At 41.7% G+C, this 288,358-nt stretch overlaps 6 protein-coding genes across 14 annotated transcripts in view; 3 read left to right on the plus strand and 3 right to left on the minus strand.

Moving 5' to 3' along the window:
* Positions 1–25,040: 25,040 nt before the first annotated feature.
* On the minus strand, positions 25,041–175,696 carry LOC139408330 (neuregulin 1). 4 transcript variants are annotated; one of them, XM_071152082.1, is made up of 11 exons: positions 175,108–175,696; positions 84,513–84,690; positions 82,902–83,023; positions 44,911–45,049; positions 39,098–39,156; positions 35,616–35,639; positions 32,764–32,866; positions 32,394–32,514; positions 30,653–30,783; positions 29,435–29,635; positions 25,041–27,987 (listed from the first exon to the last, which is right to left on the minus strand). In XM_071152082.1, the coding sequence occupies exons 1-11, from the start codon at positions 175,694–175,696 to the stop codon at positions 27,321–27,323; spliced, it is 2,334 nt and encodes a 777-aa protein (XP_071008183.1). In that variant the 3' UTR covers positions 25,041–27,320. The 4 variants fall into 4 exon arrangements, with proteins under 4 accessions (XP_071008183.1, XP_071008186.1, XP_071008185.1 ...); XM_071152085.1 differs by lacking the exon at positions 175,108–175,696 and adding an exon at positions 93,068–93,269; XM_071152084.1 differs by lacking the exon at positions 35,616–35,639 and having other exon boundaries at positions 175,108–175,507.
* Positions 175,697–193,340: 17,644 nt separating this feature from the next.
* Positions 193,341–231,616, minus strand: LOC139408332 (WRN RecQ like helicase). Of its 2 annotated transcripts, none has more exons than XM_071152086.1 (36): positions 231,233–231,616; positions 230,842–230,918; positions 230,009–230,130; positions 229,432–229,577; positions 229,112–229,260; positions 228,659–228,808; positions 228,481–228,523; positions 227,154–227,256; positions 226,635–227,016; positions 224,599–224,667; positions 223,953–224,070; positions 223,208–223,283; positions 223,052–223,119; positions 221,830–221,938; positions 221,281–221,349; positions 220,441–220,523; positions 220,058–220,164; positions 219,027–219,214; positions 218,492–218,666; positions 218,060–218,241; positions 217,763–217,864; positions 217,515–217,607; positions 216,843–216,987; positions 216,521–216,691; positions 214,575–214,669; positions 209,978–210,038; positions 205,971–206,044; positions 205,572–205,659; positions 204,968–205,080; positions 203,887–204,001; positions 203,557–203,685; positions 202,961–203,123; positions 201,590–201,753; positions 198,328–198,570; positions 198,010–198,162; positions 193,341–193,623 (listed from the first exon to the last, which is right to left on the minus strand). In XM_071152086.1, the coding sequence occupies exons 1-36, from the start codon at positions 231,237–231,239 to the stop codon at positions 193,510–193,512; spliced, it is 4,446 nt and encodes a 1,481-aa protein (XP_071008187.1). In that variant the 5' UTR covers positions 231,240–231,616; the 3' UTR covers positions 193,341–193,509. The 2 variants fall into 2 exon arrangements, with proteins under 2 accessions (XP_071008187.1, XP_071008188.1); XM_071152087.1 differs by having other exon boundaries at positions 231,498–231,591.
* Positions 231,617–243,736: 12,120 nt separating this feature from the next.
* On the plus strand, positions 243,737–244,957 carry LOC139408333 (purine-rich element binding protein G). The gene has a single exon (XM_071152088.1). The coding sequence runs from the start codon at positions 243,857–243,859 to the stop codon at positions 244,877–244,879; it is 1,023 nt and encodes a 340-aa protein (XP_071008189.1). The 5' UTR covers positions 243,737–243,856; the 3' UTR covers positions 244,880–244,957.
* A 13,481-nt stretch (positions 244,958–258,438) lies between these two features.
* Positions 258,439–274,149, plus strand: LOC139408334 (protein TASOR). Of its 2 annotated transcripts, XM_071152090.1 has the most exons (9): positions 258,439–258,749; positions 259,015–259,327; positions 259,591–259,756; positions 260,916–261,153; positions 261,244–261,387; positions 265,736–265,886; positions 266,035–271,784; positions 271,948–271,997; positions 272,204–273,529. In XM_071152090.1, the coding sequence occupies exons 2-9, from the start codon at positions 259,042–259,044 to the stop codon at positions 272,892–272,894; spliced, it is 7,476 nt and encodes a 2,491-aa protein (XP_071008191.1). In that variant the 5' UTR covers positions 258,439–258,749; positions 259,015–259,041; the 3' UTR covers positions 272,895–273,529. The 2 variants fall into 2 exon arrangements, with proteins under 2 accessions (XP_071008191.1, XP_071008192.1); XM_071152091.1 differs by lacking the exons at positions 271,948–271,997; positions 272,204–273,529 and adding an exon at positions 274,086–274,149 and having other exon boundaries at positions 258,623–258,749; positions 266,035–266,187.
* A 648-nt stretch (positions 274,150–274,797) lies between these two features.
* On the plus strand, positions 274,798–284,568 carry LOC139408335 (protein phosphatase 2, catalytic subunit, beta isozyme). 3 transcript variants are annotated; one of them, XM_071152094.1, is made up of 8 exons: positions 274,815–274,985; positions 275,155–275,276; positions 277,349–277,558; positions 278,362–278,535; positions 281,136–281,225; positions 281,848–282,009; positions 283,562–283,680; positions 283,961–284,568. In XM_071152094.1, the coding sequence occupies exons 2-8, from the start codon at positions 275,175–275,177 to the stop codon at positions 284,031–284,033; spliced, it is 930 nt and encodes a 309-aa protein (XP_071008195.1). In that variant the 5' UTR covers positions 274,815–274,985; positions 275,155–275,174; the 3' UTR covers positions 284,034–284,568. The 3 variants fall into 3 exon arrangements, with proteins under 3 accessions (XP_071008193.1, XP_071008195.1, XP_071008194.1); XM_071152093.1 differs by having other exon boundaries at positions 274,819–275,031; XM_071152092.1 differs by having other exon boundaries at positions 274,798–275,276.
* Positions 284,569–284,957: 389 nt separating this feature from the next.
* Positions 284,958–288,358, minus strand: part of LOC139408336 (UBX domain protein 8) — a 3,692-nt gene continuing 291 nt past the window's right edge. The window contains exons 2-8 of one of the 2 annotated variants that reach the window (XM_071152095.1): positions 288,009–288,137; positions 287,245–287,318; positions 287,032–287,154; positions 286,373–286,507; positions 285,699–285,740; positions 285,487–285,561; positions 284,958–285,345 (exon numbers count right to left, since the gene is read on the minus strand). In XM_071152095.1, coding sequence (XP_071008196.1) covers positions 285,175–285,345; positions 285,487–285,561; positions 285,699–285,740; positions 286,373–286,507; positions 287,032–287,154; positions 287,245–287,318; positions 288,009–288,137 — 749 coding nt within the window. In that variant the 3' untranslated portion in view covers positions 284,958–285,174. The remainder of the gene's footprint in view (positions 285,346–285,486; positions 285,562–285,698; positions 285,741–286,372; positions 286,508–287,031; positions 287,155–287,244; positions 287,319–288,008; positions 288,138–288,358) is intronic. The other variant, XM_071152096.1, reaches the window with a different exon arrangement.

The raw sequence follows: 288,358 nt of genomic DNA on the forward strand, positions 1-288,358 counted from the left end.
GAGTAGTACTCAGTAATTTGTTGTATTAGATTTGCCACAAACATAACACTTTGTATCCAGGACAAAAAGATAATTGCTTTGACAAATGTTTTGCAGTGTTACTATAGTGCCTTGTTGCATGTTTTGGAATATACAGTGCCTTGCGAAAGTATTCGGCCCCCTTGAACTTTGCGACCTTTTGCCACATTTCAGGCTTCAAACATAAAGATATAAAACTGTATTTTTTTGTGAAGAATCAACAACAAGTGGGACACAATCATGAAGTGGAACGACATTTATTGGATATTTCAAACTTTTTTAACAAATCAAAAACTGAAAAATTGGGCGTGCAAAATTATTCAGCCCCCTTAAGTTAATACTTTGTAGAGCCACCTTTTGCTGCGATTACAGCTGTAAGTCGCTTGGGGTATGTCTCTATCAGTTTTGCACATCGAGAGACTGAAATTTTTTCCCATTCCTCCTTGCAAAACAGCTCGAGCTCAGTGAGGTTGGATGGAGAGCATTTGTGAACAGCAGTTTTCAGTTCTTTCCACAGATTCTTGATTGGATTCAGGTCTGGACTTTGACTTGGCAATTCTAACACCTGGATATGTTTATTTTTGAACCATTCCATTGTAGATTTTGCTTTATGTTTTGGATCATTGTCTTGTTGGAAGACAAATCTCCGTCCCAGTCTCAGGTCTTTTGCAGACTCCATCAGGTTTTCTTCCAGAATGGTCCTGTATTTGGCTCCATCCATCTTCCCATCAATTTTAACCATCTTCCCTGTCCCTGCTGAAGAAAAGCAGGCCCAAACCATGATGCTGCCACCACCATGTTTGACAGTGGGGATGGTGTGTTCAGCTGTGTTGCTTTTACGCCAAACATAACGTTTTGCATTGTTGCCAAAAAGTTCAATTTTGGTTTCATCTGACCAGAGCACCTTCTTCCACATGTTTGGTGTGTCTCCCAGGTGGCTTGTGGCAAACTTTAAACGACACTTTTTATGGATATCTTTAAGAAATGGCTTTCTTCTTGCCACTCTTCCATAAAGGCCAGATTTGTGCAATATACGACTGATTGTTGTCCTATGGACAGAGTCTCCCACCTCAGCTGTAGATCTCTGCAGTTCATCCAGAGTGATCATGGGCCTCTTGGCTGCATCTCTGATCAGTCTTCTCCTTGTATGAGCTGAAAGTTTAGAGGGACGGCCAGGTCTTGGTAGATTTGCAGTGGTCTGATACTCCTTCCATTTCAATATTATCGCTTGCACAGTGCTCCTTGGGATGTTTAAAGCTTGGGAAATCTTTTTGTATCCAAATCCGGCTTTAAACTTCTTCACAACAGTATCTCGGACCTGCCTGGTGTGTTCCTTGTTCTTCATGATGCTCTCTGCGCTTTTAACGGACCTCTGAGACTATCACAGTGCAGGTGCATTTATACGGAGACTTGATTACACACAGGTGGATTGTATTTATCATCATTAGTCATTTAGGTCAACATTGGATCATTCAGAGATCCTCACTGAACTTCTGGAGAGAGTTTGCTGCACTGAAAGTAAAGGGGCTGAATAATTTTGCACGCCCAATTTTTCAGTTTTTGATTTGTTAAAAAAGTTTTAAATATCCAATAAATGTCGTTCCACTTCATGATTGTGTCTCACTTGTTGTTGATTCTTCACAAAAAAATACAGTTTTATATCTTTATGTTTGAAGCCTGAAATGTGGCAAAAGGTCGCAAAGTTCAAGGGGGCCGAATACTTTCGCAAGGCACTGTATGTATAATGTACAAGCTACTCAATACTGCCCCCCAGACATAAGAAGTTAGTACAGGCAGATAATAGCTCCAACTTCAGTCTCCCGAGTGGCACAGTCTAAGGCACTGCATTGCAGTGTGCTACTAGAGATTCTGAGATTCTGGGTTAGAATCCAGGCTCTGTCGCAGTCGAGCCGTGACCGGGAGACCCATGGGGCGGTGCACAATTGATCCAGCGTCGTCCGGGTTAGGGGAGGGTTTGGCCGGCATGGATGTCCTTGTCCATCGCGCACTAGGGACACTGTTGCCAGGTGTACAGTGTTTCCTCCGACACATTGGTGTGGCTGGCTTCCGGGTTAAGTGGGCATTGTGTCAAGAAGCAATGCGGCTTGGTTGGGTTGTGTTTCACAGCGATGAGACAAGACTGTAACTCCCAATTGCATACCATGAAATTGGGTAGAAAAAGGGGGTTTATATATCACATTTAACATTGTCTGTAAGCTTGAGTTAATTTGCACACAAAGAATCATACAATGATGGAAAGACCTGTGTGTTGTCATTGTTAATTCAGACAGAGAACAGCTCCAACTTCTTAATCATAGCCTCAATTTTGTCCCGGACATTGAATATAGTTGAGGTCCCTGTAATCCTAGATTCAGATCATTCAGGTGAGAAAAAACATCACCCAGATAGGCCAGTCGTATGAGAAACTCGTCATCATGTAAGTGGTCAGACAGTTGAAAATTATGGCCAGTAAAGAAAACTTTAAGCTCGTCTCTCAATTTTTTAAAAGCGTGTCAATACTTTGCCCCTTGATGACCAGCGCACTTCTGTATGTTGTAAAAGCGTTACATGGCCGCTGCCCATATCATTGCATAATGCAGGAAATACACGAGCGTTCAGGGGCCTTGCTTTAACGAAGTTAACCATTTTCACTGTGGTGTCCAAAACGTATTTCAAGCTGTCAGGCATTCCCTTGGCAGCAAGAGCCTCTTGGTGGATACTGCAGTCTACCCAAGTGGTGTCGGGAGCAACTGCTTGCACGCTCATTACCACTCCACTATGTCTCCCTGTCATGGCTTTTGTGCCATCAGTACAGATACAAACACATCTTGACCACCAAAGTCCATTTGATGTCACAATGCTGTCCAGAACATTAAAAATATCCTCTCCTGTTGTCCTGGTTTCCAGTGGTTTGCAGAAGAGGAGGTCTTCCTTAATTGACCCCCCATAAATGTAACGGACATACAGTTGAAGTCGGAAGTTTACGTACACTTAGGTTGGAGTCATTAAAACTAGTTTTTCAACCACTCCAAAAAATTATTGTTAACATACTATAGTTTTGGCAAGTCGGTTAGGACGTCTACTTTGTGCCCAATGACACAAGTCATTTTTCCAACAATTGTTTACAGACAGACTATTTCACTTATAATTCAATGTACCACAATTCCAGTGGGTCAGAATTTTACATACACTAAGTTGACTGTGCCTTTAAACAGCTTAGAAAATTCCAGAAAATGATGGCATGGCTTTAGAAGCTTCTGATAGGCTAATTGACATTGTATGAGTCAATTGGAGGTGTACCTGTGAATTTCAAGGCCTGCCTTTCAACTCAGTGCCTCTTTGCTTGACATCATGGGAAAATCCAAAGAAATCAGCCAAGACCTTAGATTTTTTTTTGTAGACCTCCATTAGTCTGGTTCATCCTTGGGAGCAATTTCCAAACACCTGAAGGTACCACGTTCATCTGTACAAACAATAGTACGCAAGTATAAACACCATGGGACCACGCAGCCTTCATACCTCTCAGGAAGGAGACGCATTGTGTCTCCTAGAGATGAACGTACTTTGGTGCGAAAAGTGCAGTTCAATCCCAGAACTACAGCAAAGGACCCTGTGAAGATGCTGGAGGAAACCGGTACAAAAGTATCTATATCCACAGTAAAACGAGTCCTATATCGACATAACCTGAAAGGCCGCTCAGCAAGGAAGAATCCATTGCTCCGAAACTGCCATAAAAAAGCCAGACTACAGTTTGCAACTGCACATGGGGACAAATATCGTACTTTTTGGTCTGGTCTGATGAAACAAAAATGGAACTGTTTGGCCATAATGACCATCGTTATGTTTGGAGGAAAAAAGGGGAGGCTTGCAAGCCAAAGACATGTATGTGTAGGGTACAGAGATGAGGTAGTCATTCAAAAGTAATGTTCAACACAATTATTGCACACAGAGGGAGTCCATGCAACTAATTCTGTGACTTGTTTTGCAAGTTTTTACTCCTGAACTTATGTAGGCTTGCCATAGCAAAGGGGTTGAATACATATTGACTCGAGACATTTCAGCTATTTATTTTTAATTCATTTGTTATGTCTAAAAACGTAATTCCACATTGACATTTGTGGGGTATTGTGTGGAGGCCAGTGTCAAAAAAAATCTAAATTTCATCCATTTTAAATTCAGGCTGTAACACAACAAAATGTGGAGAAGTCTTTCTGAAGGCGCTGTAGGCTACATATCAATACACACACAAAACTATTTAAGGGCAAATGGGGGAGAGGCATTGTGCCGTGAGGTGTTGCTTTATCAGATTTTTAAAAACCAGGTTTGCTGTTCAATTGAGCAATCTGAGATGTTAGTTCCATGCAATCATGGCTCTATATAATACTGTACGTTTTCTTTAATGGGGCATGTCTGGTGGGGTGAGTGTGTGTCAGAGCTATGTGTAAGTTGACTGGAATTTTCAACACATTAATGTTTCTTGTAAAAAGAAGTGATGCAGTCAGTATCTTTACTTTTAGCAAAGAGAGACTGGCATGCATAGTATTGATATTAGACCTCTGATTACAGTGAAGCGCAAGATGTGCCACTCTGTTCTGGGCCAGATGCAGCATAACTAGGTCCTCCTTTGCAGCACCTGGCCATATGACTGGACAATAATCAAGATAAGATACAACTAGAGCCTGCAGGACTTGCTTTGTGTGGAGTGTGGTGTCAAAGAAGCAGAGCATCTCTTTGTAACGGAAATACCTATTCCTGGCTTTACAACCATTGAATCAATATGTTTTGACCATGACTAAGGTAACACCAAGTCATTTAGTCTCCCCAACTTTCTCAACAGCCACATTATTCATTATCAGATTCAGGTGAGGTATAGAACTCAGGGAATGATTTGTACCAAATGCAACGCTCTTAGTTTTAGGGAATGATTTGTACCAAATGCAATGCAATGCTCTTAGTTTTAGGGAATGATTTGTACCAAATGCAATGCTCTTAGTTTTAGGGAATGGAGCATCTAAGCACATCCCTGACACTCAGCCAGAGATGGGCTTTTCACAGGACTATGTTGAAGAAGAGATTTAGGAATATTGGGGAAGATTCATTCTTTCCACAGTGCATAAGCTTGTTCCTCTCCCACAGAAAATCATGAAAAAAAAGAGCTCTTGTATCCTAATCTAGGATGATAAAAAGGGTCATGTGTATCATATTTCACAATTAAAGCTGTTAATCTTTGGTTAATGGTTTAGCCGTTAAAATGGAGCACTCCCATGTTTTGTTTCATCTTCCAATATCAACAACAATGTGCTTTAACTAACAGCATTGTGAATTAAAATGGCATAGTATTGTGACAGTGTTCCAAAAAGTGTTACACGGCAGAGAGAAAGGTTTTGTTGGCCAGAACTAGTTGTTCTCTGTGTACACATTTATAGTCATACCTTAGCTGTGTATCTGATAGAAAATGTATCTGGAATTCCCCAAGGGGTGCGCATTCTCCTCCTTTCTTGTTTTGTTTGGGCTTCACACACTTGAACTCAGAAACTCTGTGCACTCAAGTGATTTAGATAAACTGGAATCTAGGCAGAGCAGTCAAGTGATTTAGATAAACTGGAATCTAGGCAGAGCAGTCAAGTGATTTAGATAAACTGGAATCTAGGCAGAGCAGTCAAGTGATTTAGATAAACTGGAATCTAGGCAGAGCAGTCAAGTGATTTAGATGAACTGGAATCTAGGCAGAGCAGTCAAGTGATTTAGATAAACTGGAATCTAGGCAGAGCAGTCAAGTGATTTAGATAAACTGGAATCTAGGCAGAGCAGTCAAGTGATTTAGATGAACTGGAATCTAGGCAGAGCAGTCAAGTGATTTAGATGAACTGGAATCTAGGCAGAGCAGTCAAGTGATTTAGATGAACTGGAATCTAGGCAGAGCAGTCAAGTGATTTAGATAAACTGGAATCTAGGCAGAGCAGTCAAGTGATTTAGATAAACTGGAATCTAGGCAGAGCAGTCAAGTGATTTAGATAAACTGGAATCTAGGCAGAGCAGTCAAGTGATTTAGATAAACTGGAATCTAGGCAGAGCAGTCAAGTGATTTAGATAAACTGGAATCTAGGCAGAGCAGTCAAGTGATTTAGGTAAACTGGAATCTAGGCAGAGCAGTCAAGTGATTTAGATGAACTGGAATCTAGGCAGAGCAGTCAAGGGCTCTGAGGAAATACTACTGCACCCTTCCTTGTCAGGCTTTTAAAACATCCCAGATAAATGCATTCTTTATGGCTTCCACCTCTTCCTTGTGACTTCCTATCAGATGATAAAAGTGTCAATTCACATAGTATGTTAAATTACCTTAAATAATAATAATAATCTTGAACTGACTGCTTATGTCAATGCTTAGATTTCAGACTGTTCTCCCCACTGGGTTTACCATTACCTGAACCTTTTATCAATTTCACAGTCATATTTTATACTTGATCCATTGGGACGATAAGGTTCTATCTGCGCAAAGCATCGTTCTGAGATATTGAGCATCAACATTTTTACATCCCAGGTCTCAGAATTGTTTTGTAGTGAATTCTTCTTTCATAATCATTTAAGGTCTTCACATTTAACGGTACCTAAAGTGCAGATTAACTAAATCCTGAGATTTAGTTAATGGGTTCAACCATGCGATTCTACCTGACACTTCTGAAGTAGACATTCAAATAGATTTATGCAGATAGAACATTCTAGTTTTTCCCTTAAAACATTTAACTTCACAGACATATGAATAACCATATAAAGATCAACTATATGTGACTAACTCATTTTTGACAAAAAATGTCGGCTAGACCCTTACAGTCCCAAGGTCAAGACATGCCATCTTGATGATGTCATGTTTCTGGTTGTTTTCTTGGTTGAATATTTTGTATAACCAGATCACCAACGGGTCACTGTTACCACCAGAGTAAAGATATATTTTTCATTAAAATATCAAGATGTCATGGAAAAGAATTCATATGCTGGTTATCTGTGAACGTTTCTGGTCTGTTTGTCAACGTCACTGGTTGCTAAAGAGATGTTAACAACATTTTTCAATTACCTTATACAACTAGTATACAATCTGACCATGACGTCATAAAAACATAATCAAATATAAATCCAATCAAATGTATTTTATAGCCCTTCTTACATCAACTGATATCTCAAAGTGCTGTACAAAAACCCTGCCTAAAACCCCAAACAGCAAGCAATGCAGGTGTAGAAGCACGGTGGCTAGGAAAAACTCCCTGGAAAGGCCAATAATGATGTCATTGTAACCACATTTTCCCCACTGGGATAGGTATTCTGTCAGTTGATGTGAAGTAGGGTTGAATGGCGGTTACCTCCCAAAACCACAGGTAACACCCAAGTAATTTGGTCTCCCCAACTTGATCAACAGCCACATTATTCATTATCAGATTCAGGTGAAGTATAGAAACCAGGAAATTATAATGAATTACATCAACAGCATGACATGAAATAGAATTGTTATATGGAAATGCAATGTCTAAATCTGGCTTCTCTACGGTCTTCTCTCTGCTCTCTGCATGATCAATCATCAATGCTCATGGTGGAGATAGACAGCCCATACCTGTATAGAGTGCAGTTCCTGTCCACTACATGACCAAAAGTGTGTGGACACCTGCTTGTTGAAAAAATCATTCCAAAATCATGGGCATTAATATGGAGTTGGTCCCCCCTTTGCTGCTATAACAGCTTCCACTCTTCTGGGAAGGCTTTCCACTAGATGTTGGAACATTGCTGCAGGGACTTGCTTCCAGTCAGCCACAAGAGCATTAGTGAAGTTTGGCTCTGATGTTGGGCGATTAGGCATGGCTTGCAGTCGGCATTCCAAAACATCCCAAAAGTGTTCAATGGGGTTGAGGTCAGAGTCCTGTGCAGGCCAGTCAAATTCTTCCACACCGATCTCGAACAAGCTATTTCTGTATGGACCTCGCTTTGTGCACGGGGGCATTGTCATGCTGTAACAGGAGGAATCGTCTAGAAAGTAATTGTATGCTATAGCATTAAGATTACCCTTCACTGGAACTGAAGGGCCTAGCCTGAATCATGAAAAACAGCCCCAGACCGTTATTCCTCCTCCACCAACCTTTACAGTTGGCACTATGCATTCGAGCAAGTAGCATTCTCCCGGCATCCGCCAAACCCAGATTCGCCTGTCGTGAAGCTTGATTCATCACTCCAGAGAATGTGTTTCCACTGCTCCAACATCCAATGGTGGAAAGCTTTACACCACTCCAGTTGACGCTTGGCATTGCGCTTGGTAATCTTAGGCTTGTGTGCGGCTGCTCGGTCATTGAAACCCATTTCATGAAGCTCCCGACGAATAGTTATTGTGCTGACGTTGCTTCCAGAGTGTTGCAGCCGAGGACAGATTTTTTTTTTTAATGTGCTTCAGCACTCAGCGATCCTGTTCTGTTAGCTCGTGTGGCCTACCACTTCGCAGCTGAGCCGTTGTTGCTCCTAGATGTTTCCACTTCATAATAATAGCACTTACCTTTGGAATGTTTACAGTTGACTGGGGCAACTCTAAAAGGGCAAAATTGGACGAACTGACTTGTTGGAAAGGTGGCATCCTATGACGGTACCACGCTGAAAGTCACTGAGCTCTTTAGTAAGGCTAATCTACTGCCACTGTTGGTGTATGGAGATTGCATGGCTGTGTGCTCGATTTTATACACCTGTCAGCAACGGGTGTGGTTGAAATAGCTCAATCCACTCATTTGAAGGGGTGTCCACATACTATTGTATATTTAGTGTATCATTGCAACTTTTTTATTGTGATAGGTAGGCTTACATTTACTGCAGCATAGCCTACAGTAATAAAATGACAGAATGCGCGTCTAATTTACACATCTCCATCTGGCTTTTGGGGTCACCATATTTTTTTTTAAATTACAGCTGCAGAGTTTTAAAACAGCCTTTCACTCAAATATCGTTGCTTTAAATCAGAGCATGCGCGAGCAGTCTCTCGCTTTCCATCAATTCCATTCAAAGATATCAAGATATCCTAGCCTACATAGCCATGGAAAATAGGGGTGCTGAGGGTGCTGCAGCACTCCCTGAAAAATCTGAATAATACAGTACCTTCAGAAAGCATTCAGGCCCCTTGACTTTTCCCACATTTTGTTACGCTACAGCCTTATTCTAAAATGTATGAAATTATTTTTTCCCCTCATCGATCTACACACAATGCCCCGTAATGATCAAGCAAAAACAGGTTTTTAGAAAACGGAAATATAACATTTACATAAGTATTCAGACCCTTTACTCAGTACTTTGTTGAAGCACCTTCGGCAGCAATTACAGCATAGGGTCTTCTTGGGTATGACGCTACAAGCTTGGCACACCTGTATTTGGGGAGTTTCTCCCATTCTTCTCCTCTCAAGCTCTGTCCGGTTGGATGGGGAGTGTTGCTGCACAGCTATTTTCAGGTCTCTCCAGAAATGTTAGATCTGGATCAAGTCCAGGCTCTGGCTGGGCCACTCAAGGACATTCAGAACTCCTGCGTTGGCTTGGCTGTGTGCTTAGGATCGCTGTCCTGTTGGAAGGTGAACCTTCAACCCTGTCTGAGGTCCTGAGCGCTCTGGAGCAGGTTTTCATCAAGGATCTCTCTGTACTTTGCTCAGTTCATCTTTGCCTTGATACTGACTAGTCTCCCAGTTACTGCCGTTGAAAAACATCCTCACAGCATGATGCTGCCACCACCATGCTTCACCGTAGGGATGGTGCCAGGTTTCTGACGCTTGGCATTCAGGCCTTGCTTTCATCAGACCAGAGAATCTTGTCTCTCATGGTCTGAGAGTATTTAAGTGCTTTTTGACAAACTCCAGGTGGGCTGTCATGTGCCTTTACTGAGGAGTTGCTTCCGTCTGGCCAGTCTACCATAAAGACCTAATTGGTGGAGTGCCGCAGAGATGGTTGTCCTTCTGGAAGGTTCTCCCATCTCCACTGAGGAACTCTATAGAGTGCTGTCAGAGTGACCATCGGGTTCTTGGTTATCTCTCTGACCAAGGCCCTTCTCCCCCGATTGCTCAGTTTGGCTGGGCGGCCAGCTCTAGGAAGAGTCTTGGTGGTTCCAAACTTCTTCCATTTAAGAACGATAGAGGCCACTGTGTTCTTGGGGACCGTCAATGCTGCAGACATTTTTTGGTACCCTTCCCTAGATCTGTGCATCGACACAATCCTGTCTTGGAGCTCTACGGACAATTCCTTCGACCTCATGGCTTGGTTTTTGGTCTGACATGAACTGTCAACTGTGGGACCCTATATAGACAGGTTTGTGCATTTCCAAATCATGTCCAATCAATTGAATGTACCACTTTTTCATAATGGGGTATTCTTTGTAAATTGATGAGAAATAAATACTTTAATCCATTTTAGAATAAGGCTGAAACGTAACAGAATGTAGAAAAAGTCAAGGGGTCTGAATACTTTCCAAATGCACCGTATATATTTCTTCCACAAAAGTAGTGCACTGGGCCTTTACTAGTATTAGTGAACCGATATAGATGTCTGTAGCTGGTTTTTGGTCCCTTTCTCATGATATAAACAGCAATGGTGAGATTAATTAAACCACTATTCATGGCTTTATTATGTGTGCCTGCATCGGCCACAGGCTACAAAAATACCGGCATGCATGCATCCAATAGTCTATTTAGTCAGGGGGGGGGGTTCTATATCAGGCCCTATTATTTAAATTATACAATTGTATAACATTGAGGTCCATGAAAAGTACAATTAGGTACTTGAAAATGTCCTTGAATTTGACTTTCCAATGTCTATGAACCCTGCTTAAAGGATGTAGAGTCCTTGGCCTATGTTGTTGTAAAGGTTAGGGGCAATTTGCATATATTCACTTTTATTCAAATGTGGAACTGCATGAAAATAATTTAAATGTTGATCCCAATGTCCCATATTGGCCCCATTATTTATAGAAAGACCCATATGCACATCATAAATAATGTATGCGATGTACATGTTCAAATATGCAAGATGTAAAAGTAATAGTTCTGTTAAATGCCTCCTTCGGCTCCTCTGTGCGAAGTTGACAGCTGGGAAACTGTTGAAGTAGAAGGTAAATGCCCCATTTGTCTAATGCCCAAGGTCCGAGATCACGTTTGATACTGCCTTTCCTTCATCTTCCTCCTGTCACTTACTACATCCTTTTACTTTCATTGAATCCTCTGAATTGTGTGTCACTTCACCTCATTGATGGAGCTGTTTGTTTGTGAACATTGTGTATCACTAGAAGTGGTTAATTACATTGTGGATATTAGTCATACATGTTAATAGTAGTTACTGTATATAGAGTATAATATATATCAGGGTTCCCCAGCTGTCGGTTATTTTATTTGGCCCCCCAAGTTTTTTAGTTTTTTATTGTTGGACATAAAAAATGATAAAAACACCAGCAAATCAGCTCCAAGTGGATTTAATTTTGGAAATCTGTTCCAAATTATTCTGGGATTTTTATGAATAATGACTAAATGATGTATACATTTAACGTAGAACTATAACTAACAGAATTCGATCCTGTCTGATGAAGAATGTTTGTACATAGGCAAAGAGGAAGTGTTAACAGACAACTTGTGACTACAGTGAAACTAACAACAGGAAAGATGTCTCGCTCCCACTCAGGGTGGGGAGAAACCATTGGACTTACAGTGGATTGTGTGTTATAATGTGGTAGCATATGATAAGCAATATGTATGTGTTGGAATGGAATTGAAAAGCAGCTCTGTCATTGTCAGAGAGGAGGAGGGACATTTAGGGCGCTATGATGCTATGTGTGATTATATAAACTAATGTACATGGTTTATGAGCAGAGCTCTCGAGAATAAACGTCACGGACTATTGTGAACTGTTTCATTTCAACCAGAACCTTACAACCTCTGGGTCACAGACCGAGAATTCTAATTGAAGTTCAGCTTATGAACCTTGAGAACATAATTCTCCTAACATATTCTCACACATAATAGATACAGTTGATGTCGGAAGTTTACATATGCCTTAGCCAAATACATTTAAACTTAGTTTTTCACAATTCCTGACATTTAACCATAGTAAATTCACTGTCTTAGGTCAGTTAGGATCAGCACTTTATTTTAAGAATGTGAAATGTCAGAATAATAGTAGAGAATTATTTATTTCATATTTGATTTATTTCATCACATTTCCAGTGGGTCAGTAGTTTACATACACTCATAGTATTTGGTAGCATTGTCTTTAAATTGTTAAACTTGGTTCAAATGTTTCAGGTAGCCTTCCACAAGCTTCCCACAATAGGTTGGGTGAATTTTGGCCCATTCCTCCTGACAGAGCTGCTGTAACTGAGTCAGGTTTGTAGGCCTACTTTCACACACACACTTTTTCTGTTCTGTCCACATATTTTCTATGGGATTGAGGTCAGGGCTTTGTGATGGCCACTCCAATACCTTGACTTTGTTGTCCTTAAGCCATTTTGTCACAACTTTGGAAGTATGCTTGGGGTCATTGTCCATTTGAAAGACCCATTTGCGACCAAGCTTTAACTTTGTGACTGATGTCTTGAGATGTTGCTTCAATATATCCACATCATTTTCCTACCTCATGATGCCATCTATTTTGTGAAGTGCACCAGTGCCTCCTGCAGCAAAGCACCCCCACAACATGAAGCTGCCACCCCCATGCTTCACGGTTGGGATGGTGTTGTTCGGCTTGCAAGTCTCCCCTTTTTTCCTCCAAACATAACGATGGTCATTATGGCCAAACAGTTCCATTTTTGTTTCATCAGACCAGATGACATTTCTCCAAAAAGTACGATCTTTGTCCCCATGTGCAGTTGCAAACCGTAGTCTGCCTTTTTATGGCGGTATTGGAGCAGTGGCTTCTTCCTTGCTGAGCGGCCTTTCAGGTTATGTCGATATAGGACTCGTTTTACTGTGGATATAGATACTTTTGTACCTGTTTCCTCCAGCATCTTCACAAGGTCCTCTGCTGTTGTTCTGGGATTGATTTGCACTTTTTGCACCAAAGTACGTTCATTTCTAGGAGACAGAACGTGTCTCCTCCCTGAGCGGTATGACGGCTACGTGGTTCCATGGTGTTTTTACTTGCGTACTATTGTTTGTACAGATGAACGTGGCACCTTCAGGTGTTTGGAAATTGCTCCCAAGGATGAACCAGACTTGTGGAGTTCTACAATTTTCTGAGGTCTTGGCTGATTTCTTTTGATTTTCTCATGATATAAAGCAAAGAGGCACTGAGTTGAAAGGCAGGCCTTGAAATACATCCACAGGTACACCTCCAATTGACTCATATGATGTCAATTAGCCTATCAGAAGCTTATAAAGCCATGACATCATTTTCTGGAATTTTCCAAGCTGTTTATGGGCACTGTCAACTTAGTGTATGTAAACTTCTGACCCACTGGAATTGTGATACAGTGAATTATAAGTGAAATAGTCTGTCTGTAAACAATTGTTGGAAAAACAACTTGTGTCATGCACAAAGTAGATGTCCTAACTAACTTGCCAAAACTATAGTTTGTTAACAAGACATTTTTGGAGTGGTTGAAAAACTAGTTTTAAAGACTCCAACCTAAGTGTATGTAAACTGTGTATACTCACCAGACAGTTTATTAGGTACACTACCCTATTCACGAATATGGACCGCTCCTACAGACGTGTTCGTGGCTTGCTTTATAAAGCAGGCAGACAGGCATCGAGGCCTTCAGTTACTGTTTGATTGAACGTTAGAATGGGCAAAACAGGTGATCTAAGTGACTTTGAGTGTGGTATGATCACCGGTGCCAGGCACGCCGAATCCAGTATCTCCTGGGCTTTTCACACACACAACAGTGTCTAGCGAGAATGGTGCGACAAACAAAAAACATCCAGTCAACGGCAGTCCTGTGGGCGAAAACAGCTTGTTGATGAGAGAGTTTGAATGAGAATGGCAAGAATCATACAAGCTAACAGGCGGGCCACAAACAGACAAATAACGGTGCAGTACAACAGTGGTGAGCAGAACGGCATCTCAGCATGCACAACTCATCAATCCTTGTCACAAACTGGCTATTGCAGCAGACTCCCAATCACGGCCGGTTGTGATACAACCTGGAATCAAACCAGGGACTGTAGTGACGCCTCTAGTACTGAGATGCAGTGCCTTAGACTGCTGCGCCACTTGGGAGCCCTATTTAGTAGGGGTGGTATACAGAAGATAGACCTATTTGGTAAAATATTATGGCAAGAACAGCTCAAATAAGCAAAGAGTAATGACAGTCCATCATTACTTTAAGACATGAAGGTCAGTCAATCCGGAAAATGTCAAGAACTTTGAAAGTTTCTTCAAGTGCAATCGCAAAAACCATCAAGCTCTATGATGAAACTGGCTCTCATGAGGAAAGGAAGACCCAGAGTTACCTCTGCAGAAGAGGATAAGTTCATTGGAGTTAACTGCACCTCAGATTGCAGCTTAAAAAAACAGACATCTCAACATCAACTGTTCAGAGGAGACTGCATGAATCAAGGCCTTCATGGTCGAATTGCTGCAAAGAAACCACTACTAAAGGACACAGATAAGAAGAAGAGACTTGCTTGGACCAAGAAACATGAGCAATGGACATTATACCAGTGGAAATCTGTCCTTTGGTCTGAGTCCAACTTTGAGATTTTCTGTTTCCGTAGGTGAACGGATGATCTCCACATGTGTGGTTCCAATCGTGAAGCATGGAGGAGGAGGTGTGATGGTGTGGAGATGCTTTGCTGGTGAAACTGGTGAAAAGCAGCCAACAAGTGCTCAGCTTATGTGAGAGCTCCTTCAAGACTGTTTTTGAAAAGCATTCCTCATGAAGCTGGTTGAGAGAATGCGGAGAGCATGCAAAGCTGTCATCGAGGTAAAGGGTGGCTACTTTGTAGAATCTCAACTATAAAATATATTTTGATTTGTTTAACACTTTTTTTGAGTACTACATGATTCCATATGTGTTATTTCATAGTTTTGATGTCTTCACTATTATTCTACAATGTAGAAAATAGTATACATAAAGAAAACCCCTTGAATGAGTAGGTGTATCCAAACATTTGACTGGTACTGTATATGTAAAAAATAAATACAAAAATAACAAATGTTTCCTGATCTTTCTTATATCTCTCAGCTATAGGACAGACACTTCAGAACAAACTTCCTTTAGATTTTTTGGGAGGGACTATCTGTTGTTCCATGTAGTGAATCTGTTATTCAATGTGTTTGTATGGGTTAATAGCAGTCCGCACCAACATTTTTTGCATCGCATTGTTTTTTATATGCACTACCGTTCAAAAGTTTGGGGTCACTGAGAAATGTCCTTGTTTTTTAAAGAAAATAAAAAAAAATTGTTTAAAATATGAAAATAACATCAAATTGATCAGAAATACAGTGTAGACATTGTTAATGTTGTAAATGACTGTTGTAGCTGGAAACAGCTATTTTTTTTATGGAATATCTACATACTGTAGGCGTACACAGGTCCATTATCAACAACCATCACTCCTGCGTTCCAATAGCATGTTGTGTTAGCTAATCCAAGTTTATCATTTTAAAATGCTTATTGATAATTAGAAAACCCTTTTGCAGACACCTCACAAGTCCTCATCTGTCAGTTTCATTAAATACTACCCGCAAAACACCAGTCTCAATGTCAACAGTGAAGAGGCAACTCCGGGATGCTGGCAGAGTCCCCTGTCCAGTGTCTGTGTTCTCTTGCCCATCTTTTATTTTTTTTGGCCCATCTGAGATATGGCTTTTTCTTTCCAACTCTCCCTGGAAGGCCAGCATCCTGGAGTCACCTCTTCGCTGTTGATGTTGAGACTGGTGTTTTGCGGGTACTATTTAATGAAGCTGCCAGTTGAGGACTTGTCTGTTTGTCAAACTAGATACTCTAATGTACTTTTCCTCTTACTCAGTTGTGCACCGAGGCCTCCCACTCCTCTTTCTCTTCTGGTTAGAGCCTGTTTGCGCTGTTCTGTGAAGGGAGTAGTACACAGCGTTGTATGAGATCTTCAGTTTCTTGGCAATTTCTAGCATGGAATAGTCTTCATTTCTCAGAACAAGAATAGACTGATGAGTTTCAGAAGAAAGTGCTTTGTTTTTGGCCATTTTGAGCCTGTAATCGGACCCAGATACTCAACTAGTCTTAAGAAGGCCAGTTTTATTGCTTCTTTTATCAAACACAACAGTTTTCAGCTGTGCTAATGTAACGAATGTGAAACGCTAGCTTGGTTCGCGCTAAATAGCGTTTCAATCGGTGACGTCACTTGCTCGGAGACCTTTGTGGAGTGATGGGTAACGATGCTTCGTGGGTGGCTGTTGTTGATGTGTGCAGAGGGTCCCTGGTTCGCGCCCGGGTATGGGCGAGGGGATGGTCTAAAACTATACTGTTACACTAACATAATTGCAAAATGGTTTTCTAATGATCAATTAGCCTTTTAAAAATTTTAAACCAGGATTAGCTAACACAATGTGCCATTGGAACACAGGAGTGATGGTTGCTGATAATAGGCCTCTGTGCGCCTTTGTAGATATTCTATAAAAAATCTGCCGTTTTGAGCTACAATAGCCATTTACAACATTAACAATGTCTATGCTGTATTTCGGATTAATGTGATGTTATTTTTAATGGACAAAAAAGGTGCTATTCTTTCACAAACAAGGACATTTCTAAGTGACCCCAAACTTTTGAACGGAAGTGTATATTTTTTTATACTTTTTTTTACTATTTTTAAACAAATAGCTATATGATCCTTGGTATGACCTTCTTAAAATAATGTCCTGTTGCTGCATGATTCTTTTCCTGCTGTAGCAAATTGGTAAATGCTGCAGATGTCAGCTCAAGCATCTCAGCCAAGAGGGGCTAAGTTCCTCAAGTATTCAGAAGGCTGTTGATTGACTTCACTGGCTTTAACCTCATTATCTGTCAAGTGGGGATTCACCCTAGTCCCTAAAGTGCAATCCTCTCCATGAGGAAAGGAAGACCCAGAGTTACCTCTGCAGAAGAGGATAAGTTCATTGGAGTTAACTGCACCTCAGATTGCAGCTTAAAAAAACAGACATCTCAACATCAACTGTTCAGAGGAGACTGCATGAATCAAGGCCTTCATGGTCGAATTGCTGCAAAGAAACCACTACTAAAGGACACAGATAAGAAGAAGAGACTTGCTTGGACCAAGAAACATGAGCAATGGACATTATACCAGTGGAAATCTGTCCTTTGGTCTGAGTCCAACTTTGAGATTTTCTGTTTCCGTAGGTGAACGGATGATCTCCACATGTGTGGTTCCAATCGTGAAGCATGGAGGAGGAGGTGTGATGGTGTGGAGATGCTTTGCTGGTGAAACTGGTGAAAAGCAGCCAACAAGTGCTCAGCTTATGTGAGAGCTCCTTCAAGACTGTTTTTGAAAAGCATTCCTCATGAAGCTGGTTGAGAGAATGCGGAGAGCATGCAAAGCTGTCATCGAGGTAAAGGGTGGCTACTTTGTAGAATCTCAACTATAAAATATATTTTGATTTGTTTAACACTTTTTTTGAGTACTACATGATTCCATATGTGTTATTTCATAGTTTTGATGTCTTCACTATTATTCTACAATGTAGAAAATAGTATACATAAAGAAAACCCCTTGAATGAGTAGGTGTATCCAAACATTTGAATGGTACTGTATATGTAAAAAATAAATACAAAAATAACAAATGTTTCCTGATCTTTCTTATATCTCTCAGATATAGGACAGACACTTCAGAACAAACTTCCTTTAGATTTTTTGGGAGGGACTATCTGTTGTTCCATGTAGTGAATCTGTTATTCAATGTGTTTGTATGGGTTAATAGCAGTCCGCACCAACATTTTTTGCATCGCATTGTTTTTTATATGCACTACCGTTCAAAAGTTTGGGGTCACTGAGAAATGTCCTTGTTTTTTAAAGAAAATTAAAAAAAATTGTTTAAAATATGAAAATAACATCAAATTTATCAGAAATACAGTGTAGACATTGTTAATGTTGTAAATGACTGTTGTAGCTGGAAACAGCTATTTTTTTTATGGAATATCTACATACTGTAGGCGTACACAGGTCCATTATCAACAACCATCACTCCTGCGTTCCAATAGCATGTTGTGTTAGCTAATCCAAGTTTATCATTTTAAAATGCTTATTGATAATTAGAAAACCCTTTTGCAGACACCTCACAAGTCCTCATCTGTCAGTTTCATTAAATACTACCCGCAAAACACCAGTCTCAATGTCAACAGTGAAGAGGCAACTCCGGGATGCTGGCAGAGTCCCCTGTCCAGTGTCTGTGTTCTCTTGCCCATCTTTTATTTTTTTTGGCCCATCTGAGATATGGCTTTTTCTTTCCAACTCTCCCTGGAAGGCCAGCATCCTGGAGTCACCTCTTCGCTGTTGATGTTGAGACTGGTGTTTTGCGGGTACTATTTAATGAAGCTGCCAGTTGAGGACTTGTCTGTTTGTCAAACTAGATACTCTAATGTACTTTTCCTCTTACTCAGTTGTGCACCGAGGCCTCCCACTCCTCTTTCTCTTCTGGTTAGAGCCTGTTTGCGCTGTTCTGTGAAGGGAGTAGTACACAGCGTTGTATGAGATCTTCAGTTTCTTGGCAATTTCTAGCATGGAATAGCCTTCATTTCTCAGAACAAGAATAGACTGATGAGTTTCAGAAGAAAGTGCTTTGTTTTTGGCCATTTTGAGCCTGTAATCGGACCCAGATACTCAACTAGTCTTAAGAAGGCCAGTTTTATTGCTTCTTTTATCAAACACAACAGTTTTCAGCTGTGCTAATGTAACGAATGTGAAACGCTAGCTTGGTTCGCGCTAAATAGCGTTTCAATCGGTGACGTCACTTGCTCGGAGACCTTTGTGGAGCGATGGGTAACGATGCTTCGTGGGTGGCTGTTGTTGATGTGTGCAGAGGGTCCCTGGTTCGCGCCCGGGTATGGGCGAGGGGATGGTCTAAAACTATACTGTTACACTAACATAATTGCAAAAGGGTTTTCTAATGATCAATTAGCCTTTTAAAAATTTTAAACCAGGATTAGCTAACACAATGTGCCATTGGAACACAGGAGTGATGGTTGCTGATAATAGGCCTCTGTGCGCCTTTGTAGATATTCCATAAAAAATCTGCCGTTTTGAGCTACAATAGCCATTTACAACATTAACAATGTCTATGCTGTATTTCGGATTAATGTGATGTTATTTTTAATGGACAAAAAAGGTGCTATTCTTTCACAAACAAGGACATTTCTAAGTGACCCCAAACTTTTGAACGGAAGTGTATATTTTTTTATACTTTTTTTATACTATTTTTAAACAAATAGCTATATGATCCTTGGTATGACCTTCTTAAAATAATTTCCTGTTGCTGCATGATTCTTTTCCTGCTGTAGCAAATTGGTAAATGCTGCAGATGTCTGCTCAAGCATCTCAGCCAAGAGGGGCTAAGTTCCTCATGTATTCAGAAGGCTGTTGATTGACTTCACTGGCTTTAACCTCATTATCTGTCAAGTGGGGATTCACCCTAGTCCCTAAAGTGCAATCCTCTCCAGTTAGTCAGCTACACCAGAGATAATGATAAAATGTGTAAGCAAGGTATAGATGCGGTAAAGAGGTCAATTGAACTGGACAGGGAAAGGGACGTGGAGGAAAGACCCCGAATCTCCCCCCATCAAAATGATCCTACATTTAGGCTATTGTTTATATGTGTATTAGACACTATGTTGAGGTAAAAATCGGATAATAATGTTTGTATGGATGTCAACCCCAACACAACGTCATCAGTACCAATCAGCTGCATTTCATTTAAAAACAACTTTGACTACCACTGATTTTTGTACGTTAGCTTTGTTAACCAGTTTACACAATAATGAGATTATTGTGGATGGTCAGATTAATAAAATAATTTGATTAAAACGTTTACATGCTTTGCAAGAAGAACGATTTCGCTAATAATCCTGTTTACATGGATAGATTTGAAATCATGCAAATAAACGTTCTACCACAGCAACCATTCATATTTGATTCTGAGTATGGACATAGAAGTAGTTTTCACAAACTTTATAAGATGCATACATTCAGTTGTTTCCGAACTCACTTCACTCGTGCTAAAGCAATAGTGTGCAACTGAAGCCTGCAATTTGGGACGTTCCTGCATGTGGGCATTCCTGCAACTGCAGGAACGCCCCACCTCAAGCATCCCATTGGTTCCTGTTGAGCTAGCAATCCTGCTAATAAGCGATACTGTGTGCTAGCACACGGTATCACCACCTCCTCCCGCCTGCTGTGTACCGGAGAAAACCGTGCCCGACAGGTGGGGGCAAAATACACTGTCTCCCGATGATGCCACCTGCCGACCGCTAGCTATTTTGGTACACAGCAGGAGGAGGCGGGGGTGATACTGTGCTAGCTAGCTTGCTAGTTAGCTAGCACATGGTGTCGTGCCCGCCTCCTGCCTGCTGTGTACCGGAGTCCTCCTTAGGACAAACTGGCTAAGCTAACACACAGAGTGTCCTTTGCTCCTGCCTGCCGAACACCTGTCCTCGCCTGCCGTTAGCAGAACAGTACCTGACAGGCGGGGGCTAAGGACACTCTAGCGGTGTGTACTAGCTCGCCACTTCTTCTGTGGGGTTTACCGGCAGTTGGCATGCAATGTTAATAAGTCCAAAAATTGATGTAGAAACTGCTGACTGCCCTTTTAAGGTGTGTACATAATAATTGGACAGAATGCTCAGAAAACCATCTTTTTTAAATCGCCGAATGCTTACTTTGGCCAATTTAAGTAAAGTGTTTAAATGACTATTACATAATCTGCCTACTGCCATAATCAGTTTCATATTAAATTATTACTGTGCATTCAATTGACCTAATCTATTTGCTGATTATGTCAAGAGGAATGTATGACAGGAATGTGGACAGTGCATGTATCCAGGGAACATGCCCGGGCATGTCGATGAAACTGACAAAACGCTGAGGACACAGGAACAATATCATGGAGTTGTGAACTATAGGGCATTATGGTCAATTGCAGGAAGAGAAACACTGTGTTTTAGAACCAACTGCATGTCCTCAGTTAATCCTATTAAATATTCAGACCCCAAAAACATAAAAGATAATAACACCAGCCTCATAACAATTTTAAAAGTTATATTTTTGAATTCAAAACAGACAGAAGGCAGATCATTGTCCATTCTCGTTGTAGCTTGTCACTGAGAGTTAAACAATGGGGGCAAATGTATCTCTGAGGAGTCTCTGTTAGTCAGCAGTAGGAACATATCCCATGAATCACACTGTCAGCCCAATGAGCCCCTAGTAAACTACCATTTTAGAATCCTTCATCATTTATGTTTGTAGGGGTACCAGAACAAAAACACTATTGATATCAGTATCAACCACCAGGGCCAAGTAAAACATTACTTTCTCTCTCCGCCCAGAATCTCCAGTTCTGTGCAACCAACGCCAACTTTTCTTTTAATTTCCCAATAGTCTATTTTCTGTATTTTATTTGGGATTATAGGACAGCATTTGACAAGCAATACATGTATTATTAATCCTTATTGCGTACTAATTTTGTATCTCCATTGAACATATGGAGATGGGGCGGCAGGGTAGCCTAGTGGTTAGAGCATTGCAAGTTCAAAACCCCGAGCTGACAAGGTACAAATCTGTCGTTCTGCCCCTGAACAGGCAGTTAACCCACCGTTCCTAGTCCATCATTGAAAATAAGAATTTGTTCTTAATTAACTGACTTGCCTGGTTAAATAAAGGTAACAACAACAAAAAAAACACATATGTGCCGTGTTGCACAGAAACGATCAATAGCAGGGATTTAGGGTCCAATTCAATAAGATCCGCTTTAGCCGACATCCGCATAGCTAATGTATTGATGGTGTTGGAACTGTGTTAGAGCTGTTAAATCCACAAGCGGTTCCTGGCATTATACCTAAAGCGGACAATACCATTGGCTGCAGTCGTATTAAAATAAATCCAATGCAGTCTTGCTTACAAGTTGGAACACTGGAATGTAAGATAACATATACATCTCGATTAAGCTGATAGAAATCCTTATTTAATGATTTTTCAATTAGACTGTAATTATTTCTATATACTCTACACTTTCTCATTCTGAACTTCTAACATGAGTATGGCGGGTGTGACAATGAGAGTAGCTGCTCACCAATTTGACGGCTCCAAGCAGTGTCTGCAAGCAGTTCCACCTCCTACACCGCCAAAACATCCGCTATGCAGGTGTCTGCTATCGCTGGTTAATGCTTTATCTGTTTGAATCTAGGTCTTAGTTTTTACTCCAGACACTACATACTATGCCACACCATTGAAGTTGGCAAAGAACAGTTTAATGATAAGCCCCTGATATACCTGGCAGTGACATGTATCGTGTGTCCTGATCTTGTCTACATTCTAATCTCTCAACAAGATAGTAACAAGATAGTAAAATGTCTCTTATTCGTCCACTGTGAAATATTGTCACCAGATTTCCTGGTCCCTCCATGGATAGAAATAATTTCAGATTCTTACAAAATAATATGTATCTATTTATTTTGACACATATTGATCCCCTAAATCAAGGGCGTCACCTGTCAATGATTTTAGAGGACACACAGTGTACGAATAAGAGACCCATTTAATACCATGTGTAGGTGCAACAGCTATAATGTGGGCATCAAAATGTGGATAAGTTCAAGAGAAAGTACCCATGTTATATTAACACCCGGTATGAACAAGGCTTTTAAGAACTGACTGTGATTCGAACTTCATGACCACCTCCGGAGGTTGTCAGGTGAGTTGATTGGATGGAAGCTCAGTGGGCAAGGCTTAGAGTGACAGGTCAGTGGGTGGAGTTCACAGGTGAGAGTCAAATTGTAAGAGGCCTTGCAGGAGGCAGGTTGGAGGTGGATGGAGGGTGTTACGTGTGGGTTGTGACCTGCAAGGTTTCCAGTTCAAATCCCATTTGCGACATTTGTTTTCCAGCCTTACTCAAAATTCTTACCTAAATTACGTTTCTAATCTACCAATTTTTTCAGTTTCTAACTTTCGGGCTGAACAGCTTTAAACATGTGGGAAAATGTAACTGGTGCCCGTGGAGGACCAGGAAACCTGCCTACCCTGCCTTTCTAAGGTCTTCGAAAGCCAAGTTAACAAAACAGATCGCCGACCATTTTGAATCCCCCCGTACCTTCTCCGCGATGCAATCTGGTTTCCGAGCTGGTCATGGGTGCACCTTAGCCACGCTCAAGGTCCTAAACGATATCATAACCTCCATCGATAAGAGACAATACTGTGCAGCTGTATTCATAGGCCTGGCCAAGGCTTTCCACTCTGTCAATCACCACATTCTTATTGGCAGACTCAACAGCCTTGGTTTCTCAAATGACTGCCTCGCCTGGTCACTAACTACTTCTCAGACAGAGTGTGTCAAATCGGAGGGCCTGTTGTCAGGACCTCTGGCAGTCTCTATGGGGGTGCCACAGGGTACAATTCTCAAGCCGACTCTTTTCTCTGTATACATCAATGATGTCGCTCTTGCTGCTGTTGATTCTCTGATCCATCTCTACGCAGACGATACCATTCTGTATACTTCTAGCCCTTCTTTGGACACTGTTAACTAACCTCCAGACGAGCTTCAATGCCATGCAACTCTCCTTCTGTGGCCTCCAACTGCTCTTAAATGCAAGTAAAACTAAATGCATGCTCTTCAACCGATCGCTACCAGCACCTGCCCGCATGTCCAGCATCACTACTCTGGACGGTTCTGACTTAGGTATTTGTAGATTCCTATTTCGCAACAAAGCCTCCTTCACTCATGCTGCCAATATCCTACCAATCCTTGACTTCAGCGATGTCATTTACAAAATAGCCTCCAACACCCTACTCAGCAAATTGGGTGCAGTCTATCACAGTGCCATCCGTTTTGTCACCAAAGCCCCATATACTACCCACCACCACTGTATGCTCTCGTTGGCTGGCCCTCGCTTCATATTCTTCGCCAAAACCAACGGGCTCCAGGCCATCTATAAGTCTTTGCTAGGTAAAGCTCCGCCTTATCTCAGCTCACTGGTCACCCTAGAAGCACCCCCCCGTAGCACACTCTCCAGCAGGTATATCTCACTGGTCACCCCCAAAGCCAATTCCTCCTTTGGCCGCCTTTTCTTCCAGTTCTCTGCTGCCAATGACAGGAACGAATTGCAAAAATCACTGAAGCTGGAGACTCATATCTCCCTCACTAACTTTAAGCACCAGCTGTCAGAGCAGCTCACAGATCACTGCACCTGTACATAGCCCATCTGTAAATAGCCCATCCAACTACCTCATCCCCATACTGTTATTTCTATTTTTGCTCCTTTGCACTGCAGTATCTCTACTTTCACATTCATCTTCTATCACTCCAGTGTTTAATTGCTAAATTGCAATTATTTTACCACTATGGCCTATTTATTGCCTTACCTCCCTTATCTTACCTCATTTGCACGCACTGTATATATATATATTTTTTTCCTATTGTGTTATTGACTATGTTTGTTTATTCCATGTGTAACTCTGTGTTGTTGCTTGTGTCGCACTGCTTTGCTTTATCTTGGCCAGGTCACAGTTGTAAACAGGAACTTGTTCTCAACTGGCCTCCCTTTGCATTAAGATGTGCTTTTCATGATCTGATCAAGACAACCCAATCATTATTTGTTCAATTGAAATGCATTCCTGCGTTTGATCTTGTCATGCATGTTCCACAACAGTAACTTTCACACCTGAGCTTAGCTGCTTTCATTCTCTCCTTGTGCTGATAATGGCTTGACATGACAGAATATCAGTTTTGGCCTTTATTTTAACAACCAAGTTAGTGTTCTGCTCTTACATACGTGTACAACTGCAGTCATGTTTATGAAACAATTGGTATGGAGACAATCACTACAAAAAAAAGTTTAGCATAATATGTATGGTTATGGAAAATGTTTAGGACAGAGACAAATGCTTTGAGGTGGTGGCCCTCAAACAAACACAAAACATTGGTTTAATATTTTAATTAAAAATAAAAAAAAAAGTACTCAAGGTTTTCATGGTGTATTTACATAAAATCGAAAGACACCTTGGTTTGGAAGCAATGCATCATGGGGTATGTAAAGCCGAGATTGACAGGAGATTTACTTCTGGTTTCTAGCCACACAACTAATCAGTGTACACTCAAAGTACTTGTGCCTTTTTAGATTTTAATATTTGTATATGTTGAATAACAGAGCGGTTATCAATGCTAAGAGGCAAAGAGAGATTTGACCCCATAATGAAGTCAAAATATATAAAAGGCAAACACATGCTTATAAAATATAAAAGTTCCGATCTTTTCAAATATATAAAACACTGATTAAAATATAGAATGTGTAATTAAAAGATAACATAAGGCCCACAAAATAAATAAACAATAAATAAATAAATAATATAAATACAAACAAAAAGTTGATACATTTCAGATTGGGACATCATTAGAAACGGTATAATTTAGGGCCATAAAAAGCCTTTATACCAGTGTCATGCCAATGCTGGCAACAATCAGATTGGCATTAGAGTAGATTGTTTTGATGAAATTACCTTTCGGAAACACTGAATCTTAACGGTTTGGTTATGAAGCCCGAAAAGTAGTAAGGAAAACGTGTCTAGTTACCTATTCATTCTAGTGATAAATTATTGGTGACAGTCTTCGACAGGGTACGACTTCTCATGGAACCATATTTCATGTGGTTCATGTCTAGCATGACTCCTAAACGTATCCTTGGGATATAACTTACTATATAATAAAATAGGCGATAATGTCGATAATATTACACAGATAACTTTACGTACTAACACAAAGTCAGACAGTTGAAAACAAATATGCACTATATGAACACTTTGGATAATGTAACATTTTACATGAATGTTTGGAAGGACAAAAAAACATCTGAAGTTGACTAATGTACTAAAACACAGTTGAAACAAATGAAAAGGCTCTCGCTATCTACCTTATTTCAAAATGGTGCTTCAGCTTTGATCCCCACAATGCATTACTTAGGAACCCACGGGTGTGTTGTTGAAAGACTGAACACGTGAGCCATATATTCAATCATTCATTCAGTACATATCTCCACAAATCATTCATTCGGTACATATCTCCACAATCATTCATTTGGTACATATCTCCACAATTTGGACTTGCAAATCATGATATTGAGAGCAAGAATCTTAGAGTATTGCTTAACCAGAGATGACTAAATACATAAGTTACTTCTCATCTGACCATCTGGCTTTAGAAGAAAATGTGTTCCATTATATAGAACGCAATATATAGAGAGGATAGATATAGAGAGCATTCATTCAATAATGGGATGTATCACATGTCCCGAGACTACATCTAACAGTTACCCAATTATCTGAAAATAATATCCAAATCAACTTTGACTTCATTCATGCTTCTAGTATCAACGTATTGATACAAGTTAATCAGATTACACATTCAACATTCTACCTAGCTGATTGCCTTGGTAACCAATATATTATGATAGCTAATGGTCCAAGAAAAGCATAAAAATTAAAAAAATTCAATTCAAATGTTATTTTACCATTTAAAATCAACCAAAAGGTGAGTGGGAAAATCTTGAAAACCTGTATAATAATATTTGGGTGTTGTGTTAGCTAGATAAACACTAAATACTTTGTTGTATGCACCTCTGTTAGTAGGTTAGGACTGCATTACTGTAAATGAGGTGAAAACTACATGCCCATGAACACATAAGCAACGCCACTGTATGGAGCTTAGGGTTAGGAGCCAGTTCATACAGGTCATTATAGTAAATGCATACTATAGTGCTGGTGGATATTTTTGTTTTCAGAGTGGAGTAGAAATGTCAACAGGGAGATGAAAGTCGTGAATATATGGGCCAGAGGCATGCAGTTCCCATAAGCACACCAAACTGAAATGAAAGGCACCATTGATATTTTTCTCCATTGAAATACTGCGAACCATTGCTACATACTAGTTTATTCCACTTTCTTCCATGACATGAACACGTACACATTTTTTTTATTTATAAAAGACTTTATTCACTACTTCGCTAAAATACGTTTTTTATTTATTTATATATATCTTTTTTTATCATTTTCCCCGCAAATACTTTAAGTTATAGAAAATAAAGGTTTAATAGTGACATTTCTTTGAATCCGACTGAAGTATTTTTCTAAGCTATCTTTTTCATTTTATACAGCAATTGGATCTTGGTTGGAGATGACGCTGGACAACCTGGCTTGCAGGTTGTCCTGTGGGGAGAGTCGGAGTGCTAGGTTAGTCCTGCTGCCATCTGCGAGAGGTTCCACACTTATAGCCATGGGGTTCTGTAAGCTCAGGAAGGGTGTGTCCTCTCCCACACGCTCCTCCTCCATCTCGCTCTCCGTACTGCTACCTAGGTCGATGGACTCCATGTTGTGGCCTGCTGCATGGCCATTGGGCTTTGTTCTATTGGCACGGCGGCCGTTGCTGTTCTTGGCAAGTTTCTTAGGAAGGCTCTGCGGGGGAATGGGCATTACCGTGGCGGCGGAGCCGACCACCTCGTACTCCTGCGTGGTCTCATAGTCGTCGTCCTCAACGATCCTCAGCGGGCTGGGCGGGGGGCTGTGGGCCTCTTGGCCGTGGTTGTAGTGGGCAGACTTCCTCTTAGACTGACTGATGTGGTGGTCGGGGTGCGGCTGGGTGGTGAACAGCAGGGGGCGCTCCTCCTCGCCAGAGGGGCTGACGGCCACAGAGGGGACCGAGGTGGCCAGGCTGGACAAGGGGGCCGACATCTCAGAGGGAGGGGAACCCGGGGTCACGGGAGAGAGCAGCTCCACAGGAGACAGGCGGGTTGGGGTGGTCATCGCTGACACATACCTGACAGGCAGAACCAAGAGAGAATCCTCAATCAATTAGGAACAGAAAACACAAGTGTATTCACTAATACACCACAACCAGAATCAGTAATAAGAACCCATTTTGTTAAAGTGGCTTTAGCTCCACTACATTCATGGTACAGTCTGAGCTATAGCTCATCACATGTATGGCTTTAGCTAAGTGAAATAAATCCATAACAATGGATTTTGTGTCCTACAGGTATGTACAGTCAAATTGTCAAGGGCACATCCGATGAGCGTAGGCTCCTTTAGAGCGAAACTCACCGGTCTCAAATAGTCTTTCATTTCTCACCGGATATCTACATGGTCTGGTTCAGGATACACATACATTCATAATCCATTTCAGAAATCAGCTGTAGGACTGTATAGGCTTTTCTCCTGGTATGTGTGTGGAGGACAGAGACACTGAACTGAAGAGCACTGGACAGTCATTAGGGTTGTCTCCGTCTGCCCTGGCCAGTCATTAGGATTAGTATTAGGGTTGTCTCCGTCTGCCCTGGCCAGTCATTAGGGTTAGTATTAGGGTTGTCTCCGTCTGCCCTGGCCAGTCATTAGGGTTAGAATTATGGTTAGAATTAGGGTTGTCTCCGTCTGCCCTGGCCAGTCATTAGGGTTGTCTCCGTCTGCCCTGGCCAGTCATTAGGGTTAGTATTAGAATTGTCTCCGTCTGCCCTGGCCAGTCATTAGGGTTAGCATTAGGGTTGTCTCTGTCTGCCCTGGCCAGTCATTAGGGTTAGTATTAAGGTTGTCTCCGTCTGCCCTGGCCAGTCATTAGGGTTAGTATTAGAGTTGTCTCCGTCTGCCCTGGCCAGTCATTAGGGTTAGTATTAGGGTTGTCTCCGTCTGCCCTGGACAGTCATTAGGGTTGTCTGCCCTGGCATGTCAGAGTGATGTGCACAGACGGGTTCGCTCAGACTCAGTCGACCTGTGACCTCAGAGACAGGTGTGCTACCTGCTGTGCTGTCTGTAGCTCGACTGACAACACAGGTACACCTGCGCTCATCAGCAACACATTGATTTACTAATGGGGACTTATGAAGTCGTCATTGTCCATTAGCTTTGATCTAGGAGGGCCTGTGAAGTCTAAATATAGGACAGCTCATAAGGAGACCTCTGCTAATAACACTAATTCAGAAGACCAAGATAACATGGCAATACCACAAATCTTGGATTCAATCTTGGTTTACTGTATATTCATAAATAAATGCCATAATTTATAAAATGCATGTTATTCTCTAAAAATGATCACCAAGTATAATCCTTAAAATATAGCTGATTATTTAGTGGATATCTCTGTACAACTCAGATAACTAGAAGTAGGGGACACCATCATTAATTACAAACCCTCCATTAGGTGTATGGGCTGAAGGGCGGTTGTAGTGCATAGCGTAGCGTAGCAACATGAGCTCCAGATGTCTTTCTCCTACCTCTCACTGTACGGAGAGTCCCTGTAGGAGTCTGGCGTGTCTCCAGAGTTCTTTAGGTAGGCACTCAGGTCTCTGGCGCCACCTGTGGCGTTCAGACGACCCCGGTGGCTGGGTGTGGCGTGCCGGCTGTTCTCTCCCGATGACTTCACCAAGACAGAGCGGCTGTCGGAGAGGGCACTCTCGCTGTGGCCGTTACTCCAGCTGAAGAGAGAGAGAGCGAGACAGAGGAGAATGAAGAGGGGAGACAGAAGAGAATGAATTGCTTCTCTTAAATGAGGTCAAAACAATGGCCGCTTCCGACAATGACATAAGCTGTAAACACTGTAAATCATGTCTATTGCAGACCTGGGTTCAAATACTATTTGAAATAATTTAAAATACTTCAACTGGGCTTGTTTGAGCTTGCCTGGCTTAATGGACCAATGCTTACCCCACCCATCTGGCACTTCAGGCAGGTTAGAGCAAAAGCACAAAGTATTTGAATTATTTAAAATAGTATGTGAACCCAGGTCTGCTCTATTATAATGTATAGTTAGAGACACTGGCCTATAAAACCCACAAGACACTTTGACCTGCACATTGCTCTACAAGTTCTCTGGAAACCTCATCAATTCTTCCTGAGCCTTGGTTGTCCCATACTAGCTAATGACGCACCACCATACATTGTCCCCTGCGGTTTTGCTTGTGCAATCTGAGATCACAGAACTGCAGTCCCTGGATTCATAAAGTGTCTCAGAGTTCTGATCTAGGATCAGTTATTTATTTTAAAATCATCATGATTAAGGGGTAGGAGCCGTGGGACCTGATCCTAGATCAGCACTCCTACTCTGAAATGCTTTGTGAATACAGGCCATGGTCTTTGTTGAATCCAGTGAATATCACTGAGTGAGCGAGGTGATTTGCAGGCAATCGTGCAACAGGATGGGTAATCATCGTATCAACCGCCGACTGATACCAACGTGAATGAATTGCTTTTCAAACCCCCCCACCCAACAAACAGAGGGAAAGAGGAAGTGGCTAGAGGGGAAACGAGACGGACTCCAACTAAGATAGCTCACAGGGCCCAGCGGTAATATGACACAGTGAAGGAGATAAATAGGACTTTATCTAAGAAACATTATTACAGTATCTTCTTAGAGCCAGTGCTATAGCTCATCACTTTTACAGATGGAAGGAGAGGAGGCAAGAAATCTGTCTTGTAGGTTCGTATAGGGTTACCTTTGACTGGAGGTGTGGGTGACCGTTGTGGACTGATGTGCTGATGATGTGTACAGGCTCGTTGAGAAGGATGTTTCCGTTTCCTTCTCGATTACATGCTGCGCAGGCAATGCATTTTTAGACACAAATTGCTATAAGGGAAAACAAAATCAAGCGTCAATAATATGAAAATCACATCATGCATGCTTATAAAGAAATGTGCAGATACTGTAGCTAACATGCCAACAAATGTACAGTGCATTTGGAAAGTATTCAGACCCCTTGACTTTCAACGTTTTGTTGTTAAAGCCTTTTTCTAAAATGTATTAAATAAATTGTTTTCCTCATCAATCTACACACAACACCCCATAATGACAAATCAAAAACAGGTTTTTCCAAATCTTTGCACATTTATCTTTTTTCTTCTTCCATTGATCATCCTTGAGCGGTCTCTACAACTTGATTGGAGTCCACCTGTGGTTTGGAAACGCACAGACCTGTCTATATAAGGTCCCAAGCCATGAGGTCGAAGGAATTGGCAGTAGAGCTCTGAGACAGGATTGTGTCGAGGCACAGATCTGGGGAAGCATACCAAAGAAAGTCTGCAGCATTGAAGGTCCTCAAGAACACAGTGGCCTCCATGATTCTTAAATGGAAGAGGTTTGGAACCACCAAGACTCTTCCTAGAGCTGGCCCGCCCGGCCAAAAACGGAGCAATCGGGGGAGAAGGCCCTTGGTCAGGGAGGTGACCAAGAACGCGATGGTCACTCTGACCTAGCTCCATAGTTCCTCTGTGGAGATGGGAGAATCTTCCAGAAGGACAACTATATCTAGCACTCCACCAATCAGGCCTTCATGGTAGAGTGGCCAGATGGAAGCCACTCCTCAGTAAAAGGCACATGACAGCCTGCTTGGAGTTTTCCAAAAGGCACCTAAAGGACTCTGATCATGAGAAACAAGATTATCTGGTCTGATGAAAGCAAAATGTTACTATTTGGCCTGAATGCCAAGTGTCACATCTGGAGGAAACCTGGCACCATCCCTACGGTGAAGCATGGTGGTGGCAGCATCATGCTGTGGTGATGTTTTTCAGCGGCAGGGACTGGGAGACTAGTCAGGATCGAGGGAAAGCAAAGTACAGAGAGACTCATGATGAAAACCTGCTCCAGAGCACTCAGGACCTCAGACTGGGGCGAAAGTTCACCCTCCAACAGGACAACAACCCTAAACACACAGCCAAGACAACGCAGGAGTTCTGAATGTTCTTGAGTCGTCCAGCCAGAGCCCGGACTTGAACCGATATAACATCTCTGGAGAGACCTGAAAATAGCTGGGTAGTGACGCTCCCCATCCAACCTGACAGAGCTTGACAGGATCTGCAGAAAAGAATGGGAGAAACTCCCCAAATACAGGTGTGCCAAGCTTGTAGCGTCATACCCAAGAAGACTCAAGGCTGTAATAGCTGCCAAAGGTGCTTCAAGAAAGTACTGAGTAAAGGTTCTGAACACTTATGTTAACGTGATATTTCCGTTTTTTTTTTATTTTACACATTTGCACAAAAGAAAATGCTTTGTCATTATGGAATATTGTGTGTAGATTGGTGAGGAAAAACAAACAATTTAATCAATTTTAGAATAAAATGTGGAAAAAGTTAAGGGGTCTGAATACTTTCAGAATGAACTGTATGTATTGGAAACTAAGCGTGAGAGTTACTCTAGCGTAGTTCTCATTGTTAGAAGTAATTGCTATGTGAGTGACTTACATTGACAAGCTGGACGTTTTCAAGGGGAGGGTTAGAAATCTGAGGGCCATTAGCCATAATGGTGTTTCTCTCATTTCGTAGGCTCTGCCTCAGACGATCATGAAGCTTTTTCCTCTGCTTTCTGTGCACGGAAAGACAAAACTGCATCGTGAGACGGACCAATCATACAGCCAATAACAAAAACAGACGGATGACAGATTTTGTCTAAGGTTGACAGAGGTTGTGATTGACAAAAAAAATATTAAAATGCTCAAATCTCTAGGCTATTATCTCATGGGAAGCTTCAAAATACGTAATAAGGACAAGGATACGTAATAGTGAATACTGAGTTTATATACAGAGTTTAGCGTAAAAATGTTACGTGAATTACTTTGTTTTGCAGTAGGCAACCACACACATGATTCCAACCACTAGGAGTGCAATGCAGATTCCTGTTATTGTTAATACACGTTTCTGATACAGCTCCTCTGCTTCTGAAAAAGAGGACAATGCATTCTTAAAACTCCACAACATGCAGACCTATAGTGTCACATACAAACCAAACCCAATGGAGACGAACAAACTTGTTTTAGGTTATATATTAAAGGTTATACATTCACAGAAACAAACAAACCCGGGGCGCGTTCAGCAGTACGCAACGTTTTGGAACGTTCAAATAGAAATACGTTTTGTAGAACCAACTACAATGCCTCTCTGACATGTACAATAAAAAAAGTCAAGTTGGCTCTACTCGTGGCATTTCTATCTGCAACGTCCACCAACGTTTGGGTTCTGAACATGCCCCCAGATTTAACATTGTATTAGTGGGCGTTGGTTGAAAACCGAGACGGTGGAAATGTAATGCATTGATCGGAGGAGGCAGTTCTGCTGAGTCGGAGTCCAGTCGGAATGCCAGGAAGTGTTAGTTCAAGGTCGGGCTCAGTAATCATGACCAGGCAAACCACAGAATATGCATTCTCTGCAATGTATTCTAACCAGCCCACGTGTTACTAATACAACAGATGCATATATATAAAAGATAGTCATTCATCAAACAGTTAAAATCACCACGATGTAAAATGTTAATATTCTAATATTGCAAACAGTGCAGCATTGTTTGTTCACAGGACCCAACGCTTGGAATGATGGAATATTTGCATTTCAATCTTTTCACAGGTAGGAGGTTACAGGTTGACTAGATTAGGGGATCAAATGAAATTTACACTAAACGAAAATATAAACGCAATATGTAAATTGCTGGTCCCATGTTTCATGAGCGGAAATAAAAGATTCCAAAAATGTTCCAAATGCATTAAAAGTTTATTTCTCAAAAAATGTTGTGCACACATTTGCTTACATCCCTGTTAGTGAGCATTTCTCCTTTGTCAAGATAATCCATCCACCTGACAGGTGTGGAATATCAAGAAGCTGATTTAACAGCAGAATGGCCTCTCGAGTGTGGCGCAGCGGTTTAAGGCACTGCAACATAGTGGTTGAGGTGTCACTACAGATCCAGGTTCGATCCCAGACAGTAACCGGGAGTCCCATAGGTAGGTGCACAATTGTCCCAACGCCGCCCGGGTTTGGCCAGGGGGGCTTTACTTGGCTCATTGTGCTCTAGCGACTCCTTGTGGCGGACCGGGAGCCTGCAGGCTGACTTCAGTTGTGCTCACATTGGTGAGGCTGGCTTCCAGGTTAAGCGGCGGTTGTTAAGATGCACAGTTTGGTGGAGGACACATGACTCGACTTTTCCCTTTGGTGGAAAAGTGGCATTTTTGTGTGACAAAACTGCACATTTTAGTGGCTGTGTAATTGAAATTGGGAGAAAAAGGGGGTAAAATACAACAACAACAATTATCATTACACAACCACTAAAATGTGCAGTTTTGTCACACAACACAATGCCACACTTGGCATGCTGACTGCAGGAATGTCCACCAAAGCTGTTGCCAGAGAATTTAATGTTAATTTCTCAGTCGTTTTAGAAAGTTTGGCAGTACGTCCAACTGGCCTCACAATCACAGACAGCGTGTATGGTGTCGTGTGGGTGAGCAGTTTGCTGGTGTCAACGTTGTGAACAGAGTGCTCCATGGTGGCGCTGGGGTTATGGTATGGGCAGGCATAAGCTACGGACAACTAACACAATTGTATTTTATCGATGGCAATTTGATTGCACAAAAATACCGTAACGAGATCCTGAGGACCATTTTTTTTGTATCTGATCAACAGATGCATATCTGTATTCCCAGTCATGTGAACGCCATAGATTAGGGCCTAATGCATTTATTTAAATGGATGATTTCTAACATATGAACTGTAACTCAGTAAAATAGATGAAATTGTTGCACGTTGCGGTTATATTTTTGTTCAGTGTATAATTATACGAAGTGTTCCGTTATCGCACCTAGTTCATACTATACTCCTAATTAAAAGATATGGTTGGTTTGCTGAGGTATTAGGTGTCCTGTGAACAAATTATGCTACAAACAATCAGTCTTTTAAATGAAAAACAATCATTTTTCAATTGTTCAGAGTTAACATCAACATCATTTAAAAAAGACACAGCAAAAACTGCCATCACTGATGAGACAAGGGTAGGAACCATGAGATGACAGGAGAACAAAAGGGGACAGAGTTGGGGTGACGGACACATACATACATCCACATGGTACAGTAGGAAATAGGAAGACCGGAAGGAACGAGATGAAATGAAAGGGGTAGCAAGGGAGGATGCCGTCAGTGTATTTGGCATGACATGCTAAACACTGGGTGGAAGAGAGGAGGGTTCAGGGTAACGGCAAAAGCAAGAGTTGAAGGGAATCTGATCATACAGTATAACCACACTGCAGCCTCTCTGGCCACCTAGCTTATATAAATGTGTGTCTTACACAGTCACAAGAGATAGTGTACTGTAGTTCAGATGCTTGTATGAGTCGAATGTGAGTTTATGGTGGTCATTGTAGGACTTAATGTGTGTGGTGGTCATTTTAGGACCTACTTAGGTTAATTCGACTATATGCTATCACATTGAGGTTTCCCAAAGAGTATAATTGAAGGTCTCATTAGCATATTTGAGCTACATATTGCAATGTATATGTGTGTTTATCATTCTATAACAAATATGGTATGTTATGCCTGTATGATCCCTTCATTGGCACAAGGAAACTGGCTGGAGTTGGGGAGGGGCAGGCTCAAGCTTCTAATCCTACATTTGCAAACTAAAGAGGAAGGAACGATCCATACCCATAAATTCAATCCCAAGATGTTCTGCCAATGCAGAAAGGTGACAAAAAGAAAAAAAGAGAAGAGGTATTTTTCAGACGAGGTGTTATTCAGAACTATATTGCTCATCAAATGGCTAAATCAGTGTTTCTACAGAGAACTGAATGGGGAGATCAAAGTGGTGCGTAATACCCAACTCTTTCATCACGTAGAATCATTCTAGAATCATCTTCGAGGAAACCTACAGTATGATCATTATTGATGTAAATGGCCATGTTATGTAGAAAGAAGGTGCCCAGACACTTTTTGTTTGGGGGGGGCGATTTCCACTTGGTAATTTTTCACTTCAACTTTGTTAAATGTTTTTAAAATCGCTGCCCTGACACTCAAGAACGAGCCTGAGGAAGTCAATGGCTGGTGGGGTAAATTTGTCAAAACCAAGTGAAAATTGCCCCGAAAAAAAGTGTCTGGACACTTCTATAACATACCATTTACATAATTATATATTTTTTTTTTACAAAGTAAACTTTTCCTTTAAGGACAAAAGGCTTAAGTGTACTGTACTTCTAAAGTATCTTATGTGATTATCCATTCTATTAGACACTTACAAGTGTTAAGAAGATTTTACCACAACTACGAAAAGGGATCAAAAACCTAAACCCATTGAATACCGAGTTCATCAAAAATGCATTCAAATGTATCCATCTGCTAATCGCTAAGGTGAGAGGTACTTTCTCAGTCCAGTGGCATGCGCATGCAAACATCACTTTGCTTGCATTATCAAATGGTAATGTCACTACACGTCAATTCGGCAGGTTAAGGGGCACTAGTTAGGGCACTTGTCGCTCACCGGTAAACACTACCTCATGCTGTGCGAGGACCATGCACTGTTTCCATTCCCTACAAAGTTAATATTAGTCATACCAAATTCTCAATTGTCATTACTCGGATCAACAGCCATGCCTGTTAAATATGTTTCTAGGAATAAACAAATAAGAAAAAAAAGAATATTTTAAACGTAATAATACATAACATATCCTAGTGACCAACATCAAATACAACACTTTGCTATAGAAAAAGAGCAGAGCTTTCAACGGTTTAACTGGACAATGGCTCAACAGGAGTAAAAGCCATGGTTAAAATGTTTGTGCCTTTAGATAGCTTCATTCACTGACTTGAACATCCTTGATGTAAAGGATCTATTATTTAATTGTTAGGGTTTACAAACTTACTGTGTTTCTTTCTTTGACAATAGGTTACAATTATCTTAACATGCTGTTATTTAGTTAATAGCTGTGCTATCGAAGGAGGTACAATTTCATTATAAAACTTAGTATAGGAAGAGAATGCATATTTATTCTTGAGTAATTCTTGTGTTGTTTATCTTTTAAAAAACAATGCAAAACATAAACAACGTGATGACTGGTCTGTATGTGAGCAGCGCCCTTTGTCATGTTGGCTCTATTGATTGCGTTTGACTTGTGAACCCTCAGCTTAGAAGCTCCAAGGCACCTTTCATATGACTGGCCCAGTAACACTGCTCTGAAAAATGTATTGAAATTGTGCCAATACTTTACCTTATCCTGGGTTATAAATGGGATTAGATTTAGTTGCATTATGCTCATGTGACAAAACATTGTCATATTAGGCAAAATATTGTCATAATAATCAGGCAGTAGGTTGCAAGCGTGTTCTGTGGTAACCTACGCATGTTCTGTGGTAACCTACGCGTGTTCTGTGGTAACCTACGCGTGTTCTGTGGTAACCTACGCGTGTTCTGTGGTAACCTACGCGTGTTCTGTGGTAACCTACGCGTGTTCTGTGGTAACCTACGCGTGTTCTGTGGTAACCTACGCGTGTTCTGTGGTAACCTACGCGTGTTCTGTGGTAACCTACGCGTGTTCTTTACTTAAACATAGTGCTTGTTATTGTTGTCGCGCACTATGTTTTCAATTCAATGACTCATCTCGTTGTTTACCAATATCAAAGTCCTGCTTTCACTATAGTATGGCCGCTGACCGAGTTGCATAGGGTCTGTAACTTTCACTATATGGTGATAGGTAACCGTCAGCCCTCAAGAGAGTAGAGTACTATCAATACCAACAACACCCTCAACTACTCTCGCTGAGTCAAATACGAGGCAAAAGACTATTCCCTAAAGACTGCTCTAAACAGACTAAGTGGGCGCTACAAATGCCTCCATTTTGAGTAGCATGCCAACGTCCCACAGCAGACCTTGTCAGGAGACGAAGTGTAAATAAAGGTCTCAGCTCGTATGAACTGCTGACGAGTCAGTCTTCACATCTGTCCTCTCCAACCTCTGCTGCGTTCACACAGCGAACGTAAAAATTAATAAAAAACGGACTGTTTTGGCAACAGCCATACGGAGACATTAAAGTATTAATGTTAAATATGATATTAAAGCCCCCGCCCACCCATGTGGAGAATACTTCTTGATCGTCAAGGATAGAGCTTCCTTTCTCGTGTTATACAACACCCCCAGCATCCCTCCTCCTCCTCTGCAGCAGTAAGGGTCTCTTGTTGCATAGCTGGCAGCGTGCCACCACTGTAGCTCCAGACAGGGCGTTTGTCCCTGGCTAGATAAAACCTACCGACTGGGAGGAGGAGGAGTGGGCTCCGACGATGAAACGAACAGATAGCAACAGCAGCATTCCTTTAATTAGCGCCTCCAATACACTAGCTGACATCTCAGGGAGAGCCAAAATATAACTCTGTTCCTCCATGCCAGAGTTACATTTACATCTCAATGGGAAGATTTCTTTCCTTCTGCCTTGGAGATGAAAGCATGGTTGTTGGTTGTTTTGCCAGGTAACCAACCTCTGGTAATTGAGGCTACTGGGCTGTAAGGTGAGTGGGTTAGTCAGAGTGATAAAGTGCACTGGTACCCAGTGCCTGGGCAGCTGCCATTCATCTCCCTCTTGGCCTCTCCATGACATCAAAGAGGTCTCTTTAACAGGGTCTGTTCAGTTCTTTACAGTGCCTCCATAATCCACAATGACCCCCACACACCTACCATAAGTGTTATTGCTCTTCAGGGAAGAAAACATATTGCCTTGTTAAAGATCAACTCAAACTTGATATCTTATTTAGATTGGTCCCAGTCATAGGCAATGAGTATCAACTACAGAGCTTTTTAAATATAGCAAACTACACTACTGTCCCCTGCCTCATATTTGAAGGTCCCAGTTTGGAAAGCTGAATATACAGTTTGAGTTTCACTTTCCTTCTTCTATAATTTTGAGTGACATAAACGAACACAACATCAGTTAACTACAACGCTTAAAACGGTTTCAAATGACATCCAAGTCAACAAAACAAGGCAAAAACCTCTTCTCATGCAGGTATGGGATACATACAACATAATAAAAAACACAAAAACCTAAAAGTCTAAGGAACCTGAGAGGAAAACGAAGCAACAGGAAGTAGCGCTGATTGAGCATGCTCCAATCAAAAGCACAGACAGGAAGAGGAAATAGACGTACTGTAGAAACTGGCCATTACGTAGTTTTGGCAGCGATCACCAGTAAATTCATTTGGACACCTGAGAGGGAAACAAAAGAGTGACAGACAGAAGAGAGAAGAGAAGATGAGTTTACACCAGATCTACGAAAGACCCACGCGCATCGCTGGTGTTGTCAGGACGACCCATATGTCTCGCAAACATCGCCATCAGTCATGTTTGCGAAAAACATACGTACTTGAGAGAAAAGTCCCAATCAATGTCTTATTCAACAGGCCTCGAATTTCAGCAAATGTTTAGCTTGTGCATTCTGATTCCAGGGAGATTGAATGAATTAGAATTAGCCGTGGACACAATGCCCGAATATTTGTCCCATTATCAACCTCTTTCGATAAATTTAGAAAGGCATCAGCACAGAAGCGGATGAGAATTTGAGTCGGGATCAAAGTGTGTGTGTGTGTGTCTATTATTAATCTGTAGGCCTCTCCACTCCACACACACCTGTCCTAAACGAATGGTTGGGACGGATGGATTGGCCGTCTGGCTCTTGGAGGGACAGTGATTGGAACTTTGGAACAGGGATGAAACACCAGAGATGACACGTGTGGCTGGGTTCACTTGAATGCACATACGTTTTGGGTTTCTGACTCTCACAGGCACAGTGGCTTGACATCGATTCCCAGTGTATCCCGTTAAGCACCTGGGGGGGCAGAGAGGGAGTGAGACGCACAACACAGCACTGACACAGTACACAGATGAAACACACGCAAAAACAAATGCACGGAAACACAAATGCATGGAATCCAGGTGATGTCAACAGTTCCAATCCAGCACTTCCAATGACTTACCTGTTCATAGTCTACTTTTGCTAATACATTTAACATGTTGTTCATTTAGCAGACACTCTTATCCAGAGCCACTTACAGGAACAATTCAGGTTAAGTACCTTGCTCAAGGGCACAGACAGATTTTTCACCTATTCGGCTCGGGGATTGGAACCAGCGAACTGTCGGTTACTGGCCCAAAGCTCTTAACTGCTAGGCTACCTGTCACCCCCCCGATATAGAGTACATTTGTGTAAAACACAGTAGCTATAGTGCTTCAGATGTACCCTTTGTTATTACCTCAATAGTGTTAGGTTGGATGACTAAGACACCAGTAAACCACTTCAGACAGAGGCATCAATAAGACATGGGTGGCACCCCCCTGTGCCTGATGTAACGTCTACCAAGTGGCGGCACATGAACAAATTAAGCCTTTCAATACAATCTAAATCACTAGTGACTTTGCTAATAAAAAAATTACAACATCTTGTCCAATGACGAGTTTTTAGAAGAAAGGAAATTGCCTTTTTCTAAACTTCTTCATTTGTAAGTTCAGTTTGTGTACTGAAGTATGCATTAAAGGGTTGTTTTGGGGGGCGAACACTGGTCGATTCTGAACGAAGACTTTTCAGCTGGCCATCTGGTGACTGATGACAGAACAGAAGGCTGAGTAAAGCCCTGCTAAAGAAGAGATTGTGGCGTGAGATAGATAGACTCCAACAAGCCAGTCCAGCTGTGCGTCGGCTCTTACATGGTCTCAGCAGCTGGCTGAGCAAGCCCTTTCTCTCAGAAACACAGAAAGAAAAAGGGGCATAGAGAGGAGAGAGGGATGAGAAATAGAAGGGAACTGATAGTTGTAGCTGGTATGTATGCACATAAGAGTTCAGTGACTGTTTTTAGGTACAGTACTGTAAAATCTCTGAATATTGTGTGGCATGTATCCCAAATGCACTTGAATGGGAGTCCTGAAAAGATAAAAGATAAATCAGTCTCCCCAGTGGAAATCTACACCGAACAAAAATATAAACGCAACATGTAAAGTGTTGGTCCCATGTTTCATGAGCTGAAATAAAATATCCCAGAAATTTTCCAACATGCACAAAACGCTTATTTCTCTCAAATTTTGTGCACAAATGTGTTTACATCCCCGTTGGTGAGCATTTCTCAAGATAATCCATCCACCTGACAGGTGTGGCATATCAAGAAGCTGATTAAACTACATGATCATTATACAGGTGAACCTTGTGCTGGGAACAATATCAAGCCAATGTGCAGTTTGTCACACAACACAATTTCACAGATGTCTCCAGTTGAGGGAGTGTGCCATTGGCATGCTGACTGCAAGAATGTCTACCAGAGCTGTTGCCAGAGAATTAAATGTTCATTTCTCTACCATAAACTGCCTCAAATGTCATTTTAGAGAATTGGGCAGTACGTCCAACTGGCCTCACAACCATAGACCACGTGTAACCACACCTTCCCAGGACCTCAACATCCGGTTTCTTCACCTGCGTGCAGCCACCAGGACAGCTGATGAAACTGAGTATTTATGTCTGTAATAAAGCCCTTTTGTGGGGAAAAACTAATTCTGATTGGCTGGGCCTGGCTCCCCAGTGGGTGGGCCTATGCCCTCCCAGGCCCACCCAGGCTGTGCCCCTGCCCAGTCAGGTGAAAACCATATAATGGCCTAATGAATTTATTTCAATTGACTGATTTTCTTATATGAACTGTAACTCAGTAAAATCATTGAAATGGTTGCATGTTGCCTTAATTTTTTTGTTCAGTGTAGTTCAATCATTTTAAAAGGGAGATTTTGACAAGGCCAGCCCATGACAACAGCATCATGAGGACGTTATTAGAATTGAATGGCCATGGTCACATTCATATTGGCTATATCTATTTAATTTGCTATAAATAATGGAGGAGCGGATTAGGATATAGATCGCTCTGCTTCCATGATGTTCTGACCCTCCCACGCTGTGTGCCTGCTAGAGAATCCCTGCTCCGATCCCTGCTTCAGGCTTCAGCGAAATCAGGCTCCCCAGTGACCCTGTCAGACAGGTTTTTTCCTGTCTATGGATCTAAGGATCCATAACGTCCGAATTGGGGAGGAAGACAGGTTTTTTTCTCCCTTCCCTCCAGTGACAGCGATCTGCATGGCTTACTTAAAAGATACAAAAGCCGTTGGAGACAGAAGCATATTTGTGCTTAGTCACTGAAGTATTTAAGAGGAAACTCAATCTGGCGGTGGATGGTAAGAGTGTTATGTATTGGATGGCCCAAAGCCAAAGTGTATCCTTGGCAATGTCAAGCCTTGTGTCAGGCACTTAGAGCTGCAGTAATATTTCGCTCCTCCATGCATTTGCTGCTGTAAGGGAAGTGGTAAAACCATGAGGTGTAATGAGTAGGGCCACAGTTGAAAGACACTATGCAGCATCACCATCTCAGCATGTCTTTTGAAAACTACTGAATGTTCTAACCACAAATGTAAAAGACGTAAAAGATAAATTGTGAGATGCTGTTGATAAAAATGATCATAGTGACTGGATAATTATGCAGAGTGGGCCTCTGAATGCTTGTTATGGGGCCACCCACTTTGCTAGAAGTGACATCAGACCAGAGTACTTTTATTTATTGAACCTTTATTTAACTAGGCAAGTCAGTTAAGAACAAATTCTTATTTACAAGGATGGCCTACCCCAGGCAAACCCGGACGACGCTGGGCCAAATGTGTGCCGCCCTATGGGACTACCAATCACATCCGGATGTGGTGCAGCCTGTAATGCAGCCTACACTACTTCAATGCCTTCCTGTTCAATTTGTCCGGATAATACATTTTTTTAAACCTCAGATTTCATATGAATGTCGATTGAGAATGTGGACAGGACTGCAGAGAGGTGGTTCTTAGATGTATGCCGTTGCCTCGCATACCGAGTGCATGTCACAAGGCCAGTTTATGCTGCTCGGGATGATTCAAGGGCCTAAGATCTGTTGGGGCCACCAAGCTCTCAGACTGACAGTCTGAGGCTGAAGGCACATGGGGGGGATAGTCTTCTAGCACTGAGAAAGCTCCCTCGGTCTCTTGTAGGCTCTATCGCTCAGATCAGGGCTGAAATACACCCTTGAAAACAAGAGTGCTATCCTGGAGAATAAATCAATGTTAGGACACGGTTGAAGCTGACAGAAGCACAATGTCAGCACAGGTAATGTTCAGTAAGGCACTCGACGGAAAACGTTTCAAAACGTCTCGCAACAGAAAACTGAAATGATTGGACAAGTACAAGTAGTCTTATTGGACAAGTACAAGTAGTCCCTCACGGTTTCAGTCAGTTTTGCTTGATGCCTGATGAACATGACCAAGGTCTACGCGCACTGGTTCCAATGAGGACAAGAAAATGGAGCAGAAGATGGAAAGATCTCATAAATAAATACAACATAGATTGTGGGTTCTGAACTGGAGCGTGGCAGTCGGGCGATGACAGGAGCCCACATTAATAATGTAGACATTCAGAGGAGGCTGTGGATAAGTCCCGGGGCCTCCACCTGTTCTGCTCTCCCAGCAAAAAATTACGAGAATAACATACAGTACAAATAAAAAAAAATGAGACAAAACAATTACGCTGGGCTGATTTTGTAGTTTTCATTAGGCAGATATTCAACCTAGTTTAGCGCAGAAACGTGGTCATTAAATACAATGACCATAATACATTGCAACTGTTCTTTCCACCTACGGACAGAGGCGCATATACACACAGACCATACTGTGGAAGACTGCATGAGAAAGGAATCAGCAACAACGACCAGACGGATAGATACAGTTGGTGAGGTAGCTAGCTACCTGATAGATAGCGAGAGGGATAGATGCAGTAGATGAGGTAGTAAGCAAGGTAATAAGCAGTCTTAAAAGTATCTCATCTACTTTGAAGAACTAGTAAACATTTATTTTTTAAATCAGCCAGCTAGCTAGCTACTACTAGCCTAGCTAAATAGGATGACTTGTTCAATGGGGAGCACAAAGAACGCTAGATGGTTGGCTGGCTGGCTGAGCAGAGATGACATGATGATTTTAAGGAATTAAAAAGAAAAGTCGTCAAATAAAACCTAGTAATATAGACCATTTTAAATATTTTATTTAAGTAAAGTAAGTCATGTGAATACATAATGGACCATCACTACCATCGTGGGGCTCTTATTAATGGTTTCAACCCACTGTCAGCGTCAGTAAAAGGCAGGCAATAGCTAAGGGAAGCTCTAAAATAATTTGAATGTTATTATTTCATAATGCATTTAATATGGAAAAAATTCAATCGAAACCGAAAACCGTTATTTGTTTTGTTAGATTATAAAAAAAATCTAAAACGTATAAAGCACTAAAAGCTCACACACCTCCCCCCAAAATTCAGCCGACACCTCGGCTTTACTGTAAAAAAGACCTGGCAACTTTCCTCCGATTTCCCGATGAAGACGAGGCAGTGTTTGATGTTGCCAGGCTCCGTTTTCCCCACAGAGCAGGTGATAGAGCTCTAAAATGAAACTTAGCGCTGCAGGGGCCTAAATGGCACCAAACTTCTGGTATCATATCGGGCATTAATGCGTCTTGACAACAACAGGATTCTCACTTCAAAAATGATATTAAATGTTATGACAGCATCTACTGTACTCTACTTTTTGCCATATAACAGTATAGTAGCGTTCTGAAGTCAGCACTTGGCAAACTTCTAGAATGATCCAACATGTGGGAGCACAGTTAAATATGAAGAAATAGCAGCAATAAGCCATCAGGAATTGTATCAAACATCATGTCAAACATTGTCAGCATAGTATCTAGTGTGTGGTGTGGATGCTGTGTTTGACGCATTATGAGGAAGCACAGTCTGTCTGTTTAAATAGGAGGGAAAAACAGCTATACGCCATCAGGAATTCTATCAGCTAAAACTAAGTCGAACACAGACGGCATAGTATCCAGTGTGTAGTGTAGGTGCGAACGGTATCGTGTTTCATCATGCTCTACCTGCAGAGGAACTTGGTGCTGCCGGGGGTGACCTCCAGGGTGAAGCACTCCCCTCCGTTCACGCAGTAGTTCTTCTCGCTGTCGCTGCAGGCCGTCACATGACTGGAGGTCTTCACCGCAGGGGTGGTGCTGGTGACAGCTGCAGGAAAATACCAGGGGGTGATTAGCGGGAGAGAAATGGATTTAGGCATCCTAGTGGACCCCTGGGGGGGGGTGATCAGTTGAACACTAGCTCTTAGCACAAAGCTACCATGTACCATGATTTATACCTGTGCCATTCGTTACAGCAGAATAGAAAATGACTGGGAAGATGATAAGAGACATAGTAAATCAAACATTGGAAGCACACGCAGACAGGATGTGCTCATTGACTACAGCCATCCTTGACAGTGAATATATCTGCAAAAAGCTCTAGCACACAACACCTTTATAACAAAGTTGTACATATGAACGCAAATCTTTACAACAAAAAACACCTATTTCGGTATAGTAATCACTTCAACAACTCAAATATTAATGTTCTATTCCTGAGCCCAATAGCGGGAGACATGTCCCAAAGCAATGATGTAAGACATGAAAACCCACTAGCATAAACTTCCTATAAAGTTGAAAAATGCAACAATAAAACAGCAGACACTAAAAGCAGCGATATAACAAACATGAATAAGACCTCTGAATAAATGTTATCAAGAGAAAAAGCCTACCTCAAGATTGCATTACTTTCTATCTAATTACTTTAACCCGAATTACATTCACCTGTAATTTCCACAACTTCTACAAGCATTTCAGAATGCTAATCTTATCTTCAATAAACAAGCATTGGAGTTCGAGTCCCTGAGCTCACCTGTGATGTTTCTGAAAAGTCTCGAAATGTGGCGACTCATTTCCACTCTTCTGCCCATCGGAGCAGCTCTGACCAGTGCTGTCCCAGTAGATCAATAGGTTGGAGTTCTAAACTGTCTGCTGGAGGTCTCTAATGCCTCTCCCCACTACCGCTCCTCACCAGGCTGCACTGCTTTAAAGCCCATAAGCATTTTAAAGATGTCACAGAGCTCAATGACTGAGGGGGTGGAATGAGTTCTCGCCTCTCGCAAAACAAATATGCAAAGCGTAATCCAGACACCTGCCAGAGCGAGATTGTGTTTGTGACAAACAGGTATTCTTCCTGCCATGGACACATACTCTCGTCAGCCTGACGGTGAGCAGGGTAGAAAAAATATGGTTTAAAAAAAAAACTCAAACCTCGTCTCAGAGCCTCTCCAGCACCACAAGGGCAGAAGGAATGTGTCTTCACATACTAATCATCTGCTTAACGACCACTTTTTCATACTGGTTAATTCCAGCCAGACGAGGTGAGCATTGCTGCACATATTTCCTCCTTTTAAAAACCCTCCCCGCCCTGATGTCTTTTACTCACGCGTTCCCCATCCAATGGTAAGCAGATCGTGACCCGAATGTGAACCATTTAGGGCCCATTGGCTATTCCGGCGTAGTGCTGTTGCCTGTGTCTCCTTCCTGACAGACAATCGAGTTAACTCGTACATTATTATTGAGATGACGTCATGATTTCATAGGTCACAGACCCCATCAGGTAACATATTATACCGAGAGACATTACAGTTAAATCTCTAGGGGCCACACTGCTGTCTCCCAGTAAACAAATACCACTGGTTGAATAATTGACAATGCAACATATTTCTTATCTTCCCCAGATCAAATGACTTGCTATGCCACCATGAAGTCTACTGCATGCGGCAATAGGAGCAGAACATCAATCAAGAGTCTGAAACCTCCTGTTCATTGTAAAAGAAAGGAATGCATGCTCCCCTCTGCATACAGATATATTAGCTACAGTCTATGACAAATCTCCTCACAGAGATGATGCAATTACATTAGGGCTGAAATAAGCCACAAAAAAAAATCAAAAAAATAGGACACTTAACAATCAAGTAGGCAAGTCTACTAAAACAATAACAAGTGAATAAATGTTGATACAATTTGCCTTATTACCCTTCATTAATGCCAACCATTCCAACAATATGACCCTCAGAAAACGTTAACTTTTTTTAACCCACTAACTTTCAGGGGCCAAACCGTGGGGCAGTTTCTATTTGAAGGTTTGAAACATTTTCAGCACTGCAACTACAAGACAGACAACTTGGCCTACCTACGATTCCTCAGTTAGATATGAGTAATTTCCCAGTCTGAGGGGAAAAATCTGATTCCCCATTACTGACCCTTTCAGCTTTTATTTGGGACCTTTCAAAATGTCACCCAGCTATCGATACAAACCCCATTACTGCCAGTGATTTAATCAGCAAAAAAAGTCTGCATTGTTATCTAAAATGTATCAGAACATATTGAATACAACGGTAAATATTCAGTACAAATCAGTCACCAGGAACCACACTCCTTACTTGCAGAGGCTTAATCCAGTGTCAAAACAGGGAGAAACAGGGTATGAAATATTGTTCATATTGCAGCAGAGGCTTAATGAGAGAAGAGGGCGGTAAGAGGCTATTTTTAACAAGGGGTATTTAGTTACAATGCTGGAGAGCTGAAGCTGCATGTTTTTCCCCCATCGTGTCTGATGGAAGCAGGCAGTGGAGGAGATCGATTCAGTTCCATTTCATTTTTATTTATTTTTGCTGGTGAATAAGAAACCCAAAACCGGGAAGCAGAGAGACATAACGGTATAGAGCCAACGGCAAGCTAGTGGTGGATTTTTGCCGACCAAGCAGTCCACTGCGGCGGACATTGTCTGAGAGGGCAGTTTCCCCTAAGTGTGATCAAGGACAGACCATAATGCATTGCGCCAGTGGACCTCTGTCTCATCACCTCAGGGACGACACCAGAGGTTAGAACTCGGTCACCTCAGACACAGAGAACATAATGCCACACTACTCTTGCCTACTACACTGTGACAGCACACTATGTAAGACTGTGCTCTGATCATTTGAAAACACTGAACATGAGCTATAACATCACGCAACACTTAAAATAAGCTGTAACATACAGTATGTAACAGATCATAATTCTACACATACACAAACTGGGCCCAAAATTAAGATTAATCGTGTAGGCTGTTTTGTCATGTTGATGAGAGCATCCCAACAGCCTCATGGATCATAGTTTGACAAGAGAGCTGGGCGATATGGACAAAAATCCATATCCCGATAAATTGAATAAATTATCACGATACGTTTACAACATTAATGTGCACCACAGTTATTTTTTATATGACCCTTAAAACTACTACTACTGGTTTGATGGTTGTAGCTACCAAATTGTCCCGTTAACAAATCACCCATATTAGCAAACTTACTTCATTTCAAAACGTCACATAACTCTACTGAAGGCTATTTATCGTAGTGAACGATATCTGCAAATGTCCACGATAAGTGATCGGTATGGTCGGTGTCAATAATTTAGGGTTGATCGTCCTAGCTCTAGTTTTGAGTAAATAGAAGTACAGAGCAGAGTACAACTGGAAATAGATGTTTAACTACAATGGTGCAGGAACATGTAGTATATAGTTGAAATCAAGGCTGGGTTTTAGACATTTTTTTAAAAGTTTTCAATTAAAATCGTCAAAAATAAACAAAAATTGGCTTCTTAACAAAGAGCAATTTCTCAAGTAAGAATTTAGCTAGGACTGTCTGGGAGTGGTCTGAGTGGGGAAACTGAAAACGAGCTGTTATTGGCAGAGGGGTTTGGAACTCTTTCTTATTGATCTATTAACTAATTCACCGCACAGTGATGTCACCGTGAAGATCAAAACTCCCTCACACCAAAACAGGCTGACATTTCAGGTGGTCTTTTCAACCAGCTCTTACATTAAACGGCATTATCATAATTTTCACATGACTATCACAACCTCCATGTGGAAATATATTTAAAACACAGAGAATCACGTTTTTGACTGCACTGGGCCTTTAAGAAACCTTAAAACGTTAAGACCAATACTTTATGAAAATAACTTATTCTCTCATGGAAATGGATTTTCAAAAAATGGATTTTCAACTAGAAGGCTGAAAGAGCAAAATGTTAAAGCAACAATCTTGTTTCCACATTAATGGCGTTACTAAATTGGTTGAAATCAATATTCTATAAATGTTTCTGCTGTCAAGGATGCTTCCTTTTGCATAGATTGATCATTATGTCTGCCCCGAGTATGGCTGCAAAATTATTACCATCAACTGATAGCTATGCTGCCATTTAATACAACAACCACCCCCATTACCATCAACTGATCTCCATACTGCTATTTAATACAACAACCACCCCCATTACCATCAACTGATATCTATGCTGCCATTTAATACAACAACCACCCCCATTACCATCAACTGATATCTATGCTGCTATTTAATACAACAACCACCCCCATTACCGTCAACTGAATCTCTATGCTGCCATTTAATACAACAACCACCACTACCATCAACTCAATCTCTATGCGTCTATTTCTTATCAAAAGAATGTTGGATTATCAAGAGACTCTTAATGATCTGAACGATGAAGCCATATCTTCTCTGCAAATGTTAGGACAGATTTATTAAAACATAGTGCTAGACTCCCTCCCAATGCCAGACAGACGTTTCAACAAATGGTGAGCAGAGGGGTTTCTTGCAGCTTTTGGCTAACCACTGGGATCATTAATCAAACAAAGTAAGGGGTGCTGACAAAGGCTGAGTCCCAAAAGGCACCCCTATTCCCTACATAGTTCAATACTTTGACCAGGGATCTGTATAGGGAATAGGGTGAAATTTGGGACGCAGGTAATAAAACGTGACATATTTAACAAAGTGTGACTGGCCATGATGGAACGGACAGAGCTACGGCATCAAACTTTTAATGAGGATGTTTTCACAACCGTTGGTTTAGTGTCCTGTCAAAAAAAAAAAGAATAATCTGGAAAGACACGGCCTGACTCGTCGACGCTTACAACAACGTTGGCGTGACAATCATCACTAGGGTTTGTTTTAAGGGAATGCTTTGGGAGGGAACACACACAACCCTGTCACTGTTTGATTAGGGTTTGTTTTAAGGGAATGCTTTGGGAGGGAACACACACACACAACCCTGTCACTGTTTGTGCAGCAAGACCACCCTCTCCTCTGATGGACCAGTCCCCTGTGTGTGTTTGGCAGTGTGTGCATCTGGTGAGGACAGATGACCAGCAGGCTAGGTGTGCCTCTCTGTGTGTGTGTTGTCAGATGATTAATATCACCACAGCTAGGCCCATGTCTACAGGGGAGGGAAACCGACGTTGGCTGACGTGGGACTACACAACGATGACGGATGGTACTATAACAAATTAAACATCATGGTGATGTGGTCCCGTGCGGTTAAACTGGTAGAGCATGGCACTTTCAAAATGTCAGGATCGCAGGTTTGATTCCTGCTGGGGCCACACACACAAAAATGTAAGCACCCCCTACTGTGCCTTTGGATACAATAATGTCCTAAATGGCATATAAAATGGGGGGGGGGGGGAATTCACATCCTTAAGGAAATGTTTCCTGTCAGAGATTGAGCCTTGAGGCAAATAACTTCCAGTTCAATAAATTGCTTCTAAGCGTGGAGTTTAAAACGCTGGGCTGGCTTGCATTGTTAATGCAGCCTGTAGCTGTAAATCGCAGTCACTTGAAATTCCAGTCAGAAAAAACACACCCAGAAGCAGGATTCTGATTAAACTAAAAATACTGTTTTCTGAGTTAATTTACACCCATTCTTTCAATTTCACACCATAACTAATGATGGTGAAAGGAAAAGGGATTGGATAGCCATTTCAATGGCTGTTGACAGACTGCTACAGACCCCCCAATGTCTGTTTAGCTTATACAATATTTATATAGTATTTGTCCTGTTACCCACTTGTACAAGTGTAACAGAATAAATTTAGACCGTCCCCTCACCCATACCCGGGCACGAACCAGGGACCCTCTGCACACATTAACAACAGTCACCCACGAAGCATCGTTACCCATCGTTCCACAAAAGCCGAGGCCCTTGCAGAGCAAGGGGAACCACTACTTCAAGGTCTCAGAGCAAGTGACGTCACCGATTGAAACGCTATTTAGCGCGCACCATCGCTAACTAGCTAGCCGTTTCACATCCGTTACACAAGTATGGAATTGAAATTTGTTTTTTGCATATCCCCGCCCCTGGAGCAATTGGTGTTAAGTGCCTTGGTCAAGGGCACAGCAACAGATTTTTCACCTTGTCAGCTCCGGGAACAAACCACTGACCTTTTAAATTACTGGACCAACGCTCTAACCTCAAGGCTACGTGCTGTTCTTTGGTGGCAGATATAATTAATTACACAAGTACATGTGAAGACATAACAATAAGTACATGTACACTGTGTAAGTAATGAACATTCATCATAATCCTTAGCAATGCCCAACTAAACATTCTAGAAACAAACCATGTTACCTATATATTTTAAAATGGCTCCTTAAAGTGAAATTATCAGGCTCAAGGAGAGTATTATGCTATAAACATTTCATCTCGAGCCAATCGCTAGCTACAACATACAGAAAACTTGTGACATGCTTGTAGATAGAGTATCCTATCCACAAACCACATCCCTTGGGTATCTGAGCACCAAATGACCTGCTTATCTGCTCTGTTAGAGAGGAAGCCCATTGTCTCAGACCACGTCCTGTGTGTGTGTGAGACTACTCCTGGCTATTAGGGTCTCCGTGCTTGGGGCTACTCATAGGTTAGCAGTGCTATCATCTGATTTAATTAGCAGTGTCACCTGATTGGCTAATTACTCTCATGCGGTCTTCTGTTTATTTCCTGTCAGGGTTTTGTGTACAATGATGAGGAGCCTCATCATATATTACAGCTGTTGACAAGGAATTGGTTTGCGTCCTCCCACACCTGAGAGACTTTGTACAGGAAACTACGAATGTATGTTCTGATGAGAACAAACGCCGACAGCCACTCCATAGACATCACTTGGAATGCAACAGACTTTCCACAGAGTCCTATTTTTTGTCAATGCTCTAGCTCCTCCGACAACAACCTCATCTCAGGTCTATGAACCCTGCACGTGCTGCGGATGGATGCCTTGGCAACAGCGCAGCAGTCCTCCCAGCCAGTGTGTGGAGGCCTCCGGGGCTGCTCTTCTACCGGCAAGCTGTTGAGTCATTAGGGAGACCGGCCAACCTGATTGCTCTCTTTATTCTGGCCCCGGGGCCTCCACACAGCGCTGCTTCCTGTTTAAACATACTGAGGCCTCCCTGACTTGACAGATTTGAACAAAAGGATGGCTCTGAAAAACCAACGGGAGTCTACAGAGTCAGCTGGGGACGAGCTCAGAGGAAGGCATTGGGAAGAGGAGCAGTTTGATGGTTACTCAGCTTGGGGGTTTTGTATGCCCTGTATCGTCTAGACTCAGCAACGGATATAAATGGAAGAAAGGCTGTGAAGGATGACAAATCGACATAACTGAAAATCTACATTTTACAACTAGATTTCAGGTTTTTCAGAAATCCCAGGTGAACAATTCCCAGAATAATTAAGGAATAAGTAGGAAGGGCACCATCCAACTGGGAAAATGTTGTAGATGGGAGTGACCGAACCTAAAACTGTCAAGGATTAAGTGGATAGCTTTGCTCTACTGTGTATCCTTAAATCCCCCCCATGACTATGCTCTTTGTAAAACCATGCATTTGGGCACTTCCAAAGCCCTGAGAGAGCGAGAGACACTTTGAATATAGTTGTATGATAATTAGGGACTACAGTAGCTGAGCCAAGAGGGATAGTATTGCAAGGGTATTGATTTGCCTTAAAATATTCCTGTCAATGATTAAGTGGCCACCTTTGCAGTAGTAATTAATTAACCCTGGCTCCAAAGTAAAAACTGCCCATTACAGGAAGATATTTAATGGTCTTTAAATGCTAATCCATATTGTCATTGAGCAAACTTGTCTCAAGGCTGAAGGGAAATCTTAAAATATGGCTGGCCACTTACATCCTTCATATATATCAATTCAATTTAAGGGCTTTATTGGCATGGGAAACATATGTTTAAATTGCCAAAGCAAGTGAAATAGATAAACAATACAATTTTTTTAAATATTACACATCCAAAAATTCCAAAAGAATGAAGACATTTCAAATGTCAATATGTATATATACAGTGTTGTAATCTCTGCTTGTAGGCAGAAAATTAGGATTCAGTTAGTTTCAGTCTAACATCCTGGGTTCAAAGGACATGCTAACCTTGATCTTGGGCTTGATGTGGGACATTTTGAATGCATCACCATGAATCATGCATGGGCTAGAGAGGTTGTCCAGGTCCACCATTGTTGCATGATGATGATGATGTCAGGACTCCAGCCTCTCCCGCTCCAAAACTTGCATTAACATGCCCATCACCAAAAATGTTAAGAACATTGAGAACACATGTTGTGGATATGGGAACCAATCCCATCACTCTTTGCCATCTCTGGATTAGGTTGAAATCCCGCTTGATCTACAGGCCTGACTAAACTGGATGAGTTGACTGTCAGACTGACACCCACTGTCTGTCCCTGTCCTCCATCCTCCTCTGGTCCACAGTCTGACTGACACCCACTGTCCGTCCCTATGCTCCATCCTCCTCTGACCCACGGTCAGACTGACACCCACTGTCCGTCCCTGTCCTCCATCCCCTGAGGCCTGAGATGGATTAGACTAGGGTCATGTGGCAACAGGGGTCATTATGGCAACACTGAAACCGGAGTAAGAGGATTTCACGGAAATGAATGGTATATGGTCACAGACCTAGCTTATCATCATGATGATGATGATGCTTTACTCTTATTGAACTAATTAGGTTGATTGAGAGCACACTCATTTACAGCAAATTGGGAAGAGTTGCATTGGGGACGTTAGGTGCTGAATGAGCTGATCTGAAGCCAAGAATTGCTGCACTAATAAAGTTGTCAAATTTTATTTTTTTAAATAAAGTTTGTTTCATGGAGCTTTGATGAACTTTTCCAGCACTTACTTTCAGATGAAAAACAACAGGGTAATGGAGGCTGAACCACGAGGGGATTGTGTTAATGGAGTGACAGGGGACTTCATTTAAGAGGCTGTGTTTGATGAAAGCGATTCAGACAATCAGAATGTACTTCTTTGTGCGTGGGCCCCTGAACATATCTAGATTTAAAATCAAGTGAGTGATGCACACGGGGGAAGAAAACATGAGTAATAATATATCTCTGTACCTATTGATTGAGGACTGCTGGGCGTGCAGCAATAAAACTAGGAACGGCATCTGTTCATGAATCTTCCACTTAAAAGATGCACTACACAGAAATCGCTCCGCCATTTCCAGGTTACTAAAATGCTAATATTTTGCCTAATTTCAGTTTGTGTGACAAAACAAGCAAGTATAGTGTAGAGAATCATTGTACCATCTAAAGCGCTGTGAAATATTTTATAACCAAAAACATAACCAAAAACATTGTATTTTTCAGCTGTTTGATGCTAGTGTACAAAACCGAAAGTAAAAGACTCGAAAATGAAACGTAAGAACGGGAGGCATAGAAATAGCGCATAAAGAATATATCTACCGCTTCTTAAGACTTGCTTTCGATGAGAACGACAGATCTATAACACACATTTCTATGTCAATTTTGGTCGGGTCACCCAGAAAGTTAAATATTGCAGCTTCAAAATCTAAAAACACCAAGACCTGAGGGTACATATTCCTTCTTATCACAAAACTGAAAAGAAACATGAATCATAATTCTCCTTGAAAAATTCAAAGCCATATCCATACTTTAATTTCTTGTGGTCAAGTCAACGGTTACTCGTTGGCTTTGTACATCTTCCTTGTACATTCATAACAGCAACAGAATGAAGCATATGGATACAATGTTAAAAGAGAACCTGACTAATTTATTGAAACATAGTGAAGTCCACTATGGAGCATGATGGAGTGCTTTTATCAACAAGTGCCCTTGTTACATCCTTGTGTTTTTTTTATTTTACCAGGTAAGTTGACTGAGAACACATTCTCATTTACAGCAACGACCTGGGGAATAGTTACAGGGGAGAGGAGGGGGGAATCATGTAGAATTAATACCATACAGGCCTGGGAGAATTCAGATTGCCTCAGTTTCTAATGACACATTATCATTTACATTAGGCAGTGTACCAAAAATAACAAGATTACCATTTCAAGGGCATGCAATTGCAGCATAAATGCACAAAATGCCCTCTCCCGCTTTAATGTATAAATACATAGTGTAAGAAATGACTAGGGACACACAAATAATTGTGCTGCCCATGTTCTGTGTCAACCCCCACAAGAAAGCCAAGCCAGGAGATGTTTATAGCTGTGTGGCTGAGTCGAATGTCCTCATGTCAATGGGCTACTGTGGACATCCACAGAAAGGCAATAAAACGGACCCATGACCATGGACAAATGCTAATGACAAACCGCTAATCGTGGCTCAACATCAGATGGAGCTTTATGACAGACAATAAACCTGAGTGACCGTTATCGTTACCACACCAGGGCTATGCCAACATTAATCCCAACTCCACATATCTACCACGCATAAGGAGAATGATCAGAACAGTTTTGCCACTGACAAGTGAGAGAGGTCATTTCTCTCAAGGTCAAAGCTTCACGGCGGTCACGTTTCAGGAAGGACAACAAAGCAAAGACAAGCGAGTGTAATCCCTGATGGTCAAATGTCAATTCTGAAGTACTTTAACCTCCATGAGATTCCGTAGAAGATCACTGTGGCGACGTATAGAACTATAAAAAGGTTTGAAACATACCAAGGGTTAAAACAAGACATCATTCACCAAAAGCTCATCAAGCTTTACAGACACCGCCTTTGTCCATGACGTCAAACCTGTGTCATCCCTGACTTCACACTGCTGGTGGTTGGTTACCTGGGCATTGTTTATTCACGTTGGCCTCACTGAGGCTGTTCATCTATTTCAAAAACACCTATTGTACAACCTCACACATACTGTATAGACTTGGGCGATATACCGTATATACTGGACGGTGTGATTTTCAATACTGTTTAGGGGGGGGGGGGTGCTACGCCACTGCTTATTGTTATAGCGTTAAGTATAACTATATAAGAAGTCTAATTAAATCCAGTTCAGCACTCCAGCTATGCTAACTTGCTAGCTAAGTTGCTTGATGTCAAGATCAAGCTTCTTGGTTACAGCAGAGACATGGATTGTGTGCCATTCAGAGAGTGAATGGGCAAGACAAAAGTGCCTTTGAACGGGGTAAGGTAGTAGGCGTCAGGCTCGGTTTGTGTAAAGAACTACAACGCTGCTGGATTTAAAAAAAAATGCTCAACAGTTTCCCGTGTTTATCAACAATGGTCCACCACCCAAAGGACATCCAGCCAACCTGACAACTGTGGGAAGCAATAGAGTCAACATGGGTCAGCATCCCTGTGGAATGCTTTCAACACCTTGCAGAGTCCATGGCTCAACGAATTGAGGCTGTTCCGAGGGAAAAAGAGAGGGGTGCAACTCAATATTAGGAAGGTGTTCCAAATGTTTTGTACACTCAGTGTATGTCTAAACCAATAAGAATCTATTTTCCATTAGCATCCCGGTTTAGCCCTCTTGAATCAATGTTGTCTGCCAAACATGGAAATAACATTTTTATTTTTATTGATTAGCCTAATAATAGATTGCGTGTGCATCATGTCTGCATCCAACAATGCAATGAATCAAAATTAAAAAGCTGTGACTTGCTCTCATCCGTCTCTAAACATAGAATCCATAGAGTCTTCACTTCAATTGACAGAAACCGATTAAACCTTGAGGCAAATCAGATTTGTCAGGCAGAAATTATAAAAGTAATTGGCATGAAATTATACGAGTCCGGCTTGCATTATACGAGTACGCCTGCATCATTCAACTGAGTGACACTTAATTTGATTCTTAAAACTCTGGTCCGTACACCACATCGTGTCTTCAAGGATTACCTTGAGGCATTTTTGCGTTCACAGGCAACTTCTGACTCATTAATATGCTATATACTGAATCCACACTTCAAAATAAGAAGGTTAAGGAGTTACCAGATAAAAAGAAAATGCCCGACTGTAAAGGAAAGAGAAAAACGAGCCCGTGCTCCAGAGGAGTCTTCAGACAATCAACAATGGCACCGGAGAGACTTAATATCCCCGTCTTCTCCACAGGTGTTGTGGGCACTCAGGCAACTCGTATGGGGAATTAGCGCAAAGCTCATCAACAAGGTGGGAAGGAGCCCAACAGAGCACAGTAGGAGTGGGAAGACTAGGGATCACACACGGCACAGTACTAAACCTTGGACAGTTTGTCCTCTGTCTGCACGGCTATCCTGCCCCCACAAATAAGGACACACCAACCATTATGGTGAGCAGGGGGCTATTACACAGAAAGGGCCTGTCATAAAACTCCACTCACCGGTGCGTCAGAATTCGGCGTTGTAACATCACGTCGTCTCAACAGGTTCTGCCAAGCATAGCTAATGATAGTTTCCATTTTACGCCTTGAACCCGTGTGTGAGTCTTTCAGACAAACAGACTGAGTGATTCATCCACTCAGCTTTTCTGACAAGGGTATAGATGAGAGAGAGACTGATGGAGTTTAGCTCTATAATAAACTACCCTAGTGGTTTTACCGTCTCACTATAATCACCGATAATGTTACTCATGGTATTTATTGGCATTTTAATGTCTTATTTTTTATGGTGGGCTCTGCAACGGATGCAAACTCGTCGATATTTTGGCATCTTTTTGTCAGACTGCATTTCATACAGGCCCCAGTGAGACACATTGTTACAGTAGCATAGTCTAAATCGTTAGCTGGGCGTTTTATGATTGCCAAAACACTTCAGTAGTATGTGGAGAAACAGCACTGCAGTCATGTGAAAACTGCATCAATGTACGGGGATGTGCAAGGAGACTATGGTGGGAAAGGACATGTTCACTTTGGCATAAGAGGCAATAATGAAAATGACATGATACATTGGGCTGTTGGCCAGAGTCCAATACGACAAAATGGCTTGAGAATGAAACTGGGCTAAACAACGTGTGGCCATCGGTCTTCGTGACAGGGCCACACCCAGTGGAGCCACTACGGTCAGATCCCAGAGGACAGTCTGGTACGAGAAGGGATCCAAACCAGATTGCTTACGGTTGCATTCCACACCTGAGCCATTTGTCTCTTACTGGCAACACTGAAGGTGGAAATACAAGTACTATAGTCTGAAACCAAGTTTATGACAAAGGTACAGTGATGGAGGTTTTACATGGTCTTTTTGCTGACATATCACAGTAGCTGATAGATCCTATTTCTTATGGTCAAGGATTTGGTGACAATCAGAAGTCCTTCAGAAGCTATGTTATCGAGTACATTTGAAGACCATTGACTCTAGATGCCCATCCAAGCCCTTGTCTTACCATTGGTTCATGTAGTGCTAAATAGGTGAGATAAATCACAAGGTCTGGGTACGGACCTGAAATGTATTCCCATTTAATTAGCTTGAACAGAGGGGGGAAAATGGCCTTGGGGAAAGCCCACAATCTAATATTTACAGTTGCATGACAGCTGAACCCCAAAAAATATTCAGTCGGGAGAACTTTTCACAGATTTGTCCCAAATACAATACGTCTTCCTGCCAGACACAGTTGGTTTCTATGTAGACAGTTGGTTTTAAACCCTCTACTAGCTGACCTATGTATTAATAATTTAGGGTAGACACCGCATGAGATTTTCACAACACCTCTGAGCAACATCCAGAGAGCCTTTTCTATCCGTCAGCTAAAAAGGCACTCAGGATTGAGGATGGGGATTTCTGGTATTACCTCAGGTTCAGCGTAGAGGCCAACCAGATGGGACATCATTAGGTAATGGACCTTGTTTGATAAACAGCACAACGGATGCACTTTCATCAGCAATTAAGTATTAAATCATGGAAAGGAACCAACGTTGTAAGTTCTAGAACCTTAAAAAAAAGAATTTACACTTTTTTGGAAGTAGAATTGCCTTCATTCAGAAGTGGGAGGAGCTTATTTGATTTGCAGCGACGTCATCCAAACCGGAGGGTTCCTAAATGGACAGACACAGGAGAGGTGAGGCATTACAATGAGGAGGACTTGGAAGAGAGACTGTTTTAGTACTTGCTGAGTCACTTAATGGGGACGAAGGAACGCACAGAGAGAGCCATTACAGTCATCCATTTTGAATGGAAAATGGCGGCAGTACCTTCATTGATGGCAAAACTGCCCAGCTGTCACGTCATTTTAGCCTAATTAAATTAGATGCTGTCGCCTCAGATGGCCTTTCGCCATAATAATAATTAATTCATTAACCCCTTAACCCCATTCAAATGCTCCCTCTCGCTACCTGGTTGTATACTGGACCATCAAACACAATGCTCAACACCCTCGTAAAAAGACAGACGGCCATATGTGTACGTTTGACTGTTTATAAAAGATCAAATAAAATAAAGAATACAATACAAAAGAGAGGGCTATTAAATGGATAAAAGCAAACTGATTAAGACATTGTTGGTTTACATTGACTCAATCTGCTTGTTGGCTATTATACCAAATTTCAGTCAGTCAAAGGAATCACTGCATTTTCTCGGCATGCCAATTTGAATTGGTCGAAACCACACTGCTGTCTGCAAGGTGGCAGGATAATTTATTCACACTTAAGACATGGTAGAATATGTCACACCTTCAGCTTGTGATGTCATAGAGGCTTCCGGCCGAAGGGACAGAGGGATTATGTCAGTGGCAACATGCATCTCTTTCTAATGCATTTCCATGGCATCCCACAAGACAATATACATCCTGGCCATGACATCTAATTAGCTCTGCAGATGGGGCTTGGTGGCGGTGAGAATGACTGCTGCAAGACCACACATACAAAGCAGGCCTTTATAGGCCAGGGAAAGAGAGAGCTGCTGGCCCCTGAGGAGAGGGGGATGAGCTATTGTCAGGCCACTGCAAGATCTTTCAAAAGATGATCTACACCCAAACCTTGTCCCTGCATGCCATACGAGCCAGTGGTCTTCCTCTGTGAAATAATATCAGCCTTTTGCATGTCATTTAAAATCAGTCACCACAGTGCAGAGCCACTGATTAGCATGTTAACAAACATCTCCATCTCCCATTGTTGAGGAATAAATTAAGAGACTCTCGTGGAGATCCACCAATAGACTGCAAGAGGATTTCCGCTAAATGTGTCAGAGTAATATTCTTGATAGTGTCCTACTTAATTATAAATCTCTGAGGAGTGGAAAAATGAGACAACTTTACATATTTTATATATATAATTTAATGAAAACAGAATAAATAAATGGTATATTTCTGGCATAAGGTATTACAGTAATTTGAGAACCCCTGCAGATAGTCAGCCTCAGAGTCAACTATAAAATATGATACGTTTCCTTTAGCTGATCATTACAATTACGTTAATTATACACAATGCATTGTTTATTTATTTATTTATTTAACTAGGAAAGTCAGTTAAGAACAAATTCTTATTTATAATGACGGCCTACCGGGGGGCCATGGGTTACCTGCTTTGTTCAGGGGCAGAATGACAGATTTTTACCTTGTCGGCTCAGGGATTCGATCCAGCAACCTTTCGGTTACTGGCACAACGCTCTAACCACTAGGCTACCTGCTGGTTACTGGCACAACGCTCTAACCACTAGGCTACCTGCTGGTTACTGGCACAACGCTCTAACCACTAGGCTACCTGCTGGTTACTGACACAACGCTCTAACCACTAGGCTACCTGCTGGTTACTGGCACAACGCTCTAACCACTAGGCTACCTGCTGGTTACTGGCACAACGCTCTAACCACTAGGGTACCTGCTGGTTACGGCAGAAATATAAGACGTTATTTATTCTGTGTTTTCAGTAACTTTTATGAATACAACAAGTTCTCATTTTCCTACTCCTCCTCAGCGCTTTATAATTTAAGTAGGACACTCATCCAGAATATTACAGTATAACGTGTCAGAGACACAATAGGAACTGTGTTGTTTCCATTCTAAGATGATGGGAAGAGCCCATTGATATCTCATATGGAGACGTTCTGGATTGCCAACAGAATGAAATCCGTTCACGGTTTATTCAGTATGAGCTGACAACTCACTAATTGCTATGTTGAGATATAATGATAATGGTGTGAAAGCGGCTGGTAACTTAGCGGTTAAGGGCGATAAACAAGTAACTGAAAGGTTGCCGGTTTGAATCTCCGAACCGACTAGGTGAGACGTCTGTCAATGTGAGCTTGAGCAAGGTGCTTAACCCCAATTGCTCTGGCTAAGAGTGTCTGCTAAATGACAAATGTAAGAGGTAGATCTGGAAAGCTGTTGTTTTTGCAAGCTGCCAGTACCACTGGTAATCTCTATTACTAGAGAACAAAGATGTGCTGGATGGTCATGTGAGGTGTAGCTTCACAGTACCACTGGTAATCTCTAATACTAGAGAACAAAGATGTCCTGGATGGTCATTTGAGGTGTAGCTTCACAGTACCACTGGTAATCTCTAATACTAGAGAACAAAGATGTGCTGGATGGTCCTGTGAGGTGTAGCTTCACAGTACCACTGGTAATCTCTAATACTAGAGAACAAAGATGTGCTGGATGGTCCTGTGAGGTGTAGCTTCACAGTACCACTGGTAATCTCTAATACTAGAGAACAAAGATGTGCTGGATGGTCCTGTGAGGTGTAGCTTCACAGTACCACTGGTAATCTCTAATACTAGAGAACAAAGATGTGCTGGATGGTCATGTGAGGTGTAGCTTCACAGTACCACTGGTAATCTCTAATACTAGAGAACAAAGATGTGCTGGATGGTCCTGTGAGATGTAGCTTCACAGTACCACTGGTAATCTCTAATACTAGAGAACAAAGATGTGCTGGATGGTCCTGTGAGGTGTAGCTTCACAGTACCACTGGTAATCTCTAATACTAGAGAACAAAGATGTCCTGGATGGTCCTGTGAGGTGTAGCTTCACAGTACCACTGGTAATCTCTAATACTAGAGAACAAAGATGTGCTGGATGGTCCTGTGAGGTGTAGCTTCACAGTACCACTGGTAATCTCTATTACTAGAGAACAAAGATGTGCTGGATGGTCCTGTGAGGTGTAGCTTCACAGTACCACTGGTAATCTCTAATACTAGAGAACAAAGATGTGCTGGATGGTCCTGTGAGGTGTAGCTTCACAGTACCACTGGTAATCTCTAATACTAGAGAACAAAGATGTGCTGGATGGTCCTGTGAGGTGTAGCTTCACAGTACCACTGGTAATCTATAATACTAGAGAACAAAGATGTGCTGGATGGTCCTGTGAGGTGTAGCTTCACAGTACCACTGGTAATCTCTAATACTAGAGAACAAAGATGTGCTGGATGGTCCTGTGAGGTGTAGCTTCACAGTACCACTGGTTTATCATTGTACTAAAACTTCTACTAAGTTTTGCTATTGACATCCAATTTTAAGTCAAGGAGAACATCAAATCAAATCACTGCCTAGGTTAGGGAAGACTAATATTACCAATTTCAGCCAAACATCATATCTCAAGGTCATTGTAGAGAACACAAAGACTGAAGATCAATGTCGGGGAGGCAGCACCCAACACGGTTTCTGTTTGAAATCGAGAAAAACTGCAAAAAAAACTCCACCCAGGTTAAAGTTCCCATGTAGTCAAAAGAATTGTAACTTTGAACTTCTGCAAAGCAGAATATAAAAAGGCTGAATTGTGGCTATTCAGCAGATCAGTAAAGTAATGAAGCTTGTTGATATGGAGCTGAGCTTAGGCCAATTTATAAACTAGCTCAGTGGAAACTATCTAATACCCTGGTGCCATTGAATTATGAAAAGTAATCCCATCTCACAGTGGTCATATGAAATGCAACTACTTTTTATTACACCCACTTCTTCCTCTCCACACTCACTCTTCCAGTTCTTCCACTTCATGTCATTAACATTCAGTATATTACGTAATGTAATCATGCCTATTTGCGCTATACGGCCAATATACAAATGGCTAGGGGCTGTTCTTACGCACTACGCAATGTGAAGTGCCTGGATACAGCCCTTAGCCGTGGTATATTGGCAATATACCACAAATCCCCGAGGTGCCTTATTGCTATTATAAACTGGTTACAAATGTAATTAGAGCAGTAAAAATAAATGTTGTCATACCCATGGTATACGGTCTGACATACCACGGCTTTCAGCCAATCAGCATCCAGGTCTCAAACCACCTGGTTTCTAATTAACATTAAATCTCAGTGGGATACATGGAGAACAGTATGTATGGAACAGTGAACACTACGGGTGCCTGTTAAGCTCAGCTCATTCGGGTCACGGAGGGCGACATCGTGGTATATCAGCTCTTCTCTATGAGCCACAATGATTCATGTGGAAATGGGAACAGAAAATACATACTGCAAAAGTCTATTTGGCTCGCTCAAAACAAGATGGCTTCCTATACCTACTGCCTACTCAGTTCTGGCCTCTATGGGGAATAACTCATTAGCTTGGCTTGAGATTCATGTTCTGCTGTGCTACTGTAAATACACTGTTTCCTGATGAGACTGTGTTGAGAAGATAGCCGAAGGGGCAATTTACCCATGAAAGGCTTTCTAAAACAGAACAGGAAGGACCACTGGGTGTGTATGGGTGTTATCTGTCAAAGTGAGGCCGAGACCCTTCTGTTCTGTGAATGCACTCCAAAGCCGAGTTTTGCTGAGTAAGTCATATTTAATAGAAATAACTAAATTATACAGAACTCGAGTGAAGAAGTTACTTTAACTTAAGGCTAAACCAAATTAGCAAGAGAATTGTGACAATGGGATGAAGACAAAACGAGTAGTTCCTAACATTTCAGTTCAGCCCAAACCCAAATGGAATGTCAAATGGATTGCTATTAGGAAACATCCAATGAGGAAAGAAAGTGCATTTAAACATTAGATAAAAAAAGGATGCACCGATTGTATTGTAAAGGTACAGTCAACCAGCGGAGCATGCCATGTGTTTCAAACATCGAGTCATTTTTTTAATGCTTTCTTTTCAGTGAAAGTTTTTGCAGAACAATTACAGGTGTGTTGTAGGTGGTCTCATACACACATGCAGTCATTTAGGAATGTCTGGCAGACAACTTTGATACACCTCCACATAGACTGACATGGCGTCCGTATTGGCATATTCGTTAGCTTCCTTCCCGTTTTCTAATTTGCTCAATGTGTCGAAGGCAAATTCGAATCACTATCACTTCTCCCATGCTTCCTGGTAGGACAGCTGACCTGCTTTCTTGGTATTGATTAGGTCTGAGATTACCAAAGCAGGCGATCACATTTCCAATTTAAAGCCCGAACAATTGATCATGCAGCTTAAAAAGGGGAGAACGTCTTGCCTCAGAGCAGCCCTTGATTCTACTAATGCGCGCATATGAAGCAGACACTCTACATTGGTCTTTCAATTTCTAAAATGTGCCTTCGCTGTCGTGGAACAAGCCAATTTCTATTCATTTAATTGAACCTTTAACTTGGCAAGTCAGTTAAAAACAAATTCTTATTTACAATGCTAATGAGTTATCTATTGTCATCAAGGCATTAAACCCCCCCCCCCCCGACCACCACAAGAAAACCGTAGTTTGAGTTACGTGCATATTTCTCAAGTTAGGATTTGGCCAGCTGTGTGTGGTATGGTAACCATCACTAGTTCTAGATCTCAAGGCACATCAGTGAACAATCGTCAAGTGTGAATTAATTACTCTGGAGACTAATTTGCATGAGGAAATGCACCTAGGGAAGGAAGCCACAAAGAACCACAATATCTCCCCCAACTCACTCAGACCCACACCACCCCGTAGACTCAGACCCACAGCCACACCACCGAAGGTCAAATATAAATACCATCAACCTGACTGAAATGAGGACAGCCTCAATTAAAATCTCACGGGGAACAGGGAATAAAGCTGCATGAGGACAAAAGTACCGGTAGAGTCTGGCAGCTTTCCAGCAGTTATAACTCGGCGGCTTGCAAAGTCATGGTAGAGAGACGCTTAGCAGTCGGATAGCATTACTGGGATTGTCTTTCTCTGTGGCTCAGAGATAGAGGGGGAATCAATTAGTCTCCAGCAGGCTCTGACCTTGAAATGGAGCTCCGGTCTGGCAGGAGGAAGTCCCACTGCACCGCAGCATTTAGTTTTAGGAAGTCGTGCATCATCAGCTATTGATTTTTCATATTTTCTGGAAATTACTGGAAATCATGAGGAAGCTAGCATTGGGGGCCCTTTGGCTGCTCACTTCCTGGTCAACATGGGCTAATTTCAAATATGCAGTTGAGAACATATGCATTCTGTTTGGTGAGATGCTAAGGGAAATAAGAACCAGCATGGTATCACGACGGTTTACTGCATCGGATGTGGTGTATGGGACAGCTATGGTAAGGGACAGCTATGGTAAGGGACAGCTATGGTAAGGGACAGCTATGGTAAGGGACATGTTTATGCAGTAGCAACTAATGTTTTATCTTATTAGTAGCACTAACTGCCTGGGGTGGTTTTGAAACAGAGTTTCTGTTTCTTACACACACACGCTGGTAATTCTTCAGAAGCTTTAGTCACGGCTACTAGCGCTACACTTCACAGCATGTCTGCTTTCAGACAGAGGGCTAAGCAACATGTACTATTATTCTCAGCATAGAGTTGTACAATAGGAAAAGCATCACGTTTTAAAATGCTTTAAAAACATGTCGTGGTAATGACCTTTTTGGGTTGTGTATTGCCGTAGGGTACACTGGACTATTTCACTGAATAGTATCACATGGATGTTTCCTTTCTGCCTGCTGGTACTCAATATGTTAACGTGCACCATCACATTATGCGTCTCCCTTAATAAAAGACACGTGCTTACTGTAGTTAATAGTTTTGCGTTTGTCTTAACCCAACACCAAAGTTCAGAATCCTTTCTAGATTAAACGTCAAAAGGCTAATGTAACTGTCAAGTTCTTCTGCTCTTACATGTGTCAGGTGACACAGTTCGATACAACACAGACCAAACGTAATGTATTTACTCAAGACAAGAGTCAACTGTGAGCAAACTAAAATACATAGGAATTACAAAGTGTGGCGTACTTACAGAACTTCGGGACAATAATGTCATTAGATTCCACAGTAGTTTGGGAGTAGGTTGGTTTTCCCTTGCTCATTGGTTTTAGGGTGGTAGAGGGCCCAGGCTGTGTGGGCGGGCCCGTGCGGTACCTCAATGCAGAGGTAGGGGTGTACTGGGTCACTCCGGTGGGTTTTCCCTCTACTATGACCTCAGGCTGTCCTGTGGTGGTGGTTGTCGGCGTGGGGACGGGGGAGGGGTGGGGAAATGACAATGGCAGATCCCTTGTGGGGTCAGCATAGATGGGGTCTTGTCCTCTGCGATCTGGGCCCAGGTGGGTGGGCGGCTCGTACTCAAAGATTTTGTCCACAAAGACCCACTTGAGGCCGGCGGTGCAGAGAGCCAGACTGAGCAGGCAGGCCAGGATAGGGAGGATGCAGATTTTCTCTGAGCGCAGGCAACCACGCACCTGTTCCATCTCTAAGCACACACAGCAGGTCCCTGCCAAGCCCAAGAATCCCAGGGGCCTTGCTGGTTCTCCATCGACACCCTCCTCCCCACCCTCACCACCTGCTGCAGACTCCGCCTCCTCTGGGGCTTGTCCTGGATCGGCGCAGGAGAGGGTGGGGGATGATGATGATGATGATTTGGGAAGGACGACCAGCCCGGCGGAAGAGTCCACCGCCTCCACTCCTTCAGTCATCCTCCCTCGTGCTCTCTCTCTCTCTCTCTCCCCCCCTCTCTCTCACACCGAAGGATCTCTGGACGCCTGTACTCAACTCAAAGAGCACGGCAGCTGGCTGGTATCGTAAAGTGTGTTGTCCATTATCAGATCACAGTGGTGGGGGTTGGTGGGAGATGGAGGATGCTTTTCACGGCAGTGTGGGGTAACCTTGTTAGCGTCTGGGAAGTAAACTGACAAGACTTCCGTACCGGGGGGAAAGAGATTGTCTTTGCAGGTTTGCTATCACAGCATTCTCACGGGAAACGTGTACACACGAAAACAAGTCCAGAAATAGAAACATCAAATTCTGAGCTACAACAAAAGTAGTTTCTTCCCTTAGATCTCTTGCGTGGTTCAGTTCCCTGGGCAGGACGAGTAGTGCGCTCACTCACCTGGACTTGAAGAGTGGAGCCGGCTGCTGTGTGAACGCTATTGGCAGGATGCGGCTACAGATGGGACAGAGCAGACCGGCACTGCAGTGGCAGGAGCAACATGCCGTCTGTCTGTCTGTCGGTCTGTTTGTCTGCTCAAGCAGCAGCCTAGTGGGGCTGAATCATCAGGGAGCAGCAGGTGCCCTTCCTCTCAGCAGCGCCGGAGAAACAGATAATTAGTGGAGAGAGAAACACACTCGTACATCGCGGAAGGAGAGACAATTCAGGACACTCCCCTTTTCCTCGTCACCACGACACTCGCTCTCTCTCTCTCTAACCCTCTACAAGGGCTCTCCTACTCTGAGGTATTGTCCACGCACTCTTCTCAGGCTGCTACCAGTCTGAACACAAAGCACACAGCTAAGCAAGTTTGTACTTGATCCAATTAGGGGGAATGGCAACGAATCACAGTCAAACAGAAGGCTCTGGCCTCTCTCGCTCTCCCTCCCTCCAGCGCTCTCTCCCTGGACCATTGATTATGTTAATACGAAAGGGTGTTTTTTTTGTCAAGGGGTGGTAGCCAGTGAAACAGACATTTGATCCATCCCAAGGGAACGGAGCTATTGTTTTATGGCTCCTCTCAGAATCTTCCTTCATTGGAGTGAATGAAAGGGGGAAAAAATGACTGAAGTAATATTTCAATCATTGTCAAACTTTTGGTTTATTTTTCAATAAATCACATTTACTGCTACGACACTTTGTAGCCTGACTCAGGGGATAAAGGACAACGTTAAGACGTTGAGGCACCATCGAGGAACTGACACCTAGTAGCGCTGACTCGAGATAAAGGACAATGTTAAGACAACGTTGCGGCACCAGAGGAACTGACTCCTTGTCGCGCTGACTCGAGATAAAGGACAACATTGAGGCACCATCGAGGAACTGACTCCTTGTAGTGCTGACTCAGGGGATAAAGGACAATGTTAAGACAACGTTGCGGCACCAGAGGAACTGACTCCTTGTTGCGCTGACTCGGGGGATAAAGGACAACGTTAAGACAATGTTGAGGCACCATCGAGGAATTGACTCCTTGAGGTGTATCATGAGTGCGAGAAAATCTACATTTTATTCAAACATACATACAGTGGGGCAAAAAAGTATTTAGTCAGCCACCAATTGTGCAAGTTCTCCCACTTAAAAAGATGAGGCCTGTAATTTTCATCATAGGTACACTTCAACTATGACAGACAAAATGAGAAGAAAAAAATCCAGAAAATCACATTGTAGGATTTTATATGAATTTATTTTCAAATTATGGTGGAAAATAAGTATTTGGTCACCTACACCTACCTTGTGGACAGGTGTCTTTTATACTGATAACAAGTTCAAACAGGTGCCATTAATACAGGTAACGAGTGGAGGACAGAGGAGCCAGAAATCTTGCTTGTTTGTAGGTGACCAAATACTTATTTTCCACCATAATTTGCAAATAAATTCATTAAAAATCCTACAATGTGATTTTCTGGATTTTTTTTCTCATTTTGTCTGTCATAGTTGAAGTGTACCTATGATGAAAATTACAGGCCTCTCATCTTTTTAAGTGGGAGAACTTGCACAATTGGTGGCTGACTAAATACTTTTTTGCCCCACTGTAGTCACACCAATCATAATCCACATGAGTGTGTAATGAACAGACTATTATTACATGTTGCCAAAAGCTTTACCAGTGGGCTTTAATTAAAAGTCTTAAGTATATATAATAATTAAAATCAGAGTTAAAGCCAGAAGAAAGACACATTCCATTAAAATAACCCAGTAGGGAGTCGTGGGTCCATCACCATCTAGTTACACTCATTATGAATACAGTTTTGTCATAGCTGAACGTGGTTCATTGTTCAGACTAGAGGCCAATTTCACAGCCTGGAATGCTGTGATCTTTTATCTAAATTCAATATAAAACATCCTAATGTTTCCAGCTTCGGAGCGTGTCTGTGTGGGGAAAAAGGGCTAGACGTCTGACCTTTTCACAATCCAGTCAAAACAAAAAAGGGATTGGGATGTAACCCCACTAAATCTGGAGTCCTAAACCCAAAGTCATTAGCGCTAAAAGATCCCCTTCCCACAGGGACTACTTACGGTACCTTCAGATGGATAAAACTCAGATGTGATACCTATCTACGAAGTCAGACCACTCATTACCATAAGACTCATCTTTAGTAGACTACTTTACTTCATACATGTATTACCACACCAAGTTAAACAGAGATCTCTTCATATGCTTTACTTTGAGTTACACACACACACCTCACTTTAAATTAAACAGTTTGGGACAGGCTGAATAGTAAATCGCAAGAACAATATCTTGCTAATCCATGGGACAGAGAAGCAGTTCAACAGATCAGTGTCTTACCATAGTGTCTTACCATTCGGGAGCACAGCTCAGAAAGGCACAATATATTCTACATTTACTACACCTATGGCTAGTTTGTCACACGGCCCAGGCGTATTGGCTTTGGCCCTCGAATCACGTCTGCCACAATGCAAGAGGAGCTGGGATTACTGTTCACAAAATCCACACTTTGCATGTCTGGCTTTAAGCACAATCTTCCAACGGTCCTGAGCAGCGACAGCTAGATGTGGAGAAATCCCCCAGTGAGCTGTTAAGCCCCCCCCCGGTGCTAATAGGCTGGGAGGACAATCCAAAGACTAACAGTCTGAGAGAGAGAGCAAACGAAAGAGGGGGAAGTTTAACCAGAAGAGGACCACGGTCAGGTCAATGACACACTTCCTATTGACACACAAATGACCCTCTTCAATCTTCAAAAGGAATTAATACCAGTAATAGCATCTACAGGACAGTATAGTGGCTTCCTGTCAAAAGGATATTCTCATCATGTGATTCTATACAGTACATGTATGCTATTTAAAAAGAGATGCTTGATAATAAATAAATAAATGCCATTCAGCAGATGCTTTTATCCAAAATGACAGTCATGCGAGCATACATTTTACGTATGGGTGGTCCCGGGAATCTAACCCACTATCCTGGCGTTGTAAGCACTATGTTCTATCAACTGAGCTATAGTGGACCACACATTTGATCATTAGAGGTATCTTTTTTTTTCAGAAATAGTCGGCGTGGAGACAGAACAGAGAAATAGTCGGCGTGGAGACAGAACAGAGAAATAGTCGGCGTGGAGACAGAACAGAGAAATAGTCGGCGTGGAGACAGAACAGAGAAATAGTCGGCGTGGAGACAGAACAGAGAAATAGTCGGCGTGGAGAGAGAACAGATAAATAGTCGGCGTGGAGAGAGAACAGAGAAATAGTCGGCGTGGAGACAGAACAGAGAAATAGTCGGCGTGGAGACAGAACAGAGAAATAGTCGGCGTGGAGAGAGAACAGAGAAATAGTCGGCGTGGAGACAGAACAGAGAAATAGTCGGCGTGGAGACAGAACAGAGAAATAGTCGGCGTGGAGACAGCTCTGCAAACCAACTGATGTCTATGGAATCAGATCACAGGTGCCGTTATGAAATAAACTCAATTTGGAGGGGATAGTTTATCATCTAATACCACATATTGTCAAACGTGTCAAACTGTGTTCAAGATGATACTACAGACCATACGACAGAGGGAAGGGGGGGGGGGGGGGTGGAGTAGGCAACTGAACATGCATTTCTAATGAACGGGATGAAACAGAGGACAGATTTCAAATGTGACATAAAGCAAGTATAATTTCAAGGGTAGCAGTAAACTGCATTTTGAGGACACAGTAAAACTTCAGGAATATCTAAAGAGACATATTCTGGGAAAATGACATTTCACACACTGAATCAGTTAGTTCTGTTTCATTATAACAGACAGACAGCAGTTGCAGTAAGGTCAAACTAATTCATTGCATGGAGTCAGATTATAGAAAACCTAGTCAAGGTCAAAGGTTAAGCCAAAAGGTGTTTCCAACTATTCTTGGATTGCCAGATATCATCCTAAAGTAGACCACAACCATGTCCATGTGTTCTTTAGGTCAGTGTATCCAAAATAGTTGAAGACAATGAACGTTTAATCCATTGTTTGCTAGAAGGTAGTCCACTTTAAAATGTGGTTTCTGAACTTGATCAAAAGACCAAAGGGTATATTTGTAACATTCTGTGGAATCTTTCCTCCTCCAACTCCATACGTAATGGTCATTGGTGTATCTAACTCTTGAAAGCAAAATGCTCATCCAAGAAGTAATCGTGTCTGTTACAACCGTTAAGAGATGTTTATTCTTCGAATAAGTGCAGAAAATCAGTAATGTGCCTCTAATCTAAAATGAAAACGGACACCCTCGCCTGTGGTAATTATTCTGCCGGCTAAATGGGAATAAATAAATGTTTCCTTTTACATGCAGTCGTTTGCAGGAAGTTCAATCCATTATTTATGTCAGAAAAGAGGAGACAGAGGGACCTGACCTAGTAAAATCCCAGCGTGCACTTCAAAGCCAGCCAGAGTAACTGCCTATTGGCAGGCAGAAGGATACCAGTGCATTAGGAGATGAGAATGTGCTTTTTCTTGCCAAAAACAGCCAAGCACAACTTTATTAACAAATACAGGTAGAGGTCTAAGAGGAGGCAGGCTAGAATTCAATAATGCTTCCATCTCTGCTGACGCTCCAACAATGAGGGGCTTTTAAATAGAGGGCCATTTTCATCCTGTCAGAGCGCCGCATCACTGGCAGGGACTAGACCACACAGAGATTACGCTGTAGCTAAACTCTCAATGTCAAGTCATTCAGGGTGGAATATATGAGAGGGCTTCGAAATGTAGAAAATGGCCACTGGATAGTACCAGCCCTGGCTCCTATGTGATATAAAAAAGCAGCGCTTGAGTCATTTACAGGGGATGGAATAAAGGAGAAGCTGGTTGTGCATTAGTGCCCTGGCTCGCTCTCCTCCCCCTGTCCGCCAGCCTGGTGCCCGCGGTAGAGGCTCATTCGTCTCCCGGTTAAAATACCTCTGTGTACACACACACACTCCGCCCCATCCAAATTGTGCCTATAATGGAACTATGAGCAGGAAGTCAGTCATTCAATGGAGGGGGAGCTCCATTATCATTAGTGCTGCATGCACAGTCCCATTGTTTACTGTGGTCTTTAAGGACTGGGAGAGAAGGAGGCGGAGGCGAAAGAGAGGTTCAGCACTGCTCTTTGGGACAGCTCCTCTGTGACACTGTCTCAATGTGGCAGGCTACAGCAGACTAGTGATAATCTATTGATCTCTGCCTGAGGGAGGAGAGGAAAGAGGTTCAGCACTGCTCTTTGGGACAGCTCCTCTGTGACACTGTCTCAATGTGGCAGGCTACAGCAGACTAGTGATAATCTATTGATCTCTGCCTGAGGGAGGAGAGGAGAGGAAAGGGGCAGGGGGGGCAATGGCACTGTTTTTCTTGGGCTGGCTGATTGGGCTGTGAAGATGACGCTGCAGAATGTAATTTGTATGCTGTAGAAATGTTATTGAATGCTAATTCAATACCTAGATAATGACAAGTTTTACTGCTGGCCAGGGGTTCTCTAGGGAAGGAGTGAAATTAGTACCATTGGTCATTGAATATGCTTCTTTTAGAAACTGAACAGTACATGAATAGAGGATAGATCTATGTGCGAGTGTGTGTGTGTGTGTGTGTGTGTGTGCAAGTGTTCCCATGTGGTGTGTGCGAGTGTTCCCATGTGGTGTGTGCAGCCCACGGTTGTAAAATTGGAGGCCCATAAAGTAACAAGATTCTGCAACTTCCTCTGTAAGTACATGGAGAGCAACAACTGAAGCAAACAAAGAGATTTGAACTTGAAAGCCACAGTTTTAGTTTTTTTTCTCTGTCACTTACACGCTTTCTTGACTTATTCTGTAAGAAAATAGCTACATTTGCAGTTTTTGCCCTTTTCGATCGTCAAACATCAGAATGTAAATTAACTACAGTGGTGATAGAACACACATAACACCAAAAGACAACCCTGAGAGCCAACTCATCAAATAATAATAAAAAAAGAGCATTCTTTATAAAATAAAATGCAAATGACCAGAAAAAAGAGCTGGGAAACAAGTAGAGGGGACACAATGCCGGGTGTTGCATGAATAAGTGACTACAGAGAATTTGGGAGTGAGTTGCCGTTTCGTTGGAAAGTTAAAAGCAATATTGATACTTGTGCCTCCATGTCGTATATCATGATTTATGGACCTCATCTAGTTTGTCAGAAAGTTGCATAAGGGCTTGTGTATCTTGCCGTTATCTAAGCTGGGGTGCAATTTCTCATTAGCGTCTCATTGTCTGATCAAAGACGGTTACTGTCAGTGGAAAGATAAGGAGATGGTGGTCTCCATGGCCTGCTTTCATGTGGAGGGGAAAACACAGTAACACACACTGGCCTTGTGAAATACATCAAATACCAACCATTCCTTTTAAGAGCTTCCCCAATTCTCTACGGACACTAATTGGCTTTAGTGAATGAGAGACGAGCCAAATGTCCTCCTTCAGACTGATTGAAATGAACTTGTTTGCTTTCAGTATAATATATCGACGGGGGGGGGGGGGGGCAATCAGCAGCTCGTCCAAAATGAAAGGAAAACTTTGAGCAAACGCCGAGAGGAAATGCACATTTCTCTGAAAACGTTTGCCATTCTCACACATTTCTTCTTCTCCCTGCGACATGATATAAGGGGAGAAGAGACGTGTGCAGGTAAGAAGTGGACTGGGAGAGTTTCAGCAGCAGTATGCCTCTAACAGGATCCTAATTCATTATGCAGTGTAGGGAGGTACGGTAAAGTACTTATTCTCCAGTTCAGAGCCCTTTTCCCAAATTGAACAGAGTGGTTGGCATTTGGCATGACAGACTGCAGCATGCTGTTCTCCACTAGTATATTACAGTACTGGTCCAGGCAGCATCCTGTTCTCCACTAGTATATTACAGTACTGGTCCAGGCAGCATCCTGTTCTCTACTAGTATATTACAGTACTGGTCCAGGCAGCATCCTGTTCTCCACTAGTATATTACAGTACTGGTCCAGGCAGCATCCTGTTCTCCACTAGTATATTACAGTACTGGTCCAGGCAGCACCCTGTTCTCCACTAGTATATTACAGTACTGGTCCAGGCAGCACCCTGTTCTCCACTAGTATATTACAGTACTGGTACAGGCAGCACCCTGTTCTCCACTAGTATATTACAGTACTGGTACAGGCAGCACACTGTTCTCCACTAGTATATTACAGTACTGGTCCAGGCAGCATCCTGTTCTCCACTAGTATATTACAGTACTGGTCCAGGCAGCATCCTGTTCTCCACTAGTATATTACAGTACTGGTCCAGGCAGCATCCTGTTCTCCACTAGTATATTACAGTACTGGTCCAGGCAGCATCCTGTTCTCCACTAGTATATTACAGTACTGGTCCAGGCAGCATCCTGTTCTCCACTAGTATATTACAGTACTGGTCCAGGCAGCACCCTGTTCTCCACTAGTATATTACAGTACTGGTCCAGGCAGCACCCTGTTCTCCACTAGTATATTACAGTACTGGTCCAGGCAGCACACTGTTCTCCACTAGTATATTACAGTACTGGTCCAGGCAGCACACTGTTCTCCACTAGTATATTACAGTACTGGTCCAGGCAGCATCCTGTTCTCCACTAGTATATTACAGTACTGGTCCAGGCAGCACACTGTTCTCCACTAGTATATTACAGTACTGGTCCAGGCAGCATCCTGTTCTCCACTAGTATATTACAGTACTGGTCCAGGCAGCATCCTGTTCTCCACTAGTATATTACAGTACTGGTCCAGGCAGCATCCTGTTCTCCACTAGTATATTACAGTACTGGTCCAGGCAGCATCCTGTTCTCCACTAGTATATTACAGTACTGGTCCAGGCAGCATCCTGTTCTCCACTAGTATATTACAGTACTGGTCCAGGCAGCATCCTGTTCTCCACTAGTATATTACAGTACTGGTCCAGGCAGCACACTGTTCTCCACTAGTATATTACAGTACTGGTCCAGGCAGCATCCTGTTCTCCACTAGTATATTACAGTACTGGTCCAGGCAGCATCCTGTTCTCCACTAGTATATTACAGTACTGGTCCAGGCAGCATCCTGTTCTCTACTAGTATATTACAGTACTGGGCCAGGCAGCATCCTGTTCTCCACTAGTATATTACAGTACTGGTCCAGGCAGCATCCTGTTCTCCACTAGTATATTACAGTACTGGTCCAGGCAGCACACTGTTCTCCACTAGTATATTACAGTACTGGTCCAGGCAGCACACTGTTCTCCACTAGTATATTACAGTACTGGTCCAGGCAGCATCCTGTTCTCCACTAGTATATTACAGTACTGGTCCAGGCAGCAGACTGTGTGATTACACCAGGGTTGGGTAAAGCAGTGCTGGTACCGTTAATCCCTTTGGCTTTGAAATGTTGTCACATATTCTGAAAATTCAGTTGTGTTCAGTCATCTTGGGTCTGTCTAAGGGGGTCAAAAGCCAAAGAGAGGAAGTCCCATAGGGCGGCGCACAATTGGCCCAGCATCATCCGGGTTTGGCCGGGGTAGACCGTCATTGTAAATGAGAATTTGTTCTTAACTGACTTGCATAGTTAAATAAAGGTTCAATAAGAATAAACATTTTTTTTTTTTTAAGTGTCTACTCATTCAGTGAGAAATGCAAAGAAAGTAACATCCACCCGCTTTGACTAAGCAATTGTGTATGAATGGGAAAAAAGTGCCTGTTGTCACATTAAGAGTGAGAAAGAGAAATGAGGAGAGAGGACAGAGGAAAAAGAGGACAGAGGAAAAAGAGAAAGATAAGCCAGAAGACATAATAAACTGCTAGATATAAGTCATCATGGTAACACATTAACAGAGGATGAGATGTGGGGAGGAGTGCCCGAGGGGATTGCAAAGCTTCAAAGCCATCCTACAGGCACAGATGGAGAAAATAGATAAAAACAAGAAAGCTAAACACATTCTAGTCAGCACCTTTGTTCCATCTAGATCTATGTGCTATTAAAAGGAGATGTCTCCCTCTTCACCTTCCCTGCTACACAACAGAGACACACCATTCCTCAGGAGAGAGAGAGACACACACCATTCCCCGAGACACACACACACACACCATTCCCAAAGAGAGAGAGAGACAGAGACACACACCATTCCAAGACACACACACACACACACACACCATTCCGACACACACACACCATTCCCCGAGACCCACACACACACACCATTCCCCGAGACTCACACACACCATTCCCCGAGACCCACACACACCATTCCCCGAGACCCACACACACCATTCCCCGAGACCCACACGCACCATTCCCCGAGTCACACACACACACCATTCCCAGAGTCACACACACACCATTCCCAGAGTCACACACACACCATTCCCAGAGTCACACACACACCATTCCCAGAGTTTGAGACACACACACACACACACCATTCCCGAGAGAGAGAGAGAGACACACACACGCCATTCCGAGTGTGTGTGTCTCTCGGGGAATGGTGTGTGTGTGTGTGTGTGTGTCTCTCGGGGAATGGTGTGTGTGTCTCTCGGGGAATGGTGTGTGTGTCTCTCGGGGAATGGTGTGTGTGTCTCTCGGGGAATGGTGTGTGTGTCTCTCGGGGAATTGTGTGTGTGTGTCTCTACTCATTTAGGCCTATTCAAACCATATACCAAATGGAAGCCTATTCTACTCAGAAAAAATTATCATAGTATTAGCAGACGTTTGTTTTCCTGTTAAAGTGTAATCGAAAGGATTACAAATTAAATTGAAGAGAATAACCTCATATCTCCTGTGAAATGTAACACATCGAAAACTATTTACAATGATCCTAGCAAGGCGGAATTGCAGGAAACAAATCCTGTCATTGGTGTAGTTCCCCTGACCACAACCGGCCAGTCACTCCAATGGGATGAGCGCTACATCCACCAGACAGTCATAGATGTCTAGACGTTTTAATTAATGCACTGTATTTGAAACAAGAGCCATGTAGACACTGGGCTTATGAAAACAACATGACATGTGTTTGGTATTTTTGTTAATGGCGTCATGACCAAATACTATTGACATGACATTGTCTGTTTTCTTGGCAGAAAGGCCTTATCCTGGGATGACGGACGTGGGTTTATTTGACATACTATCCCTCCACACAGCCCAACATCTGCTTATTGCCCGGCCATGTGCTCCAGACCGGTCTTACAGCATGTAACGCCACTAACCTGAACACAGATGTTCATGTTCCTGTTAAAAAACAAAAACAATCCCTTGCCATATTGAGACGCTGTACGAGTAAATGGTTGCTTGGATGAGTGACAAGGCTTTAGAAACGTTCTATCCAGCACAATGAGAATATAGCAGGCCCGGATAACACATTGTGTGACATGACACACAAATATTGTTTCACGTTAGAAATGTCAAGTGAAATGCATGAGCTGGCGTACACCCAAAACAGATAGTAGGAGGTGTGAAGAGTAAACTGTAGGCTATACAAATAAGAGTCACACTCTATACACAAGCTCCCCAGTCATTTATTGGGTTTTTCGGCATCCCATTGCCTTCTTCGAACATAAGAAAATGTCTCCATAAGTATTTCAGATTGTTTTATTTTCAAATTAGGCATGAATACACATGGCCGGGCAAAAACGAATGGAAAAAGAGGACCAAAGACGCCCCCATTCTCATCAAAGGGGCTGTAGTGGAGCAGGTTGAGAGCTTCAAGTTCCTTGGTGTCCACATTATCAAAAAACTATCATGGTCCAAGCACACCAAGACAGTCATGAAGAGAGCACGACAAAACCTATTCCACAATCAGACTGAAAAGATTTGGCATGGGTCCTCATCCTCAAAAGGTTCTACAGCTGCACCATCGAGAGCATCCTGACTGGTTGCATCACTGCCTGGTATGGCAACTGCTTGGCTTCCGACCGCAAGACACTACAGAGGGTAGTGTGTACGGCCCAGTACATCACTGGGGCAAAGCTGCCTGCCACCCGGGACCTCTTTACAAGGCGGTGTCAGAGGAAGGCCCTAAAAACTGTCAAAGACTCCAGCCACCCTGTTCATAGACTGTTCTCTCTGCTACCGCACGGCAAGCGGTACTGGAGTGCCAAGTCTAGTTCCAAGAGGCTTCTAAACAGCTTCTACCCCCAAGCCATAAGACTCCTGAACATCTAATCCAATGCCCCCCCCCCCCCTTTACACCGCTGCTACTCTCTGTTGTCATCATCTATGCAGTCACTTTAATAACTCTACCTACATGTACATATTACCTCAAATACCTCGACTAACCGGTGCCTCCACACATTGACTCTGTCCCGCTACCCCCCTGTATATAGTCTCGCTATTGTTATTTTACTGCTACTCTTTAATTACTTGTTACTTTTATTTCTTATCAATATTTTTTATTTTAAATTGCATTGTTGGTAAGTAAGCATTTCACTGTAAGGTCTACTACACCTGTTGTATTCGGTGCATGTGACTAATTCAATTTGATTTGAATTATGTATCTGCCGATACAGGGGAACACTTCATGAGGATCGGTTGAAGCTGTCAGCAGAATCTGTTTATAGAACATACATCCAGAGAAGAAGAAGAATAGCATCTGATGACAAGGTTCAAATGTCAGATTTATACCTGGGCCCTAAATATGCAAATGGCCAAGGCTAATGATCTCTGTAAAAGTTCAATTCTGCCAGCCGAATAATTTTCCGCCAACTGCAATGTCAGCTCACTCACCACTTTATAACACTGAGCCCATTTCCCCCCTACCCTCGTTCCAACCATCTGTCCAGATTAAAAAGCAGTGTTCATTTAAATCAATATTCATACATTTCGTGGATGTTCAAAACAGCCTTTTTAAGGGCAGTATATTTTTTAAGGGCAATTGTGTTTTGAACCCATTCCAAATGTTGATGAGTCAGATGGCACAGTATGGGACCATCACTCCTACCTGAAGTGTGGAAAAAGTCTGAAAAAGAGAGAATATCTCAACAAAATGTCAAAACCTAATGTTATGAAGATTTTTGGTGAACAGGACAAATTTTATTAAAATATTCAAACTATTTGAGGAGGAGACCAACATGCTTTTCACATTCTGTGTGACCTTCCAATGCTACGCCGTCTCTGATCAAGCCTCATCAATTTCCTGCTACAATTGGCTAATGAGGGTCATTATGTCCCTGGAAACACTAAGAAATGACTTCCTTTAAAAAAGGTAAACAAATGAAAAGCCCCTGCTAACGCAGAGGAGGGTGACCATGGATGAGCTAGTGATGGCCTGAGCTTTCAAGTTGTAAGAAAAGGGCTAGTTAAAATGGTGAAACTTGAGGGGAAACTACGCAGACATAAGCACCCAAATCAATGGCGTGTCGAACCCAAGGCCTGTCTTATCACTATGAACTAATAGAGGAGAATATATGCCAATGTTTATTAATTGAAGGGAGATGACACAAAGGACAAAATGGCAGCTCTGGCTGAGATCCAATCCAGGGACTCTAGTCGACTGTCTTTTTAATCTTGTTTAAGACATCACCTGACATTTGTTCTTGCTGTTATTGTGTACCCTTGTAATAAAGGAAACAGTCTGGGATTACCACGGGCACACACACACACGGGGTGCATCTGTCTGTGCATGTCAAGGTTATCCACAGTCGATTGTTACCCTTGGGAATCTGGCCACTCTACACCCTCTCAGTAGGCAATTCCATTACCACACTGCACAGTATGGAGATCATCACTCATAGTGCCAAAAATGCCCTCGCAAAACAGTAGGACTCCTTGAAACCAGAGAGAACTGGCTCCAAAATTAGTGTTCAGGTAACAATACAGTCAAGGTGAGTTAATAATAGTTCATGCAAAACAAAATGTAATGAATAAACACACTGTACAAAGAGACATTCCCGATGCAACATGAAGTCCTTAACTTTACCTTGCTTATTTACATACTGTATACAGTTCCTGCCTGCACATTGTAGTAGCCACACAGAGCGCACTGTACAAAGAGACATTCCCGATGCAACATGAAGTCCTTAACTTTACCTTGCTTATTTACATACTGTATACAGTTCCTGCCTGCACATTGTAGTAGCCACACAGAGCACACTGTCATGATAAATTAGTTGCTAACCATGTAACTATGACAATCAAAATGTATCTCATGATAGGTTTAAGGTAAGAGCCTGACATTTAGCTAGGTAGAGAAGCCAGAGACCAAGTCACACAACCTTGGATGATTTCAGAGTGAGTTATTTCTATTACAGTGGAGGTCAAGCACACATTTTGCCCAGAGAATAGAATAACACTGCAAATACACGTTACTAATATCAAACTGCTCGACCGCAAACGTTAGCCCCCAAAACCTAATTAGCATCAAAATGAGCTAGCTGAAAGCAACCAGCTAATCACTGTAAATAGATGCAGAATGGGCGGACGGAGTAGCAGGGACTGGTTTAGTAGGAAAGGGCCTTCAGTGCCGCAACAAAACATGTACTGCGAGAATTTTTAGTACATCCATTCATTTTTCATAGGAAGTCTGTAAAGGAGTTTAAGTCCGCATTCCATTAGATCAGGGTTCCTCAGGCCACCACTACCAACCCCTGCCGAATACCTAGTGGGCAAAAGTGGTTGAAAATGTCATTACAACCACTTTTTCCCACTGGGTAGGTGGGTACAAACGTCTTCAACAGACTTGAAGGTGATTAGGTTAAAATCCTTCACATTACACTGCAAAACTGAGTAATACCCAGAAAAAACTGAAGTATACTAATTATTTCTCTGTTGTACCCTAGCCTGAGGGACTTTATGTGAGAAAGACTGGACAGACCGTTATTTCAAGAGGCCAGACCGTTATTTCAAGAGGCCAGACCGTTATTTCAAGAGGCCAGACCGTTATTTCAAGAGGCCAGACCGTTATTTCAAGAGGCCAGACCGTTATTTCAAGAGGCCAGACCGTTATTTCAAGAGGCCAGACCGTTATTTCAAGAGGCCAGACCGTTATTTCAAGAGGCCAGACCGTTATTTCAAGAAGACAGACCGTTATTTCAAGAGGACAGACCGTTATTTCAAGTTGCCATCTAATCTAGACTCTAATAAATAGGAAGCAGCAAATGGAGGAGACATTACATTACTAGAAATCACCCCAGGAATTCATCTGCATGCAGAGTTAACCCAATTCACCAGAGTACAGCTAAAGCAGAAACTGTGGCACAGACAAGAACTTGGTTATGTACAACAAGGAGGCCAACAGACAGGAAGCATGTCAAAGCTGATAACCCAGTATGTTCTCATAGATATCAGATGTGCTCATGTGTTGCTAACCTTAGCCATGCAATCAGATCTGTCTGTGTGTATCAGTAGGCCCAATGTGATTAGAGAATGAGACTTGACAAGATACTGCAGACCAGGGTAATATCATATCATCTGCAAATGCCAGCAACAGAATACAAAAGACACACAATGAGTGACTGATTCATTCTCCCAGCTGTCCACATTGAACAGGGCTAACTAGCTGTGATTAGCATAGATGGCTTCCAGGGGCTGCCACCGCTGGTCTCTGCTGGGCTAACTAGCTGTGATTAACATAGATGGCTTCCAGGGGCTGCTAACTCCGCAGTCAAGAGGTGGCTGACATGGCTCTTTTCTCTCCATTGGCAGCCGTTCAGAGAGGTACTACTGGCTAATTGAAAGAAGTGATTAAGCGGCTGCTTTAAACTGGCCCGCATACTGATCACTCTTGCAATGTCGCAAAATGGTGTGTGAGTGGAGAGGATCAGACTTGGAGGCATCAAGCATTTACCCGTCTGCGATATTAACGGCCCCGGGATTTTTTCCTCTATCAGTCAGAAGTTGATTAACGTCAGTGTTTTTTGGCAAGACTGGCAAACCGGCGGGGCGAGAAAAGGCACATAGGAGTAGTTGCTCTAGCGCAGGACAGACTGTACGCGCTTTGGGCATGTTACACCATCACCGTTTATACCTGTATTTCCACATCTTGTGACGACTTAAAAATGTTATAACATGCTGCAATATGTATACCACAACTTGTAGAACGTGTTTTACAATCAAACTCTTAAAATGTGCAGACTTACCTGTGGTGTTGAATCTGTGAACAGCTTACAATAAAGGCCCTTTTAGCTTGGATTGGTAAGGGTTGTGTCATGGAAAATGGGCTGTTGTACCACTAAGCTGAAACGGCAGGTTAGAAATGTCAGCTGCCCCCTATTGACTAAAATGCCAGTGAGGAGCATGTACAAGGTGAAGAGCCCGCTCTCCCTCAGAGAAACCCAGTGTCAGGTCAGAACCCTCTGATGTGTGGCTCTGATGTGTGAGGGGTCCCGAGCCCACCCGCCTAGAGGGTCCCTAGCACACCCACACCTAAAGGGCCCCTAGCACCCCCCCACCTAAAGGGCCCCTAGCACCCCCCCACCTAAAGGGCCCCTAGCTTCCCCACCTGAAGGACCCCTAGCCCCCCCCCCCCCCCACCTAGAGGGCCCCTAGCTTCCCCACCTAAAGGACCCCTAGCCCCCCACCACCTAGAGGACCCCTAGCCCCCCACCTAGAGGACCCTATCCTCCACATCATCGCCAGTCTGACCCTGAGGAGGGACACCTCAATGTTACTAATTCAGTCACAAATCCCCATGAACACAACACGCACATTCTCGCATACTACCTCTGCAATTAGCTGTCATGAAGCAATCAAGTCAACTTAAGGTTAAACATTGTTTATGAATGGTCTTACCGCGGAGGAGCGTCACGTTGCCAACGGTGCTGGTTTTTCCCAGGTTGTTGATGGCTTCACATGTGTAGGAGCCAGCGTGTGCATCAGTAGTTTTCTTGAAGTGGAGCTCAGAGACTTTCCCTCTGTAGGAGACAGACACATTTGGGATGAAACATGTTTCAATGAGCATGACCAGAGTATTCCATCTACTGTATATACAGTACATAGAGGCCTGAGCACGACACTTAAAACAGATGATTTGAAACCATTTCTGGGTTCAATGTGTTGATACTGGGGAACTATGGAGTTATTCTCCATTTAGTATGAACTAAATCTTGTTAATTCCAAATGAAAAATGACACTATTTAGGATTCAATGGACTTGACCAGGGTCTGTATTCTTAAAAGCATCTCAGAGTAGAAGTGATTATGTGATTATGATTATGAGGACAGATGGGACCTGATCCTAGATCAGCACTCCTACTCTGAGAGGCTTTATGAATATGGGCCCTTTTGTGATGGAATTATATGAACTTCATCTTCTAAACAAGCATATGACAACAGTGGTAGGCCTGATCACCGACAACGACAAGACAGCCTATAGGGAGGAGGTCAGAGACCTGGCCGTGTGGTGCCAGGACAACACCCTCTCCCTCAATCAAGACAGAGGAGATGCTTGTGGACTACAGGAAAAAGAGGACCGAGCACACACCCCATTCTCATCAACGGGGCTGCAATGGGGTGTCCACATCACCAACAAACTAACATGGTCCAAGCACACCAAGACAGTCATGAAGATGGCACGATAAAACATATTCCTCCTCAGGAGACTGAAAAGATTTGGCATGGGTCCTCAGATCCTCAAAAGGTTCTACAGCTGCACCATCGAGAGTTTCCTGACTGGTTGCATCACTGCCTGGTATGGCAACTGCTCGGCCTCCGGCCGCAAGGCACTACAGAGGGTAGTGCGAACAGCCCAGTACATCATTGGGACCAAGCTGCATGGCCTCCAGGACCTCTATACCAGGCGGTGTAAGAGGAAGGCCTTAAAAATTCATTACACCGCTGCTACTCTCTTATCATCTATGCATCGATCACTTTAATAACTCTACCTACATGTAGATATTACCTCAACTAACCGGTGCACCCACACATTGACTCTGTATTGGTACCCCCCCTGTATATAGTCTCGCTATTGTTATTTTAATACTGCTCTTTAATTACTTGTTACTTTTATTTATTATTCTTATTTGTATTTTTTTTAACTGCATTGTCGGTTAGGGGATGATAAGTAAGAATTTCACTGTAAGGTGCATTGTATTTGGCGCATGTGACTAATACAATTTGATATGGCAGAGAGGTGATGGGGCAGGTGTCGAGCCCCCGTCAGATACCACCAGAGGCATGCTGGAGACTAGAGGTGGCTGTGGGTGTAAATAACGCCACCTCAGCGAGAACCAAAAGCTACCAAGTCATGAATCATTCCTCGCTGCAACTGTCAGCCAGATTCTGCATATGTCACAAATAAACAACTTCTAATCATATACATGTACAATTTTGAAGGACAGGGTATAAGTATTATAAACTTATTAAGAACTCAAAACTTATAACGGATTTACGAGGAGGTACTTACTCTTTCTTTCTTTTTAACTTGGTGCCTTTGAGTTTGTTCTTGATGTTGGCTAAATCGACCCCCTCCTTGTACCACTTGAATTTGGGGGATGGGTTCCCCGCTCCGAGCTCGCACTTCAAGAATGTCTTCATCCCCTCCACGACCTCCACACTCTTCATCTCCTTCAGCTTGGGCTCAGCTGCAACACAGAACCAGGTCAACAGTCACACAACAGCAGTTAGTACAGCAGGTCGAAACAGGTTCACTTCCTGTCTGAGTGAGGCAGAATGGGTAGCACCGTTCTCCTTCAAAAAGTTTTTTTTTTTTATAAACATGACAAAAAACAGGTTCACTTCACTAACGACACCATTGTATCAGTGGAAAAATGTAAGAAAGATTTTCAAAGTAGCAAAAATGTACACATTGATGGGCAGCCTTCCATTGGATTTCACTTGTTATTGTCATTGGAGGGGTGTAGTAACCTCCCTGGGTAGATGGGGGGGGACCTATAAAAACCCATTTAAGCTCAAGAGCACCCCCAGAGGCAAACATTCTGTACAACCACTTTAATCCTCAAACAAAAATTTGATTGCTGTACAAATGGTTATTACTGAAAATTAGGCCTAGTCAATGTGCAGTACGAGGCATCACTTGTTAGTAGGATATTTAGAAATCAATGTTTGGGCCTGTCAAGGAAGGAAGGCATTAGTCGATTGTCACAATCCCAAGGTATTCAACAGCAGGAGCAGAAGACCACCACTCCATCATGAGGAAGGGAACTAATCTGGAATAACCTGCCAACCCACTGTTCTGTTCGCCGCCATTCACCAACAGTATTCATTAATTAAAAAGCAGCAGAAAAATCCCAACAATGCTTACTCAAAGAAAACGATATGAAATGGGACACCAGAACTTGTATCTGAGTAATGGTTTGTCAGTGCAGCTGTCGAAAAAAGGAATTACTAAGGAATTAGGCTAATGCAAGGACAGATGACTCGCCACCCAATGACTGGCAGTTAGTGCCTCGACTGACTCAGAAAACTTCCACTCATCTAGGAATTCATAATTCCTTTTTATTATTATTTTATGCAGCATTGTTGAGATTGAACTTGCAAATAAGCATAGCATTGCACTGTGCTAGAGCTCTGCTAAATGACCCTAGCCTATACATTGGGTTAGGGCCAGGTAGGGCCTGTTGTTTCAGCAATAACTACAGTTGAAGTCGGAAGTTTAGTAACACTTAAGTCATTAAAACTAATTTTTCAACCACTCCACAAATTTCTTGTTAACAAACTATAGTTTGGCAAGTCGGTTAGGACATCTACTTCGTGCATGACACAAGTAATTTTTCCAACAATTGTCTACAGACAGTTTATTTCACAGTATCACAATTCCAGTGGGTCAGAAGTTGACATACGCTATGTTGACTGTGCCTTTCAACAGCTTGGAAAATTCCAGAAAAGTCATGGCTTTATAAGCTTCTGATAGGCTAATTGACATAATTTGAGTCAGTTGGAGGTGTACCTGTGGATGTATTTCAAGGCCTACCTTCAAACTTAGTGCCTCTTTGCTTGACCTCAATGGGAAACTCCCCCCCCCCCAAAAAAAATCTGCCAAGACCTCAGAAAAAAGACCTCCACAAATCTGGTTCATCCTTGGGAGCAATTTCCAAATGCCTGAATGTACCACATTCATCTGTACAAACAATAAAACGCAAGTATAAACACCATGGGACCACGCAGCCGTCATACCGCTCAGGAAGGAGTCGCGTTCTGTCTCCTAGAGATGAACGTACTTTGGTGCGAAAAGTGCAAATCAATCCCAGAACAACAGCAAAGGACACTGTGAAGATGCTGGAGGAAACAGGTACAAAAGTATCTATATCCAGAGTAAAACGAGTCCTATATCGACATAACCTGAAAGGCCGCTCAGCAAGGAATAAGCCACTGCTCCAAAACCACCATAAAAAGGTATTGGAGTGGCCATCACAAAGCCCTGACCTCAATCCTATAGAAAATTTGTGGGCAGAACTGAAAAAGTGTGCGCGAGCAAGGAGGCCTACAAGCCTGACTCAGTTACACCAGCCCTGTCAGGAGGAATGGGCCAAAATTCACCCAACTTATTGTTGGAAGCTTGTGGAAGGCTACCCAAAACATTTGACCCAAGTTAATCAATTTAAAGGCAATGCTACCAAATACTAATTGAGTGTATGTAAGCTTCTGACCCACTGGGAATGCGATAAAAGACATTTCACATTCTTAAAATAAAGTGGTGATCCTAACGGACCTAAGACAGGGGAATTTTTAAATTTTATTTTTTAAAACTGAGTTTAAATGTATTTGGCTAAGGTGTATGTAAACTTCCGACTTCAACTGTAGGTCAGGGTATCACTAAATTGAACACTAACATTTTGAAGCTGAGCCATTTGCTCATGCTCTGCTGTGCAGTACAGTTATATCTGACTAAGATCATAACATGGTGTAAGAAGTGAGTCAAAGTCATCAACCTAGCCAGAAGTTAACATCTTACAAAAATATGTGCATTAATGTAAATTCATTATTAGAGAGCTAAAAAGTCTCAATCCAAATGCTTGACTGAATATTATCTCCATGGTTACAAACTCCAGGTGTTCTTTGAAGGAACAGATAATTGACACAGGTACGTTACGAGAGCTCTCTGGAGACGCTGGACCCAGACACGCTGCAATCTCTCTGGGCTGGGTTAAACTTAAACCCCATTCATTTCTGGGCAGGTCTGTCATTATTACACAACTGTTGCTCAACCTCAACAGAGCTCACAGCACCTGAACCGGGCAAAGCTTAAAAGGGAATCACACAAGGGTTTCCCACCTAAATCAGTGGGGCACAAAAGGGCATGTGTGTGTTCATTCATGCCCTTCTGTTTGCAAAGGGAAACTCCCTTAGTCAGAGCAGCTATACTTTCACTTCCCTAATGATCATTTTCTGAGAGCAGGAGCCCAACCCAAACCGGAACTTTTCCTTTAAAAGAAAATATTTAATCTGATAAGAAATTAGACAGAATTCATTGAGTATTGGAGGAAAAGTAATTCAGCCTTCGTGCAAAACAAGAAACATGAGCCCTTTTGTGTCAAGGTGTTGACACTAACTTTTTCAACATTCCCAATTGTTGAAAAGCTTAGATAAAAGCTCTGTTCTCACAGATAACCGAAAAATGTTTTTTTTTTTTTTAAATGACAGTGGACTTAATATTCTCATGATGTTACGCCTGTGAAAATAGGCAGACATCTAAGGAGACACTGACGAGGAAGAGGCTGACAAAAATACCTGGAATACAGCACATTACTGAAAGAAAATATGACCTCAGACAAAACAATACCATACACGTAGTTGCATGTTTGAGTGCTTCTCGTTTCAGCCTAATCCTCTTAGTGGTGCTTCCTGTGACCAATAGAGGCAGTGCTCTGAGTCATGACTGGACTAGGGAGAAGGGCCCGTAGGCTAACACTTTAGGCTACATTTCTATAACTGTTAGTGCACTGTTACATTCATTTCAGGAGAGTTGATTAATAAGCAACAGTCATAAAACTAATCAAATGAACCATAAGAGCTCCCGAGTGGCGCAGCGGTCTAAGGCACTGCATCTCAGTGCAAGAGGCGCATCACAACCGGCCGTGATCAGGCGGTGCACAATTGGCCCAGCGTCGTCCAGGTTAGAGGAGCGTTTGGCCGGGGTAGGCCGTCATTGTAAAAAAAATAATTTGTTCTTAACTGACTTGCCTAGTTAAATTATACCTTTTATTTATACCTGGTGCGAACATGCACCCTTTGTCCTGATCTTGTCCACACTGTGCAAACATGTTTAGACAGGTGTAGACAATTTAAAAGAAAGTGACACATTGTGATCCGATCGTGAGGTAGTTAGAACTAAACAGAACAAGACAATAGTGTGTAAGGTGTGATATCCCTTGTAAACAGTTTCTATCCAACCAGTGAGGCCAGCAGGCTGGTCTTCTTTCATCGGTATATACTCTGTCATTTATTAACTTTGTATTGTCAATTTGATGTCTACTGTATTTAATGACATTGCAACTAAATTTCCCCACAATAAAGTCAGTAAAGTAAAGCCAGGCACACATGGTGTCTGGATATGAATCAAGTATAAACAGACCTGCACGGTCAAATAATTTAAATGATCATTATACCAGCTTCAAATCATTGACAATTAGCATCATTGACTTATGGCATCATTAATTGTTACCACAAAAATAAATAAATAATATTTTAAAAGAATCTGTCAAAAAATTTGCATATAGGGAGGCATCGAGAGCATCCTGATTGGTTGCATCACTGACTGGTACGGCAATTGCTCGGCCTCCGACTGCTAGGGACTACAGAGGTTAGTGCGTACGGCCCAGTACATCACTGGGGCTAAGCTGCCTGCCATCCAGGACCTCTACACCAGGCGGTGTCAGAGGAAGGCCCTAAAAATTGTCAAAGACCCCAGCCACCCCAGTCATAGACTGTTCTCTCTACTAAGGCATGGCAAGCTGTACCGGAGTGCCAAGTCTAGGACAAAAAGGCTTCTCAACAGTTTTTACCCCCAAGCCATAAGACTCCTGAACAGGTAGTCAAATGGCTACCTGGACTATTTGCATTGTGTGCCCCCCCAACCAACACCTCTTTTACACTGCTGCTACTCTCTGTTTATCATATATGCATAGTCACTTTAACTATACATTATTGTACATACTACCTCAATTGGCCCGACCAACCAGTGCTCCCGCACATTGGCTAACCGGGCTATCTGCATTGTGTCCCACCACCCGCCAACCCCTCCTTACGCTACTACTCCTCTTTGTTCATCATATATGCATAGTCACTTTAACCATATCTACATGTTCATACTACCTCAATCAGCCTGACTAACCGGTGTCTGTATGTAGCCTCGTTACTTTTATAGCCTCGCTACTGTTATTTTTCCACTGTCTTTTAACTGTTGTTTTATTTCTTCACTTACATATTGTTCACCTAATACCATTTTGCACTATTGGTTAGAGCCTGTAAGTCAGCATTTCACTGTAAGGTTGTTGTATTCGCCACAGTAACCTGTTGTATTCGGGGCACGTGACAAATAAACTTTGATTTGACCAGCTAAACCGGTCACAATGCAGACAGTGGACAAATAAGAGATTTTACATGTTGAATACTAAAAGGCATGAGAGGCCTGATTTAAACAGAACATTTGTAAGTAAACTGTCCAAATGTTTTAAAAAATTAATATAAAAAAAACAAAATACACAAGGTGGGAGTTTTTGAGTCTGTAAAATGTATTATGCGAGAAATGTTATGTGGTCCTCCCACTACGACTCGTTGTCTGGAAAGCGAGCAGGTTTATTGGGCTACAGATTAAATAAATTGTGAACTTCACAGGGTGGTGAATGGGAAAGGGGATATCTAGTCAGTTGTCCAACTGAAATGTGTCTTCCTCATTTAACCCAACCCCTCTGAATCAGAGAGGTGCGGGGGGCTGCCTTAAATCAACGTCCACATCATTGGCGCCCGGGGAGCAGTTGTTGTTGGGGGTTAACTGCCTTGCTCAAGGGCAGAATGACAGGTTTTCCTACATTGGCGGCTCACGGATTCAAAACAGCGACCTTTTGGTTGCTGGCCCAACGCTCTTAACCACCAGGCATCCTGCATCTCCAAGGTGATCAGCATGATGCCCCTTTCTAATAAATATCGACTTCTTATTCTGGTGACATGATCATGATACTTGGCTGCCATTTTGTCCATAATAATGTCATCATGTAGGCTATACCCACACTATCTGCCAGCTGTTGGCTAGAGCCCGACATGTGCCCAAGACCAGAGTGGGAACACTGGCAACATAACGCACTATTCTGTTGTGAGAAAACCATCAATAGAGTTGAAAATGCAATGGAAACCCATGTATATATATTGACTTATTGATATATATAAATATATATATATTTCAGTAGATTGGAATTTAATGCAAAATGTATTTTTATGTGCGCTACGTCATCATGCACAGGTATCAATTTGATGGAAACATCTCTGGTGGGGAATATTGTTGTTATGCAGATTTTTGAATATTCGCATGAAAGTCTGTTGCCAATTACATGGAAACCTAGCTAGAATGAAAGATTTTTTGTGGGAGGAAGATGCGATCATCTGTCCTGTAAAATAAATGTCACGAAAACATCTACGTTCATATTTTTGTCAATGACACATTACAGCACTAAAATATCAGACACGAGCACCAGAGTTCATTAAACAGCCATTTTCCATTCATATTTTGTCTGAAAATTAACCTTGTGGCTATAAAAGTGCATAGAGGGAGCACAACTGCAAGGGGGATAACTTAATTTATGCCCATCTCTTTGTTTGCTCAGGGTTGGGACACCGCTAACTCCGGGCCAGCCTTTTCAGCTGTTTCCCCATGTCATGGAGGAGCTCCCTTTGGGGGAACTCCTCCGCGTTTTTCAAACCGCAAATTTACACGGATCAGTCAACATTCCAAGCCATGGTACCCCAGTAAGGGAGGAATTCCATGATCTAATACTGTGTCCCAGACAAGAGTTGAGCGGTCCAGACATCGCCAGGCTTCTTGTCCAGCAGACCCAAGACTATTGCGACTGGCCTGGTTACGTCAGAGTTTTCCCCCTCGTTTGGTTTAGTTCTCTATCATTTCATTAAAAGATATGGCAGATGTTATGGTCTTCAAAGTAATTCTGGTAGAGAGGAAAGAGACCATACAGTAAGATTTTCCCAAACCCCACTGTCATTGTCAATCATTTCAAAGTATTTTTCTGTGCAAATTTATAAATAAAAAAATCAGAAAATGCTGCATATTTACACCATTTTCAAACAGAAAAGTTTTGCTAGGGATGTGTTTGATATACAGCTGCCAGTAATTATGATGCATCGCTGTTCAGTACAGGAATCAGGTGGCCATTGGACTGCTGAAGGCATCCCTGTATTTTATTGCAGTGCTGAACACATTAGCCAGAATTCTCTCTATGCTGTATTTGGGCAGGATTTTTTTTTTTTTAAAAGGTGTATTGAATTGAAATGGAACAATGCATTGTCAAAGGCCTCAAGCAAACAATGCTTTGCACTATGCCTCTCTATACCCGTACGTTCAGACTACTGTGCATGTTGATCACAGGACAATACTTTACTATACAGTTTGAACATGATTGATGCACAACATTTCTCATGAAGCTGGTTGAGAGAATGCCAAGACTGTGCAATGCTGTCATCAAGGCAAAGGGTGACTACTTTGAAGAATCTCAAATATAAAATATATTTTGATTTGTTTAACACTTTTTTGGTTACTACATGATTCCATGTGTGTTATTTCATAGTTTTGAAGTCTTCACTATTATTCTACAATGTAGAAAATAGTACAAATAAAGAAAAACCCCTTGAATGAGTAGGAGTGTCCAAACTTTTGACTGGTGCTGTATGTCACAGTGGAATCTGCTTTGACAATGTGCAATATTCACTCTCATATGGCAACAAAAAAAACACAGTTAGGTCATCTATCAATATGGACACAGATTTTAGTCTGGCGTTTCAAATCCAATGCACTCCATTCAGCATCATGTCGACAAAAGATCTATGAATCTGTACAAATAAAACTATCAATAGAAGCGGATAAAAGCAGCATAGGTCTGTCTATAACTGAGCTTTGCAAAAAACTGACCCAACACCTGTCAAATAGGACGTTCCCCCAAGACCCCCAAATTACTCCACATTTGCCAACAAATGGACACCGCCTCAAGCAGGAAACAAAACAATATGGATCAAAGCTGCGTAAGATTGTGTCAAAGCCAAGATATTTCCACTCCTTTTGTTAGCCATGAAAGTTCACCGTATTTAAACAATGATCTGACCTAGATATTGCAATTCTGAGAAATTGAACTCCCACGGCTGACAGTTAAAGAAAGCCATGGATAGAAACCACTTCTTTGCATCAATGATATGCATTTTGACTTGGAACTACAGTTTATCAGGTATGTAAGGAATTTAAAATAGGTTGCACCTGTCAAATCACAGGTCTGTGATATAAACGAGTCTTGATGGGCGGCTACTAAACTATTAAAGTTTTCAATACCTACATTGCAATGCCCCCCAAAAAATCTTTAACTTGATTAAAATCAATGCAATTAAATAATTAACAGAAGTTTAGCTAAAGTTTCACTAAATTGTGTGTCACGTGAGCCAAGAAGACAAAACTGGTTATGAAAGGAACAACAATTGTATCCAACTAAACTTACTCTAGTTACATTTAGTCAAGGCAAATCATTTATATATTCGAATAATGTACAAATGTGTTTCCATTGGACGTAATAGAATAGTTCAAATGTGAGTCATGAACTGAAAGTTCGTAGGCTCGTGGCCTTGAGTTACCGTCAGTCACTCAAACACCTGTAACGCTCACCTCGACTACCGACTTCAGAAACACCGGCTTGGAATAGATAACGTTACATAATAGCCATAACTTCCCGTTGGCCTACATTTGCTAATAAATTATTTCGTATTAAGAAATCAAAAGTAATGACAACTTACCTGGTGGAGAGTTGTCCGTTGGTTTCTCCTTTTTATCTTTCTTATTACCTGTACCCTTTTTATTTCCACCTCTCTCCCTTTCTTTCCCTTGTTTCTGGTCAGACATGTCTTATTCTGTGTAGTAAATCAATTCCGTGAATAAAACTAACGCCGAAGTATTTTCCAAAGTGTCGTCTGCCTGCAGCTCTCCTGTGAGTGTTACTCCAGTCAACTCTGGAATGGTTCGTATGCAAGAAAGTTTACATCTACATCTTGGTAACTTGGATGGGAGGAGCGTACACAGCCTACACGCTAAGTAACGCCTTATGATTTACAATGCGCGAGTACAATATAATTTCGGGAAGGAATTCATCTATTTTCCACTCCTACAATTGGTTACATAGTCTGAAGTACACCTGCCATGTGCCAGATGTAATGCATAACTTGTCATGTTGTTTCCTTTTCAAACGTTTGCTTTGTAAGTAGGTCTACCTCTGACAATTAAAACATGTTGGTCATCTGTATATGTTAGCAGAAGGCTATAATATTCAAAATGTATGATTGTGTAATATTGTTCAATTTTCTGACCAATAGTCTAACCTAAGAGCAAACTACAACTTTCCATTTCATTGGATATATGACAACCACTGACACTAGCATTATGGCTTATCACACCTCACACAGTGTAGTGTACATTATACAGACCACACTAGACACTAAACCTTCTAATCACATGATAGATAGTTCGCTGAACCACCTGCCCTACATTTCATCTCCCTTTGACCCACTACAGCCCTAGCAGCTGATAGACGTGAAGTAACCACTTCAAGTTAACAGACCAGACATTGAACTCTGATTGTCTACTCTACACAACTCAAAACCACTTTAGCCTACTGAGCTGAAGCTAACAAATCATTAGGTCCCAGATAAAGTTAGGCTAGTCATTATACCAGCGTACTGTTGTTCTATATATTGTTAAAAGTGTTTATATCCCAGCATCAGTAAGTAGAAAGGCCAGACAGTTAGACAATATCATGCCGGTTGCCATAACTCCAGTTTCCTGATCTTTTACCACAGGTTAAGGAATATATATAGTTGGATATCATTATGTGGGTTTTGGGTGGTCTACAGTGTTACCACTTTGGTCACATATGCTCCTAAATATTTTTCTGTGCTACCTGGAATTTTAATTTGGAAGCACCAGTGCCCCTAGAAGGAAAGGAAAGGGAGAGATTCTTCAGGAGATGAGTTTCAAAATTTACTAGGATTCATATAGGCCCAATGTAGCTACATCTACATTTTAAAAATCAGTTTTCTTGTGCTTTTTAACCCTATATTTTGTCATTGCTGGCAATTCTCATCATTAAACCCCCAAATGTTAGGCATTGTGCTCCTAAGTTTCTTTATGTTCTCCTACTTTTTTCAGCTTAGGAGCACATGTGCTCCATGTAAAAATCTTTATGTATTTTCCCACATTTGCGTCACATTTCCTATCGGGTCATAGGATGACGGTGGCTTTGACACCACATACTACCAATTCAGAAATGTTCCTCCAGTGTCCTCCTGCTTGGGGTTGCTGGAGCGTACTCAACCACATGTCTGTACAGAGAAAAACCCTACAGATCACACTTACATTATGATTGTGGTACTATCCTTAATACACTGCCATAGCTTGTATCAGTCCATATTCAATATGAATTGCTATCTTGAGATGGAACAGGATGAATATTGGCCAAATACAGTGCCTTCAGAAAGTATTCATACCCCTTGACTTATTCCACATTTTGTTATCTTACAGTCTGAATTCAAAATGTTTTTATGTCTCACCCATCTACACACAATACCCTATAATGACAAAGTGAAAACATGTTTTTAGAAATGTTTGCACATTTGATTGAAAATGAAATGCAGAAATATATTATTTATATAAGTATTAACACCCCTGGGTCATATACATGTTAGAATCACCTTTGGTAGCGATTACAGCTGTGAGTCTTTCTGGGTAAGCCTCTAAGAGCTTTCCACACCTGGACTGTACAATATTTGCACATTATTTTTATTTTTTATTATTCAAGCTCTGTCAAGTTGGTTGCTGATTATTTCTAGACAGCCATTTTCAAGTCTTGCCATAGATTTTCAAGCCGATTTAAGTCAAAACTGTAATTAGGCCACTCAGAAACATTCAATGTCATCTTGGTAACCAACTCCACTGTATCTTTGGCCTTGTGTTTTGGGTTATTGTCCTGCTGAAAGGTGAATTTTTTCTCCCAGTACCTGTTGGAAAGCAGACAGAATCGGGTTTTCCTCTAGGATTTTGCCTGTCCTTAGCTTTATTCCGTGTCTTTTTATCTTAAAAATCGCTTTAGTCCTTGCCGATGACAAGCATACCCGTAACATGATGCAGCCACCACCATGCTTCAAAATATGGAGAGTGGTACTCAGTGATGTGTTGTGTTGGATTTGCCCAAAATATAACACTTTGCATTCATGACACAAAGTTCATTGTTCATTTTCATTTTACTTTAGTGCCTTATTGCAAACAGGATGCATGTTTTGGAATATCTTTCACTCTGTCATTTAGGTTAGTATTCTGGAGTAACTACAATGTTGTTGATCCATCCTCAGTTTTCTCCTATCACAGCCATTAAACTCTGTAATTGTTTTAGTCACCATTGGCCATTGGCGGTTTCCTTCCTCTCCGGAAACTGAGTTAGGAAGGACACCTGTATCTTTGTAGTGACTGGGTGTATTGATAAATCATCTAAAGTGTAATTCATAACTTTACTATGCTCAAATGGATATTCAATGTCTGCTTTTTTATTTTTTACCATCTACCAATTGGTGGCCTTCTTTGCGAGGCATGGGAAAACCACCCTGGTCTTTGTGGTTGAATCTGTGTTTGAAATTCACTGCTCAACCTTACAGATAATTGTATGTGTGGGGTACACAGATGAGGTAGTCATTCAAAAATCATGTTAAACACTATTAATGCACACAGAGTCCATGAAACTTATTGTGTGACTTTTTTTTACTCCTGAACCTATTTAAGATTGCCATAACAAAGGTGTTGAATACTTATTGACACAAGACATTTCAGCTTTTAATTTTTAATTTTTTAAATATATTTTAATTTTTAATTAATTGGTAACAAATTAATTCCACTTTGACATTATGGGGTATTATGTGTAGGCTGTAACACAACAAAGTCAAGGGGTGTGAATACTTCCACTGTAGCAGAGTGTCATTCAAAATGGGATTATTTAAGTACGTTCTAAAATGTTAAAATGAACTGTGTTGTGCAAGTTGTTGAGTCATAATCCTACTGTATTTTGGCAGGAAGCATTGCAAGTACGGCAAGACAAGGCCTGTTGGAACAATAGTATAAAGATTTATAACTCGTACTTCTTTAGAAAATGTCCTTTATACAAAAATAACGTTTGGGAGCAGTAGTTCCTTACTTCTACTTGACCTGACATAAAGTCTCCAGACCAACCTTCTGTCATAACTGCTCATGAATATCCAAACAAGCTAGCACTGAAATCCAAACAACTGTAACACTGAATTACCACTTCAAGCATCTAGAATCTCAGTTACATCCTATTTGGAGGGAACACAATCACGGGCAACTGGTCATTCTATAGCCTCCCCTTACATGCTTTTGGTGCCGACAAGCAGGAGCATGTTGCTGAAAATGCTGCACAGGTCTTCTTTGATCTCTGCTCAGTTTCGCTCAGTGTGGGTGTTGGATGAATGGGTCTGTTTCAATAATAAATGTAGCACTCCCAGGTATGGCTTGGTCGTGTCAATATGGGATGGGAGATTATGCAGGAGAAGGTGAAGGGGATGATTCCTTTTTGAATCTAAACGTACCTCTTCAGTGAGTCAGAGGCAAGAAGGGAAAGAGGTACCTGGGTCGTGTTCAGCAGTGAGAAAACTGAAAGGAGGATGAGCTACCTGAGCATGTTCAATAAGAACACAGATTTGCATTTTTTGTTGCAAACTGTTTTGATACAGTGTGCCCTACTGAACATTACCCAGAGTCTAAGGAGTCACTTGGTTGTATGGGACTAGTGGACCACAGTGGAGGCCTTGTGGACAGCCGTGAGAGAACGAATTGCAAGCACCTCAGAGAGGAAGCGAGAGAGAGAGAGAGGGAGTAGAGGTGGTGAAGGGGAGAGGTGTAAGGGAGATGTGATGTGAATTACCTGCTGTAATTCAATTGATAACAAAAACACAAATCCAGGAGAGATTGTGTTGAACGTGACGTTTGAGATGGAAAACATTGGGTATGGGTAAATCAACGTATCAGCATTATTAGTAATAGTGTACTGTTGAGATCATCGACTTGGAAGATAAATTAAACCATTAATTTTATCAGCAGTTCTAAAAATGTTTTAATAAGCCTGTGGTCTTAATCCCTGTCATTGTTAGCATGGTTTTACTATAGCTGTAACATTGACATCTAATGAATTTTACCATGTCCATAAAAAAATGACATCTGAAAAAAGCAAGTATTTGTCAGGTATATTATGCTGATGTGGTCCTACGTTTGAACAATTAGACAGCTGTTTGTAGCTGACATTCAACTGTATACGTGTATGAAATAACGTAAATGCTAGTTGACGTACACTATATATACAAAAGTACGTGGACACCAGTGGAGGCTGCTGCGGGGAGGACGGCTCATAATAATGGCTGGAACGGAGTGAATGGAATGGTATCAAAAACATGGTTCCATTTACTCCATTCCAGCCATTATTATGAGCTGTCCTCCCCTCAGCAGCCTCCACTGGTGGACACCCCTTCAAATGAGTGGATTCGGCTATTTCAGCCACACCCGTTGCTGGCAGTTGTATAAAATTGAGCACAGAGCCATGCAATCTCCATAGACAAACATTGGCAGTAGAATAGCCTTACTGAAGAGCTCAGTGCCACCTTCATAGGATGCCACCTTTCCAACAAGTCAGTTCGGCAAATTTCTGCCCTGCTAAGAGCTGCTGTTCTTGTGAGTGCTGAAGCGTGTAGCGCGTAAAAAATTGTCTGTCCTCGGTTGCAACACTCTATTGTAAATACTAGTTAAAGCAGGGGGCGAAAGGTTGCTCAAAATCTGGCAAACTGAGCAGACAAAATACAGTGTGGTGTAGTTAACATAATTTAATTATTGCCTTTGAATAAACAGTCGCTTATGAACTCATAGTGAGCTTATTATCTATGCATGTCAAACGTTAAATCAAATCAAAGTTTATTTGTCACGTGCGCCGAATACAACAGGTGTAGACCTTACAGTGAAATGCTTACTTACAGGCTCTAACCAATAGTACAAAAAAATGTATTAGGTGAACAATAGGTAAGTAAAGAAATAAAAACAACAGTAAAAAGACAGTGAGAAATAACAGTAGCGAGGCTAAATACAGTAGCGAGGCTAAATACAGTAGCGAGGCTATAAAAGTAGCGAGGCCAAATACAGACACCGGTTAGTCAGGCTGATTGAGGTAGTATGTACATGTAGATATGGTTAAAGTGACTATGCATATATGATGAACAGAGAGTAGCAGTAGCATAAAAGAGGGGTTGGCGGGTGGTGGGTGGTGGGACACAATGCAGATAGCCCGGTTAGCCAATGTGCGGGAGCACTGGTTGGTCGGGGCAATTGAGGTAGAATGTACATGAATGAATGGTTAGAGTGACTGTGCATATATGATAAACAGAGAACAGCAGCAGCGTAAAAGAGGGGTTGGTTGGGGGGGGCACATAATGCAAATAGTCCGGGTAGCCATTTGATTACCTGTTCAGGAGTCTTATGGCTTGGGGGTAAAAACTGTTGAGAAGCCTTTTTGTCCTAAATGGTTCAATCATCATTCTTTTTATGTGGCATCAAATTCTGGAGGGAGTCCAGGCCTTGAGTCGTGAAGGACTGAGTGAGCTGTTCTTTTCTGTCATCTCCAAAACACGTTGATTGAACGAGCTGCGTACATGGTGGATCTTCCTCACCTACGACGGCTGTTTTGTCCAAACAGTTTATAGTGCTGAGGTCAAGGCACTTTAGTGGACCCCAAATTTCCAAAGTGCCTTTTCTCAGAAATGTTGCCTTTCCGTGTGTGTCGTCAGAGTAAACATGACGCCTACATGCAGAAAGCCAATCAAAACAAACGCTACAAATAAGTGTGCCTCAGATTTGATTGATGATTCATTCATTGAGCACAGCATGTGAGGGGTTGTGTCTTACTTCAGGACAGTGAATTAATGCCAACATGTTCCTAGACAGGAATGGCGATTCTGAAGCTATTCTTGAAAAGTCTTCTAAATTCAACCTACAGTAACTCTGTATAATGAAAAGCTCTGTTGCCATAACCACAGTAAATCTCTTGATTAGCTATTCTTACCTGAAAGGGTTAATCATACTGCATTTTTGTCTGCTCCTTTTTTCTTAGTTGCTAGGAGTGGCTTCTCTCTACTCACTTCTTGTAGCTTGTTTGAACATGAGCAGACAGGTTTCCATCAAAGTATTTCTCTTGATTTCTATCCTGGTTTCTTATGGATGCAGTCGGTGTCACTCCTCTGGGAAGTCATACACAGTCTTATACCACCACACCACATATCTCTACATATCTCCACGTGTTCAGTTCACGTGTCTCATTTGAATGTCCACACACTGCACACGCATCTTTGGTGTGTGGACATTCAGAGTTCAGAAGAGGTTAATAATGACATAAATAAATAGCCTGACTGGGGTTGCTTGGGCTTTGTTGATATGAGACTGTATACGGTCTATGCTCTTTATAGTGACGATAATGAGGGATGATCATTGTAATGGATTGCATTATCGCGGTTGAATCAGAAACCCATGTGGAGTGGACATACATTAGATAAACACATTTGGAAGATGCACTTTAGGTTGCAACTTGTTTTGGTTGCGACCATAGAAAGACCAACACGTTTTCAGTGTAACTTGGACTTGGATTCGGTAATTCGTCAGTGCTCTTTCGAACAACACGTGGGAGTTGAAAATCAATAGACTGACTTCACAGGTGTTGTAGTCTAAGTTTTTTACCGCCATAAAAGGCTCTGCCGGCCAAAAAGAACAGCACAAAGACTACTATTAAAGTATCTCATTGTAAATATTATGAGTGTGTGACGAGGCTAACATTAAACACGCCACTAATGCTTCAGTGTGTTATAACGTTTAGTTAAATGAAAAAGAGCGCACAGCTGAATCATCAAAGACTCCTACTCTTTTTTTGCCGGGATGATCCAGATGTCTCGCGATGATGTGTGTACTTCTTGTCATGAAGTGTTTTCTCGATGCCTGTTCCAGAGGGAAGTTTGTTAGGGTTTATTTAGTAAACACGGTATATCTCGAACAACAAAATATTCCACCACATAAAAGCCCTCGCTGCATATATCCAGCCTAGCATTTTTAATGCACAGTCGCAATGCATATATGTACATACGTGCATGTCCCTAGGCGTCCCGGCCGTAAATATGCCTCACGATTGCACAAATAACCCAAAGACATTCAAATATAGGTTTTCTGGGGTCCACTTGCAGCTCAGTAGACACAGTAGACACATAATGCAGTTTCAATACTGCATTATAAACATTCTCTGTCTCTCTAAAATCTCTTACATACAACAGAGCGTACTCACTGTAGTATATGATTCATATCTCATTCATAGCATAATTACATCTAAGTTACAATCTTGCTTGCTGGAGGATGACCAAATAGTGATGACCAATTTCATTTTTTTCTAAATTGACGTCAATTTGTTGACGTCAGTTTGTTTTTGCTTGGTTGGAGAGCATCTGTGTCAAGGGTTCCCATATTTCACAGATAATGAAGTAAACAGGGAAACAACAGTCGTGGCAGAGTCAGCGACTTCCATAGCTATTGAAGTGAATCATCTTGTTTATTAGTATTTTTATTACGTCTTCTCAGCTAATGTTAGGAATGTTACTTCATCGTTGCAGCATATCAAACACATTTCAATTCTCCGGCTGTTTAGTTCTCGAGCCACATACTGAAACTAGCCAGCATGTTTTGGATGCTCTCTGCAAGGATCCAAACCATGTTCACTATAAGTGTTTCTCATCCGTTTTATACCAGGGGAAAGCTATTGTCTCAGTATAGTTCTAGAGCACAGTTCTGTGGAAAACACTGGAAAACCGTGACAATATCACTGAATGGACTATCCTGGCTAAATAAAGATATATCCTGGCTAAATAAAGATATGGTGTTTGGAATATATTCTGCATATCATTTCTCTGAGTGGGTGTGAGAGTCTTAAAAAGAGAAGGATTGTCTCTGTGGGAACAGAATGCCCTCATACCTTAATTATTCAAATGCAACTCTTCATCTACTGTACAATATGTGATCTTGTCCCTAAAAAACGTAAAAGCACCGCTAGTTCATACTCTTCATCACCTTCAGTACTGTAATCTGTGCTAGCCTAGACAGCAGTACTGTAATATGTGCTAGCCTAGACAGCAGTACTGTAATATGTGCTAGCCTAGACAGCAGTACTGTAATATGTGCTAGCCTAGACAGCAGTACTGTAATATGTGCTAGCCTAGACAGGAGTACTGTACTCTGTGCTAGCCTAGACAGCAGTACTGTAATCTGTGCTAGCCTAGACAGCAGTACTGTAATCTGTGCTAGCCTAGACAGCAGTACTGTAATCGATGCTAGCCTAGATAGCAGTACTGTAATCTTTGCAGCGCTAGACGGCAGTACTGTAATCGGTTATAGCCGGCAGTTGTAAAAACATCTAGAACATGCACAACCTGATCAACAAATTCTAACAAATTTGTGGGATAATATTGTTTGAATTTACATGTTTTCTTTTCATCTGCTAATAAGGCTCATCATCCATAGCCTGGTCCCAAATCTGTTTGTGCTGTCTTGTCAAGTCCTAGGGTCATTGTCACGGCTAAAAACAAAACAGCACAAACAGATCTTGGTCCAGGGTACATCATTCCACAGTACTGGCTGTTTTCTGATTTAACACTTAGCAAGCATGCTGTTTTGTCAGGGTGTCATCTACCTGCAGAGCTTACAATCCCCTCTGACCACCATCTATTATGCTGTGGATCCGGTTCATTAAAACCTGTTAACTCTGACTGGGCCATCCTGAAGGAGAGATATACTGTATATATCTAGAGGTCGACCGATTATGATTTTTCAACGCTGATACCGATACCGATTATTGGAGGACCAATAAAGCCGATACCGATTAATCGGACGATTTTTATTTATTTATTTGTAATAATGACAATTACAACAATACTGAATGAACACTTATTTTAACTTAATATAATACATCAATAAAAATCAATTTAGCCTCAAATAAATAATGAAACATGTTCAATTTGGTTTAAATAATGCAAAAACAAAGTGCTGGAGAAGTAAAAGTGCAATTTGTGCCATGTAAAAAAGCTAACGTTTGAGTTCCTTGCTCAGAACATGAGAACATGTGAAAGTTGGTGGTTCCTTTTAACATGAGACTTTAATATTCCAAGGTAAGAGGTTTTAGGTTGTAGTTAATATAGTATTTATAGGACTATTTCTCTCTATACCATTTGTATTTCATATACTTAATACATAATTACACACAGAAATACAAGCCTTTGGTCATTAATATGGTCGAATCCGGAAACTATCATTTCGAAAACAAAACGTTTATTATTTCAGTGAAATACGGAACCGTTCGGTATTTTGTCTAACGGATGGCACCCCTAAGTCTAAATATTCTTGTTACATTGCACAACCTTCAATGTTATGTCATAATTACGTAAAATTCTGGCAAATTAGTTCGCAATGAGCCAGGCTGCCCAAACTGTTGCATAGACACTGACTCTGCGTGCAATGAACGCAAGAGAAATGACACAATTTCACAATTTTTTATTGATTTTAAGAAAGGCATTGGTGTTTATGGTTAGGTACAGTCATCCAACGATTGTGCTTTTTTCGCAAATGTGCTTTTGTTAAATCATCCCCCAGCGTTGCATCGATTATATGCAACGCAAGACACACTAGATAAACAAGTAATATCATCAATCATGTGTAGTTATAACTAGTGATTATGATTGATTGATTGTTTTTTACAAGATAAGTTTAATGCTAGCTAGCAACTTACCTTGGCTTCTACTGCATTCGCGTAACAGGCAGGCTCCTCGTGGAGTGCAATGAGAGGCAGGTGGTTAGAGCGTTGGACTAGTTAACTGTAAGGTTGCAAGATTGGATCCCCCAAGCTGACAAGGTGAAAATCTGTCGTTCTGCCCCTGAACAAGGAAGTTAACCCACCGTTCCTAGGCCGTCATTGAAAATAAGAATGTGTTCTTAACTGACTTGCCTAGTTAAATAAAGGTATAAACATATTTTTTTTTAAATCGGCAAAATCGGAGCCCAAAAATACCGATTTACGATTGTTATAAAAACTTGAAATCGGCCCTAATTAATCGGCCATTCCGATTAATCGGTCAACCTCTAATATCTACACACCATCAGTTCACTTTAAAATTACAGTTATAATGTTCACATATATTATAAAACTCTATTCTAAAAATGTTTTGGGATAGTTTTTTTTTACACAACCAATGGGAAAACAAGACAACTGAAACACAAAGTTATAAGATAGAAATAGTTCAAGTGGATTAAACCAAAGTTCAATATATTAATCACTCTTAAGCTCTCTACTTTAAATAATGAATGTGGAATTTCAATAAGGAGGCCCTGATGGGCTTCACCAACAGGACAAGTCTCTGCTTTAGTGCAGAGACTTGTCAGAATGCATCCTGATGTATCCTGATTCAATTTGACAACTGCATATCCTGCATATACTGCAGTCCTTCACTTCCTCTGAGAGTGCAATAGAAGTGGCCACAGATACCCTCTCTACGGATCTGAAATATGTTAATTAGGCTTGGATGGTTTTCAGACTGTCATACCTTCCTATCGACATTGTGCCATCCCAGGATATTTGGTAATACCGGCACTGAGCACAATGGGAGCTATTTTCAAACCCCACTGAGCCTCTCTCAAACCAAATCAAATCAAAGTTTATTTGTCACGTTCGCCGAATACAACAGGTGTAGTAGACCTTACAATGAAATGCTTACTTACAGGCCCTAACCAACAGTGCAATTTTTAAGTAAAAAAATTGGTATTAGGTGAACAATAGATAAGTAAAGAAATAAAAACAACAGTAAAAAGACAGTTAAAATGTAAATGCAAATAGTCCAGGTAGCCATTTGATTACCTGTTCAGGAGTCTTATGGCTTGGGGGTAAAAGCTGTTGAGAAGCCTTTCTGGTCCTAGACGTGGCGCTCCGGTACCGCTTGCTGTGCAGTAGCAGAGAGAACAATCTATGACTGGGGTGGTTGGGGTCTTTGACAATTTTTAGGGCCATCCTCTGACACCGCCTGGTGTAGATGTCCTGGATGGCAGGCAGTTTGGCCCCGGTGATGTACTGGGCCGTACGCACTACCCTCTATAGTGCCTTGCGGTAGGAGGCCGAGCAGTTGCCGTACCAGGCGGTAATGCAACGCTCTTGATGTTGCAGCTGCAGAACCTTTTGAGGATCTGAGGACCCATGCCAAATCTTTTTAGTTTCCTGAAGGGGAATAGGTTTTGTTGTGCCCTCTTCACGACTGTCTTGGTGTGTTTGGACCATTCTAGTTTGTTGATGTGGACGTCAAGGAACTTGAAGCTCTCAACCTGCTCCACTGCAGCCCCATCGATGAGAATGGGGGCGTGCTCGGTCCTCCTTTTCCTGTAGTCCACAATCATCTCCTTTGTCTTGATTACGTTGAAGGATAGGTTGTTATTCTGGCACCACCTGGCCAGGTCTCTGACCTCCTCCCTATAGGCTGTCTCGTCATTGTCGGTGATCAGGCCTACCACTGTTGTGTCGTCTGAAAACTTAATGATGGTGTTGGAGTCGTGCCTGGCCACGCAGTCATGGGTGAACAGGGAGTACAGGAGGGGACTGAGCACAAACCCCTGAGGGGCTCCTGTGTTGAGGATCAGCATGGCGGATGTGTTGCTACTTACCCTCACCACCTGGGGCCGGCCCGTCAGGAAGTCCAGGATCCAGTTGCAGAGGGAGGTGTTTAGTCCCAGGGTCCTTAGCGATCAGCTTTTAGGGCACTATGGTGTTGAACGCTGAGCTGTAGTCAATGAATAGCAATCTCACATAGGTGTTCCTTTTGTCCAGGTGGGAAAGGGCCATGTGGAGTGCAATAGAGATTGCACCATCTGTGGATCTGTTTTGGCGGTATGCAAATTGGAGTGGGTCTAAGGTTTCCTGGATAATGGTGTTAATGTGAGCCATTACCAGCCTTTAAAAGCACTTCATGGCTACGGATGTGAGTGCTACTTTTTGAGATGAAAGTTAGCAATGCTAACAAATATATGTAAAATCCCATAGCGAATGCTAGCTAAATGCTAATGAGCGCTTGTAAACATTATATACAGTCTCTGACATAAACTATTTGCAGGACATTCCAGCCCATAAAGGGATTTTTACAAAGTCCACGTTTCAGTTAAAAATAAAAACTATATAGTGTCCAGTTTAATTTCCATTCTCCTCAGAATAATCATTTTATCCCATCATGATAGAGACAGTCAATGGCAACACTCTCTCACAAGTTCTTACCAAGGTCCCATTTTCTAAACATTAAGGAAATAAATTTGGCAGCTCTCAAGACAAAGTCCTCAAGATAAAAAAAAAAAATCCACCCTACAATACATTGTGTGGGTACATTTGTAAGCATTCCAGCTGTTTTGACAAAGCCTCTTAGCTGAATCTATGCAGTGCCATCATCCTTCAGTCCTCAGGCAGTAAGATGCAATGGGTACACGTGAGCGGACATGTTACTACAGCTGCCCTTTGCTGCTTTGTTCATTTGATTAGCTTAACTATAAACTTGGAGTTGCTTGTCCCATTCCTTAGTTTTTATGTGGTATTTGTGTTTCATTTTGTTATGTTGCATAACACACGGAGGGGTATTTGTATTTTTGTATTTAATAAGGATCCCCATTAGCAGTTATATACAATTACAAATATTATATTTCATAACACTTTTCACAACACATTAAATGTGTGCCCTCAGGCCACTACTCTACTATCACATATCTACAATGAGTACATGTGTGTAGAGTACATGTGCGTGTGTTATCATGTGTATGCAGGTGTCTGTGCCTGTGTGTGTGTCTCTTCACAGTCCCCGTTGTTCCATAAGCTGTATTTTTATCTGTTTTTTAAATCCAATTCTAATGCTTGTGTCAGTTAGTTGATGTTGAATGGAGTTCCACGTAGTCATGGCTCTATGTAGTACTGTGGAATAGAGTTCCACGTAGTCATGGCTCTATGTAGTACTGTGGAATAGAGTTCCACGTAGTCATGGCTCTATGTAGTACTGTGGAATAGAGTTCCACGTAGTCATGGCTCTATGTAGTACTGTGGAATAGAGTTCCACGTAGTCATGGCTCTATGTAGTACTGTGGAATAGAGTTCCACGTAGTCATGGCTCTATGTAGTACTGTGGAATAGAGTTCCACGTAGTCATGGCTCTATGTAGTACTGTGGAATAGATTTCCACGTAGTCATGGCTCTATGTAGTACTGTGCGCCTCCCATAGTCTGTTCTGAACTTGGGGATTGTGAAGAGAACACTGGTGACATGTATTGTTGGGTATGAATGTGTGTCTAAGCTATGTGCTAGTTGTTTAAACAGACAGCTCAATGCATTCAGCATGTCAATACAAACAAGTAGTGATGAAGTCCATCTTTACTCTACTTTGAGCCATGAGAGATTTACATGCATATTATTAATGTTAGCACTCTGAGTGCATTGATCGTGTTGTTATCAAATCAAATTGTATTTGTCACATACACATATTTAGCAGATGTTACTGTGGGTGTAGCAAAATGCTTGTGTTCCTAGCCCTAACAGTGCAGTAATATCTAACAATACACAACAATACACACAGATCTAAAAGTAAAACAATGGAATTAAGAAATATATAAATATTAGGGCAAGCAATGTCGGAGTGGCATAGACTAAAATACAGACGAATCGAATACAGTATATACACTTATGAGTTGAAGAAGACAGGCTAGCACTTTATTATGGACAGACATCTCCCCATCTTAGCTACTGTTGCATCAACATGATGAGTGACAATCTGTCCTCTGAATCAAGTCTTACTGAAATACCCCCCCCCCCCCTAATTTCTTACTGAAATTAGTCTTACTGAAAATAGTCTTACTGAAATAAGTCTTACTGAAATGAGTCTTACTTACTGAAATGAGTATTATTGAAATAAGTCTTACTGAAATTAGTCTTACCGAAATTAGTCTTATTGAAATGAGTCTTACTGAAATAGGTCTTACTGAAATTAGTATTATTGAAATAAGTCTTACTGAAATTAGTCTTACTTAAAATAGTCTTACTGAAATTAGTATTATTGAAATAGTCTTACTGAAATTACAGTACACTACAGTCCACTACAGTCACTGAGGTCAGTATGAAATGCTCTGTTTTTGTTTTTGAGGTAGAGGGGGCCATCTAAAATATTTATTCACTTTTCTTGCTCCACTAGTTTATGGTTCACTGCATCTGAACTGAGCTTGACAACCAACTGCAGCATCACCTACTGGTATAATGATACTCCAGGATAGTATTTGATTTATAGAGTATTCTGGTCCAAATAATAAGATAGAGTTGTGTAAATGTAAAGACTATACCAAACAAATAGCTAGTAAAATGTCATGAATCGTGACAATGATGATTTGTGTCTTAGCTGGTAAATCAAGCCTCAATTACACAATTGCATACTCAATTAACTACACTGGCCACAATTTACACAGGCAGCAGCACCCCCCCCCCCCCCCCCCCCCCACATAAAATGGCATTTCAAATACTCTGGCAAGAACCTACTGTCTATTTACATTTAGACTGTAGTAATTTAGCAGATGCTCTTATCCAGAGCGACAGACAATAAGTGAGTTCAAACAAGGAGTATTAAACAACCACATAGGAGCGTCGTAAGTAAACAGCAGTGAGTCAAATGTCAGTAGTGACATTTCTTTTTTGAAATAGTGCTGTAGTGGACTAACAGGTTTCCCTTTTTACCTATGTAACTAAACAACAGTAACGTATTAACATGTAGTTACATAGTAACTGCTCTGGAATGTTTCTTCAGTGTGTGTGTAAGCGGACAACCACAAATAAAGGTATTTCAGATGGAGCTGATAACGGTACAAGTGATCCCAAACCCCCTCCCCACCTGTATCACACACAGCCCCCTGAGGAACGAGAGACTTCTCATGAAACACTACATCTTCTAACATAAATATTACAGCTGATTGAACAGATTGCAGTCCACCACCTGTATATTCTCAGAGTGGGCTGGCGAACTGTGTGTCACTGAGCCGAGTGGAGGCGGACTAGTGACTTACAACAGGATACGTCCTCCAAATAAACCCACTCACCCTGTAGGCCATTTGTTGCTAAACATTACTGACTCAGTGGATTAAGGGGAAACATGACGGGTTGACCAATATGTTCATTCAATATCTAGAGCTTTCTGTTTTCTGTATTTGTTGCCGTTGACTAGTCAATAGGTTTTGTTTGAATAAATAAACATACCGGTAGATAACACTGATATTTTAAGGGGCCTTCTGAGTGGCACTGCGTCACTACAGGCCTGGGTTCAATCCCAGGATGTGTTGCAGCTGGCCACAACTGGGAGACCACTGAGGCCCAGCACCATCCAGGTTAGGGGAGCTTTTTAAATTGATTTTATCTTTATTTAACTAGGCAAGTCAGTTAAGAACAAATTATTTTCAATAACAGCCTAGGAACAGTGGGCTAACTACCTTGTTCAGGGGCAGAACGACAGATTTAGACTTTGTCAGCTCAGGGATTCGATCTTGCAACCTTTTGGCTACTAGTCCAACGCTCTAACCACTAGGCTGCCATGCCGCCCCTAGTGTTTGGCCGGCCGGGTTGTCCTTGTCCCATCTCGCTCTAGCAACTCCTGTGGCGGGTTCGTGTTTCGGAGGTCATACGGCTCTCGACCTTGGCCTCTCCTGAGTCCATATGGGAGTTGCAGCGATGGGACAAGACTGTAACTATCAATTGGATATCACGAAATTGGGGAGAAAAAGGGGTAAAATAAAGAACAGATACTTTTTAAATCTGACATTTCATTACAAACATGAACAAATGGGTCTCAGAACATGTTCTTACAGACTATAGCGATACTACTAGCAATTGCGACAAAGGGCAGATACAGATACTTTTTTTTCCAAACAATATTATCACTGTTTCCTTAGGGAATTTTTACAGGGGTGTGGTATTGTACATCATACAACTATTTGTGGATTTGCCTGAAAACATGACTCCATTATCCGTGGTGACAGGTTTAAAGAAGGCCATTAGATAGGCGGCCCCAGTTTGTGGGTGAGACGAAAGATTAGAGATATTCAGAGGCTACAGTATATCTCTTTCCAAAGTTTTCTTTGGATTTAAAATAGTTCTTCACAATATAATCTTCGCTTAAATGTCACACTCTCATCCATAAATGTCACACACTTCAATGACTAGTTTTCATAGTTTAGTGACATCATACAACTTTTATTTACTTTCTTGAAATGGAAGCGGTATTGTTCATCGGTTAATGTAGTTTGAGAAATCCAAACATGAGGTCTAACTCCTGCGATCAACATATTTAACCCTGTCCACAGTCTGTACCAGATCTGGAAGTAAACTGTAAAGCAACAAAAGGCATCCTGCCGTCTTGGACTGTGGACTGGCAGAATTTGTGAACGTTCCAAATATTTCAAGTTTGAATCATTTATAAGCCTAGATTTTAGATAGGGCCTTAAAAAATGAGGCCATTGGTAGAATATGCAATATCCACAGACAGTATATTACAATATTTTAATATCTTCCAACTATAAATCTCTCAGAGGATGGTAAAACATTTTGGATGTGTATTTTGGGTCAAGGTGTTCAGAGACCATGCTGGGTCAGAGATGAGGAGGAGAGAAGGATAGAGAGAGGAGGAGAAGAGTAGAGAAGGAGGAGAAGCGGAGAGGAGGAGAAGAGGAGAGAAGGATAAATCACTCCCTGTCCAATCCATTTGCCAAAATAGTTCACCGCACCACCATTAATTATTGAGTAATCAAATGCAGCCATCAGATCAGTTCACTTAAACCACTGACCCTCGCCTTCTCTGTAACACAGCTGGAGCGTTAAGTAATTTAGGATGCCTCCAAAATGGCACCCATATCCCCTACATTATAAAGTGCACTACTTTTGATCAGGGCTCTGGTCAAAAGTAGTGCACTATATAGAGAATAGGGTGCCATTTTGGAGTCTCTCTCTCATCAGACTGCCTCCAGATGGAGTCATCAGCACACAGCACCCTCTACTGTGAGACAGACACCACCAGGGGATGAAGCTATTTCTATGGGAATGAATCTGTTTGTAATAGTAACCGAACTACACCATGTTATCAGTCAAGCACCATTTAAAAAAGTTACCCATATGTGTTCAAATCTGTTCCTATTGTACCAGCTAGCTCTTACTTGAATAATAGTGCATGGTAATGAAGTTATACACTGTATACAAAACATTAAGAACACCTGCTCTTTCCATGATGGGCAAATGGCGTTCGGCCTGTGGACCCAATCCCTGGGAGATTTATTTTCAAAATATGAGGTTTAACATGTTTTATGCTGTCTTCATAAGGTTATATCCCTAGTCACTAACGCTCCAATGGGGACCAATATTACCTATCCCTAAACTCTTAGAAATAAGGGTTCCCTGGGTTACAAAAATATTAAAATACACATAGTATACCTTCAGAGTTACACATACCTCACCTGTTACAGTATGTGCAGATAAAGAGTATAATGGTAAATGTTTGTACCCCAAAAACACATCACACTAACTCTCAAAAAACAGGGAACAAACACACAATGTGAAGGTAGATTTCTGTTTCCCAGGGTACAAACATATTTAGTATACCCTCAATATCCTTAATACCTACCATAAGGTACAATTAGGATTTTTTTGCCACTGAAAAGGAACTAATGGCTTTGCCACTGGGGTGGTACCCTAAAAAAGGCACATTTGTACCATAATTATTATCATCATCATATTTCCCAGCATGCTCTACTCCAGTTTGATTTTTGTTAAAACATTTTAGTTTTTTCCATGTACATTGATTGATTAATCTTATGCTACACAAAGTTATCTATAGATTAAATATATTTCTAAACTAATCCAATCAGTTAGTTTGATTTTTTTTACACCCATTACTGAAATGTTTGTTCCATCTTAAATGGTTAAGGTACTCTCATCACAATGTTCCAAATCATGACAGTTATTATAAATGCAGGTTGCAGGTGAATAAAAATGACATCTGTTGGATATCCTAACTCTGGCTGAATTCTAATTGGAATTACAAATCACTTTGTAAACCAGCATAATGTGACTTGCAAAAGTCTGGTTACTTTCTCAGATTTCCCAGGTTTTCAAAAATCTGAGTTGAAATATCCCTGGATCAAGGTGGGAATAAGTAGGAAGACATTCAACCAGGATTTTTGAAGTTAAGGGAATTGTTGGGAAACTACTGAATATTTGCAAGCCTACTTGCAGACCTGATGTGGCCTCTAAACCATGAGTTTCAGGCCACTGTATTAGGGTAAAACTAGGCTTCAAAATTAGGTTGTATGAGATATGTAATAAATTGTCATAAAGAGCTTCATTTGAATGATAATATACACCTAGGAACTCAATTGACGAAGGCCCCAGGACAACAATCATCTGTCACTAATAAATAGTTGTTAACTCTACAATTCACTCGAAAAGGCAAGGCACACTAGGAAATGATTTTGGAGGCATGGCTTAGTGGAAGCATGGCTTTGAGATAGTTTTTTTTGACCACCCATGAGTGGAAGTGGTCTATGGTAAAGGTACATTTTTGCCACTTACACAAAACAGATGGCTTTTGATGGTACCAAATAAAGGCAAAAATCATGCTTTTGTACCTTTGGAGAACTGGTCTAAGGTGTGAACTGTGGGATATAGAGTTGAAGTCGGAAATGTACATATACCTTAGCCAAATACATTTGAACTTAGTTTTTCACAATTCCTGAAATGTAATCTTAGTAAAAATTCCCTGTCTTAGGTCAGTTAGGATCACCACTTTACGAAATGTCAGAAAAATAGTAGAGGGAATGATTTATTTCAGCTATTTCTTTCTTCACATTCCCAGTGGGTCAGAAGTTTACATACACTCAATTGGTATTTGGTAGCATTGCCTTCCACAAGCTTCCCACAATAAATTTGCGACCAAGCTTTAACATCATGATGTCTTGAGATGTTTCTTCAATATATCCACGTCATTTTCCTACCTCATGATGACATCTATTTTGTGAAGTGCAACAGTCCCTCCTGCAGCAAAGCACCCCCACAACATGATGCTGCTACCCCCATGCTTCACGGTTGGGATGATGTTCTTCGGCTTGCAAGCCTCCCCCTTTTACCTCCAAACATAACGATGGTCATTATGGCCAAACAGTTCTATTTTTGTTTCATCAGACCAGAGGACATTTCTCCAAAAAGTACAATCTTTGTCTCCATGTGCAGTTGCAAACCGTAGTCTGGCTTTTTTATGGCGGTTTTGAAGCAGTGGCTTCTTCCTTGCTGAGCGGCCTTTCAGGTTATGTCGATATAGGACTCGTTTTACTGTGAAAATAGATACTTTTGTACCTGTTTCCTCCAGCATCTTCACAAGGTCCTTTGCTGTTGCTCTGGGATCGATTTGCACTTTTTCCACCAAAGTACGTTCATCTCGAGGAGACAGAACGCGTCTCCTTCCTGAGCGGTATGACGGCTGCGTGGTCCCATGGTGTTTATACTTGCGTACTATTGTTTGTACAGATGAACATGGTACCTTCAGGCGTTTGGAAATTTCTCCCAAGGATAAACCAGACTTGTGTAGGTATACAATATTTTTTCTGAGGTCTTGGCTGATTTATTTTGCTTTTCCCATGATGCCAAGCAAATAGGCACTGAGTTCGAAGGTAGGCCTTGAAATACATTCACAGGTACACCTCCAATTGACTCAAATGATGTCAGTTAGCCTATCAGAAGCTTCTAAAGCCATGACATCATTTTCTGGAATTTTCAAAGCTGTTTAAAGGCACAGTCATCTTAGTGTATGTAAACTTCTGACCCACTGGAATTATAGATAGAGTGAATTATAAGTGAAATAATCTGTCTGTAAACAATTGTTGGAAATGAAGCCCCCAAACCTGAAGGATCTGGAGAAGGTCTGTATGATGGAGTGGGCCAAAATCCCTGCTGCAGTGTGTGAAAACCTGGTCAAGAACTACAGGAAACGTATGATCTCTGTAATTGCAAACAAAGGTTTCTGTACCAAATATTAAGTTCTGCTTTTCTGATGTATCAAATACTTATGTCATGCAATAAAATGCAAATGAATTACTTAAAAATCATACAATGTGATTTTCTGGATTTTTGTTTTAGATTCCGTCTCTCACAGTTGAAGTGAAAATTACAGACCTCTACATGCTTTGTAAGTAGGAAAACCTGCAAAATCAGCAGTGTATCAAATACTTGTTCTCCCCACTGTATGTACCTATAACTAAAAGTATAAAGGAGGACCTTACAGCACGGTTGTTTTTTGTAGTTTCATTTTCATTGTTAGACATAAATGACTGTAAAAACACCAGGAAATCAGCTCCAAGTTATTTACAATGTTTTAATCTGTTCCCAAGCAAAATAGAGAGACATGTGATCGTATACAAACATAAGCAAGGTTTGAAATTATTATGTTTTAGTCAAATATTATATATGTTTGGGCTTCTTGTGGTCATTTTGCAGTCTACAAATGATTTGTAATTATGTTCCGGCACCCCGACCATTCGCCCAAGAACAAATTCGCATGCGGCTGAATCTAGTTGATGATGCCTGACTTACAGGGTGCCACCTCATTGACAAGCGGTTGTACCCTTTTAGGAACAAATCTAAACCTTTATTTCTGAGAGTGGAGCCACTAATGTCCTAGTGTGGACAAAAATTATGAAGAGCTCCTGGTCACTGGTCTCAACGATCAAATGCTTCATCCAATACAGTCAGTTCGTCACGGTTTTATTTAGTCAATCTACTTCCAAGAAAAGACTAATGGGTTCAATTCTCGGGCCGACTCTCTTCTCTGTATACATCAATGATGTCGCTCTTGCTGCTGGTGATTCTCTGATCCACCTCTACGCAGATGATACCATTCTGTATACCTCTGGCCCTTCTTTGGACACTGTGTTAACTAACCTCCAGACGAGCTTCAATGCCATACAACTCTCCTTCCGTGGCCTCCAACTGCTCTTAAATGCAAGTGAAACTAAATGCATGCTCTTCAACCGATCACTGCCCGCACCTGCCTGCCTGTCCAGCATCACTACTCTGGACGGTTCTGACTTAGAATATGTTGGCAACTACAAATACCTAGGTGTCTGGTTAGACTGTAAACTCTCCTTCCAGACTCACATTAAGCATCTGCAATCCAAAATTAAATGTATAATCGGCTTCCTATTTCGCAACAAAGTATCTTTCACTCATGCTGCCAAACATACCCTCGTAAAACTGACCATCCTACCGATCCTCGATTTCAGCGATGTCATTTACAAAATAGCCTCCAACACTCTACTCAACAAACTGGATGCAGTCTGTCACAGTGCCATTCGCTCTCATTGGCTGGCCCTCGCTTCATACTCACTCAAACCCACTGGCTCCAGGTAATCTACAAGTCTCTGCTAGGTAAAGCCCCGCCTTATCTCAGCTCACTGGTCACCATAGCAGGACCCACCCGTAGCATACGCTCCAACAGGTATACTTCACTGGTCACCCCCAAAGCCAATTCCTGCTTTGGCCGCCTTTCCTTCCAGTTCTCTGCTGCCGATGACTGGAACGAACTGCAAAAATCACTAAAGCTGGAGACTCATATCTCCCTCACTAACTTTAAGCACCAGCTGTCAGAGCAGCTCACAGATCACTGCACCTGTACATAGCCTATCTGTAAATAGCCCATCCAACTACCTCATCCGCATACTGTATTTATTGATTTATTTATCTTGCTCCTTTGCACCCCAGTATCTCAACTTGCACATTCATGTTCTGCACATCCTACCATTCCAGTGTTTAATTGCTATATTGTAATTACTTTGCCACCATGGACTTACCTCTCTTATCCTACCTCATTTGCACATGCTGCATATATATTTTTCTACTGTATTATTGACTGCATGTTTGTTTATTCCATGTGTAACTCTGTGTTGTTGTATGTGGTGAACTGCTTTGCTTTATCTTGGCCAGGTCACAGTTGTAAATGAGAACTTGTTCTCAACTAGCCTACCTGGTTAATTAAATAAAGGTGAAAAAAATGGCCACTTACACGAAACAAATGGTGGTTAGTCAATCTACTTCCAAGAAAAGGCTAATTGCTGAATGGTCACACCCACTGGGGGAAAACACTACACTGCTATGCAATATTGCATCAAATATTACGACGCAAACACATTGACATAATCAAGTGTTTTAGTGGGGTGAGGAGTACTTTCCCTCCCATAGAAGTACTTCATGTGCTTTAAGTCACAGTGTCATTTTGCCTAGTTTTAGTTTTCCTCAAGACTGAAGGCTACTCCGGAGAGGTAAGCTCCTCCAGTCCAGTGGTTCACCCATAGACTATTAGTCAGTGGTGTGCGAGTCAGCAACGTATACAAACAGCTGCAGGAGCTTTGATTTAATGAGCACTGTGTGTACAAAACCCCCACAACTGCTTCTTCGCCGAGGACTGGAGTGTTGCCTCTCTCCTACGCAGCGCAACCTTTCGACAGCTGCTCTACACAGGACGGGAAACTTTTGTTGATAAAAGCCCTTTTTTTTCCACTTCAGGGGTAGACATGCCAATTTAACCCCTTTCAGACTGAATTCAGAGCCGGGGAGAAGTCATCCATTAGAGGGTTTTCTGTAGCTTATCATGGCAGCAGGGCTGCACCCACCGCCCCCAACTCTTAGCTACATCTACCACACACACTGACTAAAGGGGCCAGCCGGGGCCAGCCGGGGCCAGCCCATTGAAGTGATGGAACATTTCCAGAGAACACAGGAACATCTGAGGGTCTCCAGAAGCAATAGGTTTAAACAAGTCACTCAACTGCTGTAAATAGGGTACATGTGCGGATAAAGACAGCCAGATAAAGCAAGCTGTTCGTTAAATACAGAGGTTGCTGTTTTCTTTGCACTTTTAGCAACAACAACAAAAAATTCAATAGAAAGTATACCCTTTGACTTACAGACTGAATTCAAAATGGATTAAATTGATTTTACACTCTCACTCATCTACACACAATACTCCATAACGACAAAGTGAAAACATTTTTTAGACATTTTTGCTAATTATTAAAAAATGAAATACAGAAATATCTCATTTAAATAAGTATTCAAAACCTTGAAACAATACTTTGTAGAAGCACCTTTGGCAGCGGTTACAGCTGTGAGTCTCTCTGGGTAAATCTCTAAGAACATTCCACACCTGGATTGTGCAACATTTGCCTATTATTATTTGTAAGTTGGTTGTTGATCACTGCTAGATAACCATTTTCAGGTCTTGCCATACATTTTTAAGTATATTTAATTTAAAACTGTAACTCGGCCACTCAGGAACATTCACTGTCGTCTTGGTAAGCAACTCCATTTTTTTTTGGGGCCTTGTGTTTTAGGTTGTTGTCCTGCTGAAAGGTGAATTCATCTCCCAGTGTCTGGTGGAAAGCAGGTTTTCCTCAAGGATTTTGCCTGTGCTTAGCTTCTGTTTTTTTTTATCCTGAAAAACTCCCCAGTCCTTAACGAATAGAAGCATACCCATAACATGATGCAGCCACTACTATGCTTGAAAATATGGAGAGTGTTGTATTGGATTTGCCCCAAACATAACACTTTGTATTCAGGACAAAAAGTGAATTGCTTTACCACATGTTTTGCAGTATTACTTTAGTACCTTGTTGCAAACAGGATGCATGTTTTGGAATATTTGTATTCTGTACAGGTTTCCTTCTTTTCACTCTGTCAATTAGGTTATTTTTAAATTTATTTTACCTTTATTTAACTAGGCAAGTCAGTTAAGAACAAATTCTTATTTTCAATGACAGCCTAGGAACAGCAGGTTAACTGCTAGTTCAGGGGCAGAACAACAGATTTGTACCTTGTCAGCTCAGGGATTGGAACTTGCAACCTCTCGACTGGTAGTCAAATGCTCTAACCACTATGCTACAGTATTGCCCCAGTATTGTGTATTGTGTATTATAGTATTAAAGTATTGTGGAGTAACTACAATGTTGTTAATCCATCCATATTTTTCTCCTGTCACAGCCATTAAACTATATAACTGTTTTATGGTCACTACTGGCCTCATGGTGAAATCCCTGAGAGGTTTCCTTCCTCTCCAGCCACTGAGTTAGGAAGGATGCCTGTATCTTTGTAGTGACTGGGTGTATTGATAAACCATCCAAAGTGTAATTCATAACTTTACTATGCTCAAATGGATATTCAATGTCTGCTTTTTAATTTTTACCCATCTACCAATAGGTGACCTGCCTGGTCGACTGAGGGACCGGACCTTACAGATAATTGTCTATATGGGGTACAGCAATGAGGTAGTCATAAAAGAATCATGTTAAACACTATTATTGTAACTTATTATGTGACTTGTTAAGCAAATGTTTTATCCTGAACTTATTTATAATTGCCATATAACAAAGGGGTTGAATACCTTTTGACTCAAGACATTTCAGCTTTTAATTCTTATTATTTTACCCATTTTCTCCACAGTTGGTAGTTACAGTCTTGTCCTATCGCTGCAACTCCCGTACGGACTCGGGAGAGGCGAAGGTCGAGAGGCCTAGCTTTTCTCAACAACATTTAGAAAACGTCAAGTGGTGTGAAAACATTCTGAAGGCAATATTTCTACAGTGGTGCTGTGTTGGAAGGCAACTTAGCCCAAACTCTAAATCCTTGACACTATATACAGTGCCTTGCGAAAGTATTCGGCCCCTTTGAACTTTGCGACCTTTTGCCACATTTCAGGCTTCAAACATAAAGATATAAAACTGTATTTTTTTGTGAAGAATCAACAACAAGTGGGACACAATCATGAAGTGGAACGACATTTATTGGATATTTCAAACCTTTTTAACAAATCAAAAACTGAAAAATTGGGCGTGCAAAATTATTCAGCCCCCTTAAGTTAATACTTTGTAGCGCCACCTTTTGCTGCGATTACAGCTGTAAGTCGCTTGGGGTATGTCTCTATCAGTTTTGCACATCGAGAGACTGAATTTTTTTCCCATTCCTCCTTGCAAAACAGCTCGAGCTCAGTGAGGTTGGATGGAGAGCATTTGTGAACAGCAGTTTTCAGTTCTTTCCACAGATTCTCGATTGGATTCAGGTCTGGACTTTGACTTGGCCATTCTAACACCTGGATATGTTTATTATTGAACCATTCCATTGTAGATTTTGCTTTATGTTTTGGATCATTGTCTTGTTGGAAGACAAATCTCCGTCCCAGTCTCAGGTCTTTTGCAGACTCCATCAGGTTTTCTTCCAGAATGGTCCTGTATTTGGCTCCATCCATCTTCCCATCAATTTTAACCATCTTCCCTGTCCCTGCTGAAGAAAAGCAGGCCCAAACCATGATGCTGCCACCACCATGTTTGACAGTGGGGATGGTGTGTTCAGTGTGATGAGCTGTGTTGCTTTTACGCCAAACATAACGTTTTGCATTGTTGCCAAAAAGTTCAATTTTGGTTTCATCTGACCAGAGCACCTTCTTCCACATGTTTGGTGTGTTTCCCAGGTGGCTTGTGGCAAACTTTAAACAACACTTTTTATGGATATCTTTAAGAAATGGCTTTCTTCTTGCCACTTCCATAAAGGCCAGATTTGTGCAATATACGACTGATTGTTGTCCTATGGACAGAGTCTCCCACCTCAGCTGTAGATCTCTGCAGTTCATCCAGAGTGATCATGGGCCTCTTGGCTGCATCTCTGATCAGTCTTCTCCTTGTATGAGCTGAAAGTTTAGAGGGACGGCCAGGTCTTGGTAGATTTGCAGTGGTCTGATACTCCTTCCATTTCAATATTATCGTTTGCACAGTGCTCCTTGGGATGTTTAAAGCTTGGGAAATCTTTTTCTATCCAAATCCGGCTTTAAACTTCTTCACAACAGTATCTCGGACCTGCCTGGTGTGTTCCTTGTTCTTTATGATGCTCTCTGCGCTTTTGACGGACCTCTGAGACTATCACCGTGCAGGTGCATTTATACGGAGACTTGATTACACACAGGTGGATTGTATTTATCATCATTAGTCATTTAGGTCAACATTGGATCATTCAGAGATCCTCACTGAACTTCTGGAGAGAGTTTGCTGTACTGAAAGTAAAGGGGCTGAATAATTTTGCACGCCCAATTTTTAAGTTTTTGATTTGTTAAAAAAGTTTGAAATATCCAATAAATGTCGTTCCACTTCATGATTGTGTCCCACTTGTTGTTGATTCTTCACAAAAAAATACAGTTTTATATATTTATGTTTGAAGCCTGAAATGTGGCAAAAGGTCGCAAAGTTCAAGGGGGCCGAATACTTTCGCAAGGCACTGTATCTATCATTGGTGACACCAGCTAACATTATACAATAATGTAATGTTATGTTTCAATGGGAGAACTCAATGTTAAACAACTTGGAAGGAAATGGGGGAGCAGCTTTATGACAATGTTCTGGTGCTCAGCAGATGAGCCCAGTATGTGGGAATCACTAATGTTATCAGGTAGGTTGGCTTACCTGGCTGTGGGCAAAATGGAGGCAAGATGATTACCTAGGCTACATCATTGGTATTATCCTATGAGACTCAGTGTGGAAAGCCAATGTCCTTTCTTTACAAATCAAAGAAAGTTGTGTACATAGGATGACAGTGAAATTCAAATTATTACTAAGGGAAAGCTTAATGTTTTACCAAGAGATTTTACATGTTAGTGGTTTAGAAAACACTCTTATCCAGAGCAACTTACAGTTATGAGTGCATACATCATGATTACGTAAAAATATTTACCATCTTGCTTTTATGTTAGGTGTCCATTTTGGTTACATTGACTCTACTGTAGCCCCGTAAACATAAGGCAGACTCTAAACATTAAGTGACAAATTGTGTAGGAAAAATAAAAGTTTAAAAAACGAAACATAAAAATCATATTCAAATGACATTTAATATTCATATACAAAACTAAATCATATTCAAACGACATTTAATATTCATGTACAAACTAATTCATATTCAAACAACATTTAATATTCATATACAAACTAAATCATATTGAAATAAAATTCAATATTCATATTCAAACTAAAATGCAAATTCATACTCAAACTAAATCATATTGAAACAAAATTGAATATTCACATTCAACCTCAATCATATTGAAACAAACTCTCATATTCATATTCAAATTAAATTGCATATTCATATTGAAACAAAATTATATTCAAACAAAATGTAATATTAATTTTCAAACAAAATCCTATTCAAGCCACTTAAGACCATATAAAGAAACAAAACTGTCCCAAAAATAAGTCATGAGTGGTTTAAAAATGGGTCCACACTGAGTTCCACCAACTCCTCTTGCTTTACCACCAGGAAGTGGCTTATCTAGGTGTGCATGCCTGTTGGAAACAGAACAGGCAGAATATGGATATAATGACATCACTCTGTTTGCTCTGGGCAGAGCTGGCTTGTTGTATATGTCCTGTTCTTGTCAACCGTTGGGACCGTCCCAAATGTCCTTATTCCCTATTTAGTGCACTTTTTTTGACCAGAGCCCTATAGGTAGTGCACTGTAAAGTGAATAGGGTGCCATTTGGGATGTAGGTTTGGTGATTGTGACTATATTGTTCCATGGAGAGTCTATGGTGGGTATTGAACCACCCTGGTTGTGGGTAAAAATAACCTTTAGGAATCTAAATGTAGAATGGACCAGAATAAACATGAATATATACTAGATCATTGGGCTGGGCCCTAGATCATGTCTGCAAGAAAATGACCTTCATGACTTCAGGGTGAACTAATGGCAAATCAGTGATTTACAAGTAACATTTTTTGTATATATTATTTTTTAAATTGCGCACCCACACACTCTGCTCTATTGTACTGTACTCTACTGTACTGTGCTCTATTGTACTGTATTCTACTGTACGGTACTCTATTGTACTGTGCTGTACTGTACTCTACTGTACTCTACTGTACTGTACTCTATTGTGCTGTACTCTACTGTACCGTGTTCTATTGTGCTGTACTGTACTCTATTGTGTACTGTACTCTGCTGTACCGTGTTCCATTGTACTGTACTCTATTGTACTGTACTGTACTATACTGTACTGTACTCTATTGTACTGTACTGTACCGTGTTCTATTGTACTGTACTCTATTGTACTGTAGAGCACTGTACTCTACTGTACTGTACAGTGCTCTAGTGTACTGTACTCTATTGTACTGTACTGTGGTCTAATGTACTCTACTCTATTGTACTGTACTGTGCTCTATTGTACTGTACTGTACTCTATTGTACTGTACTGTACTCTACTTTAATGTACTGTTCTATTGTGCTGTACTCTATTGTACTGTACTGTACTGTAATGTGTTCTATTGTACTGTGCTGTACTCTATTGTACTGTACTCTATTGTACTCTATTATATTGTACTGTACTGTCCTGTACTATGCTGTCCAAACTTGTGAAACACACATCTATGATTGGTTCAGATTTTGACTGACCAAACTTCAACTTATTTTCAATGTCCATTGACGTCCAGTATCGGTCGGTGATCAGTGGGTGAGAGGGCTGGTTACAGTAAATGGAAAGAGAGGCACATGGGTAGGTGTCATTAAGAGCTGGGAGAAGTGACATTAAGTGGAGAGAGAGAGAGAAGAGAGACAGGGAGAGAGAGAGGAGACACAGGGAGAGAGAGAGAAGAGACACAGGGAGAGAGAGAGAAGAGACACAGGGAGAGAGAGAAGAGACAGGGAGAGAGGGAGAAGAGACAGTGATAGAGAGCGAGAAGAGACACAGGGAGAGAGAGAAGAGACAGGGAGAGAGGGAGAAGAGACAGTGATAGAGAGAGAGAAGAGAGACAGGGAGAGAGAGAGAAGAGACAGTGATAGAGAGAGAGAATAGAGACAGCGAGAGAGAGAAGAGACACAGTGATAGAGAGAGAGAATAGAGACAGGGAGAGAGAGAGAAGAGAACGGGAGAGAGAGAGAAGAGACACAGTGATAGAGAGAAAGAAGAGAGACAGTGAGAAAGAGAGAAGAGACACAGGGAAAGAAAACCCTTATTCAAGGTTTCAAAGACCTCTCTGATGAGGATAGGCTACCCGTCCTGTTGGAGGAGGACACAGAGAGCTGTGGGTTGGCTGCGCACTACATTGCTGCCTGCCATAAGATGAGGGACAGTGTCTGACAGACCAATCAACCTGCACATGTCCTCTACTGTATGCTTATTGTTATTGTTCAATGTATGGTTATTTTGACCCTTGCTTATTGTTGAAACTTTTGTCCCGTTGACAATTTTGATTCTTAATATCTTAATATTGTAAATATCCAAAATAAGCTTTGGCAATATGTACATTGGCAATATGTACATTATTACGTCATGCCAATAAAGCAAATTGAATTGAATTGAAAGAGAGATAAAGGCCTGAGGCCAAACCACACGACCAACAACATTGGACACTTTATGGAACACAAAGCCTTCACTATATCATCCTGGAATATCCCAGGCCTGAGGTCATCTGCCTTTGGCCTAAAGAGCAGGAACCCGGACTTCACCAAAGAAATCGGTAATACAGACATTGTCATCCTGCAAGAAACCTGGTATAGAGGAGACGGACCCACTGGTTGCCCTCTAGGTTACAGAGAGCTGGTAGTCCCATCCACCAAACTACCAGGTGTGAAACAGGGAAGGGACTCAGGGGGTATGCTAATTTGGTATAGAGCAGACCTAACTCACTCCATTAAATTAATCAAAACAGGAACATTTTACATTTGGCTAAAAATTCAAAAGGAAATTATCTTAACAGAGAAAAATGTCCTCCTGTGTGCTACCTATATCCCCCCACTAGAATCCCCATACTTTAATGAAGACAGCTTCTCCATCCTGGAGGGGGAAATCAATCATTTCCAGGCCCAGGGACATGTACTAGTCTGTGGCGACCTAAATGCCAGAACCGGACAAGAACCTGACACCCTCAGCACACAGGGGGACAAACACCTGCCTGCAGGTGACAGCATTCCCTCCCCCATATGCCCCCCTAGGCACAACTATGACAACATAACCAACAAAAACGGGTCACAACTCCTGCAGCTCTGTCACACGCTGGGTATGTACATAGTCAATGGTAGGCTTCGAGGGGACTCCTATGGTAGGCACACCTATAGCTCATCTCTTGGCAGTAGTACTGTAGACTACTTTATCACTGACCTCAACCCAGAGTCTCTCAGAGCGTTCACAGTCAGCCCACTGACACCCCTATCAGACCACAGCAAAATCACAGTCTACTTGAACAGAGCAATACTCAATCATGAGGCATCAAAGCCTGAGTAACACTAAGAAATGCTATAGATGGAAGGAATGCAGTTTGGAAACCTACCAAAAAACAATTAGGCAACAACAAATTCAATCCCTTTTAGACAATTTCCTGGGTAAAACATTCCACTGTAATAGTGAAGGTGTAAACTTGGCAGTAGAAAATCTTAACAGTATATTTGACCTCTTAGCTTCCCTATCAAATCTAAAAATCTCAAATAGAAAACCGAAGAAAACGAACAACAATGACAAATTATTTGATGAAGAATGCAAAAATCTAAGAAAGAAAATGAGAAACCTGTCCAACCAAAAACATAGAGACCCGGAAAACCTGAGTCTACGCCTTCACTATGGTGAATCACTAAAACAATACAGAAATACACTACGGAAAAAGAAGGAACAGCACGTCAGAAATCAGCTCAATGTAAATGAAGAATCCATAGACTCTAACCACTTCTGGGAAAATTGGAAAACACTAAACAAACAACAACACGAAGAATTATCTATCCAAAAATGGAGATGTATGGGTAAACCACTTCTCCAATCTTTTTGGCTCTATAACAAAGAATAAAGAGCAAAAACATATACAGGATCAAATACAAATCTTAGAATCAACTATTAAAGACTACCAGAACCCACTGGATTCTCCAATTACCTTGCATCAGCTACAGGACAAAATAAAAACCCTCCAACCCAAAAAGGCATGTGGTGTTGATGGTATCCTTAATGAAATGATCAAATATACAAACAACAAATTCCAATTGGCTATACTAAAACTCTTTAACATCATCCTTATCTCTGGCATCTTCCCCAATATTTGGAACCAAGGACTGATCACCCCAATCCACAAAAGTGGAGACAAATTTGACCCCAATAACTACAGTGGGATATGCGTCAACAGCAACCATGGGAAAATCCTCTGCATTATCATTAACAGCAGACTCGTACATTTCCTCAATGAAAACAATGTACTGAGCAAATGTCAAATTGGCTTTTTACCAAATTGCCGTACAACAGACCATGTATTCACCCTGCACACCCTAATTGACAACCAAACAAATCAAAACAAAGGCAAAGTCTTCTCATGCTTTGTTGATTTCAAAAAAGCCTTCGACTCAATTTGGCATGAGGGTCTGCTATACAAATCGATGGAAAGTGGTGTTGGGGGTAAAACATTCGACATTATAAAATCCATGTACACAAACAACAAGTGTTAAATTGGCAAAAAAGACACATTTCTTCCCACAGGGCCGTGGGGTGAGACAGGGATGCAGCTTAAGCCCCACGCTCTTCAACATATATATCAACGAATTGGTGCGGGCACTAAACAGTCTGCAGCACCCGGCCTCACCCTACTAGAATCTGAAGTCAAATGTCTACTGTTTGCTGATGATCTGGTGTTTCTGTCACCAACCAAGGAGGGCCTACAGCATCACCTAGATCTTCTGCACAGATTCTGTCAGACCTGGGCCCTGACAGTAAATCTCAGTAAGACCAAAATAATGGTGTTCCAAAAAAGGTCCAGTCGCCAGGACCACAAATACAAATTCCATCTAGACACCATTGCCCTAGAGCACACAAAAAACTATACATTCCTTGGCCTAAACATCAGCGCCACAGGTAACTTCCACAAAGCTGTGAACGATCTGAGAGACAAGGCAAGAAGGGCATTCTATGCGATCAAAAGAAACATAAAATTCAACATACCAATTAGGATCTGGCTAAAAATACTTGAATCAGTCATAGAGCCCATTGCCCTTTATGGTTGTGAGGTCTGGGGTCCGCTCACCAACCAAGATTTCACAAAATGGGACAAACACCAAATTGAGACTCTACATGCAGAATTCTGCAAAAATATCCTCTGTGTACAACGTAGAACACCAAATAATGCATGCAGAGCAGAATTAAGCCGAACCCACTAATTATCAAAATCCAGAAAAGAGACGTTAATTTTAAAAAAAAATTATTGACCACAAAATAAACATTTTGCTATGGCCATCAGACTCCGGACTTGAACCCCAATGAAAACAACCACCTAAAAGGAAGCGATTCCCAAACCTTCCATAACAAAGCCATCACCTACAGAGAGATGAACCTGGAGAAGAGTCCCCTAAGCAAGCTGGTCCAGGGGCTCTGTTCACAAACACAAACACAACCCACAGAGCCCAGGACAGCAGCACAATTATACCCAACCAAATCATGAGAAAACAAAAAGATAATTTTTTGACATATTGGAAAGAATTAACAAAAAAAACAGAGCAAACTAGAATGCTATTTGGCCCTAAACAGAGAGTACACAGTGGCAGAATACCTGACCACTGTGACTGACCCAAACTTAAGAAAAGCTTTGACTATGTACAGACTCAGTGAGCATAGCCTTGCTATTGAGAAAGGCCGCCGTAGGCAGACATGGCTCTCAAGAGAAGACAGGCTATGTGCACACTGCCCACAAAATAAGGTGGAAACTGAGCTGCACTTCCTAACCTCCTGTCAAATGTATGACCATATTAGTGGCACATATTTCCCTCAGATTACACAGATCAACAAAGAATTCGAAAACAAACCAAATTTGGATAAACTCCCATATCTACTGGGTGAAATTCCACAGTGTGCAATCACAGCAGCAAGATTTGTGACCTGTTGCCACAAGAAAAGGGCAACCAGTGAAGAACAAACACCATTGTAAATACAACCCATATTTTTGCTTATTTATTTTCCCTTGTGTACTTTAACCATTTGTACATTGTTACAACACTGTATATATATATATATATATATATTATATATATATATATATATATATATATATATATATATAATATGACATTTGTAATGTCTTTATTGTTTTGAAACTGTATGTGCAATGTTTACTGTTCATTTTTATTGTTTATTTCACTTTTGTATATTATCTACCTCACTTGCTTTGGCAATGTTAACACATGTTTCCCATGCCAATAAAGCCCCTTGAATTGAATTGAATTGAGAGAGGACAGACAGGGAGAGAGCGAGAGAGAGAGAGAGAGAGAGAGAGAGAGAGAGAGAGAGAGAGAGAGAGAGAGAGGATACACAGCGAGAGAGAAGAGACACAGGGAGAGAGAGAGAGAGAGAGAGAGAGAGAGAGAGAGAGGATACATTGAGAGAGAGAAGAGACACAGGGAGAGAGAGAGAGAAGAAACACAGGGAGAGAAGGAGAGGAGACACAGGGAGAGAGAGAGAGGAGACACAAAGAGAGAGAGAGAGAGAGAGAGAGAGAGACACCGGGAGAGAGAGAGAAGCAACACAGGGAGAGAGAGAGAGGAGACACAAAGAGAGAGAGAGAGAGAAGAGACACCGGGAGAGAGAGAGAAGAGACACAGGGGGAGAGAGAGAGGAGACACAAAGAGAGAGAGAGAGAGAGAGAGAGAGAGAGAAGAGACACCGGGACAGAGAGAGAAGAGACACAGGGAGAGAGAGAGAAGAGACACAGGGAGAGAGAGAGAAGAGACAGGGAGAGAGAGAGAAGAGACACAGGGAGAGAGAGAGAGAGAGAAGAGATACCGGGAGAAAGAATAAAGAGACACCGGGAGAGAGAGAGAGAGAGAGAAGAGACACCGGGAGAGAGAGAGAGGTAGGGGATGTCCAGACAGTTTTAACACTCTCACTTTGACCACCAGACGACAGAAAGAGAAAGAAATCCGTTATGAGCTGGTCACTACATAACGGAAGAGAGGACAGTAGCAGGAGACCCACGTGTGCTTTGTGACTATTATGAATTCCCATTGTAGCCAATTCAGTAGCAGTCATTCTGTTATGGAGTTTTTGGTCATTCTGTTACCTATATGGTAACAGAATGACAAGAAATATTATATTTCAGTTATGCTAAACTAAATGTAAATGTTGATAGTAGTTGACAGGGTTCTTATTGTGTTTTGTGGTGTTTCTAATATCCTTTAAGACTTGTTCTACCCCTTTTCCATCTGTTTGACTAGAAATCAAAGCCTTTGCTTATTCCTCATTTTTAGGATGGAAAATGGTGGAACATTTTATATTCGCCCTAATTTCTCTTAGCTTTCATTTGACACCACATTTGATGTGCTCCTATGACCTTGACATGTTAGTGCTCACAGAGCTTTCTACATGGAAATGCCTGTACACTGCACTTACAGGATCGCTCACTGATGTTCATCTATTCATAATACAGATGAAACATAGTATACAGCTGGCAAGTCCAACACTAGAAATATTCTAATATGAATTAGCCTAGTAAAGTCATTATGCTATATCAGCCATTTTACACATTGTCTAGACCACCTCCACACAAACTCACTGACTTAACTAAAATGGGTTATAACCAGAAAGTGGAATTATACATTTGTTCATAATATGACCCAAAACCTTGGGCATTTCTTGATTACTTCAATTCTGGCACGTGCACACTGCGTGTCATGACACATTTGGGCCGTCCTCTGACCGCTTGCAGTGGGTGTTCAGAGTTGTTATTTCATGCCCATCGGAAGTTTCCAGAACAAAAGCCAATGGACAAATATGGGCATGTTTGGTGAAAGATGAGGACATTGGTTGAATCATATGGGACTTGTCTTGCATTCTTGTTATCCGTATCTCTGCTGAAAATCCACAATCCACAAGCTTTCTACATGACATCTCTTTGTGCACTAAATAGAAGTGCAGACTTTTCCCACTCAGGTGAAAGAAAAACAGTAACTTGTTTGACGGTATCAGTTACTGATAGGGATCTCTCAAGGATACTCCAAGCAGGCACTCTGCCCACAACTAACATATAGGTCATGTGTTATGATGTTCTCTTAACTACTACTACCGGGACATCGCACTGGGTACAGACGTCAATGCAACGTCTATTCCACGTTGGTTCAAAGTCATTTCATTAAAATGACGTGGAAACAACACTGATTCAACCAGTGTGTACCCAGTGGGATGCTTCAGTGTCCTACACTAACAAGCTAATCCTGATTGTAGATTCTCTCTTTGTCTGCCTCTGGAGTTTCTCTCTTTGTCTGCCTCTGAAGAATCTATCTTTGTCTGCCTTTGGAGAATCTATCTTTGTCTGCCTTTGGAGAATCTATCTTTGTCTGCCTTTGGAGAATCTATCTTTGTCTGCCTCTGGAGTTTCTCTCTTTGTCTGCCTCTGGAGAATCTATCTTTGTCTTCCTTTGGAGAATCTATCTTTGTCTGCCTTTGGAGAATCTCTCTTTGTCTGTCATTGGAGATTCTCTCTTTGTCTGTCATTGGAGATTCTCTCTTTGTCTGTCATTGGAGATTCTCTCTTTGTCTGTCATTGGAGATTCTCTCTTTGTCTGTCTCTGGAAAATCTCTCTTTGTCTGTCATTGGAGATTCTCTCTTTGTCTGCCTCTGGAGATTCTCTCTGTCTGCCTCTGGAGATTCTCTCTTTCTGCCTCTGGAGATTCTCTCTTTGTCTGCCTCTGGAGAATCTCTCTTTCTGCCTCTGGATATTCTCTCTTTCTGTCTCTGGAGAATCTCTCTTTGTCTGCCTCTGGAGATTCTCTTTGTCTGTCTCTGGAGATTCTCTCTTTCTGCCTCTGGAGATTCTCTCTTTCTGCCTCTGGAGATTCTCTCTTTCTGCCTATGGAGATTCTCTCTTTGTCTGCCTCTGGAGAATCTCTCTTTCTGCCTCTGGAGATTCTCTCTTTCTGTCTCTGGAGATTCTCTCTTTGTCTGTCTCTGGAGATCCTCTCTTTCTGCCTCCGGAGATTCTCTCTTTTTCTCACTATGGATATTCTCTCTCTCTTTCTTGTTCTCTCTCTTGTTCTCGCTCTCTCTATTGTTCCCTCTCTTGTTCTTTCTATCTCTCTCTCTCTACTGGTCTCTCGCTCTCTAATGGTCTTTCTCTCTCATGGTCTCACTCTCTCTCCTGGTCTCTTTCTCCCTCTCTCTCTCCTCTCTCGCTCTCTCCGCTCTCTCTCTCTCCCTCCATGCCTCTTTGAGTCTGTAGCCTGCCATGCGGGTGACAGGGAGCTCGCAGCGAGACACAGATGGCCACCCCCTCCTCTTCTCCACTGCTGATTACCACATATACAGCCTGGACGTCCCGTAGGTCTATACGTCCAGTAGATTACCCCCACCACATATACAGCCTGGATGTCCAATAGGTCTGTATGACCAGTAGATTACTCCCACCACATATACAGCCTGGATGTCCAGTAGATTACCCCCACCACATATACAGCCTGGATGTCCAATAGGTCTGTATGGCCAGTAGATTACCCCCACCACATATACAGCCTGGATGTCCAGTAGATTACCCCCACCACATATACAGCCTGGACATCCAGTAGGTCTGTATGGCCAGTAGATTACCCCCACCACATATACAGCCTGGATGTCCAGTAGATTACCCCCACCACATATACAGCCTGGATGTCCAGTAGATTACCCCCACCACATATACAGCCTGGATGTCCAATAGGTCTGTATGGCCAGTAGATTACCCCCACCACATATACAGCCTGGATGTCCAGTAGATTACCCCCACCACATATACAGCCTGGACATCCAGTAGGTCTGTATGGCCAGTAGATTACCCCCACCACATATACAGCCTGGATGTCCAGTAGATTACCCCCACCACATATACAGCCTGGATGTCCAGTAGATTACCCCCACCACATATACAGCCTGGACATCCAGTAGATTACCCCCACCACATATACAGCCTGGATGTCCAGTAGGTCTGTATGGCCAGTAGATTACCCCCACCACATATACAGCCTGGATGTCCAGTAGGGCTGTACGGCCAGTAAACAGCTGGCTCTTCCACCTCTGCAGTGCAGCCTCTCTATCACACTGACCTCCAGCTCACACATAGCCTGCGTCCCAAGTGACACCCTGTTCTCTGAATAGTGCATTACCATTGATGAGAGCCCCATGGGCCTTGGTTAACAGTAGTGCACTCTATAGGTAATAGGGTGCAGTCTGGGACGCGTCCACATTGTTCCATCTCCTCCGCAATAGATAGGGGTATCAGTCATATTTTGGTTGTTCGAGGACACAGAGGGCCTATGTTACACCCACGACCCCGGGCTGTCATCTGTCCAGCTTCAGCAGAGAGGAGGCTATAAGGGTTGACTGGGTTTATTTGGAAAAGAAGATGGAAGACAATGTATTTGTGTTTGATATCTATAGTAACTGTTGTGGTACCCAGAAGGATTATATATAGCAAAAATACACTAGCCTCTATATACACAGAGGAAACCCTGGTTTTGTTCACTTACCTTGGTTGTCGCTCATAGATGGGCAACACTGCCATCTAGAGTGCAACTACAGTTTACACAAGAGCTGAGAGCCTGTCCCATCAAAGTGCCATGACCCGATCTTACAGACAGTGCAGAGCAGTGGAAAAGCACACCAACAATACATCATGATCTCTGAAACCCCCTCATCACTGTACTGTCATCAGTATGTAAGCAGCAGTAGTAATGGTTGTCTGGGGCAGACAGTGCAGCACATCCCCTTGAGAGAGGGAGTGTGTGTGTATGTTTGGTTTTGGTTTTACTATCCCATGTGCGGATCAGAAGTCCTCACAAAGATAGTTAAACAAGGAACATCATTCGCACAAGTGGGTATATTTTGCCGGTCCCCACACAGGAAAGGCTATTTTAGGCTTAGGGGTTAGGTTTAGGGTCAGGGTTAGAATTAGGGTTAGCGGTTAGGTTTAGGGGTTAGGGTTAGGTTTGGGGTTAGGTTAAGGGTTAGGGAAAATAGGATTTTGAAAGAGGGAATCAATTGTTTGGTCCCCACAAGGATAGTAAAACAAACGTGTGTATGTGTGTGACGATGTTTGTGTAGATAGACCAAAGTATAAGTATAGCTGAGTATCTGATAACCATCGACATACAGGGCTTAATCAGACAGGACAGGGCCTTATCAGATAGGACAGGGCCTTATCAGACAGGACAGGGCCTTATCAGACAGGACAGGGACTTATCAGACAGGACAGGGACTTATCAGACAGGACAGGGACTTATCAGACAGGACAGGGACTTATCAGACAGGACAGGGACTTATCAGATAGGACAGGGCCTTATCAGACAGGACAGGGACTTATCAGATAGGACAGGGCCTTATCAGACAGGACAGGGCCTTATCAGAAAGGACATGGCCTTATCAGACAGGAACTTATCAGACCAGTAAAGAAAAGAGGATGACACCAGCCCACCAGCCCCTCTCCCATGCAGTGAGTGAGTGAGTGAGTGAGTGAGTGAGTGAGTGAGTGAGTGAGTGAGTGTGTGTGTGTGTGTGTGTGTGTCAGCCATGAGTGGACTTAAAGTGGGGAATGCCCTGGCAAGGAAAAGCCCCTGTGGACAATAGCCGCCTCTGTACGGAGGAAATGGAGAGGGCTTCACCAGCTGCCACTATCAATTTAACTCTGGCAGCCTCGATCCCCTCTCCGCTCAGGTCTCTCTTTCCTCTTCCTTCTCTCTCTATCTCCCTCCAGTTTTGGTAGAAGGCCCCAAAAAAACCTTTTATGTGCCCTAGGGCTTATTCTACTGTACAATACCAAGATAGAGAATCTGACTACAGTCTCTAGAGCGGTCAGATGCAAGCAGTGTCATTTAACATCAATTCATGACGCTATTGGACAACGTTTTTGCATTTGTGACCTTACAAAAACTACTTTAGCAGTGCTGCACTGTGGCTGACCCTGGCTTCCAGCTCCTGTGTGTGTGTGTGTGTGTGAGTGTGAGTGTGAGTGTGAGTGTGAGTGTGAGTGTGAGTGTGAGTGTGAGTGTGAGTGTGTGTGTGTGTGTGTGTGTGTGTGTGTGTGTGTGTGTGTGTGTGTGTGTGTGTGTGTGTGTGTGTGTGTGTGTGTGTGTGTGTGTTTATTGGGGGGTTGAGTTAAAAGCAAAATACAGTTTCATTATCTGAAAAGAAAATGGACAATAAACTATTCTTCTTCTTTGAAAAGGTTTTTCAAATGTTCTTGTGACCCACCAAACACACAACATCTTTCACCACAATCCAGGCTTTAGCCATGACCCAAGATGACCCAACAGCTAGTCCAAAGACCAAGAGAACCCACCAGGTAGTCCACAGCCCAAGAGGACCCAACAGGTAGTCCACAGCCCAAGAGGACCCAACAGCTAGTCCAAAGCCCAAGAGAACCCACCAGGTAGTCCACAGCCCAAGAGGACCCAACAGGTAGTCCACAGCCCAAGAGGACCCAACAGGTAGTCCAAAGCCCAAGAGAACCCACCAGGTAGTCCACAGCCCAAGAGGACCCAACAGGTAGTCCACAGCCCAAGAGGACCCAACAGGTAGTCCACAGCCCAAGAGAACCCACCAGGTAGTCCACAGCCCAAGAGGACCCAACAGGTAGTCCACAGCCCAAGAGGACCCAACAGGTAGTCCACAGCCCAAGATGACCCAACAGGTAGTCCACAGCCCAAGAGGACCCAACAGGTAGTCCACAGCCCAAGAGGACCCAACAGGTAGTCCACAGCCCAAGAGGACCCAACAGGTAGTCCACAGCCCAAGAGGACCCAACAGGTAGTCCTGAAACCCAAAAGGACCCAACAGGTAGTCCTGAAACCCAAAAGGACCGAACAGGTAGTCCTGAGACCCAAAAGGACCCAACAGGTAGTCCTGAGACTCCATTTGGGAGGTTCTGACACCTCTATATTATTTATGGGTCCAAGGAAGACCAAGGCCAGCTGTTGTTCCATTACAATGATTTTCGCAGTTCAAACTTTTCCAGTATCTGTATGAACACCTGACTATTTCAACATTTCATCCAGAAGGAAGTTAGTCAGAGCAGAGGGAAGTTAGTCAGTCTGTCCCACCCAGAGCAGAGGGAAGTTAGTCAGTCTGTCCCACCCAGAGCAGAGGGAAGTTAGTCAGTCTGTCCCACCCAGAGCAGAGGGAAGTTAGTCTGTCTGTCCCACCCAGAGCAGAGGGAAGTTAGTCAGTCTGTCCCACCCAGAGCAGAGGGAAGTTAGTCAGTCTGTCCCACCCAGAGCAGAAGGAAGTTAGTCAGTCTGTCCCCCAGAGCAGAGGGAAGTTAGTCAGTATGTCCCACCCAGAGCAGAGGGAAGTTAGTCTGTCTGTCCCACCCAGAGCAGAGGGAAGTTAGTCAGTCTGTCCCACCCAGAGCAGAGGGAAGCTAGTCAGTATGTCCCACCCAGAGCAGAGGGAAGTTAGTCAGCCCGTCCCACCCAGAGCAGAGGGAAGCTAGTCAGTCTGTCCCACCCAGAGCAGAGGGAAGTTAGTCAGTCTGTCCTACCCAGAGCAGAGGGAAGTTAGTCAGTCTGTCCCACCAAGAACAGAGGGAAGTTAGTCAGCCCATCCCACCCAGAGCAGAGGGAAGTTAGTCAGTCTGTCCCACCCAGAGGGAAGTTAGTCAGCTTGTCCCATCCAGAAGAAAGTTAGTCAGTCTGTCCCACCCAGAGCAGAGGGAAGTTAGTCAGCCCATCCCACCCAGAGCAGAGGGAAGTTAGTCAGTCTGTCCCACCCAGAGGGAGGATAGTCGGTCTGTCCCACCCAGAGCAGAGGGAAGCTAGTCAGTCTGTCCCACCCAGAGGGAAGTTAGTCAGTGCGTCCCACCCAGAGGGAAGTTAGACAGTCTGTCCCAACCAGAGGGAGGATAGTCGGTCTGTCCCACCCAGAGCAGAGGGAAGTTAGTCAGTCTGTCCCACCCAGAGCAGAGGGAAGCTAGTCAGTCTGTCCCACCCAGAGGTCAAGTTAGTCAGTCCGTCCCACCCAGAGGGAAGTTAGACAGTCTATCCCACCCAGAGGGAAGTTAGTCAGTCCGTCCCACCAAGAGTGAAGTTAGACAGTCTGTCCCACCCAGAGGGAGGATAGTCAGTCTGTCCCACCCAGAGCAGAGGGAAGTTATTTAGTCTGTCCCACCCAGAGCAGAGGGAAGTTAGTCAGCCCGCCCTCATAAGATTGAGCCTGTCCATATGCTGCATCACTGATGCTCACATGTGTGTGCATGCAGTTAGGGGTTAGTGCCAACAATGGCTCCAGTTCTAACCACAGAGCGCTGAACACACACACACACACTGTACCACACACTGTACACACACACCCCTCTGTCTCCTGGGACATTTGATCCAGTGATAGAATATGAGACACACCTTCCATTCAGAAAAGAGGATGTGTAGCATTACTGTATGATTGATTGGGCCAGTTAGGTCCTTCACGCTGGAGGTTCGGATTTCACTGTGTACTGTCCATTTGACTTGTTCAAACTTTGAGTAATGCTAACTTATACCCAGTGTTGGATTTAACATTGTGCTCTATGGGCCAGGTTTTTCTCCCAGACAGGGATCAAGCCAAATCCTCCACTAAAAAGCACACTCCAGGAATAGTCCTAATCTGTGTCACAGAAACAGGGTTTATATTTTCCCCCAATAATCCCTGCATATTGCCTACATTGTTATTGTTTCAGCAGTTAATCTCTATCAGCTAAATTGTTATTGTTTCAGCAATTAATCTCTGTCAGCTACACTGTTATTGTTTCAGCAGTTCATCTCTGTCAGCTACACTGTTATTGTTTCAGCAGTTCATCTCTGTCAGCTACATTGTTATTGTTTCAGCAGTTCATCTCTCTCTGTCGGCTACATTGTTATTGTTTCAGCAGTTCATGTCTGTCAGCTACATTGTTATTGTTTCAGCAGTTCATCTCTCTCTGTCAGCTACATTGTTATTGTTTCAGCAGTTCATCTCTCTCTGTCAGCTACACTGTTATTGTTTCAGCAGTTATACTCTGTCAGCTACATTGTTATTGTTTCAGCAGTTATACTCTGTCAGCTACATTGTTATTGTTTCAGCAGTTCATCTCTGTCAGCTACATTGTTATTGTTTCAGCAGTTATACTCTGTCAGCTACACTGTTATTGTTTCAGCAGTTCATCTCTCTCTGTCAGCTACATTGTTATTGTTTCAGCAGTTCATGTCTGTCAGCTACATTGTTATTGTTTCAGCAGTTCATCTCTCTCTGTCAGCTACATTGTTTTGTTTCAGCAGTTCATCTCTCTCTGTCAGCTACACTGTAATTGTTTCAGCAGTTCATCTCTGTCAGCTACATTGTTATTGTTTCAGCAGTTCATCGCTCTCTGTCAGCTAAACTGTTATTGTTTCAGCAGCTCATCTCTGTCAGCTACATTGTTATTGTTTCAGCAGCTCATGTCTGTCAGCTACATTGTTATTGTTTCAGCAGCTCATGTCTGTCAGCTACATTGTTATTGTTTCAGCAGCTCATCTCTGTCAGCTACATTGTTAATTTTTTAGCAGTTCATCTCTGTCAGCTACATTGTTATTGTTTCAGCAGTCCATGTCTGTCAGCTACATTGTTATTGTTTCAGCAGTTCATCTCTGTCAGCTGCATTGTTATTGTTTCAGCAGTTCATGTCTGTCAGCTACATTGTTATTGTTTCAGCAGTTCATGTCTGTCAGCTACATTGTTATTGTTTCAGCAGTTCATCTCTGTCAGCTGCATTGTTATTGTTTCAGCAGTTCATGTCTGTCAGCTACATTGTTATTGTTTCAGCAGTTCATCTCTCTCTGTCAGCTACATTGTTATTGTTTCAGCAGTTCATCTCTGTCAGCTACATTGTTATTGTTTCAGCAGTTTTGATCTGTCTGCTACATTGTTATTGTTTCAGCAGTTCATGTCTGTCAGCTACATTGTTATTGTTTCAGCAGTTCATGTCTGTCAGCTACATTGTTATTGTTTCAGCAGTTCATCTCTGTCAGCTACATTGTTATTGTTTCAGCAGTTCATCTCTCTCTGTCAGCTACACTGTTATTGTTTCAGCAGTTAAGCTCTGTCAGCTACATTGTTATTGTTTCAGCAGTTCACCTCTCTCTGTCAGCTACACTGTTATTGTTTCAGCAGTTAATCTCTGTCAGCTACATTGTTATTGTTTCAGCAGTTCATGTCTGTCAGCTACATTGTTATTGTTTCAGCAGTTCATGTCTGTCAGCTACATTGTTATTGTTTCAGCAGTTCATCTCTCTCTGTCAGCTACACTGTTATTGTTTCAGCAGTTCATGTCTGTCAGCTACACTGTTATTGTTTCAGCAGTTAATCTCTGTCAGCTACATTGTTATTGTTTCAGCAGTTCATGTCTGTCAGCTACACTGTTATTGTTTCAGCAGTTAATCTCTGTCAGCTACATTGTTATTGTTTCAGCAGTTCATGTCTGTCAGCTACACTGTTATTGTTTCAGCAGTTAATCTCTGTCAGCTACATTATTTTTGTTTCAGCAGTTCATCTGTCTCTGTCAGCTACATTGTTATTGTTTCAGCAGTTCATGTCTGTCAGCTATACTGTTATTGTTTCAGCAGTTCATGTCTGTCAGCTACACTGTTATTGTTTCAGCAGTTAAGCTCTGTCAGCTACATTGTTATTGTTTCAGCAGTTCATCTGTCTCTGTCAGCTACATTGTTATTGTTTCAGCAGTTCACCTCTCTCTGTCAGCTACACTGTTATTGTTTCAGCAGTTAAACTCTGTCAGCTACATTGTTATTGTTTCAGCAGTTCATGTCTGTCAGCTACACTGTTATTGTTTCAGCAGTTCATGTCTGTCAGCTACACTGTTATTGTTTCAGCAGTTCATGTCTGTCAGCTACACTGTTATTGTTTCAGCAGTTAATCTCTGTCAGCTACATTGTTATTGTTTCAGCAGTTAATCTCTGTCAGCTACATTGTTATTGTTTCAGCAGTTCATGTCTGTCAAATACACTGTTATTGTTTCAGCAGTTAATCTCTGTCAGCTACATTGTTATTGTTTCAGCAGTTAATCTGTCTCTGTCAGCTACATTGTTATTGTTTCAGCAGTTCATGTCTGTCAGCTACACTGTTATTGTTTCAGCAGTTCATGTCTGTCAGCTACACTGTTATTGTTTCAGCAGTTAATCTCTGTCAGCTACATTGTTATTGTTTCAGCAGTTCATGTCTGTCAGCTACACTGTTATTGTTTCAGAAGTTAATCTCTGTCAGCTACATTGTTATTGTTTCAGCAGTTCACCTCTCTCTGTCAGCTACACTGTTATTGTTTCAGCAGTTAATCTCTGTCAGCTACATTGTTATTGTTTCAGCAGTTCATATCTGTCAGCTACACTGTTATTGTTTCAGCAGTTCATGTCTGTCAGCTACACTGTTATTGTTTCAGCAGTTCATGTCTGTCTGCTACACTGTTATTGTTTCAGCAGTTAATCTCTGTCAGCTACATTGTTATTGTTTCAGCAGTTCATGTCTGTCAGCTACACTGTTATTGTTTCAGCAGTTAATCTCTGTCAGCTACACTGTTATTGTTTCAGCAGTTAAACTCTGTCAGCTACATTATTTTTGTTTCAGCGGTTCATCTGTCTCTGTCAGCTACATTGTTATTGTTTCAGCAGTTCACCTCTCTCTGTCAGCTACACTGTTATTGTTTCAGCAGTTAATCTCTGTCAGCTACATTGTTATTGTTTCAGCAGTTCGCGTCTGTCAGCTACACTGTTATTGTTTCAGCAGTTCATGTCTGTCAGCTACACTGTTATTGTTTCAGCAGTTCATGTCTGTCAGCTACACTGTTATTGTTTCAGCAGTTAATCTCTGTCAGCTACACTGTTATTGTTTCAGCAGTTAAACTCTGTCAGCTACATTATTTTTGTTTCAGCAGTTCATCTGTCTCTGTCAGCTACATTGTTATTGTTTCAGCAGTTCATGTCTGTCAGCTATACTGTTATTGTTTCAGCAGTTCATGTCTGTCAGCTACACTGTTATTGTTTCAGCAGTTAATCTCTGTCAGCTAAATTGTTATTGTTTCAGCAGTTCATCTGTCTCTGTCAGCTACATTGTTATTGTTTCAGCAGTTCACCTCTCTCTGTCAGCTACACTGTTATTGTTTCAGCAGTTAAACTCTGTCAGCTACATTGTTATTGTTTCAGCAGTTCATGTCTGTCAGCTACACTGTTATTGTTTCAGCAATTCATGTCTGTCAGCTACACTGTTATTGTTTCAGCAGTTCATGTCTGTCAGCTACACTGTTATTGTTTCAGCAGTTATCTCTGTCAGCTACATTGTTATTGTTTCAGCAGTTCATGTCTGTCAGCTACACTGTTATTGTTTCAGCAGTTAATCTCTGTCAGCTACATTGTTATTGTTTCAGCAGTTCATGTCTGTCAGCTACACTGTTATTGTTTCAGCAGTTAATCTGTCTCTGTCAGCTTCATTGTTATTGTTTCAGCAGTTAATCTGTCTCTGTCAGCTACATTGTTATTGTTTCAGCAGTTCATGTCTGTCAGCTACACTGTTATTGTTTCAGCAGTTCATGTCTGTCAGCTACACTGTTATTGTTTCAGCATTTAATCTCTGTCAGCTACATTGTTATTGTTTCAGCAGTTCATGTCTGTCAGCTACACTGTTATTGTTTCAGCAGTTAATCTCTGTCAGCTACATTGTTATTGTTTCAGCAGTTCACCTCTCTCTGTCAGCTACACTGTTATTGTTTCAGCAGTTAATCTCTGTCAGCTACATTGTTATTGTTTCAGCAGTTCATGTCTGTCAGCTACACTGTTATTGTTTCAGCAGTTCATGTCTGTCAGCTACACTGTTATTGTTTCAGCAGTTCATGTCTGTCAGCTACACTGTTATTGTTTCAGCAGTTAATCTCTGTCAGCTACATTGTTATTGTTTCAGCAGTTCATGTCTGTCAGCTACACTGTTATTGTTTCAGCAGTTAATCTCTGTCAGCTACATTGTTATTGTTATTGTTCCTGTCTGTCAGCTACACTGTTATTGTTTCAGCAGTTCATGTCTGTCAGCTACACTGTTATTGTTTCAGCAGTTCATGTCTGTCAGCTACACTGTTATTGTTTCAGCAGTTAATCTCTGTCAGCTACATTGTTATTGTTTCAGCAGTTCATGTCTGTCAGCTACACTGCTATTGTTTCAGCAGTTCATGTCTGTCAGCTACACTGTTATTGTTTCAGCAGTTCATGTCTGTCAGCTACACTGTTATTGTTTCAGCAGTTCATGTCTGTCAGCTACACTGTTATTGTTTCAGCAGTTCATGTCTGTCAGCTACACTGTTATTGTTTCAGCAGTTAAGCTCTGTCAGCTACATTGTTATTGTTTCAGCAGTTCATCTGTCTCTGTCAGCTACATTGTTATTGTTTCAGCAGTTCACCTCTCTCTGTCAGCTACACTGTTATTGTTTCAGCAGTTAATCTCTGTCAGCTACATTGTTATTGTTTCAGCAGTTCGCGTCTGTCAGCTACACTGTTATTGTTTCAGCAGTTCATGTCTGTCAGCTACACTGTTATTGTTTCAGCAGTTCATGTCTGTCAGCTACACTGTTATTGTTTCAGCAGTTAATCTCTGTCAGCTACATTGTTATTGTTTCAGCAGTTCATGTCTGTCAGCTACACTGTTATTGTTTCAGCAGTTCATCTGTCTCTGTCAGCTACATTGTTATTGTTTCAGCAGTTCATCTGTCTCTGTCAGCTACATTGTTATTGTTTCAGCAGTTCATGTCTGTCAGCTACACTGTTATTGTTTCAGCAGTTCATGTCTGTCAGCTACACTGTTATTGTTTCAGCATTTAATCTCTGTCAGCTACATTGTTATTGTTTCAGCAGTTTATGTCTGTCAGCTACACTGTTATTGTTTCAGCAGTTAATCTCTGTCAGCTACACTGTTATTGTTTCAGCAGTTAATCTCTGTCAGCTACATTGTTATTGTTTCAGCAGTTCATGTCTGTCAGCTGTTATTGTTTCAGCAGTTATTGTTTCAGCAGTTCATGTCTGTCAGCTACACTGTTATTGTTTCAGCAGTTAATCTCTGTCAGCTACATTGTTATTGTTTCAGCAGTTCATGTCTGTCAGCTACACTGTTATTGTTTCAGCAGTTAATCTCTGTCAGTTACATTGTTATTGTTTCAGCAGTTCATCTGTCTCTGTCAGCTACATTGTTATTGTTTCAGCAGTTCACCTCTCTCTGTCAGCTACACTGTTATTAATCTCTGTCAGCTACATTGTTATTGTTTCAGCAGTTCGCGTCTGTCAGCTACACTGTTATTGTTTCAGCAGTTCATGTCTGTCAGCTACACTGTTATTGTTTCAGCAGTCTGTCAGCTACACTGTTATTGTTTCAGCAGTTAATCTCTGTCAGCTACATTGTTATTGTTTCAGCAGTTCATGTCTGTCAGCTACACTGTTATTGTTTCAGCAGTTAATCTCTGTCAGTTACATTGTTATTGTTTCAGCAGTTCATCTGTCTCTGTCAGCTACATTGTTATTGTTTCAGCAGTTCATGTCTGTCAGCTACACTGTTATTGTTTCAGCAGTTCATGTCTGTCAGCTTGTTATTGTTTCAGCATTTAATCTCTGTCAGCTACATTGTTATTGTTTCAGCAGTTTATGTCTGTCAGTTATTGTTTCAGCAGTTAATCTCTGTCAGCTTTGTTATTGTTTCATTCATGTCTGTCAGCTGTCTCTGTCAGCTACATTGTTATTGTTTCAGCAGTTCACATCTCTCTGTCAGCTACATTCTTATTGTTTCAGCAGTTAATCTCTGTCAGCTACATTGTTATTGTTTCAGCAGTTCATGTCTGTCAGCTACAAGAGGAAAGACATATAAAAGTGCACAGTCTACCTCGGCCAAAAGACCATGCAGAATGCTGAGATACATGTTATTCAAAGTGCTCTGTGACAAAATAGTGATAATTTGTCTTGAACAATCGTTAAACTTTAATGGGAAAGATATCTTTCCACACACCTTGGTGTTGATTTATTCAACAGACAGGCTAGCAGAATCAATACAACACATTTAATGAGGAAAACATACCAGACATGAGACCTAACTTCCTTATAATACATAGAAGCATAGGCCTTCTGACTGTGGGGCATGACTTATCCCTCTAAAGGAACAAATGCTTAACACTGACAAAGTCGTACACAGACAGAAATATAAATTATCAAAACATTTGTCAACATTCTCTGTTTACAACTACAACCAGGTCACACCAATAGCCTGTCTGCCAGTGAAGGACATTTCATCAACCAGGTCACACCAATAGTCTGTCTGTCAGTGAAGGACATTTCATCAACCTGGTCACACCAATAGCCTGTCTGCCAGTGAAGGACATTTCATCAACCTGGTCACACCAATAGCCTGTCTGTCAGTGAAGGACATTTCATCAACCTGGTCACACCAATAGCCTGTCTGTCAGTGAAGGACATTTCATCAACCTGGTCACACCAATAGCCTGTCTGCCAGTGAAGGACATTTCATCAACCTGGTCACACCAATAGCCTGTCTGTCAGTGAAGGACATTTCATCAACCAGGTCACACCAATAGCCTGTCTGCCAGTGAAGGACATTTCATCACTTTAACAGGTTCACTTGAGGTAAGTGTGCTTCTAATGGAGACCTAAAATCGATAGGGGTAACAAATAATGATGTGATTTGATGTGCAGTGTTTGTGACTGGGAGCAGCTCTAGAGGGTTGCTAGGCAGGGTAGGTTTCTCCTGACACTGTGGGATCACTCTATGAAGAGAGGTTATTGATACAGGACTTTACTCCCTCTCCTGTAAACAGCATGGCTGTCTATACCAGGGGAGTATTCCCGCCCCCTCTCATTGAAGCCAAGGACGTTCAAGGCTGAACACGGTACTGCAGGCATTGTTAGCAGAAAACAGGATCCCCATTATAGTGAATGAAAAAATGGTCAATGTTTGTGTAAATAAATACAAATCAATCATGGTACCAATAATTGCTTCTAATACACTAGATGTGTGTCCTTAAAATCACACACAGAACAAGTTTAAGGATAACTGAGTGCTGAGCGATTAGTGCTTTTTCAGGTTGGTTTGGTTTCGGTTCGATTCCCCAAAACATTATCACCATTTTCGATTTTGGTTTTGATATCTTTTTTCAACATGAAATGCATTATAATATAATATTAACATACGCCATTTAGCAGAAGCTGGTATCCTAAGCAACTTACGGTCATGCGCGTATTCATTTTACGAATGGGTGGTCCCGAGAAACGCACCCACACTACACTGGCGTTACAAACACCATACTCTACCAATTGAGCTACAAATGCTGTAACAACACAAAATAAAACAAATAATAAAAGTCCCATAATGGTAGTGACTGCCCATTAATGCTGATCATTTATTAACAGGGGTTATAACCGTTTCGTTCTGAACAGAACCATTTTATTTTTGTTCCATTCCACAGTTCCAACCAGAAAAAAATTAAGTTCTGAACTGGTTTGAACCCCAAAAAAGTTATGGTTTATATCGTTCCTTTCTGCTCCTTTTTAAACCTCTGAAATACATGTTTTTTTTTTAAACATTTAGCTCAACATTAAAGAGAGAAAGCGAGAGAGGGTGGAGAAGGCTTGGCTTGAAGCACTGAGCATCTTGTTATAACAGGCATTATCTCAATTAGGTCGACAGAGGAGCGGCTTCTATGAAGGAACTTCGAATGTCTTTGAACTTCCGTGAGTTGGCTAAACGTTGGACCAGCTAGCTAAGAAGTTTGTGTGTGCAGAGCGGCACAAGAATTTCAATAAAAATGTGTACCTTTTTGTAGTTAATAAATCCAATGTGAAACATGATAACTATAGTATCCTTAAAGGAGAAGTTTTCTTTTTTTCAACCAAATCAAAAACATTTATGGAAATGGAATGTTATAGAAGGCTTTTATGTGATTTCACAAGTTTTAGAGAAACGTACAAATCACTTCCTCATCCTTGTTGTGTAGTATGGGGGCCCTGAAAAAACATGAACAAAGGTGCCAAAAACACCCAAATACGTCCTTTTAGAAACGGCAAAGCTCTCAGTATAGTGATGCAGGTGATGATAGTGATGATGTTGTACACATGAAAATGTGTTTATCAGCAACATTATATTCCATTTTGTTGCAACATTGTCTCCATTAGCTCTGTCAGGTCCACATTGGGTAGGCATCAATAGAAAAATAGGAAATTACTATGAAATAATAAAATATATAAGTTGTGTATATTTACTTCGTTTTTATTTTATCACTTAATTATTTTTTAATTCCTTATAGAGTCATCATCTCATCTCTGCTCAGACAAGGTTATCTCTGTGCACCCCATACCGTACTGTCTGTAGTCATCCTATTTAGCTAGGCTAGCCTGCCTAAGCATGTTGCAGAGCTGTCTGACGAAATCATTTGACTAGCTCTTCAAAGTAAATGAGGCACACTTTCATGAACGGTCTCTATCCCCCTCTATCGTCATTGTGTTGTGTACATTCCTTTCTCATGCCGTCTATGCAGTCTGTGTGTATCTAACATAAATTAGCAGGCGTAAAAGTGTATCCTATCTGTCCAAGCCGGAAAGAACAGGCGCAATAGATTATGGTCATTGTAGTTAATTACCACGTTTCTGCTCTGAACTAGGTTGAATATTTGCTTAATGAAAACTACATTTCCCTCCAGCACAGTGTCCCACGTAGTTCTTGACTTGATTTATCCAGTGAATGATTTGATTTCTCTCTAGAAAACCCAACCTGAACTAAATGGAATTCAAGTAATTGAACCGATTCGTTGTTTAATAACCCTCCCAAAAAATGTAATGTTGGTTTACCACTCAGCACTACTGTCTATAGACTCCTGTAAACATCATGGCTGTCTATAGACACCTGTAAACATCATGGCTGTCTATAGACTCCTATAAGCATCATGGCTGTCTATAGACACCTGTAAACAGCATGACTGTCTATAGACACCTGTAAACAGCATGACTGTCTATAGACTCCTGTAAACAGCATGGCTGTCTATAGACTCCTATAAGCATCATGGCTGTCTATAGACACCTGTAAACATCATGGCTGTCTATAGACTCCTATAAGCATCATGGCTGTCTATAGACACCTGTAAACAGCATGACTGTCTATAGACTCCTGTAAACAGCATGGCTGTCTATAGACTCCTGTAAACAGCATGGCTGTCGATAGACTCCTGTAAACAGCATGACTGTCTATAGACTCCTGTAAACAGCATGGCTGTCTACCCAGCTAGCACATTTCGTTCCTTGGAAGTTGTAGGAACATATGTTTTTGGTTTCACATTGGTTGTGCGAACGAAGCCATATGTTTCCTGACTGGTAAAAATGTACGTTTTTTAAACGTTCTGAGAACAAAAGTAAACATTTCACCTGTTCTCGGGAACATTTTACTCTGGTTCCTTGAAAGTATTCCTGGGAGGTTTTTTTAATGGTTTGAGAACGGAAATTATAGGTTATTTGGAGGTTTTTGAATAACTTCCTTAAAACGTTCACTGAATGTTTCAATAAGACTTTTAATAACAGCATGCCATGTTTTTTTACACCTACAAAGCTGTTCATATTAGTCTATTCAAACAGACCCCATTTCAAATCAAACAAGCACTCATTAAGATCAGGTGTGGCCAATTAGTGGGCGAGAGCAAAACACCTGAACACACTTAAAAAGATAGAGGATAGATTTTTGTTGATGCTGAGAACGGAATGTATGTTTTTAAATAACATCCTTAGAACATTCTCTGAATGTTACTAAAGTTTTGTGGTAGTTTTTATGGAACCTTTTCTTCATGTTCTCGGAACAATTTGAGAACATGACTTTAAATAGAACCATGAGAAAACTTGTAGGAAACGTTACGCTGAAGTAGTGAAATTCCCACAGAAGAACGTTGTTTCTTAACATTCTCTGAACTATTTGAGAACAATTCCAACGTCAAACCAGTTGGAGAACATTTCTAGAACATTACCAAATGTTTCATTAAATGTGCTGAGCGATTAACCAACATTGTTGTTATTTTTATTTTTTTATTTTTTTTATTTTTGTTACTCCTTTTTCTCCCCAATTTCGTGGTATCCAATTGTTGTAGTAGCTACTATCTTGTCTCATTGCTACAACTTCCGTACGGGCTCGGGAGAGACGAAGGTTGAAAGTCATGCGTCCTCCGATACACAACCCAACCAAGCCGCACTGCTTCTTAACACAGCTTGCATCCAACCCGGAAGCCAGCCACACCAATGCGCCGGAGGAAACACCGTGCACCTGGCCACCTTGGTTAGCGCACACTGCACCCAGCCCGCCACAGGAGTCGCTGGTGCGCGATGAGACAAGGACACCCCTACCAACCAAGCCCTCCCTAACCCGGGCGACGCTAGGACCTCCCGGTCGTGGCCGGTTGCGACAGAGCCTGGGCGCGAACCCAGGGACTCTGGTGGCACAGCGCCCTTAACCACTGCACCACCCGGGAGGCCCCGTTATTTTTCTTTTTTAAGCAACTAATTGGCAGACGTCAATTCAATTATTTGAATTCCATTTCGTTAAGTTTATTTCTGAGCTCAATGCACGTGGTAATTAATTACAATGACCATAATCCATTGCGAGTCTAGTTGTCCGGTCAGTGTGGGCACGGAGATGGAGGGAAGAGAGATGAACGCGTGTTAAAGAGGGATAGAGAGCAGTTACTTTGTGAGGTATCTCTACATGATCTAAGTGATTGATAGTTGGTATTCAGCAGTCATAAAAGTATGCCTTGTTTACTGTAAAGAACTACTGTACTAAAACAGTGATTGTATCAGACAGCGTAGGCAGCAGCTCTAAAGCGATGAGATGATGACTTGGAATGAAAAAATAAAGTAATCAAATAAAACTAATGTAATATACACAACAACTTAAATATTTTAATATAGTAATGTGAATAAATGATGGTTAATAAGTGATAAGCAGTAATGGACAGTCACTACCATATATGGGACTTATATTCATTGTTTTATTCTGTGTTGTTACAGCATTAAACCCACATAATGCATAGTACATTTAATGTAAAAAAATATATATATATCTTTGAAAAAAAACTGGATTATTTTTTAGTTATCGAACTGTCCTCAAAAAGCACTAATCCCTCAGCACTAGTAACCATGTTTAAACTTTTAGGAAGTGTTCTTTTAAAGTCATGAACGTTCCTTTAATGTGCTAAGAATGTTCTAAAGCCAAGCAACTATCCTGTACTATTCCCCAAACGTTTTGGGAAAGTTGTACGCAAAATAACTATAAGACAACAATTCTCTCACCAAGCTCTAGGAAACATATGGGTCTCAGAACGTTATGTGCTAGCTGGGTAGACACAGCTGTAAACAGCATGGCTGTCTATAGACTCCTGTAAACAGCATGGCTGTCTATAGACTTGCAGGCGAAATGAGGCGGGCCCCACAGTCGCCCCTGGGGTACACCCCGCTCTACATGCCAGTGCGCTCAGGCGTCCTGGAGATGGTTTCCCCGCCTCATTGAGCGGCCGTTGGCACTCAGCCAAGCTATACAAGCAGAAGAGGACTCCCTCCTGGCACCCCCATTCGTTCCCTAAGTCGTGGTTGTTGTTCAATGTGTTTGCATTGGCCACACAGCATGATAGCAACATAGATGTAGTCATTAGAGAACCTTACTGTATGTGCAGAAACTTACAAGGCTCATGGGGCAGTTTACACTAATGGGGCAGTTCTCACCAAATACACTACACAGGATAACACTTTTCTTTCACTGTGAGACACTGACAGCATGACCAGAGGGATGTGGAGCTCTGAAAACTGAGTAGGGACCTAATGACACTAAGAGACAAACTGAAGTGGTGGCAGTTTTTTTATCTGTGAACAAACAATTATTTAATTTACTGTTATTCATCTAACCCTGCATTTTGGTAAAGCAAATTTAAGTTGTTCTTGCTGCAGATACTGTACAGTGTGCACAGATTGATTCTGTGCATGCAAGGGTCTAGCTAAAATATGACTTTAAGTTCAGACGAGGGTCTGGTACGTTTGACGTAATTGTTACATAGCCAACCAGTTCAATTGGTATCCATTACAAAGATGCAGCTTTGAGTGCAGCACGTTTGCATTTTGTGCATTTATTTATAAAAAATATGCTTAATACCAGTTGCAATGCATTACACATTCTTACGTCAAACATCTCCAGTTAACAAACAAAAGTAATTTGATGATTCTTTTACAACATACTAATAAGTACACTGCCAGGAATTTACAAAAGAAATGACTTAAATGGCTCACAAATCTGTGTGTGTAGTATGACTTAGAAAACAATCCTGTACTCCTAGAAAAAGGCCAGGAAACAAAATAAACTGCCGGTGAATCGAAAGTATTAGCCAAAACGATTGCGACACGGCATATCATGCCGCGGCTTGCCCAATTTCTCAATGAACATATAATGACCGTCATTTATAACAATTTTGTTCAGTGTGGTCATTGGCAGGTATTAAAGTGAAATATCCTCTCTCTTTCTAAACTAATCAATGACAAGCATTCTAGGATTATGTGGAAGTAGTTTGAAGAATGTTTAGACAGCTGGATCCTGGTGAAAATTCCCACCCGGGATCGGACAAGGCACGGTTCAGCTCCACAACAAATCCCACTGCTGCTAAACAAATAAGTGGCGAGATTGAGCCATTTAAAGTCAATTGTGACCGCCCCCTTGATTAGGTCTTATGTAGGAACATTTTAAATTGTGTTTTTTACATTGGATGAAAGCAGAGACACAAAGCTACAAAATGGTATATCATACACTGCAATGGGAAAGTAATGCGGCTTTGAAAGTTGATAAACTTGTAACCTCACTTTTGAGAAAATGGACTTTGAATGTTTTGGAGCCTACTGGAGAGCTCTTCTTTGTCGACACCCATTCAGCATCGTTCACACCCTCTTAAAATGTAGTCCCACCCATCTCTTAAAGGGTTGATCCCAGCATTAAGTCCTAATAACAGCAGTAAAGCACCCAAGCTAACTAGCTAAAATGGTCAGTGAGAACAGCTCACTGACCATTTTATTCGCCCTAGCAGAGTTGGTAAGGCTGTTTTTATGTTATCCAGAGCGTTGGTGACTGTAATTGTGCTGCTGGCAACAATACACTTTTTTTCCAACGTTTACTGACACCGGCCATATTCAACAGGTGTTGAGCTTTTGTAAATTTGTAATTTATTCTGCGCTCTGGCACACTCGGACAAGAGTGCTCTGATATCGGAGTAGATAGTCAGAGCGAATTTACCAGCTACGTCTATCAACATTTGTCGCAGTGAAATTCTATTGAAATTGATGCTTGGATAGTGGAGTCTTTTGCTAAGACATGTGGCTAGCTAGCTAGGTAAACAATGAACCATAATCACTCATGACGTTATTATCCCGCATGAATCTGCAGGTAGCTGACCAACCAGGTTCAACATTAGCTATCTAACATTAGGCTATAACTAGCAAAGCAAATGGCTCTGAGATACGAATAATAAGATCATACAACTAATGTTAGCTAGCGAGCCAGCCAGCTAACATTAGTTAGCTAGCTAACAGTAAACTTTAACTTGAAATGAAAACTACTTTCTGTCGAAATTAGAAACATGTAATATCTGAAAATGTAGCTAGCTAGACTATCTTACCCGTGCTCTGATATCGGAGTAGATAGCCAGAGCGAATTTACCAGCTACGTCTAACAGTTGTCGCAGTGACATTCTATTGAAATGGATACTTACATAGTGGAGTCTTTTGTTAAGACATATAGCTATTTAGCTAAACAAAATCTGCAGGTAGCTAACCAACCTGGCTCAATATTAGCTAGCTAACATTAGGCTATAACTAGCAAAGCAAATGCTTTGGGATACGAATAATAAGATCATACATGTAACGTTAGCTAGCGAGCTAGTCAGCTAATGTTAGTTAGCTAGCTAACAGTACACTTTAACTTGAAATGAAAATGACTTTCTGTCAAAATTAGAAATGTGTAATATCTGAAAATGTAGCTAGCTAGACTATCTTACCTGTATACAATATGGATGGATTCTCCCTGTCACAGATGCCATGGCTGCCCTTAGTTTGAAGATGTAATCAGAAAGTGGAGAGCAACACTTATGCAGTTCTACTACACAATATATATATATTTTTTAAAGCCGCGTTAGACAGGATTACTTACACATATTGACCAGCTCAAACAGACAGAAAGAAGCGTGCTACATGGCAGACCAATCCGAAGTCATCTCTCGGTATGTCCAGCCCACTCATTATCTCATCCAATCATGACTAGCGTGAAGGTTGCTGACTTTTTCTGTGGCTAAACCAATTACAGTAGGCTCGTAATTGAACAATGTTATATGCATTTACAGATGGCATACAAGTTTATTATTAAGGCACATACAATTTCACATGTTCCAGAAGGCATTTCTGCCCCAAAAAAAGCATTTTGATTTTTAAAAAAAAAGTTAAAACGGCTCTTCTGTGAAGTAGTGACCCGCCTAAACATACACCCAGTTTCCTGAAACAAGTCACAATTAGCCTCTTTCAGACCAGCCACTGAGCTTATGTGATCTAGAAAATGCTGATTAATCTGTTTTACATCATCATATAGAAAAGATAAGAAAACAAACCAAACTTGAGTAACTGCAAAATGCCAAGTCCATATTATGACAAGATCAGCTCAAATAATCAAAGAGAAATGACAGTCCATCATTACATTAAGGTATGTCAATTCAGCAAATTTCAAGAACTTTTCAAGTTTCGTCAAGTGAAGTTGCAAAAACCATCAAGCGCTATGATGAAACTGGCTCTCATGAGGATCGCCACAGGAAAGGAAGACCCAGAGTTACTTCTGTTGCAGAGGATAAGTTCATTAGAGTTAACTGCATCTCAGATTGCAACCCAAATAAATGCATCACAGAGTTCAAGTAACAGACGCATCTGAACATCAACTGTTCAGAGGAGACTCCGTGAATCAGGCCTTCATGGTTGAATTGCTGCAAAGAAACCACTACTTATTATTTTATTTAGAATTCAAGACACACTTAACTTCTTGGATATAGGGGGCGCTATTTTAATTTTTGGATGAAAAACGTTCCCGTTTTAAACAAGATATTTTGTCACGAAAAGATGCTCGACTATGCATATAATTGACAGCTTTGGAAAGAAAACACTCTGACGTTTCCAAAACTGCAAAGATATTGTCTGTGAGTGCCACAGAACTGATGTTACAGAAAAAACCCAGATAAAAATCCAATCAGGAAGTGCCGCATTTTTTGAAACCGCCTCATGGCAATGACTCCTTATATGGCTGTGAAGGAGCTAGGAGTCAGCTTACGTTTTCCACGTTTTCCCCAAGGTGTCTGCAGCATTGTGACGTATTTGTAGGCATATCATTGGAAGATTGACCGTAAGAGACTACATCTACCAGGTGGTCGCTTGGTGTCCTCCGTCGCAATTATTGCGTAATCTCCAACTGCAGTATTTTTCCGTTTGCTTCTGATGAGAAGGCAACTGCCACCACTGATAGATTATCGAATAGATATGTGAAAAACACCTTGAGGATTGATTCTAAACAACGTTTGCCATGTTTCTGTCGATATTATAGAGCTCATTTGGAAAAAAGTTTGGCGTTGTAAGTGACTGCATTTTCCGGTGTTTTTCTTAGCCAAACAAAACGGAGCTATTTCGTCTACACAAATAATATTTTTGGAAAAAATTAACATTTGCTATCTAACTAAGAGTCTCGTCATTGAAAACATCCGAAGTTCTTCAAAGGTAAATTATTTTATTTGAATGCTTTTCTTGTTTTTGTGAAAATGTTGCCTGCTGAATGCTAGGCTTAATGCTATGCTAGGCTATCAATACTCTTACACAAATGCTTGTGTAGCTTTGGTTGAAAAGCATATTTTGAAAATCTGAGATGACAGTGTTGTTAACAAAAGGCTAAGCTTGTGTTTGTATATATTTATTTAATTTCATTTGCGATTTTCATGAATAGGAAACGTTGCGTTATGGTAATGAGCTTGAGGCTATAATTACGCTCCCGGATACGGGATTGCTCGACGCTAGAGGTTAACCAGCATGGCTACCACAGTATTCTGCAGCGATACACCATCCCATTTGGTTTGCGCTTAGTGAGACTATCATTTGTTTTTCAACAGGACAATGACCCAAAACACATCTCCAGGCTGTGTAAGGGATAGTTGACCAAGGAGAGTGATGGAGTGCAGCATCAGATAACCTGGCCTCCACAATCACCCAACCTCAACGCAATTGAGATGGTTTGGGATGAGTTGGACCGCAGAGTGAAGAAAAAGCAGCCAACAAGTGCTCAGCATATGTGGGAACTCCTTCAAGAGTGTTGGAAAAGCATTCCTCATGAAGCTGGTTGAGAGAATGCCAAGCATGTGTAAAGCCAAAGCTGTCATCAAGGAAAAGGGTGGATACTTTGAAGAATCTAAAATATATTTTGATTTGTTTAACAACTTTTATGGTTACTACATGATTCCATATGTGTTATTTCATAGTGTTGATGTCTTCACCATTATTCTTCAATGTAGAAAATAGTAAAAAATAAAGAAAAACCCTTGAATGAGTAGGTGTGTCCAAACTTTTGACTGGTAGATTATATTCATGAAAAACTTATAATTTGAATATAAAATGTAACGTTCGAGACACCCAGGAGTCAGGTAAACGCTTAAATGCTCTGCAGCTACAGTACTTTCCAATGAAAGACAGTCATTGAACAAGCCACATACACTAACATGCTGACTACAGTACACCGGATACACGCGTGCGTGTCCTCGTCCGCATGTTGATTTTGTCCATCCACACCAGACCCGATCAGGACACTCAGGTTGAAATATCAGAACCAACTGTGAACCAACCATATTAATTTGGGGGCATGTCAAACACACATGAAACATTCATGGACATGTAGCTAGCTTGCTATTGCTAGCTAATTTGTCCTGGGAGATGAACATCGAGTTGTTATTTTACCTGAAATGCATATGATCCTTTATTTTGCTGGATCTTTGTAGAATTTTGACCAGGAGTCATACAAAATTGTGTTTCTCTACTCCGACTATTATCAGCAGAAAAGCTTGACATCTAGCAATCCTGTTCTGAGCCAATGCATTCTAACGGTCTCATAAATACAGTTCATATCTATCTATCTATGCTATTACTAAAAATGATCACTTGGTTGTGTTTATGAAGCTAGGTCTTCCATCAGAATAAGTTGTATTCATTTGTGTTACTGTAGGCTATACGTTAAAACAAAAAAACACAAATCAAATGAAAAACACCATAGTTCCAGTGTTATACACCATCACAAATGCATTCAAAATTATTTTGTTTAGACAGGCCTTTAGAAACATTTAAAAACGAATACATTGTATTTCAAAAGAACATAATATCATATATTATGTTTTATTATGTTACTAGTCTGTGTTTAGTAGCCTACCCTTCAACTTTCAAATACCCACGTGGGGTTGTATGCTCCTGAAAACCAATGACTAGATTGGAGGTGGGACTTGCAGTGTGCCAGTAATGTCAAATAGAACCAAATACTATTTTAGGGCTTTGTTATGCAAACGCCAGCGGTGTGGGTGAAATGATTTAATAACATCTGTGTAAATGAAAATGTTTTGCAATGCTCTCACACGCATCGTGTCTGCTTAGGTTTGCATGTAAGATGAACGTGTTGTAGTGAGTCAGTTGGTGAAGACTCATTTAGGAATCAAATGGATTATTATAAACACTACCAGGTACATCAAATAAAGACAGCATACAACATAATGAATAAGAATAAGCATATTTGTGATCCAATGAGCAATAGAGCAACCAGTTCAGAGTTCAGATCCCTCTCGGCTGCCGGAGTACTAGCTGTATCCTTCCCTCCTCTAATGGAAAGGGTAGATTAATGACAGCGTGAGGAGTGGAGCGCAGGCCGGGAGATGAGGATAAACAGGGGGGTGACGCTAGATGACACTAGAGGCAGGCGACGCTGATGTGTAAAAGACAATGATTCTGCAGTTCAGTGATCGTGACCAGGGAATTGATCATGACACTGCACTTCCATCGGACAAGAGACTCCACAAATCTTAGATCTCGTCCAACGCACTGCATTACTGGGGCACTATTCAAGGCAAATTGCATTAGTTTTCACTAGAAAATCATTTGGAAGTCTAATACACTGTGCACGTGCCGGATATTTGTTTCCGGCATTCTGCATGGCAAGAGGAGTCATCGCATTCGTCTCGTGGTATTATTGTGTATTCATGTGTTATAACATGACGTGTATTCATTCATTGGATCACAAGTACACAAACCCAAGTAAGTTCTTCACCTGACAGACATCTACAAATACACGTAACTCAAGCCATGTCTGGAAACTTCTAACAGTGAATATGGCTGTTCCTCATGGGATTTAGGCCATGCTGGGAAACTTTTAACAGGGAATATGGACGTTCCTCATGGGATTTAGTATTTATTTCAGGTCCCATGTGCCTCCTGAAGCGGGAGGGAATGCACACTTGGTTGCCTCCAGATTACGCCCATTGACCTGGAAATGTGCACCACAGCTTGAAAAACCTCCCATACCCCCAATTTTGAAGGAAAAGACCCTGACTTAAATGCTAAATGAACTGTGGAATCCACATTTAGTTCAAATTATGGGCAAATGGGCAATAAATCAATTTTGGATGTACATTTGCACAGATTTGTCTCGCATGTCTCACAAAAAAAAAAAAACTGGCCATCATTTTCTATGCCATTAACCTGATTCTTCCTGTTGATCACCAAACATTATCCACAAGGTAAGGCCTGGAACCACTTGGCAATTTTTTTCTTTCATTTCACTTGACCAATTCATCATCATAAAAACGATGAATTTATTCTAAATAGAGCGCCTGCATGTTATATTATTATATTATTATCGTTCGATCCTTTGATTTGCAGAAAACTGTCAAAATGTCAAACAAAATCACAGCTATTACCACTTCAACTCAGCAACGTTGAATTCTATTTTGGGTCCTCTTTATTAAAATACTATTTTAATCGCTCTTTTAAAATATTATGAGCTAGGGTCAGGATTATAAAGTCTGAGCGATAAAAGAACATGTCAAATCTCTGATCTTCTGATGAGCACAACAGCTCATCGGGATGTGGGGACAGAATGGGAGGAGAGAGAGAGAACGTTGTTCACAATAGCACACCAAAGAAAGCTAGGAGATATCCTGAGGAGATAAAATCTGAAATCAAGTCTGCCCAGTCAGAAGATATTTATTATCAGTCGGTTGAAACTCAAGATTATTGAACCTCTTTCCTTTCACTCCTGTAACAAACATGATTGAAGATGACTTGTCATGTTTTGTGGAGGTGTCATGACACGTAGTAGGTTCAGTGATCTGCCTTTGTTAAGCAGGAAGCCATGAGCCTTCTCTGAGTTATACAGATGGCTGCACCATCTCTATATGTGAATGATTTCCAAATGTGCATTTCCGAGGCAACCTGTTTACATGGACCTTAACTCACATACAGAGAGAAAACACTGCACGCAGGCACGCACACAAATGTACACTCCCAATGAAATGATGGTGATGGTAATGTAGGTGCAGTGTGCTTTGCAGAGGAGCAGAAACTAGTGGGGCCCTCATTACTGATGCACGTTGAGTGTGTAGTAGGAGGATTTACCTCTGCTATCTGTGAGCCTCCTGGAGCAGGACGATTCCCCTCTGGCCCAGGCTGCAGCCTCCTGGAGCAGGACGATTCCCCTCTGCCCCAGGCTGAATCGTCCAGGCGGCAGCCTCCTGGAGCAGGACGATTCCCCTCTGCCCCAGGCTGAATCGTCCAGGCGGCAGCCTCCTGGAGCAGGACGATTCCCCTCTGCCCCAGGCTGCAGCCTCCTGGAGCAGGACGATTCCCCTCTGACCCAGGCTGAATCGTCCAGGCTGCAGCCTCCTGGAGCAGGACGATTCCCCTCTGACCCAGGCTGAATCGTCCAGGCGGCAGCCTCCTGGAGCAGGACGATTCCCCTCTGACCCAGGCTGAATCGTCCAGGCTGCAGCCTCCTGGAGCAGGACGATTCCCCTCTGACCCAGGCTGAATCGTCCAGGCTGCAGCCTCTTGGAGCAGGACGATTCCCCTCTGACCCAGGCTGAATCGTCCAGGCGGCAGCCTCCTGGAGCAGGACGATTCCCCTCTGACCCAGGCTGAATCGTCCAGGCTGCAGCCTCCTGGAGCAGGACGATTCCCCTCTGACCCAGGCTGCAGCCTCATGGCAACACTCAGCACAAATGTGCATTTCACATTTCCATCTCATAAAACTCATGTAATACAGTGTCAGTGTTTATGATCACTATGTTTGATGTACAGTGGCCAGATGACATGGCGTTATACCCTGGGTTGTCCTGAACAGAAGGAGCCTATGTTTGTTGTATTGTGAAGAACATTTGCTGCGGACCAGGCATCTGAAAGCTCTCATGACTCCATTCTATGCGCACCAAAATGACAATCTGCTTCCCTGAATTGCCTTGCGAAAGCTTAACAAGGTAAGATTGTATTTTATAATTTAGCTTTCAAATGATGCCCACCTGAACCAGATTGCGTAAACAACAACAGTAATTGTGTGAAGTCGGGGATGCAGGGTTGTGTTCCAAACGAAACAACTACAAGTGTGCTTGCTCTAGTTCCTCAGTGGCACAGCTAGGAGAGCTCCAAAAATATTTTATAGTTGAAGACTCTTCTTTGAGTCATAAAAATAATTGAAATTACTAAGGAACTGTACACACTTCGAAGACCTGCACCTACCCCAAATGTTCCAATAATATTCTTACCATGTTACTGAATGTATCCAGAGTATTTTCAGATTTTGTTATCAACAAATGCATATCAACAGTCGTCAAGTGAACTGTTGTGTCTAATCATTTCCCCATAATCACCAAACTGTTCCCTTTTAATTGCTACCATGGTTATACATATGCTTTCCATATTTATTCTGTAAGAAACATTTCAATTTAGCCCTACCCCATATAGGCCAATTCCCACCAGTGTAAGGGGTTAATGGTCAAGCGCCTACTCTCCAACTCCATGGAACGATGTTACTAGGAGGGAAACATCTGCAGTATGTTTGGCATGGTTTTGCTTTTTCAGCCAGCTGCTGTGCGTGTGTCTGCCAGCTTGGGTCATGTTTTATGTCGAGTGCTTTGAAAACAAAAGGCGAGCCGTTCTTTCCTCTACATGTGGTGCAGCTGCTGGGAGGTGTACTGGAGATAATAATTCCACCCAAGGTCTACCTCCCAGATTATCTGTGTGGGCACCCCTGCTCTGAGAATTGGTTATGGGAGAAGCGCACTGTACACAACACCTCTCCTGGTTTCCCTCCATCTCCCTCCCTTGGCAATAAGTTTGGCCGCTTCACAATGGCCAAGGTACCATGAGGGAGCAGGTCAAAGGTTAGAAGCCAGAGAGTTCCTCACCAAGTATGTTTGTACAAATTGGCTTCTATGAGTGAATCTGAACGTGCAGCCCGTCTTAAATGCAGAGAAAATGTCGCTGACCATCCGTCTCTCTCAGGCTACCCATCTCTTATTCGTCTTGGCAGAGAGAGCTGAAGGAACACCAAACTGTGCACAGCTGAAGGAGTGTTCAGGCAGTCTGTTGTGGGACAGGTGTCTACATGGTGTTTAAATGGTTTTTAGCTCTGTTTCTTCTGTTCAGCTTCTTAGAAGTACAAACCGTCCTTTCTCTCCTCTGCTCTGAGATCCTGTGTTGATCGTGACAGCCCCGGAGTTCCTGAAGTTCTGTTGGAGCTCCCAATAGGTCTGTGTGCTCTGCTTGACAAGTCCAGTCAGCAGTGATCTCCAGAGGAGATTATAGACTAAGTATAGACTCAGACTAGTGTAGAATCAGACTTGTGTAGACTCAGACTAGCGTAGACTCAGACTAGTATAGACTCAGACTAGTGTAGACTCAGACTAGTGTAGAATCAGACTAACGTAGTCAGACTAGTATAGACTCAGACTAGTGTAAAATCAGACTTGTGTAGACTCAGGCTAGTGTAGACTCAGACTAGTATAGACTCAGACTAGTATAGACTCAGACTAGTGTAGACTCAGACTAGTGTAGACTCAGACTAGTGTAAAATCAGACTTGTGTAGACTCAGACTAGTGTAGACTCAGACTAGTGTAGACTCAGACTAACGTAGTCAGACTAGTATAGACTCAGACTAGTGTAGAATCAGACTTGTGTAGACTCAGACTAGTGTAGACTCAGACTAGTATAGACTCAAACTAACGTAGTCAGACTAGTATAGACTCAGACTAGTGTAGACTCAGACTAGTGTAGACTCAGACTAGTATAGACTCAGACTAGTATAGACTCAGACTAGTGTAGACTCAGACTAGTGTAGACTCAGACTAGTGTAGACTCAGACTAGTGTAAAATCAGACTTGTGTAGACTCAGACTAGTGTAGACTCAGACTAGTGTAGATTCAGACTAGTGTAAAATCAGACTTGTGTAGACTCAGACTAGTGTAGACTCAGACTAGTATAGACTCAGACTAGTGTAGACAGACTCGTGTAGACTCAGACTAGTGTAGAATCAGACTTGTGTAGACTCAGACTATTATAGACTCAGGATAGTATGGACTCAGGATAGTATAGACTCAGACTAGTGTAGAATCAGACTAGTATAGAATCAGACTAGTGTAAAATCAGATTAATGTAGTCAGACTAGTACAGACTCAGACTAGTGTAGAATCAGACTAATATAGTCAGACTAGTATAGACTCAGACTAGTGTAGACTCAGACTAGTGTAGAATCAGACTAGTGTAGAATCAGACTAGTGTAGAATCAGACTAGTGTAGAGTAGACAGTGGAGTGTAGATAGTGTGGTGTAGACAGTGTAGAGTAGATAGTGTAGTGTGGATAGTGTAGAGCAGATAGTGTAGTGTAGATAGTGTAGTTTCAGATAATGAAGTGTAGATAGTGTAGAGTAGATAGTGTAGTGTAGATAGTGTAGTTTCAGATAGTGTAGAGTAGATAGTGTAGTGTCAGATAGTGTAGTGTAGATAGTGTAGTGTCAGATAGTGTAGTGTCAGATAGTGTAGTGTCAGATAGTGTAGTGTATATTGTGTAGATAGTGTAGAGTAGACAGTGGAGTGTAGATAGTGTGGTGTAGACAGTGTAGAGTAGATAGTGTAGTGTCAGATAGTGTAGTGTAGATAGTGTAGTTTCAGATAGTGTAGTGTCAGATAGTGTAGTGTAGCTAGTATAGTGTCAGATATGTAGTACCACAGCAATGGCTGAAAACAGAGCGTGGATCAAAATATTGCAAATGAGTAAACGTTGGAAAACTGACCAGTATAATAGTCAGCCCAAAGGTCTGAACATCAAACACTTAATACTACATTTCCCAGCATCTGAACTGAAGCACTGCGAAGTCTTCCACTGTCGGGAGTGAAGTCCGGAGAAATGTGTATCCTTATTAGAAAACTTCTGCCCCAATTTAACACCCTGACAGGTGCACTTTGTGGGAGGAATGAGAATCTACGGTTCGCACAAGGAGGCTTGTGTAGAACGGAAATGTGACCTTGGTTGTGTAATGATCTCTCATTCATCACCTGCAGGAGCTTTCCGGCTTAGTCTACCCAGTGTAGAACGTCGGTCACATCTGCTCTTTCTATTTGTTGAACCGCCGTGCTTGGTTTTACTGCGGAACGGTTAGGCCAAAAGATGAACGACCTTCATTACTTTACAGGGTATGAGCTGTGGCTTTTATCGTTCTCTTGTAGATGTGACTCGTGGCAAAGATTATGACATCATTGCAAGTCTTTTTTAGCTCAGCTCAAGAGTGCCAACGTGCTACTGGTAATTCAGCAACACCTGGAAGAACGGTGGTGTGCCACTGGTGGTGTGCCACTCAGATGCTGTAGGATCATCAAGATAGCGCCAAGACAGAATGATTAAGAGTGGTAGGCATGCAGGATCATCACTCAGGATTCACTATCTGCCAAACAAAAACACAATGTGCTATTATCAACAGGCCCCTTTAAGCTTGCTGCTTATTGCAACATATGGCTGATAGCTCAAGATGCCAGAGACAATTATTCCAACTGGTAAACATTCTTAGACTGTAATCCAATTAGCAAAATCACCTTGTTGCCACTCATCTGGTCACTAACATAATCTAGGTAATGTTTTGATTTAAAAACCACAGGCCTCGTTTGAGTTTCAATCAAAATGTCAGTTACTGTATGAAGATGAATGACTTGTGTCATTGATTTTATACTTTACTATTCCCAGAGCCAACTTCAAAAGGTAAAGAGATTTGACCCATATGGGTAGATTTTTATCAGCTACTTTATGCTGCTGACCAAGCAGAACTGTCTTTATTCAGATCGTTATCGACTCTGCAGCAGGCACATTGACTCTGCATACACTACAGCATCCCTTATCAACAGCTTTTGCCCACCATAGACCACAAATGAATCCAGCATTAAAGTATCTCAACAAATATAATGTTTAAAGTTAAGTTCTTAAATAGGACAGACAAATTGAAATGATAGGCTACATATTATATAGAAAGGGCAGCAGGTAGCCTAGCAGTAGTGCTGAGCGATTTGTGCTTTCTGAGGATGGTTCGGTTTCGGTTCGATTAAAAAATTATTACAGTTTTCTATTTCGGTTTTGATTAATTGGGTTGAATGCTGTAACAACACGGAATAAAACAATTAATAAAAGGCCCATGATATTCCTTGGTGTACACAACACAAATGGGCAACAGCACCTCTTCAACCTCAGGAGGCTGAAGAAATTTGGCTTGGCACCTAAATACCTCACAAACTTTTACAGATGCACAACTGAGAACATCCTGTCGGGCTCTCCAGAGGCTGGTGCGGTCTGCCCAACGCATCACCACGGGCAAACTACCTGCCCTCCAGGTCACATACAGCACCAGATGTCACAGGAAGGCCAAAAAGATAATCAAGGACAACAACCACCCGAGCCATTGCCTGTTTACCCTGCTATCATCCAGAAGGCGAGGTCAGTACAGGTGCATCAAAGCTGGGACCGAGAGACTAAAAAACAGCTTCTATCTCAAGGCCATCAGACTGTTAAATTGCAATCACTAGCACATTAGAGGTTGCTGCCCTATATACAGTTGAAGTCAGAAGTTTACATACATTTAGGTTGGAGTCATTAAAACTTGTTTTTTAACCACTCCAAAAATGTCTTGTTAACAAACTATAGTTTTGGCAAGTGGGTTAGGACATCTACATTGTGCATGACATAAGTAATTTTTCCAACAATTGTTAACAGACAGATTATTTAAATTATTGCAAGCCGAAGAACATCATCCCAACCGTGAAGCACAGAGGTGGCAGCATCATGTTGTGGGGGTGCTTTGCTGCAGGAGGGACTTGTGCACTTCACAAAATTGATGGCGTCATGAGGATGGAAAATTATGTCGATATATTGAAGCAACATCTCAAGACATCGGTCAGGAAGTTAAAGCTTGGTCGCAAATGGGTCTTCCAAATGGACAATGACCCCAAGCATACTTACAAAGTTGTGTCAAAATGGCTTAAAGACAACAAAGTCAAGGTATTGGAGTGGCCATCACAAGGCCCTGACCTCAGTCCTATAGAAAATTTGTGGGCAGAACTGAAAAAGTGTGTGTGAGCCAGGAGGCCTACAAACCTGACTCAGTTCAGCTCTGTCAGGAGGAATGGGCCAAAATTCACCCAACTTATTATGGGAAGCTTGTGGAAGGCCCAAAACGTTTGACCCAAGGTAAACAATTTAAAGGCAATGTTACCAAATACTAATTGAGTGTATGTAAACTTCTGACCCACTGGGAATGTGATGAAAGAAATAAAAGCTAAAATAAATCATTCTCTTTACTATTATTCTGACATTTCACATTCTTAAAATAAAGTGGTGATCCTAACTGACCCAAGACAGGGAATTTTTACTAGGATTGAATGTCAGGAATTGTGAAAAACTGAGTTTAAATGTATTTGTCTAAGGTGTATGTAAACTTCCGACTTCAACTGTACATTTAAAATCACTGGCCACTTTAATAATGAACACTAGTCACTTTAATAATGTTGACATATTTTGCATTACCCATCTCATATGTATATACTGTATTCTACAGTACTGTATCGCAGTCTGTGCCACGCTGACATTGCTCGTCCAAATATTTATATATTCTTAATTCTGTTCCTTTACTTAGATTTGTGTGTATTGAGTGTATTGTCGTGAAATTGTCAGATATTACTTGTTAGATATTATTGCACTGTCGGAGCTAGAAACACAAGCATTTCGCTACACCTGCAATAACATCTGCTAAACACGGGTATTTGACCAATAAAATGTGATTATATTTGATGGTAGTGACTGCCCATTAGTGCTTATCACTTATTAACCCTAATTTATTCACATTACTTTATTAAAATATTTCAGTTGTTGTGTATATTACATTAGTTTTACTTGATGACTTTATTATTTCATTCCAAGTCATCATCTCATCATCTAATCTCTTTAGAGTTATACTGTCTGACAAAATCACTATTTTGCATTTCTTCAAAGTAAATAAGACATACTTTTATGACTGCTGAATACCAACCATTAATCACTTAGATGATGTATTTTCAGGTAGAGATACCTCACAAAGCAACAGCTCCTCTCTATATCCCCTCACGGTCGTGCATTATTGTCTCTTCTGTAGCAGGCATAAAAGAAACACAGTCTGGACAAGGAGATGGATGGATTATTCATACAAAGGATTATGGTCATTGTAGTTATTTCCACGTTTTGTGCGCTATGTACAATATTGGCCTGTTGGAAACTACAACTTGTCATGCCCTGGTCTTAGTATTTTGTGTTTTCTTTATTATTTTGGTCAGGCCAGGGTGTGACATGGATTATTTATTTGGTGTGTTTTGTCTTGGGGTTTTTGTAGGTTATGGGATTGTGGTATAGTAGAGTTGTCTAGGTAAGTCTATGGTTGCCTAGAGTGGTTCTCAATCAGAGGCAGGTGTTTATCGTTGTCTCTGATTGGGAACCATATTTAGGCAGCCATATTCTTTGAGTGTTTGGTGGGTGATTGTTCCTGTCTCTGTGTTTGTTGTCACCAGATAGGCTGTATAGGTTTTCACGGTACGTTTGTTGTTTTGTATTGTATCGTCATTATCTTTATTAAAGATGTATGAAGATAACCACGCTGCATTTTGGTCTGAGGAAGAGGAGGAAGAAAACCTTAACACAACTCCCTACTACATCGCACAGTTCAGGCTGGATCTGATTTACCTCTAGAGAAATGGTGCAATGTGCGCATTGAGCTCACAGAAAAAAAAGATGAAAAAAAAAATGGAATTGAACCGATGTCAGTCAATTAGTTATTTAAAAAACAAGGAGTGTTTTAACCAGAGGGGCAGTAACCAGAGGCGTCATGCCCACAGGGGTCACAGGGGCACTTGCCCACACAGATTTGTCCTGTTTACATTTATTTTTTAAAGTTTTTATACTACTAGCAGGACTGTGGCGTATAAAATCACAGTGCAGTTATCACAAAACTACCAGTAAATGGTCCTGATCATCATCATTAAAGGAAAACAAATATCTAAACCAGCAATGCTGTAATGTTAGTGGGAGGAGATATGTTAGTAGGAGGAGATATGTTAGTAGGAGGAGATATGTTATCAGCAGGAGATATGTTAGTAGCAGAAGATATGTTAGTAGGACGAGATAAGTTAGTAGGACGAGATATGTTAGTAGGAGGAGATATGTTAGCAGCAGGAGATATGTTAGTAGCAGGAGATATGTTAGTAGCAGGAGATATGTTAGTAGGAGGGGATATGTTAGCAGCAGGGGATATGTTAGTACCAGGAGATATGTTTGTAGCAGGAGATATGTTAGTAGCAGGAGATATGTTAGTAGCAGGAGATATGTTAGTGGGAGGAGATATGTTAGCAGCAGGAGATATGTTAGTAGGAGGAAATATGTTAGTAGGAGGGGATATGTTAGTAGGATGAGATATGTTAGAAGGAGGAGATATGTTAGTAGCAGGAGATATGTTAGTAGGACAAGATATGCATCTTTACAATTATTTTTCACGGACATAAAGCGTTCCGCACTCTATCCTCGTTAACAGTTGAAAGAAATGGCACATGGTGAGACAGGGAAGCAACCTGTACGGCAATACTTTGAGAAGTTAAATGAGAAGTTTGTGAAATGCAAACTTTGCGAGGTGTAATTGATCCATGGTGGCAGTACAGGTGCAATGCTGAAAGAGAGGCACCGTGAGGCCCAAACCGTTGCTGGCAGCAGTGAGATAAGGGACCGAGTGTGAAAATCACAGCGCTTGATTACATAAATGATTGCAGTTGATGTGCAGCCATTGTCAATGGTAGAGGACTTAAGGCTTCAGTGCTGCCCTAATGGCATGACTAGAACCAGACTACAAGATACCATGTTTAAAAAACATGACGGATGGAGGAATTGATTGTTCTGCAAGTAGTCCTACAAAGCGCCAGCTCTCAAACACCATACGTCAGGTTGTTGGACGTCTATGTAGACGCTGTCATGCGTCACTGCCACGACCCATCACATCAATGAGAAATGGGACATGAAGTCCCATGTACTACTGACAACTGAGAAAATGGAGGAAATGCACACAGCAGATAAACTAAAACATTATTAACTACCATCGTTGTTGAGTGGGTAAGGTAAGGTAAGGTCTGGTAAAGTTTCCACTAGTTACCACAGACATAAAGACAAAATTGTCTATATCGTAAAAATGAATGAAAACAAAAATGTGCTTTTACGGCCTTCATTTAATTTAGGGTTAGGCATTGTGGTTAAGGTTTGGGTTAGGTTTAAAATAGAAAAATATATATTTTGTAGAAATAGGCGGTGGTAACTGGTGACAACCATTCAGCGGTCATACGCAGACCGTATATGAATTGTGAATTCACGTAATTTTATGATTTTTTCTTATAATTTCAACGATAAACAAAAAATGTAGTTTAAATGTTAAGAAAATGTTCACATTTGTCACATCCCTAACTACTAGCCACATAGTAATTGTATGAAGTTGGCTTTAGCTAGCCCCGATAGGTTCTCAATCTGCCAACCTCATAACTAGCTACCAAGAAGAATCACTCAAATTAGAGTAGCTAGCTTGTCTAACTATCTTAGCTGGTATGCTTGCTGGCATGGTTGGTAGACTTTAGAAAAGGAAGCGATAACTAAATGTACTGAATAAGACTCACATTCCTTTCAATCTTTTACCCAGATTTTAGCAGAGATGCATAGTAAGAAACTCCAGTCAGGAGGATACCTACAGCTCAAGCGATATGCTTAGATATGCAGACAAATAAACATGTTTTTTTTAAATGTTATATAATTAATCATAATGATTATGCCTCTAGATTGCAGGAAAAAGCTGTTTCATGCATGTGTAAAATTCTAAATTCTCCAATTTACAGATAGGGGGCACCCCACCCCCTAGCCATCAACACAGACTTTGTTCCCCCTCAGATGTTTGGGTGCATGACGTCCCTGCCAGTAACTGAAAGGTTGCTACTTTGAATCCCGGAGCCGACAAGGTGAAAAATCTGTTGATGTGCCCTTGAGAAAGGCACTTAACCCTAATTGCTACAGGGTCGCCGTTAATAATGGCTGACCCTGATCGTGACCCCACTCTCCGAGGGTGTCTCAGGGGGAGCAGGGATATGCAACAACAACAAAATAATTCTCGTATAATACCACACTTATACATGTGTGAAATAGCACAAATATAAGCACCCACCAAATGATTAGAATATATATCTTTACACAGCATTTCACAAAAATAATATGAAACAAATACGATTAAATGTGAAAATATAATACTTAGATGTTATATGCCTGGTATGAATTGGTACGTTGTGGAAAAGCATTATGAAAGAATGTAGAACCCCCCCCCCCCCCCCCAGATAAAGGCACATTCAGAAAGGGCCCATCTCAAACAATGGAGAATGGGATTCAATATTCTTCATCCCAAAGTGCATTTGTTAATGTGATTTCAGCATGATAAAAGACTGCATGTTTGTCTTTGTAAGCCCCAGACATGTAAACATTACATAACGGGGCAAAGAGAATCTCATCAAGGGATAAAAATAGTTTTGTGTCTGTTATATAATACCAACTATCAACCCAGAATGTGTCATGAGTCCATCTTAGTTTGAAACGTTTGTCTTGGTTTTTACTGTATGGGGTATTGTTGAAACGAATGACCATAGACACAGTTCAATTTGGACTTAATTGGCAAATGATAAGCCTTGTTTATTGGCACAACTGAAACCTTATATTGCCATCTTTGGCTGTCTGGAGCAATGTTCACAGCCGAAAGATGACAGTACATTATCCAAGTCAAAGTAAAAGCTACAGGATTTTACTAACAAAGGAGCAGCCTCTCAGTGTTGTTCTGGATGAATGCTGTAATAAAAACCAGCAACAACGAGACAAACATTTGTGTATTCTGAGGGGTCGTGAGATCCCTGTAAATTAAGCATGCCAGCTAATGAAGACGTAGATTACCACCTCATTGACCTTTCACGATGAGTTGAGAGACTAATACAAGTTTTGCTGGCTTAACCTTCATGAGGCAAAGTAGTGGCCTTTCATACACAAAATATGAGGCTTCCACATCAGGGAACATTTGGATCCCTGTCAGCAGTCAATGTTCAATGTGATGACAACTATTTCCTAGGGTCATATTAAATTGTCTCTCTCTCTACACATAGATGGCTCTTTAAAAACCTTGCAATGCATCATGTGCAATGTGTCATGCAGAATACTAAAGCAGTTAGTTGCATGTTATGAAAAATGTACAAAAACAACATAGTGGCAATGGTTTATGGTGGAGACTGGTTCATACCAACAGAAAACAAAGTCAGATGTATTGTCAACAAATCTCATTATGAAAGCGTTCTCTAAATAGGCACCAACATTTTCTCAGAATCAGCAGAAATCCACAGTTCACCGTGTACTGGGCATTAACCTCAAATTGGATTTGATTAATTCATTCTCGAACTGCTGCGATGTCTGAAATTGAGCATTTGATTAGAAAAACAGTATTTTGTGGCTCACAAAATAGAGTCGATAATCCCACATTATTCAGAGTGCTTTCTCTCATGCACATATTTCTTTAAAATCCTATTCTCACATTCCCATTGGCATCAAGGAAAACTAACTACAGTAGAGTAGCTGTAACCTATTCCTAGAAAGTCCATAAGCACTTAGTCATGTATCAATTGACAACACTTTTGTAGGATGTCACTTTTACTGCAAGATGTCATTGGGATTGAACAGTCAAATGTGGGACAAATTGTGAGCCATTCTGTGTAAATGTGGAATTATGGGATAATCTGTCCCAGAACATGGGGGGATTATAACTATATCTCAGTCTAACCTGTCAATGATATAGGACCTCTCAGTCCAAATGCTTACTTCCCTGACCTCGAAATAGGCCGGAGTGATTTATGATGATCTCTGGGTTAGGTCTTAGAAGACTTGTTTTTGATTCTGTCAGCTCATATTTGGGAGTTAATGTGACAAAACGTGAGCAATCAGTCATAGATGTGCAGGGCATGACTCTCTATGTTAGGCTTTGAGAATAAGACATTCCTTTTGTCTTAAGTTTGTACTCAAGTTTAGTCTTAATAATAATTCTGTAAACTAACAGTGTGTCAATAAAATAACATAATAAGAAAATCCCCATCCGAATGTGTCAGTTTAAGCTAGAGATATCTGCACGGGCTGTGTTTCAATCCACAGCATCCTCCGATGTCGGTCTTCCATCTGCATCTGCGCTGGAAGGTGGCCGAGCTACGGTGGTGTTTGTCCGAACATTAAACAACCCAGAAAATCTGTCTTCTCACAAAAACGAACCGTTTGGGCTACAAACTAATACCCCACTATGGAAAGGGGAGATTCTCACAACACAATGGTGTTCTGTTTTGCTCTACCCACCAGTGTCACGGGACTCGTATGAAGTTAACTGGTGCCGGTTTATAAAAATTAATGGAAGTATGGAGGTAGTTTTGTGCCAACCCCAAAAAAGGGGTTAAATATGTGTCCAAAAAACAAAAATATTTCCTGAGCTTTCTTATTTCTCCTAGATACAGAAAAGACACTTCAAAACCTCATTCCTTATGATTTATTGTTTGACTGTGTGGTTTGCCATTTATGAATATGGGCTATAGGAGTAAAGGCCAAATTTGATATTTGATCAAATAATTTTTTAGATATATTTTTCATACCTACAGGGGCCCTAAAATTCTAAATCAAATAGCTAAATGATCCATGGCATGACCATCTTTAAACAATTCTATATGATAGTTTAGTAGAACACCCTCCCTCCAAAGGTGTAGACTTTTAGAGGTTTTTAAGGGTGTTATCACACTTGGTCCCTTTCAGACCATTTTGGTGAACTCAGTTCAGTTCACTTATTTTTGTTTGTGCAGTGTGAACACTCCAAAAGTATCTCATACCCCTCAAAAGAGCCCCTGAAGCGATCCGAACTGAGACCATCTCGAGAGGTTGTCTGAGTTCGGTTTGCTTGAATTCTGCGGTTCCCGTTTTTAGGGCAATGTGAAAACAAAGCTCCCCAGGTTCACTAGTCATTATTCCCACACACAAACAAGATTACTGCAATACTGTTTCCCCTGCTATAACCCCTCACTCTAGATTACTACAACACTGTTTCCCCTGCCATAACCCCTCACTCTAGATTACTACAACACTGTTTCCCCTGCCATAACCCCTCACTCTAGATTACTGCAACACTGTTTCCTCTGCCATAACCCCTCACTCTAGATTACTGCAACACTGTTTCCCCTGCCATAACCCCTCACTCTAGATTACTAAAACACTGTTTCCTCTGCCATAACCCCTCACTCTAGATTACTACAACACTGTTTCCCCTGCCATAACCCCTCACTCTAGATTACTGCAACACTGTTTCCACTGCCATAACCCCTCACTCTAGATTACTGCAATACTGTTTCCCCTGCCATAACCCCTCACTCTAGATTACTGCAACACTGTTTCCTCTGCCATAACCCCTTACTCTAGATTACTGCAATACTGTTTCCCCTGCCATAACCCCTCACTCTAGATTACTGCATTACTGTTTCCCCTGCCATAACCCCTCACTCTAGATTACTGCAACACTGTTTCCCCTGCCATAACCCCTCACTCTAGATTACTGCAACACTGTTTCCCCTGCCATAACCCCTCACTCTAGATTACTACAACACTGTTTCCCCTGCCATAACCCCTCACTCTAGATTACTGCAACACTGTTTCCCCTGCCATAACCCCTTACTCTAGATTACTACAACACTGTTTCCCCTGCCATAACCCCTCACTCTAGATTACTGCAACACTGTTTCCCCTGCCATAACCCCTCACTCTAGATTACTACAACACTGTTTCCCCTGCCATAACCCCTTACTCTAGATTACTGCAACACTGTTTCCCCTGCCATAACCCCTCACTCTAGATTACTGCAACACTGTTTCCCCTGCCATAACCCCTCACTTTAGATTACTGCAATACTGTTTCCCCTGACATAACCCCTCACTCTAGATTACTGCAACACTGTTTCCCCTGCCATAACCCCTCACTCTAGATTACTGCAACACTGTTTCCCCTGCCATAACCCCTCCCTCTAGATTACTACAACACTGTTTCCCCTGCCATAACCCCTCACTCTAGATTACTACAACACTGTTTCCACTGCCATAACCCCTCACTCTAGATTACTACAACACTGTTTCCCCTGCCATAACCCCTCACTATAGATTACTGCAACACTGTTTCCCCTGCCATAACCCCTCACTCTAGATTACTAAAACACTGTTTCCCCTGCCATAACCCCTCACTCTAGATTACTACAACACTGTTTCCCCTGCCATAACCCCTCACTCTAGATTACTACAACACTGTTTCCCCTGCCATAACCCCTCACTCTAGATTACTACAATACTGTTTCCCCTGCCATAACCCCTCACTCTAGATTACTGCAACACTGTTTCCCCTGCCATAACCCCTCACTCTAGATTACTACAACACTGTTTCCCCTGCCAATAACCCCTCACTCTAGATTACTACAACACTGTTTCCCCTGCCATAACCCCTCACTCTAGATTACTGCAACACTGTTTCCCCTGCCATAACCCCTCACTCTAGATTACTGCAACACTGTTTCCACTGCCATAACCCCTCACTCTAGATTACTACAATACTGTTTCCCCTGCCATAACCCCTCACTCTAGATTACTACAACACTGTTTCCCCTGCCACAACCCCTCTCTAGATTACTACAACACTGTTTCCCCTGCCATAACCCCTCACTCTAGATTACTACAACACTGTTTCCCCTGCCATAACCCCTCACTCTAGATTACTGCAACACTGTTTCCCCTGCCATAACCCCTCACTCTAGATTACTGCAACACTGTTTCCCTTGCCATAACCCCTCACTCTAGATTACTACAACACTGTTTCCCCTGCCATAACCCCTCACTCTAGATTACTACAACACTGTTTCCCCTGCCATAACCCCTCACTCTAGATTACTACAACACTGTTTCCCCTGCCATAACCCCTCACTCTAGATTACTACAACACTGTTTCCCCTGCCATAACCCCTCACTCTAGATTACTGCAACACTGTTTCCCCTGCCATAACCCCTCACTCTAGATTACTGCAACACTGTTTCCCCTGCCATAACCCCTCACTCTAGATTACTACAATACTGTTTCCCCTGCCATAACCCCTCACTCTAGATTACTGCAACACTGTTTCCCCTGCCATAACCCCTCACTCTAGATTACTACAATACTGTTTCCCCTGCCATAACCCCTCACTCTAGATTACTACAATACTGTTTCCCCTGCCATAACCCCTCACTCTAGATTACTACAACACTGTTTCCCCTGCCATAACCCCTCACTCTAGATTACTGCAACTCTGTTTCCCCTGCCATAACCCCTCACTCTAGATTACTACAACACTGTTTCCCCTGCAATAACCCCTCACTCTAGATTACTGCAACACTGTTTCCCCTGCCATAACCCCTCACTCTAGATTACTACAATACTGTTTCCCCTGCCATAACCCCTCACTCTAGATTACTGCAACACTGTTTCCCCTGCCATAACCCCTCACTCTAGATTACTACAACACTGTTTCCCCTGCCATAACCCCTCACTCTAGATTACTGCAACACTGTTTCCCCTGCCATAACCCCTCACTCTAGATTACTACAACACTGTTTCCCCTGCCATAACCCCTCACTCTAGATTACTACAACACTGTTTCCCCTGCCATAACCCCTCACTCTAGATTACTACAATACTGTTTCCCCTGCCATAACCCCTCACTCTAGATTACTGCAATACTGTTTCCCCTGCCATAACCCCTCACTCTAGATTACTACAATACTGTTTCCCCTGCCATAACCCCTCACTCTAGATTACTGCAACACTGTTTCCCCTGCCAATAACCCCTCACTCTAGATTACTACAACACTGTTGTAGCATCCCTAAACCGAATGTCTAGCATGTTGTTTTATTTTATTTCCTGATTATGTGAGAACTAGCCTAGATTCTAAGGGGAATCAAACTTGCAGAAGCCTTTAATTATACACTTCAACAGTCTACGATGTATTTTCTGTATAAACACTGGATTTACAATTACTTTGTGGGTCAGTTATATTATTTACCCCAACAGAACAATACAATAATTGTTTCAGCATTGCTCGACTATCTAATAATCCCCCCAAAATCAACTGTTGTATTACAACACGAGCCTAGCTCTAGGTGCCTGTAGTGTTTCATATAATGCAGCATTGATTGTGCACCTCGAACAATGTCCTCCACACTCTGGGGATGATTTTCTTCAATCTGTGAAGTAGTAAGTCACATGACTCAACAAAGTACATGTTCTATCACACAGGAGGTTGGTGGCTCGTAGTAATTGCTGGAGCGGAATAGGTGGAATGGTCTCAAATACATCAAACACATGGCTTCCGTGTGTTTGATGCCATTCCATTGCTTCGTTCCGGACGTTATTATGAACCGTCCTCCCCTCAGCAGCCTCCTGTGTTCTAGCGTCTTTTCAGAAGACTCTTATTTCGTTCAAGCATCACAGATCTATTCCAAATCATTGTCCCCATTATCAAGCAAATGAGCTGGAACACTCCGCTGTCGGAAAGATCCACATTTGTCATTCCCGAGGGAGGCGTGGCTTTCTGCAATCAATCAGTCCTGGAAACATTGTTTAAAGAGTAGAAACATCACATGATTGGGTCTAAATAGTAAATTCACAAGAATTTACCAAGACCCTGCAAAGCGTAAACTGTTCCCTCTCTGAAAGGGGACTCATACAACTGCCTTTACAATGACGTTAGTGCAGTGTGGTTGCACAGTCTGAAAGAATTGTTCTTCGCACTGAGCCATTTACTGTCTCTTGAGATGGGTAAAAAGGAGTTCTCACAACAGGAATGCAGGCATTGTTTATTTCGACACCGATGCCCTTCCCCCCCCCCCCAACTAAACACAGTCACCACTAAAACCGGGGCAGCAACAGACAATGAACACAGTGAGGTTATCCTCTAGGCCTGTGAGCTGAAGCTAAGCACATTACATTGAGTCTCTGAACGAATAGCCGGTTTTGAATCAGGAAACCAATACTTGATCCTGTTCCATCATCCATATCCAGAATGACGTTTAGTAGTATGTGCTTGCGTGTAAACTGCCTTCATTATCCCAGCGACCTCTGCTTAGCAATCACTTAAGTAGCTACATTGTATTAATGTACTGTGATCTGACTATACATTTGAATGGTACATATATTTTTAGTTGAACCTTTATTTAACTCGGCAAGTCAGTTAAGAACAAATGATTTTATATATTTATAATGACGACCTACACCGGCCAAACCCAGACAATGCTGGGCCAATTGAGCGCCGCCCTATGGGACTCCCAATCACAGCCGGTTGTGATACAGCCTGGATTTGAACCAGGGTGTCTGTAGAGACACCTCAAGCACTGAGATGCAGTGCCTTAGACCGCTGCACCACTCAGGAGCATTTGCATATCACATGCATTCTCTGAAAATGTGGTCAAAAGCAATGAACAAAGGGTGGGCGTCTATTGAGAAATGGAACAGAACGTTTGACATACAGCACTTCAAGGTATTTTATAGAAACCTTCTCTACTTTGATCCTTGTTTTGCTTCAGGACTTGGAACACATGGTCTTTTCATGACAAACTGTGTTTCGCCACCTGAAACCCTTTTTCCCACTGTGAGCGACTGCTGTCCCTTCTGTCCAGGGTGGATCCATCCTCACATCATCAGAGTAGCACCTGTCCTCGGGCTGGGGAGGAAATGGACATTTGTCCCTTTAGTTCTTCCACGGCACTCTGAGCGTGAACATAGCACCATGGACTATACAGCATAGGTGGTCCTGAATAAAAACACACCCATTCTTTACAGGTCATGGAAACCACTATCACTCATTCACTGAATCTACTCTTAGTATAGCATAGGTGTTCTGAAGGGTTGTCATGTTTGTCTGGTTTATCAACCACTAACAGACAAAGAATCTGTACTCATCATTCTGTACCAGTATTTCCACGAAAGGGACAATCTAGGCTACAGTGCACTGTACTCACAGTACATTGTTGGGTCTCCATGGAGAACTAATGGAATCGGGACTTGGAAAGGAATGTATCAGACATATTTGAGCAATTGTACTAAGTCTAGTTGATAGGAAAACAAAACCAAACATTGAGCTCATGAACAACCCAAAGCTCCTTACAAGAATTATGTATGTGCCCATAGTACATGAAGCAATAGCCTACTTGGAAATTAAGGATTTGATGTGGCTGCAAAAACTGATGCCAAATCCAACAAGAGAATGGCAACCTTATCTAACATAGCCTATATGATATAACTGAGTCTGTGTTATTTAATTCATACTTTTTTCCTAATCAATACTATTGAAATTGTGCACTATAATGGTCATTTCCCACCCACATGCAGTCAAGCAGTGTGTAGACACTGCAGAATAAAGACATGATATTCTCTCTCATTAGTGTTTTGTCACAGAGGAGCGCCACTGGGATGTGTACAAGGACCTCCCTCATTCCAAAATGACAAAAGCGTTCCCCTTTATAGATCTTTGGCATTTTACTGCCACTGGATGAATTTGCATCCCAAACGACAGTCACTGTTCATGAACAGTGAGTGCACTTTATGCCCTGGGGATTTGGGTAATGGTCCTCATTGTGAACCTGATAACATTAGTGCACCCCCTCCCCCGGGTAATTATGCTGTCAACCAAAATGGATTATAAAGTCTGTCGACTCCTGAATGTTTGTATTTCCTCTGTGGTATGTAAAATAACTGCATCAGTGTACAGACAATATGAGATGTACTAGGTGTGGTTGAATGTGATTAAAGAGTAAGAGATTATCTTCAACATGTGCTTATAACACAACTGTATCACCTTGTCGGAAAAGAGAATTGATGTAAGAGAAAATATTGTGAGAGCATGAACTCTTACCCCCTGAATACCAGTTAACTGAATGGGTTAACTATCAAATAAAAAATGTGATTGTCCCCTTAGACAGAATATGGCCAGTCTAACATTTTCGAATGACATAGCTAGATTTCCATCCTCAATAAACTTTTATCACAAAACAGATGAGGTGTGCTGCTAAATGGTCCATGTAGCCTACCTGTCCACTGGGCAAAAAAATGATTGTTTCCACATAATTTCAGCCCAAAAAATGCAATGTGATGAAGTTAAATCAACGTAGAAGACTGATTGGATTTGCAAAAAGTCAAGAACATAAGGGATTTTTTTTTACCCAACTTTTAACAAAAACTCTATGACAGGGTGACAATTTTTGGTTTATTTCACGTTGAAGTCACGTTAGTTGTTAACTCAACCAAATGTAAATGACTAGACGTGAACTGACATCTGTGCCCCCCACCCCCGTTTAGCAACGGAAGTTGGAATTCCCAGTCAATGAACATTCAGCACCACCGCGTGTAGAGAGCTCCCGAGGTATCGCGACATTGACACATCTGGGTGAGCCCGCCCGGTAACACCGCTCTCTCACCTTATGGCTTGTCATCTCATGACGCCCATTTAGCCTACATGCCTAATCATGCATGCCCTTAGTGACCAAAGTCATTTTGGATATGACAATATGACATTCTTTGGCTACGTTCCAATATTTAACTTTCTCCAGAGCTCACTTCAGCTGCCCCAATTCGCCTTGAGTGAAATGTATGGACACAATTGGGCTGTCAATGTCATGCTTTAAAGTTGTAAAATTGTCCGAAATGATCATTTATGGGGGTTTGGCCTTGCATCATCTGAACATCTGAACACACATTTTGAAATGACATTTTGTCAGATTATGGACCAGCAGAAAGTTACACGTTATTAGCAGAGAGTGGGCTATCACCCTGCACTTACCACATTCTTGGCAGAGCACTTTGCTGACATCCTTTCGGACAGCTCGCCGCGTCTCGACAGGTGGGAAAACGGCGTGGAACACCGAGGTGTCATTCGTGGGTTCCATGAAAAACATGTATCTTGTGTCTTTAGTCAATGTCAAACAGTTATCACCCCGGTTCCAGACAATAGAAACGACAGAATCCTTCTCGAGCCCCCCCGCTTTTACCTCCCATACTTGATGGACCCTTATCCTAACCTGGTATGGTTCCGACTCAGACGTCCTGTTTGGCACGGACTCTGACGACAAATCAACTTCTCCTTTCATTCTCTGGACCGCGCTCTCATTCCGTATACCACCAGCTCTTTGATTGAGTAGCTTTTCCCGCTCTCGTCGGTTGATATCTCTCTTGCGCCCGTCTTCTTGAAGCTTTCCCTCAAACACAACTCTCGACCGGTGCACCAACTCCTGCAGCGGAGCCACGGGAGAGGGGTTATTACAAGTCAGCCCACAGAGCCCTCCATGCGGAGAGATGGAAAAGGACACAAAAATCCCACAAACAACCGAAATAGTGAATGAACTCTGTCCCGTCGCAAGGTATGTCCTCATTGCGACGGAGGTAAATGGGACTTAAAAGGCTGAATGAGGCGCGCAGGTAAGAAAGGAACATTTGACTAAGCTCTGATGGTGAAAGCAAGTGTGATCCGTCTGAAGCCCGCAGTTGCTGCTACAGTAAACTACAAGATGAGAGGGGCGGAGTTGGTAATGGGAAAGGCTCTTACTGTGCCATGTGTGTGAGAGGATTTCCTCCCTTGACACCAATTTCTGCTGTTTGTGCATTAGGCATGCAAGATTTGCACCAAATTAAATGTAGAAGATAAAAATCCCGAGGTTGTGATTGTTTGTCTTTATTGGAAATTGATTTGATTTTGATTGATATGGCATTCTTAAATTAGACTGATTTTTGCAAGCTTATTTTTCTTAGTATGCATTGTTATCATGAATCATGAACACAACATGTGAGATAAATAGGCTACAATCAATTTAAAGCACTTCTGACTATGAGGAATAAACCTGTTACATTCAAGCCTTTTTGTAGCATAATCACAACTGAGAGTGACTTATGGGTTAAACTGTGGAACAGCAAGATGTGAATTCCCTTTAGAGCAACAACAAAATGGCTACATAAAAACTATTTATTTGGATGAAACCCAATAGTCTGATCATGGATTACTTGGTGTGAACCCAGGACTGGTCAGTAGCTTATCCAAACTGAGAATCTTGTGGAGAACATTTGCCAACAACAGATTCAAAGTCATTAGCCCCCAATTTACTTACAGTTTCCCTGCTCATATAACAGCATGCTGCAAGACAGATTTGTTTTTCTAACCATGAGGCTTATTTCATTCAGTGATAACAATTGCAGGCAACAGATTTGCTACACAATATTATGACTCTCACTGGCAAAGTTAATCACCACCTCCTAAAACCAGTTCTTGTCATTCGAGCTGTTTGTTTCCACCTCTGTGATGCCCCAGGTTTCTATTTGGTGACTGTTGTCCTATCAGTTGCCTCTAGAATATCATGTTCCCTATCCTGGCTAGCATCTCTAGTCTGTTGTGGTTCCTATCGTTGTGGAGGGGCCTGATGGGTAATGGCACAATCCATGAGCAACACCTGCAGGGGTCTGTCCACTGTGTCCAGGACACACGGCCTGTGGTTAGTCACCCACTTGGCTCATTCCTTGGCATGACAGCCCCAGCCCTATAACATATCCTTGCCACAGCCACAACAGGCCCTGCCTGGACAGCTGCACATGAGAGGGGCGCCTATGGCCTGGAGGCCAGCCTGCCAGGAGCCTGCCTTCCACCTGCTTGAGAGCCATTGCCCAGCTACTTAACCCACCCTGGCCTGCTGCATTGATCTGGCACGTCCCACTGTGGGCACATATGACACATCCAGCACAGCTGTCTCGCTTCTTCGCACAAGTCACTCCTTCTCTATCTCTCTCACACAAATACAAACTCAGATCCTCTAAAACTTAAAGTAGAACGGCAGGGACCTGAACCTTCAAAGTACAGATGGAGAATAATATGTATCTTTGTATAGCCTTCATGAGGATTTCTGTCAACGTTGTACATTTATCCTGGTTAGTAGATCATTTCCAAGGCATCCAATTTTGATTTGATAGATGCATGTTTCATCAGGCTATGAATGAACCCTTGGTCTGGGAATTGAGAGCGAATGGCCAAAGCAGCAGCGCTGCCAAAACGGCACCCTATTCCCTATCTAGTGCCCTACTTTTGACCAGGGCCCCAGTCTAAAGTAATGCACTATATAGGGAATAGGGTGTTACTTCAGACAGTCACACAATCCAACTACAGTCTCAGGCCTCATCTCTCCTCACTGACAGGTTGCCAATGAAAAGGTGTGTCATAATTACCAGGATCACATTCGTCATGCCAAGCCTGCTGGAGGTACAGCAGTAATCTAAATAGAAGTTCTAGAACTGTATAAAATATGTACAAAAGTTTATGTTGCTGTGTTAGTTCAATGTTGCTGTGTTAGTTAAATGTTGCTGTGTTAGTTCAATGTTGCGGTTACAGTTTCATGTTGCTGTGTTAGTTAAATGTTGCTGGGTTAGTTCAATGTTGCTGTGTTAGTTCAATGTTGCAGTTACAGTTTCATGTTGCTGTGTTAGTTAAATGTTGCTGTGTTAGTTCAATGTTGCTGTGTTAGTTAAATGCTGCTGTTACAGTTTCATGTTGTTGTGTTAGTTAAATGTTGCAGTTACCGTTTCATGTTGTTGTGTTAGGTAAATGTTGCGGTTACCGTTTCATGTTGTTGTGTTAGGTAAATGTTGCAGTTACCGTTTCATGTTGTTGTGTTAGGTAAATGTTGCTGTTACAGTTTCATGTTGCTGTGTTAGTTCAATGTTGCTGTTACAGTTTCATGTTGTTGTGTTAGGTAAATGTTGCAGTTACAGTTTCATGTTGTTGTGTTAGGTAAATGTTGCTGTTACAGTTTCATGTTGTTGTGTTAGTTAAATGTTGCAGTTACAGTTTCATGTTGTTGTGTTAGGTAAATGTTGCAGTTACAGTTTCATGTTGTTGTGTTAGGTAAATGTTGCTGTTACAGTTTCATGTTGTTGTGTTAGTTAAATGTTGCAGTTACAGTTTCATGTTGTTGTGTTAGTTAAATGTTGCAGCTACAGTTTCATGTTGTTGTGTTAGTTAAATGTTGCAGCTACAGTTTCATTTATTGAACCTTTATTTAACTAGGCAAGTAAGTTAAGAACAAATTCTTATTCACAATGATGGCCCACCCCGGCCAAACCCTAACCCGGACGACGCTAGACCAGTTATGCACCACCCTATGGGACTCCCAATCACAGCTGGTTGTTATACAGCCTGGAATCGAACCAGGGTCTGTAGTGACGCCTCTAGCACTGAAATACAGTGCCTTAGACCGCTGCGCCACTCGGGAGTGGAACCCAGTGTGGTCATCTGCTGCAATAGCCCATCCGTGACAAGGATCGACAAGTTGTGCGTTCCAAGATGCTGTTCTGCACAAAACTGTTGTACTGCACACTTATTTATCTGTTTCTGGCCTGCCTGTTAGCTTGCACGGTTTTTGCCATCCTCCTTTGACCTCTCTCATCAACAAGCCGTTTTCGCCCACAGGACTGCCGCTGACTGGATGTTTTTTGTTTGTCACACCGTTCTCTGTAAACCATAGACAGTGTCACGCGTAAAAAGCCGAGTAGGACAAGCTGTTTCTGAGATACTGGATCCGGCGAACCTGGTACCGATGATCATATCACGCTCAAAGTCGCTTAGGTCACTTGTTTTGCCCATTCTAACGTTCAATCAAACAGTAACTTAATGCCTCGATGCCTGTCTGCCTGCTTTATAAAACAAGCCACGGCCACGTGACTCACTGTCTGTAGGAGTGAACCATTTTCAGGAAAGGGGTGGTGCACCTAATAAACTGGCTGGGGAGTGTACAATTAATCTACACAAAATACTCCTTAATGACAAAGCGGAATTTTTAATTTTTTTGCAAATGTATTAAAAATAAAAACAGAAATGCCTTATTTACATAAGTATTCAGATCCTTTGCTATGAGACTTGAAATTTTAGCTAAGGTCCATCCTCTTTCCATTGATCATCCTTGAGATATTTCTACAACTTGATTGGAGTCCACCTGTTGTAAATTCAATTGACTGGACATGATTTGGAAAGGCATACACCTGTCTATATAAGGTCCCACAGTTGACAGTGCATGTCAGAGCAAAAACCAAGCCATGAGGTTGAAGGAATTGCCCGTAGAGCTCTGAGACAGGATTGTGTCAAGGCACAGATATGGGGAAGGGTACCAAAACATTTCTACAACATTCAAGGTCCCCAAGAACACAATGCCTGCATCATTCTTAAATGGAAGAAGATTGGAACCACCAAGACTCTTCCTAGAGCTGGCCACCCAGCCAAACTGAGCAATCAGTGGAGAAGGGCCTTAGTCGGGTAGGTGACCAAGAACCCAATGGTCACTCTGACAGAGCTCCAGAGTTTCTCTGTGGAGATGGGAGAACCTTCTAGAAGGACAACCATCTCTGCAGCATTCCACTAATCAAGCCTTTATGGTAGAGTGGCCAGACGGAAGCCGGAAGCCACTCCTCAGTAAAAGGCACATGACAGTCCACTTGGATTTTGCCAAAATGCACCTAAAGGACTCTCAGATGATGAGAAACGTGATTCTCTGGTCTGATGAAAGCAAGATTGAACTCTTTGGCCTGAATGCAAAGCATCACGTCTGGAGGAAACCTGGCACCATCCCTACGGTGAAACATGGTGGTGGCAACATCATACTGTGGGGATATTCTTTAGTGGCAGGGACTGGGAGACTAGTCAGGATCGAGGCAAAGATGAACAGAGAAAAGTACAGAGAGATCCTTGATGAAAACCTGCTCCAGATCGCTCAGGACCTCAGACTGGGGTGAAGGTTCACCTTCTAACAGGACAATGACCGTAAGCACACTGCCAAGACAACGCAGGAGTGGATTTGGGACAAGTCTCTGAATGGGCTTGAGTGGTCCAGCCAGAGCCCGGACTTGAACTTGATCGAACTTCTCCGAAGAGACCTGAAAATAGCTGTGCAGCGATGCTCCCCATCCAACCTAACAGAGCTTGAGAGGATCTGTGGAGAAGAATGGTAGAAACTCCCCAAATACAGGTGAGCCAAGCTTGCAGGGTCATACCCAAGAAGACTCAAGGCTGTAATCACTGCCAAAGATGCTTCAACAAAGTACTGAGTAAAGGGTCTGAATACTTATGTAAATGTGATATTTTGTTTTTTGTTTTTTATATACATTTGCAAAATGTAAACATGTCATTATGGGGTATTGTGTGTAGATTGATGAGGGAAAAAAATCAATTTTAGAATAAGGCCCTCACCTAAAAAATTGTGGAAAAAGTCAAGGGTTCTGAATACTTTCCGAATGCACTGTATATTTGGCCTTGTGTTTTAGGTTATTGTCCTGCTGAAAGGTTTTGTCTCCCAGTGTCTGTTGGAAAGCAGACTGAACCAGGTTTTCCTCTGGGATTTTTCCTGTGCTTAGCTCTATTCCGTTTCTTTTTATCTTAAAAAACTCCCTAGTCCTTGCCGATGACAAGAAAACCCTTAACATGATGCAGCCACAACCATGCTTAAAAATATGAAGAGTGGTACTCAGTGATGTGTTGGATTTGCCACCAACACAACACTTCGTATTCAGGAGATGCAGTAAAAAGAAAATGCCACATTTTCTGCAGTTTTAGTTTAGTGCCTTATTGCAAACAGGATGTACAGACATGCTCAAACTTGTTGGTAACCCTCCACAAAAAACGAAGAATACACCATTTTCTCTGAAATAACTTGAAACTGACAAAAGTAATTGACATCCACCATTTTTTATTCCATATTTAATAGAAATCAGACTTTGCTTTAGACTTTTTATTCAACATAATATTGTAAATAATAAAAAACAAATGAAAATGGCATGGACAAAAATGATGGGACCCTTCACCTAATATTTTGTTGCACAACCTTTAGAGGCAATCACTGCAATCAAACGTTTTCTGTAGCTCTCAATGAGACTTCTGCACCTGTTAACAGGTAGTTTGGCCCACTATTCCTGAGCAAACTGCTCCAGCTGTCTCAGGTTTGATGGGTGCCTTCTCCAGACTGCAAGTTTCAGCTCTTTCCATAGGTGTTCGATATGATTTAGAAATGAACGTCCCTTCACCTTGGAGTTCAACTTGTATCTCTTTGGAAGTTGTTTTTGTTTCTTTTTCTACCATTCACATTCTCCTTCTGTTCAATCTGGGGTATATTTTCCTCTTGCGGCCGCGCCCAAGGAGACTGGCTACATGGACCTTAAACTTCTTAATAATATTTGCAACTGTTGTCACAGGAACATCAAGCTGCTTGGAGATGGTCTTGTAGCCTTTACCTTTACCATGCTTGTCTATTATTTTCTTTCTGATCTCATCAGACAAATCTCTCCTTTGCTTTCTCATGTTCAGTGTGGTGAACACAATGACACCAAACAACACAGTGACGACTTTTCTCCATTTAAATAGGCTGAATGACTGATTACAAGATTGGAGACGTGATACTAATTAAAGAAACAAATTAGTTTGAAATATCACTATAATCCAAGTATTTATTATCTTTTCTAAGGGGTACCAACAAATGTGTCCAGGCCATTCTAGAATATCTTTGTTGAATAATTCATATTATTTTTCACAGCTTCTTTGCTTTATTCTATGGCATACCAAAGGCATGCAAGTATACATGATAAAATAGCTTTTAATTTCATCACTTTTTTTGAGGAATGAAGCATTATTTCAATGAGCTGTAACGGTACTAACACATTTGAGTAAGTCTGTATGTTCTGGAACATTTTTATTATTTTCACTAGTATTGTGGCGTAACTACAATGTTGATCCATCCTCAGTTTTCTCCTATCACAGCTATTCAAGTCTGTAACTGTTTTAGTCCCCATTAGCCTCATGGGGAAATCCCTGAGCGGTTTCCTTCCTCTCCGGCAACTGAGTTAGGAAGGACGCCTACATCTTTCTAGTGACCAGGGGTTTAATTTGTATTTATTTATTTTACCAGGTAAGTTGTCCGAGAACACATTCTCATTTACAGCAACGACCTGGGGAACATTTACAGGGGAGAGAGACAATTGGAAGCTGGGGTTGATTAGGTGGCCATGATGGTATGAGGGCCAGATTGGGAATTTAGACAGAACACCAGGGTTAACACCCCTACTCTTACATTAAGTGCCATGGGATCTTTAGTGACCACAGAGAGTCAGGACAACCGTTTAATGTCCCATCCGAAAGACAGTACCCTGCCCTGGGGAATTAGGATTATTTAGACCAGATGAAAGACTGCCGCCTACTGGCCCTCCAACACCACTTCCAGCAGCATCTGGTCTCCCACCCAGGGACCGACCAGAACCAGAGGCACGCCAGCAGTTGCATGCAGGCTGGTATGCTGCTGGCCGGTATGTTGCTGGCCGTTGATACATCATCCAAACTGTAATAAATAACTTCACCATGTGCAAAGGGATATTCAATGTCTGCTTCTTTTTTATTTATCCATCTACCAATAGGTGCCCTTCTTTGCGAGGCATTGGAAAACCTCCCTGGTTTTTGTGGTTGAATCTGTGTTTGAAATTCACTGCTCGACTGTACAGATAATTGTATGTGTGGGGTACAGAGATGAGGTAGTCATTCAAAAAGCATGTTAAACACTATTATTGCACACATAGTGAGTCCATGCAATTTATGTGAACTTATTTAGGAGTTGAAAGCTTATCGACTCAAGACATTGCAGCTTTTCATTTTGAATGAATTAGTAAAAATGTCAAAAAACGATTTTACTTTGCCATTTTGGGGTATTGCGTGTAGAGCATTGACACAAAATCTTAATTAAATCAATGTTTAACACAACAAAATGTGGTATAAGTCAAGGGATGTGAATACTTTCTGAAGCCACAGTATAAGTAGCAGTTTTGCTTAAAATTGTAATTTTAAGTTTACTATAAAATAGAGTAGATAACATACAGGATGTTGGTTTAGTAAAAACTGCTGTACATACTGTACATGACTTGTTTGTTTAGGTTGATGTGCCCTCAGGATTTCATTGTGAATAATACAAAGTACGAATAATTCTCAGTACTTTCCTTTAAACGATGACCAAATCAGGTTAAGGGCCCAGTAAAAAACGTGATATTCCTGTGTTTTATCTACACTGAACAAAAATATAAATGCAACATGTAAAGTGTTGGTCCCATGTTTCATGGGCTGAAATGAAAGATCCCAGTAATTATCCATACACACAAAAAGCTTATTTCTCCCAAATGTTGGCCACAAATTTGTTTACATTTCTGTTAGTGAGCTTTTCTCCTTTGCCCAGATAGTCCATCCACCTGACAAGTGTGGCATATCAAAAAGCTGATTAAACAGCACGATCATTACACAGGTGCACATTGGACAATAAAGCTGCACTCTAAAATGTGCCGTTGTGTCACACAACACAATACCACAGATGTCTCGAGTTGAGAGACCACGCAATTGCATTTTATCAATGGTAATTTGAGTGCACAGAACTACTGTGATGAGATCCTGAGGGCCATTGTTGCACCATTCACCATCACCTCATGTTTCAGCATGATAATGCACAGCCTCATATCAAAAGGATCTGTACACAATTCCTGGAAGCTGAAAATGTCCCAGTTCTTCCATGGCCTGCATACTAACCAAACATGTCACCCATTTAGCATGTTTGGGATGCTCTGGATAGCGTGTTCCAGTTCCAGCCAATACCCAGAAACTTCCCACAGCCATTGAAGAGGAGTGGGACATTCCACAGGCCACAATCAACAGCCTGATCAACTCAATGTGAAGGAGATGTGTCGCGCTGCATGAGGCAAATGGTGGTCACACAGGACACTGACTGGTTTTCTGATCCAAGCCCCTACTTTTTTAAAGGTATCTGTGACCAACAGATGCAGATCTGTATTCTCCGTCATGTGAAATCCATAGATTAGGGTCTAATGAATGTATTCTCCGTCATGTGAAATCTATAGATTAGGGCCTAATGAATGTATTCTCCGTCATGTGAAATCTATAGATTAGGGCCTCATGAATGTATTCTCCGTCATGTGAAATCTATAGATTAGGGCCTCATGAATTGATTTCAATTGACTGATTTCCTTACATGAACTGTAACCTAGTAAAATCTTTGAAATTGTTGCATTTCTATATTTTTGTTCAGTGTATATTTACACACACTGAGGTTGGAATAAAACTGTGAAATTGTTTAAATAATAAGGCCATTTTAGTGTAATGAGCTGTTTGAAAAGACCACCTGAAATTTCAACCTGTTTTGGTGGTGGGAGGAAGTTTTGCCCTCCCATGGTGACATCACCATGAAGTGAATTAGTTAATAAACCAATAAGGAAAAGAGTTCCAAACCTCTCTGCCAATGACAACAAATGTTCAGTTTTCCCCTCCCCACTCAGACCACTCCCAGACAGGCCTAGCTAAATTCTTGCTTAAGAAATTGCTCTTTGCCAAGAAGCAATTTTCTTCTTGACAATTTTAATTGAAAACAATCACAGTAAGGTACTTAATTGTTACCAAGAAATTATTTGATAATGAGGTCAAAACTGCTGCATTGGACCTTTAAGTAGCTACCCTGTTAGAGCAAAGCACTGGTCCATCATCAAAATGAAATATACAGTGCCTAGGTTTCTAAAAACCTGTTTTCGGCTTGTCATTATGGGGTATAGTGTGTAGATTGATGAGGGGGAAAAATAAAGAATTAATCCATTTTAGAATAAGGCTGTAACATATCAAAATGTGGAAAAGGTCAAAGGGTCTGTATACTTCCAGCCAGGTAAGATGTTTCTTCACTACAAGAAAATGTAGTGAAATGCCACAATATGAACAACTATGATGTTCTTGCACCCCTGTGTGTGTGTGTGTGTGTGTGTGTACATATTTGGCACACACACACATGTGGTGGAGGGGCAGTAGGCTGATACTGAAAAAGGCCTAGTGTCTTTATTGCAGCGCTGTTAAATTGGTTGCCAAGTTACCCACGGAGACAAATTTAACCAGTTAGGTTCAAAAACTTTCAAAGATAATTCGTAAAAATCCAAATAACTTCACAGATCTTCATTGTAAAGGGTTTAAACACTGTTTCCCATGCAGATGTGGCCAGGGCAATAAATTGCAATGTCCGTACTGAGACAGAGAGGCTGGACTGAGGGCTTGTAGGCCTGTTGTAAGGCAGGTCCTCACCAGACATAACCAGCAATAACGTTGTCTATGGGCCCAAACCCACCGTCGCTGGATCAGACACGACTGGCAAAAAGTGCTCTTTACTGACGAGTCGCGGTTTTGTCTCACCAGGGCTGATGTCCGGATTCACGTTTATCGTCGAAGGAATGAGCTTTACACCGAGGCCTGTACTCTGGAGCGGGATCGATTTGGAGGTGGAGGGTCTGTCATGGTCTGGGGCGGTGTGTCACATCATCTGACTGAACTTGTTGTCATTGCAGGCAATCTCAACGCTGTCCATTACAGGGAAGACATCCTCCTCCCTTATGTGGTATCCTTCCTGCAGGCTCATCCTGACATGACCCTCCAGCATGACAATGCCACCAGCCATACTGCTCGTTCTGTGCGTGATTTCCTGCAAGACAGGAATGTCAGTGTTCTGCCATGGCCAGCGAAGAGCCCGGATCTCAATCCCATTGAGCACGTCTGGGACCTGTTGGATCGGAGGGTGAGGGTTAGTGCCATTCCCCCCAGAAATGTCCAGAAATGTATAGGTGCCTTGGTGGAAGAGTGGGGTAACATCTCACAACAAGAATTTGCAAATCTGGTGCAGTCCATTAGGAGATGCACTGCAGTACTTAATGCAGCTGGTGGCCACACCAGATACTGACTGTTACTTTTGATTTTGACCCCCTTTGTTCAGGGAAGAAATCAACTGTGGGAGCAATTATTAGGAAATGGAAGACATACAAGACCACTGATAATCTCCCTCGATCTGGGGCTCCACGCAAGATCTCACCCTGTGGGGTCAAAATTATCACAAGAACGGTGAGCAAAAATCCCAGAACCACATGGGGGGGGACCTAGTAAATGACCTGCAGAGAGCTGGGACCAAAGTAACAAAGCCTACCATCAGTAACACACTATGCCGCCAGGGACTCAAATCCTGCAGTGTCGACGTGTCCCCCTGCTTAAGCCAGTACATGTCAAGGCCCGTCTGAAGTTTGCTAGAGAGCATTTGGATGATCCAGAAGAAGATTGGGAGAATGTCATATGGTCAGATGAAACCAAAATAGAACTTTTTGGTAAAAACTCAACTCGTCATGTTTGGAGGACAAAGAATGCTGAGTTGCATCCAAAGAACACCATACCTACTGTGAAGCATGGGGGTGGAAACATCATGCTTTGGAGCTGTTTTTCTGCAAAGGGACCAGGACGACTGATCTGTGTAAAGGAAAGATTGAATGGGGCCATGTATCGTGAGATTTTGAGTGAAAACCTCCTTCCATCAGCAAGGGCATTGAAGATGAAACGTGGCTGGGTCTTTCAGCATGACAATGATCCCAAACACACCGCCCGGGCAACGAAGGAGTGGCTTCGTAAGAAGCATTTCAAGGTCCTGGAGTGGCCTAGCCAGTCTCCAGATCTCAACCCCATAGAAAATCTTTGGAGAGAGTTGAAAGTCTGTGTTGCCCAGCAACAGCCCCAAAACATCACTGCTCTACAGGAGATCTGCATGGAGGAATGGGCCAAAATACCAGCAACAGTGTGTGAAAACCTTGTGAAGACTTACAGAAAACGTTTGACCTCTGTCATTGCCAACAAAGGGTATATAACAAAGTATTGAGATAAACTTTTGTTATTGACCAAATACTTACTTATTTATTTTCCACCATAATTTGCAAATAAATTCATTAAAAATCCTACAATGTGATTTCCTGGATTTCTTTTCCTCATTTTGTCTGTCATAGTTGAAGTGTACCTATGATGAAAATTACAGGCCTCTCACATCTTTTTAAGTGGGAGAACTTGCACAATTAGTGGCTGACTAAATATTTTTTTTGCCCCACTGTACCTGCTGGAACGTGTGCTACGGGTGGGAGTTGTTATCGTGACCAGTGAACTGAGATAAGGCGGACCTTTACCTAGCATAGACTTACAGATGAGCTGGAACCAGTGGGTCTGGCGACGAATATGTAGCGAGGGCCAGCCGACTAGAGCATACAGGTTGCAGTGGTGGGTGGTATATGGTTATTTGGTAACAAAACGGATGGCACTGTGATAGACTGCATCCAGTTTGCTGAGTAGAGTATTGGGAGCTATTTTGTAGATGACATCGCCGAAGTCGAGGATCGGTAGGATAGTCAGTGAGTGAAGGAGGCTTTGTTGCGAAATAGAAAGCCGATTCTAGATTTGATTTTGGATTGGAGATCTGTAATATGAGTCTGGAAGGAGAGTTTACAGTCTAACCAGACACCTAGGTATTTATAGTTGTCCACATATTCTAGGTCGGAACCGTCCAGGGTGGTGATGCTAGTCAGGCGGGCGGATGCAGGCTGTGAACGGTTGAAAAGCATGCATTTGGTTTTACTACCATTTAAAAGCAGTTGGAGGCCACGGAAGGAGTGTTGAGGGCGGTGCAGTTGCCGTACCAGGCGGTGATGCAGCCCGACAGGATGCTCTCCACTGTGCATCTGTAAAAGTTTGAGTGTTTTTTAGGTGACAAGCCGATATTTCTTCAGCCTCCTGAGGTTGAAGAGGCGCAATCTTCACCACGTTGTCTGTGTGGGTGGACCATTTCAGTTTGTCCGTGATGTGTACGCCGAGGAACATAAAACCTTCCACATTCACTAATGTCCCGTCAATGTGGATAGGGTGTGCTCTCTCTGCTGTTTCCTGAAGTCCACGATCATCTCCTTTGTTTTGTTGACGTTGAGTGCGAGGTTGTTTTCCTGACACCACACTCCCAGGGCCCTCACCTCCTCCCTGTAGGCCGTCTTGTCGTTGTTGGTAATCAAGCCTACCACTGTAGTGTCGTCTGCAAACTTGATGATTGAGTTGGAAGCGTGCATGGCCACGCAGTCATGGGTGAACAGGGAGTACAGGAGAGGGCTGAGAATGCACCCTTGTGGGGCCCCAGTGTTGTGGATCAGGGGGGTGGAGATGTTGTTACTAGAGGTCGACCGACTATGATTTTCAACGCCGATACCGATTCTTGGAGGACCAAAAAAGGCCGATACCGATTAATCGGCAGATTTTTAAAATTGATTTGTAATAATGACAATTACAACAATACTGAATGAACACTTATTTTAACTTAATATAATACATCAATAAAATTAATTTAGCCTCAAATAAATAATGAAACATGTTCAATTTGGTTTAAATAATGCAAAAACAAAGTGTTGGAGAAGAAAGTAAAAGTGCAATATGTGCCATGTAAGAAAGCTAACGTTTAAGTTCCTTGCTCAGAACATGAGAACATATGAAAGCTGGTGGTTCCTTTTAACATGAGTCTTAAATATTCCCAGGTAAGAAGTTCTAGGTTGTAGTTATTATAGGAATTATAGGACTATTTCTCTCAATACCATTTGTATTTCATTAACCTTTGACTATTGGATGTTCTTATAGGCACTTTAGTATTGCCAGTGTAACAGTATAGCTTCCGTCCCTCTCCTAGCTCCTACCTGGGCTCGAACCAGGAACACTACGACAACAGCCACCCTCAAAGCAGCGTTACCCATGCAGAACAAGGGGAACAACCACTCCAAGTCTCAGAACGAGTGACGTTTGAAACACTATTAGCATGCACCCCGCTAACTAGCTAGCCATTTCACATCGGTTACACCAGCCTAATCTAGTCATAAATAGCGCAATGCTTGATGCACAACGAAGAGCTGCTGTCAAAACGCACGAAAGTGTTGTTTGAATGAATACTTACGAGCTTGCTGCTGCCTACCACCGCTCAGTCAGACTGCTCTATCAAATCATAGACTTAATTATAATATAATAACAGAAATACGAGCCTTAGGTCATTAATATGGTCGAATCCGGAAACTATCATTTCGAAAACAAAACGTTTATTATTATCACATATACCCTGACTCTGCCTGCAATGAACGCAAGAGAAGTGACACAATTTCACCTGGGTAATATTGCCTGCTAACCTGGATTTATTTTAGCTAAAAATATATACTTCTGTGTATTGATTTTAAGAACGGCATTGATGTTCATGGTTAGGTACACATTGGAGCAACGATAGCATCAATTATATGCAACGCAGGACACGCTAGATAAACTAGTAATATCATCAACCATGTGTAGTTGACTAGTGATTATGATTGATTGTTGTTTTTTTATAAGATAAGTTTAATGCTAGCTAGCAACTTACCTTGGCTTCTTACTGCATTCGCGTAACAGGCAGTCTCCTCGTGGAGTGCAATGTAATCAGGTGGTTAGAGCGTTGGACTAGTTAACTGTAAGGTTGCAAGATTGAATCCCCCGAGCTGACAAGGTGAAAATCTGTTGTTCTGCCCCTGAACCCACCGTTCCTAGGCCGTCATTGGAAATAAGAATGTGTTCTTAACTGACTTGCCTAGTTAAATAAAGATTAAATAAAGATGTACATTTTTTTATATATGTATTTTAAAATCGTCCAAATCGGTGTCCAAAAATACAGATTTCCGATTGTTATGCAAACTTGAAATCGGCCCTAATTAAATCGGCCATTCCGATTAATCGGTCAACCTCTAGTTGTTACTTACCTTCAACAACTGGGGGTGGCCCGTCAGAAAGTTCAGGACCCAGTTGCACAGGGCGGGATCGAGACCCAGGGTCTGAAGCTTAATGACGAGTTTGGAGGGTACTATGGTGCTAAATGCTGAGCTGTAGTTGATGAACAGCATTCTTATCTAGGTATTCCTCGTCCAGATGAGTTAGGGTAGTGTGATTGCGATTGCGTCGTCTGTGGACCTATTGGGGCGGTAAGCAAATTGGAGTGGGTCTAGGGTCAGGTAGGGTGGAGGTGATATGGTCCTTGACTAGTCTCTCAAAGCACTTCATGATAACGGAAGTGAGTGCTACGGGGCGATAGTCGTTTAGCTCAGTTACCTTAGCTTTCTTGGGAACAGGAACAATGGTGGCCCTCTTGAAGCATGTGGGAACAGCAGACTGGGATAGGGATTGATTGAATATATCCGTAAACACACCAGCCAGCTGGTCTGCGCATGCTCTGAGGACGCGGCTAGGGATGCCGTCTGGGCCGGCAGCCTTGCGATGGTCAACATGTTTAACTCACGTTGGCTGCGGTGAAGGAGAGTCCGCAGGTTTTGGTAGCGGGCCGTGTCGGTGGCGCTGTATTGGCCGCAAAGCGAGCAAAGAAGTTTAGTTTGTCTAGGAGCAAATTTGAAAATACAAATGTTGTTGACAATGGAAACATGTTGGTACCAAGGCAATAGGTAAATTAGCCAAAGTACATGTTAGATCTCTTTAGCAAAGTATGGGTGGCATGAGTAATGTGATGCCATGGATACAATAACAATGAGTTCCATCTCAAAAACTGGAAACATTAACATCGTTCTGGAAGACCTGAACTCTACCCTTTATGACACAAGCAGCATTTATCTGTCCTGAATATGAATATCATGAAGGGTTTTTTTTCTACATGTGCACGCTCTCATGGCGTAGACAGCAAGACAATAATTATGCCATCGAACACACCGACTAGGAAAACACTAGGATAGCCCGTCCACAAATATCTCAGCGCAGAGGGGAAACTCTTCAAGTGAGTGCTGCTAAAATGTATTGATTATATTAGAGTACACGTGATGTATCCGAGCTCCAACGGCAACTTAGAGCGATTTCCTAGCAAAGGCCCTGCAAATAAATTAATTTCACTGGTCACCTGCTGCTCCCACGTACACCCAGCAGCAGACTCGTGTGGCTGCACTGGTCAGACATCCAGCCCAACTTGAAACAACGGGAGTCATCAATGAGCTTATGTCCCAAATGGCACCCTATTCCCTTTCTAGTGCACTACTTTTGACCAGGGTCCATAAGGTAGTGCACTACTTTTGACCAGGCTCCATTTACTGATGCTACAGAGAGAATAGGGTACCATTTAGGACGCATCCGAGAGAGAAGCATTTGTGCTCGGCGCACCCCCTGACGCTAGTTAAAATAACAATCGATCAGTAATTGAAATGCTGTGTTTCAAATCAAATCGTATTGGACACATACACATGGTTAGCATATGTTAATGCGAGTGTTAGCGAAATGCTTGTGCTTCTAGTTCCGACTGCACTAAAGATGTAGCCTGGGTCTCTGATCAAACTCTTAACATGTTTCCCTGTCTCTATAAAACACTATATTGACTGGGCTTTTCCTCTTAAGGTTTTATTGATGAGGGCCGGGTTTATAACAAATGCGTAGGGTGTCGGGGGAAGAGTCCTGATCTGCACTTTTATGTTACTTGACAGCATCAGAGCTTCAGCATCAAACTAGCCACTGTATCTGAGACAGTTAACTGATGTAAAGTAATCGCTGACTCTGCCACTCTGAGCCAAAGAGGGCAGGCTGTTTAGAATTACCTCAAAGGGGGTTTCACTTTAGCCACAGCACCCAATGGAAATCTATAGTATTGGTACAGGAGATACTTAGATTCAGTCAAGTCTATTTTGGTCAGCATGAGATGCACTTCTGAGATAGCACTATGGCCACAATGGTGAAATTGATTCCTTTCCCCCCTATATTGTGTTTCCAAGAAGAGGGTGGATTTTATTTTTGTTACCCTCAACAAAAAGTTAAATGCATAATTTACTATAAAAATACATGCTCAAATACAGTTGATATTAAATAATAAACCATGCATACAGTATATAATCATTTATGTTAGAGCTTGATTGAGAGGACTTTTGTTGAGTTTAGCTAGACATTGCATAGTTGAGCAAATGTAGATGTCATGATGACTGCAGTAGTACTGGCCAATGCACGGATACACATGCAGTCGTGGCTTTACTGCAAGAATCACTATGAACTGTGATGTCTTTTATCCAGGCAAAATGTGAAGCAAAGAGAACCACTATAATCTGGAAACATTAAGTGATCAGATCTACTCTGAACCTCTCCTGTTTTTAAAAATGGTCAGGTCTCAAACTTTAAAAGAGCCTCCAGAACAGGAAATCAGCATTTGATAGTCTTATAATTGGTACAGTTCTCTTCCCACCAGGATCAAACTGTGACAAATTAAGTCTTGCCAGTTACTCTCCATAGAAAGTAGTGTCTGCAGACACACTAATCTGAACCTGGATTAAAATGTCTACATGGATGTAAAAGCCCTGTATTTGCTAATCTCTTAACCTTAACATGTCCACATGGATGTAAAAGCCCTGTATTTGCTAATCTCTTAACCTTAACATGTCCACATGGATGTAAAAGCCCTGTATTTACTAATCTCTTAACCTTAAAATGTCCACATGGATGTAAAAGCCCTGTATTTGCTAATCTCTTAACATGTCTACATGGATGTAAAAGCCCTGTATTTACTAATCTCTTAACCTTAAAATGTCCACATGGATGTAAAAGCCCTGTATTTGCTAATCTCTTAACCTTAAAATGTCCACATGGATGTAAAAGCCCTGTATTTACTAATCTCTTAACATGTCCACATGGATGTAAAAGCCCTGTATTTACTAATCTCTTAACCTTAAAATGTCTACATGGATGTAAAAGCCCTGTATTTACTAATCTCTTAACCTTAACATGTCTACATGGATGTAAAAGCCCTGTATTTACTAATCTCTTAACATGTCCACATGGATGTAAAAGCCCTGTATTTACTAATCTCTTAACCTTAACATGTCATTATTGAAGGTCTGTACAGGATTTGAATGAATGACAAATACCTTAGCTCAGCAACAAACTGAATGATCTCTGTGAAAAAGTCATTTTACCAATGATACATAATGTTAATGAGTTGTATATTTTACAACATACTAATAATTATCTTGTCAACTTGGCAGTTACATTAGATACTTCTCACTTGCGGGTACTAATTTAACAAGATGCAACTCATTAAGAAATTAGATTACTCCATGACTCGATCATACTACCCAATGATTTCCTTTAAAATACTGTACATTCAAGTTGTATCTTTATTACAATAAGTTTTACATAATGACATGTTTTACATTAATTAGTCTGCTATGTTACATTGTTAAATTGGAAATCAACACCTTATTTGCCATTTTGTAATAAAGAAAATCAGAAACATTTGGTCAGAATAATTTGTTGGTCACTGGTCAGTTATGAAAAAAGTCCTTTGTTCTTTTTGGTTTTCTTTGTACAGGCCAAAGAACTTGAACCTCTTGGTAGTTCAGCCCAGTCTGGTAGTTTTCTCTTCGCCGGCTGGCTGACATTCTGTGGAGAGATGAACGTATATTGACAACAATGAGTCCACTGAAAACTATCAAAGCTCTACACTGATTGAGTGACCTTTCTATCCCCAGACCCAGTGTTTCCCCACCTCCGGTCCCCCCCCAGTGTTTCCCCACCTCCGGTCCCCCCCCCAGTGTTTCCCCCCCCCCCCCCCCAGTGTTCCCCCCCCCCCAGTGTTTCCCCACCTCCGCCCCCCCCCCCCCCCCCCAGTGTTTCCCCCCCTCCGGTCGCCCCCCCAGTGTTTCCCCCCCCGGTCGCCCCCCCAGTGTTTCCCCACCTCCGGTCGCCCCCCCAGTGTTTCCCCACCTCCGGTCGCCCCCCCAGTGTTTCCCCACCTCCGGTCGCCCCCCCAGTGTTTCCCCACCTCCGGTCGCCCCACCAGTGTTTCCCCACCTCCGGTCGCCCCACCAGTGTTTCCCCACCTCCGGTCGCCCCCCCAGTGTTTCCCCACCTCCGGTCGCCCCCCCAGTGTTTCCCCACCTCCGGTCGTGCCCCAGAATAGGGAAACCCTGGTCTACCAGGTGGGCACACGACATCTTAATTACATAATCCTCTGGTGGTAAACTGGTTCTGGTTGAGACGTCATATAACCAGTTTACAACCAACTGGTCTCTATTACAACAAGGTAAAGTCTTTCATGACTCCGTGGAAAACACGTAAAATGGCCGTTATTGTAAAGACTCCTTTTTCATAAAAAAGACGTGAACCAAACATCCCTGTCAAACCAATATACAACCTGACACCATTGAAACTAGTTTTACCTGCTGGGTACTCTCTCTTTCTAGTTCTTATCATCAACCAACTAAATGTGAACTTCACACTTGTTCTGGCAATGTTCTGGTACTGAGAGCTTCACCAGCTGTCATGTAAAATATGGAAAGGTACTTCAGGGAGAAGCCTGCTCCAAAGTTATTACGGAGATCATGTAGAAGAAAGCTCTGGTGGGTCTTTGTTAAATTGAGTGTTTGTCTGCAGAATTGGTCCCAGTTGTCGCATCAAATCCCCAGTTCTTTAGTCAAATAAAATCACATTCCATCCTTCACTCCGGTTCTTTCCACCTGAATTGAGTTGTATTGGTGCTGAATGGATGGATGATGGATGAATGCAATTAACCCCCCCCCCCCCATTTTATTTTTCCATAGAACCGTTGTTTCACATTTCCCAGCTTTTATTATTTGTTGTAAGAAATGTCTTATATAAATCAAATTAGATTTGAAGTAACTTCTAATATGCATATTTAACACCCATTAAAAGGTATGTGCTGTTAACATAATGAACAGCTATTTTTTAAATGTATAATTTACCTTTATAAGAACAGGTTATTTTATGGTGAGGCTTGTGGTGTCTCCTGAAGCTAGACAAAGATTAGAAGAAGGAGCTCTGGTGAATAAACCACACCGGATTAGGAGTCCGACCTACAGTACCGTGACCTATTGGTTGGGTAAATGGAGACGCCATGCAGCCGATAACACTGCTCTTACTGAAAAGCTCAGGGGTCCTCAGTGACTCTCTGTGTCTCCTCAAGTCAGAGATACAAAAATGCTTAGAAGGCCAGAATGACTTAAGCTACAAAATAAATAGAGGTTGAGGAATGCACACAAACCTCAGACAATAAATCCCCCATCTGTGGCACCTCTGATATATACTATGAAGAGTTCTAAAAACAAGTTCTAAAAACCAACCACAATAAAATAAACAAGCTGGTGTCAAAACAACTGTATAAAGGCTATATGAGAAAATCTCTTGGCCACACAGCATGATAAAAACAGGATCTGGACTTCAAACTATTTGATGGGCATGTCATAATGAAGTATAGGAAATATGTACCAGCACAAATTTGTAACGTCCAAATGTGCCGAGAGACAATAATGCATTGCTAGACTGCTACAATTGGTTGGACCTGGAGACTAAACTGGACTTCCAGGATCCTCCTTTGGTCTAGTGTCCGCAGTCCATTGTATGTCTATGTGAGTCTCATGCACGCAGCTGCATCAATACAAGACACACAAGCGTGCTATCCAACATCGGATTACCATCCATCACAATTCCTCCTAAGCCGTTTATCTGACCCCTCTAAATATAATTTCCTTGAGGAGAGCGTTTTTTTTTTGTTAGTCTCCCTCAATCTCATTGGTGCTAAATCTTTAGTGACCTCACCGCCACCGCTCGGTGAAGGGGAGAACGGATCCGGTTGTTGATCTATTTAGAGGGAGCTCTAATGCACATATTGATCTACAGGTCACCATGAATAGGAGGCAGGCACAGTGAAGCGTGCGGAGAAGGTGGAAAAAATAAAGCTTCCAAGTACACATTCACATCAACAGTGAATGATTGAGGGTTTTTCTTTGATGAGAAACACTGATAAAAAAAACTAACTCAAATTGATCATGGTGAAGAAATGCAGTCAGTTGTGGAGAGACAGACATAACTCAACAGTCTGCTGACCACTGCAGCCCGGTCCCAGCTCTTGACCACTGCAGACTGTTCTGTCCACACCTGGTCCCAGCTCTTGACCACTGCAGACCCTCGCCACAGCAGGGGTGTCCAGTGGCCTTTAACCCACAAGTCCCACCACGACGCCGGCGCCATTTGGACTTCTAACCCCTTTTAAACATGGTGTGTTTGAGCTAAAGAGGGCTGAGCCAGAGCGGTGTTTATGAGACAAGGGCGGATCCCGAAGGGGGCCGGTTCTTTTGACAAAAACGCCTGTAAAATCCGAATGGTTTGAGCTACAATCTATTAAAAAGCTAATAGATTGCTGAGACTCACAAACACACATTTTGTTATATAAGAGTCATTATGGTAAGGGGTTCAAAAAAGGGAAATCATATACTGTAATAAGTTGCTGTCAAACACAACACAGTAGTCACTGACTAGTTGGGTATTCATTTCCCATTGAGCAAACCATTTCTGTACTTACAGCCTTCTATAAACTCATTTATCAGGTTTTTGCTTTGGTGGACTTTATATATATATTTTTATTGATATTTGTCCATAAAACTCATGAATGCAACAGTTTATATCAAATAGTGTTGTGTTCTACTTGTAGCCCTGGTTGTCTTGGTACAACAATTCATTGTGAGGCTAAATATAAGGACTGGACATGCAGATAAATGAAAGTCAGATAAATGAAAAGCCGGTTTTTGCAGGGGTCTCGGGACTGATGGGGTTAAAGGAGGTCAAAGGGCGCTCAAGATGCTCCCGCTGAGCGCTGACCCCAGGTCAGAGGTTAAACGTAAACCAGCTACAGGCAAAGCCAGGGCACACTCATCTCGTTAGACGGGGGACACCACGTTTCCATCGATCCTCCCGTGTGAGATTAACGAGATCAAAGGGTCACGACCCTCTGGAGAACGTCACAAATAAACAAAGCCCTTTGTGGCGAATAACAATTAACTCTGCATTAACCAGAGGGTCTGTGTGTTCGCCTGACTGGGGCGGGTGGACATCCTGCTGTGGGCTCATCTGGCGCAGATCTGTTAATGTTTTGGATTTATGGTGAATTCCTGCATGTCAGAGCACAAGATCACCACCCGCGTCATCAGGGAGATCTCTTAAGTTGCACGCAATCGTCAGCATTAAACAGCTCTCAAACAATCTGCTCTGTTGCGCTGTGAAAACCACAACTGGCAGGAGTCTAAATAAGATGAACCAGTGGCGTCACCACAACTGTGTGACGGTATTTCTAGTCACACTGCCAGACGGACACCAGAATGACTACAAAACGATCAGTTAGTGGATGCATAACGCATCCTTTCAGTGGGCCAATGACACTGCTTCCCTTTCTATTGAGGACCTTTAGCTACAGGAGTGGGTGAGATAGAATTGGGCTTGAGGAACGGTATTACCAACGGGATTTATGCTAATGAGTTCAGCTCCATCCAATTATACGTGGAAATGAGGACCTTAGTCTGGACACCCTGGGAAGAGAGATCAACAGTTGAACAAGAGCACTGACGTTGACCTAGAGAGCGCCACACACTGGAAGTACAGACTGGAGTTTTCCCAGGGTTTTGAAAAGGCTTACTGAGTCGTTTCTTTAATGCAGGGAAAGGGATTTTTGAGAGCCAATTACTCAGTTGATGGAAGCCGGATGCTGATGAGAGCAGATATTTAACCTCCTCTGCCTTATTGATGATTAAATCCACAGTTAATGTCTTAAAAAGTGATCCATTGAAAATAATAGGTATTCATCGCCTTTGTTGAAATGTAAGAAATATTTGTTGTATCATCACGTACCCGACACATTGACACTTGTTATGTTTGTGAATCAAACGTGTCTATCTTGCTAAAATAATAGGTCTGGTACATTGTTTCATATTGTGAGTGAAATCCACTTTTTCTAGGCTGAAAGTCAATAAGTTCTACCTGAGGGGAGTCACTGAAGAGTTCCTGTGTGTCCTCATCCAGTGGCTTCTGGTTCCAGGATGCCAGCTTCACTGCACTGGTCTGGGGGACAGCCTTGGCGGCTGCAGTAAGAGCCTTAGGTGCAAGGACATACTCTGGGACGGGACCCACTTCCTACCAGGGAGAGAAAAGACATCATCTTTAGTAGGAGACACATTGACTGAGACATACTGCAAATCATGTTAGTCCACAAATGAAGATAGGTTTCCGCAGAGGTGTATTGGTGTAAAAAGTACAGGCTAGTTTTAAATCTGTTTGTTTTTGTTAGCTGAACATTACCTCTGGCATTGGAAGATCCCTGAAGAGGTAATCCTCTTCCATACTCATCTCCATCTCGTCTGGGAGTCCGACTGCTAACCAACCAACAGGTTGGGGTGGGGATAGCTCCACTGGGGCTGGCTGGGCTGGTGATAGCTTGATGGGGGCTGGCTGGGCTGGGGATAGCTCCACTGGGGCTGGCTGGGCTGGGTCTTTTTCTATCCTCACTGGCTTGTGGACGGAAGGTTCTCTCACCGGTTTGTCCTGGAAGAAACACACAAATGAAGTGCCTACTTAGTGCTAGGGAATGATGTCACATATGACTTGAGAGCTGGATTCCATTAGGAGCTAGTATTAACAACTGCAACGAAATCCTACCCAAACAGACAGTGTCAAATATCACTATGAGCCACTAACATGGACTCAACAGCAATGAGGGAGATGACTCCCATGTAGAAGTGGGCCAGTGGTGTGAAAAACCTCCCAAGCTGCTTTCACATCTGGAGAGGGGAGTGGGGCTGAGGACAAGGGCCAGGCTGGGTCATGAAGCTTGGCTGGGGCATGGGGCCGGGCTGGGGCCGGGCTGGTGCATGGGGCCGGGCTTGTCGTGCTGCGTCAGCCTTTAAGGAAATAGGTCCCCTGTAGTAATCAGTCTGAGAGGAAGGCACCAGATGTCAGCCTAGCCTTTAAAGCCTGTCCCCTTAATGGGGACTAGAGCAGCCTGAGAGATTGTGCTCTGCACTGACAAGAGTGGCCATAGAGGGAGAGGAGGAGAGAGGGGGAGGAGAAGAGAGTGGGGAAAGAGAGAAAGGGATAAAGAGAGCGTGTACAGAAAGAGAGAGAGATAGACTATAGTGTACAACTTTAGGGCTGGAGATGTCATTATACCTTCACCTTGAGGGAGTTGTTATCAACCACACTGAGAAATTAACCGTCACACAGGTGTATTTGAAAGGTATACATTAGCTGAGAAGGCTTTGTCACGGACACAATCTGAATATAAAATGAAATATATCCATGGTGAATTATGTACTAACACTTATTGCACACAACGTGAGTCCATGCAACTTGTGACGCACATTTTTTAAACCTGAACTTATTTAGGCTTGACGTAACAAAGGGGTTGAATTCTTATTGACACAAGACATTTCAGCTTTCATTTTATTTGTAAACATTTCTCCAAACATAATTCCACTTTGGCATTATGGGGTATTGTGTGTAGACCACTGGCACAAAATATCTATCTATTTAATTAATTTTCAATTCAGGCTATAACACAAAATGTGGAAAAAGTCAGGGGGTGTGAATACTTTAAGGCACGGTAGATAGATAGTAGTGTTGTTCATCAGGAGCAGTGATATGTACATCAAATGATGGCTACATTCTGGGCTTGATAAGGATGAATAAACTACCTGACATCAGTGCATTTCTAATCAGAAAGTAGGATCCGTGCTGACTACAGGGGAGCGAGACCCTCATGAGACACTTACACCAGTTGTACCCCAATGAAGGAGAAATAAACCAAGGGAATACAGTGGTGTAACGCTTCGATCACGACAGCGTTGCATTTTGGTACACCACATGGTCTGGGGCTGTGTGTCACAGCATGATTGGACTGCGCTTGTTGTCATAGCAGGCAATTTCAACGCTGTGCGTTACAGGGAAGACATCCTCCTCCCTTATGTGGTACCCTTCCTGCAGGCTCATCCTGACATGACCCTCCAGCATGACAATGCCACCAGCCACAATGCCACACTGCTCGTTCTGTGCGTGATTTCCTGCAAGACAGGAATGTCAGTGTTCTGCCATGGCCAGCGAAGAGCCCGGATCTCAATCCCATTGAGCACGTCTGGGACCTGTTAGATCGGAGGGTGAGGGCTAGTGCCATTCCCCCCAGAAATGTCCGGGAACTTGCAGGTAGGTGCCTTGGTGGAAGAGTGGGTTAACATCTCACAGCAAGAACTGGCAAATCTGGGGCAGTCCATGATGAGGAGATGCAATGCAGTAATTAATGCAGCTGGTGGCCACACCAGATACCGACTGTTACTTTTGATTTTGACTTTTGTTCAGGGACACATTATTATATTATATTTCTGTTAGTCACATGTCTGTGGAACTTGTTAAGTTTATGTCTTAGTTTTTGAATCTTGTTAAACAAATATTTACACGTTAAGTTTGCTGAAATTTGAGTGAGAGGAAATTTATTTTTTTGCTGAGTTTATCACAATTTCCTCCACCCATCTCAAAATGGATTGGTTTTGACCGTTTGGAAGTAACATTATTTCTTTCCTCCCGCATCAGCGATGCAGCGCACCTCGTAAAACGTGATTGATGTCCTTGTAATGAAATCATCAACTTTACCCTGTATATCTAAAAATGACCATAAACACTGATTGTTAACTAAAACTATTTTGGATGGTGAACCTGAAAAATCAAATCTATTGTAATCCCCGTTCAGCAGGTATAGCCAGAGGGTCCGTGGACCGATGTATCCTACATTTGGATCAGTTTGGGGTCCGTGGACCGGTGTATCCTAAATTTGGATCCGTTTGGGGTCCGTGGACCGATGTATCCTAAATTTGGATCCGTTTGGGGTCCGTGGACCGATGTATCCTACATTTGGATCCGTTTGGGGTCCGTGGACCGATGTATCCTACATTTGGATCAGTTTGGGGTCCGTGGACCGATGTATCGTACTTTTGGATCCGTTTGGGGTCCGTGGACCGATGTATCCTACATTTGGATCCGTTTGGGGTCCGTGGACCGATGTATCCTACATTTGGATCCGTTTGGGGTCCGTGGACCGATGTATCCTACATTTGGATCAGTTTGGGGTCCGTGGACCGATGTATCCTACATTTGGATCAGTTTGGGGTCCGTGGACCGATGTATCCTACATTTGGATCAGTTTGGGGTCCGTGGACCGATGTATCCTACATTTGGATCCGTTTGGGGTCCGTGGACCGATGTATCCTAAATTTGGATCCGTTTGGGGTCCGTGGACCGATGTATCCTACATTTGGATCAGTTTGGGGTCCGTGGACCGATGTATCCTACATTTGGATCAGTTTGGGGTCCGTGGACCGATGTATCCTACATTTGGATCAGTTTGGGGTCCGTGGACCGATGTATCCTACATTTGGATCAGTTTGGGGTCCGTGGACTGATGCACTAGTATCTTAAACACTTGAATCTGGGACCGATGCGTATTTGTGAATCGTTACATCCCTAGATAAAAGCGTCTGCTAATTGACAGATATTATATAACAAATCTTATATTGACCTCGCGTTCTATCCAGGTGAGCTCAGGCTGCTGTCGGCTGGTGGAAACAGAAGGTGGGGCCCTGGGCATCCCCTGTCTCTGCAGCAGCTCCACAGTCAACTGGATGAGGAAGGTGCTGATGTCGTCGGGGACTCTGGCTCGAATGGCCTTGATGTCACTGAGGTCTGTGGAAAGAGGATACGTTAGTCGAGAGCGATAGGGTTTGTCAGTGTGGAGAGAGGGTTCTCAATTAGATCAAAAAAATATCAGAATTAGGCTGCCTGTATTAATGTAGCCGAAGCGTCTCAGAGTAAAAGTACAGATCTTGGATCGGTTTTGACTTTTACATCATATTGAAAAAGAGGGGGAACCTGATCCAAGAAAAGCACTCCTTCTCAGGAGTTTTTTCTGATCTGGGAAATCTGCTGGCCCTAAACCATGTCAGGACGTGATAAACAATCTTATCTTGGTAAATAAAGTTGAATGTAGCCTGGGTCAGTCTGTTTCTGCCCCTTCACAATGACAACAATGGAGTTGGCAAGAGCATAAACAGATCTGGGACCAGGCTACAGAAGTAGACAACAGATCTGGGACCAGGCTACAGAAGTAGACAACAGATCTGGGACCAGGCTACAGAAGGAGACAGCAGATCTGGGACCAGGCTACAGAAGGAGACAGCAGATCTGGGACCAGGCTACAGAAGGAGACAGCAGATCTGGGACCAGGCTACAGAAGGAGACAACAGATCTGGGACCAGGCTACAGAAGGAGACAGCAGATCTGGGACCAGGCTACAGAAGGAGACAGCAGATCTGGGACCAGGCTACAGAAGGAGACAATAGATCTGGGACCAGGCTACAGAAGTAGACAACAGATCTGGGACCAGGCTACAGAAGGAGACAGCAGATCTGGGACCAGGCTACAGAAGGAGACAGCAGATCTGGGACCAGGCTACAGAAGGAGACAACAGATCTGGGACCAGGCTACAGAAGGAGACAATAGATCTGGGACCAGGCTACAGAAGTAGACAACAGATCTGGGACCAGGCTACAGAAGGAGACAGCAGATCTGGGACCAGGCTACAGAAGGAGACAGCAGATCTGGGACCAGGCTACAGAAGGAGACAACAGATCTGGGACCAGGCTACAGAAGGAGACAACAGATCTGGGACCAAGCTACAGAAGGAGACAACAGATCTGGGACCAGGCTACAGAAGGAGACAACAGATCTGGGACCAGGCTACAGAAGGAGACAACAGATCTGGGACCAGGCTACAGAAGGAGACAACAGATCTGGGACCAGGCTAGTGTTTAATGTAGAGTTTTTCTCAACCTAGATGAGACTTTGAGATCTAATCTAATTTTGAGCGATACAGGAAGTGACATGTCCGTACCAGAGTTGACAGGGTGTGACTGGATGATGCGGCTGACAGTAGTTCGTATGGCGGTTGTTAGACCAGCTCTCTCTGTGTCCAGCGGGTGGTTTGCCCTGAAGGCCTGGATCAGCTGAGTTTCTAGCACAGCAACGGGTAAACTGCGCACATCAGACACCTGCCTCTGAACACAACACACACATATCTTTAAGAACAACACTTTACATGCCTATAGTGCTCATAATGGACGGTGTCAGTTGAGGAGCACAGTAGGTGAAAATTGAATTCAGGTCTGTGCACCTAAATCGTCCATCGTCCTCAATGTCCAGATATATGCATGTTAGTGGTGGTATGTATATCAAATTTGAATACAGCCCTAAATTGAAAATATATCTTTTTTTTTATTATACCAAACTAAGTAGAGCCATACTGGCCTGGTTTGACTTCCACCATAGTTGCAGAAACTGTAGGAGAAAGGCTCATGTAGAAAGATTCTCCCAGCAAGCATAGCATGCTTCTTAATGGTATGACATTGTGAAAAGGATACGATCTCCAAGTGAAATAAATAAAACCAGACGGCCATTTCATGTAGCCAGGACTAAACAGGGCTCTCTAACCATGCTCTTGCCCTCCTCCTGGAACAGTCTGTAGGTGATGGCAATACTGTTAGGTAGAGAGGACCTCCCAGTCACCGCCCCTCTAACGCTCTCTGGACCTGGGGCTGAAGCCAGAGTCGAGGAGTCCACCTGGACAACAGACAAGAGTTTAAGACATTGTTGAACACCCTGTACAAATACCAGCCAATGTGTTGTTTGCCATGTTGTTGGTAGTAGAATCTGGGAAAAAACATTTAGGAACACGTAATGAGGCCAATTGTTATGGTCATGTAGGATTAACTTATGGTTGATGATAGTCGAATGCCTGTCTCAATTATGGACATGACTTACCTTCAAGTTGTGAAGCTCACAGAAACTTGCTATGGTTTTGAGGAGGGGTATAAGCATGCTGGACTTTGCCTCAGAAACACCATCCACCTGCTTCAGACTGGACACAGTGCACGGCCTGCAAAACAACAACACCATCATCAACTAGCAAAGAGTACACTGATTTTTTAAAACTATTTTCCATGTTAACATTTTAAGGATTATTACATTCTTAAAAAGAGATTATTACTCACTAGTAGTTATTTTAATACAGCAGACTGTGAAATGATAATTACATTTATGAATGAATGAACACAGATCTGGCCAAAGAACCGGGGAGGTCTGTGGCTATAACCCGTTTTGACCACCAGCTTTGTTTACCTGCAAACGTTTGTTTACCAGTCAAACGTTTGGACACACCTACTCATTCAAGGGTTTTTCTTTTTACACATTGTAAAATAATAGTGAAGACATCAGAACTATGAAATAACACATATGGAATCATGTAGTGTTAAATCAAAATATATTTTATATTAGAGATTCTTCAAAGTAGCCACCCTTTGCCTTGAGGACCATTTTGCACACTCTTGGAATTCTCTCAACCAGCTTCATGAGGTCACCTGGAATGCATTTCAATTAACAGGTGTGCCTCGTTAAAAGTTAATTTGTGGAATTGATTTCCTTCTTAATGCGTTTGAGCCAATTAGTTGTGTTGTGATAAGGTATAGGTGGTATACAGAAGATAGCCCTATTTGGTAAAAGACCAAGTCCATATTATGGCAAGAACAACTCAAATAAGCAAAGAGAAACGACAGTTCACATGAAGGCAAAGGGTGGCTACTTTCAAGAATCTAAAATACATTTTGATTTGTTTAACACTTTTTTGGTTACGACATGATTACATGTGTCATTTCATAGTATTAATGTCTTCACTACTTTTCTACAATGTAGAAAAAACCTTGAACGAGTAGGTGTCCAAACTTTTGACTGGTACTGTACATGTCCCACTAAATTCAAAACTAATTATGACTACCGACTCCTGAAAAGTGAACAAGACGAAGTGAGTCACCACACATGAAGGCAGACGCCCATCAACCCACTGTACCTCATCTTGGCCATTTCCAGGAGGATTTTGTTGGTGGCCAGTATGGCCGGTGGGATGTCCTTCTCACTGGCCAGTTTCTGTCTTTCAGCAACCAGCTTGGCGTACAACGCCGTCTATGGAACAACAAATTACAGAGATATTTACAAGAGAGGAACATCAGCAAGAATCAACAAATTACAGATATATTTACAAGAGAGGAACATCAGCAAGAATCAACCAATTACAGAGATATTTACAAGAGAGGAACATCAGCAAGAATCAACCAATTATGACATGTAATGCAATGAGCTACTGACTATGAAACGAGAGGCTCTGCAAGATCAAGTTTCACAGCATTTATTTCTATGGGAGGCAGCACATTGATGGGAACTTACATACTTATTATGGACAATGATCTTGTAAGTGTTCTACATATTATTTATTTTGTATTCTTGTCTTATGTCTGCCAGTCTTTGTGCAAATGTGATGTGTGTCACTGTACTTTGTCTTGTAATTGATGCAATCGAATGACCTTTTGGGGACAATAATGATTTATTGAATTGACTGGTTTCATCAAATAGAGTGCACCTTAAAGAGAGTATGGATTATGTTCTGTTGACTCTACCTGCAGTTCAAGCTCCCTGGCGGAGATGGGGGCTGGCTGTGGTTTGGACACCGCTACCTGGGTCAACAACTTGGATGGCGTCCTGTCACTAAAAATATGTGACGAAAAGCCATCAAACCCGAGAATTCACATCTTCCTATAACCTAAGGGCTGGTTTCCGGAATACAGATCAAGCCTCGTCTTGGAATAAAAAGCATTAATCAATGGAAAAGTTCCATTGAAAGGGCTTTTTCGTCAAAGACTTAACTTGGTATCTGGGAAACCATACACTTTTATTAAAATATTCACCTATTGTGTTGTTTCAGAGGTTTCTCACTACAAAATTGGATCCGAACAAACTAAGTACACATAAACACGCAAATATCATGTCCTCTATTCTCCACATCAACCTCTTCATACCTGCTAGATGACATGTCCAACTTCTGGATAGATTTGCTGTTGACTGGCCTACAACAGACATTTAACCCACTGTTCTGTGGAGAGACAGGAAAAATTACAGTTGACATATTCAACACTTATTGACCGTCAAACATTTTCCATCAATAACATGCACTTCAATAGTGTTGTTGCATGAAAAAGTATTTCAGTTGGCACTTAAGTGTTACAAAAAATAAAAATAGGCCCACTACAAACTAAGTACAACTTATGAAGGCATAAATAAAGCATACATAAAGGCTTCATAAGCACCACATAAAGGCTTCATAAGCACCACATAAATGCTTCATAAGCACCACATAAAGGCTTCATAAGCACCACATAAAGGCTTCATAAGCACCACATAAAGGCTTCATAAGCACCACATAAAGGCTTCATAAGCACCACATAAAGGCTTCATAAGCACCACATAAAGGCTTTATAAGCACCACATAAATGCTTCACAAATCTATAAGCGCATTTATCAATTGTGTATAAACATAGGTGTGTTATGACATTTGGCAGCTCACCCTACAGTGGGAAGGACCTGTCACCTTTTACACAGAATTTATAGAGTATGACATATGCTTATAGATTTGCAAAGAATTTATGTAGTGCCTATGTAGCCTTTATAAGTTGTACTTTGTTTAAAGTGGGACCAAATGATCAGATCTGTAAATACATTAGCGATGGAGGCTAGTCATTCTCTCTGTACCAATCCTCCAGAACACACTCACCTGAGAGGTGGAATATTGTCTGTCAGGGGCACTAGTGGTGGTGGCTAGTCATTCTCTCTGTACCAATCCTCCAGAACACACTCACCTGAGAGGTGGAATACTGTCTCAGGGGCACTAGTGGTGGAGGCTAGTCCTTCTCTCTGTACCAATCCTCCAGAACACACTCACCTGAGAGGTGGAATACTGTCTCAGGGGCACTAGTGGTGGTGGCTAGTCATTCTCTCTGTACCAATCCTCCAGAACACACTCACCTGAGAGGTGGAATACTGTCTCAGGGGCACTAGTGGTGGAGGCTAGTCCTTCTCTCTGTACCAATCCTCCAGAACACACTCACCTGAGAGGTGGAATATTGTCTCAGGGGCACTAGTGGTGGTGGCTAGTCATTCTCTCTGTACCAATCCTCCAGAACACACTCACCTGAGAGGTGGAATATTGTCTCAGGGGCACTAGTGGTGGTGGCTAGTCATTCTCTCTGTACCAATCCTCCAGAACACACTCACCTGAGAGGTGGAATACTGTCTCAGGGGCACTAGTGGTGGAGGCTAGCCATTCTCTCTGTACCAATCGTCCAGAACACACTCACCTGAGAGGTGGAATATTGTCTCAGGGGCACTAGTGGTGGTGGCTAGTCCTTCTCTCTGTACCAATCCTCCAGAACACACTCACCTGAGAGGTGGAATACTGTCTCAGGGGCACTAGTGGTGGTGGCTAGTCATTCTCTCTGTACCAATCCTCCAGAACACACTCACCTGAGAGGTGGAATACTGTCTGTCAGGGGCACTAGTGGTGGAGGCTAGTCATTCTCTCTGTACCAATCCTCCAGAACACACTCACCTGAGAGGTGGAATATTGTCTCAGGGGCACTAGTGGTGGTGGCTAGTCATTCTCTCTGTACCAATCCTCCAGAACACACTCACCTGAGAGGTGGAATACTGTCTCAGGGGCACTAGTGGTGGTGGCTAGTCATTCTCTCTGTACCAATCCTCCAGAACACACTCACCTGAGAGGTGGAATACTGTCTCAGGGGCACTAGTGGTGGAGGCTAGCCATTCTCTCTGTACCAATCGTCCAGAACACACTCACCTGAGAGGTGGAATATTGTCTCAGGGGCACTAGTGGTGGAGGCTAGTCATTCTCTCTGTACCAATCCTCCAGAACACACTCACCTGAGAGGTGTAATATTGTCTCAGGGGCACTAGTGGTGGTGGCTAGTCCTTCTCTCTGTACCAGTCCTCCAGAACACACTCACCTGAGAGGTGGAATACTGTCTCAGGGGCACTAGTGGTGGAGGCTAGTCATTCTCTCTGTACCAGTCCTCCAGAACACACTCACCTGAGAGGTGGAATACTGTCTCAGGGGCACTAGTGGTGGTGGCTAGTCATTCTCTCTGTACCAATCCTCCAGAACACACTCACCTGAGAGGTGGAATACTGTCTCAGGGGCACTAGTGGTGGTGGCTAGTCATTCTCTCTGTACCAATCCTCCAGAACACACTCACCTGAGAGGTGGAATACTGTCTGTCAGGGGCACTAGTGGTGGTGGCTAGTCATTCTCTCTGTACCAGTCCTCCAGAACATACTCACCTGAGAGGTGGAATACTGTCTGTCAGGGGCACTAGTGGTGGTGGCTAGTCATTCTCTCTGTACCAGTCCTCCAGAACATACTCACCTGAGAGGTGGAATACTGTCTGTCAGGGGCACTAGTGGTGGTGGCTAGTCATTCTCTCTGTACCAATCCTCCAGAACACACTCACCTGAGAGGTGGAATACTGTCTCAGGGGCACTAGTGGTGGAGGCTAGTCCTTCTCTCTGTACCAATCCTCCAGAACACACTCACCTGAGAGGTGGAATATTGTCTCAGGGGCACTAGTGGTGGTGGCTAGTCATTCTCTCTGTACCAATCCTCCAGAACACACTCACCTGAGAGGTGGAATATTGTCTCAGGGGCACTAGTGGTGGTGGCTAGTCATTCTCTCTGTACCAATCCTCCAGAACACACTCACCTGAGAGGTGGAATACTGTCTCAGGGGCACTAGTGGTGGAGGCTAGCCATTCTCTCTGTACCAATCGTCCAGAACACACTCACCTGAGAGGTGGAATATTGTCTCAGGGGCACTAGTGGTGGTGGCTAGTCCTTCTCTCTGTACCAATCCTCCAGAACACACTCACCTGAGAGGTGGAATACTGTCTCAGGGGCACTAGTGGTGGTGGCTAGTCATTCTCTCTGTACCAATCCTCCAGAACACACTCACCTGAGAGGTGGAATACTGTCTGTCAGGGGCACTAGTGGTGGAGGCTAGTCATTCTCTCTGTACCAATCCTCCAGAACACACTCACCTGAGAGGTGGAATATTGTCTCAGGGGCACTAGTGGTGGTGGCTAGTCATTCTCTCTGTACCAATCCTCCAGAACACACTCACCTGAGAGGTGGAATACTGTCTCAGGGGCACTAGTGGTGGTGGCTAGTCATTCTCTCTGTACCAATCCTCCAGAACACACTCACCTGAGAGGTGGAATACTGTCTCAGGGGCACTAGTGGTGGAGGCTAGCCATTCTCTCTGTACCAATCGTCCAGAACACACTCACCTGAGAGGTGGAATATTGTCTCAGGGGCACTAGTGGTGGAGGCTAGTCATTCTCTCTGTACCAATCCTCCAGAACACACTCACCTGAGAGGTGGAATATTGTCTCAGGGGCACTAGTGGTGGTGGCTAGTCCTTCTCTCTGTACCAGTCCTCCAGAACACACTCACCTGAGAGGTGGAATACTGTCTCAGGGGCACTAGTGGTGGAGGCTAGTCATTCTCTCTGTACCAGTCCTCCAGAACACACTCACCTGAGAGGTGGAATACTGTCTCAGGGGCACTAGTGGTGGTGGCTAGTCATTCTCTCTGTACCAATCCTCCAGAACACACTCACCTGAGAGGTGGAATACTGTCTCAGGGGCACTAGTGGTGGTGGCTAGTCATTCTCTCTGTACCAATCCTCCAGAACACACTCACCTGAGAGGTGGAATACTGTCTGTCAGGGGCACTAGTGGTGGTGGCTAGTCATTCTCTCTGTACCAGTCCTCCAGAACATACTCACCTGAGAGGTGGAATACTGTCTGTCAGGGGCACTAGTGGTGGTGGCTAGTCATTCTCTCTGTACCAGTCCTCCAGAACATACTCACCTGAGAGGTGGAATACTGTCTGTCAGGGGCACTAGTGGTGGTGGCTAGTCATTCTCTCTGTACCAATCCTCCAGAACACACTCACCTGAGAGGTGGAATACTGTCTGTCAGGGGCACTAGTGGTGGCTGCAGGGTTCTGCTTTCGTCTGAAATCAGAGGCACAGAGAGCTTTTTGTACTGGGTTGACAACATTCCCTGTGACTACTCACCAATGATTGAATACCTATTTGTAACATGAAGACACCGAACTATTGGTGAGTGTTCACCAAACAGCCTACACAGTACCTGATGACAGACAAAGGTGACATTTCAATCAAATTAAAACATGTTTAGTGAGCTTTGCATTTTTGAGGCATTTGATAATTGATCACTCTTCTGTTAGGAGGAAACAGAATACAGCTCCACAAAATAACACAGCCAATATGACTTGCTCTAACAGTAAGCATTTAGTAAATGACTGAACTGTAAAAATGTAAAAGAAAGTCTAGGGCAGAACTTGACTGGAAGCCAAAGAAAACACGTGTGTGTGTGTGTGTGTGTGTGTGTGTGTGTGTGTGCGTGTGCGCGTGTGTGCGTGGAGAGAGCCAGAAAGGCACACTATGAAACAGAGAGGAAAAAGATATGAAAGCCAACACATTGATACATCCAGGAGCCATACCATGGTGGTGATTTGCACCATTTCACACTCATTTAAAAGGACAGCTGCAGGATGGTGGAGCCAGGGAAGAATATGGAGGCCTTGTCAAGAACAAGGGAGTTTTAAAATAATGCTTTGGCTACACTAACCTCCACTACACAGCTCTCAGTGATGCTGACAAGCTGATGACATTCCAGAGGCTTCGCGTCTGCACCACACACACACACACACTAATAATCCCAAATAACTTCCCTTTCCCAAAGCCTGGAAAATCTGGAATTACACTAAATATTATAAACATGTCATTATGCAACAGAATATACAAAAGTCGTCTAGAATTACAGCTTTTTCTCAAATCTAACAAAAATGTATGTCACATGCGCCGAATACAACGGGTGTAGACTTAACCGTGAAAATAGTAACAAGAGGAATACAATACACAAGAAAGGAGCTATATTTTCTATTGAACCTTTATTTAACTAGGCAAGTCAGTTCAGAACAAATTCTTATTTTCAATGACTCCCAATCCCGGCCGGATGTGATACAGCCTGGATTCGAACCAGGGACTGTAGTGACGCCTCTTGCACTGAGATGCAGTGTCTTAGACCGCTGCCCCACTCGGGAGCCGAGTACGAGTACCAGATCAATGTGGAGATATATACAGGGAGAACCAGATCAATGTGGAGATATTTACAGGGAGTACTAAATCAATGTGGAGATATATACAGGGAGTACCAGATGAATGGTTTGGGTAACCATTAATGAACTATTTAGCAGTCTTATGGCTAGGGGGTAGAAGCTGTCTTGGAGCCTGTTTTCCAACTGTATTTTATGTGAATTTACTGTACAGATTTCAGAGATTTAATTTCATGCCAAATGCCAGGAGATATGCCCCATTTGGCACCTCAACGTTGTGTTAACTTTGATCTCTTTGATGTTTTTACAAACGGTTTTGTTGATGTGTGGCAACAGCTGGTTGCGCCTATAGCCCTATTCGGTCAGGATTCGTTTTACTGGGGAGGATAGGGACGTACAATTATGTGCACAAGCACAAATCACCACATCCGTAATTTATGTCCGGTCCAAATATGCCATGTGGGTCATTTTTACAAAGCAGGAGAATAATAATTCCAACCGGGGAAAAACAACAACAGTTTTTCGATTAAATCCAAGGTCCTCTGAATAGAGTCCCACACGAATCGACATCCCTGTGTATTGAGAGAAATGTCTGCGTTTGTTGCTCGCGGATTGAGCAAGAAAACAATAACTAAGTCAAATAAATGTATGCTAATAACAAAGTGCTGCCCAAAGCCTACAGAACCGTAAAAAGGTATTTGTCCCCTTTCTAATGGGTTTGCACATTTTTCATACTGAATGTTATCAGATCAACCAAAACCTAATATTAGATAAAGGGAACAAATCACAAAATGTACATACTTATTTAATTTATTTCATAAAGTTATGGAAAACCCAATGCGCTGCAATGAGCTGCAACGAATGCAACCAAATACTTCCTGTAGTTGTTGATCAAATCTCTCACATTGCTGTGGAGGAATTTTGGCCCACTAACAATGAACTTTTTCACACAATTGGGGAATTGGGTGTTGCGTAACATATATGAATACATTTGTAAACTCAGGTTTCCTTTATCTAATACTAGGTTTTGGTTGAAGATCTGATAACATTCAGTATGAAAAATAGAGAAAATCAGAACGGGGGCGAATACTTTTTCATGGCACCATGTATATACGAAGGGCCAACACGTATCAACTTTCACAGTGAATGCTTTTGTTTCTACGTTTTGCCGACAACTAATTGAACATCGCCAAGTGCGACAGTAAAAAATTATTGAGCCTATTTATTAATGCAACCCTTGCTGTTTATAAAGCAGCATTACATCGATCTAGACTTTTAGAAATTACAAGTTCACTTTCTGGGGGGGGGGGCATTTATGATGTCTTCCACTGTGGATCGATAAAATATCCTAATGATTATGATCCAACTTCCTCAATTCAAATATTATGGCGACCAGTGGCGTGTTTTCATGTATGACAAGGGAAGCCAAGCTTCCCAAAAACATCTTGACATGAAAATTAAAACAAACAAAAAAAATTGAAGGAATTGTCCTTCAATTTGCATGTGGCTGAATGTATCTCACCAGAGAAAGCATCAGAGAGAGCAAAACAGCGCCCCTCTGTCTCTGTATGTGTAGCCCATCTATCTGATGCTGTCTGGTCAAAGAGAGTATGACAATTTGGCGCTCACATAATTTAATTTAATAGCCAGGGAATTCAGCAAGAATTTGGCTCCCCTTGATCATTTTTTAAATAAAAGCGTTGAGCTAAACTGAGTGACAATGAAAAAGTGTGAAGGGAAACCAGTTTGGAATTGGCAATACACCAATCACATTACATCAAAACCAAAACGTAATTGAAATGTAACAAACGTCCTCCGGTGGCTCTCCTAAATTAGCCGTGGACGGAGATAGGGATTTGGACTCGGTGTACCGGCGATTCTGATCCCAACCATAAAAATCACACTGTGCATATGTAGCTAGATATGGTAGGCAAATGTTAACTAGCTGGCTCATTGTTGCACATGAAAGTAAGTTAGGCCTAGGACAACAAACTAAAATAATGTAAACTACTATATGTTAGAGTCATAGATCGTTTTGGCAACATGAAAGAGGACGGGGGTATTGGCGTTCCTCTAAGAGGACGGTGGTATTCGGTGGTATTGGCGTTCCTCTAAGAGGACGGTGGTATTGGCGTTCCTCTAAGAGGACGGTGGTATTGGCGTTCCTCTAAGAGGATGTTATGTTCACAATGCACATATTTTAAGAAAACTGTCTGAAACTGAGTTTGTTTGTCCAATAAGGAATGCTCATTTTGGTTGTCTTGCAAAATGTTTCACTATGGTGTGCCCTAATGAACACGACCCAGATGAGCCTCTCGAAGCCATCCTGATGGAAAGGCATTTGTGTTCTCTCCCTCGCTCTCTAATGAGTGTGTTCTCTCCCCCTCTCTCTAATGAGTGTGTTCTCTCCTTCTCTCCCTAATGAGTGTGTTCTCTCTCTAATGAGTGTGTTCTCTCTCTAATGAGTGTGTTCTCTCCCTAATGAGTGTGTTCTCTCCCTAATGAGTGTGTTCTCTCCCTAATGAGTGTGTTCTCTCCCTTTTGAGTGTGTTCTCTCCCTAATGAGTGTGTTCTCTCCCTAATGAGTGTGTTCTCTCCCTAATGAGTGTGTTCTCTCCCTAATGAGTGTGTTCTCTCCCTAATGAGTGTGTTCTCTCCCTCTCTCCCTAATGAGTGTTCTCTCCCTCTCTCCCTAATGAGTGTGTTCTCTCCCTCTCTAATGAGTGTGTTCTCTCCCTAATGAGTGTGTTCTCTCCCTCTCTCCCTAATGAGTGTGTTCTCTCCCTAATGAGTGTGTTCTCTCCCTAATGAGTGTGTTCTCTCCCTAATGAGTGTGTTCTCTCCCTCTCTCTCTAATGAGTGTGTTCTCTCTAATGAGTATGTTCTCTCCCTAATGAGTGTGTTCTCTCCCTCTCTCCCTAATGAGTGTGTTCTCTCCCTCTCTCCCTAATGAGTGTGTTCTCTCCCTCTCTCTCTAATGAGTGTGTTCTCTCCCTAATGAGTGTGTTCTCTCCCTCTCTCTCTAATGAGTGTGTTCTCTCCCTAATGAGTGTGTTCTCTCCCTAATGAGTGTGTTCTCTCCCTCTCTCCCTAATGAGTGTTCTCTCCCTCTCTCTCTAATGAGTGTGTTCTCTCCCTAATGAGTGTTCTCTCCCTCTCTCTCTAATGAGTGTGTTCTCTCCCTCTCTCTCTAATGAGTGTGTTCTCTCCCTAATGAGTGTGTTCTCTCCCTAATGAGTGTGTTCTCTCTCTAATGAGTGTGTTCTCTCTCTAATGAGTGTGTTCTCTCTCTAATGAGTGTGTTCTCTCTCTAATGAGTGTGTTCTCTCTCTAATGAGTGTGTTCTCTCTCTAATGAGTGTGCACACTAAGTAGCAGTAGAATGTGGTAGTGTACTACGTAGTGTATACCTTAGTGCAGACCAGGTGTTGAGGTCAGGGTCACTCGACTGGAGCAGGAGGGTTCTCTGTTTCTCATCCAGGGCTCGGCTCAGCCACCACCTCCCCTTTGAATAAGAATGATATATTGAAATGGAATTGAACCCATCCCTGAATAAGACACATAATAGAGAAAGCTGTAGTAAGTGGTCGCCTAGTGGTCGCATAGTGGTCGCCTCAGGAACAGCCAACATGCTTACTACACCTGATTTCTATAAGCAGTATGCTTAGAAATATGTTTCAGCCATAAACACATTGACAATTGTTGATTTAAAGACAAAACAAACTGTCAGACATAATATTTACACTACCACCAGTTATCCAAAATAACTGATTCCAGTCTGAGAAACGGTCCTGAGACAGTAGTATAGAATATACTGTTGTGTTATGTTGTGGTTTTCAGACCCCTTGACTTTTTCCACGTTATTCTAAAATGTATTAAATCTGAACACAATACTCGATCATAATGACAAAGCAAAAGCTGAAATGTCAAGTTTACTTAAGTATTCAGACCCTTTACTCAGTACTTTGTTGAAGCATCTTTGGCAGCGATTACAGCCTCGAGTCCTCTTGTGTTTGACGCTACAACCTTGGCACACCTGTATCTGGGGAGTTTGTCCCATTTCTCTCTGCAGATCCTCTCAAGCTCTGTCAGGTTGGATGGGGAGCGTCACTACCCAGCTATTTTCAGGTCTCTCCAGAGATGTTCGATCGGATTCAAGTCCGGGCTCTGGCTGGGCCACTCAAGAACATTCAGAGACTTGTCCCAAAGCCACTCCTGCCTTGTCTTGGCTGTGTGCTTAGGGTCATTGTCCTGTTGGAAGGTGAACCATGGCCCCAGTCCGAGATCCTGAGCAGGTTTTCATCAAGGATCTCTGTACTTTACTCCATTCTTTCCCTCGATCCTGACTAGTCTCCCAGTCCCTGCCGCTGAAAAACATCCCCACAGTATGATGCTGCCACCACCATGCTTCACCATAGGGATGGTGCCAGGTTTCCTCGAGATGTGACGCTTGGCAGTCAGGCCAAAGAGTTCAATCTTGCTTTCCTTTGGTGCCTTTTAGCAAACTCCAAGCGGGCTGTCATGTGCCTTTTACTGAGGAGTGGCTGCCGTCTGGCCTCTCTTCCATAAAGGCCTGATTGGTGGAATGCTGCAGAGATGGTTGCCCTTCTGGAAGGTTCTCCCATCACAGAGGACCTCTAGAGCTCTGTTAGAGTGACCATCGGGTTCTTGGTCACCTCCCTGACCAAGGCCCTTCTCCCCCGATTGCTCAGTTTGGCAGGGCTGTCAGCTCTAGGAAGAGTCTTGGTGGTTCCAAACGTATTCTATTAAAAAAAAATATGGAGGCCACTGTGTTCTTGGGGACCTTCAATGTTGTAGACCTTTTTTGGTACCCTTCCCCAGATCTGTGCCTCGATACAATCCTGTCTCAGAGCTCTACGGACAATTCCTTCGACCTCACGGCTTGGTTTTTGCTCTGACATGCACTGTTAACGGTGGGAACTTTATATAGACAGGTGTGTGCCTTTCCAAATCATGTCCAATCAATTGAATTTACCACAGCTGGACTCCAATCAAGTTGTAGAAACATCTCAAGGATGATCAATGGAAACAGGATGCACCTGAGCTCAATTTCGAGTCTCATAGCAAAGGGTCATCAGTCACGTAAATAAGGTATCTGTTTTTTATTTGCAAAAATGTCTAAAAACCTGTTCTCACTGTCAAAATGGGGTATTGTGTGTAGATTGAGAGAAAAATATGTTTTAATCCATTTTGGAATAAGGCTGTAACAAATGTAACAAAATATGGAAAAGGGGAAGGGGTCTGAATACTTTCCGAATGCACTGTATGTAGTGTTATGTTGTAATATATTATGGTTGTGATATATGTTGTGTTGTTGTGATATGTTATGTCGTACCTTGGGGGTGATTTTACAGAGGACACAGAACTTGCTAGTGCCGGTGGCTTCCTTCAGGTATTCCTCATTCACCAGCTCCCGTGCCAGGGCTTTCCAGCAGGGCTCAGAGACACTCTTCCCAGCTCCAAACAGAGGGTGGCACCGGTACTTCTCAGGAACCCTTTGAGAGTACTGTAAGAAGAAGAACAAGGTCAAGTTCATTAGGCACCTAGTAGACTAACGGAAACAGAGTGGGACAACCTGGACACAATACTTTTCATTTTTCTGTTTTGTTCCAGTATGCCCTAATGAACATGACCCAGCCCAAAACTCTCAAACTCACTGATCCACGGAGGAACAGGATGGGGGCTGAGGAGCCGAATCGCTCCCCCATAGCACTGACGGCTCCCATCAGCTGGAATGCCAACACACCGTAATCCTGACGCCCACCGTCCACTGTGTCATTTACACCGACTCTGTTCACCGCCCTGAAAACACACACATTCCCAATGGATGATCTTAAACAGGGCTGCCCAACCCTCTTCCTGGAGATCTACTGTCCTGTAGGTTTTCAGTCCAACCCTAATTTAGCATATCTGATTCAGCTAGTTAAGGTCTTGTTGAGCAGCTAATTAGTAGAATCAGGTGTGTTAAATTAGGGTTGGACTGAAATCCCACAGGACAGTAAATCTCCGGGAAGAGGGTTGGAGTGAAAACCCACAGGACAGTAGATCTCCGGGAAGAGGGTTGGAGTGAAAACCCACAGGACAGTAGATCTCCAGGAAGAGGGTTGGAGTGAAAACCTACAGGACAGTAGATCTCCAGGAAGAGGGTTGGAGTGAAAACCTACAGGACAGTAGATCTCCAGGAAAAGGATTGGGCAGCCCTGGTCTAAAAGAACCCAAAGATGGTGGAAACAGAACACAGTAAACAGTGCATGTCATGTGGAGCTAAAATAACACGTGGATGTTATTTTACATAGAACAGAATAGAAAATTGCTGGCAAAACACCCACCCAGATCGGCAGTTGTCACAGCACTGGTCAGTTCCCATGATGCCCGAGGTCACCTTTCGAAGCTGTTTGTCTTCAAAGTGGGAGAGGATCAGCCTAAAGAGAAATGAAATGTGAAGCAATACTTTGAATACAGGTAGCTATTGACACAATATACTATATGTACCTAAAACATGTATCACTCATTACGGAACAAGACTGAGCAGGAACAAGACTGAGCAGGAACAAGACTGAGCAGGAACAAGACTTACTTCCTTCTGCACTTGGATGAGTTGAGATACAAGTCCATTTTGCCCATCATTTTGAGCTTGTAGCCCCGGAATTTGTTGTTTGCTACCTGGTTGATGAGAAACCTGTACAGAACAAAAACAAGACTCAGTTCAGGTCTGGGTTTCACTAATATGAACTCTGAAGGCTTCATGCCAAGACAGTATTATTTATTTATTATAACTGTCTTGTCTACCATTTATGAACGTATATATATATATATATATATATATATATATATATATTTACATTCTCACAACATAATCACAAAAAAGAGTGACCTGTTTAATTTTAGATCTGCTGGTGCCCACAGGACGTGGCAGGCACTTGGAAGTCCGTCTCTCCCAGCACGTCCAATCTCCTGGTAGTAAGATTCCATCTCCTTAGGGGCTCCATAATGGATCACCTTCCTGATGTCGGCCTTATTGATCCCCATTCCAAAAGCAACTGTAGCCACAATACACTGAAAACAATTAACAAAAACATATAAGTATGCTTGCATACAGAGGTGGACAATGTTTTAATGTGTTTTCGTGCCTGTATAGAATTTGCAAAGAACCACAAACTGATTTATATTTGGAAAGAATAGACTAATTAAACTAAATGTGGAATATATTTTGCTACTATCAATCTCTACACAGTATAGCAATAAATCTAACCCACCTGGATTTAATTTTAAATATATTTTGTTTCTTAAAGATTTAAAAGCACACCTGGATTTCGTCCCTCATGAAGCGATGCTGGGTCTCCCTCCTCTGCTTGATGCCCAGACCAGCATGGTATACACCACACGTGACACCCAGCGAGGTCAGGGTGGAGGTCACACGCTCAGCCTCTTTCCTCGAGGGGCAGTACACAATAGAGGACCCTTCAAACTCATAATCCCCCCTGAAATAGCCGACAGCAAATGAGACACACAAAAAAAGCAATTTTGATCTAATTGGTCGAAGCGTTGTGGGAGGATTGTGCCGAGTATCATCTACCGAATACATTTTTATATCCTGCATCTGCTCAAAGACATTCGATGTCATCTTTTCCTATACAAATAAAACATGGATATTATTATCATTACTATGATAAAAGCTGGCTCCATATTCACCAATATTCCCAAAAGCATTTATACATGACATATACTGTATTAAAAACCAACATCATATAACTAGGTCTACTGAAATATTTGATTAACCTTCATTCAGTATATGGACCTAAATATATGTTGACCTATAAGCAATTAATATATAGGCCTACCCAGTGGTCTTCTTCAGGAAGCCATTCAGGTCCTGAAACACGCCCCCAGACTTGCGTTTGACGTCCAGGTAGAGGTTGGGCCGGTCGAAGGAGGTGCAGGTGACGATGGGTTGCTCCAGGTTCAGACTCTTCACTATGTCCTCCCTGATGGATGGGCTTGCAGTGGCAGTCAGCGCCACGATGGGAACCTGAACACAGAACACAGTCAATGGGAACCTGAACACGGAACACAGTCAATGGGAACCTGAACACGGAACACAGTCAATGGGAACCTGAACACGCAACACAGTCAATGGGAACCTGAACACGCAACACAGTCAATGGGAACCTGACAATGGGAACCTGAACACGCAACAACAGGAACACAGTCAATGGGAAACTGAACACGGAACACAGTCAATGGGAACCTCAATGGGAACAACACGGAACACAGTCACACAGCAACACAGTCAATGGGAACCTGAACACGCAACACAGTCAATGGGAACCTGAACACGGGACACAGTCAATGGGAACCTGAACACGGGACACAGTCAATGGGAACCTGAACACGGGACACAGTCAATGGGAACCTGAACACGGAACACAGTCAATGGGAAACTGAACACGGAACACAGTCAATGGGAAACTGAACACGGAACACAGTCAATGGGAAACTGAACACGGAACACAGTCAATGGGAAACTGAACATGCAACACAGTCAATGGGAAACTGAACACGCAACACAGTCATTCACAATCCTGGTAAAACTTCACTTGACACCATCGTAAGTCCTGCACATAAGAAGGATGTCAGCGTTTGCCAACTGTCCATGATACATAGTATGTAGCTGACCTGTTATGCAACATCTGTTATGTCCTCATTATGACATGACTACATAAGAATTATGACGGAGGATCTAATTGATAATATATTGTTTAAGATGATGGCGGTCTGATAGAATAGAATAAAACTTTATTGTCCATTCAGGATGGACATTTTTCTTTGGCATCACCGAATGATGTATGCAATGAGAGACTAATATTCTTACGTTAGGTAGACTTCTCTTCAGGTTTCCCAGACTCCTGTATGCACCTCTGAAGTCATGGCCCCACTCAGAGATACAATGAGCCTCATCCACCGCTATCAAAGAGATTCCTGCAGGACAAGCACAGCAGAATGCAGAGATAACCCAAAATAGTTATTTTTCCCCAAAACATAAAGATCATCTTTAGAGTTAAATTATTGTTTGTCCATTGCCTACCAATGAACTTAAGATAATCTTTGTTCTAAAGATGTTTTTGGGAAACAGTTCCTACACCAGCTATATTCTCACTGTTAAATGTATACAAATACAATGGGATATATCTGTATAAATGTATATGGAGATATATTTAAAAGAAAGTCATGAACTGGGACCTAGAGTTCACTCACCTATACTTCTATCGAGCTGTTCGAGTAGAGATACATTGCTTGAGCAGTATTCTGGGGTCATGTATACAACTCTGTATTGCCCCCTAAAGACAGAATAAGGTAATGTTATTTTCTGCCTAGTTGGTACATAAGCAGGCTTTACTTATAACAGGGGTGCAAAACTCAGGCTTTCCAGTTCCACAGTCCTGCTAGATGTTGTTTAGTCTTAAAGTAACACTATGCAGAAATCGCACCGCTATTTCCTGGTTGCTAAAACTAAGTTTGCCTCATTTCAGTTTGTGACAAAATAAGATTGTCTATACTATCATTGTACCATCCAAACCACTGAAATATATTTAATAACCAAACATATGGTTGTTTCAGCTGGTGTACAAAAAGAGGCAAAAACAAAACTTAAGAACTGGAAGCATAGAAATAGTGCACCTAGAACATATCTACCTCTTACATTTGCTTTCAAGTAAAATGATAGATCTATAACTTACATTTCTATGTGAATTTGAGTCACCCAAGAAGTTACATATTGCCACTTTAATTGATCAATTTTACAGTCCATACAGCTAGTAAACTCGGTACATTGTGTGCCTGGGAGCTGACTTATGACATTGGTAGCCTGGTCCCAGATCTGTTTGCTCTGGCCAAATTCATTGCTCATTGTCACTGGCATGACAAGGAGTTGACATGATAGCACAAACAGACCAGCACTCAGGCTACAATGCCCCTTGACTGTAAAAAGTGTAAAATGAGTATATTACACATCATGACAGAACAGAGGAGAGGGTGCATGTAAACGTCCCTTTAGGCACATATCACATGATTTATTTGTTTTGAAAAGGAGCTTACTGTTTCAAGCCGGCTAAAACATTTTTGGTCTGAGCAGAGCCAAGAAAACAAGCTGGAATGTTGGACATTCTGGAAAATAAATAGAAAATGCTACGTTGTTGCAGGGGAACATCACCATGATCCCACCTGGAAAGGGTTCAGGTTGTGGAACGTTGCAGATAGAAATATCATGAATAGAGCCGACATGGTTCCTTATTCTACATGTTAGAGGGGTGTTTGTTCTACATGCTGTTTTTCTATCTGCACATTGCACAACTTTATGTTCTGCTGAACGCACCCCTGGCTGACTAGGTGTCACCTATAACCCAAAACGACATGTTGTTTCACTCAGAAGAATATCAACATGGATGAGCTCTAATGCTTACCAGATACTTCTATTCCTGCAAAAACATGTCATTTTCACATTTTTCAATATATATGGGGAAAAACAAGCAATCAAACTCATGTGATTATTTATATTAATGGCGTATGACAATCAAAATATGTTAAAAGTAGAAGATGACATTGGTATTTTTAAAAGGTTACTGGTGCTAAAATGTTGCTACTCACTCGAGCTGGAGCACTTGGTCCTCCATGAGAGCGATGAGAGGACAGATAACAATGCTGACGCCAACACAGTACACTGGGGGGAACTGGAAGCACAGGCTTTTCCCATACCCTTCAGGGAGACATAGACTTCAGTTTAGCTAGTAGAATACCAATGGCTGACATCCTCACTGATTTTACATCACGTTGCATATCTCACCTACTAACCCAAGATGTTCCATTACAGAAAATAGTTAGTTGAATAAGTGATAGCATATTTTCTTTAACTATACTGTGATGACCCTCCCACTCTGTCTACATAATTTATTTCTCTTTGCTCTTGTTTTCCTTAATATGATGTTGGTAGGCGGAGCCGGGAGGGTCGTCAGCGAAACACACCCAAGCCCAGGTGTGTCCCGGGGATAAATACACCTTTCCCCCCCATTCATTGAGGAGACTCTCTCCATGCAAACACAATGCATGTTGATTTGGTTGTGGCATTTTGTGGTTTGTTTATTTTGGCTCCATATTATTACCATCTTTGCACGCAACTACACACCATTGTTAATTCAAATATAGTTTACTTTAGTTAAGAATTATTTTTTTTTGTTATCCCTTGATCTCTGCGTTGTCTCCCTTTCTGTTACGAGCCGGTTCGTGACTATACTCATTCAGCCTGTTTCTGTCACATACTAATTAAAGGATGTTGTCATCTGTAACTATAATTCAAAAAGGCACTCGCACATCTGAGCTATCTTTTTTGCAGGTGCACAGTAGCAGTTGAATAAAATGATTAAAACTAAGAAACACTGTTCTTTATTAAGCTTTACGGATCGACCACACGACCTTCCTCAGAGCTTTTGTGAGTTTTCTGTGTGACTCTAACTACAAATGTATTTGCAGTACCCTTGAATATCCCGCAGCAGAACTATCTTACACTACTTGTCATATAGGTCTGATTAAATCATGTGCATTGAGGAATGTGCATAGAGATTTCAGAGTCATAAAGAAACCATCCACTAGGTGGCAGTGCAATAGCAGTAGTATAAGTGCAAATACATCAGATTTGAACAAAAGGATGAAAGCCCAATCATTTTTTATGTACATCGTCGGGGAATATTCATTTACGAACGAAACGTTATTATTGGAACTATACGATGCCATCCATATGGATGCTCATATTACCGTGATGACTTAGTCAATCATAATTAACTTAACACGATGGCGAGTGGGGGGTGGAACTTACCTGTTGCCATGACAACAAGGTTATCTCGCCTCTCCTTCAGAACAGAGTGAATTACTTTCCATTGTACTCTGAAACAGAGGGGATTTGTCTTTCATGTACAAATGACAGAAAGGAGAAATTATAATATGAACATATGGGGGGGAGGGGTTGACTTACGGCTTGAAGCGACTATGTCCAAAATACATCTTTAGACATTTGATTTGTTCAGGGAGTGGCTCTGGAAGAGATGGATCTGCATGTGGAGAGCGGGAAAGAGGCCTCAATAGACTGACACAGAAATACACTCACATCTGCCTGAGTACATTTGACACTGGAGGTTAACATCTGCCCGAGTACACAAAGCTGGAGATTAATCCTAAACTGCTATTCTAAAACCCTGCTGTTGGCAACGAGCCAAACTCCTAGAGGGAATTGGATTAATAAGTAGTTTGTGGTATATAGCCAATATGTCACGGCTAAGGGCTGTGTCCAGGCACTCCGCGTTGCGTCGTACGTAAGAACAGTCCTTAGCCGTGGTATATTGGCCATATAACACACCCGGTTGGGCCTTATTGCTTAAATCTATCTTGACATGTGATTTTGAATAGGTTTCTGTGTTGGTATTGATTTTTAACAGAGTAGAGCATTATTTAATTATAATGCTGGCTATATAGGTCATGGGATTCGTGTAAAGGTTTACCACTATTACCACTGCCTACAGCAGAAAATGATAGCTATTATTAGCTCCTTTGATTAAAATGTACCATCCCTCTACTTCAATCAACACACAGTAGACTGAGAGCATCCTCATTTTACACACAATACATTCTAATAAGGCTGTCTATTTGTCAGTCAGTCCATTAGTATTTCTCCACAACAATCTTTGAAACCTAAAACAGCTAAGAATTAGCTCCATCAGTACCAAATTCTTCTTCTTCCTCCAGCTCCTCTATGTCATCCTCCTCATTGCCAGGGCCAGAGGGCATTTCCTCAGGTTGGGGTTGTTTCTGTTGAGTCAACCTCTCCACTTCCTCCACACACTGAGGTGAGAAACATCCAAACCACATCATCACACAAGGCACTGGTTCTTAACCAATAGCAGACCTGGGGCAAATGCTTATGTCACATATACTTTTGTACACTTGAAAATACAATACGTACTTGATTTAGTTTGGAGCTCGTACTTTCGGGACTAATCCATTGTCAGGTAGTTATTGTAAAATATAATATGTTCAATAACTTACCTAGTTAAATAAAAGCAGAACATAAATACATCCATTGGTTCAATTGTACAAGGCAAACAAAAAAACAAGCTAACAAACTCATGGGTTTGACATATTTTATACAAATCAAACTAATAAACTCACATTTTTGACATATTTTGACCCAGGCCTGCTATAAGAAGGTTAATGAGAGAAATCCACACCTCAGATGTGCTTGAATGTGTAAAACTAGCTTATTGAGAATGGGCATACTGACTGATGAGAGAGAGGTTTGGATAACATCTGTAAGGATAATGTATCGTAAGAGGGGAAATCCATCGTTCTCTCTGACATCTAGACTATTACCTGTAGCATCTCGCTCTCCAGCTCCACTTCGTACAAAAGGTCTGCAGAGTCATCCAGTGCATTTTTCTCCTTCAATAGAAAAGAGAAAAGAGCAAAGCATTAAGAACCTAATATGGTGGGTGAAGTTGATTGGTGAAGATAATGAATGAGGTCTACTGTAGCTCAATTGTTAGAGCAAGGCTCTTGCAACTTGTGCCGGGACGACACCAGTATCACCATACTCCTTAGTATCGTGGCAAGGAAACAAAACACGAAGCGGATGTAACTTCTTTAGGAAAACAGTCCTGACGTTGGAAACAAACATCATTGTGTTGTCATCCAGTCCAATTTATTTCCCAAGCTATAGCACACAATATTTTACATACAGCAGGTTTTTAAAGGACCAAAAGAGTTTGGTCTACTTGTTTGTATTGTTGCTATGGAAGAAATATTGCGATACTTGTATCGCCACAGCCCTACTTACAACAGCAGGATAGTGGGTTTGATTCCCGGCACCACCCGACTGCTCAGCTCGATCTTATGAAGCAACATTTGAAATTGTGGTTTTCACATTGGATAAAAGTAGAGACTCAGAGCTAGAAAATGGTATATCACACACTAGAGTTGAACAATAGGAAAGTCATTCTGCTTTGAAAGTTGATAAACTTGTAACCTCACTTTTGAGAAAATGGCCCTTGAATGTTTTTTTGTTTTCTTGTTTTGCTAAGTCAAAAACTAAAACATGCACCACTTGGGGTCCAGAGGACTGAGTTTGGGAAACCCTGGTCGACACTCATTCAGCATAGTTCACACACCCTTAACCCCTGGTCGACACTCATTCAGTATAGTTCACACACTCTTAACCCCTGGTCGACACTCATTCAGAATAGTTCACACACTCTTAACCCCTGGTCTACACTCATTCAGCATAGTTCACACACTCTTAAACCCTGGTCTACACTCATTCAGTATAGTTCACACACTCTTAACCCCTGGTCTACACACTCTTAACCCCTGGTCTACACTAATTCAGCATAGTTCACACACTCTTAACCCCTGGTCTACACTCATTCAGCATAGTTCACACTCTATTAAACCCTGGTCTACACTCATTCAGCATAGTTCACACACTCTTAAACCCTGGTCTACACTCATTCAGCATAGTTCACACACTCTTAAACCCTGGTCTACACTCATTCAGCATAGTTCACACACTCAAACCCTGGTCTACACTCATTCAGTATAGTTCACACACTCAAACCCTGGTCTACACTCATTCAGTATAGTTCACACACTCAAACCCTGGTCTACACTCATTCATCATAGTTCACACACTCTTAAACCCATCACTTTAAGGATTCACGTGTGAGGGCATGTACTAAACAACCAAAGATTAAGACTAAAGGCTGGTTTATATTACGGGTGTATTCGTAAATTCAATCTGGAGTGCCAGAGTGCGCCCTGGGCACTCGTAAACTCAGAGAGTTGGTAGCTACTTCAAGACACATGAGAGAACACTCTGACCACTCTGACCATTTTACTCGCCATAGCCGAGCTGGTTAGGCTGTTTTTATGTCATCCATAGTGTTGGTGACTAACTGTGCTGCTGGCAACAATTTATTTACGTTTTTTCCCCCTGACGTTTACTGACACCGGCCATATTATGATATGCAGACTTAAGACATTCTATTGAAACCAGTGACACAAATACTACCAGTTGTTCAAACTTCCATCCCTATTGAATAAGGGCTAAATATATTAGTTGTTCTAAACCACACCAGTGGAACAATAAATGGCTGCCAACAAACTTTTACGACATTTGCATGAAGGTGGCATAATGCAAAATGAACAGAGGTCAACAAAGGACTCTCTATCCTTAGCTTGTTTCCTAAACAATGACTTCTAATGTAGAATCCTCCACATTAAAACAAATGGATATGGCCTGGTTCCAGATCTGTTAGTCCCGTCTTATTGGTTATTGGCATGACCATGACCATAGAAATTAGCATTACAGCACAAACAGGTCTGGGATCAGGCTAAATAGATTTGCTCTTCACCTGGAACTCCAAAGTGGACTGCTCCTCCAGATCCTCCTGCTTAGCTTGCCTCTCCAGGATTTGAAGCTCATACTCGGAGATATCCAGGGACATGATGCAGTCTCCTTGATGGTCTATGGGTTTGCTGGCCTCTTCCATGGGTTCAGGAACCTTAAAGAGATCTATGTTAGAGTGATTGAGGTCCTCATCTTCTCTGGGTGAGCCTTGATCCATCTGTGTTCCATTGGTTGTGTCTGTTCCGTCAGGACTGAGGGGCTTGTTCTCTGGGAGGTCGTGAGACAAAGGTTCTAGATCTATGGTAGAAGCTGAGGTATTGTTCTTTGACAGCAAATCTCTCAGAGCAGTGAGACTAACATACAGGTCCTCCACTAGCGTCGCAACGCTACAATGACAAAAGAAAATAAATAAATACATTTGAGACTGGTTACATTTCTGACCTTGTCTGTACTGTACTTATGAATCAGACAAAAAAGTGAACAACAATCTTGATGTTGGAATAGTAATGTCTGTATACTGGACCTCTGGATGTCATTGACTTCTTCTGGGATGCTGCCAGCTAATTCCTCAATTTCATTGGCCATTTGAGACAGCTTGTCCTTGAGGCCAGACTGAGAATTCACTCCTTTATTGGAGCACAAAGAGACATATATTTTGTTTAAAAATACTGCTATTAACCAACCAGAGTCTAAGTCGGGGAAGGGGGGGGGGTCTACTAACTATACAGAATTATTTTATGAAGGTCATACCAAAGATAATCTATCCTTTTAAGACCCCTATTTATAATAAATCATTATTGGGGGGGGGGGGGGGGGGGGTTCCTTACTGCTATTAGCTTATTCACTACATGGAACAGATAGACCCCCCCCCCAAATAAAACAAAAGGAAGTGTGTTCTGAAGTGTCTCTCCTATATCTGAGAGATTTAAGAAAAGATCTGACTGATTTGAGGAAACTAGTTATATGTCGCGCGTCACTAATTCACAGGAGAGGCATTTGAACGTACATTTTTATCAAAATGATTTTTTTTTGCAGAAATGCCTTCTGGAACATGAGAACTTTCCTGTGCCTTAATAACAAACGTGCATACCATCTGTAAATATCAATACAATTGTTAAATTACGAGCCTAGTTTGTTTAGTCAGAGAAACAGACAGGAACCTTCAAGCTAGCCATGACTGGCTGAGATAATGGATGGGCTGGACATACCAAGAGACAAGTTCGGATTGGTATGCCATGTGCACACTTCTGTCTATAACATGTGCTGCTTAGTATGTGTGTAAAAATAAAGAAAAACCTTGGAATGAATAATGTGTCCAAACTTTTCAATGGTACTGTACATGTTTGTGAGAATCTCACCTTTGCACAAAGGGTTAACCCAAACAGCATGGACAATACAGACAGAAGGCAGATTGGCTGTACTGACTTCAGACAAGTCTCCTGACACTTGTGGAGGTTGTAGAGCATAAGACAGAGTTCATGAGATTCTCGTCTTTTCATAGAGGGGTCATAATAGTTTGTAGGCCAAACCGTTCAGACGCTACCAACAATTTTGTGAGAATTTTCAGGATGTCTCACGGTCTGATAAACATCGTTCTAACACCAGTCACCTTTCACCACAAATGCAGAAGAGCGACACAGGCGGAACCGGTGGATTGAGACGCAGATATCTTAAACTGACAGATTTCCATTGGGATTTTTTTATTTTTTAAAACATTTTTCTAATTTTATTTCCGCGGGGGTGTGGACATGGACCTTAGGGGGTTTTAATGAAGGAAACCAATAAAATAACTGGGATTTGAGAAACATAACACATGTATAACACATCAAAGAAATCTACACAATACTCACCAGGGTCCATAGTATTCAGTTTGTTGTGAATGATCAGGCCAGCCTAGGCAAGACAAAAACAACAACAAATAAAAACATGGCTGATAAACCAATACAGAATCTCTCGCACAACTCTCCCACAAAACCAGTTCTCTATTCTTCCAATTACACAATATGATACAGGTTTTCCCCCACTCACATAAGCATCTGTAGCTGCGTATCTTTTCTGTTCCTGGGAGAGTTCAAAGTCATCCCAATTGCTACAGCGCACATCCTGCTGTTTGAACAGCCTCTTCTTGAACAGGTGCTTGACGAGCCCATCCAGACTCCACCTCTCACCGCATCGCAGCTGGAAATCACAAAGAATTTTAGTCAGTGAGGATATAATACTGCAAGTAGCTTTAGAGCAATCAAACAGTCCTATTGCTATTCCTCATAGCATGTTAGCAGATGCATTTTGGGTGAAATATTCGAGAAGGCCAGTATTTTTGCTGTAGTTGGAACGATACCTTTTTAACTTGACATTTTGTTTAGGACTTGACTATATGGTTCCACACCAACAAGTGGAAGTGTTTGATACATTAGCCCATGAGTAAACACACTGGTAGTTGTGTAATTGCTGTAAAATGAGGGTACAATTCTGTGATCTTACTCTTCCATTTGCCAAATCTCCAAGCTCCACAAAATTCTTCAGTTTGACATCAAAGTCAGAGAGTAGCTTCCACATGTCTCCTTCGATGCCCACTCCAACTTTTTGGATTGTCTCATCCTCCAAAAATATCTTCAAGCCAGTTGGAAATCCTGCAAAAAGTCAGAGATATGCAATACAGAAAACCATTGCAGAACAGGTCTAAACGTGTTTCTGATGTGTCGAAATACCGATAAACTATAGGCATAACATAATCAGATAAGCAGAAAATGATTCATAGAATGATAAGTCAATGTTCGAGACATTTCCCCTGTGAACTTTACTTGACATGGGGGAGAGGTGAAAAAGGTAACACTTCTCTACAGAAGCACACAGCTGGACCAAGGCAACTTTCTTCTTCTGGCCTTTGGTGAACGAAGGAGGCCATTCTATGTCAAACCCCACAGCAGAGCCAGGTGAAAGACTAGACCTACGAAGAAGAAGAAAAACAAGAGAGGGACTGATGTATAAATGAGGTGCAAAATCCAAGTAAAAAAACAATTATTGCCCACTATAATTAAGGTACAATGCGGTTGTAACACTTTTGAGATGTTGTTTGCCCCAAAATTTGGATTCAGACATTTATTTTACAGCGGTGAACACATTTTTACAATCAAGACGAACCGACAACGAGTTCCAGATTATAGATACGCCTTCAGAGACGTGATGCATTCTGAGGAAACAGGTAAGCAACTACTCAAAGTGGTGAATAAAGCCACAGCACACTAAACCTATGACTCCACATGCTAGGCCTACCTGCTTACCACTGTACAACTGACTTGACTGACTGCTCAATCTCTGTGTTATTACATGTACACTGAATGTACTATGAGACTCAGAATGGTGATAGTCTTGATTTACCTTAACTCGTCTGACAGAAAAGAGCAGTCATTTTTCTCCTGGCTGAATATGACTGTGCCAGTGAACTCTAGATAAGGAAGGTCATCCTCTATGACATTTCTTTTATAGAGTCCTGTTTGAACCTGTTGAGAAAAACAAAAGTGTTACTTATTACCCCCACAGAGAGACTATATTACGAGCCATTCTCCACAGAACTGGGCATATTGGGTTTGCTCTGTGTCTAAGGAAATATGCAAATGAAAGGCCATTCACTATTGTCCATCGTGCACATGTGTTCTTACTCCATGTACAGAAATTTACATTTCCAGTACATACATCACCTATGCAAATGTTGAAGAGTGACAGCATGATGCATGATGCAGGACTCGTCTCATAGACCTCTATACAACGCATGGTGTATCAATAAACTGGTTGAATTAAACTCAAGTCAGTATTAATTAAAATGTTCTAACTATAACTAATTAACAATGGTGGTCAAAGGAAATATCACATGCACTAACAATACTGAATATTGAAATGGGTTGAGAGAAACAGTGCGATGGTTTTATTTGCATATGACCCTGCACAGCTCAGGTGGATAGGTAAACATAAGCAAATTAGAGAGTCTCACTGAATTGAAAATTAACCACACCTTGATAGCCAACCTCAGACAGCTGTTGGCAGGCATTTGGAGGCCAGTAGGCCTGTACTACTGGGATTGTCTACACACTGTGCTGGTGATATTTCCATCTGTTAACGAACCAGGAACTACTTCTGGCTTACTAACCATATCAGTTTCGTCGTTCACTATCTTGGACCATACATGTGAGTACTGTTTACTCAACTTCAATTACCTGTTTAAGTGCATATTTTTCAGTAGTTTCTATCTTTGACATCCACGCAGGTAAATTCCTGTCCGTCATGTTTGAATCTGTCAGAGGGAAAGAGTTTTATAAGCGTTAATAATAGTTACAGCATCTACAGTGTAGAATACAACACTGTGGCATGAGTCCTTCCTTGTTTCCAACATGTTCCTCTTTTGCAAATACAGTTTAAAAATCAGATTGTATTCCTTAGCAAGCCAAATACACAGCAAAATATGTTGCTGGTGTAAAATAAATCGCTTTACAATGACAGCTGTTTTCATGGCTAGTGTCGTGTTTCCATCTTTATTATAGGCTAACGTTTGCATATCAGTCTGAAATTGTTTAGCATTGGCTAAAACACATGTGCATGCGCTGATACCTCTCATAGCAGATATTTCCAACTTTCCATCGTTAATCCAACAGCTGCCAATTTGTCAGCTAGGTGGCTGTCTGTGTCTGTCTGGCTGGCTAACGTTCTCTAATGTCACATCAAGGGTTCATGTCAAGAATCCGTGCTAGTTTGCTGAATTCAACGCAAACAAACGTTGTAGTTGACTTGCTTGACTGTTTACTCGTCATGTGCTATGCTGGCTGCATTAGCTCGATAGCTATGGTTGTCTACGTTCATGTGTTTCCATACTCACTCACAGTGATTAGCTAACTCCAGAGATGGTTCACGTCTATTCTTTGCTAGCTAGTATCTAACGCGTAGTTAACGTTAGCTGCCAAACATGCTAACAACTCCCGCCGTATTCTTCTTCTTCTTGATTTGTAGTCATGTTTTATTCAATATACTCGAGAGTTGCTGCCACGTACTGTTTTGGAAGATGAGTTGCATCTACGTAACATTACAGCACCTATTTGTATTACTATTTTGGTTACAGTCGCCAACGAATAATAATAATATGATCCTACATTTAGCTGCACTTGTGAAACAAAATCGCAGTCATATATCAGTCATCATATCCTAACCCCTTTCTGAGCGTTTTAACAGCGTCATTAAACAGTTCCAAATTTCGGTAAAAAAATAAATATCTAACCTGATGAATAAATCATTATTTAATGGTTTATTTTAAGGATGTATGTTAAGACAACATTAATTTCGTTATTATTACAAATGATAAACTGGGTGGTTTGAGCCCTGAATGCTGATTGGCTGACAGCCGTGGTATATCAGACCATATACCATAGTTATGACAAAACATTTATTTTAACTGCTCTAATTACATTTAGTAGCCAGTTTATAATAGCAATAAGGCATGTCAGGGGTTTGTGGTATATTGCCAATATACCATACCCCCTCGAACCTTATTGCTTAAATATACCACGGCGTTCAGCTATTCAGCATTCAGGGTTCAAACTATTATTAATTAAACAATAAGGCACGAGGGGGTGTGGTATATGGCCAATATACCACAGCTAAGGGCTGTTCTTAGGCACAACGTAACGTGGAGGTATACTGGCCATATATCACAAACCCCTGAGATGTGTTATTGCTATTATAAACTGGCTACCAGCGTAATTAGAGCAGCTCAAAAAATGTTTTGTCTTACCAGTGGTATACGGTATGATATACCACGGCTGTCAGCCTTTCAGCATTCAGGGCTCAAACCTCCCAGTTTATAACAGACTGTTGGTAACCCGTTTATAATAGCGATAAGGCACCTCAGGGTTTGTGGTATATGGCCTCTGCGTTGTGTCGTGCATATGGACAGCCCTTAGCCGTGGTATATTGGCCATATAACACACCCCCTCTGGCCTTATTGCTTAATTATAGCATACAAATACATGGATGTCAATTAAGGCAGCCGTCTGCACCTCTCTGATTCAGGGGGGTTGGGCTAAATGCAGAAGAGACATTTCAGTTGAATGAATTCAGTTGTACAACTGAATAGGTATCCCCCTTTCCCTATATTGGACATATACCACAAACCCCCAAGGTGCCTTATCACTATTAAAAACTAGTTACCAACGTAATTAGAGCAGTAAAAAAAAATCCAGATTTTGTCATACCAGTGGTATATTGTTATGATATACCACAGCTGTCAGCCAATCAGCATTCAGGGCTAGAACCACTGGTTTATAATTAAGCAATAAGGCCCAAGGGGTTGTTGTATATGGCCAATATACCATGGCTAAGGGCTGTTCTTATAAACGACGCAACGCTGAGAGCCTGGATACAGCCCTTAGCTGTGGTATATTGCGGTAATATACCACAAACACCCAAGGTGCCGTATTGCTATTATAAACAGGTTACCAACATAATTAGAGCAGTAAAAATAAATGTTCTGTCATACCCGTGGTATACGGTCTGATATACCATGGCTGTCAGCCAATCAGCATTCAGGGCTCGAACCTAATCAGCTTATAATGCATTCGTGTGGCGTTGTGGCTAAGAACAGCCCTTAGCCATGGTATACAGGCCATATACCACACCCCATCGGGCCTTATTTCTTAATTATACAACGGGTAGGTCTAATTCTGAATGGTGATTGGTTAAAACCACATTCCAGCAGGCGTCTATTCCACAAGTTACCACCGGCTAAATCTATGGCGTTAAAATGCCTATTTACTCTGTTCCATCTGACTGCGCAATCCACTGTCTCATCAGCCCAGCCAGGCAATTTATAAACTTGATTTCCACTATAAAAAGCGTCTAGACATTATCTCACATTTCTTTTAGACTAACATTTAGTTTTCAACAGCGGAGATTTGTATAAACATTGCTATCTGTCTCTGACATTTGCAAAATTGTTTCAATATTCAAATTAGATCTCCAGCTTTTCCCATAGTAATGAACGTGTCGGGGGTCGGGACGAGACAGACAGGCAGGCAGCTTTTCTCAGCCAGTCGACATCATTAATCAGCTGGCATCCTTTTTATGGATATATACAAAGAAATGTACATTTTAAAAAGGTCAAACGAAACTAAGTGCAGTCTTTTTTCGCTCCTCTGAACAACAGTGTCCTGACAAGTGAGCACATTTTCTGTGCCAGGCAAGATTGCCCATCTTCAGCTCATTGTTATGGATGTATCCAAATAAATGTCACTAGAAACAGCTAAAACAAATGCAAATGCAGCTACTTTGCTGTTATTCTGGCTGCACTTTTTGATGTGACTGTAAGTTAGCCGAAGTTGGCTAGCTATCAAGCAAGGGATAAGAACATTAGGATAAGAACATTTAGCACGAACAAATGGGTCGCGTCTCTAGCAACTGAACTGATAGAACGAACGACCAGCCGGCTTGGGTAGCATCCCTAGATTTGTGTCGGGACTATATCTTGTGGAAGGAAGAAATATTATGAATAAATTCATCAAAATAACATTTCAACCAATATTTGAATATTTTGGTAACCCATTGTATAAAAGTCATAATGCCATCGAAGCCGATGTTTGGAGGATTTAACAACACCTGTGCCAATATGTCCTCCAAACACCGGCTTCTCTGGCATTATCACTTAATAAGAAACTGTGTGTTTCGAGCCCTGAATGCTGATTGGCTGACAGCCGTGGTATATGAAAACGTATACTACGGGTATAACAAAACATTTACTTTTACTGCACTAATTACGTTCGGAACCAGTTTATAATAGCAATAAGGCACCTCTGGGGTTTGTGGTATATGGCCAATATACCACGGTGATGGGATGTATCCAGGCACTCTGCGTTGCATTGTGAGCAACACTAAGGTAACCTGCCTAAATGATTACCGACCCGCATCACTCACGTCTATAGCCATGAAATGGTTTGAAAGGCTGGTCATGGCTCACATCAACACCATTATCTCAGAAACCCTAGACCCACTCCAATTTGCATACCACACCAACAGATCCACAGATGATGCAATCTCTATTGCACTCCACACTGCCCTTTCCCACCTGGACAAAAGGAACACCTATGTAAGAATGCTATTCATTGACTACAGCTCAGTGTTCAACACCATAGTGCCCTCAAAGCTCATCACTAAGCTAAGGACCCTGGGACTAAACACCTCCCTCTGCAACTGGATCCTGGACTTCCTGACGGGCCGACCCCAGGTGGTAAGGGTAGGTAACAACACATCCGCCATGCTGGTCCTCACCACGGGGGCCCTTCAGGGGTGCGTGCTCAGTCCCCTCCTGTACTGGACTACACGGCCAGGCACGACTCCAACACCATCATTAAGTTTGCTGATGACACAACAGTGGTAGGCCTGATCACTAACAACGATGAGACAGCCTATAGGGAGGAGATCAGAGACCTGACCGTGTGGTGCAAGGACAACAACCTCTCCCTCAACGTGATCAAGACAAAGGAGATGATTGTAGACTACAGGAAAAGGATGACCGAGCACTCTCCCATTCTCATCGACGGGGCTGTATTGGAGCAGGTTGAGAGCTTCAAGTTCCTTGGCGTCCACATCACCAACAAACTAACATGGTCCAAACACACCAAGACAGTCGTGAAGAGGGCATGACAAAACCCATTCCCCCTCAGAAGACTGAAAAGATTTGGCATGGATCCTCAGATCCTCAAAAGGTTTTACAGCTGTACCATCGAGAGCATCCTGACGTGTTGCATCACTGCCTGGTATGGCAACTGCTCGGCCAACGACCGCAAGGCATTGCAGAGGGTAGTGCATATGGCTCAGTACATCACCGGGGCCAAGCTGCCTGCCATCCAGGACCTCTATACCAGGCGGTGTCCGAAGAAGGCCCTAAAAATTGTCAAAGACTCCAGCCATCCTGGTCATAGACTGTTCTCTCTGCTACCTCACGGCAAGCGGTACCGGAGCGCCAAGTCTAAGTCCAAGAGGCTTCTAAACAGCTTCTACTCCCAAGCCATAAGACTCCTGAACCGCTAATCAAATAGCTACCCAGGCTATTTGCATTACCCCCCCTTCTATGCTGCTGCTACTCTCTGTTATTATCTATGCATAGTCACTTTAATAACTACATATTACCTCAATTACCTCGACACCGGTGCCCCCGCATACTGACTCTGTACCGCTACCCCCTGTATATAGCCTCCACATTGACTCTGTACCGCTACCCCCTGTATATAGCCTCCACATTGACTCTGTACCGGTACCCCCTGTATATAGTCTCCACATTGACTCTGTGCCGGTACCCCCTGTATATAGCCTCCACATTGACTCTGTGCCGGTACCCCCTGTATATAGCCTCCACATTGACTCTGTGCCGGTACCCCCTGTATATAGCCTCCACATTGACTCTGTACCGGTACCCCCTGTATATAGCCCTGCTGTTGTTATTTACTGCTGCTCTTTAATCATTTCTTATTCTTATCTCTTACTTTTTTATTTTCTTAACTGCATTGTTGGTTAAGGGCTTGTAAATAAGCATTTCACTGCATTTCACTGTTGTATTCGCCGCGTGTGACAGATTAAATTAGATTTGATTTGACTAAGAACAGCCCTTAGCCGTGGTATATTGGCCATATACCACACCCCCTCATTCCTTATTGCTTGCTTGAAATAAATGTTGTTATGTATCATTTCACAATAATAGACGGTACATTTACATGGTAGAATTCAATGGCTAAAGTTAATTCTTACATGTTCTATGTTTGTGCTGCTATTGAAAGCAGAAGTCGAATTGAAAACATTATTGGCATTGTTGAATTATGTGGCTCAGTTGGTAGCGCATGGCACTTGCAAAACCAGGGGTGTAGGTTTGATTCCCACAGGGACCATTACAACAAATATGAAAATATACCGTGCCAGTCAAACGTTTGGACACACCTACTCATTCCAGGGTTTTTCTTTATTTTTACTATTTTCTACATTGTAGATTAGATCTGGTAAAAGAAAATACAAAGACAATTTTTATTTTTATTTTTGTTCTACCATTATCTTTGAAATGCAAGAGAAAGGTCACACATTCAGCTAGGAAGCTGTTTACATGGTGTCCACAAGAGGGCAACAGTGTATGTGCACATTTTCAGACTGATAACTTCAAGAATGAGCAAGCTACATGACATTTTTTATGTTCATTTATTTAACCTTTATTTAACCAGGTAGGCTAGTTGAGAACAAGTTCTCATTTGCAACTGCGACCTGGCCAAGATAAAGTAAAGCAGTTCGACACATACAACAACACAGAGTTACACACGGAATAAACAAACATAAAGTAGAAAGTCTATATACAGCATGTGCAAATTAGGTAGGATAAGGGAGGTAAGGCAATAAATAGGCCATGGTGGCAAAGTAACTACAATATAGCAATTAAACACTGGAATGGTAGCTGTGCAGAAGATGAATGTGCAAGTAGAGATACTGGGGTGCAAAGGAGCAAGATAAAAAATAAATAAATACAGTATGGGGATGAGGTAGTTGGATGGGCTAGTTACAGATGGGCTATGTACAGGTGCAGTGATCTGTGAGCTGCTCTGACAGCTGGTGCTTAAAGCTAGTGAGAGAGATATGAGTCTCCAGCATTTAGGATGAAGTCACCCAGGTGTTCTTCACAATTTTCCCAAATGTACCCAAGTGGCCGAATTGGTAAATTGATACATTTTCAAGAACATAATTATAGAAAACATACTAAAATGCTATGCTAATAAAAAATACAAGTTTACACACTCCCAGGAATTTCATACATGATGGATCATTAGCTTCCCTACATAAAATGTACTAACAGGAGACGTGACAAGAATGCTGATCCAATGTCTCCAAACACAGAAGTGAAATATTTAAGGGCCAAGTTAGCAGCCAACACTGATTTAATGTCATAAGTGAACACACCACAAACCACACACAAAGTAAAAATATATATATAAATAAATAAATGTACACACTATTTACAATTACACTATTTAGAACACCCTCTACACAAGATTGTGCTACTGGTCCCAAGTCTCTTTCTGCTGTAAAGCATTTACCATCCTCTTCTTGTAGGCTGGCTGGGTATTCACACCTCTAGATGGCCGAGCGGGGATTTGTTGTTGTAGAGCCAGAGAGAGCAGCAGACAGACTAAGTGGGGGATGAAGGACTTGAATGTGGTCTCTTTGAAGTCAGTCAGAATATTATTATTTTTTAATCGGTAAGAACTCAAGTTTATTACTTATTTTATTGAACCTTTATTTTAGCAATGAATCAAATAAACAACATCACATATATTATATAGAGTGGAGAATACTGTGGTGAAGTGTGTGTACCAATTTTTTATTTTTATTAACTTTAGGCAAGTCAGTACAAATTCTTATTTACAATGACGGCCTACCGGGGAACAGTGGGTTAACTGCCTTGTTCGGGAGCAGAACGACAGATTTTTACGTTGTCAGCTCGGGGATTCGATCCAGCAACCTTTCGGTAACTAACCTCTAGGCTACCTGCAGACCCATTAAATGACACCAATAAGAAGACACTTGCTTGGCCCAAGAAACACGAGCAATGGACATTAGACAGGTGTAAATCTGTCATTTTTGTTCCAGACGCAGAGTAGGTGAATGGATGATCTCCGCAAGTGTGGTTCCCACGAGAAGCATGGAGGAGGATTTGTGATGGTGTAGGGGTGCTTTGGGATGAGTTGGGTTGAGTTGGGCCACAAAGTGAAGGAAAAGCAGCCAACAAGTGCTCAGCATATGTGGGAACTCCTTCAACACTGTTGGAAAAGCATTCCAGGTGAAGTTGGTTAAGAGAATGCCAAGAGTGTGCAAAGCTGTCGTCAAAGCAAAAGGTGGCTACTTTGTTTAACACTTTTTTTAGTTACTACATGATTCCATATGTGTTATTTATAGGTTTTTTTTATAGTTTTATTCTACAATGTAGAAAACAGTCAAAATAAAGAAAAACCCTTGAATGAGTAGGTGTGTCCAAACTTTTGACTGGTGCTGTATTCACTCACTACTGCGAGTCGCTCTGGATAAGAGCATCTGCTAAATATAAAATGGATTCGATTTGTCATAATGGCAAGTTAGTACTGATTGTTTTGTTAGTTAAACTAGCATGTCTGTTTGTTTGGTTACCACGGAAACTACTGTAGCTATATAGTAAACGTGCTAGCTACTTCAGTGGATGCAGAACACATTTCTACCAGTAAATCAATACATTTCATGCGGCAAATATGTTAAATTATAGCCTTGGCATAAATAATCAACCCGGGGCTCTATGCGTTCGCTAGAAAATAATGCAACTCTATGGATGGTGTGTTCCATGACGCGCATTTTCCATAGAACACATCGTTGATTATCTCTTACCTATTTTATCATCTGTTCGAAACCAGTTGCGTTGTTGAATTCAGAATGTTCTTTTTTTAAGTCGCGGGGAAAAACTGGATGGAACATTTAGCATATAACGTGTTTAAACATCACTTTATTCCGGTAGCCATTACGATATTTTATCAATCAATGATCATGTTTGTACCTGATTCACGTAAAAAAAAAATTGGTAGGCCTTTATATGTTGCAGCATCTATATCGATGGTGACGGCTAACGTTATTGCAGCTATTCTATCCTACTTTATAAAGGCAGTTATTTGCAGTAAATTCACTTGCTGTGTCAAATAAAATTGTTAATCTCAAACTAGGTTGTCTGTCGCTTTATCTGTGGGATTTCGCCGCTGGAGAGGAAGGGAGAGTTGGATGCCCAGTAAGCAAAATAACGTCTAAAATACGTATTTTCCAGACGTTGAAGTTAAGTTCATTTTAGGTTCTGAATGAAAGGAGCACAAGTTCTACAGCTGCACCATTGAGAGCATCTTGACTGGCTGCGTCACTGCTTGGCATGGCAACGGCAGCTACAGAGGGAAGTGTGTGGCCCAGTACATCACTGGGACCAAGCTCCCTGCAATCTAGAACCTCAATACCAGGTGGTGTGAAAGACTCCAGCCACCCAAGTCATATACTGTTCTCTCTGCTACCGCACAGCAAGCAGGACCAATAGGCTCCTAAACAGATTCTACCCCCAAGCCATAAATCTGCTTATATTTAATCAAATGGCTAACGGATTATTTGCATTGACCCCCTTTTTTTTAAACATATACAGTACAGTACCAGTCAAAAGTTTGGACACACCTACTCATTCCAGGGTTTTTCTTTATTTTTACTATTTTCTACATTGTAGAATAATAGTGAATACATCAAAACTATGAAATTGTGTTTTGACAAGGTTGTATACAGAGATAGCCCTATTTGGTAAAAGACCAAGTCCATATTATGGCAAGAACAGCTCAAATAAGCAAAGAGAAACGACAGTCCATCATTACTTTAAGACATGAAGGTCAGTCAATCAGTCAAGAACTTTTAACATTTCTTCAAGTGGGTCACAAAAAACATCAACCGCTATGATGAAACTGGCTCTCATGAGGACTTCCACAGGAAAGGAGGACGCAGAGATACTACTTCTGCAGGGGATAAGTTTATTAGAGTTACCAGCCTCAGAAATTGCAGATCAAATAAATGCTTCACAGAGTTCAAGTAACAGACACATCTCAACATCAACTGTTCAGAGGAGTCTGCGTGAATCAGGCCCTCGTGGTCGAATTGCCGCAAAGAAACTGCTACTACAGGACACCAGTAAGAAGAAGACTTGATTGGGCCAAGAAACACGAGCGATGGACATTATACTGTTGAAATCGGTCTTTTGGTCTGATCAGTCCAAATTTGAGATTTATGGTTCAACCGCCGTGTGAGACGCAGAGTAGGTGAACGGATGATCTCCGCATGTGTGGTTCCCACCATGAAGCATGGAGCAGGAGGTGTGTGGGTGCTTTGCTGGTGACACTGTCTGTGTTTTATTTAGAATTCAAGGCGCCCTTGACCAGCATGACTACCACAGCATTCTGCAGCGATACGCCATCCCATCTGGTTTGCGCTTAGTCCCACTATCATTTGTTTTTCAAAACAACAAAGACCCAAAACAACTCCAGGCTGTGTAAGGACTATTTGACCAAGAAGGAGAGTGATGGAGTGCTGCATGAGATGATCTGGCCTCCACAATCACCCGACCTCAACCCAATTGAGATGTTTTCAATCAATCAAATACACGTGTTTAACAGATGTTATTGCTGGTGTAGCAAAATGCTTGTGTTTCTAGCTCCAACAGTGCAATAATATCTAACAAGTAATATTTAACAATACATACAATCTAAAGTAAAGGAATGGAATTAAGACTATATAAATATTTGGATGAGCAATGTCAGAGAGGCATAGACTAAGATAAAGTAGAATAGGATAGAATACAGAATATGCATATGAGTAATGCAAAATATGGCAACATTATTAAAGTGACTAGTGTTCCATTACTAAAGTGGCCAATGATTTCAAGTCTATGTATATAGGGCAGCAGCCTCTAATGGCTCTTTAACAGTCTGATGGCCTTGAGATAGAAGCTGTTTTTCAGTCTCTCGGTCCCAGCTTTGATACACCTGTACTGACCTTGCTTTCTGGATGATAGCGGGGTGAACAGGCAGTGGCTCGGGTGGTTGTTGTCCTTGATGATCTTTGAGGCTTTCCTGTGACATTTGGTGCTGTATGTGTACTGGAGGGCAGTCTGTTTGCCGGTGATGCGTTGGGCAGACTGCACCACCCTCTGGAGAGCCCTGCGGTTGCGGGCGGTGCAGTTGCTGTACCAGGCGGTGATACAGCCCGACAGGATGTTTTCAATTATACATCTGTAAAGGTGTGTGAGGGTTTTAGGTGCCAAGACCAATTTCTTCTGCCTCCTGAGGTTGAAGAGGGGCTTTTGTTCCTTATTCACCACACTGTCTGTGTGGGTGGACCATTTAAGTTTGTCAGTGATGTGTATGCCTACGAACTTGAAGCTTTCCACCTTTTCCACTGCCGTCCCGTTGATGTGGATGGGGGGGGGGGGGGGGGGGGGGGTGCTCCCTCTGCTGTTTCCAGAAGGTTTGGGATGAGTTGGACTGCAGGGTGAAGGAAAAGCAGCCAACAAGTGCTCAGCAAATGCTGGGAACTGCTCCAAGACTATTGGAAAAGCTTTCCAGATGGAGCTGGTTGACAGAATGTGTGTATGTGAACAATACAATTTGATTAGATTTTGATTTTTACTATATATATATATATATATATAAGACCAGCATCCCTAGAAGGCCAGCATCCCAGAGTCTCTTCACTGTTGCCTTTAGAGATTGGTGTTTTGCGGGTACTATTTAATGAAGCTGGACAGTTTTACATGTATCACTAGCCACTTTAAACTATGTCACTTTGTTTACATACCCTACATTACTCATCTCATATGTATATACTGTACTTGGTACCATCTACTGCATCTTGCCTATGCCGTTCTGTACCATCACTCATTCATATATCTTTATGTACATATTCTTTGTCCCTTTACACTTGTGTGTATAAGGTAGTAGTTTTGGAATTGTTAGGTTAGATTACTCGTTGGTTATTACTGCATTGTCGGAACTAGAAGCACAAGCATTTCGCTACACTCGCATAAACATCTGCTAACCATGTGTATGTGACAAATACATTTGTTTTTTTTATTGCACAGACTCTTCCACTGGCTCTATTCACACTCACTCAACTCTACCCACACATTTACACATACTACACTGACACTCCAACACACACACACACACACACACACATATTGACGCAACACATACACTCACACATAGACACACTTTCACACTCTTCACATATGCTGCTGCTACTGTTTATGATCTACCCTGATTGTCTAGTCACTTTTACCCCTACCAAAATGTACTGTACATATTATGTAGATAACCTCAACTACCTCGTACCCCTGCACATTGACTCGGTACCGGTAGTCCTTGTATATAGCCTTGTTATTGTAATTTTATTGTGTTACTATTTCCTTTTTTTAAATTTTGCAAATGTTTCATATTTTTTAATTCTGCATTGTTGGGAAATGGCTGGTAAGTAAGTATTGCACTGTAAAGTCTACACCTGTTGTATTCAGCGCATGTGACAAATAACATTTGATTTGATTGGAAAATGTGTATTTTCCAGATGTTGAAATCAGGTTCATTTTTGGCTCTGAATGAAAGTTGAAAAGACATCATTTACAGATGCTGAAAATAAGTGTCTACTGAATTACCAAAATGTAAATGTAAAAATAATCACTTGCAATCACTTGCAAAACATGCTTGGTATTATTCTAATGAGCTCTGCCCTCAAACATGTTCATATTTGACCAGACCAAAGCTGAACTAATCATAGATGTCTAGGATGTTTCACAAGTTTGAACAGCACAGTACAATATGCCACAGTTCAGCACAGTAGAGAATGGTACAGGACAGTAGAGTGTTATTCAGTAGAGTACAGTACAGTTTAGTTCAGTAGAGTAAAGTAGGGTACAATACAGTACATTATACTGTACTGTACCATACTCTACTTTTCTTTAGTGACTCGACCAAATCTGAACCAATCATAGATGTCCATGTTTGGGCCAAATCAAGGCCGGTCACGACTGGACCAAATCTGAACCAATTATAGACGTCTAGGTGTGTGCCAAATGTGGTCCGGACGTTGAAATCAAGGCCGGTCCTGACCTCACCAAAAAAAGACAAAAAAATGGCTGATCCGGACAGGACCAAAAAAAGACGTCCAAAAGACGTTGGCGTTGGTCCGTGCTTGGTGGGTGGGTTCATTGGGCTCATCAAGCCGCTGCTACGGAAGCAAGAGACCCTGGATTGGACGATTTCTCCTTTCATTTCAGTAGGCTAGCAGCTTTCATAGCCTCTTAGCAGACGGGGGAGAAGTGTCAGATGCAGGGAAAGGGGTAGCTAGGTAACCCGGCTTGCCAAGGTTTACGATGGAAACGGCACCAAACGTTACGCTTGACCTTTAATCAGGACACAGAAACTCGATCTGCTGACGATTCCTGCCTAGTATCTGCCATTTTTACGTCATTCGAGGCATTTTTCAAACGTGTTAGGCTACTATAGCCACAAGCTGGCAGGCTAGCTAGCTACATTAATATGCTTAACGTTACCTGAAAGACAGCATGTTGGCTATTAATGGATAAGCAAATTTTCGTGTGCTAACTGTGGTGGAAACGAAATAATTATGGCTGATACATGTTCAAGAGGGATGGAAAGAGGCAGAGGAAGGATTACATCAGATTCTATGACGAGAGGCGCATATCCGCAACAGTATGTTCACCCTGGCACACAGCAGCAGGGCATAGACATTCAGGAGCTTGCCTCTAAACGTGTCGATATCCAGAAGAAACGGTTTTATTTGGACGTAAAACAAAGTGCAAGGGGCAGATTCCTAAAAATTGCAGAGGTTTGGATTGGAAGAGGCCGCCATGATAACATCAGGAAGAGCAAATTAACGCTGTCCATGTCAATGGCACCCGATCTACGATATTGCCTGGGGGACTTCATCGATTATTACGCTCACATTGGGTTGCGAGGTGGCCTGGTACCACGGCCAGAAGAGCAGAGCAATGGCCAGGGCCGCCCCCAAGATTCCCGCAGAAGACAGCAAGATCACCACCACGCAGCATCAGTATCTCCCACCGGCTCTGCGGTGTCGGAGGAGCATACTCATCGCGTCCTGAAGAGTGAATTCATTGAGAGAGACAATAGAAAGTACTATCTGGATCTGAAAGAGAACCAGCGAGGCAGGTTCCTCCGCATCAGACAGACTGTCAGCAGAGGACATGGCACCATGGGTTACTACGGCCAGGGCATCGAGCAGACCATAGTGTTGCCGGCTCAAGGGCTAATCGAATTCAGAGATGCCCTGTCGCAGCTTATTGAAGACTACGGCGATGGTGATGCCACGGATGAGCGTGGAAGAGGCAATAGGAACCACGAAGAATCCCCCGAGCTTCCCGAGGCAGAATCCTTTCGAGTGGACAATAAGAGGTTTTATTTCGACGTTGGTTCCAACCGGTACGGTGTGTTTTTGAAGATTAGCGAGGTACGACAGCCATACAGGAACACCATAACAGTCCCCATGAAAGCCTGGGCCAGATTTGGAGAGAATTTCATCAGGTATGAGGGAGAAATGCGGCGAATTTTCACCTGTCACGAGAAGAGGACAGAGACTCGCGAGGACGGTGAAGACCAGGAGGATTGACAATGGCATACTGTGGTTGTTAGAGGTTTCTAGTGATGGTGGGTTAAAACGGAAAAGGGAAAAGGTAAACGTGACAATATCCTAGTTTATAAGAAAAAGTATTCTCAATGTACCTCTATAATACTGTACTGTATGACTATTGTCAACTAGCACTTTTACATTTTTTCATGGTTATTGTGTTTCATTCGTATATTTAGATTATGGCATCCGTTTTGAAATCGGTGCAGGAGGACGGTTTGCCTATTCTTGCACAATGAAAACTAATATACAAAATGCTAGATGATAATATAGCTAGGTCATTTATATGAAGCGTAGAAAAATGTTTCGTTGTGGTCGACTGTCCATTTAAAGAATTGCTGTGTGTGTGTGAATGTACGTGCGTGTGCGCATGTGCTTGTTTGAGTGAAGAAGAAAAAAGGTGAGCCCCATATACCTCAGGGTGAGACATGATAGTGTACAACTTCCGGTATCCCACCAGCATTGGCAGTGGGGTGTATTGTAAGATTTACAGCTGAAGGCTAGACATGATATTGTTGTTTAAACATCAACAATCATTTGCTCTGTGTAGTTAGTATTTAATGATTGAGGATTTAATCTTAGTATAGAATAAACAAGGATGAAGGATTTGGGGTATTGTTATCCGTGTGGTTTGGGCACTAACCAAATAATATAATAATAATAATAGTACTTGATAGAAATGCACACTACCACTAGCCTGAACTCCAGAACCTGTTTTGCTAACGTTCCACTCCATGACACTCTGTGTCATGCCAAACATGACATGACATAGCAAAGAGTGGAATGATAACTCAAACAGACTGGTACCCATGCTACACTACTATGAGAATATGTATCTTTAAACAATGTCTGTCTGCAAAATAACCATCTAATGCCTATATGAAAGATATGATTCATGGGCTTAGATATGATATACAAAGTGGGAGATGTCAATCAAGAAACTGTTGATTAGCAGTGATGCTGTAATTTCTTAGTTATAACGGTAGTGGTACATCATCTCATATACATTCACACACAGCTTTGACAGAAAGATAGGCTATTATTCATGCAATCTACTTTTTATCGCACCACCGAGCACAGTAGATGTTCATTCCATGTTTTTGGGATGCATCCCAAATGGCACCCTATTCCCTGTATAGTGCCCTACTTTTGACCAGGGCCCATAGGGATCTGGTCAAACGTAGTGCACTATAAAGGGAAAACTGTCATTTGGAACAGAGTCTTGGTGTAGCCTTAAAACTGCTCATGTTCCAGAATTTCAGTAAAAATTCTGATGCCTTCACAAATCTTGCAATGATACTTGAAACATTGAGATCAAGCCCATGCAGCTATCAATACACCCCAGATACCCTTACTACTAACAGGTGCAACTTAGTCTGTGTGTCCCCAAAATTATCATTATCACATTGTGTATTTTAAAAGTTATTTAATGCATTTGACTGTCATTTATTAACATATTAACAAATTAATTTTAAGTGAAAACCAAATTTCTCACTTGGATTTTTTGATGATCTGCTATACAATTTTTTTAGTGTCAAGTCATGTTGAGAAAAGCTCCTAACACAGATAATCTTTATTGATATAGGCTTTGTTGCCTATGTGTTAATTAAGCAATAAGGCACGAGGGGGTGTGGTATATGGCAAATATACCATGGCTAAGGGCTGTTCTTAGGCACGACGGATCGCAGAGTGCCTGGACACAGCCCATAGCCATGGTATATTGGCCATATACAACAAAACCCAGAGGTGCCTTATTGCTATTATAAACTGGTTACCAACTTAATTAGAGCAGTAAAAATAAATGTTTTGTCATACCCGTAGTATACGGTCTTATATACCATGGCTGTCAGCCAATCAGCATTCAGGGCTCGAACCACCCAGTTTATAATGAGTTAGGCAGCAGACAGTTTATCCCTTGTCACAGGTACCTCGGAGATCTTTAAATGACAGGTGATATTCTGTCTTCCTCCACATCTAAATTGTTTCCACATTTTAGACCTCTGGAGCTTTTATTATAATTTTTTTTACTAGGTCTGGGAATTGCCAGGGACCTCACGATATTATCACAATACTTAGGTGCCGATACGATATGTATTGTGATTCTCACAATTCTATATGTATTGCGATTCGATATTGCGATTTGATGTTACAAATGTATTGCTCACCATATGTCTGCTGCAGAGAGACAAGAGAGTGTCATGAGTAAACACGTTTTGATCAGTCAGGGTAATAAAATGGCTGAAAACAGGTTGGCTCAGTATTTAAGAAGATGGAGAACAAGCTATAGGAGGAAAGATACCAGAGTTTTGGCGCAGGTACAGCCAACTAGCGCTAACTAATGCTATCTACAGTAGCAAAAAATATCTATAATATTGTCAAAAAATAATATTGCGATATGTAACTATCGATTTTTTTAAAATTATTTTTATTATTATTATTTTTAATCCATTAATAATTTTCACCATTTAGGGTCTGTGTCCACGAAACCGCTCCATAGACTTAATGCCAGATATGATGATGGGGCTGATATGGTCAGTGATATGAAATATCATATGCTGATGACCTAGCTAATCCACATAGGATACACCTCATTGGTCTGAACACCTCTTCACATGTCTGCTAGACAAATGATCTTGCAGTACTCGTAAGGGCTTAACAATTGTTTGTACTAGTTGTAACCAACATTCTGTGCTGAAACTCCTATTTTACGTTTCCCTTACATCTGGTGATAAATGATGTATGAAATAGGCGTTCATATTTCTTCATTGTTTTCCTTTTGGCTGCAACTCCCTAGCAACTATGCCCCATTGCACAGAGTCTATAAAACAGTGGTTCTTCTGCAGAGCTTAAATGGACAAATGTAATTTTCTTTACATTTTGTCCCGCATGGAAGATCCATTGGAGAGAACAACCTAATAGAAAAGTCAGAATGCATCATGCTACTGTCGCATAAGTTTCCACAGTCTGTGTGAAGGCATATTGTGGTTTCAAATGAATGCAGTGGACTGAATCTTGAATCTCAAGGAAAGAGGTACTTTGTATATTATGAAAAAGGGATAGGTCAATAACAAAAAAAGACAAGGTTAAAAATCGTTGTCTCTAAAAACCAAACTTTAATATTTTGATTTTGGATATCTTAAAGACCGGTATTTATTTTAAATTCTTAGTGGTAGCAATCCGCACCATAGTGCATGAAAAGTGCAAGAATAGTCTGGTTATTCATTGTTTTTCTGTTATCTAATGTGTGGTATGGAAATTCCACTTGAATGACTGCATTCATCTATTCCAACATTAAAAGTTTTTCAACTTATTATAGAAAAATAATTAGAAGCACAACTTTACTACAACATTCATTTGGATTCTCATACTTAATCAAAATGTGGAATATATTAAATTTGTTCCCATATGCTTTCATTTATATCTACATTTTAGAGTGCAGATGCCCCGTGATGTGTTTGAGATTATACGGCTGATCACAGTATTTTGGGGGCAAAGTAAGAGAAAATTTGGCCTAGGCTATAAACATTGGCTTTTTTTCCTCTCTTGGAGATGGAGGGAGAATCTGAGTGGGGATGCACAGTTTATTTGCTCTTTAAAACACAAGCCTCCCTAAGAAAGCACTTAAAAAAAAAAAAAGCAGCACTTCCCTCTGCTGTTTATTACTTAATTTACATGGAGGGATCACATGATCCATGCATTGGTTTAACTTTGATGTGACAATCATGCACTTAAATTACCACACCATAAGGCTAGTCTTCTGCTAGATGCTGATATCGCCTATTTTAATCTAAAAAAAAAGCTGCACTTAAAGATAAACTGACCCAGATAGTGGCCATGAAGTTATTAGCCCGCCCTTCTGCTCCTAGTCTTGTTTTACCTGAACCCACTGTGACCCCTTTTAAATAAGGTCTTACAGTGTAATAGCATTGTTTTGTTTACTTGGATTGGGTTGTGGTTAAAGTAAGGGCAGCTAGCAATGGCAATGTCCAATGGGGTTGATATCTACCTTCAATTCTCAAAAGTTCTCACAATTTAGTAAATATACTTGAGCTTTCTCTGTTTTCTTGTGAAATTATACAAAATGAAATGTCCATACCTTTCTGACTGCTGTAGGCGTATGGTTAAGACAAACTTTATTTGAGTGTAACTTGTCTTGTTTGATTGTCAAGTTTAAGGATTAAATCCAAGTTGTAGTGGTGTCGTGATGATAAGAAAATTAAATTAATTTACAGCTCCTTATGGTTGCAGCAAAGGTTATCGTTTCCAATGCAAAGTACTCAATTGTTGTACATTTGGAGCTAATCACTTATAGAAAAAATATGTTGTTTTGACATAACCACAAATGCTCCAGATCTTGCTGCAAAAATTTCCCTGAACCATTTCACGTGGGTGGAACTATCAACCCAACATGATCAAACAAGCACTTTAGATTACGTGCACACAGGTTTCCTCTTCCTTATTATTCTACCAAACAAAAATATATGAAATTAAGTCAATGAGAAATTCTATGGAATTAAAGATGAAAGATATATTATACTGTTTTATTCCATTATATTTGTCTGGTATATTATGTAATGCTTTCTGTAGTTATTATTATTATTTTTGCAATCTATTAAGGACGTTGTATTTCACAATTGACTCCACAGAAAATACAGTGACGTACCGGTATTATCCAAGAAAGACACGCTTAGAATGAATTTAATTGACTATTCCGTATTTGTAGCTTGCCTGAAAGCCATACTAGATCATGTGTCGGCCTGATATCCAACTAGACTTGGGCAGGTGTTTGAATGGTCAAAACGTCTTTATAAGAGCAAGCAAGGTCATCATTGAAGGTTGAGTTGGTCTCTTATAAATCACTTGAATGAATTCAATTTGGACTGTTATCATCCAAACAAAAGGTTTTACAACCTTTTAGCCTTAACACTTCTTTACAATTTGGTGGTATTGTTTTGATTAGGATTATCATTTTTATTCGTTTTTAGAACAAATGGAAAAGATTACCTGTCAATCTTGTGAAAGAAATAAGAGGGATATGATTATTGCAACAGATTTCTATTGCACAAAACACCAATGATGTTCAAGCATGTTTAGGAGATTATCATTTCAAAAGCATAGGCTACTTAGTACTTGAGTTCCACAAAACACTAATAACCACCTAACTGCAGTAGTGACAATGAAGAGAAAAGGAGTCCCGGCTTCACTTGGGAAAAGTGATGGCGTATTTACATATGTTTCTAATTTATTCTTGTGTAGGTAGCGTGCTGTGAAAAAGTCTGGCTATTGAAGAAGCTTTGTTGGTTTGTTTCTTTTGGCTTTTGTGTTTATCATGGCATTACTGCAGTGGGATTTTTTCGAAATATAACTGTCTATGGTAATGATATAAAAAAATGAAATAGTGAAGCAAAAATGTTTAGTGTATCTTTGGATAAATGTAATGTACAACATTAGCGTGTCCTATAGAATATTATATGACTCAAAACAAGAAAGCAATTGTTTAGTATTCTAGAACTTTCTTTAACCTGTGTACTGTAATACTTCATGTTCTACATGTATGGTACCGTATGAATATCCATTTATTGCCTTGTAATGTTTGTAAAAGATTGCAACGTTTAGAAAAAACCTATCTGAGAAAAAACACGTTTAAAAAAAAAAGTTGATGCATGCCAACAGTTGGGTCCTAAACTGAAAACGGGGGGGGGGATTTACTATGAAAAATGGTGCTATATGATAAGATATAAAGGTGCTCATATGAAACCAAACTGCATGCATGCAAAGAGGACATTTCAAAAGTAGGATAAAAAAAACTTGAAGTTCGACATGTTGTGCACTCACAAGATGTCTTCCCAGAACACACATGGTAAAGTGCAACTGTAAATAGCCTACTGTCAGTGGAAGCCTCGTTATCAATTAGGACATGTACTACCAACACTTTGCCACCAGAGTGTCATTTGTACTGGCCCCAGGGAGAGTCTGTCATTACTACAGAATTTAGCAAATTGTGTTTGCTATAAGCAAAAGACATCCCTACAGCTAGACAGATGGGAGACAGAGACCTGTATCTCCTACCGCTTTCAAAGCAGTTAGTACCAAGGTGACAAGATACTTTAGCCAAAGGAAATAGTGATCGGATCAGTGATGCCTATTTACAGTTACCCTGCCTCTGTGAGTATGCTCCAAAAGATCTATAGACAATCTAATGATATTTTTAATTTTTTTATGCTAATGATTCAAATGTTTGTCTTTGAATAGCTTCTACATGTAGCAGGGTCCGGGAGAGGGTAAAGCTGAAGAGAATGCAGTCTTCAAAGGGTTATGATCAGTGATTTATATAAACACTACATGACTGATAGGGGCGTTATGTTGAAGCCACCGTGCCTCCATCTTGGCACTCCCCCACCATTGGAAGCTATTAATTTATAAATATGTACATTCGTTTTTGCCACATATATTCTATTACAGACACCTTAATGCATACTTTTAAGTTATATAATGTGAGCTAAACTTAAAGTAAAAAATATATAACATTTTCCTTAAAGTATAGTTTTTTGAGATTACTAATATTACTGTCCCCACTACAACAACAAAATACTTAAATACATGCAATTTTGTCCTTGAAACATTGAAATATTGTAGAATTCCATTCATTCCTATGGAGGACAGCGCCTACTGGGGAGTGTCAATATGGCCGATACATAGCGTCAACAATCCAGGGTTTATATACATCATTGGTTATGATGCGTTCTTGGAAAATGAAGCGGATTCTCATGGCAACAGATGTATTGCTTTGAAGGGTATAGATGAACATGTGGATGTTTTACAGTTGTATTAACCATCAATCCTTTTATTTTAGTGTTCAATAAAATTTTCACCAGATTAATCCAGTTGTGAAGTATGTTTCCTGTGTTCGATTTTTAAGTTTGGTACCACTTTGGAATACATGTCCCTAAAACATGCCCTGCTGGAAAATCCAGCTCAACCTGGTGACCAGTTAAACCAGTTTGGCTAGCTCTAGGTAGGTTCTGAGACATGGTAGCTGGTAGCTGATTGACCTGCCCCTTCCAGAAATAACACATGAATGTCACCTGGCCATGTGTGAACTGTTCCAAAAATACATGCTTTCATGTGAAGTTAATGTAATAACATGAGGCAACATGTAAAGCAACATGTGATAACATAAAACTACACACATGTGATCATGTAAAATTTCACATGAAATCATGTGCTTTTCCACGTGAAATCATGCGTTTTTTTCTGTAACTAGCTAAAACCAACCAGACTATCTACCAGACCAGACCAGCCAGAACATCTTTTCTGTTGGGAGCTGTTCAATCACCTTGTACCAGCTTCAGTGCACGACTAAGGTGGTATTCTGAGCCGGAAGCAGTCAGTCGTTGCGTAGCAACCAATGGTCTGGTCTTTGCCTGCTCTTAGGTTGACGCTGCAATCGTTGACATCATTAATAACTTTACCATGCCGAGTGGCGCTGCGGTCTAACTGCATCGCAGTGCTAGAGGCGTCACTACAGACCCGGGTTTGATCCTGGGCTGTATTACAACCAGCTTTGATCGGCAGTCACATAGGGCGTCGCACAATTGGCCCAGGGTCGTCCGGGTTAGGGGAGGGTTTGGTAGGCCGCCATTGTAAATAAGTATTTGTTCTTAACTGACTTGCCTAGTTAAATAAAGGTTAAATAAATACAAATAAATTAATAGATGCCCTTCTTTGCGAGGCATTAGGAAAACCTCCCTGTACTTTAGGGTTGCATCTGTTTGAAATTCACTGCTCGACTGAGGGACCTTACAGATAAAGTAGGGGGTACAGAGCAGTGGAGGCTGCTGAGGGGAGGACGGCTCATATTAACAGCTGGAACTGAGCGAATGGAATTAAACACATTAAACACAACAAAATGTGGAAAAGGTCAAGGGTTGTGAATACTTTCTGAAGCCACAGTGTGTATTTAAGTAGTTGCTATATGGCCAAAACAAAAGTGAAAAAAATATGTCTTCTAAAATTAATGTAAACAAAACATATAGTTGCAATAGACTGTCTAAACAATTAAAAATGTTATGTGGCCGCCTTCGATTTATTGAAAAAAAATCAGATTTAATTAACCATGTCATGCATTATAGCCTTGAATTTGTCCTCTGGTGTGGCATTATAATTCATTCTAATATATAGGTTTATTAATTCCCCAATAGACAAAAATATTATTTTCACTAATTATTAGTTTCTTCTGTTGTTAAATCAGTAATTATATTCTAGAATTTAAATTGAAAAACACAATTTCCTCATCTAATGACCATAACCAAGTGTTTCCCCATTACATTTTTAATTAGATTCACAGATACAAATCTAGATAGAAAACAATGTGTTTAATTGTGTATTATGACGATGTTACCTGCCTCATGTTACCTGCCTCATGTTACCTGCCTCATGTTACCTGCCTCATGTTACCTGCCTTAACATTTTGTTCAAGACAACACCTTTTTAAATGTTTATTTATTGGCCTCACCTCGTGGACAATACACAACATACAACAAAGCTGCCAATCTGTTCCAACTATGTGCTCCAGCAATGTCTTCTGTACTTCCTCGTTGCAAGAGAACCCTTCCCTGTCCAATGGTGCTCAAATGCTGGCTCGTTGTTTGATCACATAATTGTGTCACACCATTTGGACATTGGTTTTGAGGACAAAGTTTAATTTTTGAAATATCACAAATGGACTTGGGAACTATTGTTTCTTGAAAGAGACTTCTGTGTCATAAGTACAAGAGTAGGTGAAGGGAATTGTATTCATGTTTTTATTAATTTATGTTAATTTAATTTCAAAGTTCCACAATCTTCCATGGGACAGACACAACATTGGACAATTAGCACATTTGGCTCAGAATTGTGAGAGAAAAAAACACAAACACTGGATGAATTTACTCATGAGCTCTTCCAAGATTTTTTAAAAACAAAGCTTTTAGTAATGTCACAATTGTAACCATTTTAAATTAAGTTATATTGTGTTTGCCATTATGTCAACCACCCATTTACATGGTAATCCATAGGTCTACCTAGTACCCACACTAATGTGTACCTATCCACACTAATTACATGTACCTGCCTTCAGAAAGTATTCAAAAACCTTGACTTATTTTGTTGTTACAGGCTAAATTCAAAATTGATTAAATCTGTTTTCTCACACCCATCTACACACAATATATCCCGTAATAACAAACTCAAAATATGATTTGAGAAATTTTTGCTAATTTATTGAAAAATAAATATCTTATTTACATAAGAATTCACAACCTTGAGTCAATACATGTTAGAATCACATTTGTCAGCGATTACAGCTGTGAGTTTTTCTGAGTAAGTCTCTAAGAGCTTTGCAATTGTATAATATTTGCACATTATTCTTAAAAAATTCTTCAAGCTCTGTCAAGTTGGTTGTCGATTTGCTGGACAGCCATTTTCAAGTCATGCCATAGATTATCAAGCCGATTTACATCAAAATTGTAACTGGGTCATACAGGAACATTCAATGTTGTCTTGGTAAGCAACTCCAGTGTATATTTGGCCTTGTCTTTTAGGTTATTGTCCTGCTGAACGGTGAATTTGTCTTCCAGTATTTGTTGGAAAGCAGACTGAACCAAGTTTTCTTCTAGGATTTTGCCTGTGCTTATCTCTATTCTGTTTGTTTTCATCCCCCCAAAAACTCCCTAGTCCTTGCAGATGACAAGCATACCCATAACATGATGCAGCCACCACCACGCTAGAAAATATCAAGAGTGGTACTCAATGATGTGTTGGATTTGTCCCTAACATAACGCTTTGTATTCAGGACATAAAGTTAATTTCTTTGTCACATTTTTTGCAGTTTTACTTTAGTGCCTTATTGAAAACAGGATGCATGTTTTGGAATATTTTTATTCTTTTCACTCTGTCATTTAGGTTAGTATTGAAAACTCTGTAACTGTTTTATAGTCACCACTGGCCTCATGGTGAAATCCCTGAGAGGTTTCCTTCCTCTCCGGCAACTGAGTTAGAAAGGACACCTGTATCTTTGTAGTGACTGGGTGTATTGATACACTATCATAAGTGTAATTAATAACTTCACCATGCTCAAAGGGATATTCAATATCTGCTTAAAAAATACATATTTATAACAATAGGTGCCCTTCAACGCGAGGCATTTGAAAACCTCCAAGGTCTTTGTTGTTGAATCTGTGTTTGAAATGTACTGCTCGACTGAGGGACCTTACAGATAAAGTGTAGGGTGCAAAGGGGTAGAGAGATGAGGTAGCCATTGAAAAATCATGTTAAACACTATTAATGCACACAGAGTGAGTCCATTAAACTTATTATGTGACTTGTGACGCACATTTTTACACTTATTTATTTAGGATTTCCGTAACAAAGGGGTTGAATACTTATTGACTCAAGACATTTCAGCTTGACATTTTTTTTTACCAATTTCTAAAAATATTATTCCAATTTGACATTATGGGGATATTGTGTGTAGGCCAGTGACACAAAATCTCAATTGAATCCATTTTAAAATTCAGTCTGTAACACAACAAAATGTGGACAAAGTCAAGCGGTGTGAATCCTTTCTGTAGGCCCTGTAACCACCATGTAAATACACAAAAGGTCACACTATAAAGAGAGGCCTCAGTTTTGGTGCTTTTTATCACTGTGCGCCCATAATTATATCACATACGCCCATCTCTAGTCAGTGTTGAGGAAGCTACTCTGAAAAAAGAGTTAACCAAGCAACCGTTTACTTCACACTGGAAGACTTTAAGCTACACAAAAGCTAGAGTTTATTTAACGAAACTTACTTTGAAAAGGTAGTTCACTACCTCCAAACTACTTTGTGAAAAATTATCATATCTAAACCTGATATGTTATCGACTACAAATTTCAAGAACAGATCACTCTGGAATCAGATGTTAGCAGAATGTGCAATTTAGCTTAAACGCAAAACCTATTTTTCAAGGGAGAATTAGGCCTGATGCCGAAAAATAAAGACAATTCTCTCCTATTTCATCCATTATTTTATTTTAGCTATAAAAGTAGAGTGTAGTTCCTGTAGTTAGCTACACCGCTACATGGTAAAACAGTCATGTGTAGTTCCAGTAGTCAGCTACACCGCTACATGGCTACAAAATAATGAACTACTGAAAAAACTACCAACATTTGAATTGAGTTCAACTAACACCAAGCTACTGTAAAATGTAGTTAAATTACTAGCTGAATTACATGCAGTTTGCCAACACTGTCTGTAGTTGAGTATTATAGCTGTTGTAATTAGCATACCACCCATGATGTTAGTGTATGTGTGTAGGTCAGTGTGCTGCAGTGCTTATCCTTCAGATCAGTACATTTTCCATGATTCAACATGTTGCTCAATATAGGGGAACTATTATAAAACGATGAACAGCTATTTAACAACAATTAAAGGGCAATTGATTGTGTATTCAGTCAAAACCAAATCTGTCAGCTGCATATGAACAGGATTGGAAAAAGATGTCTTCGTTTTGGTGTCTTTCAGTAGAATATATTAGTCTTTGTGGTAAGAACCTATATATGCAGCTATAGGAGGTATGAGCTGTAGCAGTGGCGGGGACTTCCTGAGCCTTTGCAACTGAGCATGTGACTTTGAGGTCAAGCCATTTCCTCCTGCAGTAACCCTTTGCAGAGTGTCCCCTTAAATTGCAAGTACAAATTGTATGACACTCACATTTGAGTGACAAATGCATCTGAGACAAGCTTGAAGATTTCTATCCACAATTCTGAGTATGGTAAGAGAACAGCATGTATTCACTGCTTCAGTCATTTCCTGCTTATTTTGTTTAGCTTTTTTTCATCTTTAGTGTATCTTCATTAAAAGATTAAACATGATGTATGATGGTCTAACAAAAACACCAAGGTTTTACTGATGCACACTCTGCAGTCAGTATAAGTACAGGTCTACAGTTTGTCTTGAGATGGGGTGATTTATGATTTATGGAGAGGTGCTTAACCAACATGTGACAAGGTGCAACCAAAAATTAGAGCATTTGGAAGGAAAAGGCACAACGCTCACTCAAAACGTGATGTTTTATTTTCTGACTCAAGTTTAAAACATAAAACAAATGTTTAAAACACGAATTAGAAAATGGTTTTTAATTGTGAAGCGAGAGTCGTGCCTTTTCCTTCCAAGTAATTTCAAATCAAGTTGTTTACGTAGCATGTTACAAGTACAATCGATGTTGACTAACAGTGAAGAGAAAAATTATAGAAAAATTATAATAAATACACAATGAGTAATGATAACTTGGCTATATACACGGGGTACCAGTACCGAGTTGATGTGCAGGTGTATGAGGTAATTGAGGTAGATATAAACATAATAGGTGACTAGGCAACGGCATAGATAATAGTAGCAGCAGTAGATGATAGTAACAGCAGATAAACAGTAACAGCAGATAAACAGTAACAGCAGATAAACAGTAACAGCAGATGTATGTGATGAATCAAAAGACTTGGTGCAAAAAGGGCTCGATAAAGATAGTGCAGGTAGTCTGGGTGAAACATGCCCGTTTCAACCAGCCTCATAGATGAAGCTGTTGGAATGCATGCCTCAAAGTTCATGGTCGAAAAGTATTCAGGAAGAACAAGTGTAAAAAATAAATAAATAAATAAATAAACCTGCTAAACTTGTTTGCCATCAAACTTGTTTGCCGTCTGATTGTCAAAGAACAGTCTGTGCAGTACTTGTTTCATACACATGGAACCAGTCCTGTGAGGCTGAGCTCACTTTCGACATTTCCAGTTAAAAAAAATACTGCTTACTTCTTCATTTTAGCGTTGGATGGCTGTTTTGACTGGATTACCTACTTCTTCATATTTTTTGAAGAATTGTTTACTTTGTTTATAATATCTAATTAAAAGGTAACACACTTTTTTTTTGTGATTTCTGTTTTTGAGTGGTTCCTTGCATCAGAGGCTCACACGCAGGTCGATATCACTGTTCCATTTCCAGAGATATTTTGGTTTTGGAGCAGATTTTGGTGATTTGTTGCTCAATACATAGAAGCAAACCTTTGATTTGACTTTACGGAAAAACCACATGAATTTCACATGTGAACACGTGAAGTGTTCCAAAAACATGTTTTCGTGGGATCTTATGTGAAGGTAATGTGATAACATGTAAAGCAACATGTGAAATCATATGAAGTTTTCCAAAAACACATGTTTTCACATGACTTCAAGTGTGACATTTCATGTGAAAGCATGTGATTTTCCACTTGTGAAGTCATGTGGTTTTTCTGCTAGTGTAGTTTACGATCTGTCTGCATTAACCAATTTGGCTTATTTCCACAGTTATAGACAGTGTTGTACAACCTTTGGCCTCAAGTTGAATCTGTCAAGTTGAATCTGTTTTGCTCCAAATACTTGTCTGTATATGGTCACGTGGGTCACATGATGTTAAAACAAGCAAATGGGGGCTGAGAGACTTATCAGAAGGGAAGGTTAAAGGTCAACTGAGACAACACAGTGACTTTGGATACACCATACATGTTCCAGGAATGGGTAGACATTATTGAGACCGGGTGAGATATTAGAACTACACATATTTACATTCAGATTCTGATCCACTCAAGCATGTGCCAGTAACTTTGCCCTCGACAAGGAAGAAAAACGAATGATTTCCGTGAGCTAAGCTAGATCATCGAACAATCTGAGAGATAAGGTTGCCGTTTTGGGCACCTTGTTATTCTGCTGTGAATCCAGTACTTTGTAAATCAATACAGTATACTATATCTCGATGAATGAGGGTAAATACCACCACTGAACACGATTGGATATGCAAACCGTAAGTATACCTGAGCATTGGCACCAATTTTTGTTTGGAAATGGGGAAGAAGGTTGACTTAACAACATACTAATTGGCAGTTTTTTGAATGCTTGCACAATCAAGTTATCATGTTACTCAGAAATGGGGAAGTGTGCCTCATACAAAAACATGCCATGACAGCATTCCAGATTGAGAAAATACAAAATGGCGTTTAACAGTTTTTGTAGTAAGAAGAAGTTGTCCGGTCCTCTTGGCTGTGATCTGATGTGTGGACTTTTAACAGGGTAATGTTCTGGATTAGGCCAGCACCATGGAGACACTCGGTAGCAAGAGAGAGATGGCACTTCCATCCCGAAGCTCTTCCCAGGAAATAGGAGCTCTTACCCTGAGCTCTTCCCAGGCAATAGGAGCTCCGACCGTGAGCTCTTCCCAGGTAATAGGAGCTCCGACCGTGAGCTCTTCCCAGGCAATAGGAGCTCCGACCCTGACGTCTTCCCAGGTAATAGGAGCTCCGACCCTGACGTCTTCCCAGGTAATAGGAGCTCTGACCCTGAGGAATTTCACCATTCCCAGGAGGAAGAGGGGAGATGGAAAAGGTATGAGAAACATATAATCACATTCAGAACCAATGTCAATATAATCTGAATAATATAATCTGATAGCTCATAAAGTCAGTGCCATGCTCTACAATGCTTTTAGCACTTGAAAAAGTGTGATATAAATTCAATTTATTATCAACAATAACAATAATGCTAAAACTATTGATTTGTGAATTAAAGTTCAGAGTGTTTTGCCATGTATTTATGTTGGATGGTTGAATTACATTGTATCCTGTCCGTGTGCATCTCTTTTTGACTAGCTCTTTTGGATGTCTGCCTCAAAGAGAGCAGGGACTATAGTATGATACAGACAACTCTGAATGAGTCCCGATTGGACATGGGCAAGGAGATATCCTTCAGCTGGCAGTGGGATGATGTCACGCTAATACACAACGAGGAGCTACTGCGAGAGTTCTTTGAAAAAAGGTGACAATCAACATGTTGATCAATGGCGTTAGTGCATATCTTCACAAGAACTGCATGCATGTGCTATATGCATATACAACTCTGTACTGAAACATGATATGAATATGTACATCAGTGGAAGCTGCTGAGGAGAGGAAGGCTCATAATAATGGCTGGAATGGAATCAATGGAATGGTATCAAACATATGGTTTCCAGCAACATCTGACTATCTAATATCCTGTTATATTGCTTTGTTATCATCCTCTAAAGAGGGTGTTGTTATCTCGTATCACGTAAAGAGGGTGTTGTTATCCCCTATCAAGTAGAGGGTGTTGTTATCCCCTATTAAGTAAAGAGGGTGTTGTTATCCCCTATTAAGTAAAGAGGGTGTTGTTATCCCCTATCAAGTAAAGAGGGTGTTGTTATCCCCTATCAAGTAAATAGGGTTTTGTTATCCCCTATCAAGTAAAGAGGGTGTTGTTATCCCCTATCAAGTAAAGAGGGTGTTGTTATCCCCTATCAAGTAAAGGGTGTTGTTATCCCCTATCAAGTAAAGAGGGTGTTGTTATCCCCTATCAAGTAGAGGATGTTGTTATCCCCTATCAAGTAAATAGGGTTTTGTTATCCCCTATCAGGTAAAGAGGGTGTTGTTATCCCCTATCAAGTAAATAGGGTTTTGTTATCCCCTATCAGGTAAAAAGGGTGTTGTTATCGCCTATCAGGTAAAGAGGGTTTTGTTATCCCCTATCAGGTAAAGAGGGTGTTGTTATCCCCTATCAGGTAAAGAGGGTGTTGTTATCCCCTATCAGGTAAAGAGGGTGTTGTTATCCCCTATCAGGTAAAGAGGGTGTTGTTATCCCCTATCAGGTAAAGAGGGTGTTGTTATCCCCTATCAAGTAAAGAGGGTGTTGTTATCCCCTATCAGGTAAAGAGGGTGTTGTTATCCCCTATCAAGTGTTCTCTTTGAAGTTGAAGTATGCCTGTGTGTGGAAATTGCACATTCATAATTTCCTAGTTTTACCAATGATCTTTTTATGCCTACTTTGCGGGATCTCTAAATTGCCTAATGAGGGAATCACTAATATATGTAGAGTTGGTGTTATATTTAATTTCAGAACAGTGTGTGATACATCTAACCCTGTCGACCAGTCATTTGCTTTCATGTTCCTATTATCTCAGATCTGAAATGCGTTTAAAGGATAGACACGTCAGAGAAATGGAGGAGAGGTTCTGTTTTTTAGTCACCTCTGACCAAAAAGCTAAGCAAATGTATCAACACGGACTGAAGGTTGAGAACACAGATCAACACTCTCTGGGAAACCCGTCATATGGAGTCTATTTGCACAGGCACGCTGATGTGGCCCTGAAAAATATCAGCGGCAACACCCCTGCTGGAAAAATCCTCATCATTTTCAAGGTTAGATGGTAATAGTCGTCAATATGATAATTGTCATTATTTCTATTCATTAAGCAAGTAAAACATATGGTTTTGCTTTTCTTCCCATAGGTTCTCTTTGGCAAGGTGAAAAAAGTACCTCCATGTTATGGAAGGAACAGCACACATGATCCAACGGTGAATTACGATTGTCACGTGTCCAAAGACCCCGCTGTCCCGAGGGACAGCTTGTCTCAGCAAGTTTTGAGCTCGTCAGTAAGTTTAGTGGCCTGGCTGGTCTAGTGGTAATGCCGCAGCCTCCAGCATACATATCTACGGTGTCTACATTAGTTCAAATCCCACTTGCTGCTCTTTGATACAACCTCTGTCTATCTTTCCCCACTGTCATTCTCTATCTTTTATATAATATACACTATACATTCAGAAGAATGTGGACACACCTTCAAATTAGTGGATTTGGCTATTTCAGCGACACCCGTTGCTGACAGTTGTATAAAATCGCATACACAGCCAAGTAATCTCCATAGACAAACATTGGCAGTAGAACAGCCTCAGCCGCAAAGTGGTAGACCACACAAGACCGCTAAGTGCTGATGTGTGAAGCGCATAAAAATAGTCTGTTCTCGATTGCAACCCTGAATACCGAGTTCCAAACTGCCTCTGGAAGCAACGTCAGCACAAGAACTGTTCGTCAGGCGCTTCCTGAAATGGGTTTCCATGGCCGAGCAGCCGCACACAAGCCTAAGATCACCATGCGCAATGCCAAGCATCGGCCAGAGTGGGGTAAAGCTTCCCGCCATTGGACTCTGGAGCAGTGGAAACACATTCTTTGGAGTGATGAATCACGCTTCACCATCTGGCAGTCCGACGGACGAATATGGGTTTGGAGGATGCCAGGAGAACGCTACCTGCCCGAATGCATAGTGCCAACTGTAAAGTTTGGTGGAGGAGGAATAATGGTCTGGGGCTGTTTTTCATGGTTCAGGCTCGGCCCCTTAGTTCCAGTGAAGGGAAATGTTAACGCTACAGCATACAATGACATTCTAGATGATTATGTGCTTTTGGAGAAGGCCCTTTCCTGTTTCAGCATGACAATGCCCCCGTGCAGAAAGCGAGGTCCATACAGAAATGGTTTGTCGAGATGGATGTGGAAGAACTTGACTGGCCTGCACAGAGCCCTGACCTCAACCCCATCGAACACCTTTGGGAGGAATTGGAACGCTGACTGTGAGCCAGGCCTAATCAACCAACACCAGTGCCTGACCTCACTAATGCTCTTGTGGCTGAATGGAAGCAAGTCCCTGCAGCAATGTTCCAACATCTAGTAGAAAGCCTTCCCAGAAGAGTGGAGGCTGTTATAGAGCAAAGGGAGGACCAACTCCATATTAATGCCCATGATTTTGGAACGAGATGTTCGATGGAGCAGGTGTCCACATACTTTTGGTCATGTAGTGTAAATACACACATACAGTGGGGCAAAAAAGTATTTAGTCAGCCACCAATTGTGCAAGTTCTCCCACTTAAAAAGATGAGAGAGGCCTGTAATTTTCATCATAGGTACACTTCAACTATGACAGACAAAATTAGGAAAAAAAATCCAGACAGTCACATTGTAGGATTTTTAATGAATTTATTTGCAAATTGTGATGGAAAATAAGTATTTGGTCAATAACAAAAGTTTATCTCAATACTTTGTTATATACCCTTTGTTGGCAATGACAGAGGTCAAACATTTTCTGTAAGTCTTCACAAGGTTTTCACACACTGTTGCTGGTATTTTGGCCCATTCCTCCATGCAGATATCCTCTAGAGCAGGGATGTTTTGGGGCTGTTGCTGGGCAACACAGACTTTCAACTCCCTCCAAAGATTTTCTATGGGGTTGAGATCTGGAGACTGGCTAGGCCACTCCAGGACCTTGAAATGCTTCTTACGAAGCCACTCCTTCGTTGCCCGGGCGGTGTGTTTGGGATCATTGTCATGCTGAAAGACCCAGCCACGTTTCATCTTCAATGCCCTTGCTGATGGTAGGCTTTGTTACTTTGGTCCCAGCTCTCTGCAGGTCATTCACTAGGTCCCCCCTGTGTGGTTCTGGGATTTTTGCTCACCGTTCTTGTGATCATTTTGACCCCACGAGGTGAGATCTTGCGTGGAGCCCCAGATCGAGGGAGATTATCAGTGGTCTTGTATGTCTTTCATTTCCTAATAATTGCTCCCACAGTTGATTTCTTCAAACCAAGCTGCTTACCTATTGCAGATTCAGTCTTCCCAGCCTGGTGCAGGTCTACAATTTTGTTTCTGGTGTCCTTTGACAGCTCTTTGGTCTTGGCCATAGTGGAGTTTGGAGTGTGACTGTTTGAGGTTGTGGACAGGTGTCTTTTATACTGATAACAAGTTCAAACAGGTGCCATTAATACAGGTAAGTGGAGGACAGAGGAGCCTCTTAAAGAAGAAGTTACAGGTCTGTGAGAGCCAGAAATCTTGCTTGTTTGTAGGTGACCAAATACTTATTTTCCACCATAATTTGCAAATAAATTCATTAAAAATCCTACAATGTGATTTTCTGGATTTTTTTCCTTCTCATTTTGTCTGTCATAGTTGAAGTGTACCTATGATGGAAATTACAGGCCTCTCTCATCTTTTTAAGTGGGAGAACTTGCACAATTTGTGGCTGACTAAAAACTTTTTTGCCCCACTGTATATACAGTGCCAGTCAAAAGTTTGGAAAATGTTTTTTTCTTTCTTCTTACTATTTTCTACATTGTAGAATAATAGTGAAGACATCAAAACTATGAAATAACACATATGGGATCATGTAGTAACCAAAAAGTGTTAAACAAATCTAAATATATTTTAGATTCTTCAAAGTAGCCACTTTGCCTTAATGGCTGTCATCAAGGCAAAGTTTGCACACTCTTGGCATTCTCTCAACCAGCTTCACCTGGACTGCTTTTCAAACAGTCTTGAAGGAGTTCCTATATATGCTGAGCACTTGTTGGCTGCTTTTCCTTCAATCTGCGGTCCAACTCATCCCAAAACAGCTACACTAGCAATAACATCTGCTAAACACGTGTATTTGATTGATTGAAACCATCTCAATTGGGTTGAGGTCGGGTGATTGTGGAGGCCAGGTCATCTGATGCAGCACTCCATCACTCTCCTTCTTGGTCAAACAGCTCTTACACAGCCTGGAGGTGTGTTGGGTCATAGTCCTGTTGAAAAACAAATGATTGTCCCACTAGGTGCAAACCAGATGGGATGGCAATCACTGCAGAATGCTGTGCTAGCCATGCTGGTTAAGTGTGCCTTGAATTCTAAATAAATCACAGACAATGTCACCAGCAAAGCATTTATTTGGGCTGCAATTTCTGAGGCTGGTAACTTTAATGAACGTATCCTCTGCAGTAGAGGTAACTATGGGTTTTCCTTTCCTGTGGCGGTCCTCATGAGAGCCAGTTCCATCATAGCGCTTGATGGTTTTTGCGACAGCACTTGAAGAAACGTTCAGAGTTTTTGAAATGTTCCGTATTGACTGACCTTCATGTCTTAAAGTAATGATGGACTGTTGTTTCTCTTTGCTTATTTGAGCTGTTCTTGAGATAATATGGAATTGGTCTTTTGCCAAATAGGGCTATCTTCTGTATACCATCCGTACCTTGTCACAACACAACTGAATGGCTCAAACGCATTAAGTAGGAAAGAAATTCCACAAATTAACTTTTAACAAGGCACACCTGTTAATTGAAATACATTCCAGGTGACTACCTCATGAAGCTGGTTGAGAGAATGCCAAGAGTTTGCAAAACTGTCATCAAAGCAAAGGGTGGCTTCTTTGAAGAATCTCAAATATAAAATATATTTTGATTTGTTTAACACTTTTTTGGTTACTACATGATTCTATATGTGTTATTCCATAGTTCTGTTGTCTTCACTATTATCCTACAATGTAGATAATAGTAAAAATAAAGAAAAACCATTAAAGGAGTAGGAGTGGCCAATATGTATATATATGAGTTAGTGTACAAATCATTAGGAATATTTTCCTAATATTGAGTTTCACCCCCTGTCGAAAAAGCATTCAGCAGGGATGCTGGCCCATGTTGACTCCAATGCTTCCCACAGTTGTGTGAAGTTGGCTGGATGTCCTTTGGGTGGTGGATCATTCTTGATACACAAGAAACTGTTGAGCATTAAAAACCCAGCAGCGTTGCAGTTCTTGACACACTCAAACCAGTGCGCATGGCACCTACTACCATACCCTGTTCAAAGGAACTTAAATCTTTTGTCTTGCCCATTCACCCTCTGAAAGGCACACAATACATGTCTCAACTATCTCCTTCTTTAACCTGTCTCCTCCCCTTCATCTACACTAATTTAAGTGGATTTAACAGGTGAAATCAATAAGGGATCATAACTTTCACCTGGATTCACCTGGTTGGTCTATGTCATGGAAAGAGCAGGTGTTCCTAATGTTTTGTACACTCTGTATGTGTATAGACAATTTATAAATATATTTGAAAGTTCACTCCTTTAGAGAGAGCTGCTCTGAGGCATGACTTGATATGTGACCATATGACCATGACTTGACACATTCTCTGTTTACAGGTGTTCCTGTTTGACTACAACGAAAACCAGGAGCTAAAACAGAGACCAAGGCAATGTTTGCCATATGCTATGGTTTCATTGGTTCCTTCTGTAAATTCTTCTCCGACTAGCACTCTAGTTCCATCTGTAAAACTGGGGCCAAAAACAAAGGGTATGGAATTACAATAACCAGATTGTGTTTAAATGACTAGATTTATTCCAGCATATTCATCATCAGCTGATGATCCATGTTTTATATTTCATATACGCAAACTATAGCCTATGTAGTATTAATAATTGCTTTGTTTCATCTTTCCCAGATTCAGCGGCATGTTTGGAGACCTGCACCGTGGCTCAAAGAGTGGGTAGAGGTCAGAATGCGACCGTGACATTCAAACATTTTGGGACAACTGAAAGTCCATTGCCTGGATACAGATGTCAGGGATTTGGAACAAACCCCCCATTCCAAAGAGGTGATCAACAGAACTTCCAAAACATTACATCAATCGCAAACCAATTGTATCACAACGGAAGTGACCAACCCCCACCGCCTCCACTACACATTAGTCCCTGCGACCAGCCCCCACCACCTCCACCGCCCTTGAGTCCCTGCGACCAGCCCCCACCGCCCTTTAGTCCCTGCGACCAGTCCCCAGCGCCCATTAGTCCCTGCGACCAACCTCCAACTCCTTTTAGTTCCTGTGTCCAGCCCGCATCACCCTTTAGTTCCTGTGTCCAGCCCCCATCACCTTTTAGTTCCTGTGTCCAGCCCCCATCACCTTTTAGTTCCTGTGTCCAGCCCGCATCACCCTTTAGTTCCTGTGTCCAGCCCAAATCACCCTTTAGTCCCTGCGACCAGCCCCCACCACCCTTTAGTTCCTGGGCTCCTCCTTTACCACCACCATTCACTGGTTCAATTACCTTCTTGGAAGACAATGGACTGGTTACTGATCCTATACATTTACAGATCCCAAGCCATGCTGGAACAGCTCAATTTGACCATAATAAACCCCACTTAGGTAACCAAGTTCAGTCTTGTCAACAAGTTTCGAACACCCTGGCCACGAACCAGGATAACTTATGGCGACAGTCTACATCTGCAACAGGTGCATTGGAACCAGTCTCTACTATAGTTTATTCTTCACGTGTGATTAAGGATCCCAGATTGTCGGCACGAGAAACTAACAATATGCAGAGATCGATTTCAATGGAGTCAGAGAGCGGTCAACAAACAAGTACCTCTGTCTGCATATTGACCGTGAAGCCAGAGCATAAGAATCTCCAAAATGTACCAAAACAGGTGAAAAATCTTAGGGAAACTGGAAAAAAGAATGATCCAAAACCATGCCAGCCTGATACACCAATAGATTGTTCTACTGCTACTTTGGTGAATATTTCAGCTCCATCCTCTGTGATACCTACAACTGAGAATCAGCCATCGTCTAGAATGCTTAAAATGAAGTTCCAGAAGTATTCTCCATATTTTCATCTGACCAAAGAGGAGAGGAAGGCAAAAATTGGTTCTCTACAACATCTGTCATTTGATGAGAAAAATACATTATTAGAGAGAACCAATTTTTATGCAACCTATTTTCAGAAGTCCAGGTGTCTACTCAATCAAAATGACAAGGTCGCCACAGTCGACCCTGGGCGGCTATGTAAACCAGGAAGTATAAAAAGATGCTTGTCCAGCACAGACTCAGTGGAGATGTGCAACAGTCCTCAAAAGACTCATGAGGACAGTGGTGCATACTTGCAGCAGCAGGTGAGACAACATCATCTGCCCCAGTACAACACAAATGGTGATCAGAGTTCAAAACCTATCCCAGAAATTTCAGCCCATAATCCATCAATTGTCTGTGGGGCTGTGGAGGAAATTGTGGCCCTTCAATTTGAGAGGAACACAGGCAATATGGAACCAGAAGACATGAACCTTTGCAGCCCAGAATCCACTACTACATGTCTCACAGAAACGAAAGAGGATGTGCACAAAGTTACTGTGGAACCACAAGATGAAATGGCAATGAAAAATGACTCACCGATTCAATTCCTTCCCCAGACTGTCAACCAAACTGCAACCTCTGAAAGCCGGCAGGAAACAGAGGTGAGGTCCAATCTTAACTCAGCAACAGAGGAAAAACCTCAGGATGCTCTAAATGAAAACTCTAATGCAAGCAAGCAGAACACAGAGGCAAGCTCCAAACCAAATTCCATAAGAGATGAAAAAAATCTAAACATTGTACCTGAAATCGCTGAGGGAAACAAACAGAGCAGAGATGTGAAGTGTGAACCAATCTTAGCAGAGAAAAACAAAACAAATGCTGTAAGTTCAGTGGATGACACAATGGTGAACGAAAATCCCCCAGAAACAAGGTGTCCAGTCATTTATCAGAGCCATACTGATATCATGGATGCTTGTGAAGAGGTTTGTGGTACGGAAACATCAGAGGAAGTTATGAGTGTCAAGGTCTTCTGTCCTGGAGTCATGTCAAGGCAAAATCATGAAAGGCTTTTGCAGAAAGACAGAGAATGTTATGGAATTGGCCAACATCAACAAAATGAATCCAATACATTTTCTACCTGTGGTGACTTAGCTGATAATACTGAAGAATGTCAGGCTGATGATTCAAAAGCCAAAGATACAGTCTACAGTTTCCTGTATAACAGGCTGCAACTCAGTGAGCTCTTTCTTTCACCTAATCAGCATGGATCATGCTCAATTTCTGGTAAACATTACCTTAAACCAAAATGCAAAGACAGTCCTATGGACACCAATAAATCACTCCTTCCGTCCTGCAACCCAAACCAAGTAGACATCGGAGAGGGATGTAACCTTCGCATCACAATAAATGCTGATAGAGAATTGTCCGCTGTCACGGAATCACCCTCTCTGTCCAAGAGATTTTCAGTGTCAGAATGTCCTCAAGGAACTCAAGCCTCACCAACTGTACAGGAAAATGAAAAGTTTAGCAACAACAGCATTATCAGTGAAAACACACCCATTGACGGTGTTCTGAAAACATCCACCTACTACACCACCTTCAACAGAGCACATGCCCGCAATGCCAAATTAATCAAAATGATGGCAGAGAAATACAAAGGGAAGGAAAATGCTTCAGTGAGGATAATGAGAAATCATCAACATTCAAGAGTGAAGAAGAAATTGATCGTTGAAAAATCCACCACTGACATTCCATACTCAGAAATATCAAGATCATCCCATAAAGCCATTACAGGCCATATGCAGATGCCATTTATGCAGAGGGAAAAAGACTGTTTGAATGTTTCCCACAAAAACTTGAAACGCAAAACCTTTTTCCCCAATAAGGTCACAAGAAATGCCAGAGAGAACAAACACAAATCATGTTTTACATTTAAATCAAAGGTTGCAGCTCAGAAAATGTCTGTGTCAGATGACTTAAAGACCTCAACGCGAGTTCCCATAACATCAAAAAAAAGCACTATCCTGAAGATGTTAATAGATTTTAGGAGAAAAAAACGTTGGGGGACATTCAATCACAACAGAATGTACAGTCAAAGGAATGTGTGCAATGCTCCTGTAAAGTATATTACTTCCAGCCCAACGTCCGATGATAATAAACATCTGAGAGGTAATCGTTTCGAGAAGAAACATCTGAAGACACCAACGAGAGAGTTAGAAACAAATATGTCTATGAGAGATGGAAATGAAAAGATCAACGAGGAAAAGCAGATAGCTGATGCTGTTGACACAACCTTAACTTCGTCGACCATAGATATAGTCAATGAAGAGGCTGCAAAATCTACTTCTGGGAGCACTGCGAGCAACTTTGTGGAAGACATTCAACACATTGAGGAAGCAAAGGATCTATCTAAAAGCAGAACTTGCAACGACGGCAAGCCACATGACACAGAAACATCTCAGGAAACCCAGAGCAATTGCACTTCCCTTCAGAACAAATTACCTCCACCGAAATGCACCAATATCGTGGCTGTAAGTCAAGACAATGAGGGAATAACTGAGTTTAAAAAACATGAGGTGGATCTGCTGAAAGAAAAGGCATTACAAGCTCATACACACTCTAGAAAAGAGGTGGAAGAGGCCAACAGTGATATGGCGCCTGCTAAAGAGATCATTTCAGCTTCTGAGAACATGGAGTTTCCCTTAGATGCTGCCATCAAGATTCTTTGTGGCAGTGAGTTAAATTCAAACACACCCAAACCACAGGAAGAGATAGCTCGGGTGTTGCAGCACAAGTATGGTCAAATGGAGACAGAGAAAGCAGACACATCAGATAGAACACATTACTGCAACCCACTGGAACAAGAAGACACACCCTCCAAGGAAGTGAAACTCATCAATAGATTAAGAGATTACTTGACAAATTTTGAGTACATAGTTAGGAAACCCGAGCCAAAAACATCAGATACACTCTGTGAAACTGAGAAGAATTTGCCACAGATTTGTGAAACTATCCAGAATAATGTCAATGACCATAAGGAGAAACCAGTTCATCTGGTTGTCCTTGACAGGGTGGAGTTGCGCAATCTGAGACCTAATGCAATTCCTTTCCCAATAAAGATATGCACTCCGATTATCAACACAGACAATGACCTGATTCATAGTAAAGAACAGGAACACAAGGAGAAAACAAGAGGGAATAAAACGAATTATTACAGAATTCCTTGCATTAGCCCTGATAGTACTTCCATGTTGGAAGTCCCTGAAAAGTCCACTCAAACTCCTATGGACAAGAAAACAACTGAAGCAGAAATCTCCACAAGTGTGCCTGACATTAACCATGGGATTACAATTGCAGAAAATTATGCCTCAAGAGAACAGCAAAGACAGCCAAATTGCACTATTGATGCAAACAACATGATCATGCTCAAAGCACTAGCAGAAATAGAACCAGAGAATTACGAATTTTGTAAAACAAAAGAAAACACCAACCAGAAGCCAAAAAGCCACATTGTAAGGGTGAACACTAAGACTTTTCATAAAAACTTCAGTGTGGCTGATATCTCAAATGCACTAAAGCATGGAGACAAAGTAACTTCCTTGGCCGAACTTTGCCCGTTGCGAACTGAATGCAAAGTCATGATGCAGTACTTCATCTTAAACTTTGAGGAAAAACAGAATGTTGAGGTCAATAGAACTATCGTCTCAAGAGATCAGATTTTAGAGCGATATCTGGACCGTCCTCCTGTACCAATGGAACTGAAGTACGAAGCGTTGAATTCTCTCCTGGAACTGCAGATAATGATGGAGGCCTGGCAATTTGTAGATAACAAGATGCGATTTTTGAGTGGACAATCTACATTTAGGAGTCTGCTGTGGTACGATCCCACTCTGTATGGGGAACTCTTTAAAGGGAAGGTGGGATTACAGCAGCAGTCCTCTTTATATTCATCTTTCCAACAAAGCCTCATCAACGAAGGACCAATTGCATTGCAGAGGTACCATTTAGCTGTCTCTACATTGAATGAACAGCTGAAAAGGGCCCCAGAAATGTCTTATTACATGTATCTCAAAAGCAAAAGAGAGAGGCTGGAGATTGAGGCTGCATTACGAAATCCCTCAGACATAGAGAGTTTCTTCCTCTCTGTACCACTGTCTTGCATGGTCAATTTTGGCGACAGTGTGGAAAGTTTACAGAGGGTCCAGAGGCTTGTGACGACTTTCACAGAGACTCCTGCAGACGAATTAGAAGACGGATTCGATGTTGGAAAGGCTGAGCACCTTGCCATGGTGTTCCGATTTCTTCAGGAGAAAATCTACTATTTGAAAGCTTGCAGCAACACGATGGTCAGCAAGACGTCTTGGTTTGGCATGGAACACATCCTGTTTGACGCTTCGAAGATACTGGTGTGGAGGGACACGAAACAGACTGGGTCAGATGAGCTGCAGGCGAAATACAAGAAAGCAAATCCACAAATTGTCTATGGGGTGACTGAATCTGGTGTCTCACTGTTGCATACAAGCGTGTCAAAGAGGACCCAGCTCATGGTTAAGACTGGGAACACAGCACAGAGATTCAGAGGTCGGAGTCGGGGGAGGCCGCCTATGGAGAACACTCGCTGTGCTGAGGTTTGTTGATATATTCCCATTTTTGGGGGGTAGAAATTACACATGTATGATATCAAATAATTGAAATTGCCTTTAGTAACATGTTTCCCATGGTGAGATTTTTAAACCAGTAAAAAGAGATCAATTAGACTGTGCTTTTATTGCTGTATGGTTTATTTTCCAGAAGAAATATCCTCAACATGGGTCTTTGCCGATAATAGACCTCACAAAATCGTAAGTAAATTACCATTTAGGTTTGTGTCAATAAGCCAAGGAAGGGGATCACTGTTATTTCCCTTGTGTATCAGAGGCAAAACATGAATTAACACAGTAGCAATTGATATGTAATTCCTACCATATTAAAGATAGCTAAATAATGGTTTGGAGGAGGGAAAATATAAACATCTATCATCTAACTTGTTTTTCCTCTCCAACTCAAGCCCTAACAGGGATAACCCAGATGTATACCACTGGGCCACACCCCCAAGCAACCCTGCAACCCATTTCCAGGCTTGGGCACACCAAGAAAACCTTGTCAAGAGCCAGGTAGTAAACTGGGGTGAAAGGTCACATGATACGCAAGCCATGGAGAGGAATATCCCTGCATCTTCCTTATCCCGACCTGTGCCAACATACCCTGAAATCAGGGCCTGTCTAAGGACTAGTAAAAGTGGGACAGCGCCAAACTCACAGATCCAGTTACCTGCCTCAATGGGAGGGCTGGGAAGTAAATCAGATGGGAGGCAGCAGTGGGCCGCGAGCTGGGTTCCACATAACCCCCAGAACATCACAGGAAGTGATCTGAGGCCAATGCATCCTCTGTGGATTGGTGTTGGGGACAATGGTCATCCCCCCATTGGGGAGCCTGTCCTCTTAGAGCAAACTAATCCGTCTTCCTGGTCTAGTCTGCCTTCTTCTCCTCCATCTGCACCAGCAGGAAATACAGCACAAAAATCTCTGCACTCCCTCCCAGCTCTCGCTACGACAAATAATTTCCCTCCCACATGTGAGCCCCTTCCTATAAATTACCCATTTTTCCTCCTGAATGGTCAGACCTATTCCACTGCTAACTCTGAATTGTCGACAGCAACTCTTGATAACAGAGGGAGATTTCCTCCCTATGTAGAGTAGTGCTGCTTCTTTATCAACTTTTATGGAACAGGTTTATAAAGCAAATAAGGACCTTTTGAATATAAGGAAGTGCTGGTGTTTCCATGTTTAAATACTGAACTGGATCAGGAAACAAATATCAGTCAAAAAAGAAGGAACTCAAAGGGGAGTTGGAAACAAAAGGACTTGAGTTAATTTATTTCATGTTGAATTCACTATTTTAAGTTAATTTAATTAGTTTCATGTTTGTTGTACTTTTTTGTTGTTGTTACTTTTTTTGTTGTATATAATCTCAAATACGTTGTCAATTGCTGATAAGCAATATCTGATTGAAAGTGTCCTATTTTCTGACCAAAATGAATTGTATAAAGTGTTGTTAACTTATTCCTCAAAGTGGATTATATTGCTATTTTGTAATATCGAATTGTAAATAATATTATTTAAGTGTTTTGTTGAATTTTAAAGACCGCTTTTGGTTATTAGCTTGTTTGCTTTACTCAGGATTTTTGTGCTTGTCATGTTTTGGCTACTTGCTTGAGGCTTTGTTTTGTAATTAAGTGTCACATTGGCAAACTTAACCCTTAATAACTATTTCCCCAGCAGAATTGTTGTGTGTGTAGGTTTACTGACAAATAAAATATATTTGTACAAATCCATTAAATGTGGCTGCCATTTGTGCATCACAGCAACACCAACCTCAAAATAAGTAATATTTTTTAAATATAATGTATAATAATATAATGTATAACCTTTTAATATACTTAATTTGAAAGGTGCAATTATCTGTAATCTGAACTAATTAGTAATTGTTTTAACCAACTTTCTATTTTGTCATTTTTTTCAGAGGGGGGGTTACAAAAACAATTAAAGAAATCCATACAAAGATAACCACAACCCATTCCCTCCCTCAGTCCCCATCATATTCTGTTCCAGTTAAAGGGTTGCTCAGATTCAATAGTTCTGTGGACCATACTTTTTAAATAATGGCTAACTCAGAATATATTATAGAGATCAGTCCTTTCGGGAGCCCAGATCATTTATTTTTTAAATTCTATCATTGGAAGGTTCGGTAGTTGTTTCCCAAGGGACTCCATAGGCCAGCGTAGCTGACCGAAGTTGTAATTGTATAAAAAAAGGACTTGCCTGGTAATGTGCATGTATCATTCTGAACTAAATGTTTTTTAATCTAATGGTCTCTCTCTTGCCTTACAGAAGTGTGAAAACTGACGGAACCAGCAGCATCCCAAAAAGAAAAAACTCTTCCTGTGTGGTTGACAGATGGGACTTTATGAAACACTGGTTAAAAAATGTAGAACCAAATACAGCCCACATCTAGCTCTGCTGACTACTTTACCTGCACCATTGACAGCGCCAAATTTTGAGTCACATCGGTGCCTTGACCTGGATCTCTGCAAGAAGGTCAAAGGGGGCGAAGTGTAACGGAGGTTGGGTAACCACGCTTGTGTAATAACCTTGCCTAAGACCTGAAAAGTAGCATTAATGCGGTGCCTCCCTGAGCCATTGGCTATAGACTTCTGCTTGGCTAATGCACTCTTCTGCCACGCAAAAGAACCACTTGGCCCAGGACAGGTTTTAACCCTGGTAATAAGAATTTGGTGGGTGCTTGTATTTGTCCTGTTGTGTGTAATGGGAATGTGTTTTTGCATATCCCAACTCCCCTGAGACAACAATGGACCTTGTCAGCTCCGGGAGTTGAACCAGAGACTTTACAATTACTGGCCCAACGCTCAACGGTACAAGCTTAATCTATTCTCCATACTCCATATCATGCATCTCTATTCTATTTTCTGTTTCTCATATTATATTCTTCCTATTGCAGTATTTTTGGCGGTATCTGTCTGGCGAATCCTCTTGTCCTCAGGGCGGCGCACACGCTTTAACCGCCTCCCATCTTTCTAGAAATACCAATGTGATGACGTTGATCCGAGCGGCCATTACACAGCGAGTTTCCTTTGGAAGGTCGGGGGCGACAGGGAACTAGCGACCGAAAGACACCGCTCGCAGTGCCGAGAAAACAGGGACGTCCCTGCCGCACCATATGGTTTATACGTGGGCCATAAAAATAACGGAAACATTGGCGTTTTATTGACGGTACCCATAATAATCACAGATTGGCTCGTTGATTATAGTTATATAGGTAACGTTAAGAGTGCTGCGCAGCGTCCTACAAACCTGTCTGTCGTCTTGAGTTGCGTCGAATTTGAGCGAAATAACGGTTGTTTCATTACTTCACCATAACCTGTTTGTTTTTTGTTTTTAGCTATCTAAACCGTTTTCAAAATGGACGATAAAGTATTTACAAAGGAATTGGATCAGTGGGTCGAGCAACTAAATGAATGCAAGCAATTGTCGGAGAATCAAGTGCGAACGCTATGCGAAAAGGTAAGAACGAACACCCGACTGAAGACATGTCAGCTAGCGATGTTCTCTCTAAGTTACTTTTAGTTAACTTCTCACCGGTAACATGTTTACGTGAAGGCCGCTGAAATCTAGCCAGCAAGTTAGCGTCGACGACGAATCAATGTTTTCTCTACATTCCGTGGTGATTATTTAGTAACTAACTAGGCAAATACACAATTTTGATCCGAAGTCTTTAAGATCCATATCCACATCTCGTTAATCGCTAATGTGACTTAGACATATATATATAAGTTGCCTAACTAATAACTGGTACCATAAAAAGCTAACGTTATTTGGATGGCTGACTAACGTTAATAACTTTAACGACTTACACAACATAAGTAGTTAACCTGTTAACTAAACGTTACTGTTGACTTCTCAACTATCTAGGTTTAGAATTTATTTGCCTATGTTATAGAAAACATGTAACGTTAACTAGTTATTGTTGCCCGTTGTCACATGCTAACGTAGCTAGCTAACTAGCAGCGCGTTAGTGGTAATGTTAGCTAACGTGCCACCATTAACGTTAGCTAACGTGCCACCATTAACGTTAGCTAACGTGCCACCATTAACGTTAGCTAACCAGTGTGTTACTCCACTTATTAACGTTATTGCTAACTAGTTAGTTGGTTAGCTAAAACATTTTCTGCAAATAGTGTCTGGAAATGCATAGCTATTTAATTCGATCTAATTGAAGCAAATATTACTGCCTTGTACCTAAGTTGGGACTAAAAACAGTACGTTAGCTACAAACTTTAGCCCTGTCATAGGGTTGATAGTTAAGTCGACCACCGAGTAGCTAACCGTACCCAAATGCTTCAAATATTTAACTCCGGGATGAAGGCCTTTGGCTCAATGATCCTCCCCGCACTTATGGTTGCAAGTTAGAATAGTAGAATACAGAGTGCAGTTTTTTTTCTTCTTGTTATGCCAGTCACTCAATTAGCTCATGCCAGCTAACGTTTTTTAGGTTGGTAAATTAGTGGTCAGGGTCAAATGACCAACATGATTTTGTAAGTCAGTCTCACTCAGATACCACCCTATGGAAAAATGTGTAGAATTGCAGGTGGATATGTAGACCCTCAAGCAACTGTGGCCCCTCACGAGTTCAGATGTTTTTGTTTCCCATCCCTGATCGAACTGGCTTGCAATCTGACTATCCCCACATGATGTCGTTGATGTTGCTAGATATGCAGGCCCTGGGGAAATAGAAGATTCCATTTAGAATGGAACCATTTTGAGATCACAATCGCAACAATTATATTTTTCCTCACACAGTGCAGAACATGAGTCTGGCTGATTTTCAAATGCAACAAACATCTCACTGTTTCGTTGGAGAACCCTTTGCACCAAACAAATGTGAATTGCAGACTGTAAAATAATTTCCCTGCTTGATGATCCATACTTTGCATTGTATAGTTGAAATACATTATGTGCAACAAGCTTAATTTAATGCACCACCTACCCAGTCCATTTTCATTGATCATTCATATTCTTGTTGAGATAATGTTATGACACAATTGCATGTGGATGTTTTCTTTAGCCAGAGGGGAAGTTTTGCTGATGATTTTACATTGTCATCTTCATATTAAAGAGGGATAGGGATAGGGCTGCAGAGAAGTCTCCATGGAGACACACTCGTATTGTTTCCATGGTGACAATGGGGCGGCTTTCACAGCAAATTTGGGCAGGGGAAGCTACGACACCCTTGAAGTTAGGAAAGCTGCCTCATTTCTTTATCTAGTGTTTTGATGTATCGTACATTATTTAAAGAACACATACAATACTTGTCTTTCACTCACCCTCATGAATAATTGTTAACATTTTTATTTAACCTTTATTTAACCAGGCCAGTTGAGAACAAGTTCTCATTTACAACTGCGACCTGGCCAAGACAAAGCAAAGCAGTGTGACAAAAATGACAGAGTTACACATGGGATAAACAAACGTACACTCAATAACACAATAGAAAAATCTGTATACAGTGTGTGTAAATGTGGATACACCAGTCACTGATGTTTTCTGTAATGCGCTTGTTTTGTTCCCCTCTCCAGGCTAAAGAGATCCTTACCAAGGAGTCCAATGTGCAGGAGGTGCGCTGTCCCGTCACGGTGTGCGGAGATGTTCATGGCCAGTTCCACGACCTCATGGAGCTATTCAGAATCGGGGGCAAGTCACCCGACACCAACTACCTGTTCATGGGGGACTATGTAGACAGAGGCTACTACTCGGTGGAAACAGTCTCACTGCTGGTCGCACTTAAGGCAAGTGAATTCTGAACTTGATGAGTGGGCAGAAACCACAGTATTTCAGTTGCTGGTATAAGGTTTGCCTTGCCATAATAAATGACTGAAAAAGAGATGGGACCCAGATAAATACATCTACAGTATATTTTACCTTCAGTATATTTTTTTGCCCCGCACCAGTTTTTCTTAACCAGGGACATGTCATTCTCGTATGCTCAATATACTTTGAACTCTCAGCTGTGTCCTGAAGAAAGTCAAGGACCAATCAAGTTTTACTACCTCTGAGGATGTAGGCTAGCTCTTGAAGTGTGTGGGAGCTGGTGGTATTCAGGAGTCAATGTATGCAAGCCGAAGATAATATGCAAACTGAAGTAGGTTGCCGAAGTGTTTTTATTTTTTTGTAGACTCAATGTATTCCAGGGTTCAGCTGGTAATGCTTACAAGCTAGAAGTGGGACAGTTTACAGTCATAACCAATGTGTCACTCCCCTCATGGCTGTTAACATAGTGGGTCGAATTGGATTCATTGAGCTCATCGTCAGCTGTGACTTTCGAGGTCTCTGTGGGACATATTGGAATAACTTATTTATAAATTATAGGCTATAACAGGATCACTTAGTCAAGTGTGGGGTAAAATGCATGATTTTTAAATGACGTTAAGTAGAAGAGTAGTAGTTTTGAATACAATGCAGTTTAGTTTTCAAATGGTGGCACTGTGCCGCTGTCATGTACTTTACAAAGGAACTCGGGCATTTTTTCATCAAGTTATTTAGGCCTGGCGCTTTTGGAGCCAAACTCAATTACGATTGTCTCGCTCCCCAGGTCCGTTACCCAAAACGCATCACGATACTGCGAGGGAACCACGAGAGCAGACAGATCACACAGGTGTACGGCTTCTACGACGAATGCTTGAGGAAGTACGGCAACGCCAATGTGTGGAAATACTTCACAGACCTGTTCGATTATCTTCCCCTGACGGCCCTAGTCGACGAACAGGTAACACAAGTGCTTTAAAAGTGCATGACGTGGCGGGCCGGGCGCAGTGCGCGCTAACCAAGGTTGCCAGGTGCACGGTGTTTCCTCCGACACATTGGTGCGGCTGGCTTCCGGGTTGGATGGCGCTGTGATAAGAAGCAGTGCGGCTTGGTTGGGTTGTGTATCGGAGGACGCATGACTTTCAACCTTCGTCTCTCCTGAGCCCGTACGGAAGTTGTAGCGATGAGACAAGATAGTAGCTACTAAACAATTGGATACCACGAAATTGGGGAGAAAAAGGGGTAATTTTTTTTTTTTTTTAAGTAATAATAAAAAAAGATTTAAAGTGCATGACGTGGCCTTACTTTATGTAATGGGGTGCACTCTATTCCCTTAACGTGAACTACTTTTGACCAAGCCTCTGGCATTTTGGGGACACAGATTGAAGGTTGTGAATAAGTTCAAAGGAAGCCTAGCTACCGAATTACACTACAGTTCAAACGTTTGGGCTCACTTAGAAATGTCCTTGATTTTTAAAAGAAAAGTACTTTTTTTTTTTTGTCCATTTAAAATAACATCAAATTGATCAGAAATAGTGTAGACTGTTAATATTGTAAATGACTATTGTAGCTGGAAACGGCAGATTTTTTCAAATGGAATATCTACATAGGCGTACAGAGGCCCGTTATCAGCAACCATCACTCCTGTGTTCCAATGGCACGTTAGCTAATCAAAGTTTTATAATTTTAAAAGGCTTATTGGTCATTAGAAAACCCTTTTGCAGTTATTTTCACAGCTGAAAACTGTTGTTCAAATTTAATAAGCAATAAAACTGTACTTCTTTTGACTAGTTGAATATCTGGAGCATCAGCATTTGTGGGTTTGATTACAGGCTCAAAATGGCCAGAAACAAAGCACTTTCTTCTGAAACTTGTCAGTCTATTCTATTCTTCTGAGAAATGACGGCTATTCCGTGCGAGAAATTACCAAGAAACTGAAGATCTCATACAACGTTGTGTACTACTCCCTTCACAGAACAGCGCAAACTGGCCCTAACCAGAACAGAAAGCGGAGTGGGAGGCCCCGGTGCACAACTGAGCAAGAGGACAAGTACATTAGTGTCTAGTTTGACAAACAGACGCCTCAAAAGTTCTCAACTGGCAGCTTCATTAAATATTACCCGCAAAACACCAGTCTCAACGTCAAGTGACGAGGCAACTCCGGGATGTTGGCCTTCTAGGCAGCGTTCCTATGTCCAGTGTCTGTTTCCCCCCCCCTCCTATCTTAATCTTTTATTTTTATTGGCCAGTCTGAGATGTGGCTTTTTCTTTGCAACTCTGCCAACCAAAAGACAACGACTTAAGTAAGAATACTTTCAAGTGCTACTTAAGCACTTTACACCACTGCTCAGTAGAGAGAATTTCCACACTGCCACGTAGGGCTCCACAATATGGGCAAATAATCTAGGACTTATTTTTAACTAAATGTTGCAATTGCGATTTGACTTGCGAAACTGTTGGAATCATGGAAATGGAATGACTATTCTAATTCTATAGTTAGAATTTATAGTGGAAACTTTGAATACAGTGTTTTGAGAAGACAATTAATTAAAATGCCAAGGTGGAGTTATTGTGACAGGGTAGGAACTGAAGTGTTAAGTGTTTCCTAGGGGACCCTATAAGATTTGGCTACATTGCATGTTTTCTCTTGGCTACTTCATGCAGCTAAAATATTCTTGCTTTGCATATTCCTCTTTGATTTAGAAGATACTGGTGCACAAACAACATGTTGATTTAAGTCTACACCATCACTGGTATTATCAGTACATTTATTAGCTTGCTAGCTATTAGCATTAGCGGCTAACAATGAGCATCGCAGCTGATTTTTAAAGCAACTTGCTAAGAAAAGACAAACTAGCTGTTTGCTGATGTAAGAAACACAAACTAATAGTGTAATTATAGACCGCTTGTGGATTTATATTAAGAAGCAAAGTGAAATCAGCATTGTTGTCATCAACATTGTTGTCATCAACATTGTTGCATGTGCTGCATTGACCATGCAGACTGAACGCAAGTGTCTCGTGGTTGAGGAACATCAAATGCTCTCCTTGAATGGCAGGGTGCGTGGCTAGGTCTGTGTGGAAAGTGACATTACACATGGCTTATCACATTTAACAAACCAAATATTCAAATACTGGTATAGAAGGTAAAAACCTAAACTGGGCCCTGCAGCAATACTGGTATATCATAAAATACGGTATACCGCCCAGCCCTACGCCTATGTAGATATTCCATTAAAGAAGCCGTTTCCAGCTACAATAGTAATTTACACGTCTACACTGTTTCTGATCAATTTGATATGTTAGAGAAAAAATGTTTTTCTTTCAAAAACAGACATTTGTAAGTGACTCAACTTTTGAACGGTAGTGTAATTCGGTAGCTAGGCTTCCTTTTGAACTTATTCACAACCTTCAATCTGTGTGTTCCAAATGTGTATTTGTAACTCTTGTCATTTATATTCAGGCTACATTAACATTTTAGTAATTTAGCAAACTCCTATCTGGAGCAACTTGTCACAAGGGTAAATCAACATCTATACTCTTGTTTCCTCCTCTGCCTCAGATCTTCTGTCTGCACGGTGGCCTCTCCCCCTCCATAGACACACTGGATCACATCCGGGCCCTGGATCGCCTGCAGGAGGTTCCACACGAGGTCAGTGCTGCCTGCCAGTGGACGTTAGTAGTCAGCCCTGTCAACGACACATACAGTAGGGGCTGGATACTAGCTATCGGATGGTATGAGGTAGTGGTATTGTCATGAGTTTGTGTTTACCTGCCAGTGTAGTGCCAAGCCCTGGGTTGTGTTGTCATGAGGTTGTGTTGACCCAGAGCCAAGCCCTGGGTCATGAGGTTGTGTTGAGCCAAGCCGGGTCATGTTCAGTAGGCACCAAACTGAGTAAAACGGGGAAGATGTAACTGGACTTGTCCAATTTAGAAATACTTTTCGTTTTCTCATCTGTTTTGCTACGGTGGGCCCTAATGAACATAGCCCTGGTCTCTCCTCAAGAGGTAGGCTATTCAGGTTGTCACCTTTTCCAATGCATCATTGTCATTGAGGGCTGTGGTCTTATGATGAATATTCCCCTCCTTTGCAATCCTACTGCCCATAGAATTACATCATGTATTAGGCTCTCGGTTGTTCAAGCCATGCTACATGAGGTCATAATCCCTTTGTGTCATTGAGGGCTGCTTTTGTTAATGTGTGTTTCAGGAATGAGGTCATAATTCCCATGTGTCATTGTCGGCTGCTTTTGTTAATTATGTGTTTGTTTCAGGGGCCCATGTGTGACCTGCTGTGGTCAGACCCAGATGACCGTGGGGGCTGGGGCATCTCCCCCCGAGGTGCCGGCTACACCTTTGGGCAGGACATCTCGGAAACCTTCAATCATGCCAACGGTCTTACCCTTGTGTCCCGTGCCCACCAACTTGTCATGGAGGTAACCACACTTTTAGTTTAGGCTAAGTGTGTTTATATACTTGGTTGGTGTAGTTAGAATTAAAGCATGTGGCACAACTACAGTGATTCTGGTAGTAACATGCTTTACCTGTTAGATATTTACATGAATTAATGGACTTTCATGTAAATGGAAAATAAAGTTATAGTATATTTTTGGCGGGGAGCATAGAATTTCAATTCTACCATGGAAAAGGCCAATTTCTGAATATTTAAAATGTTGCCGTACTTCCATTTTGTTCATGGAACCTAAAGGTCTGTTAGGATAGAGCTGAGGTAGTCTCCATGTTTTTAAAGGTCTGTTAGGATAGAGCTGAGGTAGTCTCCATGTTTTTAAAGGTCTGTTAGGATAGAGCTGAGGTAGTCTCCATGTTTCTGTAGATGATTCAGCTGAAAGCTGCTGTGCTAGAGTTGAAACGGAATCAATAATTCAAGATCCTTGTGTACAGTGTTTTATATTTATAGTTTTACCCACTTCCAGCTTAAAATAAGTATTTTTTTTGATAACCAAACCTCTATTTTTGATGTGAATTGCATGTTATAAAAGGGTTCAGGCACATTTTTGTGATTACTTAAAACATTTTTTAAATTTAAAAAAAAAAATTAAACTTACCCCAAACAGCAAATCAATTCCTCATCCTTGTGTTGTAGTATGGGGGCCCTGAAAAAACATGAACAAAGGTGCCAAAAACACCTAAATATGTCCTTTTAGAAACGGCAAAGCTCTCAGTATAGTGATGAAGGGGACGTTGTACACATGAAATTGTCATTCTTAACTTTAGCCCAACCCTGTATTCCCTTTTGTGCGACCTAAGCCGTTTCCCCTATCCAGCTGTTCCATTCTCCATCTAGCCAGCTGCTACAGGTAACTGGCAACGTCCTAATGGGGCGTTGGGCCACCACGAACCACCAGCGCCTTGGCATGGATTCTACAAATGTCTAGAACTTCCTGTGTGGAAGCATCCTGTTTTCTATATACTTATCCCTCATTTACTCAAGTGTTTCCTTTATTTGGGCAATTACCTTAGAATGGACGGATAGCTATCGCTCGAGTCGCAACAAAATGGAATGTAACGTTGCGGCAAGTTCAGAATGACACAATTTCCTGTAAAATATTTAAAGAGCTGCATCACTATACTGAGAGCTTCCAAACTGACCTACACTATTTAGGTGTTTTTGGAGCCTTGCGCGCCCCCCCCCCCCCCCCCCCCCTCAAAAATAGATTTGGTAGTGTAAGAAAAAATAAATGTTGGGGGGGGGGGGGGGGCAGCCTGTGCTTCGAGACTAGGTCTGCGTCCAAAATGGCGCCCTCTTCCCCATAAAGTGCACTAGTAAAATGTTCTTGGACTATGTAGGCAATTTGGCTCAGTCACTCTGCATAAGAATATAGAGTTGGAAATTAACCTTTGTAACTGTCTGAATTTAACTTCTTATAGGAGTTTTGACTAACGATTAGAACAAGTGACTTGAGGTTGTTTTAAATTGATCATTTCAACTAAATGGTTTATGTACTAACGTACGGGTTGCCATTTCAGGGCTACAACTGGTGTCATGACCGAAACGTTGTCACCATCTTCAGTGCGCCAAACTACTGCTATCGCTGTGGCAACCAAGCTGCCATCATGGAACTGGACGATACTCTTAAATACTCTTTGTAAGTGACATAACCTGTGTTATCTGGCGTAGATGTTTTAACTTTGAGTCTAAGACCAGGGGAACTCAATTTGAGTCTTACTGAGAAGAAATAGAATGCAGTAGCTGCATGTGCTTTTTCAGTTCTTCAAAGTAACGCTCATTGTCCCTAATTGGAACTTCTATATTCAGCACCAAAAACGTTTCCATTGACCACATGATGTTTTTAGTCTAAAAATGACAGTTCTGTAAATGGTCCCAATTGGAGTCATCCTAATGTTGCATTTCCTGTCCACCTCCAGCCTTCAGTTCGACCCTGCACCTCGACGCGGAGAGCCCCACGTCACCCGCCGTACCCCCGACTACTTCTTATAAACTCCTCGACAGCAAACGACAAACCCTCCCAAAACCTGTGTGCATATGACCTGTTACCAACATTAAAGCACTAACATGGACCAAAATGTGCCATATAAGCATTTAGTACACATTACAATAATACACATTGCCCTGTGTCTCAGTACTGCAACACAGTGTCCTGTTTTAGCCTTTAGTGCAATTGCCTGCTCTATACTATTGATCGTAATGTTCCTTTGTTTTTCTTCCGTGGACTGTACATTACGCAAACAAATGTGACAACTCTTCCTATCACTGGACAAATATACAATTTCTGTTGGCAATGCCGGGCATGTGAATTATTTACAATATTTTATACAAATGCACACTTACATCCCTAGCCTTCACCACACTATTTGGGAATGGATGCTTAAGATGCCTCTTCCTCCTTGGGATTGTATGCTTTCATGTCAATAGACCTACCTGCTTTCTCCTACTCGTTTGCGTTTACTGCCCTCTGTATATTTGTCAGTGATTGCCTCTGATGTATTTGAACTAAAGTACTTTTAATCCTAAACAATTACTCTGATATTTTCAATCAAGTCCAATCATGGTTTAATTTTTTCCTCATTTACAACATAAGTTTATTTGCCCAATGGCTGAAAAAAATGCATGTTAACACCAAGTATTTATATCCCCCTTTCCTCAAAACATCTTTGTTGCTAGGCAGAAAGTTGATGTGGGTAATGTTACTTCGTGTGACCTGACCTCATTCTACAGCTATCCACAACCATGTGATTGCCTTTTCCCTTAGTAACATTCCAAGCCCCTGGCTCTTAAACAACCGCCATTGACCCCACCATATACATTCCTCCTACATAACCATTAACTTCTGGTGTAGCAAGTATTTCAAATTACAACCCAACAGTGTATAACGTCACCAGAACTCGACATTGTCCACTCATGCGTGTTTGTGTAGCAATATGTTTTAATGAAACAGTAATTCATACAACTGAGCATGAAAGGAGTACACTGTATACTTGGTTCTGACATTAAGAATCCATGCAATATGGACTTAGTTTATAGCTTTGCTCCCTTGTCAAGGATTTGCTGTTCTGACGCCTTCCATGATCCAGTTGCCCATATTTTTCTTTTCAAATGGCATGGAACTGATGCTTTTTCCTCAGGTCGTGGAGGGATCTTTCCCTTCCACATTTAATACTGTGTGTGTTAAAATGCCTGCATCCCCCATGCTTATGTCTTTCCCAATGACCAAGGGTTGTCTGGGGTAGGTGGTGCATAATGTATAGACTGCAGGGTGATATCCTGTTTTCAGCAACCAGTCCAAAAGAACCTACAGAACAGAGGTTTTCAAATCAAAACGGTACAATCTTCGTAAGCTTAACTATTTTAAAACAATATCTTATTGAATAAGATGAGGCCATGTTAAAAGTTTGCGTATGAGATGAATACAAAGGGGGAAACTCATTCTCACCGAGGAGCTGTCGGATTTCAGGAATCTTCTGTGAATTGTTCTTCCACTTGGGCATCTCAAAGCCACCCGTACAACCTGTCAAGAGAAACCTTTACCGTACTCACACTGACCAACTTTCGCCAATCTAATTGTTTAGAGTAATTGTGTCTTCAAATTTCATAGTGTAACAGATGTAAGAGTAAACACTCCATGGGACAAAAGTGTATACATACCCCTTCAGCATCCTCTGCTGGCTCCTCTGGTAAAACAACCACCTTTTCAATCCAGAAGAGCACAAACCATTGAGGGTTTAGGCCTGGATTCAATTCCAGTGTGCTTTGTCAACTATGCGCCATATGCAGCGTTACTGGAAGGTGGCTGGATCGAATCCCCAAGCTGAGTGTACAATTCTGCCCCTGAGCAAGGCCGTTAACACACTGTTCCCCGGGCGCCAAAGACGCGGATATCAATTAAGGCAGCCCCCCCCCCCCCCGCACCTCTCAGTTGAAGGCATTCAGTTGTACAGCTGACTAGGTATCCCCCTTTCCCTACTGTGCTGTCTTTAAAAGAGGTGCATAGCCGACAAAGCATGATCAGATTGAATCCTGGCCTAAACAAAACAATGACCCACTCTGCTTTAGTGAAATAATAAACTAGAGGGACCCGCAAGCGGGACTAACCTGACTTGGAATAAAGGTTGGTGTTATCTGGAATCCTTGGGACCTCTCAACTCTGATTTTACCTCATTGAAGTTGACATTTAAAATGATTTAGGGTAGCGACGTCCCAATTCTAAATAGCACTAACCATGGAATAAAACCATTTTCAGGTCCTCGGATTTAAATTGGTAATGATATCCTGCCATTAGCATTTTAACATCCTTTCCTGAATAGAGTCATTCAGCATACCCTTTTTTGGGGAGGGACCTCAGGTTTGGGGTGGAGTCTGGTGGCACTCTCTGGCAGTTTCCTCCTTCTTACTGCCTCCTGATTGGGTGTCCCATCAACAGCCTCCTGGGCACTCTGCCCTAACGATTCTCCTTCCTGTAGCCACATAAATAACACATTCACAGTTGGCACACCTCACTGAGGATCTTGTCCATAGAAGTCTATCAAAAGGCCTAAAAATGTAAGAGGTGTGTACAATTGTTCTCCCCAATGGAAGAAAGCAAGTACTGCATTCCATTGGCTAAGAACACTGTTCATTTGTTCATAGCAAATTTGAACCAGTGTACAATATGAATTATTATGTTTTATTCATTAAATGTTTAGATTTACCTGGCCCATTGAAATAATTAAATTATAATTGTGGTGTGAAACCAAACGCATTTAGCCTACATGACAACATGTAACATGTAGCCTAGTCTACATATTGCACTGGGGCAAAACTATCTACGTTTTAATCGTAAATAACCTACAATTTATTTCGTAACTCAAAGTAGCACATGCGCGAAAGGTACGGTTGTTTAGCTATCGGGACGAAGTGTTCAGAGAATCCAGTCACCCAGCAACTATGTGGTTTTTATACAATTCCATGGGTGGTATCTGGTAGTTGAAGTTATTCTCACCCCAAGTTGTTCTCCGTCAGTCAGCTTCCAGGTCTCTCCGGTCATGCGGTAGAATCGCTCCTCTTTCTTCCTCATTGAAGACTCCTGACGAGGCCTCAGCACTGACTCCTGGTAAGAGAAGGCCTGAAAGGGAAACACACACAGGAAAGTATTAGCCTACTCTGTAAAAAAAAGAGCAGTGCTGTTTAGTTTTTTGCTGAAAGGCCATATTACCTTCTCACTGTGTTTCTCCTGCAGCTCCTCCCTTGCCTGCTTTTGTCTTTGTTTTGCCTCCTCATCTTCAGAATCTGGAAGAAGTGTAGTTTCATTCAATCAACTGGTTCACAATTTTCAGAAGAAATCGTTGGCCTGGTATCAGAAGTTGAAAAACAGTGGCCAGGACTGAAACACCCGATTAGGCTAATCAACTAATGGCCTAGATGAATTAAATCAGGTGTGTTGGTGACCTCCTGGCGCTGCTGTAACCCATTCATAGACGCTATAAAGGTTCAAATAAAATATTACTACACCTTTATAGGGTTCCCATACGACCATGTCTCATCGCTTGTTTGTGGAAGACAGCCACCTGAACTAATTGGCTTTCTGTCTATCTAGCGTGCTCCAAACACCTGTATGTAACGTGGGAGGGAGTGTAGTTCGTCAACTGGCGCACAGTCAGTCTGTGGCTCTGTGCAAAACAGCTACAGTAAGTATATTTTTTGAAAAATGATTTATTGTTGAAATGGAAGGGGCATATCAGCATGTTTCGAAAAACTGGTCTGACGTTTCGAAACGTTAACACAGCGTCGGAATTGTAGTTCACATGCAGGCAACTGTGGGTGAACCTAATCGCTAAAAACTCAATGGATAAGAATGGTTTTGGAATGCTAGCTCTGCTATAACAAAGGCCTAGGGTTGGCGACTACTGTTATACAAAATGGAATGCATGATTTGAATGAGTAATATTGGGATTGCCTGTTTGATACACAGTCACCTACATTCAGATGTTGATCGGGTGTTGGAAGAGAACAAAGACCTCAGGCGTGGATAAAAATATGACACCATCAAGGTAGACAGGCCCAACAGCAACAGACCTCGCCCCACCAATAGAAAGGCACCTCTCACATCTAAAACGGAGATTCATAGACATATGAGCAATTAATTAATAACTTGAATAGATAATGTACACTCACACGTCACCTTCTCAAGTGGATACTAGTAATCAACTTATGACAGTTCAGTATTGTGTGTGTACAAACAAACATTAGGATAGTAATGTCACAAAAGGACAACACCATGACAATTCAACTAGCTACTTATCCCCAAACAAAAATTGGAATCCCTCTCC

The sequence above is a fragment of the Oncorhynchus clarkii genome, chromosome 5, assembly GCF_045791955.1.
Source record: "Oncorhynchus clarkii lewisi isolate Uvic-CL-2024 chromosome 5, UVic_Ocla_1.0, whole genome shotgun sequence".
Classification (NCBI taxonomy): Eukaryota; Metazoa; Chordata; class Actinopteri; order Salmoniformes; family Salmonidae; genus Oncorhynchus; species Oncorhynchus clarkii.

What these genes read in the sequence shown, in the direction of transcription:
- LOC139408335 (XM_071152092.1), top strand. Translation starts at nt 275,175, where the DNA reads ATGGACGATAAAGTATTTACAAAGGAATTGGATCAGTGGGTCGAGCAA. An exon ending in CACTGCTGGTCGCACTTAAG is followed by an intron (nt 277,559 to 278,361) that starts GCAAGTGAATTC and finishes CTCGCTCCCCAG; the next exon opens with GTCCGTTACCCAAAACGCAT. An exon ending in TGCAGGAGGTTCCACACGAG is followed by an intron (nt 281,226 to 281,847) that starts GTCAGTGCTGCC and finishes TGTTTGTTTCAG; the next exon opens with GGGCCCATGTGTGACCTGCT.
- LOC139408332 (XM_071152086.1), bottom strand. An exon ending in CCAGGGAGCTTGAACTGCAG is followed by an intron (nt 205,081 to 205,571) that starts GTAGAGTCAACA and finishes GTTGTTCCATAG; the next exon opens with ACGGCGTTGTACGCCAAGCT. An exon ending in CTGGAAATGGCCAAGATGAG is followed by an intron (nt 204,002 to 204,967) that starts GTACAGTGGGTT and finishes GTTGTTTTGCAG; the next exon opens with GCCGTGCACTGTGTCCAGTC.
- LOC139408330 (XM_071152082.1), bottom strand. Translation starts at nt 175,696, where the DNA reads ATGAGGACATACCTTGCGACGGGACAGAGTTCATTCACTATTTCGGTT. An exon ending in AGTGCTCTGCCAAGAATGTG is followed by an intron (nt 84,691 to 175,107) that starts GTAAGTGCAGGG and finishes TCTGTGTTGCAG; the next exon opens with CTGAGCCCAAGCTGAAGGAG. An exon ending in GACTCTCCGTACAGTGAGAG is followed by an intron (nt 27,988 to 29,434) that starts GTAGGAGAAAGA and finishes TCTGCCTGTCAG; the next exon opens with GTATGTGTCAGCGATGACCA.
- LOC139408333 (XM_071152088.1), top strand. Translation starts at nt 243,857, where the DNA reads ATGGCTGATACATGTTCAAGAGGGATGGAAAGAGGCAGAGGAAGGATT.
- LOC139408334 (XM_071152090.1), top strand. Translation starts at nt 259,042, where the DNA reads ATGGAGACACTCGGTAGCAAGAGAGAGATGGCACTTCCATCCCGAAGC. An exon ending in AGCAAGTTTTGAGCTCGTCA is followed by an intron (nt 261,388 to 265,735) that starts GTAAGTTTAGTG and finishes CTCTGTTTACAG; the next exon opens with GTGTTCCTGTTTGACTACAA. An exon ending in ACTGGGGCCAAAAACAAAGG is followed by an intron (nt 265,887 to 266,034) that starts GTATGGAATTAC and finishes CATCTTTCCCAG; the next exon opens with ATTCAGCGGCATGTTTGGAG.